The following is a 255,707-nucleotide window of genomic DNA, read 5'->3' on the forward strand; positions in this document are numbered from 1 at the left end:
AAAATAATAGATTGATGAATGAGAAACATGTTGTGATGAAAGAGAATAATGATCTCGCCATTGAAAACAATGTAAGTCTGGTTACTAAACTATTTCATTTAAAATATCCGTACTCTGCTTACTTCTAATATGAACAAATTATTGAAATAACACTTTATTGGAACATAATTAGTAAAAGTGATAACTGTTTACGCGAGGAGATTGAAAAACATGCATAAAATCGGTTATTAGGTTCTTAGTATGGTTTATTTAAATAATGTGTGCATTTTAGATTGAAGCAGAACCTTTCGGCAAACATCACATCATACTATCAATTAACAAACATAGTGTCAAAACATGAGAAATTTTGAACTTTGTTTAAAAAAAGAAATAACTTCAATACATCTAGTAAATAAATGTCACTCTTTTGAACACTTTCTTCTCTAAACAAATCACCCAATAAGGAATTTGACTCTTTTGAACACTTTCTTCTCAAAACAACTATTTAGATTTAAAAAAATATATTCTTGTCGATCGAAGAACGCCGATTCTCAATATATTTATTTAAACAAACAGCTTTTACATAATATACAAGTGAACTGAAGTCAAACCACAGAAGTTTCTTATGCTAAAGTTAATTGGAAATGAAGTTTTAATATCTTAAAATTAATTTTGGGTTATAGGAAGAGGAAGAGGATAGGAGATGCACCCGATACATTCCATACTCACATATTAATAATCAATCGTACGCATTACTTCATATCGATATTTCTTTAGGTTATTACTAAAAATGTCAATGCGGTGAAATTATGTATTGTGCACATACACAAGGAATTCCGGGAATTTTTTCTAATATTTGTTCTACACGGGGGAAAATAAAATAAATCAGATTGTCAGGTTGATCTTGACGGAATATGAAAATTTATTAAATTGGTAAGTTCTGGTGAGTCCTTGTATATATACTTGTAGGCTTCAATTTACGGGCTTTTTCTGGCCATGTTTTGGGCCAGAAACAGAAATTCTAACATAATTGCTTAAAAAAATTTACTGGAATTCCTTAGAATGAAAAAAATTCTCCATACAAAATGCACTAACCACAGGATGTTCAGCGCACGGATGATGTCGCGCACCCTCCCGCTTCTTACCGCTCGGATTGCGATCGTTTTGGCGGGCTAATAAATATTAAAACGTGGAGAATTAATTTAACCATGAAAACAAAGATTAAAAAAAACAACAGTACAGTGGTACCTCGACATACGAGTGCCCCAACATACGAGTTTTTCGAGATACGATTGTGATTTTTTGCTTCGAGTTATGAGCGAAATTGGAGATACGAGTTCGGTTTAGCAGGTCGGCCGGTAGTGCGCGTGCGCGGCCACGCCCACCACGGCCAGTGAATCAGTTAGCAGCGTGCTCCCACACCTATTTTATTTATTTATTTATTGGATGATTTATATAGCGCCGCTTTTGTGAGATATCACCTCAGGGGCTTATATAATATATATAACGGCAGAGAAGAAGATGATGCCTGGCCACAAACCTATGAAGGACAGATTGAGTCTAGCACTGTGCGCCAATGCGAGTGGCGACTGCAAGATCAAGCCTCTGCTCGTATACCATTCGGAAAACCCCAGAGCATTTAAGTCACATAAGATTTTGAAAAAAAAACTGCAAGTTATGTGGAGGTCGAACCCGAAGGCATGGGTCACCAGGAAGTTCTTTGTGGAGTGGGTAAACCTGGTTTTCGGCTCTTCTGTTAAGAAATATCTACAGGAAAAAAACCTACCCGTGCAAGCCCTTCTCATCCTCGACAATGCCCCTGCTCATCCACCAAACCTCGAAGATGACATCCTCGAGGAGTTCAAATTTATAAAGGTTCTCTACCTACCACCCAACACCACTCCTATCCTGCAGCCCATGGATCAGCAGGTGAACACGTAACAAAAATAACTGGGGTGACATTTTGGGGGTTGGAACAGATTAATGGTAGTCTAATTGTTTTGTATGGGGAAATCTGCATAGATATACGAGTAATTCAAGATACGAGCAAGATTGCGGAACGAATTAAACTCGCATGTCGAGGTACCACTGTATTTATATTTGAATCCACATTCAATTCGTTCATAAAATAAATTTAAAAAAATGAACTCAAATTCCCTATTAAAGGTTAATAAGTAAGCGGAGTACGGAAATTTAAGCCTATTTCATTCTGAGTATTTGAACCAACAAGAGTTCAAAGACTTGTCAATTAAGGATTACATAATGCATTCTTTAATCTATTTTGTTATTTTATTTTAAAGAGTTACAGAGAACAGCTGTTGAAATTTAGAAATATGGAACATCTCATCAAACAAAGTTTAACTAGCTCTTTGACAAATATTGTAATTGGATCAGAACATATTCGGAAGACTCTGGAAGTATTCAGTAGCCAAACCACTGGTGAGTACAATGTGAATGTTTCTCTAGGGAGAACACCCACCAATACAATCCATTTAATATGGACATTAAATTAAATAATTTTGTAAAGTAAGTGCCTACCGCTTGTTGTTTTAGAATTGAGAGGAAACTCTTCATCTCCCAAGCGGAGTACAAGCACAGTTGTCACCAATAATGTCAACCACGTGCACCCCATGATAAAGGGTATAACCATAAAAAAACCGGTCATTCGAATATCTCGTGCCATATTTGAACCTGAAGTTATAGGTAAGGTATTCCCCGATGATTTTAATGTTTATTGTTATGGTGTGTCACATCTGCCTGAGATGGACATTACCACATTATCCGAAATGTTAGTCCAAGAAGAAGGAAGCCATCTCATAAATACAAAATCAACCAACGCGATAAACCAACTTCAAAATAATCTTTGTAATATATATTTTTTAATCATTTGGCATTTTGTGCTTCATATCTGATATTTTAGTGAACTGATGTAAGGAGCATTGATTAATAAATGTATTTTTTTAATATTATTATTTTCCAAAGCATCTTCAGTATCTGCCGAAACCAATGGTTCTGCTGAAAATGCAGAAGAAAGTGAAAGTGTTGCTTCCCGAGAAGTTTCAGCGCCGACCCAACAAGTGGAAATGCTAGGTGAGTTTTCTCATAGTGTGAAATCGGCGTGTTATTATATCCATAGATCATTCTCCTAACCTTGTCTTTGAAACTTCTGCTATGAGCAGTCCATATCGACTGCTCGTAGCAGAAGTGTATATATATAGAAGCGTATGAATTTAGAATATCGACTGCTTGATGCAGTTCATGTATTCCTAGCCTTAGATGCGTACATCGGTACCACCAACTCTAAATATTATCTTTGACTCGATAGCCCAGTTGTCTTGAGTGGACGCCCGAATAGCTGAAGGTTTAGAGTTAAAATCTCAGTATTTTTTTTTCTGACATTTGATTTGGTGTTAATTAACCCTGGATCTGTTTATTTATCTACATAAAATATGATTATAAATGATTTTTCCACTGAGATAAATATATACCTGTGTCATCCATTCGTCTACACATAATTCAAATAAATACAGCAGACTAGCTATTCTAGAAAACTTGTTTTAGGCACATATTTAGGAATTTATGTAAATATAACATTATTGTGTTTATTGAAAACCTATTCATCGAAAAAATCGGTGCCTGTCAAGCAAGTAGCTTGTCAGAAGTTGTCAGATCAGCGTATGCAAAAATAATGATTACTAGTGCCAAATATAAAAAAGTCACACAAATCAAATTTAAACCTGGACTCATTTGATTATACACAATTTTATACAAATCCACTTACTGTCATGTCCAACCCGACAAACTGATTTTTTTCATTTGTCCACATGCAGAACTAACTAACCAATTCCTGTTTGTAATTCCGTATATGTGCACAGAATAACACAAAATTTAATAATAACCTTCAGAAATATCCCGAAGAATAGAAAGTATCAAGAGCATCTCCTATCCCCATCCTATCTTCCTCTTATCTTATTGTTAGTTTAATGCAAAATAGAACTCCTATCTCTTACCAACATTAGTATAAGAAACTTTTTTGGCTTAATCCCTTTGTCCTCCTATGTTTATTTATCTTTGTATTAAAAAGCTGTTTGTTTCTTAAAAATAAATAAAGTCGTAAGACAATCAAATCATTTTTTATTTATGTTCATATACCGCATATGAATTTGTCTTAATATTTTTAAGCATAACTTACAAAAAGTGTTTTTTCATAAAATAATTAAATTAGCGCCACCTACAAAAGAGCAATTTATGGAATCATTTTAAGTTTACCTGTTGTTTCAGTATTTAATATTATTATATTTACAAATTCAGATCTTTGTGTATCACTCTGCCGGGTGGACAGTCCCAACAGAAGAGCATTATCGATGACTCCAAAACAGGTGTTCCCATCTGCCCCTATAATTGACGTATTTAACCAACCAGCCACAAGTCCTTTGATGCCACCGACTATCGCAGAGGAACCGGAACAGGAAGGTAAGAGTAATATTAATTTTATGTGCCTATCCAATTTAATCCAATGATTGCATTACCAGTACACGCACACAGACTCATTGATTTTTTAGTTTATAATTTTTTTTCGTTTTTTATTATTTTCTAGCAGGTGTTGAAGATCAAAATGTAAATGAAATGTTTACCGACGGCGATGGGAGTACAGTGAACTTCCTCCCCGAAGGCTGTTTTGAGTACAGATCACGGTTAGCATAATCTTTTTCCCTTTACCTCTTAGCCAGATCTACTCGGCATTTATCTGTCGCATGTGTGATCCATCGGCGGGTATCCCCATATGCGGATGTCGCATATATCATCCATGAAGTTTTACTAAAACGTGTTGCTTGATGGGATAGATTGCATTTAAACGGCCAACGTGAAGAATATAACACTATTTTTTATACCAACTTTATATGTCTCTGAAGAGGTACAAAACAATAAGAGATTAATCATATTATTCATACTTTTAGTCTACGTGTAATTTGTGAAATCAGTAAATACTTGATTGTTTTTTTTTATTTTTTATAGTGAATACCTCACAAGAGTCCCAACTGCTCCCGTCTGGAGCCAGTGAGACTATGGCATCCCCAATTGGGGGATGTTGTGAGGCTGAAGGTAAGTGGGGAAGGGAAAGAGGAAGGTGGGGAAGTACCTGGCTATTCAGATCTAGTCACTAAACACGGCTAAAGCCATTTGGAGCAACGTTTCAATTCTGAATGGTGGTCTTACACCAGGGCGATACTGGTAGTATCTTCCACTCTGGAACGTGCCGCAAATATACTATATATTATTTTAATTAATTAATTGTGAAATAACACAAATCAATCAAATAAAATTTATTTGCGCACGCCGGGTTCGAACCCGCGACCTTCGGAATGGCAGTCCAATGCGTTACCACTGGACTATGCCGGCCGTCAATTGTTCTAACCGTAAAGGCAAAACATTTAAAGAAGACTCATATGAATGTATTTGTGCACGCCGATTGTATCGAAAGTTTAAAAACCCTTATTTGAACTAGTTTGGAATGCCTTCCCACGGTACCCTCTTATTCCGTAAATGCCCAAATATATTGGGTGTTTAATGTTTATCAATTCTGTTGAATATAGACTCGCTATTCAATTCGACAATGTTCTTTGTATGTTTTTTTGTTTCGTGCTTCAGCTTCCTAACAAAAATGAAATTATTATTAAATAAACTTATTTTTTGATCCATTTAGTACATCACTACACAGGCAAGGGTCTCTTTAAAATGATTTGTCACTAATTTTCCCATCTTTGCAGCACTGATTTAAAAAAATTATGGTTTGTATCTTTGGAAGGAATTTATTGTTATAATTTTAACTTTAAGTCGGAAGGTAAAAATCATATATCACCCGAAAGCACCGCCATCTTTTATTAATACAGGCCATGCTGTAGGAAATGAACCGACAGTTAAAAAGACCTGTTTTCGGACTCTTGCACTGGGTTTGTAATAATAGTAGTATAGTTAGTATGTATAGGTTTGAACCAGGGTTTGGTACTAATCTAATAGCTAAACCCAATGCAAAAGTCTGAAAACAAGTCTCTTTAAGTGTCAGTTCATTTTCTATAGCACGGCATGTATTAATAAAGATGGCGGTGCCGAAGGGGCCAATGTATTGTTGTTTAATTAATATCTTAAATTGGTTTATTTTCAGTTTGGAATGTCTCATAGAAGAATCGGAGAACTCAAAAGTAGGTTTATAATATAATGTTATTTGCGGTACTCTCTCAGTAATCCGCCGCTCAATTATCCGACAACTACTATAATCTGCCATTATTTTTACTAATTGTATGTTAAATTTAGTTGTCCGCCGCGTGCATCGACTCGAGTGTCAAGCTTTGTGTTGACGTTATCTTAGTCTTACAAACTTGGTGACTGTACTGCCATCTAGCTTGCTCTCGCTGACCATTTTATTAGTCACCAGGGTTCATTATTGTAGTTTTAGGGCATTTCAGTTAGTCCTTTGTATATTCTGGCAACTGTAGATTGTGTTTCTGTTTGTTTCGTTCTGCCTCGTCTATTGTTTGAATAAATTTACGAAATGGAGTCTTAGCTTAAATATGACACCTTAACTATCAAAATATTAAAATTTTACCAAATATCGACAGCTAAAGATCGATTTTTTATATGATATACCTGTTTTAATTTTTACCATATTTTGTATGTGCGTATACACGTCGCTTTCACTAATTGGAAACTTGTCCAGTTTTTGTGGTGGCGGATTAGTGAGAGAGTACTGAATTATAATTTATAAATCATTTTTATCATACATTACCTATAGCTACTCATAGTTTGTGTTTTTTACTTCAGTTGATTAGTTCACCAAAACCTAACCCATTTGTGGCCTTAAGCAGAACGCTGGAAGACGAAAGTTCTAAAAGGTAAATTTCCATTTTATGTTAATTATTAATTATTCCAATCTAAACCCCCCTGTTTCCCTCCGAAGCTATGTTTTCCCGCCAATAATCCACCTGTCAAAACCCACTCCATTGCTTTTGTTTATGCAATGAATTTTTAGAATGCAATATTCAAATATAGCTTAAAATATTCCTTTGAAGTTCCTTCCCTAATTCCAATACAATATGACTAATAATTAATCGACAATTTTCATTTATTGCTCTTGAAGAGGGCTCATCTAGATTTAATTTCTTTTCTACAGCGAACAAAATAGCCAATCTTCAGCAGTTGACGAAGATCCTATGGAGGGTCCGAGCTGGCGCTATGACAATGTCACCACACGGCGAGACATGTTTGTGGCCACACGCAAGGTTTGTTTATTTTAACTATGCTCACTTGTTTTTTCAATGGTATACCTAAAGGTGGTTAAAATCTCCAGCAATTTAGCTAGTATTTATATTTTTTACACCAAATATAAATACATACTTCAATTTGAACTAGAGATGGGAATGACAGCTATTAATTTAGTGTTTTATTCTATCAAAAGTAGCAGCAAATACCTAATAATATTAATAATAGTCCAACTCTAGTAAAATAGTGGCAATACCAACAACTCTAGCCGCTAGAGGGAGCTAATCTAGCATATTGTCTTTGATATTGCGTTCAATGGCGGCAAATAGAATTTATTTAGTACTTGGTGGTGGTGTTTTGCACTTTCTAATTTTGTATTTTTTGATCAATATTGATAAAAAAAAAAATTCCAAAAAGAAGATTCCGTGGTTTACTTTGCGAAATCGTTTTTCAAGATGCCAAAAAACGTTGACAGGTTACAGTTGGTGAAATGATTTTGTTAAATCCTAGCAAATAAAATGTTCTTAATTATGTAAACTTAGTTTACACCATGAAAGTATAATTATAAAAAAGAAAGGTTAATTCAGCAAAATTGTGTTAGTTTCATTTACCATTCTGTGTTCAAGTTGAAGTTATGAAGCATCTTCAATGTTGATGTACACATTTTTGTATGCATTTTGTGATATCACACAAGACCACTCCTGTCTGTACAGTGTAAAGGAGGGTAGTTATGTCGGAAGTCGGTTGGGCAGCAGTGTGAGTCTTGATTATAAGATGGATGAAAAAAGTAATTTTGTGTGTGTTTTGAATTATCAAATACATATATTGATTTATATGTAATGTTAGATTTTTTTTTATACAATAAAATATGTATAAATCTTTTTGTAAAATTTCTCACAAGTATTGTAATACCTTTCTAAACCATCAAAGACAGATTTAATAGCTGCTTTATTTTTTTTTTCAATTTCTTTGATTTATTAACGTAAAATAAAGAGTATAATTTCAGGTAAAATCCATTCAAATGTATGAAGGAAAACCAAGTGCATAACTCATGCCGCTAGTAGCATGTTGTCATCAGAATGTATGGGATTAATATTTAGGGTGTTTAGAAGCAGTGACAAAAGAAACACGTGAATTTATATAGGAATAAGATACATCGAATGTAGCGTAATTTCTATGCAATTTTATAATATTTATCAGGCCTATCAGGAGAAATTCACGTGTGACAAAGTCATCAAATGGCCATTCAGCACCATTTTGTTTTTTTGACGTTTGAAAGGTTGCCATTAATCGCTGATTCTAGGTGTGTTTCAACTTTCTATCAAATTGTAATAAACTGACAACCTTAACAACGTGATAGTTGTTCTCTTCTGCTGATCACAATTTGTTCAAAAGTTTAAACCGACTCAGAATCGGCATACGGCTGTCAAAAAAACAAAATGGCCCTGATGGTCCCTTTGATGACAATGTTACATTTGAATTTCTGTGGAACAACCCGTCCATAGTATTTTCTCAATAAATTTAAATATCTATTTCATTCCTTATAGAAAAAGAAAACATCGAATAGCAATACATCTAATAATAAAAGTGAAGAATCACAGATGCCAGATTCAACCACAAACAATGCATCTTCCAAAGATGTGCCCCAAGAAGAGACGTCTTTCTTTGATAAAACATACCCAGCTGCTCCTGACTACCAATCTACGCCTATTGGACTTCCACAGAATGTCAACAAGAAGGTGGAAGAAACGCCTGAACATGATGACACTGTAGTTCCTAGTCCTGCCATTGAGTCGTTGGAAGAACCTCAGTAAGTTATTTTATTTTTATCATTGCCCTTTTTGATAGTTGTGAATCCATTTTGCCGAGGTTAATGAGATGTTGTGAACAATGCAGGAAAATCTATATCCATGAAGTTTTACAATTTTTAAAATTGTAAAACTTCATCGAAAATCTATATATCATAATATTGCTATATTTTTCCAGGCCTAAAATGAGAAAGAAACTATTAAACGCCAAAGTCGCACTGGATAAAATGGAAATAGATTCCGCCAAAATGTCTCCCCGCAGAAAACAACCGAAAGCAAAAAAGACAGCAGAAAAAAAATCGAAATCAAGATCTGGGCCCAAAGTGACAACTCCCAAAAAAACCAGCGAACATTCATCACCCAACACCCCCAGCTCCCGGGGTTCGACTCTCTTATTGTAAGCTATGAATTTATAAGTTCTCTTGTAATATTTTCACGGGAAAAATGTGGGATCTTCTTTAATGGATTTCACTGTAGATAGTATACGCAATGAAAAATGTAGTGTAGAAAATGGTTTGAAAGTAGCACAGTATGTCTAGTTCGGGCTGCACTCCCAAGAGTCCCGTTGTGTGTGATGGTAGCCAATCTTTGATAGGAGTGGAACATAATGAATATTAATAACCCTGTAACAGTAATTGCAATCCTCTTAAGCGTTTATAATGACTTCCCCCTTACTGTAATAAAACTCTTAAATTTTACACTTCTGATAAACATCCATTTACCACATAGTGATTTGTTTTTGGGGTATTATGCCGTGTTTCTCCACCTCCTTCTTTAGCCAACGTTTCGGACAGCATTGCAGTGCGTGAGCTGAAATTTTCTAAAAATCCATTGATCACCAGTGGCGGCTCGTGACTTTTGGGTGTACTAGAGTGCTTATATTCCAAAAAATTGCGTTATTGATGTTGTATCCGAAAACGTCTTTCTTTTTTTTTTTTTCGAAAATTCGGTTTTTGTATGAAGATTTTCGGGAAATCCGTGAACCGAGCTGAAATTTTCTAAAAATTATCATACAAATAAATCGAATTTTCGAAAAAAAAAATCTGTTTGGACTAACATCAATAATGTCGATTTTTTCAAACTTAGCACTCAAAAGTCACAAGCCGCCATTGGTGATCCACCTACCCAAGCGTATACTGATTTTGACAAGGGGCACCAAAATTTCACTCACTCCAGGCACCGTTTTGGCTCAGGGCCGGCCTTGAGTGTATACCGCTAGATAGTTTTTATTTTGTCCGCGGTATTATACTTAAACTGACGATAAATGAAAGTCTGTCTATACAAAGAAACTTTATAATATAAAAATTTTTCATTTTTAGGTTATGAAAAATTTAAAAAAAAAATGATTCCTTGTCCCCTTCAACGTCTCAGGTTCAGGTATCAAAAACCATCATTATAAAATGAATACTTTGCTTTTTTCATAAAACCTGTTTTTTTTTAAACGGTGCAAATTTAAAATGATGCAACCACTTTTTATCTTGATTTAAAGGAAGCACTTTTTCCACAGCAGATCATCTGAAGAAAACAGCACTGAACAGCAGGTGATGAGCCGACCGCGGAGAGGGGCGCCCAAGGACTACAAGGAGAGAAACTTACATCAGTGAGTGAATTTGTTTACCTTGTCAACGTCTTCTGCAACTGCAATGTAATTTAAATAATACGTAAACCCTAACACCTAAGTGCTTAGCCATAATTTTATATTACAATAAACTTGAAAAAAGTTATATCTCTTACAGGACAGGTTGTTTCGGAGAATTTGAACAATACTTCAAATTTCAACATTCATTTTCAGGTTCTGTGAAAGTTCTGTTTTTATATCATTGCTTGACAGAACTGAAATAATAACAAAACTTGAAAAAATCTTTCAACGAACTTGAGAATTAACTTTGAAATTAAAAAATCCAAAAGATTTATATCCTGTATCTCGAGAATGAGAATTGGTCATTGCTCCATTGCATCCATCCCATTTGTTTAAAATCCGGGTCCTAGATAGTCCACTCTGCCAGTGCGGCATGGAAAATGAGACTCTTGATCATGTTTTCTTTAATTGTAAAAATCATTCATCTTTCAAAGGCATTTATCGTTTACTTATAAAAATCACCCACCAATCTCCCCTTAGTATTCCTTATTTACTTTCTCTCAACAATTCTCGCATTTTCTCAGTTCTATACAAGTTCATAGACTTGAATGACTTCAATATTTGAGATTTTCTATTCCCGTATAGATTTCCCATAAAATTATAACCATCTCCCTTAACTTTAACGGCACATAGCACTCTCTGTAGGGTGAATTGCCTAATACAAAAAAAAAAAAAAAACTTTGAAATTTGAATAATTGTTCAAATTCTCCGAAACAACCCGTCCTTAGTGTACAATAATTTTTCCTTGAATAAATAAATAAATTAAGTAACATAAAATATATAATACCACGAATTCATAACATTATGAAAGCCAAAAAAACAATTATCGGTGCATATATTTTATTAAAGTGCACAAGGCACATCCCTGATTCTCTAGGAATATATTTGTATTTTTATATCGATATGCAACCCAACTTGTAGTATTAGTCGGCTTGAAAAGTCCCGCAATGGACTGTGCTGCAAACCTTACTTTACCACACTTTATTTTTCTGTGCAAGATACTTCAATGTTCGCTTGCCAGTGGTCAATGTACGAATAATGTCATGTTTTATTCAAGATACGCTGGAACCCCTCCGGGTGCCAAAGTGATTATCACTTGGTTTGCCTTCAGCTCATCGAAATGATGCTTCGATTGATAGTTATGGCGTGTCTACTATTTCTTACATAAAACCTCATGGAAATAATGATAAATTATTCCTATCGACATACAAATTTACCTGTTTTTTGCAACCCTGCCTTCTTTGTAAATGATGTCATACAGGTTATAATTTTCTGCTGTGTGTGACGATTTAACGAATTTTTTGACAAAGATTTTTGGAAACACTACTTATAATATAATATAATCAGAGATGTGCTTTATTTCAAATAAATCCATTTCAAATGGAAATGCAAAATGGGTATTTTCCATTTTGCATTTTAAATGCTTTTCTAAAAACCATTTTGCATTTTAAATGCTTTTTTCAATGCATTTTCCATTTTAAATGCTTTTTTGCAACATTCTTCCTACTATATCCACTCATCTTTTTTTCATAAGCCCCAAATATCAGTCTGTCCTCAACCTTGCTATGAGAGATAATTTACATTTGTCAAGTTGCTCCCTGGTAGGAGCCTTGGCAATTGAGTGATACCATTACAAAAACTACTGATTCAAATAGGTACTGAACATGGGGCCATGACGCTGTAATATTAAATGTTAGATAGCAGTTTCTATGTTTTTACATTGGAAACATTGGTCCCGCGCAATTTTTTTGTGGTTTCATAATCTGTAGTCGTGGTGTTTTTGGATTTACCATCAAGTAATATGTTTGTTCTACATTGATGTCCATTATTAAATGACAAAATTGTTTAAAAATTCTATAATTATTTTAATTGTTTGACCTGAGAAACCATTTTGCATTTTCAATGCATTTTGAAAATAGGTATTTTGCATTTAAAATGCTTTTCAAAAACCCATTTTGCATTTTGCATTTTCAAATGGAAAAGTTTTGACCCATTTCCATTTTGCATTTCAAATGGTTTTGGGTACCCATTTTGCACATCTCTGAATATAATATTAATGTTGTTTTTTTCTTATTGCCTTTGCAGAAAGTTGCGAAACGAAAACCCCAAAAAATAGACTGATCCGTGCTACGCCACTGTTCTGACCACATCCGAGGGATTTTCTGAAGAGTTCCTGGTTGAAATCAATCAATTTTACTAAGAATCAGTGAGATTAGTGTGATGTCATTAATTTATTTATAAAAGCATATAATAATCATCTTATTGTAGTATTTTTTCAATGTTTTAACCTATAATCTAAAATGCCGAATGGTCCGAAAGGCACCGGATAATTAAACTTTCATAATTACTTACTTGTTATTATGAAATTATCTTTTTGTAAATTGTACCTACCGTCTTAACAGATAATGAGTTTATATATTAATAAAAATCGTGTATATCTGTCCTATGTAGTTTCCACAGAATAGCTACTATTCAGTGAGAAGTTTTTTTCTGTCTAAAGTTATAAAAAAATATAATTATAATGAAGAAATATGAAAATATTTTCGAGTTTTATTATATTTCCGCCTATTTCCAAAAAAGCAAAAAATATAATACTTTCCTGTGAATAAATACAGTATGACTTTTGCAAATGAAAATTATTACATTTGACACAGAATTTGCAACGCGCTTATTCACAGATAAAATATATGTATATGTTTGCAAGAAAACGAAAAGCTAAACGACATGCTAGGATTAGTAAGATAGATTATTTCCTTGTCAAGCAAATTAAATTTATTTCTATCTGCGGTGTATTCCTTGGCACACTAGAGGTTAATAATGGTAGTATAATAATAGACTTTTAAGAAGTGATGGATTAAATACGTTTATTTAATGCATTTTTTCTCTGCTGTTTTTTAAAAACTAAACATTATTTTGTATATCATTTTATTTTTAGTGAAATTATGTCACCAAACACAAGAATAGCTGTATATTTATACTACATACCCTGAAATATGTAACAGTTATTTGTAAAAAAAATTATTATTGTCCATTATATTTCTTAAAGATGCTGTCAAAAAGTTTGGGTTTTATTTTCACATCAACCCCACAGGAGGCCTTGAGGACATTGATGTATAATACTAGATTAGCCCTGTCTAGTTAAATTCATTTAAAAAATAACCCCTCGTAGCAGTAATTTCACAATTCAACTCTCCATCGAATTCCGCCGCCTCGCTTAGAAAGCCTAGATAATATAAACACGTGTTCCATACAATATAAAACACAGCACAACGTTATTCCTAAAATCTCATCATGTAGTTTGTTCATTTGTCAGCCAATAGAGACAGCGTACGTCACAAATATGGAGATGAACTTAACAACCCAACTCTGTTTAAACTCCTTGTACAAGCGTTCAAACTCGTAAGCGAAGCCAAGGAACAGCGTTCATTTTGTTACCGAGGTGTTGTTGTAATTTGAATACAAAGTCACCATACTAACATTTTTTTGTTAAACCAGGTCTGAATCAGGTAAAGGACTAATAAATAACACAAAATGATTATTATTTTCAGATTTTATGTTTTGGACTCTGTGCACTACATATTGAACCAAAGCGGGAAACGTACACATATTTACTATTGAGTAGAAGTTTTATGAATTTACAAAATTATTTATATAAAATAGTATATAATTATCAAAGAAAGCTTTTACTTTGTGGCTTGACACTTTAATCAAATGAAAAGTTATTTTGTTTTAACCGCTTTGTTTATAAGACAGCATTATAAAAAACTAGTCTAGGTACAAACATGAATAATTTATAAAATATAATATTAAAATAAAGCGAGAGAAATCATATTAGACGAGGACAGAGCTTCATAGAGGGTGTGGTGGGGTGGGACAAGGGAGGGTGGGGGTTACATGGTAATAATATCAATTTATTTATGCCCATTAAATAAGCTTTTACATTTTTTATACATTGTGTTTATCTCCTTTTTTTAAATATAAGCACAACTTTACATATCTACGGAAAAAAATATGATTGTACCTTCCTTCCCAAGGATTGGAGTGAACTGCGCCAACAACCTTGCCAAATTCATGCCGATCGGACCGACATTTATTTAGTATATTAACTGCTGTAATGTCATACGATTTCAGAGAAATGCCTATTCGGTTTATTTTTGTAGTGCCGTTTTTGTGAAATATATAGATGGTCCTTAATCAAAGCTAGATAATAACAACCAGTAATTAAAATAACCTTTCTCAGATTAAGCAACAAAACCTAATTTGTGGGTATATTACATTCTCTCCTCCACACAGCATGCTCAAAGATTATAAAGGACCTGAAGGAAATTGCAGTCTAAACGTTTGGGATGAAAATGATTTGAGCACACATGGTTTCCTGATGATGGTACGGTCAACGTGTTCCGATATCGTGATAATTAATGTATTCGAAATTTACTAACAATTTAACAGGAAACCTGTTAATTCATTCGTTAAGGGCCTGCAATCCCTTTTTTAAATAAATTAGAAAAACTCTGTTCCGACATCGTGATAATTAATGTATTCGAAATTGACTAAAATTTCAACCAGAAACCTGTTCATTCGTTAGTTAAAGGCCTGCAATCTGCTTTTTTAAATAAATTAGCAAAAACTCTTTTTTCCGTATTTTTAAATATACAATATATATAATAAATATTACCGAGTTATTTTCACAAAATTGAATCCGGATTGCTTATATCCATTTCTCAATTTTTTCTCGGTTTGTGGGGAAACCTAAGCGAAAATTAGACATTTTAAGAATAATTATCGGAATGTATATAGAAAATATTTATTCCTGTACGTAACATTTTAAGCCTACATGAACGTTCCTTTTCATGTAACATATCTTCCACCACCTTCATCACCTCTACAGCAATAGTTATAATAAAAAAAAAATATATATATATATATATAAATACTTTGTAATATAAATTTTTTTAATGAAAAGAAAAATGTAATTAAAATATTTAACACAAAATAAATTACTCAACGACGCGATTTTTTCATATAATTTAACACACACATAATTGTGGACTTAATACAACCCTGAATAGAGACAAGACTAAAAAATAACCCATACTTCTGAAGTTTTTTGCGCGTATCAAGTAAAAACGCTTGATTTCAACCAACACATCAATAATTATCATGTTGCATGCTCGTGTCATGTAGTATTGTTTATATGTATTCGTTAAAAGCGTATAACACACTGCATGACGTCAGGAATGTGACTAGTTTGAAAAATGACGTCAGAAAATTTACTTGTCGTTAGTGAAATTCTATTAATTTCTGATATTTGTTGATGCGCTGCCTTCAATCTATCGGTAAGGTATTTATATTTTTTTGTATTCAGATAGCTGATTACATTTCCTAAAATAAAGTCCGCGATATGTGCAATCTAAAATATTTGGAACTGGGTTATTTTTGTGATTGAAAAAATGAACTTGCCCAGCATAGCTGACAAGCAAAATAGCTTAACTCTAGACCAACAAAAGGTAAAACGCAATGCACAGTTGCAATTTCTCATTGCGACACAATGCGTGCGCCTTTTCATAAATGTGCACGTGAACCAAAACAAAATTGAGTTGGTGTTATTTTTCACTGGTTACACCTAGTCTAGTTGTATTTAGTCTATGCTTGAGGAAAATAATTTACCTCAGGGCCGGCTGGCGCATCCTGAACAGACCTCACTCGATGAACCCGCGCACCCCTGCTAAAACACCAAACGTAGCGAACCACTTGGGGTGACCTATGGCAGAGCTGCTGGTTATCCAATAAATGGTTCCTGATTGGGCGGCGGTACCCGCAAATCTGCCTCCCAAATTGAATTGGGTGTAACAAAATTTCAATCAAAAGAATTAACCACATCCATTAGAAGGATGACAAAAGGTGGTGGCGTCATCATGGATAACCAAACTAAATATGTACATTTCTAGATAAGTATTTACCACGATTGACCTGTGTAAAGAAAAAAAAAATTATCAATTGGTATAATTTTGCACATATTTTAATATTTTTATTTTAAAATATCTTTTTATCAATCAGTTTAATCTTTATTTTTATTTCTAATATGCTTTCCGTAATATGTATTGTTTCACCATAACGTGTCCTTTTCCCTCGTGGTTTATTATTTGTTCTACAAAATATTATTTTGTTATTCTTACATAAATCATGATAATACGGGCATGGTAGTTGAAAAATTGCCAAATTGTAATATTTAAAAAAATAATATAATATATAGAAACGTTATCATTGATAATACTAAATCCATGGGTGGGATAGATCGTGCTGATTAGTTTGCATCATCCTAAGAAAATCGCTGAAATGGTGGCCTAAACTCTTTTTTTGGGGATGGAGATATGTTCCATTAACTCATACTTTCGTTGTAAATTTATTAAAAAATATAACAAAGAAAAACCAGTGAGCCATTTGATATTTTAGTAGATCAATTAGTGTGCGAGTAAAAAAAGCCTCAAAATAGACTTTCTACTTCCACTCCATCAGAGACCAGGCTCAATGGAAACATGCATATTTTGAGAAAAGGTCCCAAGAGGAACTGTTTGGTCTGCTCGAAAAAGGTGGCAGACTGCAACCAGTGAGTACTGTCACACATGTCCTAACAAGCCACGTATACACAAAATGGTGACCGGGTATATAATCAAAGTAGATGATATAAATGACAATTCAACACACCTACAAAAAAGGGTGTAAATAATGTAACAAAAACTAGGTTAAATAGGTTACATGTAACTATGTATTAAACACAGTTTTTGTTTCATCACTTTTAATTACTCTATATTACTTTTTAAAGGTGTGTTGAATTTTCATTTTGATGAAATATCAAGGAACCACATCGTCACCTTAAAGCAATAGTGGGATATCTTCGAAAAATACACTTTTGAGATAAGTATGCAGTTCGATGTAAAATTTTGAGCTCTACATGATGCATTACTGGGATATTTTATAAAAAAAAAATTGCCAGTGTTACAAGTAAAATCTCAGTATTGAAATGTTCGGTCACTCAGAGCAACACTGAGATATTGATGTTGTCCCACTGTTGCTTTCAAAAGGTCGTTTAAAATACTGAAATAAATTTATTGTCTCACTGTAGCTCTATAGTTTTCAACAAGTTGGGTGATCTTGGAAGAGAAAAATAAAGAAACTGAAGGTGAATACTGGTCAGGAGTATGTAGCAAAGTCAGGAAAGATACGCAGAGCAAAACAAATTTAGCCTGTACTGTGTACTAATTGTAAATACAAATGTTCTGAATCTGTTTTGGAAGTTGATCGTTTAAAATATTTTAATATTTATGATTCCATGAATGCTCGCTAATAGTGGTTATTATTTTGAGAGAGATGGACATAACATATGTATGTATATGTAAGATTTTTTTATGGCAACCTTAGATATAAGCAATAATACCATAAGCACTGCAATAAAAAAGAAAACAGACAGCTTCCTGCAAAAGGATGATTTAGTTGATGGTGTTATGAATCACATCAACAGCTTTAGTAGAATGGAATCGCACTATTGTCGTGCAGGATCAGCTCGGATCTCCAAATATCCAAAAGATATACAATTTATACAAATAGAAGTGTGTCTCGGTAGGTAATCTCTATGTTACACACTCTACATACAGGAAAATATTCAATACCAAATTCAATATTTTTTTTTTAAACCAAAAAAGAACCTTTGCGCATTTTGTGTATAATACAACTATAGTACTGCAAATGAGAAATTAGCAAAAATAAAAATATTCTGAACACATTCAGAATGTAAAGCTATCTCGACAAGAAAAAGATAAAAACATTACCAAGACCACTGATGATACTGTAGTTGCCATTTATGACTTTCAAGCTGTTATGCCGTTGCCAAATGGCAATATATCTATTTTTTTATAAAAACAAGTTAAACGTTATAACTTCTGTATTTACAATACCAAACACGACAGGGCCATTGTTACATGCGGCATGAGGGTGTAGCTAAAAGATGCGCAGTTGAAATGTCTACCTGCGTGTACACATTTTTAAAAGACCTTTGCCAAGGGAAACGGGAAGTGATCTTTTATTCTGATAACTGTGTGGCACAGAATAAAAACAATTTTATTTATTTTCTATGTACATGCATGCACTATGAACACTTGATATTCAAATCATCACCCATGTATACCTAATTGTTGGGCACTCAGAGAACGAAGGAGACTCCATTCATTATTGCATCGACAGAGAAAAGGTCAGGGTTTTAAAACAAGGCCTAATATTTATACCAACGGAGTTAGCGATGATCATAAAGTGTTCCAAGAAGAATGAACCTCGTTATAAGTTAACAGAAATGGAAACAACGGACTTCATTGACTGGAAGAAGGTATGTGAGAAGACTGGAAAAAATTTCTCAATAAACATGGACAAAAATAAATGTATTTCGAATAAAGTTAAGATTTTACAGATCACTAAAGACGAACCGTCAGTTATCAAATACAAAAGCACCTACACCGAGGATCCATTTAATCAGAGTATTAATGTGAGAGAGCGACTAAAGAATGTTCGGAATGAGAATAGTATAATTCTAGGACCAGCTTATACAGTTCCACCTACAATTCCACCGAATAAAAATCGTGATTTCTTATTTGTTTGCCAAAGTGGTGTTATACCAAAAAAACCTCATAATTTGTTTTGAATTAATTAATACTGCTAATACAGACTGCGATGTACAAGAAGAAAATAACGATGAAGGTTCATTGTAGGTTTCCAGGGAATCAACACATATTTGTTTTATTTTTTTGTTCTTAAAGTTTTCTGTAAAAAAAATTACATACTTTTTATTCTAAAGGTTTTCTGTTATTTTTGATACATACCTACTTTTTATTCTTGGTTTTATGTTAATTTTGTTACATACTTTTATTCTTAAGGTTTTTCTGTTATTTTTGTTACATACATTATATCACGCTTCTCATAAATAAATTTATAAGCACAGATATATATTTTTTTCATTTTTATTCCACCTTACTATCGTCAATTGTCGTATTGACAAACTATAGGAGTGAGTGGGTGTGTACTGTTGAAAATGTATTTATGATTATAAACATCATGGAAAAACATGCAGAAATAAGAATAATTAATTATTTTAAGCAATTATTAATTATTTTAAGCAATTATTAGCCTGAAACAGTCGTCCACATTGAAAAAATCTCCCGAGGAACAATTCATTTATCCATCTAAACTCGTAATATTATTACTATGCTACACTGAGATAATTTGAGATGATTACCAAACACTCCACGCAACAGTGAGATATTTCCAGATTTACGTATACTTTGTCAAAATTAGTATGAAAAAATTAATTATTTTTCTATTATTACAATTTTGTGTTGATGTTAAATAATTTACCTCTCTTATACCATATCATTAATCTGCAAGATTAGTTAATTTGATACTGCTATAGCTCACGCAAACCTAAAAGTCCTATTATCTCAGAACAGCATTTTTTAAGATATCCCACTATTGCTTTAAGGTGACGACATGTTAAATTATAAAGTTTAGAATATGCAAATTTTTCTTTTATTTAACAATCTTATATGATAGTAAATATATATTTCTTAACATAGCTACCTCTTTTTATTTACTGCCTTACCAAAAAATGTTTTTTTTGGGGATTTGGTAAGGAGACAAATAAAATAGGTTGTGAGGGCCACAGCGTTTATTTGAGTCAGTGCAGTTGTGAGATGATTCCGGACTGAAGCTCATGCAGTGGGTGGATCTAGATCGAAGGTGAATTCCCTGGGCCGAAGATCGACACCGCGTCGGTGGATATTGTCCGCGGCGAATACTCCATGTCGAAGATCACACCAGGTGTAAGTGGCGATGACGGCGGTGGGGTGGTGGAGGTGATAAAGTCGGTGGCTCGACACCGCATTGGTGGAGACCGGAATTATGGATGTGTTCCGCAATGGTGAAGACGTTGAACGTTCCTGTACTTTACTCCCAAATGTCACGAGCCGCCACTGCCCAGGTTGCGTTACAATTTATTTTGTTTAGCACCTTCCAAAGGTACATGTATAGCATGTCTATGACATAAGCGGACTTTTCAGATTTCCAAGGGGTTCCCCTTAGCAGTGAATAAAAGGTGCTTCATAGCTATGCGACCTGAGGTTGGAAGTCAACCAAGAACTCTTCTGTGTTCAAAACATTTTGAAGAATGTTTTGTCAACAGAACATTGAATGTAACTCAATGGATGAAGCATTGCCGACCACATTATATGTTGGAATAATTATGTTTATTAGGTTATGGAGTAAAAAAATAAATAATAATAATACATAACATGAAAAATTACGTATCTACATTTTGAAAATTGATTATTATTACGATTTCCTAGGCTTGCTGGAAAAACTATTATACTTAATACAGTATTGTACAAACAAAAATGCGTTTTATTTAAATGAAATTGATGATAAAAAGTTAGAGATAGTTATTGTTTCCCCCAAATGCCAAGCCTGTTAATAATAACCATGGAAAGGTCTGAAGTTGCCGCCATCTTGGCAGCCATTTTTGTGCTACCATTTGGACAGGGTTTTTATTGGTATGTCCAGTCTCTTTTGGTACATATACATTTACGTCTTTTCCCATATGTTGAGGTTTGGCTCGCGTATGAATACGTAGCATTAGGGTATTTTTTTATTCATTGCGTGTAATACATAATATATATGAAAGTAAAAATATTGAGAGATATTACGTAAGAAAAAGGTTCAAATATATATGTACACAAAATAATAATGATACGGGGAAAAAAGATATTGAAAATAAAGCAATACTTTTGGACATCTAAAAGTTTAACTTTCATCATCACATAATATAAAATAATAGCCAAAATAATGAAAAATATAATAATAGCTCTCTCATTCAAAATTTAGGCGTATTAGATCTGTCAAAGAATTTATACATAAAAATGCAAAAATCAGCCATTTTAAATACATGTAGGATTACGATTTTTTTTTTAAATATTTATATTAAGGGATCAGTAAGATTTATAGGTCCAATTAGAAAGAAGTTCTACCGAGCCGAACCCTCTGATATGAAAATATTTGGAGTCGGTGAATTATTTTCCCATTTGATCTCTGGTGATTTGACGTGTTGTTTTGTATTATTTTGTATTTATTATGTTTGTATAATGCACTTGCGTAATGTGGATTGACTAGATGATCATTTGTGAAAAAGTGTGTGGAAGGGTTTAGTTTTTTCCTGTGGGGAAGATTTATCCCAGACATAAAGTCGTAAATTATAATATATAAAAAATATACTATAATTTCTTATTATATTATAATTTCCGACTTTATGTCCGGGTTAAATCTTCCCCACAGGAAAAACTAAACCCTTCCACACACTTTTCCACAAATGATCATCAAGTCAATCCACACTATGAAAGGAGAATTATTATTGGGAGAATTACTATTTTTTTTTAAAGAAAGATGTACATTCCCGGGTAACTCATAACCTGACAATAATTTAAAAATCTCCTACTACCACCCATAGTAAGCGGAAAATATTGTTAAGTCGCAATGGGGGACTTGAACTCACGACGAGGAGCCAGCAGAGGAATTGAACTCACGATGCCACAATGCGATGCCAACTCAGCCACTGACCGGTCAAATTAGTCATTAAACCAAAGAAGTAATACAAAATTGCAATATTAATTTATTTTATTATATAAATAGCAGTACTTTGTCATACAATACAAATATTACATAATAAAAATAATTTAGTCACTATAAAATATGTAGATTAGGTGAATATTTTAAATTTACAAGTGAAAATTTTATAAATTATATCTAATACTATGCACAAGTATGAATAATATATATTTACACCAGTCATCTAAATAAAATTAAAAATACAACATTCAACAACTTGACACATTTACAAGATGATTTACAAGCACAATGTTTCTTACACCTTCAAAATAGGCACTACGTATTGTGACGGGTGCCAAATTACACATCTTCAGAATGGTTTTCTGGGTTATTGATTGGTTGGGATCATTTTCAGGTTTGAAGAAGTCTTATTCTATTTCAATGGTAAATGACTATAAATTATATACAATATCATCTAGTAGCATGGCTATTCTATTGTAATAAAGAGGAATCGACTCACGAAAATTGATCAATTCCTTTATTTTGTAAGATAAAAAAGCCATTTGATCTCTGTCCAGATTCCCGAGGGTTAGGTGCAATAGGTTACTCGGGGTGACTAACGGATCAAACACCCGTACAAAATACTGGGGCAATAAATCTTCCAGATCTTTGTCCAAGTTATAACTATCGTTCAATTCTGCATTATTTGATTTGTTTGAAAGACAAAAATGAACTTTTTTCCATAGTTGTAACAAGTTGAGAGTAAGGTCTCGTGATTCTTGTAGATTAGCGTCATGAAATATAGGCAAGGAAGATGTAATAGAGTCAATAACATCCACAATGGCTTCATTATTAGTCTGCATGAATTTGATCAAAATAGTATTAACAACCTTTAGAAGATTTGGCAAGTGATCTCGATATACAGATGATTGTCGGTTATCAAAACCAGTTATTACAGCATGCACAGACAGGAATAGAATTTCAACTCTTTCCAAATGCGTGTTTCCAGTTTCATTAAATATTATTGTAATTTCTTCAAGTGCTACTAGAGTTGCCACAATAAAATCCTTATTCAAAAATGTTCGTTTAAAAAGGTTCTTATCTGAGACGTGGGTCTCAGCCAAGCACATACAATTAATGGTTTCAAGAGTCTGGAGAAGTAAATTTTCATTCAGCGAATTAGTAAGAATTTGATTAATTTTATGTGTAAAATCATTATCAATCATAAACTGAAGCCAAGAAGTCATGTAGATGTAATCGCTGTGGATGTTGTTATATATAAATCTCATTACTTGAATAATGACGAGACCATCATCGCAAGATATGTAATTGCAAACGAACTTCCTAATAGGCGGACAACTTATGACCTTTTCAACAGCTTTTTTATGGCAGCACATATTGGCCATGGTGCCTATGAGAGCTTCTGTTAACCTTGCGCTGTAGTTCGCTTTCAAAACATCACAGAATATTTGCATAACATTCTGATTGACCAAAAAATCGGTTACATCTCCTTCAGATGTCATATCCCATAAAAGACATAGTTCTTTATCAACATATTCCACTAAACTGTCCTCGTCGAGATATTCGAGTGTGTTTAGTTTCAATAACATATTTAAAACAAAACTTTCGCTGTACGCCGTATTGCCAATTGCGTCTCCTCTTATGTCTTCCTTTTTAGTTGTAACATTTTCTTCCGGTGGATCTGGGTCAACCATGGTGATCAGTGAAAATAAATAACTTCAATGTAACAAAACTTGAAAATATAATCCTGTTGATGTTGGTTTTCAAATAAAACGTATTTTCCGATTAAAATCTGAACAAACCAAAAACTAATTTCGATTTAGGCGGTGTAACGAGGTTTATTATTTAAAGTAAAGTTTTAGTTTAAAAAATAAGATGATTATGAGTACTGTCAAAATTCAAATTGACACACCAATTGCCAATAATATTCACCAAAGTGACAAAACGAACAGCCTGAAGTTGAGCTTAGTGATGGGCAGGATCGAAACATTTAGAAACTTAAAAAGAATCGAATGATTAATCGATTTAATCGCTCGGAGTTTAGCGGGAGCAGTAGCCGCGGACAGAGTATAATAAACCACTCACTAGATCAATATCTTCAGGCTTTTGTACAAAGTTTTTGAAAAAGTTTGTACACTACTTAACTGACTGACTGTAATTCTGACTGCTATGATATCGATTAATTCTGACCAAGGAAGTGACTGCTTTGAAATCGATGAATTCTAACAGAATCGATTCCTTGTTCAATGACATTTCAAAACGATTGTCTCGGACTTTGGTTTCGAATGGTTTTTGACAGAATTGATTTCTTGTTCGATGACGTTTCAAAACGATTGTTTCGGACTGTGATTTTTGACAGATTCGATTTATCCATAGCAATGAATCGAAATATTTCGATGGTCAATAAGATCGACTAAATCATCGATGATTCATCGATTATGCCCATCGCTAGTTGAGCTAAATGCTTTGGCTCATCATTATATATGGAAAACTTAGTGCTGGATCTCTTCCCTTCTTGCTTCATTTTGTTCGATATCTCGTGAGAGGCAAGTGGGGTGAAGGAGTAATAATGAGTGAAATAATATTAAATATTTAATTTACTATTAAAACAGAATTCCCCAGCAGGTTATGCGGTGTCAAATCAAATACAAAATGTTATTTGCCTTCCCCAGCTCGATAAATCCAGATAAAGCTGCAGAAACTGTGCTAGGAAAGGTTGTACTTGTAATGGACTGAGGCTGCTGGAGGCACTTTGCTTAAGCGATGGGTCTCCGACCTGACTGTGAAACACCAGAAGAAAATTATGATGATAATGGCATGATTGACTATCTTGAAGCTAAAAAATATCACCATATCGATTTTTTGATCCTGAAATTTTTTTTTTACTGTGGATACCGCACAACAGTCCCAACTGCTCCCAACCATCTGGAGCAAGTGAGACTATGGAATCCCCAATTGGGGTATGTCGTGAGTCGTGAGGCTGAAGGTAGTGGGACACTACACTTCGACCACGGAGGCCAAATTTACATTGAATTATTGTAATTTTTTATTAGCTTTAATAATAACTTTGAAATAATATTACCTGCTGGATTCTAACAACTCAAGTGAACAGAACTGTAAGCACGGTGTTCTTTTAAGTAAGGCAAATTAAAGCAGTGAGGAGAAACCTGCCTACAGAAGGCGACTAAATTGCTGGTCAATTATTATGTTGTTTTACGTCAAGATTATTGTAAAGCAATATATGCAAGGCTCCCAGATATTAAATGAACAAATTGCAATCCGTTTCAATGCTGCGGCAAGACTCATCACCGGCGTATCTAAATACTCCCACATTTCAGAGCATCTCAAAAATCTTCACTCGCTCAAATTTACCGAAAGAATCCAGTTTTGCTTGATGGTATTTAAATCACTTAACGGAATGGCTCCGGCTTATTTTTTATTCTTTAATTCTTATTGGAAATGTGTATTCCGGAAAATACCAATTCATGACAGTGGTCCCAATCATCAGCGTCATTAAAAGCTAACGTTAAAAGGTTTAAGAAACCAAAGCGCACATCAGATACTAAGTTTGGTGAGCCTGCTATCGGAGTGTCAGGACCTAAAGCCTGGAATAGATTGCCACGTGATTTAAGAATGATCCCAGTCTCGACAGAATTTAGAACTAAACTTAAATCTCACCTTTTTAGACAGTCATATCCATAAAGTCAGAAACATTTCAATTCACAGTCCGCGACACTGTAAATAACGAAATGCGTAAAAACTAAGGATTCATAAGCTTTTGAAGGTTATTTCAAAAATTCTCCAGTTTTGAATTCTCCAGTCTTTAAAAAAATATCAACTCTCTGCTGCCACTAATCTTCTAAAATGTAATAAAGATAGTAAAGGAAATTAAATGCACAGTGTTTTTACTATAGTGTCCTCTGTGTGCAGTCGTAAACTTTTAATAAAAATGTGATTATTCTAAGTGACCTGCCAGGTAAGTATGGTTTCTATATCTGTTCATAAATAATAAATATGTTTTGATGAATCTGATTGTTAAGTAATAAAATTAAGGAGCCTAGGAACTGGAAATAAGTTTTTCAGCGCCTTTGAGGTGATTGTTAACAAAAAAACGGCGCTAAATATAATATATATTAAATATGGCGCTTTTTATCTCATTGGTTTTTCTGTAACTGGGAATGCTAACAACTTCTTGTAAATAAGTCTCTTATAAATTCGTAAATTCTATGAATCACTTATTTGCTTCATCTGCCTAGTAAGTAAAAAAAAATCTGAAGAGCTTTTATTTTTCTTTAAGATTTTGGTTTTAGAAGGGTATTAGTCTAATTTACGCTAAATTGGATAACAACAGACCCCTAAAGTCTCTCGAGTGGCAAATAAGGTTTTATTTTTTTATTATTTTCTAGCTAAAGTGTGGTCTAGACATGCGCAAGCGCGCTCTTGTGTCAATTTCCAGAAGCAGATCCAGAGAATTATTTTCTTTCGAGCTTTTCGCGAGAGTCGTTTGATGAATCGTGTCGTCGTGCGGTATTATTTCGCGAATATTATGTGTCTAAGTTTATATTATTGTACAATTTTTGCGAGATATGTGTAAACAAAATAATGACATTTCTCATTTGCTGACAATACATGTTGATCAAAGTTTGGCGGTTTTCTGTCGAAGTTGGGTTGTGTTTATTACAAAACACTTATTTATGTCCAGTCAATTTTGACTCTTTGAAGGTAATGACTTTTCTTTAAATCTCAAGTCTAATTACCCAGAATTTTAAATTTGTAGTGAATTATTCTTCAAAGTCAGTGGTACGATTTTTTAAAATTTACTGAATTATATTAATATTTTTATTTTTATGTAATGTCAAACTAATATTCCTCAATATTCTTGACAGGCATGGGTTGGGCATGTGAAACTACAATGCTTTTAAAAGAGTTCTGGGTCAATTTAAAAATCGACTATTTGTTGTTATGTTATTTCTTCTAAATATAGAACAGATCGTAGAGTTGGCATCGCGGCGGCGATCAGCTGAGATTCCCGATAATGACAATTGAAAAATACCGCTCGAATTTTATATCATTGCACAATATTTCTTTAAAAAACGTTGTACAAACTTAAATACGAATATGCCCTATTTCACCTTTTATCACTTGATCTGCATTTTTAAATAGCATCACAGGAATATTAAAATGATTCATAATCTTTACAATTACCTACTTATTTGTAAAGGAAGAGGTGCTAAGAAGCTCATTAAAATGCATATTATATTCTTACTCCTGTATCATATTTGTTTATTGAATGATAGATTTAGAATTTAAATAATATGGTGACATTTAAGTATAATACAATTGTCATGCTACCTGTAAGGATATTATGCATTCTAGAAGCTTCTGTAAACCAAGGCCCATTTTGCTTTGCAATATACAAGTCCTGTCATTTGACAAATCTCTTGAAATACAAAAAGATTTCCCGCTATCACTGTTGTGTTAAGCCAGACCACATTAAAACACAAAATTAGATTTAATTCATAAAGATACCAGAATGTGTAATTAAGATTTACAACCGGCTTGCAATTAACCCAACAGTTATTACTTTAACTATATTACTAAGTCTCTTTATAGCTATGTTGAGCAACTCAATTAGGTACTTATTTGTATGGGGCTCTTTCTGGCATTAGAATTTGAATACCAAATTGTCTCACAAGAATTGTGTAACATAAGCATGAACAAACTAAAATCAAATTTATTTTTTACAAAAAATAATATGCGGGGATGTCTCAAAGATTAGCACAATGGCAGATTGGATATTTAAATATAAAATCATTTCCAAAAATTCAAGTTTTCATCTGACTACGGCAATTCCAAATTTGATTAAGAAAAATGGTCAAATACACAACTCTCGCTAAATTTAATGATTACTTAAATTTAAATAGTTGATTCTTTAGGGAAAAACACTTTTTTTGTATCTAAAGGGGATTTTTTATTTGTATTGCAGGCTAAAAATGGTGCAGCAAGACCAGACTTAGACTAAGATAAATATAAGAGGATGATACCCTTCAGGGAGCCTCTGTGTCCGTAGAGTGGGGCCCTCCCCCATGGCTTGCGGGTGAAGTGCTCTGCTCACTGGTGACAGTAACTGGTTAGTGTCAGAGTGTCAGTGGTGGTGAGTGCTGCGAGTGCCAGTGTCAGTGTCAGATGCCCTCGCACCAGGCGGGCCACAGCATGCTGTCTGCCGTGGTTGAGGAGGAAGCCGACCTGTACGAGGTCTTCCCTCCGCATGTCGACCCCAGCGGGATCACCATCCTCTCGGAGAGCCCCCCAGGTCTGTATCACTCATTCACTTCATCATTCTTAGCAATACATACAATATACTAACTATCTTGCATTATATGTAATGTTTATTTTATTCCCTTTGTCACTTTACAATCTGACAAATTGGTAATTATTTCTTGATTCTCTGATATTATCAAGTTATTTCTTCTACTTTTTTCCTTCACAATATCAACAGTGAAGTTTGTTCCATGGATCCACTACTATTTTTGCATTTGTGTTTCCTAGGATTGGATGCAAATGGTTTAATCATTTTTTTTAGTGTCCAAGGAGATTTATATTTGTGTTGATGGTGAAGATTTCTTTAATATCAGGGCAACTATAATGTCCAGATAAAATTTTGAAAGTATCAATCAAGTCACCCCTTTCTCTTCTTTCTTTTAACGTTGGTAATCTCGGTTCCTTGAGTCTATCTTGTCTTCATGTCCCATGTTAGATCAAGGGAAACTTTGGTAATCTTAGTTCCTTGAGTCTATCTTGTCTTCATGTCCAGTGTTAGATCAAGGGAAACATTGGTAATCTTAGATCCTTGAGTCTATCTTGTCTTCATGTCTGGTTTTAGTTCAAGGGAAACGTTGGTAATCTTAGTTCCTTGAGTCTATCTTGTCTTCATGTCCGGTGTTAGATCAAGGGAAACGTTGGCAATCTTAGTTCCTTGAGTCTATCTTGTCTTCATGTCCGGTGTTAGATCAAGGGAAACGTTGGTAATCTTAGTTCCTTGAGTCTATCTTGTCTTCATGTCCGGTGTTAGATCAAGGGAAACGTTGGTAATCTTAGTTCCTTGAGTCTATCTTGTCTTCATGTCCGGTGTTAGTTCAAGGGAAACGTTGGTAATCTTAGTTCCTTGAGTCTATCTTGTCTTCATGTCTGGTGTTAGTTCAAGGGAAACGTTGGTAATCTTAGTTCCTTGAGTCTATCTTGTCTTCATGTCCGGTGTTAGATCAAGGGAAACGTTGGTAATCTTAGTTCCTTGAGTCTATCTTGTCTTCATGTCCGGTGTTAGTTCAAGGGAAACGTTGGTAATCTTAGTTCCTTGAGTCTATCTTGTCTTCATGTCCGGTGTTAGATCAAGGGAAACGTTGGTAATCTTAGTTCCTTGAGTCCTTCTTGTTTTCAGGTCCAGTGTTAGATCAAGGGAAGCTTTCCCAATTAAGCATGTTATTGAATTTGATTTTCAGCGATATGCGGGTTCCCATTTCAAGTATTTACATAGTTTTCTAGAAAAGATTTTAATATAGGCCTATAAACAAATATTTCATGAATATAAATAATTTAATAATAATTAATATAGATTGATGGGATATCAATTCAATAAAATTGATGTATTATTACTATTATGAGTAATGTTTCGTGGAAATTAAAATTAATATTTTTGTCTGTTGGCTAAACAATCTGATCTAATTTGAATTGTCATATTGTAATACATTGAAATTTCTTATCTATAACATATGCATGGAATCCATTATTACTTGACATTAGATTTATCAAATAAATGTATTGATCCTTTGACTTTGGATAGGCCTCAATCTCTAAGAATGATTCATATTATGTAATAGATCTGCACCATCTGCAGTAGATTTATTTTGTCCTTTATTTTAAATAGTTGTTGTTTCCTGGATTCCTAAATAATATCACAATTTATAAAAAAATTATGAATGTCTGATTCAAATCTATGAGTCAATTTAGTACTCTAATTGGCTCGTCAAATATGCTTCTCAATCTCTCAAGTCCATTGCCTGTGAAAGGAATTAAGAGGTTTATGCAAAAAGTAATGGGATTAACTTTATTGTACTTGAAGTGATTTTTTTAAATCAGGGCTTTGGCTGATATTGGAGCATGAAGCATTGGAGTACATGGTTTTGACTAGGGCGCAGATTTTTTTAATATTGCTACATTATTTGGCACTTATGTTTTCTGAATATTCAAGAATTTTTTAGTTTTGTACATGAGGACATTCATAAAGAACGCCAAACCTATGTTAATGTAATGATCTGAATAAAAAAGGCTGTCTTAGATTGTTTTGACACAAAGAGCAGATACATTGTGAAAAGAATGTTGGAAGGATATAAGACAGCCAAAGGGATGTGTTCAAGAAGTCTGGGATGTCATGGAAGATAGTATATGATCAAGTCAACGAAGTTGGATTGTGCAAAGAGCGGAATAACAGACAAACTACCTTAACCCACCTCACAACGCTAGTTCCCCTGCCTTTACACTGTACAGACGGGGGCGCTCTTGTGAGGTGTCTATAAAAAAAAAAATTGTAAAGCTCCATATTATTTATATAAATTTTTCACCGCCGTTCAGGTCACAAGTTTTGAGATAATATCTAAAAAATATCCTATATCTCATTTGAATGTTTAAAATTTTTTTCCATTATTATTATGCGGGTAGATAAAACTTTGAAATTTCCATTATATATTTTTATGTTTATGCAACATATTTTAGCTTTCAAATTTGCATTATTACAAAATTTGTGTTGACTTTTGCCTGAAATTTAATCTCATGATATTTTGGTATTATTGCCATCAAAGGGCGAAATGGCTGTCACACGTAAAAATATCTAAATTAACAGATCTTAATAATGTAAAAAAATATTATTGTCTTATTAAATTTATTACAAATAATGTAAACTTAGTTTTTCAATTGGACATAAGTAATTAAAAAAAATAGTGCTTTAGAGGTCAGAATGAAGCAAAAAAATGCCTGCTCCATAATATCTCTGATTTTAATCACTCTATAAGCCCGTTTTCAAAGTCATCTCTGCTAAGATACGAAATTCTAAAATTTCTCCTCTTTTTTTCGAAAAGCTTGTTGAGTTTACAAATGAATTTTGGCTGATTCCCAAAATAATTTACCAGTTTTTTGTTTTTTTTTTACAAGTTTGCCTTACCTGTTCACTAGGTACTATGTATTACGATTTAAAAAAATATATAGTTAAAAATAATTTAATCACCTTTTGTAATGCGTTCACAAAAAAGTAGGAACCTACATTAAATATTATCTTGCTCGTATTATCTTTCTGTATTATTGGTAGGCAATTATGTCGAGATAAATATTTTGGTAGAACTGTAAAAACTAGCAAAGATTCAAATTTATTATTCAACAGATGGCGCTGTTACACTCTCGGGAAATTTAGATAAATATTTTATAATTTGTTTGATTTGGGACTTTTATTTTTTTATTTAATAAAATTGTTAGTTTCTTTTGCTCATTATTTTTTTAAAATATCTTTATGAATGTTAAATAGAAAGATGTCTAGATTAAAAAAAATTAACTTAGTTCAGAATCTCGCAAATATCCAGGTGTTTCACAACAAAATTTAATGATAATTTTAGCTCTTACTATAAAAATAAGTACATTACGTTTTATATGACCATAAGAGGAACGGCTGCACGGCTGTATTCCCGTATTCAAACTAAATTTTATTTTGGATTTCAGGCCGAAATAACCGAACTGAATAATTTGTTTTCAATAAAAACATAAAGTAAATATCTAGTACGGATGTGAGATATTTTATTTATTGGTGGTTTAAATTATAAAATATAGAAAGGCCATTAAATAATTCGATTTTTCATGATTTTCGAGGCAACTTTGCTTAGGCAAAGTTATCAAAAATCAAATTCTTTAAAGGTCTTTATTTTTCATTTAAAAGACAAACAAATAAAATAGCTCGCATCCGTACGCTGCTGTATGCTGTACGTTTTTATTAAAAACATATTATTCAGATGGTCTCAAAACTAAAATTAAGTTTTGCATGAAATTAGAATAAACATCGCTCAGCTGGTCTCGTAATAAGAAATAATTTTTGCTCTTATTATAAAAATAACTTAATTTTATTTTTACCGACTTATCACTTCTAGTTAAAAAGGATTTAAAAAAAAACTTGTTTCTTACGAGACGCGTTTTTATAAACAATGGTATAAATAGAGTTTATAGATTTCCATTCTTGCCATTAATAGTATATCCCCGATGACAGATTTTGGCTATTATATTATTATGACGTATTTTAATCATCATATTAATATTGTACATAGTACCTACAAGTATATCGGCAAAAGCAATTCATTTTACGATCATTTAGATTAAAATCTCCACTTTATCACCAAATTCGACTCAAATAAACTGACGCTAGATGACCTAAATTTTTTTTTTGATTTCGTATATCGTCACAGAATCAGCGAGGTGTGTGTTTTATTATTACTTTTTATGTCAATACCGCACGAGAGTCTTATCTGCTCCCGTTGCGGCTGTTCAACACGTCCAACAGATGGCGCTGTTTTTAAAAAAAGCATGTTTTTCCCTGTCACCGGTGACATTTATATAATATAGGTATATAAAATAACACATGCGTATTCGAATGCAATGTTGTTTCAAAGTTTCAAAGCAATCGGTGAAGAACGTTCGTAGATTTAAGATTTTTAACAAACGAACAGTTACATTTTTATTTACATAGATTAATGTTATTTTTTAATGTTTATACCGCACAAGAGTTCCAACTGCTCCCGACTGTCCGGAACCAGTGAGACTATGGCATCCCCAATAATTTGGATATTTTGAGAGTTTGTAGGCAGTGAAAAGGAAAAGGAGATGAAGTAGAGGATGGTTGGTTCAGATTTAGTCACCAAACACAAAATGATTCCGGTCAAGTTATCAGTTCTTAGAATTATATTATGTTAGTATGTAAAATGCAAATGTCTGGATTTAATTTCTAAGCTTTTACTGTATTTGGACAATTGTAATGCGTCTTCGATGTTATTTTTCTCAAAAAGCGAAAATATACAAATTTTCATTTACCTATCAATATTTATTTATATTTTACGCCCATACGGACTTTAACGAACACGTGATAAACGCATTGATATATTTATATTTAGATGAGACATGAAGCGAAAAAATTGGTTCTACTTTTTCCCAATTGACCTCCAACGCTCTAACTAAAACTACCGAATCCGATCTACGCGCGAGGCTTATAGCTCTATGAATATAATAATTTAGTGGAACAGTAATCATGAAGTAAAATTTGTAGAACTCATGCAGAAGAATAGTACTATGCTAACCTTTAATTATTATTATAGCCTTCTTGTAAATTCGACACATTCTATGCCCTTGGAATAAACAAGCCATATATTCGTTTGTCTACCACCACGTATATAGGTAAAAGGCCAAATATCACTTGGCAAATGGAATCTAGAAACGGAAGTTTGGTGATCTGGTGAGGAGGCACGGAATGAAAGATGTTGTGAAGGTCAGAGTGTTTATTTTGTGAGTCAGGGCCGTGATGAGAGTGGGCGTAGGACTGATGTTGTATTCTCCGGATGCTGGCTGTGATGGCAGGTCAAGCGCGGGTCTGTGAGTCGACGCCGGGCGCTGGTGACCGGACTCGTTGTCTGTCAGGCACTGGCGATCTTGGCAATCAGTACTCCAGTGCTGACGAGAATGCCGAAGGTGCGGTGGACCTTGTTAGGCGGTTGAGTGGGAGTTGAGCAGACCAGTGAGGATGCTGCGTGTCCTCGTGGTGGTCATGGTGAGTGGATGAAGCGCTGGTCAGAGACGCTGGAACCAGGGCGCTGTAATCCATGTAGCGTTGGCCAGGAACGGCGATCTGGGCCAAAGCGCTATGATGATGTCCCGATGGAGTCCATGATGAGAGCCGGGAAGAATGTCCTTCGCGCAAGTGAGGTGCGCGGATTATCACTCGTTGAGCACCTTGTTAACTGATGGCAGATTGATGACTGACTGACTGCTTGATATCTAATGGATTTTTTTTTTTTTTTTTCCGAGGTGCAAAGTCTCTTGTTAGGAGCTTTTTTTCTCGTTGTCTGAAGTGCGCAGGTACCTGGAGGGGGGGTTTTGTGCCCTATGTGCGGGCTGCCTTTAGGCGACTGAGTGATGTGAGATTGTTTTTTTTATTTTGGTATGTGTGATTTATTTATTTATTTTTAAAAATATATTGTTTTAAGCCCGCACATTAGGGGGGGAGTAGAATGGAGATGGGGTATGGGTATTTGGAGAGGGTGTCGCTTGGATTGGGTTTACCCAGGCTAGAGATGCTGGGGTTGGGGTTTGATGCTAGGTTGCTGAAGAAAGTTTTGGCCAGATCGACTATGTGTTTCCTAAGTGGGGGGATTTTCGTGCCTGAATTTATTATCGAGTTTCTGACAAACCATGGACTTTTGGTGTATCGTCTGAGCGTTGCATTTTGGAATTGTTCCAGACGTTTGGTGTTCCCCGTGGCCCAGATGGGGGAGGCGTAGGTAATGGTAGGTCTGATTTTAGCGCGGTAGATGGTGAGTTTATTGTAAAGAGAGGTTTTTGAGTTTGCATGAAGGAGGGGGTAGAGGGCACTAGAGGTTTTCCTGGCCTTGTTAAGCGTTTCTGAAATGTGGGCGGTCCAGGAAAGTTTTTTGTCAAGGGTCACTCCAAGATATTTGGCGGTGTTGTGCCATGGTATGACTTCGCCGTGAAGAGTTACAGCCCTCCAAGGGGTGCAACGGTTCTTTCTATGGGAGAAGAAAACCGCTACACTTTTGGAGGGGTTCACATCGATGCGCCACTTGTCATACCAGTCTTGGAGTTTGTTGATGTCTTGTTGGAGTCGGTAAGTTATCATCCTGGGAGAACTGTATTGCGCCAGAAGGGCCGTGTCGTCGGCGTAAATTGCTTTTTTGGAGTGGGGGGTTGAATTTTCTGGAAGGGGAATATCGTGTGTGTAGATATTGAAGAGGGTGGGGGACAGCAGGGATCCTTGGGGGACGCCTGCTGTCATGAAGCGAGTGGTGGAGAGGGCACTGCCGTACTTCACTTGGAAGGTGCGGCGATGTAGGAAAGATTTTAGGGTCCCGAGTAGCTGGGGATCGATCCCTGTGTCGTGGAGTTTGAAAAGTAGGCCGTTGAGCCATACTTTGTCGAAAGCTTTGGCTATGTCCAGGAATATGGTGCCAGTTGACCGCTGGGAGTTGAAGCCGCCGAGAATGAGTTCGGTGACTCTTAGGAGTTGATGAAGGGTAGAATGTTCAGCTCTGAAGCCGTGTTGCTCGTCGGGAAGTGTAGAGACTTCGTGTAAATGCTTGAGGAGCCTGGTGAGGAGGATTTGTTCGAAGATTTTTCCAATGTTGGAGAGGAGGCTGATTGGTCGGTGGTTTTCGCACTGGAGCCGGTCTTTGCCAGGTTTGGCTAAAACGATGACGTGGGCGTGCTTCCAGCTTTTGGGGAAGTGGCGCAGTCGAAGGGCGGTGTTGAAGAGGTTTACTAGGGCCAGAATTGTTTTGCGGGGGAGGGCTTTTAGTGCGAAATTTGTGATGCCGTCGGGACCTGGAGCTTTTTTGTTCTTCCGACTTTTTATAGTTCGGCGAACTTCTGCGGGTGTGGTGAAATGAATGTTGGTGGAGGGGAGGTTGTTGAAGATTGAGTTTACTTTGCGGTTGACGTTAGTAATGTGTATGGGGTCGGCGTGTTTGAGGCTGGGGCTAAATTGTTTTTCTAGGCTGTCTGCGAACGCCTCAGCTTTGTCCGGGTCGTCGAAGACGAGCCCGGATGAGGTTTGGATGGGGTGGTTTGGTGTGGAGGTGGTTTGAAGGGCTTTTGCAAGTTTCCATAAGGAGCCATCTTGTAGGTTGATGCTTTGTAGCTTGTCGTTCCAGGTTGAATTGGAGTGCTCTGTTAGTGCTTTTTTAATTTGGGCTTGAAGGCGGTTGATGACCGTTTTGATTCTGGGGTTTTGATATTTGTGCCATTGGCGACGAAGGGAGTTTTTTGTTTGGATGAGTGATTTTATTGGAGAGGGGAGAGAATCTTGGAGTGGGGGGGGGCTTTTCATGAGGTGAGAAAAGACTGACTGCTTTCTTCACGCTGTCGCTTTTAAAAGGTGAAGAAGCTTCTGGAACAATTTGGTTGCTATGTAGAATTTTCCAAACAAATAAATAAAAGAACATCCAAGAAGCTTGTTTGGAAAAATCGAGACTTCTAGAATTTCGTTCGAATGAAGTAGTTGCGTACCACTACAGAAGAAAAAGAAGTATTTATTTTGTGAATAATTTTATAAGAAAGAAAAAAATATTAAAAACACGTTTTTTTTCTATTATTTAATATGTTATGGACATGAAAAAAAAATCACAGTTTATCTTTAGATGCAACTAAAGTATTTGTCTAGAGGAGAGGTTTTTGCTCTATTTCAAATGAACATTTTCGCTTAATTATTATCGTTTTTTAATATTAGCGCGCTCCCTCTAACATTCGTATTTTCATATCTCCCTTTCAAAGCATATTTGAACGCTTACTGCGGGGCCTTATCAACAGCTAGTCAGTTTACTTATTCGTAACTTGTCGATAATGTCCATGCCAAACGACAAGTTGAAACACTTTTGGGAACATTGCGAGAATATTGCATCACAAAATGATCCAGTGACGAGTGCTCCATACAATATTATTTAGCGTTTTGTTTACTGTATCTATGCACCATCAACATCCACCGCCCGATAAGTAATAGAGATAAGATTACCCTGTGCATTCTGCGATTTTGTCGATATTGCTTTGTAGGCCCGGTATATCAGTCAGTCCGTATCCTCGCTATGTGCGACATTCCTCGCGCAAATTTAAGCTAAATCTCTAGCCTTGGTAAGCCGCAGAATAGTAGCAGTAACAAATGTCAAATATGACGTTTACGTAAGTAATTGCGTACTCCATTCTCACCGTAATATACGTAAATTATATAATTTTATCAGTATGGATTGTTACATTCATCGAGCGATGGGGGATGTTGATGTTATTAATTGATAATCAATCTAAAATAGACAAATAGTCTGGTACGGTATTAAACGAGGAATTTTTCAACGTCAGGACAGTGTTTTCAGCCGTTTGTTTGTCATAATTTCATGAATAGTGCATTGACTACACAAAACAAATAGTATTTAAAATTAGTATCCTGCTGATTGAAGTGGGGAACTTTATCAAAATAATCAAATAGTGAATTAGCCCACCTAAAACATTTGACATTTTGAAAACTCTCATTCTCTTGATGACGTAGGAGCATAGATATACCACTAACGCAGCATAGAAAATCAAGTACTTTCCTGTAATAAAATCATATAAAATACCTGTAATATTGCTAATATCTAGGCTTTCGATCTATATACGGATAGTGTTCCAAACCGCGCTAAGCTCCACATTCCAAACAAGCCGAGCTGAAAATCAACTGATATACCGGACCTTAGCTGACTAGCTTTCGTACCGGCTCCCCGTGTTTTGTTCCCGGTCATATTATCGTGACCCCCCCTCCCGATTTATATGCGTAACGTAGGCCACACATTACGCTATACGCATTATGGTTTGGCCTATTTCAGCATATCGCTCGCCATACATTCCCATTGGTAGCGATGTCACGAGAATATAGCGTGGTCTGTCACAGGTAAAACGCATGTTATAACCGATAACAAAACACGCACACTCCCACTGCGACTCGTTCAATCCGACTGAAGTCTTGACCAGTGATGGTATGGCCAAATTTTTTTATTTCCCTAAATCTAGAGAAATTTCCCTAGACGTCACATCACTGGTGGTCACTGAACCGACTATGAGGAGCGTTTTCACAAGAAAAAGAGAAATTTCTATCCCTAAAGGGTTTTTTTAATATTTTATACTAATAATATTAACTAACAATATTGTAACAAAATTGGTTGAAAATTAACTCTCTTACCCTTAATATAAGAAAAAACTAAATATATAACATTTTCAATGAACTCAAGGAGCGAACCCGTAAAATCACTATAACTAAAATTACACGAATGCCGTGGAAATGTGAATTCAATGTTACTGCACAGTTATAGAAAAATCAAAAAGCATAAAATATCTCGGAGTGGTGAAAAATCTTAGGTGGGACCTACAGATCAAAGGTAGTATGGAAAAAATCACAAGCCCTATACATTTCTTTAAAAATCTAAGCAATGTTGTACATTAAAAGGATATTTAAGAAAGGTTTCTACCCATTATGTCCTTCTCGAATCGAATACTGAATTAAACGATGGAGATCTGCTACATCTAAATACACAACGCACGTCGGCCAGAGGTGGTTTTTCACAAAAACGGCGTTATATAAAATATCCAATTATTTTTATAATCTGAATTCAATTCAAAATGGAATCACAAAGACCATACGAAAAGTACCCATAACAAGGCCTTCGATTGAAATTTGCAATAGTTTTGACGTACCAAATGTACAACAAATAAATGCCGAAAATATACTATTGATACTGTTCAAATATACGGAATCCTTCCCTTGACCGAAAATCCTTCCCACTAGATCGAATCAAAATGACATAAAAAACATTCCAAGTTATAGAACCACATTCTCGGACAAGGAAACTACATTTATTTTGCAACAAAACTACACAACGTTTTTCCCCTAATTATAAAACGAATAGAAAAGTTTAATTAGTACAAATCAAGAATTAAAATCAAGCTGAAAGAGGTCAATGAAAAATACTAAAAAAGACGTAGAAGTTATTTTGAAAATGGTGTTAAAAAATAAAAACATTTGGTCATGGAATGGAACTAACGAATTGTCTACCAGAAATGTAGTTCAAATTTATGTTAAAAAAATAAATACTTAAAAAAATATGCAATCTGTTTAAGATACCACAAAATTAATCTTAAATACCTAAAATTAAATAAGAACTCAGACTTTGTTTAATCGAATGTAGAAAATAGGACATGGTAAAAACACACTTCATTTTTTACCTAAATAATTAATTTAAAAAAATACAGGTTTGATAGATGTATATAACTGACTAAATAAAGTAAATTAATAAATTTTGCATGTTAAAAATAAATAACTCTTCAATTTCTACAATGCGTAACTATGAAAAAATCAATCAAAATCGTGGGACATGACAAAAACGCAACGTACAAACTATGGCGAAAATGCCCAGATTTTTCTCTCTGTGAACACGCTCCTCAATTCCAATTCGGGACTGATTTGGTGGTTTATTTGGTTATTGTTATTTTCTATGGGAATACCGCACAAGAGTCTCAACTGCTCCCAACCGTTTGGAGCTTAGTGAGCCTATGGCATCCATAATTGGGGTGTTTTGTTAAACTAAAGGTAATGGGGAGGGGAAGAGAAAGGTGGGGAAGTAAATGGCTATTCAGATCTGGTCACAGAACATGGCTAATGCCATTTCAAACGTTTCAATATTTGTGGCAGACAAGAATCATGAACGTCCGCCCCCAAGTAAACAAAAAAACTTGTATTTCCTGCAAAAAAGCAACAACAATTAATGTGCGTGACAAAATACAGATTTTTAAAGATTCAATTCTGGTTTAGGCAAATTTATCTTGTAGATATTGACTTGTTTTTCCCGTAGTCTTCATTTAATGCCCTTAGTTATTGGGATATCTTGTTTGAACGAAGAAATTACCAGGGGCGTAGGAGAGATAGAAGATCAACGTCTTAGTAAATATTATTTACACAATTCCTGAAAGATGTTACGTTTTTGATGCATGGTTAAATAGTAAAAAAAAAACAAGTAAAAACTTCCCTGGGACGTGCGGCACGCCGTTAACAGTGAAACTCTACTACTATTCACTAACCCAGAAAACAAATTCTCTATCTTCTCCCACCAGATAATTTGTAAAAATATATTAAAGGTAAACATAACCTACATTATAATCTACGTGCTCGCAGATGGCGTTAATTGAATTATTTTTATTAAGATACACTTTTTTCAAATTATGCTTTAAAATCTTAAATCTCCGAAAGTTCTTCTCCGATCTTATTTTTTTTTAAACAGCGCCATCTTTTGGACGTAAAAGCTACACGCGCTATTGTTTCTCTATCTACACAGACAGACTGAGCGACAACAACGCGTGGCGGGGTACAGCTAGTATAATAGATATAGAATCAGCTGATGCCTATTCTTATTTAGATATTCTTTGATGGTTTATTCAGTCCGATAAACATAATTTGATAATATGGATGGTAAGTAGGTACGGATTAAATTATTATTAAAAAAATCTTTTTTTCTATAATTTGTAGTAGGTAGGTACTTATTGCTTACGACAATTTGAAAATACTGAGAATAGGTCATTTTCTCTTGAATATAATATCAATACAATTTTAATGAGAATTGCAATCCCGTACAGTTTTCAATCCCGCTGGATCCACGCAGGATTTTCCTCCTTCCATCATCTGTCACCGTGTTCCTAGATCCAATTTCCGACACTGCGATAGAGCGTAATATTATTTATATTTAATAAATATCCCAAATCCCGCGGATCCCTCAGTATGATTTGTAGGATCTCTCATTCGCTAAAAGAATGAGTGACACCGCGGGATTGCAGGATCCCCCTTTACGGGATTGCTATCCCTGGCTACTTACTTTAAATTATAGGCTTATCGATATCTTTCATGATCGTTATTAGTATTATTCTGTTCCCGATATCTTTCATGATCGTTCTTACTATTATTCTGTTCCCGATATCTTTCATGATGGTTCTTAGTATTATTCTGTTCCCGATATCTTTCATGATCGTTCTTAGTATTATTCTGTTCCCGATATCTTTCATGATCGTTCTTACTATTATTCTGTTCCCGATATCTTTCATGATGGTTCTTAGTATTATTCTGTTCCCGATATCTTTCATGATCGTTCTTACTATTATTCTGTTCCCGATATCTTTCATGATGGTTCTTAGTATTATTCTGTTCCCGATATCTTTCATGATCGTTCTTACTATTATTCTGTTCCCGATATCTTTCGTGATGGTTCTTAGTATTATTCTGTTCCCGATATCTTTCATGATCGTTCTTACTATTATTCTGTTCCCGATATCTTTCATGATGGTTCTTAGTATTATTCTGTTCCCGATATCTTTCATGATCGTTCTTAGTATTATTCTGTTCCCGATATCTTTCATGATCGTTCTTACTATTATTCTGTTCCCGATATCTTTCATGATGGTTCTTAGTATTATTCTGTTCCCGATATCTTTCATGATCGTTCTTAGTATTATTCTGTTCTCGATATCTTTCATGATCGTTCTTACTATTATTCTGTTCCCGATATCTTTCATGATGGTTCTTAGTATTATTCTGTTCCCGATATCTTTCATGATCGTTCTTACTATTATTCTGTTCCCGATATCTTTCATGATGGTTCTTAGTATTATTCTGTTCCCGATATCTTTCATGATGGTTCTTAGTATTATTCTGTTCCCGATATCTTTCATGATCGTTCTTACTATTATTCTGTTCCCGATATCTTTCATGATGGTTCTTAGTATTATTCTGTTCCCGATATCTTTCATGATGGTTCTTACTATTATTCTGTTCCCGATATCTTTCATGATGGTTCTTAGTATTATTCTGTTCCCGATATCTTTCATGATCGTTCTTACTATTATTCTGTTCCCGATATCTTTCATGATGGTTCTTAGTATTATTCTGTTCCCGATATCTTTCATGATCGTTCTTACTATTATTCTGTTCCCGATATCTTTCATGATGGTTCTTAGTATTATTCTGTTCCCGATATCTTTCATGATCGTTCTTACTATTATTCTGTTCCCGATATCTTTCATGATGGTTCTTAGTATTATTCTGTTCCCGATATCTTTCGTGATCGTTCTTAGTATTATTCTGTTCCCGATATCTTTCATGATCGTTCTTACTATTATTCTGTTCCCGATATCTTTCATGATGGTTCTTAGTATTATTCTGTTCCCGATATCTTTCATGATCGTTCTTACTATTATTCTGTTCCCGATATCTTTCATGATGGTTCTTAGTATTATTCTGTTCCCGATATCTTTCATGATCGTTCTTAGTATTATTCTGTTTCCGATATCTTTCATGATCGTTCTTACTATTATTCTGTTCCCGATATCTTTCATGATAGTTCTTAGTATTATTCTGTTCCCGATAGTATCCTCATTTCCAAAGGGATTACCACCCTTAATTCGATAAGCATTATCGCTGGTAATAGATTTAGTTTAATGAAGTTATCCAATTAAAAGTGCTACGAGACGCCGCTGATGCTTACCAATGTACGCATTAAATTTGGAAATAATCTGGGAAAAACTTCTAGAGATTTCGTAATCTCAGATCTTACTAGATAAAATTTGAAGGTAGATTCTGGATATCATTAGTATTTTTTGGCTAGTGGCTCATTAATTTTCCGAATGAAAAACGTTTTTTTCCCCAAAGTGGGCGTTCATTTCTGAACGTTTTATTTACTCACAGCAATATAGTAAATACGATTTTTTGTCGTTTTTCGAAAATGTGATACGAAAATGGTTCGCAGTGGAAAGAGAAGGAATTGCAATATGATTTGTATATATTTTATTATTCTTGTATTATTTCACACTCTCCTCTTCTATCGGAAATTTTTGCTTGTGTATAGAAAAAAGAACAGTGTAACATCAATTTAGTTTAATTATAATAATATTGTGACAATATTTAAAAATTATGTTATGTTAATGGAAGAATGTTTACGAGAGATGGGAAGGCTGACAGAGATATTGAAAGAAGGGTAAATGCAGGTAATTCCATTAATGGAAGACTGAACGCAATCGGCGCTAACAATTTTTTTTAAAGAAGCGAAGCTAGCCAACCACAATAGAATGCTGGTACTTACCCTGATTTATGGAAGTGAGGCATGGAACTGGCAGAGAAAGGATAAAAGTACACTGAAAGCTGTAGAAATGAGATCCCTGAGGCGTATAACAATAATATTTGGATAATTTGTATAGTGCCGTTTTTGTGCAAAATCACCTCAAGGGCGAGTATGTGTTGTAAAACCATGTATGATGGTGCGGAGATGTGGAGATCCGCAAAGAGTGCAAGGCTGGTTAATGTAAGCGTAATGAGTACGATTCCGAAAGGGACGCATAGATGGTTTGGGCATATAAAGCGAATGAGCGAAGATAGGAGTATAAGGAAAATATATGAATGGTAGCAGAAGTCGGGGACGCCCGAGGAAGACGTGGCACGATCAAGTGAATCAGATACAGAATCAGAGTCGAGCCATGTCAAGAGTCAAAATAATAGAAGAGTATGTATGAATTTGAATGAGGCAAGGAGTGTGTGCCAAGACGTGTTGACAAGTTGTTTGGCGGTCCGTTCTCTCTGCCTACCCCTCCGGAGAAACGGCGTGATGTTTAGATAGTTAAAGACTGCCTCAACACAGGCTAGCCTAGTGAGGCAGGTTTTTTATTTGTCGTAGTTATAGTTGAAAATTTCTTAAATAAAGATACCTAGTTATTTTCTGTTAATTTTTAGTAAATTGAAATAATCCTTAAAATAATCCCTAGAAGTTACGATTCAAAAAAGTAACCGAATAGTAGCGAATAGTAAACACTAATAGAAGTCGGGGACGCCCGAGGAAGACATGGCACGATCAAGTGAATCAGATACTCGAGTCGGGCCATGTCAAAAGTCAGAATAATAGAAGAGTATGTATGAGACGATGTATGCATGTGAGTGAGGCAAGAAGTTTTGTTTGGCGGTCCGTCCTCTCTGGCTACCCCTGCGGGGAAACGGCGTGGTGATTAGTTAGTTAGTAATATCGTTTCATTTGTAGTAAGGTTTTATTTTGGTTTCTATTTTATTTTATGTTGCTGTTACATGTGCTAATAATATTGTTTTTGTATTTAGTTTCAGTTTTATATTACTTTATGCTTTATGAACTTTTTGTATAATTTTCAATATCTCATTTATACGTATATTCTGTTCTTATAATCTACGTAACAAGCCCAACTGGGCGTAAAAACCAATCAGCATATGGCTTTTCGCCTCTTACTCACTGGAACTTACAAGGGAAATCCCCCTCTCTAATCTTTACATGTACAATGAACTAGTAATGCACTTAGCCAAAACTTTTCCCAAAAATAAATAAACTTTGTTTTGAATTTCCACTTCGTCGGGGTGCCCTATTCTTTGAATTATCTTGGCGATCTATCTATATCCTGCCAAACCTCTCAAACCGTTCCGATGGCGAATTGAACAATGTCTTCATTTCACACTTTATTCTTTATGCACTTCTTGAAGTAAATGGCGATCTATCTATCTCCTGCCAAATCTCTCAAAGCGGTCCGCTGACGAATTGAACAATGTCTTTATTTCACACTTTATTCTTTATGCACTTCCTGAAGTAAATAGCGATCTATCTATCTCCTGCCAAATCTCTCAAAGCGGTCAGCTGCCGAATTGAACAATGTCTTTATTTCACACTTTATTCTTTATGCACTTCCTGAAGTAAATAGCGATCTATCTATCTCCTGCCAAACCTCTCAAACCGGTCCGCTGACGAATTGAACAATGTCTTTATTTCACACTTTATTCTTTATGCACTTCCTGAAGTAAATAGCGATCTATCTATCTCCTGCCAAACCTCTCAAACCGGTCCGCTGACGAATTGAACAATGTCTTTATTTCACACTTTATTCTTTATGCACTTCCTGAAGTAAATGAGCTGGATTTAGTCTGCGTACATATTTGTGTATTTATTTGCGCCCAAATTGAGCTTTATACATTTAACATTTTTCTTAGTACATGTATGCAAAATGTAATACAGCAATATAAATTTAAATCATAATAACAAAATATAAACAATATCATAAAATATGTAGTAAAAAATCAGAAGTAATAAAGAACGGTTTAATAGCAATATTTTATTGATAAATTAAATGATCTCCATTATTTAATTAGACTAGTTGTTCTATTTGCCGAAATAAATTTTACAAAGATATAACAATAATATTTGGATGATTTGCATAGCGCTGTTTTTGTGAAAAATCACCTCAAGGACGCTGAACAAATACGTAATATATTTCTACAGTTATGTATCTTATTACTAACCATAGACTAAACAAACTATTTTTTTATGTTATATTTGGTTATATGAATATATTTAGTGAATGATTTGTTAAAAATGTCAACAATAACCTTATAGTTATTACCAAAGAATATGGATCATAGTTCCATGGTTATTACCTGTACACGGCGAACGGGAGTGATTGTGATTCCGTGTTGGAGTTGTCGCAATAATACTTTCGACAATGCTTGAATGTTGGTTTGCAAGGCACATGAATATAATCTGTTTTACTACCTAAAACATTTAATGTATTTATGACTTTACGACTGTAATCATTATTATTTGTAAGTAATCGGGTGACGTCTTTCTATCCATAAGGTATCACACCGTCATAATATTATAGTGTTCTGACAAGTGAATCGACGCGCGACGCCGCGAATCGTCTTTAATGGTACGCGAAAAACTTATAGGGAAACATCGGAAAATAGTTGGTGGAAGCATTGTTCCGTCGCGTGCCGTGTCTGCTGCCATCCCAGCTGCAGCGCTGAGCGCTCCGGTGCGTCTTCCGCCCACGGTGTTTCGTCAGATGTGTGCCGACTCTATTCTTTACTCGAGTGTAATTTATCAGTCCGCATATCTTATCAGGAACAGTGCTGTCACTCATAGACTCGGCAGTGGTGACCGTTGCACAGGTGAGGTGGTCGGTAGTTAGTGATCGGCCGTCGGCCTATTTGCATGTATCGCAGGTGCGCCGCAGCCCGCAGCTCGCTCTATCTCCTCTAGAGGTCAGCCTTCCGCGGCGTCTCAACTAGCCACCGTCCCGTTGGGAAATCTTTACCTGACCCCTTTGACGGATTTATCTCGTTTCTTGAACTCTACGAACTGTCGACATTTAACGTCAGTTGTTTACCCAAATGTCCGTGTTTACACGCGTTATCGCGCGATAATAGCTCGTTGTGTATCTTATTAGACCAGGCGACTCGCCACTCGCCCATCCAGCGCGCAGTGCGAGCCGAGACACCTTCTCGAGTGGTCAGTGATAGTCCGTCAGACAGTCTTCAGAATGTCTGATCTGTTACTTCGAAAGTTGCTAGTATAATTTTCACCGCAAAGTTTGTGAAACCGAGCTTTTTATACAAAATGTAGTTAAGTGCGCGCGGTGTGGTACGCAGTAGAAAGAATAACCTGTGTCGGTTGTGTTGTTTGTTCACGGTTAGCATATCTGTATATTTGGACTTGCAAGATGTATCTGGACTTGCAAGCCCCGCACGTCAGGGCGTTGGACAGTGATGGGATGAGTGTGGATGCGGAGTCGGATACGGAGGAGCTGGACGAGGAACCGAAGCGCATCTCTGCCTCGGTATACCCGAGCTGCGCCGAGTTGTCCCCGCCAGACAAGTGGACTAACTGTATCCCCCTCTCTCCCAAAGGCAAGCGGCCGCCCCTGAAGACGTTCGCAGAGATCCAGACGCTGCTGCAGCAGGGCCGCAAGCGAGACGCCAAGCTGCTCATCCGGGAGAACCACTGGCCCACCAATAGCAGCATACGCGCGCACCTCTGGCCTGCGCTATGTCGCCAACACCAGCACGGCAAGTCCATGCTGGACGGCTTCTACTGGGACATGGTCAACCAGGTCAGTGCATTTTATACTCTTTTTTTTCTTATTTCCACGCATTGTCATAGCATGGTATGACATCCCCATGTTATTATAGTATTAGAAATTCAATAGTCCCCGTGAGTAAGTAAATGCTTTACACATACATAACAGTTTTTCCTGGGCATAAAGATACCGATACAAAACTCTACAATAATGTGCACCTTCCACAGAATTGGCGTATCTACATTTATTTTAATTACAAATAATAATAATTAGAAGATTGGATTACCTTTTCACAAATCCAAGGTTTCCAGAAACAATTAATTTCCCTGTAATACGATCTTGCCTTCCAATGACCAAATCATTCATTCGAATCGTAATGCCCCGCAAAGTGTAAATCACCGACCTGCAACACAAATAATTAAAAATATATTGTAAAGACTTACTGCGTTAACTGCGATCTTCTTCCTGGCCCTTTGTGAGTTTTTGTAACACGGAGTAGCTAACAGCTTTCCTCCATATTCTTTTATTCAAATTCCCACAAACAACCATGTTCTTATTTTTGTACCCACATTCATTTATGCTTACTATATTTTTGTACCCACATTCATTTTATGCTTACTATATTTTTGTACCCACATTCATTTTATGCTTACTATATTTTTGTACCCACATTCATTTTATACTTACTATATTTTTGTGCCCACATTCATTTTATGCTTACTATATTTTTGTACCCACATTCATTTTATACTTACTATATTTTTGTGCCCACATTCATTTTATGCTTACTATATTTTTGTACCCACATTCATTTTATGCTTACTATATTTTTGTACCCACATTCATTTTATGCTTACTATATTTTTCTTCAAGTAAATCTCTTCACCTTAATTCGAAGTTCTTACAATAACTTTATATGTACCGAAATGATATACATTTTTCATGGCCATTAGTATGATTGACCTTTGGGTTTTTGGGCTTTGACTCCACTGCTATTTATTTATTATACGCCCTAGTGGCATTTTCATAATATTTTTACAAATTGTTTGTATCACTGTAAATACTCAAATAAAAAATAATATTTCATTAAATATAAATTAACACAAAATACCTGAAAAATTAAAACAATTTAAGAAAATATAAACATAAATAAAAAGTGTATTCAACAGAAACATAAAATAAATTATCTTGGTAAAAATGTGAACAGAAACTAAGAAACCTAAGAGATCTTGTCACACACTCCTTGCCTCATTCACATTCATACATTCTTAATAACTGATGTTCAATATAACAGAAAAGTCCGAGACTGTTTTAGTTAAAAAGGGTAATAATAATGTCGCAAGATTTATTTGGAACATGGATATTGATTAATTGAAGCAATTAAGGACAGTCAATTTTGTAATCAGACTTTTTTTATGTAATAGTCGAAAACCCATCACCAGGAATGTTTTCATTTATGCTATTCGCTCTTCTGTCAAGCCTTATCTAAAATGGTCCCCCTACATTCAACATCTCATCTCTTCTAAGTATCAATTCGACTCCAATCTTCCATATAATTTTGAAATTATCCAATTTGAACAAAATTATTATATGTATAAATTCACATTCCTTCTCTCCATAATTTGATATGATGTCCTAGAACACCCCTGAAGGGTGAACACCATAAAAACCCTTCCTGGAACCCCGCTTTGAAGGGTATTTCATAGAAATGTCCCCTGTGTCCCACATAGCCCCGCATACCCAATTTCTACCGATTTATAACAAGTTTCTCATTAACTCTTGTTAACGAGTTGTTAAGTTTTAAAAAAAAACATTTGTTATGTCGAAACGTTAATTATATGAAATTCCCTCGATAGAAAAAAATAAGTAGGATCCGATAATTATTTAACGTTTTGTTCAGTTATTTAATATGTTATAGGCATGAAAAAACTAACAGTGTATCTTTAAATGCAACTTAAGTATTTGTCGAGAGATTTTTGCTCTAGTTCGAACAAGTCGTGTTTTATTAACTATTTTCACCATTTTCGCTTAATTATTTTGTGTGTGTGTTTTTTTTTTTAAACTAGCGCGCTCCCTCTAACATTCGTATTTATATATCTCCCTTTCAAACCATCTTTGAAAGGGGGATATGTATGTCTGTCTGCCCGATGATGGAAACTGCAATGCTCTGAAAAACATTAGAAATCAACCAACATATGCAATGTGTTAAAAATCGTTGCTTTTTTAAAATATTTTAGTTCCTTGTTAATTTCTCGTGTACGTGTTACGTGTAAGGGAACACCCGTGTAACCCCTCTCCGCAGTTAGATGCGCGGATGTTGACATTGCTTAAAGCCAATTATGTATAGAGTTTATGATAACAATTACATAGTGATAATTCAAAGTATTACTTGTGTGCTTAGTAAATTAAAGGAAGGATATAACCAAGTCTATTAATAAATTTATTTTCATTATGTCAACAATCATTGTTATTCACGAACCGACTGCAGCAGGAAATCTTTCTTGTATAGTCGTAATGCCTCTAATATAATTATTATCTCCCACCAAAAGTAAGTCCTCTTGGTTTCAACCAGTTTTGATTAAGTACGAAGACGAAACTGAAGATCTGCTAAATAATCATCATAATTGTAAAACAAACATCTCGCTAAATGTAGCTTTGTGGACGTACAGACTGACGCTGTCGAGGTCCGAAAATGGGTGAAAATCATTTGTTTTATGTTGACTTAAATAATTAAAGTCATTTGGCTAAAATTTGTTTCAAATGGGTTTTATGGATTTTTAACTGTAGTATAATGCTTCAAAGAGGGCAAAGGTATACGACATATTTATTTAATCATCTCACGGGTTTTTTTTACCTTCATTTTGAGACACCTCTTAATCAAAGTTTTTTTTTATATGGGGTACCTATTTTTGCTATGTTACTTACTTCCGACGATCCGTTGCTTTTAGCTCCCTGCAATCCTCTCTCAGCCGTTACATTATTTATCTTGCTTCGTTGGCCAAGGCCTGTGTATCTATCTAGCTCGGTCCATCGATAAAAAAAATTATGACACGGTTAAAAATGAGTATTGCTAATTTATTAAGAATATCTCAAATTATTCGTAATCCGGTTAAAACGGGATTGCGGGCCCTTAACGGTTGAATTGATAGGTTTCCTGATAAACTAAATTATCACGATGTCGAAACACGTGTTCATAAAAATCCCAATATTTTCGCATTGCGTCTTTATATATTATCAAGGCAGGTGCATGAATACGTGTTCCTATATTTTAGGAATTTACTAAATTGAAGTTTATCAGGAAATGGCACGCTATCCCGTTTTTAACCGGATAACAAATTTTTTAAGAGATTATTAATAAATTAGCAATACTCGTTTTTCTCCGTGTAATGTCGGTAACTTGTCATCGTTCCTTTTCATCACTGCAGACCAACAATGAATAAACAACAGTTCACAACAACTTGTTCTGCAATCGTGTGCGTGAATGATGACAAGTTATCGACATTATCGATAAATCCTTTATCGATCGACTGTGCTAGATATAGATACCCTGGTACCAGATACATAGCTTGGGTTCATACTTTTACCACTATCACGATTGTCATACAATACAACAATGCTAGTCGCCTGGTTCTTAATAGATACAAAATTTCTCGATTCTTCTTTAATAAATAATTGTTTTAATGTTTTTATTTTGTTTGAAATATTTGATTATGGGTGTACCCTCTATTTGAGTTTATATCACATGACTCAATTCTAAAGAGTGACCCAAATGTATTAATAATTCCATGATAGAAATGAAAACACATTATTTTAGCGGTCGTGTCCAAGCGCTGCTTTGTTCTGATGTTCGAATCAATGACACACTTAATTTGAAACCCCAAAAGAAGAAATACATATTTTATGAAAGCCTTGCTCTGGGGAACTTTTGAAGTTTCTTTGTATAGAGACTGTTTCATCCTGTCAAATATCTCATCTATTTTCGGCGTCGAAGCCTTTTGTTTGCCTGAAGTAACCCAATTATCGTTTCCAGCTGTCGGCTCTGATAAAGCTGGTCTAAAATGTGATCTGCCAGGTGTCCGTTTTATTGGGAAAATTGTGTATTTTCTAACGAAAACACGACAGGCGTGTTACATTTTGTACATCTCATTATTAATTGCAAACGATGTTTAACCTTCCATTTAGTTTAAACGGAAAAACGTGATAGCAAGGAACCGATATTATTAACTTTCATTCGCTTTTAAGTGGTGCCATAAATAATAATTCTTCCCCAGATTTTAGGTTTAATTTTTGTCTTTCCTAGTAATATATTTCTTGTAAAATCATTTCGTTATGAATCTGAGTATAATATATTTTTCCTTAGGGTGTCCGTGGGTAAAGTGCACAAACTTCGGGAGGTGATTCTGCACGATGGTAGAAGTAAAAAATATACATTATTTTTTAGGAATTTCGACTTTTTTTCCATACAAAAATAAATACCTTGTGTGAGGTACAAACTTACCCGATAAATTCACTGTGAGCTTGCCGAGAACGTGCGTGGCAAAGTTAAATATTTGTGATTGGCCCGTATCCACAGAAACCGCGTGTAAACAATAACATAAGACCGAAAGCTTGACGTTTACTATGTGCTACAAAATCGAATATTTTAAACCAAATTCAAAAAGAGAACTGCACTAAAATGATAAACAAGATGAAGGTACACTTTTCATTCCCTGTGCGCGGCGCTTGCAATTCCACCATGTAGCCCACAAACATAATGAATGTATGCCCGTTCGTTCTTCGTGGGTAAAGCCAGGCATTGTCACAGTAATTAAAAACAAAAATACGCACAATTAGGCAAGTCTACAACTAAATAAACACAATGTAAGTCTTCGCAAAAAAAAAACACGCACCGAATAAAGATATTTCGTTAAGTAAGTCTTAAAATATACACACTAGATAAAGACACACTACATTAACAAGTTTTGATCATAACAATCAAGTTTTTAAAGTCAAACACTGTTTAAACCAAGTACATTAAGTTATCAGGTCTGTTTTGCGAATAAAATAGTACTTATTGACACGCACCATGGCAAGTGACGTTGGATTCAAATTCAACACCGACTGACGCGGGACGGGAGATCTGGCAACAAAGTGAAATAATAATGGTGGCCGCACACAGCGGACCAATTTTACAATCCTTGTTAAGCTTTGTTTCTACGTGTAAATGGGTATCATTTATATTGAAAGCCACAATAATATTATATGTTGTGGTTGAGATGAATGTTTAGACGATGCACCACGTCGTGTAACATTTGGAATCGGGCCGCTAACAACAAAACTCCTTTTGTAGACGGCGATAAGGTTTACGTCAGCCGCCGTTGTCGATTTCAGATATTTAAATGTTTTGCGATCATTTTCTAAAGAACATAATTTGCCGTATTATATTTGAAACCATAGCCGAAAAGGGGTTCGTGACTGGGAGATTTTGAACTTTAAAGTAGTTTTATGGGCCTGATACGTTTTTTTTCTGAGCTTATAAAAAACTTATCAAATAAATTCTCGGTTATTTCAAAGGTGTGTTCCACGGTTCCATGATATATCAACACATCAACAATTCAACACATCTTTAAAAAGTGATATAAAGTCATTAGAACCGATGGAAAAAAAATTAAATCTAACCTAACCTACTTAACCCAGTTAATAAAGTTTTTTTTCATTACTTTCCATGATTTTATATAACTTTTTAAAGATGTGATGAATTATCATTTTGATGATTTATCCGGTCACCGTGTTCTACTACTAGCAGTATTTAATTAAAGCATCTAAAAATACCTAGTATAAAATAAAGTCGCTATCCGCGTCTGTCTGTTTGTGCGCTTAGTTCTTCTAAACTACGCAATGGATTTTGATAGGGTTTTCACTATCATTTAGAGAATTTCTTCCGGAAGGTTTACATATATAATACGCATGTGTTAGGTACTGGAGGCCTTTTTAAGATGTACAGTTCCGTATTACATTATTTTGATATATCTCATAAGGTTTAACTAGCATTAGCAATGTAAGCGCCCGAAAACATGTTTTTACGACTTGATTACAAAACATCGACTTTTCACAACTTTTTATAAATATAATATGCATGTATTATAGTATATGTAAACCTTCCGGAAAAAATCTCTAAATGAAAGTGAAAACTCTATCAAAATCCGTTGCGTAGTTTAGAAGAAACATGTATAGTAAAACAATATGAACTTAAACTGGGTCAAAATGAAAAATTTGCTGTTTAATCATTTTTTATACCAATCCAGCGACAAATTCAAGGCGTAAACTGTATCCCGTTCGTGATCGAGTAAGATTCGAGACCGGGGACGATCCCAGATCTTACGCTGATGCTGTGTTGTCACTGTTTAAATGCAGTCATTCAATAACATGATTGTTGGTTGTCTAATTGTCTCACTCAATAACCTGGCGATGAGCAGCGACTCATTGTGAGATGACCTCTGTCACGCACGTGGCCGGTAACGTGTCGGAGTCGCTCACAACCGATTGATAAAATGCCTTAATATTGTTTGTTTTTTCGAATGACACCTTACACCGTATTTCGTTTTAAATTTTTTTTATTTTCTTTACCATTGTCATTTTATTTTAATGTTAAGTCTATTTTTGTACCTACCTTGTGTCACGAAATGCGCACAGTTTGTCGTGTCTGAAAATTCTTTCAGTTAATATATAGTCACCACACAGACATACACACGTTATTTACTAATAAAATATTAGTCATTCGAATATATCAGTAACACGTGTTCAACGCAGGTGACCTTGTCCGAATAAATATAATGGACGAGATGCGAAAATATTGTCATTTTGAAGAACACATGTTCCGACTTCCTCATAACGTATTCGTTCTCTACTGACATATTATACGTTATACGCCTCTAGTCTCGCTTTTAACCGGAAAACGAATAATTTGACCAGATTTTTAATAAATTAACAATATTTCATATCAGTTTTCTCCGTGCCTCCACTGTTATAATTATATATTATAAAATAATATAGGTAGTAAGTATCCCGTGAAAAATCACCAGTTATTCTGAATTCTTACCTTTAGTTTATTTTATTTTAGTTTGTATCTTTAGTTTATTTTATTTTACTACGTACCTTTAGTTTATTTCATTTTAGTACGTATCTTTTGTTTATTTTATTTTACTACGTTCCTTTAGTTTATTTTATTTTACTACGTGCTGTTAGTTTATTTTATTTTACTACCTGCCTTTGTTTATTAAAGAAAAGTCAAGTACTGAAAACATTACTTTTTATATTAAAGATAAAGCTATCAGTTTTATCAGATATTACTTTCTTTAACTACAGAGGTTTTAATGAATCCTATAAAATGGGTCTCTTCAAGACCCGTGTTTACTCCTTCTTCTCAAAAAAAACCTCCACACAGCTCCCTACAGGTGAAATAGGTCCTGAGGGAAGTTATTTTTCTCAGGACCTCCTGCACTATTCTCTTCAAATTATTCGTAATCCTATCGAATCCTTATCGAATGAATTGATAGGTTTCCTAATAAACTGTTAGTAAAATTCTGATGTATTATCACAATGAACACGTGTTGGCCAAGGCCTGATAAAAGTTTTATACTACGCGGAGAAAAATCAGTATTGCTTATTATTACAAATATCTTCAAATTATTCGTAATCCGATTAAAAACGGGATTGCAGGCCCTTAACGGTTGAATTGATAGGTTTCCTGATAAACTAAATTATCACGATGTAGGAACACGTGTTCATAAAAATCATTATATTTCCGCATTTCGTCATTGTATATTATCAAGGCAAATGCATGTGCATGAACACGGGTTCCGATATTTTAAGAATTTACTAAAAGTTTATCAGGAATTGGCCTGAAATCCCGTTTTTAACCGGATTACTAATCAGGAAGAGTTATTTAATAAATTTGCAATACTCATTTTTCTCCGTGTGTCCGGAGTTAATTTATTAAAAATGCTATGTATAGAGTAATGATAATGATAATGACTATTGTGTGTGGGATGTGTTTGTTTAGGTGTTCGGCACCACCGAGCTGCCCGACAAGCCCATCATGCTGCCGCCCTTCGTGGAGTCGACGCACTGCCTGGGCTACCACCTGACGCGCAAGGGGCGCGCGGTGGCGGACCGCGTCGTCTCTGTGGTCGGGTATGCCTGTCCCGACATCACCTACAGCCCCTCGCTCTATCCCATAACGGCCATCCTGCTGCACTTCATGCCTGGTGAGTACAAATACTGACTATGATATTTTATTTATTTTATTTTTATTTTAAATACATAAACGGCTATACTGCCTTTTATAAATAAACATATAATAGAGTACAAAGTAAGAAAAATAATATTATTACATTACAGTAGTTTTAAACTTAAAAATAACATACAATTATTTTGTGTATCACAACCAAAAATAACAAAAAAAAGAACAATGAGAAATATTATCATTTCATTTCAACATGTCCATATTGCGTATATAAAGTTACATTATGGAAAAATAATTTTGGAGTGCATGTTTATATTGCGCTAATTTTAAGAAATAAATGTCGCCGATGTTGGTAAAATGAAAATAAATAAAAATGATAATACTATTATCATTTTTTACTGTCTTCTTTTTTTATAAACAATTATGTACCCTTTTAACATCGTAGTAGCGATTCTCTTCATTCTCCTCACCTAGCTCAAGATTTGTTTTTCGATATTTCTTTTTATAAAGAAAGACACCTTCCCGGTTTACTAATAACCTAACAATACTTGAATAAGTAACTCAAGTTATTTTCTTTATACATTTCTTTTATAGAAGTTCACTTTCTGAAAATGCCAGTATTTTCGTATACGAATGTTGTTTTCATAGAATAATTTTCAAAGCCCGCCAAAACGATCGAAATCTGACGGGGTACGCGTGACGTCATACGCACCTCGGTTTTGTCGGTTATAACAACAGTTATCATGATGGCAAGGTCACACTCACCCGGGTCGGTAAGAAATCAACAAATTCCAATTTAAGTATTTAAGTAGTTTTCTAAAAAAAACATGGATTATTTGAAATAATTTGTATAGCACAGTGGTAACCCGTGTCCGAGTGTACGCAGCGTAACTTAGCACAAATGTCCGCATTCTAATGCACGCGGCTGACTGAGTCTTGAGGTAGCCGTGTAAGTTCTGTCAGTACCCGCCGATCAATCAGAGGACGATATATCATATATGTTCAGAATCAGCGTATTTTAAGCCGTAATATTTTTCACTCACGTCTAAATCTTCAACTGCGTAAAACGTGCTGCTTGTGCAATGATGGAGAACTTAACATTCGGAGGATTGAACTCACGACGTTTTAAACCCCTCGACCGTAAACCTACTTACATTTCTTTTTAAAATCGGATTTTGCGCATACTGCCGAGAGCTCCGTTGTAACTTCTTTTTCTGTTTGTTACTCGTCATTTATGAGAAAGAGTTGGATGTCTATCAACAATATCTGCCCTATGCATTAAAAAGATACTCCCTTCGTACCGTGTTTGCATTTAATTTTTTTGGACCTTCATACGTGAGGTTTTAATTTTGTTTTCAGATCAATTTGATCAAAAATAATTACATTATTGTCATGACTTTGACGCATATTAAAGAAAATAGCTTTAATTCTCATCTCTCATTAATCTTACTTCGAAGATGAGCACTTCGTTTGAATTTCCCGTCTTCTTATCGTTCTTTCCGGCACTTGTCACAACCGTGCCAGTTCCGCTAAATCCACCCCAGTTAATGAAGCACTCAAGTATACTCCCCCATACCACTACCACCCACCGGTGATATTTCCTTATCCAGGGTCACCCCTAATCTGACAACGGCAATAAAATGACAATGTTTAGAATTTTCTGAATTACTACACCGATTATTCAATACAGATGTGAGATGCAAGGTGTTAGATACTGCATAAAGACATGATATATCTTCATTTATATTATAACTAACTGACTATTATATCTAGTATTTTATTTTTGGAATAACTTAGTGATTAAACCCTCAAATTTTAATTTTTAATTATTGAAAACAATATTAGCGATTCCTAAACGAACATTTTAAACAGAAAAATCAGAAATAGATAGGTCACATCAAGGACTTGAAACCAGAACCCTTTACTTGCGGGGCACCGCTTTACCAACTGAGATAATGGCACCCTTTCTCCTACGATCATTTTAAATTGTATCATACTTCGAATAAGAACTACCAACACTGTCATCCTTTTCTCACCGCACATTTTTATTTTTTGTTTCAATTATTTGTTTCAAATTTTCGTTTAGGATTCGCTAATATTGTCTTCAATAATTGGATACAATAAGTAATTTGACCATCTTTTGTGGTGTAATTAATCTTTTATTTTTTGTTGTGCGGAATAACAAAATGCCTCGAAAATATTATAGTAATATTTTCTAGTCAATTCAGTAAGATGTTATTACAATATATTGTTACACACAACAGGCTTTATTTGTCCTATATCTTGCTAATACCCGGAATCTTTAAAGAATATTATTCGATTATTCAAATATATATTGAAACACATACTTAAATTAGAAAGGATATACTTTTATTTATTAATTTCACGAAAACAAAGAAATAATCCTTTGGTTCTTATTAAATCCCATTTATTTCGTAAGTGAACAGTCGGTTAACGAAAGGACAATTAGTATTTATTTGTGATTGAAGCAATTTTCTAAAATCCTTATGTGTTGATTTTCCTTCAGAATATTTAATTACCTGTGATTAATTCAATATTTTCCGTATTTTTAAATTCACTAATATCAATTTTCTCGAAAGGCGTAACGCAATTTGAAAATAATAATTGAAGAAATTAAATTAAATTTAATTCGAATTTGAAGAATAGTACGGATCACCACTTTATCCCCGAGAACGGGGACAAACATTCGTCTAGTATTTCTGCGGCCACCCTGATACGAGAAGTATCTTCCATTTCTGTGGAAATTTCTGTCGATTAGGAACTCGACGATAATATTGATGTACATCAATTGGTGTGTTTATTTATTTGGGCAATCGCGCTAATAACGGGCTTGGCGAATGGGCGATACAGCTTATCGGATTATTTTTTTCGAAGATTGCATTTAGTGCTTGTCAATCGATGTCAAAGATAAATAATGAATGTTTTCGTGACTTGAATCTGACACAGCGAAATCTTAATCACATGTTTATTCATTATGACATTCGCACCTATTGCTTTGTTACGTGCATATGTGTATAGATGTTTCGGAAAAACGGGCTGTTCACTAACGACAGTCACGTGAGTTCACCTCTCGCAGATAGGTAAGACAAAACTCTGAATAATCTCTGTGTGTATTGCTATCTTTTAATATTTAGCAGTGTGTGTTTATCGATGTCTGTCTGATTGGCTAATCAAACAAAGCCAACGTGAGTGTTGCCTTTATGTGTATTGGTGTTAGTTAAGTTGGTATCAAGTACCTACCTAGATAGATACCTAAAAGTCCCATGCGAGTAATACCCGAGGGAAATAATGTGTTAAACTTGTGTGCACGATCTCTTTATTTGTTTTAAACATCCAACTGAATAATGTATTCTAGTTTTCTCCGGCTTCTGGGTTTGCCATTTGATTCCGAGGTAAATAAAAATCACAGATATACTCGTAGTTTTTATCTGTGCAAATTTTTTGCCTAGGCTGTAGTGTAAATGTCACGCGCTAACGAGTGAATATTAAAACCGTATTGCTTAGCACATTTGGAGTAAAAAATGTTATGGGCACTTTGCTGTCCGGTAGCATTTTTTTTTCAATTAAATACCAAAAAAAAAATTAAAATTTCCACACTACATCACTGTCATTGGCATTGCGTTTCGTGTTCAACAGCTGTTATAAGCAAGTATGTCAAAAAGCGTCTTCGCTCTTTCGCACACACTAAATAATAATAGTTAAAAATGAGACGAATGGTGCCGCGCCATTTCGTTGTGATTGTAAAAGTGCGCCAATATAGGCACACACGTGCATTATTCAACGGAATTCGAATAAAATATTTGCCAGATGGGTTTCCAAACTTTGACAAAGGATAAAACAGTGGTGACATGTGGTGAAAATATGAATAGTAATTTTTTTATTAAAAAAAAACGTTACCGGACAGCAAAGTGCACATAAGATTTTTTACTCCAAATATGCTAAGGAATAGCTAGTTAAAGTTTGTCGGGTACGTGCCGATACACCCTGTATAACAATAATTAATAGTGTTGCCTAATTTTCCACCGAAAAACCCTCGCACTCCCATTTTTTTAAAATTTCACATCTATTTGAGTTTTGCTTTTGGTTTCTTGAAAATTAACCAAATTCTCGACATCCGATCGAGCGGAAACTCAGTAGATAGACTCGTTATCGATGACAATGCACTCACGCACACGTACACGTACACTCACGCACACACGCGCGCGCACAATTGGATGACTTTCTGAAGTTGTACAGCATTATATTTACTAAATCAAAATTTACAGCAGTCAATATACGAAATAAATGTCGGTTGTTGGTTCCAGTGAAGAAGATTCAATCCTCAGACAAACCAAAAAGAAACATCTATTAATGAAAATTTTGTATTATAGTACAAAAACTTTTTTTTCTACGGGTTGATTTTAAAAGATATCTCAATTCCGTCAATAAAGTAATGATCAATCCAGTATTGACTGGTCAACTGCCTAATATTAGGTTCCTCCACGTTTTTATGCGACAAGATTAACAACGGTAATTGAGTATGTTAAACCACAAATGAACGGCCGCGGTTTTAATGAAGTTGTTTTCAATGCGTTCTTCTCGCTCGTCTAAATGTAGCGTATGCAAATATTGATATGACATCATGGGTTCATTCTCATTGACTCACGGATTCTCCGCTGGTCATGATATTATTAATGCTTTACGAAATACAAAGTATCACAGAGCTGTAATTACCTACGTTGATTGTTGAAGAAGTTATTATGTATAGTAAAATAGGATGGTGATCTTTGGTTACCGTCTTCAACAAGACGGCTCACAATGCTGACGAATTGTGAGCCGAAACTGGCAGTACATAAGATAGTCTTTCTGCATATCTGTAACCTTTTATTTATCCATTATTATGATTACATCTTATTTAAGGCGATGCACTACGTAGTAATGCAAAATCATGTGTTTTTGGTTTGAAAATTTGGTCGCCTAGAAATGTTTCAGATGCTTTAATAAATACAGCGAGTATAATACATCTTGGCCTATGAAATAATCGAGTATTTTTTACATAAGTCTTTTTATAAGCACAGAAAAAAATAATTTATAAGGCCTATGAAAACTAATTTGAAGTTCAAAATTTCCTACTTACGAACCCATTTTCGATTATAGTTTTATTGTATAATGTGGCAAATTAAGTTATTTATAAAATGATCGGAAAACATTTAAATATTTAGTCCTGAACATCCACAAAATAAAATAAAAGGCACTTTTTGGCCATTTTTTTTTCTTGCATAAATCAAAACAGCTGGATGGTGTTAAGCGGGAATTTAAGCCTTATCGCCATCTACGTAAGGAGTGTTATTGATGGCGGCCCGATTCAAAAAAATTACATGCATACTGCGATGAAACTATTTTTTGTAGTAGAAATACAACTGTTTAAAAAAACTAAAATTAACTTATGAACGTTTCCTCTAATCAAAAAAAAATCCTACGCATCATCTTAGATAATATTATAAAGAATAAATGATGTAAATTTTAACAAAATCCGTAAAGTAGATCTTCGTATGTACAAAAGAAAATAAACATCACGGCGTCAGCCTCTTAAAATCATATTTTTTAATTACTCTCTTCCATTCCTGGACCGTACACGTAATTTTCCATTGTTGTCGCGATGTCCTCAGACTCCTTTTGACCAGCTCTTCATTTTATTTTCCTAGCCTCTTTAGTCTCCTTTTGGCTATAGATGTTATTCGTCCGATCGCTACCTGAGTTTCGGGCCGACTCTGCCGTGATCACTTAAAAGTGTAAACAATTTGTCTATCCAATTTATTTTTAAATCTCAATGTGGTTTAAGGTCCTAAAATTTTGCAATTGACAATTTCAAATAATTGTAATATTTTCACAAATAAAAAATTGTCACAGTTTATGATTTTTTAACTAAAGGAGAAGAAGGGAAGTGACAATAAACTGTATAAAACGTATGTGTAATCAAATAGTTTTTACAGTTTACAAGAAAAAAAGCAATCGGTACATAGACGACAAAATAATCATATAAAAATACTCTACTTTTGAAATCTTAATTTTAATATTTGCCCGTTTGTAATATTAAAATCTGAAAGAATATTTCATCTCTTTTCAAACACAGTATTTCATTTTGGCATGCGTTAAAAGAGCAGTGCATATATATGTATATCAAAATAATCTCAGCCGGAAATATCTGAAAACTCTTTTAAAGTAAGTTGATGACAAAATCTCATAAGCCCTAGGGGTTAAGGGCATTGTTCATGTCCTTATTTTAAATTTATTTATTTGTTAGTTATTAACGCCCTATCAGGCTTATATAGTAAGATAATAAATTAAATTAAAACAACCGTAACTTAAACGTAAAGTCAACAACACCAATTTAAAAAATAACAACAATAGAACATAATTAAACAAATAAAGCATGAAATACAATATACTTAATAATTTATGTGTGATTTAGTGCCAACATTATATTATAAAAAAATATTTATGTAGTTTAATCCAAAAAAATTTTTTTTTTCTTCGTAAATCCGTTTTTTTGTATGAAGAATTTCAGAAAATTTCAGTTTGACCATGCGTTTCTCGGATTTCCTGAAAATCTTTATACGAAAAAGCCGAATTTTTAAAAAAGAAATAATTCGATTTCGGCTATAAAAAAATCAATAATGCCATTTTTTTGTAATATTAGCACTCTAGTACACTAAAAACTCACGAGCCTCCACTGGTCTTTACAATATAATACGCTAACTGAGAACATTTTGAGAATGTTCTAAAATAAATATTGTTAAATGTTTAAAAATGAAGTGAAATTTATTTTTTCAATGGGAAGACCACGTTTTTTGACAGTGACAATGCCTTCGAAATGCGTAACATGTCACGCGGATGCTTACGTCATAGGTATCTATCAGATTCAGATCTTCATATCGTAAGTATTTTATCGTATTATATCTTAATTGTCGTTATTCTGATAAATCGGTTTTGGTAACTAAAAGTGCAACTAATTGTTAATATTAGTAAACAACGATGAACATATTATATTCGAATACATTCTTATAGTATCATTCAGGATTATTTATTACTTTTTTAAAAATCTTGTAGTTCGCTTTAACGTACAAAGTAACAGATTAGCCGATAAGCCCTTTGTGCAGATAGTCTATCAGCATATAAAACATGTGCGGATGGCGGTAGACTTACAACCTTACAGTACAAGAGTGAGTCTTTAACTAGATTTTCTAAGCCCACCCTTGCCTGATTTAATTCCTGCTTGACTTTGTTATAGTCTCTGGGGAAGATTCCGTCTTGAACTACAAGGCTACTGTAGTTGATAAATTGATAAGCGGTATACTTACTTGTGCCTCGGAGGCCCTGAGGAAAACAATTTCGCTCAGGGATGTATGTCATCTTTGGGGGTGCTGTGTGTGGGTCTTTTAAAAAAAAGGAAGTTCTGGGAAGGAAAAATGTATGAGGGGTGGTTAGGAATGGAATCTAGGGATTAATGTGTCCGGGAGTGACGGACGAAGGATCAACTCGGCCCGCTTCGGCGCATGGGTTAAGTGAGACCAGCTGGAGAGGTCTTCTAGGGTCTTCTCAAAGCAGGCTCTGCCGATCCGGCACGTAACGCAGCTGATGGGCAGCCGCATCCCGAACACACCTCACCCGATGAGCCCGGAACTCCTGTTAAATCACATGCTGTAGCGAACCACTTGGGATGACCTGTGGCAGATGTGTTGGTTATCCAATAAATGGTTCCCAGGGCGGTGGTAATTCGTATCTGGATTCAAAGTCATTTATACAGGGTTTTCCAATAAGAGGTGTTATTTTGAATAGCCCGCTATTTCGGTAGATGTTACTTTTGAAGCTGTCATTTTTTGACATTTGACAAGTAGAAACTACGCCATTAATAAAAATGGATCGATACACGCTTCAACAACGCATTGAAATTATTAAAATTCACTTGAGTGAATCAAATACAAATCATCTTGAGTGATGAGGCCCATTTCCACCTCGGTGGCTTCGTCAACAAGCAAAATTATCGCATCTGGGGCTCGGAAAACCCAAGAGTTATTGTTGAAAAGCCTCTCTATCCTCAACGTGTGACTGTTTTGTGCGGTTTATGGTCCGGCGGAGTCATTGGACCTTACTTTTTTTTAAATGAGGCTAGAGCAACAGTTACGGTGAATGGATCGCTATCGAGAGATGATTAATGATTTTTTATGGCCGGAATTGGATGGTATTGATCTGGACAACGTTTACTTTCAACAAGACGGCGCTACGTGCCACACAAGCAACGAAATAACACCTCTTATTGGAAAACCCTGTACTTCTGCGACGCCCAGAATATGATATCTAAGTATTCACAGTTCTGCTGCTGTTCACCCCTTGAAACAAGAAATTTGATGGAATCACAGAAGACGATATAAATGATGCGCGGGCGGCGGTGCCAGACGCGGATGCTCTATATTTAGTATCACACAAGTACATTTTCTGGCTTATTTCTAATTGCGTAACATTGCACTTTAACATTGCGATGGAATTACCGAGGCACACACCTACAAGGTTCTAAAAATACCTTTGATAAGGAACAACAACAGGGCAATAAAACAATAAAGTTATGAATGTTTAATTATACGCCGTTCTCTATCCATCGCTGGCACTGAGTGTGGGCTGAGGGCTTCCACAAGGTTATTGGATAGTTTGTACCCGCTAAAACTTCTAACCACTGAAAGTAATAAACTTGATAAAAGTTTATTATTATTCTAATAGTTACTACCCGACTTCACCTAATTTTCAATACTTTTTTTTCTCATTGAAAAATATAACTTACTCATGAAAATAACTACAACCTTGCTGTTTTGTAGTTACGATTATTTCAATTAATCGAAAACTAGTTGTTGAAGCCATCTGCATACCAACCGTCGTCTTAGGGCACGAGGTACTTGTTAACATTTAGTATAATACGGTGTGGTCTACAATAATATTGCAGACCCACACCGTGGCGATTACAGGGCTCCCTTCTGTATGAATAAATTCAATTATTATAACAAGGACAATGCTCTGATGGAATGAGGTAACATTTGAAATAAGGACTTGTAATTTAATTTGTTAACATTTTTGGGAACTCGTTTTCAGTTAACAATTCGTTTGTCGTTGGGTAAAGATGCATACATGAAGATAATTTGCAGGTAGGATTGTTTTATTTTTTGTTTGAATTTTACTGCTATTTGAGTTCATTACATACTCACTTTTTCTTTTCTTTATACTTATACAAGATGACCCAGCACACCGTCTGGGAAAATGTTTTTAAAACACTAATTAATACCTTGTAAATTTGTCACGTCAAACCGTACAACGATCTTATTTATACGCAGGGTTGTTCGTATAAAAATGATATATTATATCCGGCCTAAAAAGCTTCTTAAATGATGCCTCATTTTCTCTCGCGTGTATCTTTTTTGGAGTTCATTTGAAGGTCGACGTAACTTTAACACAATAACATCTCTTGTTCAAGTTCATACCTTCTCGTATTATTACAATTTATGAAACTTCAGCCTCTTTTCATCCCCTAGAGATGGGGGTGGATTGTGACACCCTTGTTACCTGTAGCATTATGGACCAAAACATATACCTGTCACGTTTGCAAATTGTGGACGAATATAATATTATGTAGGATGAGAAGGATTACCTACGTAATTCTTTTTTACTGACATTTTTTGAGAAAGCTTTCTGTTGATTCCAAAGAAATACTGTCCAAACATTTTCTATCGTTGTGAATTCTTTTATTTAATCATTGAAGACAATATTTACGACTCTCAAATGAAAAAAAAAGTGAAACAGAAAAGGATTTGGTCGCATACGGGTATTGTACCCAGGTGTTCTTCCTTGCCTGGGAAGTGCTCTGACCACTGAGCTAATTCGACCATATCAACTTACGTCGTATTTAACTGTATCATATTTCGACTGAGAGCCACCAACAGTACTTAATTTTTTTGGCTGCTATCTTTATGTATGATTGCAAGATTCTAGATGAATTAAATTTAAAGCTAGATAGTGTCTTTGATAAATATATAATTTTGTTTTTATTCTAATGTGCGTATATTGACTACAATACAAGTATAAGGTGAATATTCAATACTTTATAGTAGATTGACGAGTAAAACCTCAAATTTATTTTGTTACCTGAAATGCATAAAACAATTTTGTATTTTGTAATAATAATATAAATATATATATATATGTGCCCAACACGAATAAAAACTCATCTGTCACTTTGACAGTTCAACGCTAAGCGAAGTTTCATCAATGAAAATCAATCAATAATGAAAAATACTAATTTCGGTTGTATATGCATGAAACGTGAAATATTCCCACGTGAACTTATCCAGGTAAAATGAACTAAAATTTAAGTGTCATTCTCAAAATTGTAACCCAGTGTTAATATAACTCGGACAAACAATAATGTAGGTACCTACTTGGAGTATAATATGTATTTTAACAGAACATTACATTGTGTCTTTTTCAAAGATGGAATTATAATTTCCCGTGATTTTTCACATGTCTGCGGTAGTGTATAATATTTATGCTCAGCCGTGTTGGTGACACCGAGATTATATTGTTCAGACATATCGTTAGTTTATGGTAAAAGGGGCCTTTTTAAAAATTCTTTACTTACTGTTGTACGTAATTTGCCAGGTTTATTTACTAAATTAATTCTCTCAATAACATGACACAGAAAGATTATTAACAGCATCATGTGACTTGGGCTCTACATAAATATGGTGTTTTTTATAAATACCGGTTCACATAATTCTATGATAGCGTTTGCACGTATTGATATGACACAATGTGAGTAAGTACTGATAAGGATAGTATCACGGAAGCGATGCTTTCATAGCCGACGAATGCATACTCAGAAGCAGAGAGCATACTTAGTTGGCGACGCACCACGTCGCTTAACATTTTGAATCTGGCCCCTAACAATAATATGTACTCCTTATGTAAATGGCAATACGGTTTGAATTCCCACTTAAACCACCGCCTACCCAATTTCTATCGATTTATAATAAGTTTTTCGTTAACTCTTTAAGTTTTCAAGTTCCATAAAAAAAATATTTTTGAAAATAATATCTATACATTTGTTAAGCCGAAACGTTGATTATATGAAATTCCCTCGATAGAAAAAAAAGCAAAGTAAGCTCAGAAAATTAATAAAAACACGTGTTTTGTTATTTAATATGCCATAATATTTTCTACCTATTTTGTTAAATAAAATAAAAAAAATAATAATAATAATAATTAAAAAATAAGGATGAAAATGTTATAGTTTTTAACAACCGGGTGTTTTTTACAATATTCAAATTAGTATTTCGCCATTTTTTTTCCGATGATATTGAGGACATTGTAAAGAGGATTCGATCTATTAAAAATGTTAGTTAGCTACTTGTCGCTCTTAACCGACAATATTTTTATTAGTTTAATTTAATACCTGAATACTATTAAAATGGAATTAGGTGCCTCCAGAATAGTGTATTTCAAATGTGGTATATGCATCTTATTTTATTTAAACCTATACTGTTTTAGAAACTATATAAAATGATCTTTCCGGTGTATGTATTTACGCTTGCCACATTTTTACTCTAAACGTAGAAAAAATATCGAGAGAACTCGATATTTTGAAATGCATTAGTATTTTTATGGAATTTGGAAGAAGGTGTATTTTTACATAATACAAAAATTAGTAAGTAATAATTTTTAAAGTTAAACAAAAAATATGAACTATTTACGCAACGGATTTTGATAAAGCTTTCACAATCATTTAGAAAATGTCTTCCGGAAGGTTTATATATATAATACACGCATATTATATTTATATAAAGTAGAGAAAAGTCTCCGAGCAACCCCGGGTACACGTCAGCTAATCCAGTATAAATATTTGAGGCAAACTGGAAAGTCTTATTATTTCAATTTTTAACTTCGAAAAAAATTTCGTATTACCGCATGATACAATTTTTTTTTATTTTTTATATATAATATTGACGCCCGGTCATATATGACCCTAAAACGCTGGAGGGGTTAAATAAAAAAAATATATTTAAAAGCAATAAACAAATGAAGTTATTGTCTTTTATTAAATTTATTTATGTACCTTTATATCTTGTAAGTTGAATTTTAATATCGTGTTTCCACTCGAACTGTGAACCCGTCGGGGGTTATCTATTTATCGGACAATTTCGTAAGATACCCAACACAGTAGGTAAATAAATGTCTACGTAAATATTTACGTTTGAAAATTTATGTCAACATTGTTTGTATTTGTCCTAATAATCTATCAGTTAGATTGTGGATTCAGAGTAATACGGTTAATGTAATTTTTTCTACTTAGGAAGGAAAAAGCTTTGATATGGGACAACTATTTTTTCCTGCAAATATAACATCATAAAAAAATTCAAGGTTATTTTAGCTGTTTTTATTCTTTTGAATCAGATCATTGATGTGGTAGGGAACGGAGGAAGATATGCGGAAAGGGTATTTATTCTTTTGAATCAGATCATTGAGATGGTAGGGGACGCAGGAAGATATGCGGAAATGGTATTTATTCTTTTGAATCAGATCACTGAGGTGGTAGGGAACGGAGGAAGATATGCGGAAAGGGTATTTATTATTTTGAATCAGATCATTGAGATGGTAGGGGACGCAGGAAGATATGCGGAAAGGGTATTTATTCTTTTGAATCAGATCATTGATGTGGTAGGGAACGTAGGAAGATTTGCGGAAAGGGTATTTATTATTTTGAATCAGATCATTGAGATGGTAGGGGACGCAGGAAGATATGCGGAAATGGTATTTATTCTTTTGAATCAGATGTGGTAGGGAACGGAGGAAGATATGCGGAAAGGGTATTTATTCTTTGGAATCAGATCATTTAAATGGTAGGGGACGCAGGAAGATATGCGGAAAGGGTTGAATCAGATCATTAAGGTGGTAGGGAACGGAGGAAGATATGCGGAAAGGGTATTTATTCTTTTGAATCAGATGTGGTAGGGAACGGAGGATGATATGCGGAAAGTATATTTATTCTTTTGATTCAGATCATTGAGGTGGTAGGGGACGGAGCAATCAATGCGGAAAGTGTATTTATTTGACGACTACGTAGTATATAGTCAAAATGCCTTGCCAGGTTTTGGGATGCACTCAAAATTACTAGAACCGTAATAACTATTTGGAGGTATAGAATGTAGTGGGGACACTGGGCGAGCTTACGGAGCATTTGTGGTGGAAGTATAAAGTTTAGTAATCGGTATTGATAACTTTCCAGAGTGGAAGATACTCTCAGTATCGCCCTGATGTAAGACCACCATTCAGAATTGTAACGTTCCTTGAAATGGCTTCGGCCGTGTTTGGTGACCAGATATGAATGGCCAATTACTTACTTATTACTGTTACTTCTCCACCTTCCTCTTCCCTATCTTCTTCGTCGTCAGCCTCACAACATACTCCAATTGGGGATGCCATAGTCTCACTGGCTCCAGACGGTTGGGTGCAGTTGGGACTCTTGTGCGGTTTTACACTAAAATAAAACTCTTAGTGCAATGCGAATCCAAGGTAAGAAAATTTGCGACATTTGTAACTATTCGTTTTTTTTGCATTGGATCTATTTTTAGATGATTAATAATATAATCTCTGGCAGGATGAGTTCGTCAACATCGGACATGTCTGTGTGTCTCAATGTCAAATCAGATATTTGTGCATTACTCGCTATCAACGGGGCCAAGGCCGGATTTAGCTATCGGCTCAGATGCGTTGATATTATTGAGGGGACACTTTATTATATACTATTTAATATGCACGTGTTTTTATTCACATATTTTATTAAAAATATTACGGATCACCATGCGTTATAAATTGTTGAATTGTTTATTACATTTTATTTATTGACTGTGATGATAATATGTCTCTTAAGGCGAAGCACTACATAGTAATACAAAATCACGGTTTTTTGGTTTGAAAATGTGATAGCTCAAAAATATTTTTGATGCTTTAATTAAATACAGCGAGTAGAACACATCTTGGCCTTTAAAATAATCCAGCATTTTTATAAGCCCAAATAAATTATCATGCCTATAAAACTGCTTTAAAATTTAAAATCTTCTATTTACGAAACCATTGTCGGATACGGTTTTATTGTATAGTGTTCAGTTTTACAACTGAACTTCACAAAATAAAATAAAACACTTTTGGTGATGTTTTTTATCTTACGTAAATCAAAACAGGCGGGTTGTATCAAAACCTCATAGAACCCAAGGCCGGGGACACTCATTCAAAGAAGCCTCCTAACTTTTATGGGATTTTACAAAAATTTTCGTATTAATTTTTTTCACTTTATTCATCTTTAAAACAAATTAACTGATTAAACTTATTTAAAACATCTTAAAATGTTTAAGTAAATTTAAAAAAAACAGTTTTTTAGGTTCTCATACTCAAGTTAGGAGGCTGATTTTATCCAGTGTCCCGGCCTTGTGAGCTAGCAGGTTTCGGTTGTATCGCCATCTTAAAGGGAGTGTTATTGTTAGAGGCCTGATTCTAAATGTTACACTACGTAGTGCATCGCCTTAACACCTAACGCTGCTTCAGATTTGACGTCATAACACCCAGCCTATTTTATGCGACATATTTTGTCGATCATACGCCAATCATTCTTATTTATTCCACTATCATTTTTTACATAATTAATTTGTTTGTAAACTGAACGATAATCAATTTATTCGTAGAGAATAAATCAAAAAGGAATTATTGCTTGAATAAAATACTAGTATTTATTGAATTATTTGGCAGTTAAAAATAAGCCGACTTAGCACTGTGGTTCCGTGCACCTGACCGGAAATCAGATGGTGCGGGTTCAATTCCCGTCGGCAGCATTTATTTTTCTCCGAAGATTTTTTCAATTCAAATTTGTGTTTCAGACTATTAATTATTGCTTCTAATAATTTGTTATCCTTTGTGCTTTGCTTAAAAACTTGTCTTGTAGACATGAGTATAACTTCAATAATAATTTATCTTGTTTTCATTATAATAATCCAATGTTAAATCTCTCACGACACCACCCTAAGTTATGTTATAATCTTCATAGTCACAAGCATCTATTAAATGTGTAATGATCGAGGGTATCTGAATATATTTATAATTGAAGTGTTGGCGTGCGTCAAAGAACGTGATATTGTTAGGGCCATTCGACCAATCCAAATTCCCTGCTGATCAGTCATTGATCAGATAATGTATGATGGAAAATTATATCTTATTAGATAAACGTAGAGTCGGGCCAAATTAAATAAATTCAATATTAAACAAACTAAACGGCGAACATTTCCAGAGAAAGTTGAATCTAGTTTCGATACCATAAGATACATTCAGATAAAGGACTTTATGTATGTTTTCCCGCTTCCTAAACTAACAACCGTTCTCGTGGTATTTAAAAACGTGGTATTTCGCCATAGAGTAAATAATATGAACCATCATTTTCTTTACTGTGATTGTTTTTGTACGGTTTGTTTTACAAACACGCCGAGGGGGTTATGTTATTTTATATCACGAGCTGTGTTTTGTATTAAACGCTTTCTTTATACATTGATTTGAAAGTAAATACATAGTTTATTGATACATATTTATGATGTGTGTGAATCAATTATTAATTGATCTGTGACGTGGACATTTTCTTTGTCCAGGCTTCTGCGTTTCAAATCTCCTGATCTGATATAAGTACCTAGGTAAGTAGATTTGATAAATTTGTGACAGTTTTACAACAAAAGATCTCCCTGGGAACCATAACAATGGTATAATAACCAGAGGTTAACGCAAGGTCACCTCGTTGGATAGTTAATAGCAGTAGAGTTCACCCTCTCCCCGGCACACAGTGGGAGAAATACTGATTCTTGGAAATGAAATCAGAATAATAAAATTTTAATTTGATAATTTGTATAGTGCCGTTTTTGTGAAATAATGAATTACATTAGTTCGGTGCTTGGCCACGAAACATCATGCCCGATTCTAACCACTCTTTATTTTGCACTTCAAATTTTATTATACATAATTACGTTTTTTTTGTCATTTGTTTTTGGGGTGTTATGTCGTGTCACATCTGCCCTGATGATGGACACTGTAACGTTGTCCGAAAGGTTGGCTAAAGAAGGAGTTAGCGAAACACGGCATAACACCCCAAATTATTTTGACAGTGAAAATCTTAAATCATATTCATAATTACGTTGTTAATATGTCCACTTTTCACTCGATTACGTTACGATTAACTTTTTTGCTGCTGTTTGTTTCCACTCTTACTTTTTACTACATCAATCTATGAAGACATATTTTCTCGAAACTTCCATGGTTCCTATAAAAAAATACAGAAAAATACATGGGCGGATCGTTTTATAATCGGCTCTAGGCGCGAATATGTAAGTTTTCAAGTCTAATCAAAATAAATAATATGAAAAATCACTAAATCCGATGTATAAAAAATAATTCCGGGCAATTTTAATATTAATACTTACCTACTACTTTGAACTTTATATTCACTCGACGAATTTATTTTTTTAGTTGTGTAGAAATTACGACTGAGAGCGTATTATAAAACTGATAATATCAACTTACTTGTGTTTGACGAGCTCTCAATAATTACCTAGTGCACTAATTGCTTTTCTGCAAATCGAATTATGCTAAGTAGTTATCTAACAAATATAGAAAGTTGGGTTTTCAGAATTTGTAACGTTAAAAAAATGGACTTAAAATTTCTAGAATAATTAGTCATTCTCCCACAGTGCGGCAACGGGCAGACGGTCCTGCAGAGAATGATCTCTAATGGCCCACTTGTGTGTTTGGTCATGATTTCATATCGCATTCTGTACTGCTCTGCCGCGGGATGATTATCGTGTTAAGCTGGCAGGCGAAGGTCGGGATGTTTCAATTGTGGTAAGGCGGGGTGATTTTGCCGCTAGGATAGTTTCACTTTTTTATGCAAATAAATCCTCTTTTTAAAAATATGTTACTCTCATTCTAAATTTCCGATAACTATAGTTATTTAATAGTATTTTATTATTAAATAAATTTAACATTCAAATTATTTAATTACGATTACATAATAGAATAAGTACCTAGTAACTTACTAATTAATACCTGAGAGTGAGAGCCTACATTGCATTAATATTGCAATAAAGTTGTAACAAATGGTACACCACATAACGAGTAACAAATAAAAGCATGCATTTCAAATATATTGTTTTAATTGTACTCTTTTTTAAATTAGTTGTTTGTATTCCGTTGTCGCCGCCACGGCGACATAGGAAAATTCTAACTCCGATGGCGCCGCAGCGGCGACATAAACAACGTGTATACATTTTATTGTTTAAAAAATAAAATAGTCGTTTTACATGTGATTATATAAGATGATTTTATTCAGTTGAATAAAGTACCCACTTACGATAGGTTGTGCTTTTTACTCTGTTTTTCATACATAACAATAACTAAGCATTAATTTTTTTTTTTTTTGCTTTTTTGTTTTTGGGTTGTTATGCCGTGTTGCGCTAACTCCTTCTTTAGCCAACGTTTCGGAGAGCATTGCAGTGTCCATCATCAGGGCAGATGTGTTATTGTGATCAAATAACACATCTGCCCTGATGATGGACACTGCAATGCTGTCCGAAACGTTGGCTAAAGAAGGAGTTAGCGCAACACGGCATAACACCCCAAAACAAATAGCAAAAATACTTTTGGCCGTGAAAATCTTAAATCATATTCATTTTATTTGAATATTTTTTATTGGGCAATAAATATTCTCACTCCATCAGAGACCAGGCTCAATGGAAAACTCCACATTTTAAGAAAAAGTCCCAAGCAGTACTGTGTAGTCTGCTCGAAAAGGGCAGTAAAAGGTGGCAGACGGGAAAACCAGAGAGTACTGTGACACGTATTCTAACATACCACGTATGCATTTGAGCGACTGCTTTCTATAATACCACACGTTAAAAAATTATAAAGATTAGAAAATGCAAATTTTTCTTTTATTGACATTCTTATATGATATTAAATATATATTTATTAACATAGCTATATCATTTTATTTACTGCCTTAACAAAAAACAATTTGCTCAAAATATCGTAATTTCACTCTATGGAGTAGCTGGTATACCACATGAAAAATAATTTGGAGTATGAAGGGTTAAAGAAGTTTAGTTATTCTTACACAACGTGTTTATTTTACAGCACTATTTTAGTGAAATATCACAGTGAGGATGCTTTTCAAGGAATGCTTTTATTCTTACTTGTTACTTCATTTAAATTTGAATAAAATATGCTAATGTTTTGGCTTTATTTTGATTATGGTCCTTTATATTTATCATGAATCCAAAATCCAACCATAGACTCGCAGGCCAGCAAAAGACATTGTTGTCCATGTCCACTAACTATTACGTTTAAACGCTTTACGACGTGGTTGAAAAGACATTTTGTGTACTTCACTTAAATGGCACCATTGGTCAAGTAACCCGGACGTACCCCGATTATCAAATTGGAAGCTGCCCGTTTCCCGCACGCAATGACCACGAATAAAGCAAAGATTCACTTATCTGATTAAATTACGATTTGTCTTGATCCTGCGGTCACGTGGCCTACTTCTCACTGATTTGTTTTGCCGGTGTCTTTTTATTATATGAAAAAATGGGAGTAAATCATAGACATATGAATATTAGTAGACCTGCCCTAAGTGATTAAAAGCGTATTATCCCCACTCCCCATACCGGTTCCATTGGAACCGGCTGTGCTGGCGTATGGCCTCAAGTGAAATTTGAAAACGTGACGTCATCATTCTTGTGCGAACTATGGTCGAGGCATCATCGGTTCATTTTACGAAATAACACGGCAAAATGTTGACTTGTACTATGAAAACTTGTAAAAATAGATGTGAAAAAGAGAATAACCCAATTGTTTCCATATATAAGCATTATTTTACTTTATTTTAAGCATATTCACATCATACAATATGGATCAGTTGTAGAAACATGTCTGGACGCGAAACACAAAGCTGGTTGGTTGCTGGGAAGTAAATTATGAACATTTATAAAAGTGTCTTAACTAAATACTTAAACGAAATATTCGACTCTGAAAATACAACCGAATTTTGTTGCCGAATTTGGTCTTCGCAAATTTGTTCATAACGTGGCGAGTAATTTGCGCTCCCATGTAAAAATATATATTCATTCAAAAGCAGATTTTACTTTTAAGAAGTAAATGGTGATATTATAATGCGAGATGCCTATTTACTGTCAGATTGATTTATTGACGAATCACAGTCAGCCTTACGCCCTTCGTTCTTCAACAGTTGATTTTACCCCTCGCCATTATCTTCTCGTCTATTAATTCCTATGTCTGTGGAGTAAATAGTAAAAACCTGCCCCGAGAATTATTATGTATCAAATTTAAAAATAATTTTGGTTTCATTTTTATCGCCTTGGAGCAGCTTATTGAACTCGCCCATAGTTTGTAAGGCTCGACCCGTTCATTTGATATGAAGGATGGTTAAATAATGTGGCTCAAAAGAATTTTATTTTGTACGATAAAATCAACAGATACATGATAAATGTTTAATCAAATCGTAGTATTATTATTAGTATATAACCCGTCTCTGACGTATAACTTTAAATCTAAAAATGGACATAGAATCAAGGTTTTTCCATCCCCTACTACAGATGCTAACAATGCCAACAAAATTTTAAATTTACCAGTCTTAGCCCACTCCCTCGTTGGTCGGTAAGGAATCAACATAAACCGGGTACACTAACAATGCGTGATACTGAGTAGGTACTTGTTTCTTCTCCGAATTTCTATTTTGTCCAAAAAAGTCCAGACAACTAAATAGCAAACAAAATCCGGACGCCAAAAGTAATTTGAATAACAAAAACAAACATTACATATATATTATATATGTATTATATTTTTTTGTGCAATGCACATGTAAAGTTAATTGTGATATCCTTAGTATTAGTATATGTTATAGATATTTCTCTAAACTCTAACATTGACATTTTTTCGGATTCACTCCCCAAATTCAAACGTGGCATCATGTCAATAATATAAACTATTCAATGCGCACATATATAGACACACATATATTACACACACACCTACGTACTAAACACATCAACTGGTAATTAAGGAATAAACATACCATTACAAGGAAATATATCATAGGTACCCAACATGAAATATCTAATTCCTGTATATTGTTTCAACACTGTCAATCATGTACTGTTTGTTTCTATAATAAAAAATTAACTCACCCATAGATGGCACTAGATTAGTATATGAAGTTAGCCATAGATGGCATTAGAATAATAGGACAATAAGTAAGGTGGCAACCTCAAGGTCGAGATCCAGATTATTCCAACCGCCTTCTAGTTAAGATATCGGAGCCCATTGTCAATCTATCACAATAAAGTCCAAAGTGTTTTGTTGACCAAGAGAATTTGTCAGAAAACTCCGGGTAAAGAAAATGGGGACACGGTTAATACGCACTTTTAATAGAATCACTTCTGTGTGTCAGTTAGATAACAATGAGAAGTAAGCATTTCAGTTTCCAGAAGTGGAGATTAATGCATTTTAGTAGATTTCCTACAAAACTCATAATTTGATATCTTATCTCTATTTATTAATAAATAAATTATGCAAAAACTTGGTATATTTTTCAAATGCAATATTTTTCATTTCCGGAAACTGAAATAATTTTTAATTGTTTTTAGGCTACTTTTTAATGTTTTAATTAAACCCAAAATAATAACCTATGAACCTATTTTAGGGTCATAGGTTCATTTTTTGGTTCAAATAAGAGAAACAAAAACTAACCTTACATTTTTGACATCGGTAAAAATGGCCGCCAAGTAAAAATCGGTTTTAATTTTGATGCATTATTTTCCATTTCCGGAAACTGAATTACTTCTCATCATTGTCTAACTACTTACTACAAATTATTTTAAAAATAAAATGTGTTTAATTATCGTATCTTTGTTTTCTGTGTATTTACCAAACCCCGGAGATCAACAGTTGTTCTGATAAAACGTTGCAAAAATATCTCCCCTTGAATTGAGTGAAAATAATATTTTGTTTTTGCCGCGTTGTCAGTTACCTCGTGTACGTACACACCTCGCCTGTCTCGTGAGAGATGCCTGTTTAAAAATAGAAGATTTTAGTTTGTAAATATTTGAAGATTATTCGCCCGTCAAATTTTGACTGCTTTAGTCATGTGACTGACAAACAGTAGCTAGCGAAAAGTGAATAATATTTTTATTTGCTTATCTCGCAGGAAAACGTCCAAAGGTTGATTTAATAATGTTCATTCAAATTCTGCTACATACTAGTAGCTATAAAGTTTTGAAAATAGCTTTCCGATTGTTTTTTCTTGTTAACTTTATTTACCACTTTATACGAAACTAAAAAACACATATAGTTTGACAGAGGTATTATAAAGGTTATTTAAAAAAAATTACACATTCACTGGCAAACCTTGACTTGAACTGTTGAGAAATTAATGAAATTTATAACAAATTGAAAGCTTGGTTTTCTCTCTTTCTAAATCTCCTTATGTTACATGTCTGAACATAATAGAAAAAGAGATAGAACTAGTTTTATGATGACGTTCCATTTGGTGGCAGATACCTATAGCACTACATGACCCGTGTGGTTTTTTACACTTTTAAACAAATATCTATTTGAATTTCACTTTTGTTTTCAATAATTAATTAATGCAAATCTTGGAAGCGAAATTAACCGACTTCCCGGTATCCGATCGAGTTGAAACTCGGCAGATACATAGACTCGTTGTCGATGACTATGCATTCTATCAACTTTTGGTGGTAATCACACATACGCGGGCATATACGCTTTTCTTTGAAATCCGAAATTTCATTACAGCAATTCATACATGAAATAAATGTTGATTCTACCCGATCGGCATTTGGCGAGGTTGTTCGACTCCAGTTCCTGGGCAGGAATGTTCAATACTCAGTTTAATCAATCTTTGGTTTATGTCGATTGCTTACAGACTCGTGGAACGACGGGCTAAGGATGGTATTCCCAGAGAATACCTAGATTACGGCTACCTACTTTGTATATTAAAATTATTGGATAGAAGAATTATTTACGATTTAATGTGTTCGTTTAAAATTATGAATTATATATTTAATACCCCTAAATTGCTATATTTAATTTCGTATCATTTTCCTGGCAGGACGAGGGCAAGACAGTACCTAACCATGTAACAATTCTTCTCCGACGTCGCAATATTATACGCCTACGAGACGAATTCAAAATTTGAGAAACACATACTGCAGATTAAATAGATTAAATTCATTAATATTGCAATACAATCTGGCTTTAGTACGGTTTATTTTATGTAGTAGGTTATTTCGTGAAAGAAACTGTTTAAAAATGGATGTGCAAAAGGGCGTTGGTTCTTATATCTGATACTTATTACTTCCTACTACGTGCCTATAAAATGTTATTTTTTTCTTTCTTGTACAGTATTTTATATGTTTATATCAGGCGTACATCTATGGCGTATAAACTATGCAAACGTACTAAACGTATATGTAAAAGCCCTATTAACGGACGTAAGTAAAAATATGTATGTAAATAATACTTAAATTATGTAGGTATAATTACTTGACTCAGCAAATTGCTGCAATTCTTGTGCTGCTTTATGTATACTTAGTTATTATTTTTATTTGTAGATGTTACATTTAAATCTGATGTTTTTTTGTTGTTGTTGTTACCAATGATACGTTTCACTAGAAACCTGCCCTAAGGCGAGCAATAGTACATTGGTAACATTATTTAATATCCTTTGTGCCTAATGAAGAACAATTATGAACAAAAGAATATAACATCGCACAAAACAGAAACGCAAAAAAACGGGATGAAAGATTTAGATTATTTATTATGTCATCAGATATTTTATTATTATATTTTTACATTAACGCCACAAAGGACCCTCTGAGGAATTTTTTTCCCTCATGGCCCATTTCCCTCAACGTTGGGGATGATTTGTGGTAGGTATGAGGGATGGGTGGGAATCTGGGGGGTTGTTGTGTCCAGGAGTGATGGACGTATAAATCCATCCCTCCCACTGCGGTTCAAGCAATGGGTCGAAAGAGTCCGGCTAGTGAGTTCAAAGGCTCTTCCTCAATCGTCCTGCACCATGCAGCTGGTGGGCAACACCTGGAAAAACCACTTTGGGTGACCTATAGCATAGGTTTTAGTTATCCAATCAATGGTTCTTGGGGCTGCGTTACTCCCTTATTGAAGGAAGTCTGGTGTAATTAATACTTTATTAATAATAAAAATTAAATATTTATTCAAAATTTTGAATTAAAAAAAAACCGTGCTATATTAATTTGTCAATTTAATTTACTTAATTTCGTCAATTTGTTTCATGTTTCAATTCCCTCGATTGATATTTTTAGTGTGGATATTAGAAGAAAGAACTCTGTGAGGCGCCACCTAAATAGATTATCATTAATGCACCCTGGAGTCTTCTAGCCAATATCTACCCCTAAAAAGTGTCGTCACTGGCTGTTGCCATGCCAACAATGCCAACGATTAACCGGGAGCTTTATTACTCCCAACGAGCATGGCTTTGCTGGTTACATCGCAATATTACTTTTTAATTAAATTTTAACAACTTTTTGATTGCTTTTTGTGTCCTGCGTAGAATAATTTTTGAGCGCTTTGTATTTATTTTTAAAAGTAACATCAAATCGTTTATTTTATATTTTAATTGTAACATTTGTGACCTTTTCTGAGGGCGGAATGGTTTGTCTAAAGTTGATTCCACCGCCCACGCTTCCTTATAAAGTTTAATTGATTCTTGTTATGAAATGATTCCATCCACGGGGTACGTTTCCCTTGTTTTTATTTTTAGATTAGCTCCTTTGGGGATTATGTTAAGGAAAGAAAGGATATAAGGACGGACGTTTGAATTCATCCCTCCCACTACGGTGCACGGCGATGGCGAGAGGTAAAAACCAGTCCAAATCCATCATGGGCAGATGCATCCGCCGCTAAGACACCCCATAAACCCGGTTACCTCTTCTCAGTTACAAATCGCAGCGAACCACTTGGGGTGCTATATGGCACAGTTGTTGGCTATCCAATGAATGATTCCCATACCCGCCTGCAAAATTGAATTCCTTCCATTTACCGTTTAACTGTTGTCATTTCTCAGACTCTGCGATGTTGAACGATCTTGCCGCAGGGTTTCTTAGGGTATGTATATATTTGCGAACCGTAACGCGAGCCATACCACGAATTACGGGAAAGGAACTAATCAATTGCAAGCGGCGTTTCGCGTCATTTGCAGTTGCTTCGTTTCTTTCCCATTAGTTGAGGCAGTTCGGCTCGCGGATGTATACGTAGCATTATATTGAATGCCATTGAATATAAACAGATACAGAAATGTTATTTGCGTCTCTGTGTGCCCGAAGTAAGCTCATTTTTTTCATTACTTCTGTTGAAATTGATCAAACACTTCTAAGTACTTCATTTCTTTCTTTAACCCCTCAGATTAATTTGTTCGCTTTTGGGAGTTGGCTGTTGGGAGAAATTGCGGTCGGAACCTTTGAATTCATAAAAGTGTACATTTTAATTTTTCTGCGGTTAACTTCCAGATTTGAATGTAAAACGTGAGGTTTTCTCCTTCTAACACCGTATAGATCATATTTCTCACCATGACAGTATAAGAGATTCAAAGATTTTTATGAGACCATACGAGCTGTTCCCAAAAGCGAACAAATTAACCCGAGGGGTTAATTATCCTCCGTCTGTGTAGAGTTGCATTTAATAATAATCGACGGATATTGATTTTACTAATTCAGTTCATTACCATGAGATGAAAAATTAAAAATCGAAACGGTAAAACATAATTTCTTCATTATGGCAATTCAGTAATATCTGTGACTTTTGTTAATAATCGTGTTGGTAATCAAACAGATTATCATACAGATAATCGGCAATGACGGTAACCATAACGATTATTATAATGTGCGGTTACGATACTTCGCAATCACAATCGTTGCATCACTGGTTTTAGTGTTAAAATTTTATTATTGTTTTATTTCTTATCTTTATCCAATATTCGTTATATTAGTTATTCAATGAAATAATGAATCATAGATTAATCTATTTATATAAAGAAATATGTCTGTGGTAGGCTCACGGAGAAAAAATAGTATTTTGCTAATTTATTAAGAATCTCTTCAAATTATTGGTAATCCTGTTAACAAGGCATTGCAGGCCTCTAACGAATGAATTTATAGGTGTCCTGATAAACTTTTAGTAAAATACGAATATATTAAATATCGAGATGTCGGAACACGTGTTCATAAAAATCCTATCAAATAAATAAATTCTTTATTCCAGGATGTGGGGAGGTGAGTGCAATCCCACACATCCCATATAGGGTATAAGTACAGATAATATTTACATAATAGGAAAATAAATAAAATAGATTAAAAATAAAAATTAAATAAAATGAGATTAAAGCAGAGAGAGCACGGGAATCCATGTATATGCTGGCTGTTTTTATACATGCACATCTGGAAGAGAGTTATAGAGTGTGTAGGCAATATAGTTAAGAGATTTTATTCCATATATTATAGTAACTATAACATAGCGCCGTTTTCGTGAAAAATCGCCTCAAGGGTGCTGGTCAAATATGTATACACATTGCACAATATATTTAACTGGCTTACAACTAAAATTCATAATAACTTACATGTAAGACTTTTATCTACTGACCTAAAACTATTGACTAACGTCTAAGACTTATATCTAGTGACTTACAACTACAAAGATTCGTGAACTTGTTCTAAATTCTAAAAATCCTAAACCATAAAAATAGGTAATATTCTTTGATCCTGAAATCTATTCGCCTCGTGCTTTCAATTCAGTTTGAATCACTTTTGTCTGGTATTTTTTATTGTAGTTCGTATTGTTACTGAAGTAATAACAGTTTTAATGTTCTGTGGGGCATATTTCGTCCAATTAGATTTTGACATTTTTATGTAATTACTGTTGTCACGTGTCACGTCCAACGAGCATATTTACGATGTAAAAACTTGACTAACGATATTCAGTTTGACAGAATAAACCATAATCTCTCTTATTTTAATATTTAATTAAAGCTATTATAAATCCACCCAAGCGGGCGGTTTTTTATATTTCATTGTAATTTATAAACACATAGCTTTAAAATTTTTTGTTAGTTAAGGTTTTCTAGGATACGATGACCTCCGTGGTAAAGCGGTAAGATCCAATTCAGCGCCTAGTCGTGTGTTCCTCTCGTTTATGAGAAAGAATTAGAGGGAGACATAATGACATTACAATACAAATAGACACGTTATTGTCTCACAGAATCAACCCAAAATGTGGCAAAAACAACACTCATTTCCAGTAAATTCTTAATTAAAACGACGGCCACGTTTGACAAAGATAGACATTCAAATAATATGTGTAAATGAACGAAAAAGATATAAAAATGGGCAGCGCATACGTACTTAAAAGTTGCGACGAATACTACATTCTATATCACTGGTGTGACTGAGATGACAAGATACGCTTATTCGATTACACCAAGCGTATATACACGGTGTCCGGAAACTCGTAGTACAAGCGGGAAACTGGAAAATCTACACCACATGGGGAACCCAAATAAACATAAAGTTTTTTGATTTGAGCATTTTCACAAAAAAAAAAACCAAAAAAAAATATTTTTCGGCTATTTTAGAGTTAAAGTTTTTTCTGGTGTTTAGGGTTGAACAACAGATGTTTTAAAAATAATCATAAAATATTTCTGCAGAGCAGAAATATTTTATGATTACACCGGATTAAATGAAGGGTGATTTCAAAATAATGCTTCAAATCCAAGTTTCTTCATTTGTTTTACTTTCAAATAGTTTTAATTAGTTGGGTACTTTGATCTTCAGTAATAATTTATAAGAATTTGATTAAAAAAAAAAAAATCAACTTCTAACTCGATTTACTCGATAACGAAAGCTCAAATCAAAAACAAATATACTACAAAATCGACTCCAAATGTGATGTAGATTCACCAGTTTCCCGCTTGTACTACGAGTTTCCGGACACCCTGTATATATGTTGTCCTGCTTACACTGATGTGTTGCTACATTCGCTATCTCACTTTATTTTATTTCGACGTTAACGTTTTCAGGTAGGTAAAATCCTTGAGAATAATTGTATTTTTTTAATAATTAGTGATTTGTGTGCGTTTGCGCGAATGGAAATAAACTCCACGAGATCTGTCTTTTGCTTGCGAATGGTTTGTGCACCTCTCAAAAGCACAAGATGGAATGTTTTCATTAAAAAGGAGCCCAGAGAGACGAATTGTGGCTGCTGGTGACAGCTTGTCTGACCAACGAACTTATATGCGATTTTTAACGCAGTAAATCTCAAGTATATCCACTGGACCTAGTTTAGTCAAACACGAGTTTTTTCTCAGTACCTTATCATTTTAATTCATCTAAGGGGAGATGTTACATCAGAGCTATCAGCGGTATGCCTATAACATCTATCTTTAAGCCTTGTATTGTCTGGCTATGGACTCAATTATAAACACTTACCTAATCCAATGGATGTTTGATTAGGCTTTTATGGACCAAGTGAAGCACAGGCAAGCCTTTTCCAACGAAGCAGACACAATGAATACATCATTTTTATGGCTTGATAACATGTATTACCTTGAACGCAAACTCCGGCATTTCTTTATGTAATTTAGAATTTGATGTTAAATAATAACCACTTTATAATGTTCAACCCAATCTGTAGGAGGGGTATTGAAATTCTTGCCAAATTTACATCAGTACTGAAATTATATCGAATATAAATTTAATAGTCTTAACAAAACATTGCACAGCCGAAATGGGACACGAGATTGGATAGATGGTTGTGGTTCAGTGGTTCCAAAGATACCGTCAAATCACTTATTTTCTACGTGAGTGTCTACACCCTACACTGACTCCAGAATTTGTAAAGTTTATTTTATGATATCTCATCTCTTCGGGGCCTAGTATTGTTACCTTAAGGTGAAAGACAAATTATCCCCCGGCTGGTACTTCTTACAGACTGGTCTTTTATGAATGTTAAAAACTTCTGGGCAAATAAATTTAACAGTCCGTGGTCGAGGGGTAATGCTCCCTCAACTAGCAAGCTGCAGGTTGCGGGTTCAAATTCCGGCACGCGCAAGTAAATTTTATTAATTTGTGTTATTTCACAACTTACTCGTTTAAAATAATATATAGTATATTTGCGGCACGTTACAGAGTGGAGGATACTCTCAGTATCGCCCTGATGTAAGACCACCATTTAGAATTGAAACGTAGCCTGAAATGGCTTTTGCTGTGTTTGGTGTCCAAATCTGAATAGCCAGGTACATTCCCACCTTTGTTCCCCATCTCCTTCCCCTTCCCACTACCTTCAGCCTCACAACATATCACAATTGGGGATGCCATAGTCTCACTGGCTCCAGACGGTTGGGAGTTGTTGGAACTCTTCTGCTGTTTCACATTTAAACAAATAACTTAAATTATAGAACACCGAAAAGTACATCTATTTATAAATTACTACAATGTAATAAACATCACGAAAACGCCCTTAAGGTGGTTTTATTACTAACCGGCAATCTATAAAATTGTCTATGGTAGATAAAATGACGGGTAGGCGAAAAAAGAAAAATAATTTGAAGAATATTCAGCGAGATTTGAATGAAATTAAGGACGGGTTGTTTCGGAGAATTTGAACAATTCATCAAATTTCAACGTTCATTTTCGGGTTCTGTGAAAGACTTATTCAAGTTCTGTTATTATATCATTGTAGGCTAGTTGCTTGACAAAACTGAAATAAAAACACAACTTGAAAAAATCTTTCACAGAACTTGAAAATGAACGTTGAAATTTGATGAATTGTTCAAATTCTCCGAAACAACCCGTCCTTAACCTTTTTTGTTTTTGAAAACGTAAACCCGTTCTAGGTCGTGAACCTTTAGCAAACCACCGATTTTCTGATCGAGTTCAAATTGAAATGGATTGAAATCGGCAGATTGACTTGAAGTGTTCTATCCCCAGCTTGACATATCCTTAAGTGACCCTTTGCTCTGCGGCAAATGGAAGCCCCAAAGGGCCAATGGCGGCCGGGCCAAGGCAGGTCGTGTTATGCCCTTATGGATATAGAAAGATTTAAGTATTATTCTCCAGCCTAACAGGATTTGACTGAGTGGGATCGAATCCGTCACTATTACGGCCTCCCATGGCAAATCTCTTAATCCCACCCGCTTTGTACCTAATTGAATAATTAGTATTTTAATTAAATGTTCACGTCGTTTACTGGGTGTCGGCTCTATGGTTTTGGCATAGCGGCCGATACCAGTAGTAAATCACGTGTGATCAAAGGTTCTAATTAGAATCATGTCAGTGCAGGTTTTTGTAGCAAGTACCTACTGGTTTATATTATAACATCATTATTATATGTAGGCTAAGTGCATGTAGGTTTAAGCAATTTATAAATAAGTGCGCGATAATTTCTTGGAATAGTCAGAATGGAATTATATCAATAAATGGTTCTAATGAGATGTACAAACTTACTTAAAGGTTTTTTATGATTCATCACGTATTTACAGTACACACGTAATACACTTAATTCAAATGGGATTATCACAAAAAATTATAAACTTATTATTAGAAAACAATATTAGCGATTCCTAAACAAAAATTTGAAACAGAAAATCAGAAAAAGTCAGGTCACATCTAGGACTCGAACCCACGACCCTTGCCTTGCCGGGGGTTGAATCTTGCAATCATACATAAAATATTGCTGCCAATAAAAATGCGCGGTGAGAAAAATGAAGATTGAATGTTGGTAATTCTTATTCAAAGTATGATACAGTTAAATATGACCGAAGGAGATAGGTCCCCATTAGCTCATTTGGTAGAGCCATTCCCCGGCAAGGCAAGGGTCCTGTGTTCCGAGTCCTAGATGTTACCGTGTCTTTTTCTGATTTTTCTGTTTCAAATTTTCGTTTAGGAATCGCTGATATTGTCTTCAATAATTACATCTATTTGTGTTGCAATATACATACGTACACACGTGTATGGTTGCCTAACTTTGCTAGGTGTTCGTCTATAGTTTAAAGCCTCTAATTAATACACGTTGGGCCAACGTTGGCGACCTACGCATGCATCGGCCAATATACATCAGGCGGTCATGTACACGCACACGTTGGGCCAGCGCATTGGCCCAATGCGTTGCCCCAAGGTGTACTGGCAGCATTACATATTAATTTGCTTCTGAGAATGTTTCTTTTCTCGGTGAACAGAGTATAGAAACATTAATTTCATCACCAGCTTTTATGTGATTGACACACTGCATAATTGATATTATTTTTTTCAAGATACTGTAGCAAATATTTTACTGTGTATAACGGTGGTAAAAATCGGCCAATAAATCAAGGCGTTAAAAAGTGTTAGATACGTTAGTGCCTTTGTAACTGATGCAGGGCTCATTGAAAGTGCATTTTTCGTCTTCAAAAGACATATAATCTTTATCAATACAACGCGTAAAAGATTCATTGCTACCAACCTCATTGTATTTTTTTCCTAGAAATTGAATACAAAACACAACAGGTGACAGGTTGGTAAAGAATAAACAATAAACATATTTATTCAAATCTGATACCTCTCGGCACAACATTGCACTTAATGTTGTGTCGGTACATATTGTATGTCACGGTGTTCTCGGTTAGGTTACTCCAGTTATATCCTGCTAATTTTATACCTCTTATTCCAAGTTACGCCTGCTGCGGCGCCACCTCGTCTAGGTTCAAGCCTATGGGCAGACCACGCTATAAGCACGATATATTTTTGTGTCTTGGCCTATTTCAGCGTATCGCTCGCCATACATTCCCATGATGCGTATACCGTAATGTATCGCCTACCTTATACCGGGATTTGCATCACGGAGACAGACCACTGCGCCGCACCAGGTGATATTATTATTATTATTTTTTTTTATATTTTCCGACTTTATGTCCGGGTTAAATCTTCCCCACAGGAAAAACTAAACCCTTTCACACACTTTTCCACAAATGATCATTTCGTCAATCCACATTATGCAAGTGCATTATATAAGCATAATAAATACAAAAGAATACAAGAACAACACGTCAACTCACTAGAGATCAAATGGGAAAATAATTCACCGACTCCATATATATTTATATATTTTTTTTTACTAATTTCCGACTTTGTGTCCGGGTTATATCTTCCCTTCAGGAAAAACTAAACCCTTCCGCACACTTTTCCACAAATGATCATGTAGTCAATCCACATTATGCAAGTGCATTATATAGGCATAATAGATACAAAAACAACACGTCAAATCACCAGAGATCAAATGGGAAAATAATTCACCGACTCCAGGTATTTTCATATCAGAGGGTTCGGCTCGGTAGAACTTCTAATTGGACATATAAATCCTACTGATCCCTCAATATAAATATTTTAAAAATCTTTCGTAATGTATTACATGTATTTAAAATGACTGATTTTTATATTTTGATATCTACTTTATTATTTAATTTATTTTTTTCATGATCTTTCGGATATTTATGATTTTGAACAAAGAACATTTACATTTATACAGATTATTTAATATAATTGCTTCTATAACGATTAAATAATAGTGTCGTTGTGGGTAAAAAAATCGATAATGATTTGTTTGTCCTTCATAGATATTTAAATTCGTTTTCTACGCAGTAAGTTATTAGTATCTCTGTTTTGATAACCTCAAGTGTCCCATTAAATTAAATCACTATTAAAGTGGCCTTTGTTCTTAAATTTTGGAACTTTAGTTAAATAATCTTTGTATTTAAATAATTAATAAATAAAATGTTTTCTTGATTATTGTTGGGAGGAAGGGCCGATAATTAATATATTTTGCAACCCATCACCTCTTTTATATACCCTTATATTGTAGCTACATACATACCCTATATGGTAATATCTAAAATTAAAACCTTTCCAAATTGTTAACGTTATTTATCACTTAAGTTTCTTTGATTAACGACTTTTATTTATCAACTATCCCGCAGCCTGGTGCGGGTGTAGGTAGTACCCAAAATTACTATCCTCCTTATATTAGCTTGAATACTTGAATTATTTTAGTATTTTTACGTATTCCTGCGCAAATACATAAGTTACCACTAATAATTGACTGAATAATTGGAATTTCTAAAGTTTAAAAGCCCATAAGACAGAAAAATCCATGGGGTCATTGAAGACCCACTTGGTTACAGACATTTTGTTTGGCATCTATCAATATTTAAAGAAAGATTATGTTTGCCAAACAATGTACATGTTTATATGTTTATAAAACTATTAGCACACACGAAGATGTGAGCTAACTTAAGATTAATAAATAAAATAAATCTTGGCCTGTCAAGAGTTGATGTGTATGTTAATACTTTTAAAACCAATTATATAAATATAGCATTAATTGACACTTGACAAACATATTTAAAAAAATGTGGCAGACATATTTTCTTATTTTAAACTAGCTGACGTGTACCCGGCGTAGCTGGGGGTTATCTTTTTTATTATTTTATTTATTTATTCTTTAATATATTTGTTAAACAATGGTATAGTATATTGTCCTCCACGCTAGGAGTTCACCTGTGTTGTGGAGGACTTTTTCAATTGTAAAGTTATATAATTCTAAAACAATACAGTGGAGTTGGTTACACAGAGAAACATTAAAAATTAAAATATAAAATCGATTTTTCCATAGTTATAACAGTAGTTTTTCCATAGTTATACCAAAAAAGTGAAATATAAAAAATTAAATATTAACAGGATTGTAGCCAGTTCCATATGTGTTTTTTGTATTCTGTAAGATTAGATGTTTTATATTGTGTTGGAAGTGAATTTAATAGTTTTATAGCCTGGAATCTGTAGTGTTTTTGTCCAAAGGATGTGTTGGTTTTTGGTATTAGTAGTATTAGTAGTTTCTGGTATTGCGAGAAGTTTGTGAAGTTTTAAATGTGTTTAGGTTCTTGTAAAGGAAAGTAAGTATTTGTTTTGAATATAGTTTTTGAATCTTCAACACTGGGAATTTTTTAAATATGGTTGAAGTGGGTGTTAGTATTGGTACTTTAAGTATTACTTTTATTAAGGTTTTCTGAGCTTTATATAGTGTGTCTATGTATTTTTTACTGGCATAGGCCTAGGCAATAATGCCGTATTCCATTATAGATTGTGCTATTGCGAGGTATATATTCTTAGTATCAAATATGTTTAGTATATTTCTCACGTTTTTGAAAAAGTAAATCAACTTGTTTATCTTTCCTTTAACCGATTCAATATGTCTGTCCCATTTTAAATAACGGTCGAAGTATATACCAAGATATTTGATATTTTCGGTTTATGTTTCGGTTTCGGTTCTTTAGGATATAGACATGCATAATCAGACTTTTCTATAGGCCTTTTTAAGATATACAATTCCTTAGTAGATACATTATTTTGATGCATATCATGAGGTTTAGCCAGCGTTGGCAATGCAGTGCCCGAAAAAATATTTTTACCACTTGATTAAAAAACATCGACTCTTTCTCTACTTTCTATAAATATAATATGCATGTATTATATATGTAAACCTTCCGGAAGAAAATATCTAGATGATAGTGAAAACCCTATCAAAATCCGTTGCGTAGTTTAGAAGAACTAAGTGCACAGACAGAAGCGGTTAGCGACTTTATTTTATACTATTTAGAGAAAATACATCAAAAATATATCGGTACATAAGATATTTCTGGGTGCTTGATTTATCCTTGTTGGCAATCTGAGTTCTCGTATCGTGTCCGTTGTGATATCATCCCATTTGATTACTTATTATTTATTTAATATTTACAATTTAGAATTTTGGTATATATTTTAGCCCACGGGTACTGACTGGACCCTTAGTTTTTTTTGTTATAATTTGATGATAATTTCATTAAATTTTATTTGTATTGTTTATAAGTGTATTATTTATCGATGTAAAAAAAATCTGTTGGTTTTCCTAAATAAGTAAATAAAATCCCTATGTTAATTTGATGTATATATACTTTGATTCCATGATAACTCAACTCAGTGACTATTCAACACACCTTTAAAAAGTGACATAAAGTCATAAAAACGATGAAAAAAAAATTAAACCTAACCTAATCTAACCTACTTAACCCAGTTAATAAAGTTTTTGTTTCATCACTTTCCATGACTTTATATAAATTTTTAAAGATGTGATGAATTATCATTTTGATGATCCGGCCACCATATCCTTTATCTAACCCGAGTGTATATAAGTTGCGCTCGAGTATTTTTCGCTTCGCTATATTTGCCAATATTTGCATTTTTTCATTTTCATGGCAAAGAAAAAGAATTTTCTAATATCGTAATATTATGAAAGTGTGGTAATATAAATGAATTGCATATTTTCTGACATTTTTAGTTGTTTGCATTGTTTCTGACTGCGAGAAAATATTTTTTTGCAATTTATTTAATTGTTTAATCAGCATTTCTTGAAAATTCAACTATATGCCTGAATAACATCAGCTTTACTTGATTACTTATAAAACTCAACTTATTTTTTATAGCTTACTATTTCTTATAGTTATTAGTTATTATTACTTGTTATTGCTTACATATATGTACCATAGAGGCCAGTACAAGGTTACGTAATACTATGTTCGATATTCTGTAATTATTTCTAATACGAATACCTTCGTGGTATGTAACTGCATCGGCCAATCTTTGCAGTATTGAGTGCATAGCACGAACGCATTGGTTTTATTCATAGTTAACGCCTATTAACGTTATAATATATCAGGTAAGATAGTAAAATACCCCTATGAAATGATATTAAATTTACTTACTGGAATTTCGTCTAAAATATGTTTTCGGACTGTTATTTTATAATATTAAATAAATCCCTTTAAAAGGAAGCGAATAGGAACTTCAATGAAAATTATTTTGTCAAAAATATATTCATATAGATCAGTGTTTCTCAAAAAACGCTGGTAAGTAGTATTCAACTTAGAAGGTGAATTTTCATAATTAAAAAAAACTCTCTGGAGTTTCTTATTTTCCGAGGAATCTCCTTAACCTCCAGTGAAAAAAAATGGTTCCTCAAAGGAAATTTTAGCCGCCCCAATAGGTACTTAATTTTTTTTTTAATCTGAAAAATATTGATTTTTCGTCTTTAATTATCCATAAATATAGGGAATTTTCTCAAGACATTATATTTGTTTAATCCACTGAATGAGAAAAATTATTCATTATTGCCAGTTTTTGTTGAACTTACAAAATATCTTTTCGTTGATAATTTTTTTTTTTTGATTACAAAAAAAGAAGATTACATTTTCATTTTTTTCAGTAGAATTACCTAAATAAATACAAATTTTAGAGTACCTAGTGACTTCATCTTCAATGACTAAAATTTATTTAACAAATTAAAAAATATATGGATTTGCGTATTCTAATGTACAAACATATTAGAGGTACCTACACAGATATTCACAAACACATTTTTTGTTTCAGTACCGAATTGCTTTTTTGTGACAACATTTCAATTGTACTTTTATTTTGTTTCAGGTAAGTTTCCCGTTACATTATTCTACCATTTACTATCGATAACCAATGGGGTGAGTAACGATTTTTTATCAACTAGTAATCGATCTACCAAACTCCCAGGTGGGTGGGCATACATTGGGAGGGCTAATATTGAAATATAATATATTTTTTTAATTTGATGTAGCCCAGAGGTTCCCAAAGTGGTCTATATGGACCCCCAGGGGTCGACATCGGCTTGCTGGGGTCTATGTCAGCGAGAAAACAATTTGGGTGTCCACGAGATTCAAATGGGGGTACATACGAGCGGATCCCCATTTACCTCAAGTCAACATTTAGGAGTTCCGTAAATGACACAATAGACCTAACACAAATATAATAGACTGAGAAATTACTTATTTGATATTTGTATGTTTATATATCGTAAAGTTGTTTATTGAGGTATATAAATAGAGTCTACGTTCCTTTTCTCGTCAGAATTAATATATTGAACCAAAAAATTGCACATTGGAAGCCGCGAATTTTCCTAGTTCCTCAACTTGTTTTTTAAAAACGTCCAGGGTAATAATGACGTTCAACATTTAAATGTACTACAGACAGACTTGAAAACTAAGTTTGATGACATTTTGACTGTGGAAATGGAATGTTTAACAATTGGATAACATATGACAAGCATAACTGATCGGAATAAGCGCTAATAAAGAACTTAAGGGGCAGTTCTGTTGGGCCAGCTACAGAAAGAAATTCCCGTTGCTTATCCTGCTCCATTTTCATTTATTGTAATACCTCACGGGCGCCCCTAAATTCAATATTCGGCAGGCAGGGGGTCGACGGAAAAAAATATTTGGCAAGAGGTCCACGGGAAAAAACAGTTTGGGAACCTCTGATGTAGCCAAACACTTTTTAGAAAATTCAATTTTTAGGAATCAAAGACAGCCCTCCCTGAATTAAATAAAAAAACTTTCCGCTACAATATTTTCGATATTTTTAAACAGTCACGACCCATCACTGATTGCAACTGTTTTTGCAAGCCAATAACAAAATAACATATGAGGCCGTATTCAGAGAATCATACTTTATCTGTCATTATTGAAACTATTGTAGTACTTAGTACCTACGCGGCTCGCTCTACTGCAACTGGGTCAATCGCTCGCCTATGACCGGTGCAGAGTTGCAGTGGTGCAGTCTCGCACACGTAGGCCGATATCTCACTGCACCGCCATCTGCTAATTTAACGCCGCATATAGATACATAATAAAATAGCTTCGATGTGGTCCGAGCTCGTCCATTGATTTGGACGGTCGCCAGTCAGCTGCTCTGCCAAAGGGACAAGTAGAAAAATAACTATCTCTTATCAAAACCGTATACGCGTGAAATTTGAAGTGTTACTCTTACCTACAGGAAAATCATCTTAAAGCGAACTTATTATTTGCGCACACCAATATTATCGACAGTTCAAAAAGGTTTTTCGAACTTGTTTTGAACTAGTTAGTCCCCTATATCCCCGCAAATGCCCAAAGTTTTTGGTGCGTAGCGACGTTTATCAAGTTCCGTTTAAATATTTTGTTCCATTCTTCTTATTAGATTAAATTCTCTTCTTTATCCTCACAAGCAAGGGTTTCTTTATCAAGAGATTTATACAAGTCAAAAATTTGTATATTCTTAGCCCAAGTGGTTACGCAGAATTTCACGTGTAACAAAGTCATCAAATTGCCATTCAGTGCCATTTTATTTTTTGACGTTTGAAAGGTTCCCGTTAACCGATGATTCTCAACCCGTTTCAGCTTTTCACGAATTGTCATCAGCAGAAGAGGACATTTATCATGTTGTTAAGCTTATCAGCTTATTATTGTTTGATAGAAAGCTAAAACGAACCTAGAATCGGTGTTTAACGGGGACCTTTCAAATGTGAAATAAAATCTTTTTTTTTATTTTTTTTTTATGTGACACCTCACAAGAGTGTCCCTGCCTGTGCAGTGCACAGACAGGGGAACTATGTCACCACCCGGTTGGGCGGCGTTGTGAGGCGGAGTAAGGTAGGGGCTGTTGGAAGGGATTTGTTAATGCGGGCCTTGAAGAGGCTAGGATTATAGGAGGGAGGAAAAACAGATGCCGGTAGCTCGTTCCACATACGAGCCGACTTACACAAAAACGAGTCGTAAAAACGGCCCGTTCTCATGAAGCCAACGTCAACCGTGAACGGGTGTTCAGTTCGTGTCCGTAGAGTTTCGCGCACGTGCACCGGTGCATCAGGAATCAATGCTGCTAGCTCCTTGGAGCAGGCTCCATTGAAATACCTGTAGAACAGACACAGCATGCCTACATTGCGTCTATGCATCAGAGAAGGCAATCGGTCTGTTAACAACGGATTGTCAATCAGACGGATCGCTCTCCTTTGCACAGACTCAAGCAGGTTTATCAAGTATTTTGGGGCACCAGCCCAAAGGTGGCTCCCAAATTCAATAGTTGGGCGGACTTGAGACTTGTACAGGGTCAGCAGCTGGTCACTGTTGAAGAATCTCCTAGCCCTGTACAAGACGCCCAACTTTTTGGAGGCCTGATTTACTCGGGCTTCTATGGATCCCCGATACTTGAGCTGGTCTGATATAGTAAAGTATTTGACGAGAATGTTAGATTTGAATTTCGGCGAAATGACTGGGCCTTAGTGTGTCTTATAATATCACTAAGAATATAGGTAATAGGCATAAAAAGGAGCTTGGCAAGCCGAGTCTAGAAGTAGTCGATTTAAATAAAAGTAAAACAAATAAAAACAATTATAAAAAAGAAAAAACGATATTCAACGTATACTGTCACAAATAATCCATAAAGTATTATTTTTTAAAGCTGTATTTTATAAGTATGTGTCCATAATTTAGTAGTTTTCTCTTACGGTATTTATTGTACATCAATCACTCTTATACAGGGTTTCCGCTGGTAAAGTGACCTAACTTCGGGAGGCGATTTTTGATGATAAAAAAGATAAATAACGTTTTCAATGTTAATTTTCTCATACAAAAATATTTTTCCATAGAAGAATATTTGTTTTCCGATACAAACGATTAACTATTTTTTACCTAAAAATTACCTTAAAACATTGGAATTTCGAAAAAGTTGTTTAATTTTTTTAACTGCTAAAATCATGTTGAATCACCCCCCGAAGTTATCGCAATTTACTCTCGCACACAACATTTATTGTTTATAACATAATTAACATTTTTTCTTTAATTCCACCAAAGCGAAACTTCAGGAAAAGTGCTTTAATTTATCCAAATCATATTTTTGGTATTAATAATCGTAATCCTAATTTAAAATTGTACCTATGAACTCCCGCCTATGTGTTGTAAGTTCCTCCCGTCCCAAAATGAGTTTTGTAACTTATCCGGATTTTTGTAGCAAGAAATAAAAAAATGTTAACTGATTCATATTAAATATTAATCGAAAATAGTGATATCACTGAAAGCTTCGCCTTAAAATGATTTACCTGTACCTTGGTGTTGGTATGTCTTGCTTGCAAAACACTTGTTTACGTTGGGACAGCGTTAGCTCGTGTGCAGTTTTTGATTCCAACTTTGCGAACCTTGGTTTGATTTGACGGCCGTCGCGTAATGTCCTACGCGTTTGACTTCAACACGAAATGTAACGTACAAAATGTAAAATTACTCCTGGAAAGAAAGTATACAGCTTATGAACCTCTGTTTCTGTAAATTATTATCTATAACCTAAATTCATTAAAATTAGTCAAATATATACCTACATGTTATTTTTTCTTTAAGAGGAAGCTACAAGCCAAAAATGTGTATATTCTTGGCATACCTTATATTCTAGGCATTAAAATCGCTCGACAAACGGAGTCAAGAAACGTTCGATTTCAAGCAAAAAACTGGTTTTATTTATTTTGTAAATAATTTAGTAAGAAAGCAAAAAAGTTAATCAGGTGAAACTGTCACAGGTAATCTAAGCTATAATACTGTATTTTTAAAAAGCTGTGTCCTTTACGCATTATATTTCTATTGAAAAAATGTTTTTTTTTTGTAGTTTACATTTATATTTTTTATTGATTAATTTATATTTTTATTTATATTTTACTCAAGCGAAACGATAGGAAAACCTTCTAAAGCATATTTTTTGGTATTCATCATGTACACCAATTCGTTATAAAGATTAATCAAAATAGTCGTTTAGCACTAAGCTTCGCCAAAATTCCTGGGTTAGAATAACCTGACAGTATTTTTAAATCTCCTACTACCACCACAGTAAACGGAAATTGTTGTTTGTAATGGAGGACTTAGCCAGTCGAAGAATTAAATACCCCACGCCTGGGACCTAAACGCGATGCCAACTCGGCCAAATATAATTTTACTTGTTTTGAAGTAAAATGATGACACCTGTTAAGTGCTCTGGTAGCGGTCAATGTCAATTGTCAACGCCCTGATGATACTTGAGTCTAAATGAAACCTGATCGAAATAATAAATAGTTACCATTCAAAAAATGAGCTCGCGACATTGTAAATTTACGTAAAATTTCCGTGTTTTAAATTGAATGTTCAACTCCAAAAAATATAAAACTCTTTTTATCGCGGGGTATTTACACGTTACCTTTATTTCCTCGCCCATGTATGCCACTAACACAAAATATCGGTTATGTCATGTCTTTTTATCATTATCTTTGGGGATGCTGTGTGGAGGATTTTTTCGGGAAAGGAATTAGAGGAAGATCTGGGAAAGAAAAACATACGAAGGATGGGTAGAAATCTGGGGTTCAGTATGTCCAGGAGTGACAGACTCATCCCTCCCGCTGTAGTGCAAGGCGATGTGTCGAGAGAGTCCTGCTGATCTCCCCCTGCCAGTCTCTCCAAATCCGGCCCGCCATACAGTAGGTGGGAAGACGCTTACGGCACCAAAACCTAGATAATCCTCATCCCATGTACCCGGGAACCCCTGCTAAGTTACCAAACGTAGCGAACCACTTGGGATGACTTATGTCAGAGGTGTTGGTTGTAATAATGATTGGATTATTTGTACAGCGCCGTTTTCGTGAGAAAATCACCTCAAGGGCAACCCCAATGAATGGTTCCCGGGCGGCGCTACCCATGCCATGCCCGCCACCCAAATTGATAAATTATTGAGGTTTATAATTAAAAAAAAAAAACAAATGTAAAAAATTATAGTGGTATTATATATAGGTATTATATCATATCATAACACAGGGATTTTGCTTTCTATGAAAATGTAGATTAAAAAATCTAAGACAAAAGTGTTATATCAGTTAAACCATTTTACCTACGTGACCTTACTGACGTTTCTAAATTTAATAGATGCTATCTACGTGACATTTGTATAAAATAACCCCTCGTAGCAGTCGTAGCCGGTGCTTGTTCCTGATTAGCGCCGTGCCCGCGCCGTTAGGCTTACCCGACTCTTGATAACATTTTATTCGTGAGCGGAATTTTTCCTCGCACTTTTACGAGGCTTGCGATGACTCTGCGTATCACCATATTAGCACGTAATGAACTGAATTATCCCATGTTCGTTAAAAACGTTTATTTATTTGTTTGCATCTTAACGCCCATGGGACTTTCCCATAATAATAGGTACATTAAATATAACTACCAGTGTAAACATAAGTAAAAAAGAGAGATAATTGTTAAATAGTAGGGAAAGAAATTAAAATTACCATGAAAAATGAGGAAAAATGCTGAAAAGATTTTATTTTTATTTTACCTACATACAAATAATATAGGATATGTTTTTTATTTACTGTAGAAAGCAGTAGCTTTATGGTTTGTCATATTGATGAAAATAAAATCGATTAAACTGTTTAATTTTTTTTTTCCTAGGAAGCCATTACTTTGTGATTAGACATTCTATATTTAATCTACCGGTTTCGCTTCAGTCAAGCTTCATCAGAATGTTAATTAAAAACTAATACAGAGATCGGGCTTATATATAGGAGGACAGAGGGAGACAGAATATAATATAAAAAGTAAGAGTATATAATAGACAGAGACAAAATACATGAAAGGTAGATGTGAAAATTAATAAAAAATTAAGTGCTTATTAAACAAAGGATTTTATTTAAATATAAACTGTTTAATTTTATACCCTGCTAATGCTTATGCTAAGCGAAACCGGTTGGTCATAGAAAATTAAATTTCATGTTTATAAACAAAGTAATTGGAACATACCGGTCGGTGGCCGAGTTGACATCGCGCTTGGGTCCCACTCAGACGTAGTGTGTTCAATTCCTCGGCTGGCTAAGTCCTCCATCACAACACAAGCAACATTTTCAGCTTACTGTGGTGGTAGTAGGAGATTTTAAAATATTGTCAGGTTATTCGTAACCCGGGAATATTTGTCTTTCTTTAAAAAAAAAAGAAAAAAAAATGTACATAAATATAATATTTGTAGAAAATAATGACAGCAAGACGTTGTAAGTTTAATAAATTTACTTTGTGGGTTGCCTTACAATAAATAGTATGACAATTCATATTCTCCTGTTGAAGGAAGGGCTCTCCGAATCCGGTAATTGTGTTATAAACAATAATAATATGCATGTATTATATATAAACCTTTCGAAAGAAATGCTCTAAATAATAGAGAAAACCCCATCAATATCCGTTGCGTGGTTTAGAAGAACTAAGCGCACAAAGCGACAGACGCGTATAGCAACGATATTTTATACTATTTAGAGGTATATTTATATTTTAACGCCGTTTTTGGGCCTTTTTTAGATTGGAAGATTTTATAAAATTTTAAACAATTATTTTACTTGTATACCGTTTTTATTTATAATTTTTTTTACATAACTGAATGCCCCAGGAACGTTTCGCATTTTTCAAATGATAAATTTAAGATGTCCACTGAGGAATCCTCACTATTCTTTTCCATTAGTATTCTGGGCAATGAGGAGTAAACATTGGTAGTTAGTCCCAGAATTTCTGCACTGTAAAAATCCTTACTTCAATGAAATAAAACAAAATAAAAATGATAAAAAGTGTACAAACTTTGGCGAAAAAGCTCAAATAAAATAATAAATAAAAATAAAATATTTATTACGTTCATGCATGACGGATGACGCTAAAATGACAGTCCAAACTTACTTTCCAAACTACTTTCAAGTCTATAATGGATGTTTTCTTATGGAAGTTAATATTATATTTCATTTGCTGGGTTCGCCAAACGTTTTCATTAAAGGATATAGTTATATAATAACCCAACCTAACATATTTTTGGGTAATAAAAAATCTTATTCATTATGACCACAAAAGTTTTGTCCGAAATAGAAAAATTACCACCCGCTTCACTGAATTCTTAAATATTATATAATCTGTTTATAAAACAACTTGTCTTTAATACATTTTGGAGGTTATACCCATCAATGAAATATATCATTGAGAAAGAAGATAATACTAATAGATCTAAACTAAATGTCAAACAGAACAAGACATATTGTTGTTAATTTTGAATTTGAAATGTGAGATCGACAAAAATTAAGTACAATAATTAGGACCCAATGGTCGAGTGGTTAAAGACGTGGTCCCGGTAAGACAGAGATCCTGGATTCCCAGTTGAAACCGTTATCTTTTTATTTTTATGTATCTTGTTCTGTTTCATGTTTCGTTTAGATTTATTAGTATTATCTTCTTCTTCAATGACATGTATTTGAATTTGGATTTCGTTTTCGTGAATGAATTTATGCAAATATTGGAAGTGGAAATTAATCCACTTCCCGACATCCGATCGAGCTGAAAGTTTGCAGATATACTCGTTGTCGATAACAATGTATTATATCTTTTGGGAGCAATCACGCATACTCAAGCGAACTCATAAGCATTTCACTGAAATTCGATGACATAAATATCGGTCCTACCCAATCGGGATTTGGGTCAGTTAACGCGATTGCCTCCCTGGAAAGGAAGGTTAAATCCTCAATCAAACCAAACAAAAAGGTTATATATTTTTTTGAAATTGGTTACTAGCCGGCCCAAGAGATTGATTGAGAATATGATTGTATAAAAAAAAATTACCGGTTGATTTTTCTAATCTTAAATTTTCGTATAAATACTATGTAGGTATATCAAACAATGTATTTATCCATTGACAATTTTTACCAACCGGACGTAAATTGTTTTCCCTTAGTTGAGTACTTTACTACTTTTATTTGAACTCCTTATAATCTTGATCAATCTTCATAGTTACCTCTACTTCAACGTAGCAAATACCCTTCAATGTAGCTGATTCTGCTCTCATCTGCTCTTAAAGTGACCTACATCTGTAGCATCCACAAAGGTACGTGAATTTTCTGCGCTCCCATCCACAAGGCTTTCTGATGGCAAATTATAATTACTACTTTTATAAAGCTCTTAACAGGGTTACCATATGCAAGGTTAAACCAGGAATACCGAAAGTGGATCCCTTATTCAGAAGTTCTAACAATTTAACAACAATCTAACAATTTTTTTTAATCTCATTTTACTCATAGTTGCTTCTAAAATCATGAAAACTCGAACTTTTAATGGCCTATAATTTATAATTTAAAATACAAATAAATAAAATAACTCACATCCATATTAGATATATCTTATTAAAAATAAATTATTCAGTTTGGTTGTATCTTTGCCTCAAATCCAGAACTATGTTTTTTATGGAAAAGACCGGGCAGCCGTTCCTTTTAAGGAATACAATTACTTATTTTAAAAAAAAAATATTTATAATAAATTTTATGTAAATCAAATTTAATAATGATATTATTAAGTTCTGCAAGTATTTTAGTTTTTATTATTGTGACAGATGTTTCGACGTTCAAGGCCATTTTCAGACAGTTTGAAAATGGCTGCAAGTATTTGCAGAAGTTAACTATAAGATTATTAAATTTGATTTCTATACATTTTTTATATAAATTAAATAGTTTTCTCCGAATTGAACAAAAAAACAATAATTTATTTTACTAATCCTGCCTAGTCGCAGATAAAAGTATTTAAAAATAGTAAATTAAGTGACTAATTGAACTGGGTCATGAACAATGCCATTATTAGGGATTTTTAAATATCTTTTCTCTGGCAACCTTTTTAACATAGTATAAAAACGGAATGTGTAATTTATTATGGTTATCTATTCCTGAACTTAGAGTCATTATTTTATTGGCATTCGTTTATGATAATTTTTCATCACTTCGCACTTATACATAGATGTTTATTTATTTATATTTTTGGAATAATGCGCAAATCTTCAAAATGTAATATTTAGTCATTGAATATGCGACTCCCAAACGAAAATTTGTAACAGATTTTTTTTTCAAAAGATTCGGTCACATCTACATAATATGTAGGAATTAAACCCAGGACCTCAGCCTTGTCGGGGCTTTGCTCTACCACTGAGCTAATTCGATCCTACTCCCTTCGGTCATATTTAACTGTATCATACTTCGACTCATCATCTTAATTTTCTTGACACATATTTTTATTGACAGCCACCTTTATGTATGATTACAAGATTCTTCCCAAACTAAATGCTGTCTAGATAGTGTCTTGGATAAATATCCATTTTAATTTGAATGTGCGACATCTATTGACTTTTCTACAAATCTAAGATGATTTTCTTTTTTTAATAATATAATGAGTAAAACCACAAAATGTAATTTTTAAACATTGAAGAAATTATTAGCGAATCCTTTTTTTTTCAAATTTATGTTTGAAAGCTGTTTATTTGTTTCTGAAAATTACAATTAAACAAATCATTGACAGTGCGTGTAAAAACGCGTCATCCTTTTAATTCCAATGTCTGTGTATGTAAAATCTTCTGATAAGTTCTTCATTTGACGGTACGAATACGAAAATGTAAGGAGGAATTATTTGTTTCAATATATATCTACGCATTTGATTTGTTCTCCGCTACAGGTGAATTATATTATAATATGTTGACTATGTGGGTTGGTGTTCTATACACTGTGGGCAAAGCGCATTTTAATCATAGTGTTTATACGGAAGCCGATGTGATTTACATCACGTAGTGTTTGTTTGTCGTTCTTAGCTAATTTGCTGCCGTTGGACGTTTTGTACTTTTAACTGTTGATATCCTGTAATATATTGGCTTGTTTCATATTGTGCAATCGGCAAGGAAATTAATGTTCTTGTGCACAGTTGACTCGCACAAAGTCAATTGCGAAAGTCATGTTATTAATTAAAAAAATATATTGCATTCATGCGTGTACCGCATATTTTCATGTTGAATGTTCATTTTTAAATTTCAGCACATAATAAAAGTTATAATAAATTAATGGCTCAACTATGATGAAACCTGGAACATTACCCACTACTCCGAGCTTCTTCACGTAACATAGCAAGGACAGGATAACCATCCTGTCCTTGCTATGTTACCAACAAGTTGATGTATTCTTTAAAAACGGAGGATTCCGAGTTTTGTGGTCATCTTTAACTCTTGGATGATTAATTGAATTGAAGGCAGCTTCATCGTTGCTAAAAATGTCGATATCCGATTAGATTCTGTTCAACAGCAAGATTGCTCTCCCCACCGGCATGACCATTAGGAGGTTAGTCTGCAGGCTGGAAGATAGAACAGTCTATGTTGTTGGTGACGGAGGTGACCACCGGTAAATAGAATTGAATGCTGTCCAAGATAAGTGAGTTTTCGAACCATCCATGAATCAGTCTGAAGAAATATGCAGATGGTTCATTTCGAGCATACTCAAAAGAAAGTCGGTAGTTCAGATCAACGGATAGTAGCCATACACATGCATGCATAGAAATCTTAGGAAATTCTTCTGAACTCTCCCCAACATGAGAGAATACTTAACCTGGTGTGGACTCTAATTTACCGACCCACTTTCAAGTCTACTTACTAAGGAATTGATTAAACTATGAGAACTCGGCTGATCGTTATGCTGGGATTCACCGTCAACAACACATTTCAAATGCATGGAATCTTTTCCTATCTCTGGATGGCAAATAAAAAAATCATCTGATAGTATTAAAACCCTAATGACTGTACACTTTAGGATTGTTGCAAACGAAAGTGGCGCCCTCTGTTATTTAAAAAAAATAACCGTTGATGTTTTCAAACAGTTTTACCTGCTAGTAGTATAAATATTATAATCCGCAATGAAAGTCACCTTCCGATCAAAACGAAACAAAATTTGAAAGCCTGGGTCCTCCGGTCAAATGGACCACCAATCTGTGCCATTGCTGAAATGGCATTGTGGTTAGTTGTTAGTTGTACCCTCGGTCTTGTCTGGCAAGCGATGAGGTATGAGAGTGAATGATCAGCGATTGCCTTAACTGGAGTCTCGTTTAATTGGGAAATCCGGTTTTATTGCCAATTTGGCTGAGGCAGGCGAGATTTGTCCGGCTACTCGCTTATTCTGTCCAGATTCAAAACGTATATAACGACTCATGTCCGAACTCCGAACACACTTGTTTATTATATTATTCGCATTAGTCAATGTTGGCACGCATAATATTCTTTGCATTTTTTAGCTGATATCTTTCTGATACGTATCCCATCAACAATTTTGAAGAAAGGCCAAAGAATGACTGGAATTCAACCGAATATGAGTCAGATGTGTATCATTTCATTACGAATTATTGTTACGTTTTGTCTTTGCATTAATTGCATAAAATTGCAATGTAAAAATATATGTTTTTAAAATGTGTATTTACATCTATTTGAATTTCACTTTTTTGTTTTCATCCGATCCAGCTGAAACTCGCTGATAGACTTGTTGTTGATGACAATGTATTCTATCAACTTTTGGTGGCAATCACATATAATCACGCAAACATTTGCGCATTTCTCGAAATTGAATAAATGTCGGTCCTAGTCGATCGGCATTTGGCGAGGTTGGTATAGTTCCACTCCAGTTCCTGTGTAGGAATCAATCCTCAACCAAACCATTTTTTTTCGTTTTATTAGACATTTAAAAATAGATGTATTATAGTTAGGGTTGGCATCCGTCCGGGTTTCCCCGGATTTGTCCTAGTTTAGAAGGCGTCCGGGGAGCGTCCGGGCGGGGTTTCATTTGTAGTCCGGCTTTAAAAATTGTCTTGGGCCGCCCGCCACACACGGACTGTGCCTGCACGCCACGACGAACCGACTCGTTAAATTCACAAAATTAGAGAAAAGTGATAATTCAGTCCTTGAAACCAGAAGCATACATGCATCCATAACAAAAAGCTTAAATGACCGAATTAAGGAAAGTTTCGTGCCGTTGAATGTTCAGAGTATTATAAATAAAGATGAAAACACGAAACAAGAGTTTATAAAATGCTCGCATGACTTCTACAAGGAAATCAAAACGTACATTGAAGAATGGATGCAACCGTTAAAACAATTTGAGAAATTTGACTGGATGTTTTCGCCAAAAATTAATAACAATACAGAATGGACTCTTATTGAAGACACTGTTCTTTATTTAAAAGACAAAAACACAGATATTGACGACGCAAAATTATTTGATGAGTGGGTGAATTTAATGGCTTTTAGTCAAAACCTCACTGAACAAGATAAGCTTTTAAATTCAAATCAACTTTGGGTACAATTTTTTAAAACACCAAATGCGAATTTATATTCGGAATTGCTGAAAATTGCACAGTATTTTTTTTGCATTCCGGCTCATAATGCCAACGTGGAGAGAATATTCTCATTAATTTCACAACAATGGACAAAAGAAAGAAATTTACTAAACGTAGAAACAATCTCGTCAGTAATTAAAATTAAATTCAATTTCCAAGAATACAGCTGCATTGATTTTTACAAATTCCTTTTAAAAAGGGAAGATATTCTAAAAGCTATCGGAAAGAGTGATAAATACAAAAAAAAATGAAAAGTAAAAAGACAAGAGGCTGAGGAAAAATCTTTAATAGCTAGATAATCAAATAATGTACTTACAAGTGCTATAATTTCTATTCATTTTTGTAGTTAAAGTTATGATTGTTTTTAGTACGTAAAAGAAACGTAGAATTTTTATTTTTATTATTTCACAGATTTCTTGAAATAACAATTGTTATGTTTTTTTTACAACCATACAAGGCCAATGCCCGTGTTAAGGTAATATGGCTGTTGATTAAAATTTAAGGTGATATAAATGAGAATAGTTTTGGATATTTAATGTTTTAAAAAATTAATAATGTAACTTACATTTCAGTTAGTCTAAACCTTAAAAAGGGTCAGTTTTGTTGCTTAAGATTTAAGATGGCTGCTGACACAAATTTAAAGAAGAAAATTATTATTCAGTTAAAAGAGTTACCTCAAAAATTGTAAGACTGAATACTAAAATGGTCTCAGTATTTTTAAGATTTTTGTTTAAAAATTTAATTGAATTTTGTTAAGTTTAATATTTTAATAAGGTTTAGTTTTCATAACAGAGTATATTAATAATTTTTGTTTTATTTTAAGAATGAAAAAATTCTGACTGATTATGAAAACAATGTGTAACAAACTGTAATAAGATTCTGTTTTGTTAGGTACATTTAAAATGATGATAAAAGATGACAAAATTCAATTTTAAAGTCTGAAAATAAATAAAAAGGTGATTTATGACATTTTAAACTGTTTTTATTACACTGACTGTGTTTAAAAAAACCTGTTGACATGTCCGGGTTATGGGCTCTGAAATCCGGGGGTTTCACGCCTCTTGTCCTGGTTGCCAAATTTTAGAGATGGCAACCCTAATTATAGTATATATTTTTACAGGTTGATTTTTTATGTTTGTTTTATTTACTTTTAATGTCCAACTTCTTAGAAATAATTAATGAAATAGCGATGTGAATACTGTTTTCTTACATTTTTTTAATTAGTGTTGTAGTAGTGGATAACATTTTATGATACTATTTATACCGAATACTTGTTGTACGGGACCAAGTTAGTGAAGCCCGCACAAATACTGCAAATTCAATAGGGCACCGGCACACATTGACACCTTGATCTGAGAGTTTTTGCAGGGGCAGTAGGAAAACATTAAATCAAACAAGTATTACTTTCCCGAGAACTCTCGGATGAGAAGTGACTGTTTGTACCAGTTACTTCTCTATTTATTGGACAAAATTATACATTAAATTTCACACATGTTCAATGAGAGTAATTAGCGATCACCCTTATCTCTTCACTGTGTTGAACAAAACAAAAACATTAGTTTTTAAATGTATGGTGGCGCCGAAAATCCATTAATATTAACTATAGCAGTCGCACATTAAGGATGTGGAATAATATTATAGTATCATATTTATTTTGACGCAGATATCTAAATGGTTTTATCAAAAATATTAAGGACATCGTAAAAACTTGAGATCTTGTTATCTCATAATGACTTTGGCTCTGCACGTCCGATATACTCCCCACGGTGCAGTCTCTGCTGCGCCCAGCTACTCCGTCGGGCGTGTTCTGTTTCATCCCAGCGTCTCGTGTTTGCAGTTGATGTCATTGCAAGGGGTTTCGGCTAGGCAGGTGTTGTCGTGCTGGTGATTGGATCGGCTGGTGTTGTTGAAGCAGGTAGTATGACGGCGATTTTAATGGCCGGTCTAACATATATTCCGGAACTTGTCTGGATACGGGCTGTCCTGACTTGTCCGTCGGCGGCGGGCACGGCCTCAAGGACGCGGCCACGTGGCCAGCTGTTCCGTGGCAGCGTGGAGTCCATAATGACCACCAGGTCATCCTTCTTAATGGGTGTGACCGGGTTGTGCCATTTTTGCCGAGCTGCCATGGTGGGAAGGTATTCTAGAAGCCACCGCCTCCAGAATATGTCTGCAAGTTGCTGGCCGATACGCCACTGGCGGCGAAGGCATATTTCCTCTTCCTTTTTGCCAAACATGGACAAGAGGGGACGCTTTCCAGCCGACCCTAGAAGAAAGTGGTTGGGGGTCAAAGGCTCTTCGTCGCGTGGGTCAACTGATATGTGAGTGAGTGGTCTGTTGTTCACTGTGAATTCAGCCTCTGCCAGGGCCGTGAGTAAGGTTTCTTCTCTAGGTGCCCGTTCCTTAAGTGTGGTGCTCAGGGCTCTTTTTACTGACCGTACAAGCCTCTCCCAAGCTCCCCCCATGTGGGGCGTCATTGGAGGTATGAAATGCCACTCAATGCCCTGGGTGGCTATGGCATCAAGCATTCTGGCATCGTGGCTCAATGATACCAGAGCGTCTCTCATCTCTGCATCGGCTCCATGAAAATTTGTTCCGTTGTCGGAGTACATGGCTGCGGGTTGTCCCCTTCGCGCAGTCATCCGCTGTATGGCCATGATGGCTGAGTCTGCGGTCAGTGAGGCGGCCAGTTCTAAGTGAATGGCGCGGGTCGAGAGACAAGTGAAGATGGCTCCATATCGTTTTTCCCGATGTCTGCCAACCGTGATCTCCATAGGCCCGAAGTAGTCGAGTCCGCAATGTGTAAATGGGCGGATGTGATGCATCAGTCGAGGTGGTGGTAGCGCCCCCATTAGTGGTGGAGAGGGTTTGCTTCTCCTTATGTGGCAGGTGGGGCAGGCGTGTGCTATCTTCCTGCTTGTAGTGCGCAGACGCAGTACAAAGAAATCGCCCCGCACCTCTGCGACCGTCTTCTCCGTGCTGGGATGGTCCGCCTTCTGGTGGTAGTGGCGAATCAGGAGCTGAGTGTACGGGTGGTCTCCATCCAGGATGACGGGAGTCCGTGCTACACACTTCGTTTTCGCTAGAGCTCGCAGCCGGGTACCCATCCGCAGGGCGCCGTCTTGTCCGAAGAAGGGGTTTAATGGGTTCAGACGACTACCAGTCGGCAGCATTTGGCCTTGCTTGAGGGTGGTCATGTCAGTATTGAAGGCGTCCTCCTGAGACCTTTTTATCCATCTGTCTTCCGCCTCCTTGATCTCCTCCGCTCGCAGTGGGCCCCCTACAGATTTGTTAACTTTCATCCGACATTGTTTCACAAAGCGGAGAACCCATGCTGTTGCACGAATCAGCCGTTGCCATGAGGAGAATCTCTCGATGGATGGTAAGGCTTCCCTTGCAGTTGATAGAAGGCCGACGTAGTGAGGCTTAACCTCTAGTGTCTGGTCGTCGGGCCTTTTGACAGGTGCACGCTCTTTTGGCCACGCACTCTCAGGTAAAATGATAAAGGTCGGGCCGGTAAACCACCTTCCTTTGGGTGATAGGTCGGGCACATCTGAGTCCCTTGTACCGATGTCAGCGGGATTGAGCTTGGTTGGCACCCATCTCCAGTCGAGTATGTTGGTTAACTCATCTATTTCGCCCAGTCTGTTTGCCACGAAGGCAGAGTACGTACGTGGGTCAGTTCGTAACCAGCACAATACGGTTGCAGAGTCTGTCCAGAAGTACGTTTGGGATATACGGGCCTGGCTTTCCTTGTGGATGGTCTGGGCTAGTCTTGCCGCGATGAGTCCGGCTTGTAACTCAAGGCGGGGAATGGAGAGGGGCTTCAGTGGCGCCACTTTGCATTTACTGGCCAGAAATGTCGCCTGTAGGGATCCATTTACTTCTTCGGTGTAATAGGCGACAGCGCAGCAGGCTTGTTCTGACGCATCGCAGAAGAGATGTAGGGTCACGCTGTTCTGCTTGAGATGGAGGCAGCGTCTCGGAACTGAAATGCTGTGTGTATTCAACAGGCTCAGCCATTCGGTCCACCTCTGTGTATGTTCAGGGGTAATGGGGTTGTCCCAGCCTATACTCGAGCGCCACACGGCCTGCAGCAGTATCTTCGACCGGATTGTAAGGCAGGAAATGAAGCCTACTGGGTCGAAGATTTTCATTACTATTGAGAGCAGCTGCCTTTTCGTGGGTCGCGTGGCCACTTCTGGGGTGATCGCCTCTTGGAATGAGTACAGGAAGTTATCAGTGGATGGGTCCCAAACTAGTCCGAGCACTCGTTCCGTCTCCGTACCTCCACCGCTGATCCGCACTGTGGAACTGGCCCGGTCTTCTGTGGGAACACCGGCTATGGCAGCTGGACTGTTAGATGCCCAGCTAGTTAGGTGGAATCCTCCTTTCGCGAGGAGGGTGCTCACACCGTGGACGAGTGAGGCAGCCTCCTGACAACTGTCTACCGCATCTAGGTAGTCATCCATGTAGAATTTAGAACGAATGGCTGCTGCGGCAATCGGGTTTTCATGTTCGTATTCCCCGGCTACCTTGTTCCGGACGAACTGGGCGCTGCTCGGTGAACAAGTGGCTCCGAACATCATAGATGACATCTGGTAAGTATCAGGTTCGTGTTGGTTCGGTAATCTCCAGAGGTAGAGTTGGGACAGCTGATCCTCCCGCCTTATCTTGATCTGCAGAAACATTTCCTTGATATCTGCGGCAATGGCGATGTTTCCCTCTCGAAAGCGCAGAATATTCCCTAAGAGGGAAGACAGCAGGTCAGGGCCGGTAAGCAGCTGGTCATTAAGGGAGGTCCCTCGGCATCGACTGGCGGCGTCAAACACTATCCTGATCTTCCCTGGCTTATTGGGGTTTGTCACCGCAAAGTGCGGCAGGTACCATTTTCTGGGTGCGGTTGTTGACGCTTCCAGTTTAGACAGCTTCCTGGCGTATCCTTTGTTGACCAGCTGGCTCATCTTGTCGCTGTAGGCTGCTGCCAGATTCTGATCTGCTGCCAGCTTCTTCTCAAGGGAATGAAGTCGTTTCAGCGCGCACTGCCGGTTGTCAGGCAATGTGGCTTCCGGATTACGCCACAGGAGGCCAGTTTCCCACCTCCCAGTGCGAAGAGGCCGGGTAGTCGTGTTCATTAGTGCGATGGCCCTTTGTTCGCTTGCCTGGGTTCTCACCGCGGCAGTTACGCCAAGAGAGTCGACGGCAAAGTTGCATTTTACCAATTCTCTTAGGCGGATATCTGCGGCTGATTCAATTTGTAGTGCCAGCGTCGTGGATTTATTGTCACTGCCAGTCCCGACACCCCCATGGGCGATCCACCCCAGTGCGGTTCGTGACACTATTCGCGTAGTGTCATGGTCTTCGCGCACTTCCCGTGAAACGATCAGATGAGCATTGTCTTGCCCTATCAAAAGTTTTGGGGTGACAAGGTTTCCCTGGGCCTGTTGTTCTGGCAGGTTGAGGTCGGAGATCGTGTTGGCGATGATGTGGTAGGTGTCACTGCTATCACATCCTCTTATGGTCAGCTTCACTCGGCGGGAGAGTGTGTCAGAGGTGCACATCCCTTTGGCGCCATGGATCCGTATGCCGCGGACTGGGCCGCTCACCCCGATCCGTGTCGCGATGTCAGCGTCGACAAGTGTCACAGTTGAGCCTTCGTCGAGGAGCGCGAACACCAAAACTTTGCTTCCTTGGGGGACGCCCAACATAACCTGCACAATTTTTAACAGCACGCTCCGGTCCGTCGTCTGGCGTCACAAGTTAACCTCACCGACAGCACCTTCCGGTACGAACTGTGGGTCATGAAGCAAACGGTGATGTGGTGATCTGCACCCTCCTATGCCGCACCATGCCTTGGTTTTACAGTCCCGTGAGTGGTGTCGATCCAGACACTTACGACACAGGTTCTTCTGTCGCACCATTGTCCACCGGAGGGCGAGACTTTTCTCCGCGAACTCGGCGCACTCGCGAGTTTTGTGGTTGCCACCGCACTGGCCGCAACTTTCACTAGACAGTTTGCGTTTACGCGTATTGTTCATTTTATTTTCGCAAGGCTCACTCCTCTTACGCGATGTAACAAATTCAGCGGGTCTAGAGTCTGGTTTAACTTCTTCACCGTTTACTACATGCACCTGCTCGGTCCGTCGCGGTCGAGGTCGCACTGGGTCGATCATCCCGCTGTTGGGTATAGCGTTAGCCATACTTTTCAGAAATGCTGCCAGCTGAGTTATTGTAGCTAGACTCGTAAGACCACGTGTCTCATACAGCCAGGTCATCCGTAGCGTAATCGGCATCTTTGTTGTGATGTCATTCAGTAGGGTGGGGTTGGTCAGGTATCCGTCAGTCCTAAGGATCCTAAGTGATGTCACCAAGTTCTGGACGGTTCCGGAGAAGTCTGCCAGGTCCTCAAGGGTTGCGTCTATTGTGAGATACGGCAGCTTTTTCACCTTTTCCAACATCAGCGTGGCTATTGCGCTGGCGCCACCGTATCGCTGCTCGAGGACAGAGAGGATCTCTGGAACTTGAGCGGGATCCATGAGGAGAGGGCCGACTGCATCCCGAGCCTTCCCTTTTAGTGCACGCTGCAGCCGGATGAGGTTTTCAGATGAAGTCATTCTGCAAGTGGTTGTGGATTGGGTGTACTGGGCTTTCCATGTGGGCCACTCGAGCGGGTCACCCAGGAAGAGGGGAAGATCCTTGGCCGTGGTCTGCCTTGCGATTAAGGCGGCCATCCGTGTATCGTCCTCTATCGTGCGAGGGCTTTCTTGGGCACGGGACGTGCGAAAACCCTCTGCTGTTGCTGAGGTGATCTGGGACAGCTGATCAGCGCCTTTTTGCACCCACTCGTGAGTGTGCTGTGCTGTCTCATCGGCCGTAGGCAGTGGCGGAAACAGTGGTGAAAAATCCTGACTCGTAGGGAATTGCTGCGATCTGTTATGCGTAAATTCCACTTCTCCAGGTACTGCTGCTTGGGGCTGTCGCTCGGGGTACTGTGGTAGAGTATAATCGGCTATGGGAATGCTTGCCACGGGTGCCGTGTGTCCCGTAGTTTCCGACAGTATGTGCACTGAGCGTGCATTCGAGGCGGGTCCGGGTTTTATGATAGCGTGGCCAGCATTTGAGGCGGGCCGTGTTCCCGGCAGTGTACGCACCGGGCATGCATTCAAGGCTTGCCCGGGTGCTGTGATAGTGTAACCGGCTTTCGAGGCGGGCCACACTCCAGGCGCTGTTTGCACCGGGCATGCATTCGAGGCTTGCCCGGGTGCTGTGATAGCGTAGCCGGCATTCGAGGCAGGCCACGCTCCAGGCGCTGTTTGCACCGGGCATGCATTCGAGGCTTGCCCGGGTGCTGTGATAGCGTAGCCGGCATTCGAGGCGGGCCACGCTCCAGGCGCTGTTTGCACCGGGCATGCATTCGAGGCTTGCCCGGGTGCTGTGATAGCGTAGCCGGCATTCGAGGCGGGCCACGCTCCAGGCGCTGTTTGCACCGGGCATGCATTCGAGGCTTGCCCCGGTGCTGTGATAGCGTAGCCGGCATTCGAGGCGGGCCACGCTCCAGGCGCTGTTTGCACCGGGCATGCATTCGAGGCTTGCCCGGGTGCTGTGATAGCGTAGCCGGCATTCGAGGCGGGCCACGCTCCAGGCGCTGTTTGCACCGGGCATGCATTCGAGGCTTGCCCGGGTGCTGTGATAGCGTAGCCGGCATTCGAGGCGGGCCACGCTCCAGGCGCTGTTTGCACCGGGCATGCATTCGAGGCTTGCCCGGGTGCTGTGATAGCGTAGCCGGCATTCGAGGCGGGCCACGCTCCAGGCGCCACGGGGGCTTGGGTAGTTGTGAACCTGGAATCGGCAGGTTGGTGGCCTGCTTGCAGTGCGGCGGATGTCTTTGTTGCTGCTGCCAGGGCTGCAAGTAGGTTGGCGGTGTGCTTAACGTGCTGCTTCTCTCGAGTGCGCAACTCACGGCGCAACATTTGTATTGCATCCTCAGTTGACTCTGACCGTTGGTCATCATCCTCTCCGTCGGACTCCTGGGGGGCCGGGGAACTGTGGGTCAGGATGGGACCCCAAGCTGTGGTTGATTGTTCAATGGAGTCCGAGGCAAGCATAGCTTGATCAGCTTGCTGGGGTGCATCTTGGCTAATGGGAACATCAGTCGGAGAGTTGGAAGTAGGGTCCGGGGCTCGGCGAGACATACGTTTGTCTCGGTCTGCGGGAACGCTGGTTGCTGATCGCGACGCCCCGGATGACGTAGAGATTTTATGGCCACTGCGAAGCGAAGGCATCTTTACTGAAGCACGATTAAAGGCGTAATGCGTAGAACCGGCACGAAGGACCAATTTGTACGGGACCAAGTTAGTGAAGCCCGCACAAATACTGCAAATTCAATAGGGCACCGGCACACATTGACACCTTGATCTGAGAGTTTTTGCAGGGGCAGTAGGAAAACATTAAATCAAACAAGTATTACTTTCCCGAGAACTCTCGGATGAGAAGTGACTGTTTGTACCAGTTACTTCTCTATTTATTGGACAAAATTATACATTAAATTTCACACATGTTCAATGAGAGTAATTAGCGATCACCCTTATCTCTTCACTGTGTTGAACAAAACAAAAACATTAGTTTTTAAATGTATGGTGGCGCCGAAAATCCATTAATATTAACTATAGCAGTCGCACATTAAGGATGTGGAATAATATTATAGTATCATATTTATTTTGACGCAGATATCTAAATGGTTTTATCAAAAATATTAAGGACATCGTAAAAACTTGAGATCTTGTTATCTCATAATGACTTTGGCTCTGCACGTCCGATATACTTGTAACGGTAAATATAATACGCCAGGGATTGTTTATGCAATGGTAAATTCTCGAGTGTCACGTCGCGGAAAAACGTTTATGCAATGGTAAATTCTCGAGTGTCACGTCGCGGAAACAACGTTTATGCAATGGTAAATTCTCGAGTGTCACGTCGTGGAAAAACTTTTATGCAATGGTAAATTCTCGAGTGTCACGTCGCGGAAAAACGTTTATGCAATGATTGATAATTGCAGGAATTCCACAAAAAAATGGTGAACAACTGGAGGAAATTATAAAAAAAGTCGCATCTGCAGCTGGAGTTCAAATCAAACACCCTGATATAAACAATGTGACCAGAACTACAGACCGAAGACTTAATGCTCCGCCAAAAATCCTAGTAAAATTTACAGAAATTAAACTAAAAGAAATCCTTCTATCTAAAAAAAGAGAAATGGACCTTAATTTACTAAAGGATTTGACAAACGAAAAAGTGTACATAGGTGAAGTAATAAGTCCCTACAAAAAAGAGTTGCTTTGGAAAGCAAAGCAACTAGCCAAAGAAAAAAATTATGAATTTGTTTGGATCAAAAATGGGAAAATAATGGTTCGTAAAGGTCATGATCAAAAAATTTTGTACTTAAATCATCTGGACGACCTCGATAAATTAATATAACAAATCACTTACTTGAACACACCAAACTGAAATACCTACTGAGAACATGGATAAGGAAACAATAACTACAAACAAACCAGATGAACTGCTAACTCTTAAAAACAATTTTAATATATTAAATAAAAATATACGAAGTATCAACAAAAACTTCGATGAACTTCAAATACTAATTAAGAATCTAAAAATTAATCTTGATATAATTATCCTCACTGAGTGCTGGATAAAGGATAAATATTCACCCTTACATATTAATAATTACACCTCATATGCAACCAATTTGAATTACACAAAAAATGATGGTGTGATAGTGTACATTAAAGATGACACTAAAACTGAAGTCAATGAAATAAAATTCCCAAATGCAAACTGTTTGAAAATCAAAGTGGGTGATGAAACCACTATATTAGCTCTGTATCGATCACCAGCTACAACTAATATTAATCAGTTTCTTGAAACGCTTTCTAATGAACTCAATCTTCTAAAAAACAAAAAAAATGTCTTCCTCATCGGAGATATAAATATTGACATACTAGAAAACGGTCATCCAAATAGAACTGATTATCTGCAAACACTGGCCGCCCACGGACTTGAAAGTTTGATAAATAAACCTACGCGTGTTACAAATGACAGCAAATCTTGCATCGACCACATATTCAGTAAGACTGTTAAACCAACCAACTCTATCATATTCACCTCTACTATAACCGACCACTATACAACAATTTTATCTATTACAAAAAAGAAAATACAAAGATCGCAGCCCTACCCAATTATCGTGCAGAAGACAGAAACCATATGGAATGAAGTAAAACAACAATTACTAAATACAAACTGGATAAACCTACTGGAGAACCTTGATACAAATAGTGCCTGGAGTAAATTCATTGAATATATAACTCATACCATCATGTCAAATACCAAATCAATAGAAAAAAGATTTCACATAAAAATCAACATCTTAAACCATGGATAACCCAAAGCGTTATAAATTGCATTAGAAAAAGAGATGAACTACACAGGAAAGTTAGTTTAAATCCTTGTGATATTTTTATACAACGATATTATAAAAGATACAGAAATATTTGCAAAAATGTTGTACGCAATGTCAAAGAAAATTATTATAAGAAAAAAATAGACGAATGTAACAATGACCCACGCAAATTATGGAAGATCATTAATGAAATTACAAGTGCAAAATCATCCCATAACAAAAGCATAGATGAACTAACAATTGAAAATACCCAAATCTCGTTCGAAAAGCATCCGGACAAAATTCTCGAATACGTAAACGATTTTTTTACAAATATAGGGTCAAAATTGGCAAAGCAAATCAGACATCCAAAAACTAGCATTTTACCAGAAGAAAAGGAAAGTATGAACCAGATAGATAAATTAAAGTTAACTAATGTAACCAATACTGAAATCAGAAACGCAATTGTATCCCTCAATGTTAATAAATCATCGGGAAATGATATAATCTCAAATAAAACAATAAAACAACTCCAAAATGAACTGACCTTCCCTTTGACATACTTGGTCAATCTGTCTATATCTACAAATGTATTCCCCTCATGCCTTAAAAAAGCAACAGTTATACCTATACATAAAAGTGGTAACAAAAAGGATATATATAACTACCGACCCATAAGTCTCTTAAGCTCCTTTTCAAAAATCTTGGAAACTGTAATGAAGAAGCAAATTGTTCATTTTCTTGAACAAAACAAATTATTATCACTATCCCAATATGGCTTTAGGGAAAATCTAAGCACCAATGATGCCATAGAAAATCTAACAAGCATAGCCATAAAAAACATAGATGAAGGGAAAAAGTGTTTGGCTTTATTCATAGATCTTCAAAAAGCTTTTGACACAATAGACCATAAAATATTACTAACTAAGCTAAAAAAAATAGGAATGGCCGAAACCACAATGAACTTATTAGAGTCATATATAACAGGGCGAGAACAACAAGTACAAATTGGCAAACAAAAGAGCAAACTACTATCTTTAAACTATGGCGTCCCTCAAGGAAGTGTACTGGGACCGATCCTATTCATTATCTATATCAACGATTTAACTAACCTTACCATTAAAGGAAACATAATCAGTTTTGCTGATGATACTGTTTTATTATTTCAAGAAGAAAATTGGACGGATACATTTAATGAGGCTGAAAAGGGGCTTAGTGCACTTCAAAATTGGCTTAAAATCAACTCGCTTACCCTTAATATAAGCAAAACAAAATATATAACATTTTCAATAAACGCAAGGAGCCAACCAATAAAATCACTAGAACTAAAACTACACGAATGCCATGGAAATAATATACAATGTTACTGCCCCGTCATCGAAAAAACACAAAACATAAAATATCTCGGAGTAATAATCGACGAAAATCTTAGATGGGACCTACACATCAAAGGTATTACGGAAAAACTCACAAGCCTTATATATTTCTTTAAAAATCTAAGAAACGTATTAAATAAAAAGGATATGAAAAAGGTCTACTACGCATTATGTCATTCTCGAATTGAATATGGAATCATAGGATGGGGATCTGCTACACATACGTACCTACACAACTGAATACGATTCAAAAAGGAATCATAAAGACCATATTGAAAGTACCAATTAGAACGCCTTCAATTAAAATATTCAATTCCTTTGACGTACCAAATGTACAGCAAATATATGCCAAAAATATATTATTGAAGCTCTTCAAAAATAACAAATCCTCTACTAGACTGTGTATGCATAACACTAGATCGAACAAAAATGATATAAAAAATATTCCAAGTTATAAAACCACATTCGGACAAAGAAACTATACATACTTTGCAACAAAACTCCATAACATCCTTCCCCAAGACATAAAACTAATAAAAAATCCTAATGAATACAAATCATTAATGAAAATATGGCTGAAAGAGGTCAATGAAAAAACCCAAATGAAAACACTAAAAACGATATAGAAGACACTAAAAACGACATAGAAGACACTAAAAACGACATAGAAGACAAATAAACCATATTTAAATAACTTTAGTCCGCCTCGGCACAGGACCCCCTAGTGAGGAGGACTAAGAAATACAATATTTTATACTTAATTTCACCATTATATTTTGTATGTAACAATTATTTTATATAGTCGCTAAAATAAAAAAATAAAAAAATAAAAAATGGTAAATTCTCGAGTGTCACGTCGCGGAAAAACGTTTATGCAATGGTGAATTCTCGAGTGTCACGTCGCGGAAAAACGTTTATACAGTGGTAAATTCTCGAGTGTCACGTCGCGGAAAAACGTTTAAGCAGTGGTAAATTCTCGAGTGTCATATTACACGTCCGAACGGTCCGAAGAACAATGTCGGATATGCAAATTTGTTGTTTTGCAGTAGAGCTGTTTAATGTTTCGTTTCCGCATTTTGACTGTTTTTGAGATGAAGAAATGAGTGTTATTTGATATCTTGCATTAACCCCTATTTATTGAATTGTAGAAATGTATTGTCAATACATGTATATACGACTTCGGGACCGTTGATAAGAAACAGTTGTTTCTGATAAACTTCAGTTTATTTTACTTAATGATCTCACCTGTTTGTGATGACTTATTTCCTCGCGTGGCGTGCTATTAATGTAACCCAACCTAAATAAATACTGTGCTCCTTTTTTGTAATAACATAATCATTCCGAGTTCATTAACTGACAGAGAAACATCTGGTAGCATTTACTAATTCCAATACAGTATTGGCAGCATGATCTTTTCCGTGTCAATTCTCATTAGTCTCTTTACTTACTTTTTCTATTTCTTCTGTTTTCAAGCTATGTACAGTCAATGCTTTTATGTTTAACAAATGCAAAGACCGGCTGGTGGCTGAGTTGACATCGCGTTTGGGTCCCACCCAGTCCTCTATCACAACAATATCAACATTTTCCGCTTACTGTAGTGGTAGTAGAAGATTTTCAAATATTGTCATTTTATTCGTAAACCGGGAATGTTTGTCTTTCTTTTTGAATTAAAAGAAGAAAAAAAGATGGAAGGTGTGAAAAAATATTTAAAATTGTTTTCTAAATCGACCAGTTAACGGAATAATACACAATATTTAATCATTAAAGTCATTATTAGCGAGTCTCAAACTAAAATTTTAAAGATAAATATCAGAAAAAGATTAGGTGCTCTACCACTGAACTAATTCGTCCCTATACCCCTCGACCATGTTTAACTGTATCATACTTCGATTACGAACTACCAAAATATTTTATACATCTCGTACCAGTCCCCCTGTATAGTGTAATAAAGCTATTGGGATTACGTGGGTCATATCTCCACACGTATCTAATTGAATTTCGTTATTATGTGTTTATTTCTCGGGTTCATTGCCGGTTCAGATCGGGTCGACCGAATTTAGCAGAAATAAATTATACGTTCAACGTTATTAGAAGTTGCTACGCGGGGCTAATTGTTATTTGAATGAATATTGTTTTGGCATTAATTTTGGAAGATATACGGTGTCCGGAAACTCGTAGTACAAGCGGGAAACTGGAGAATCTACACCACATGGGAAACCCAAAAAAACATAAAGTTTTTTGATTTGAGCATTTTCAAAAAAAAAAAAAAACCAAAAAAAAATATTTTTCGGCTATTTTAGGGTTCAAGTTTTTTCTGGTGTTTAGGGTTGAATAACAGATGTTTTAACCCTGCAGAGCAGAAATATTTTATGATTACACCGGGTTAAATGAAGGGTGATTTCAAAATAATGCTTCAAATCCGAGTTTCTTCATTTGTTTTACTTTCAAATAGTTTTAATTAGTTGGGTACTTTGATCTTCAGTAATAATTTATAAGAATTTGATTAAAAAAAAAAAAAAAAAAAAATCAACTTCAAACTCGATTTACTCGATAACGAAAGCTCAAATAAAAAAAAATATATTCTACAAAATCGACTCCAAATGTGATGTAGATTCACCAGTTTCCCGCTTGTACTACGAGTTTCCGGACACCCTGTATAATACTGACAGTGGTTTTCCCTGAAACGTTCCAACGATTCTGAAACGTTCCAAGCAATCAAAACAGAGGAATGTCTTGTCGTCAAAGTTGTCGATTCACATTGCGGCGATTTCAGTGTTTCGAGGAATAATAATCAACAACCGATATAGACTACCTCCGTTGTTTTTCTTCTTGGAAAATAATGTCTCTAAAATATTAAATAGATACTTTTTTTTTGATATTCTTTATGAACGAAGAGCTAATATTTCTAAGAATTTCTTAAATCCCACCATTAATTATTTTGTTTTTTATGTTCAGACTTTGTGCTAAGAATTTACGAGAATTACGTGTAATTTATTTTCGCATCGAACATAATTTTCACAATCATTACGTTACAGGTTACGCGTTATTAATAAATTCATAGCAATCCATTAGGAAAGCAACTCGTAAAAAACGAAGTTTTTTTTTTACTATAATACATCAATTTTTAATTTTCGGCTTGCTTGCGCCAGGACGGCTAGAGAATACATATTTTTTTTGGTTTGACTGAGGATTGACTGGAGTCAACCACGCTAACAACTGCGCTAAATCCCGATTGGGTATGACCGACATTCATTTGGTATATTAACTACTGTAATGTCATCAACAACGAGTCTATCTGCTGGGTTTCAGCTCGATCGGATGTCGGGAAGTGGGTTATTTTCCGCTTCCAAGATTTGCATTGATTCATTCACGAAAATAAAATCATAAATCAAATGGACGTATTTAAAAATACATATACACAAATAATACTCTCAGTACGAAATGATTAATATTTTTATCTTATTATAAATGGTGATTAAATAACAATACTAAAGACCTTTGACACACTTGTCATATTATGTCTTATTCTGATTTTTTCACTTTAAATCGAAATAAACTTGCAATGTACATCTATAAATGTTCCTGCTCAATACGGCGGTAAAATGGACTTTAATATTTTATTAACATTGCACTATTTTTATTTTTTCTTCCTCTGTGAATTTTTGTTCCAAACGGGGACGTATTAGGACCGTTGTTTTTTAATTCATTCATCAATTTTCATCGTGCTTTTTCCAGCTCTGTAAAGGTTATATTCAAGTTTTGTTATTATATCATTATTGCAAAGTTGTTTCACATAACTGTAATGAAAACAGAACTTGAATAGAACCTTCACAGAACTTGAATTTTAGCTTTGAAATTTGTTGAATTGTTCAAATTCTGTGAAATATTAGTGTTTTCCGCGAGCTTCTGCTGTCATCGTGCGGACGTGTGGACGTGCGGACTCGCGCTGGTGGCTGGTGGCAGCGACAGCGGTCACGCGGCGTTCTTGACCGCCGCGCCCGTTCGACGCTGGAGGCCGCTATCCCTAGTATAGTACCTACCCATCTAACACAACGTCGTTCCCGCCTCAGCAGTTTCCCAACTGAAGTACACTTAAACCGTACTCACTTTCGTGAAGCATTTGCCGCCGCACGAAAGTTTTTTTGTGGGTTTCCACTTCAATTATGATAATTTATTAAATTTCTTATTGACGGGATTTTATCCAGTAGGTTAACTACGAAGTAAACATTGGAAGTCATTTTTTTTTACATTAGCTCCACACAGAGACCTTGGGGAAAATAATTTACCTCGGGTCATCTTCGGGATGCTGTTCGGGAGGTCTTTTTAGGAAAAGAAAAGAGAGGAAGTTCTGGGAAGGAGAAGAGTATGAAGAGCGAGTAGGAATTTGGGGGTCAGTGTGTCCAGGAGTGACCGTTGTATGAACCCATTCCTCAAACGTACTTTTAAGGAAGAAAAAAATAGTAGTTAGGAACCTATTCTGATGATCATTTTATGCACTCTGAATTCTTATTATTTATATTTATCCTATACTTCTATCAACTATACGGATAATAAAAAAGAAACAGTTAAATATCATTATGTAACGATAATGGTAATGCAGCGATTGGATGATACCCATGATTATAAAAAATGACATAAGTTTTATTTGTCATAGGTATAATAATAATCGTTTTTTTTTAATATTTAACATGTCGTTATTTTTTTATCGTATATTTGTTGACATTGTCTGCATTTTATGTTATGTTTTTGTCTCATTGTATTTTTGACACATTGTTTACATTATCTGCATTTTATTTCATATTTTACAAATTATTATTGTCTCGTTGTATTTTTGACACAATGCTTACTTTTCTGTGCTTTATTTTATATTTTACAAATTATTATTGTCTCGTTGCATTTTTTACATATTGCTTACTTTTCTGTGCTTTTTTATATTTTACAAATTATTATTGTCTCGTTGTATTTTTGACACATTGCTTACTCTTCTGTGCTTTACTTTATATTTTTACTAATTATTATTGTCTCGTTGTATTTTTGACATATTGCTTACTTTTCTGTGTTTTATTTTATATTTTTACTAATTATTATTGTCTCGTTGTATTTTTGACACATTGCTTACTTTTCTGTGCTTTATTTTATATTTTACAAAATATTATTGTCTCGTTGTATTTTTGACACATTGCTTACTTTTCTGTGCTTTATTTTATATTTTTACTAATTATTATTGTCTCGTTGTATTTTTGACAGATTGCTTACTTTTCTGTGCTTTATTTTATATTTTACAAATTATTATTGTCTCGTTGTATTTTTGACACATTGCTTACTTTTCTGTGCTTTATTTTATATTTTTACTAATTATTATTGTCTCGTTGTATTTTTGACAGATTGCTTACTTTTCTGTGCTTTATTTTATATTTTACTAATTATTATTGTCACGTTGTATTTTTGACACATTGCTTACTTTTCTGTGCTTTATTTTATATTTTACAAATTATTATTGTCTCGTTGTATTTTTGACACATTGCTTACTTTTCTGTGCTTTATTTTATATTTTTACTAATTATTATTGTCTCGTTGTATTTTTGACAGATTGCTTACTTTTTTGTGCTTTATTTTATATTTTACAAATTATTATTGTCTCTTTGTATTTTTGACACATTGCTTACTTTTCTGTGCTTTATTTTATATTTTTACTAATTATTATTGTCTCGTTGTATTTTTGACAGATTGCTTACTTTTCTGTGCTTTATTTTATATTTTACTAATTATTATTGTCACGTTGTATTTTTGACACATTGCTTACTTTTCTGTGCTTTATTTTATATTTTTACTAATTATTATTATCTCGTTGTATTTTTGACCGATTGCTTACTTTTCTGTGCTTTATTTTATATTTTACTAATTATTATTGTCACGTTGTATTTTTGACATATTGCTTAAATTTTCACCCTTCTTTATTTGCATGATATCTGAGGATGAATGTTGGAAGTGCATATTTGTCGAACTCGCTAATTTGGATTATGTATCAGAAAATACTTTTAAAAATGACATTTATTTTAGTGCTCTAAATGCTTATTTCAGTCTCACAAGATTCATGAAATTGTAACCTGTGAAATGTGAAAAGTAAAAATAATGCTACGCCATTTTGCGACAGTAAGTCGACTAATAATCATTCCCCTTTCCTATACATTGTACAATAGCGTATGTCGCTCTCCATAGAGAGAAAAAAAATTGCCTTATTTTTAAACGCCTGGGGTCTCAAAAGTTGCGTATGATCTGTAGCTATTCGAAAACGTAAATGAAATTGGTGTTCACTATTAGCTCGCTAAAATGGCCGGAAGTTTAGAAAAAAAAATTATTTCGTGATTTGGGAAAAAAATTAAACAATGGGTCCATATTTTATATTTTGTAGCACACTCAATTTTATTTCCATAACAGCAGTACAAAGAACGAAAAATAAATATTTTTTATACATATGTGATGTATTTGTTAAAAATATAAAAGGGGAAAATAACACTTTTTATGGTTAAATTCAAGATACTAAACAATAACGTACAACAACATTTTTGACCAAAATACAACGAATAAAAAATAATGGATGCTCAAAATTGAATGATAACATATTGTTAAAACAGTAATTACTTAAAATCTTGCTTAGAATTAAAATTTGGCATTATGTTTCTTGAATGTTGCTTGGCGTAAATATAACCTTATCTAGCATTGTAACCAGCAACAGTAGAAGACGCCTCTGTGGTCAACTTCACACACCTTTCCACTGATTGTGTGTGGAAAGGAAATTTAGGATAATCGAACCTTTTTACATTTCCTTCATCACACAATTTAAATAATTCGTCCGTTTTTACGTTGCTCAGGAGTGGAGGTTCTGTCAGAATTAAATCTGTGGCCTGCCAGTCAATTAATTCTATGTAGCTATTGCAGTTGAAATTAATTTTTGGAATTATGAACTCTCTCACTCCTGAAGTTTGAAGGGCCCTATATTTAATGATCCATCTACATCTTAGCTCCCTTATACATTTATTGTCATCGGTTAACATTGATAGAATAATGTTTTCCGGGTGTGCAAAATATGCGTTCTTCTGAATCACGGGGTCGACAATAGCTTTCAATTCTGCTGAAAGATATCTGTAAATGCTAACTTTTTTCAGAGATTACGGGCTCCATCTATACAAGAACTATTGCACTTTATGGTAAACCATGTTGGAGCATATTTTCTCATAATAAAGGTGGCCAATATCTGCAAATTTTCTGTTGGGTTTTCCGTTGCAACATATAGCCGTAATATTCTGTTTGCAGTTGTTAGCCACCTGGCATGAGACATTTTCCCTGGTTGTTTCCTTGCCAAATCTACAGTTATCATACCTTTTGACACAGCCAGACACATATTATGATATTATATAAATAATTTTGGTCCGTGCTTAATTTTTCTGTTATATTTTCCGGTATGGATGATTGAATGGGAACAAACCGAATAATTTTAACGTTCTCACATTTTTTTTAGTTTCTTCCGATTGGTCCCGAGAAAGCTACAGGTCCGCTAGTCGGTCCATCTAATGAAGACAGCAGATGTCGCAATGGTAGTTCATTGGCGTGCAGCTGGCAGATAAGCCATTGCAATGGCTTTCCCAGTCTCTGTTCCATTCTTGAAATGATTCCATTTTTCCGGCCAGTGTTTGTATTTGTTCCGTCACAACGAACTGCAACAATTTTCTCCATTTGACGATTTTCCTCTTCCAAAAGAGAACATATGGCATTTTCGCTGTCTTTAGCAGTACCAGATGATGGCGGAGCGTGTCCGAGATACACTGATCCTGGCTCCTGCACAAGCGTTATGTGTTCTACAACTTTTATTCGTCGATAAAATTTTCTTCCTTTCTTGATAATAAACATTGTTTTGTCCTTGCGCCCATAGAAAAATAAACCTTCGATATTTGTCAATTTACGGCTATTTAATAACATATCTCTAGTTTGCTTTCTACTTCTTCGTAATCTACTATGATCTATAAAGAAAGATGGACCAGCTTCATTTACATCTTTTAAAACCGCAGAAGCAATGGCAGCTGCTGCTCTGCATGATACGCCGTATCGATCACAAATTTGAGATAACTTCGTCAAGGGATTCTTCATCTTCGAATATTGTATATTTCGAGGAGATAATGTATCATGAGCCACTGCAGATTGATGATCATCACTTAGCGCTGGTTCCTCATCAGAATCTGAAAAACTGTTGGAAAGAAGCGGAAGAAGAGTAGATGGTTTTTCTAAAGGTCCTTGCATATTTTTTACGAAGTTTTTGCGTAGTGTTGAAATCGATATTCCCCATAATCAATCATCTTTGACTAAGTTGATAATAAGTCCAATAATTGAAAATTAAAGCAAACTAAATGGCAATGGAACACGTTTTAGTGGATTTTTATAATTTTTTTGTTAATTTCGGTATTCTTGTAGATTTACTTGCATTAATAAAATTGATTTTTTTATTTAATTTTTGTCAACTATACGCAGTTTCTAATCACAAACAAACGTAAAAAGGTTAAATTATTGTGAAGAAAATATTAAATACCATTATTTAAAAATACATGTTTTAGGTTTTTTTTCTGTTTTTCAATGCATTTTAGCGAGCTAATAACCATTTTTTTTTAAATAATTTTAAATGTAGTTCTCATTTTCTTTGTAAGACGCAACTTTTGAGACATCAGGCGTTTCTGAATTCAAAAGTTGAAATAATTGACACACCCTATTGTACAATGCATATATTTGGCATAGGAACTTCGATATCTCTAAATAGTATAAAATAAAGTCGCTATCCGCATCTGTCTTCTTGTGCGCTTATTTCTTCTAAACTACGGTACGGATTTTGATAGGGTTTTTTTTCGGAAGGCTTACATATATAATTCATGCAAATTATATTTATAGAAATTAGAGAAACGTCGATGTTTTATAATGAAGTTGTGAAAATATATTTTCGGGCACTACATTGTTAACGCTGGCTAAACCGTATGTGAGATACATTATAATAATGTTCTACGAAATTGCATATCTTAAAAAGGCCTACGGAAAAGTCTACGATGGTGTATGTCTATCTCCTAAGGAAAACCCCCAACTACGCCGGGTACACGTCAGCTAGTTTATCATATTTAAAGAAGAGTGTCTGCTCGAAGAAAAATAGTATCGCTAATTTACTAAGAATTTCTTAAAATTATTGGTAATCCGGTTAAAAACGGGATTGGAGGCCTTTCACGAAATAACTAACAGGTTTCCTGATAAACTTTTAGTACATACAGAATACATCAACCAATATATTCGAAATGTACTAAAAGGTTATAAGGAAACCTGTTATTCATTCGTTGAAGGCCTGCAATCCCGCTTTTAATCGGATTATCAATAATTTACTTTCTGATGTTATTGTATATGATCTATCGTTTGTGTTATATTTATACCGTTGATATTCAATAAACAAATTAGCAATATTCATTTTTCTCCGTGTGGGGATTTGTTTTTTATACAAACTTATTTTATACCGAGATTGATAAGAATTTGCACATTTTACTTTCAAAACGAGAATGGAAAAACCATCACATTCCCTTTTCTCACCTCTTAAAGAAAAAATGTTGATGAAATTTTCCACACTGAATGTTGATAGAAAATCCTGTCTGAGTGGCCAACGCCTATAACTTCTGCTAGTAAGAAATATATTAAATCTATGCATACATTATATATTATTTTTTGACATAATTGTTTTTTTAATTATATTATTTATCATACTCCGTTATAGTACCTATTTCGACATACATACATACATTAACCGAGTACTAAATATTGTATGTATTTACCAAGAGGTCTAATGAATTTTGTCTTACTTATCTGTTGTTTGTTGTTATTTGTGTTTGTTGACTAAACAATCCTAACTGAATTATTATTTGATATCTTTACAAGGAAGTTCTTGATAGGTGACACACAGTGGCACCATGCAGAGGCAAACACAGAGAAAAATGAATATTGTCGATTTATTACAATTCTGTTGAAAACTGGATTGTAGGCAGTTTCCTAATAAACTTTTAGTATTCATAATATATCGGCACACGTGTTGTTTATGCGCCTACGTTTTTCCTGGTAATGTGCAACGACGAAACGCAAAAATATTAGAATTTTCCATGTGTTCCGACATCGCGATAAAATATTAGTGTTTTTCTCAAAGTTTATTAGGAAACCATTCATTAAATCATCCGTTAAAGGCGAATATGCCTGCTTTCCCGTTTTTCACTGGATTACGAATAATTTGAAGAGATTCTTAATAAATTTGCAATATTTAATGTCAGTAAGTTTTCTCTGTACAGGCACCACCACACAGTGGACGCCACCTCGCGTGACAGTCCCTTGTTAATTTCATTATTTAAATCGATATGTCGACGTTACGTCTGTTTCTTTCTTCTTTTATGCCTGCCTCCCACTATATTAATGCCACGACCGAGGGTGAAACTGTTGCATACTTTTTAATATTATTTCCTATGTCGATGATTATTATGATGATTACGTAATTTATTATTCGAGTCTCATTGTTTTGATGACACATTACCTAGGTACCAACGAATTTTTTAAAATAAAATAATCATCGTCATCGTGACAAAAAAGCTGATTCATACCTATTTATGTAGTCCAAGGTACCAATCAATATCTGCTTAACGCTACATATTTTACAAAAACAACTTTATCTGTTTACATAGTATTTATTATTCATGTTCTGTAGAAAGTGCGTAACATTTTTATTAAAAAATATTTAGTTTGCAAAAAAGCAACCTACTTAGATGGTGCACCGTGTATTATATTTTTAAGGCAATACAGCGAATCCTTTAATTATGAATCAACGCTGAAAATGTTTTATTAATTATTAAAACAATGTTCATAATATTCTAACAAAATGAAATAAGAGAAGGGAAAATATATTGTCATTTGTAAACTCTAGGTGTAGTCTTTGAATCCAAGCTGTAGATAAACTATTAGGATTTGACATTTATTTATTTATTTTTTCCTTCCGCTGCTCATCTCACTAAGGAATTCCTGTGTCGAGATGAGCAGCTTTATAATTATATTCAATCAAATAAGTAGATCACATAGCACATACACACATGGATCACATCAAATATGTGGCTCCTAAGGTGATTCATGAGAGAAGCCACGACATGGGCAATCCAAAATCACCACTTTCAGCCAGTATTAAATGAAATCTTGCAAACAGTTTACCAAACCCGAAGTCGTGGCATGTTCAACTGCATTATCATAAGGTCCAAAAACTTTATTAATTAATCTAAAACTAAAGTACGCTTCTGCTGCGTGGGCCCCCACACCAGAAAAATAGGAATATTGGAACAAATGGGTAAAAAAAAATCAAGTTCAAAAAAATTCAAGTAATAATAATAATATTTTGATGATTTGTAAAGCGCCGTTTTTGTGCAAAATCACCTCAGGAGCGCTGCAAAAATATATAATACAGGGTTTTCCAATAAGAGATGAATAGCCCGCTATTTCGGTAGATGTTACTTTTGAAGCTGTCATTTTTTGACATTTGACAAGTAGAAACTACGCCATTGATAAAAATGGAACGATACACGCTTCAACAACGCATTGAAATTATTAAAATTCACTTGAGTGAATCAAATGCAAATCATCTTGAGTGATGAGGTCCATTTCCACCTCGGTGGCTTCGTCAACAAGCAAAATTGTCGCATCTGGGGCTCGGAAAACCCAAGAGTTATTGTTGAAAAGCCTCTATATCCTCGAAGTGTGACTGTTTGGTGCGGTTTATGGTCCGGCGGAGTCATTGGACCTTAATTTTTCGAAAATGAGGTTGGAGCTACAGTTACGGTGAATGGATTGAGCTATCGAGAGATGATTAATGATTTTTTATGTCCGGAATTGGATGGTATTGATCTGGACAACGTTTACTTTCAACAAGACGGCGCTACGTGCCACACAAGCAACGAAACCATTGATCTTTTACGATTGAATATCAAAATAACACCTCTTATTGGAAAACCCTGTACATTTCTACAATTGTACATGTGTTTTTATTATTATTTATTTATATTTTTTATAGGCAGATAATATATAATACCATACTTACCTGATAGGTCACTTAAGATTAACTCTGTTTTTTTGTTTATTAGAGAAATTTAGATACGGTTCGCACGTACAGGATATAATTGGACTTTCCGGTATTTATTTTAATAATATGTTTTTATGTTCTTTAGTGAATGTGTTTAGGAAAGGAAAAGCAAATTTTATGCTGGACGGGTACTACAGTACAAGGTTTTGCTCAGAATTCAGCTTCATAAACGTGATTCGTCCCTCGGTGTAAGACAGATAATATACTCGTAAATCCTAAAATAATTGTGCATAATTTGGTAGACAGTCCACACCTTGTTGGTAACAACTTGGCATTTGATCTGCTATGCATACATTGCATATCACATGGCAGAACATATGTATCAGCCCAGCATGACACGGGTATAGGACTGCTAAATAACATGCCTCTTGATATATCTTCACATAAACCAAGAAGGTTTCAAGGGACGCAAACGATGTCTCTCAATTCAGGTCATACCTTTTATGTACATGGTAGTCTTAAGGCGATGCATCACGTCGTGCAACATTTGGAATCTGACCGCTAACGATAACACTCCTTATGTAGATGGCGATAAGCTTTAAATTCCCATTTAACCCCAGCCGCCTTTTTTATTTATGCAAGAAAAAAACATCGCCAAAAAGTGTGCTTTATTTTATTTAGTTCAGGCGCAAGTATTTAAAAACAACTTGATTTTCCGCTTTATACAGTAAAACCATAACCTACCATAATACGGACATGTGTCTAGTGTGGTAGTCAAAAAGCATGTAAAAACTGTGTACAAATATATTTTACGAATAAAGGATGAAAAAATAAATAACCAAAAATGGGTTCGTAAATAGGAATTTTGAACTTTAAAGAAGTTTTTATAGGCCTGATATTTTATTTTTTGTTTTACTACGTAGTGATTTGCCTTAAGAACTTACAACACTAATGTTGAATTTTATTGTATTTTTGTTACTTTTTATGTGTATAGTAGACGTGTATAGTAGACGCAGTCTGCTATACACTTTACACAACAAAAAATGTACAGCAAAGAAAATAGATTAGGTTGCAACCATGACGAACTGGAATCCCTTTCTCTCCGGAAGGAACTAATATACTACAAAATTTTGCAACAGATCTAACTTTCATCTTGTTGAATAAACATTAACTCCTTCATTAAAGCACTTTTTTCCCATTTCGTTCGTACCCGTGAGTTTTCTGCCAAATTATACGAATAATAAAACCTTCTTCGCCTTATGTGCTCCTGGCAAACAAAGGAACACTTCACCCTGAAAAGATCGCATTCCGACCAAACAAAGGGACGATAGTTTCCCTCCATAAGCGCTTTTATTGCTGTAAACATTTGTATCACGTTACCTGCTGATAGGACCACTATTAATTCAATTTATCGCGCGGATGAAACAATGTTAATGTTTCGTTCAATTAAAACGTAAACGTTCACTATAGCACGCCAAATTAATATTATAGTTTCTTTTCTAACTTTATAAGCATTGTATTATTTTCATAATAACATAAATAAACATTATATTGATTATATATAGCTTAGATACTCTCAGTATCGCCCTGGTAAAAGACTATTTTAAAGATATTATTTGATTAATTTGTGTTACTTCACGATTTATTAATTTAAAATTATGTATAGTAAATTTTTTTGGAAAAACTTTTGAAGGTTATATCATTAATTTAATACATCATTAAAAATTTTTTTAGTCGTTTGGTGACCAGATTTGAATAACCAGGTACTTACCAACCTGCCCAATTATTTTCAGTATAACAAAATACCACAATTGGGGATGCTATAGTCTTGCTGGTTATTCTCTTGAGCGGTATTTCACAAAAAATCAGAGCTTCGAAAATCAAAAATCATCAGCTTTGGCTCTGACCTATTTATTACTTCATTCATTGTCCTTCACCTACCTCAGTTACTTCCGTCTTACAGCATTTGCAGTCGAGAAAATCTATCCAACTGACTTCGAGAAGTCGAACTCTAGTGCGTATTTTATATACCATGCTATTATATTATTACAAAAATAGGTAGGTATGTTATCTTTTTCCCACTTTACAATTGTTTCTTCAAGTTCCTTATCGAGTAATAACAATAACTTAAAACTTCTTTCCACTTATTATAGCCGTCTTTAGACTGAAGTTCTTAAACTAAAATCGGTAACGGTAAAATTTTTGAAATTAATTTGCACCACGTTACAGAGTGGAATATACTCTTAGTATCGCCCTGGTGTAAGACCACCAGATCTTTCCTTTCTCTTCCCCATCGCCTTCCCTCCCGAATACCTTCAGTCTTACAACAAATCCAGAAGTGGAAGCCATAGTCTCATTAGCTCTCACGGTGGGGAGAGTTATTCACATAAGAAAATTGCGAAATAACCTCAAGGACGTACATCACAGTTCTACATTCTTCTTATCTATTTTTAGCATTTTTTATAACAACTATCGAGTAAACGAAACCGATAACAGAGCTCGTCATATCAACACATTGCGAAAACTCTACCCGATTACCTTCAATAATAATTACGCGATTCCTAAAAATAATTTTCTTTATTAATAAATTATAAATTATTATGAATACCCTCAGTGCCATCTAGCGGTGGAAATTGGAAGCAGCCGTCGGTCGCAGCCTCGCACTGGAGAATGTTGTTTTGTACGGAGTGAGTCGGTAGCCTTATCGCTTGGGCTATGCCAGGCTATGCCATGTGCTCGCCTGGTATCCGATAAGGCCTGCGAGCCTCGCGCCTGATAGAGAGGATATTATCATTCCTATTACCGGTAATTCGATAACTCACCCGAAGGAAAACAAAGCGAATACACATCCCCGCGATTGTATGCGCTCCTGATAAATTTTAATGCCCGTTATTTCAAGTTAATTTGTTATTTGTATCAGCCATGAAAAATTGTTAATTTCACTAGCGCAGACATGTGAGAAATCAGGGGATATTGTAATTAAGTATATGATTGATAATCGCATATTTGAAAGATCCATAAAAATGTACATTCGAAATCTGGTAAAAATATCAGATTATATGTGGTTAGTACGTTATCGCATTATTACTACAATCAGTTCCAATTTTGAAAATGACGCATTCAAAATTAAAGGTAGATATGCAACCGAAATTGGTATTTTGATGAATATCGGGAGGATTAAAATTAATAAGGAATTAAATTTATATTTCCGGCAAATTACTCGTGATTTACCTCACGTACAAATTAGTTAACGGTAATACCATTATATAACTACGTAAGTAATTAATCATTAGAATTATATGAGCCTTCGATAAGAATGAAGTACATCAAGCCAGGCTCTGATTTGACATGTTATTGTTGTTTTAAAATCATTATTTGTTAAATCTTTTAAACTTATAAGTCACATCGCTTTTCCGAGTTATTTGTTAATATTTTCGGAATTAGCAACCCAAATTATCTTTAGGTACCCATGAAACATTTTTGCTGATTAAATAATTGTTTTGCAATGTATCATTAAAAATCTGATAAAAATTATCATTAGCGGGAAATAAGTAGGTGCTGAAGAAAAAAAATTCTCTAGTGTATATATATGTTTTTTGAAAGTCGTATAGGTTTTATGCAGAAGTGCTGAATTTAAAAAAAACATGTTCTTACGTTAATTTTGGTAAAAATACCTTTTTTTTTTATTTTTTTTTTATTGTTTAACTTATAACATTGTTACATTGTACATAAAATAAGTTAAAAATAAGTAATAGTGTAAAACATATGTTGTTGAATTTCTACTCCAATGAAGAGTGCTAGCTCTTGAGCTTGGCGTAGGAGTTATTTGACAATTATTTCATGTTTATATCAGTAATTAACATTATTACAGTACAATAAATATAAACTTAAAAGAGGATTGTGACGTTAATTTTGGTTGAAACATGAATTGAAGTTATAACATTTGATAGGTGATATTAATTTTTTTTAAAGATAAATTTGACCTTCTTTTTGAATAAAATAAAATCTGGTATTTTTTTCACTTCTTCGGGAAGACTATTAAAATATATTATGCCTTTGTAAATGTAGTTATTGTGCATTTGTTGTGTTGAAAATAGAGGAATTTGGATGTTAAAATTATGCCTTAAGGATGAGTTAAATTTAAGTTTTTTTACTACAGTTTCTTTATATATTTGTAATATTGCATCTTTTTTATAGAGGTCTTCAATTTTTGGTACTTCGAAAATTTTGAACAATGATGCTGAAGAGAAAGTTGTTTTTTTTTTCAAAATTACTTTGATAATTAGTTTTTGTACCACTTTAACAGAGTTTAAAAATTTTTCATATGCACCTCCCCACCCAATGATTCCATACTGAAGTAATGATTGGACTAGTGCGTAATAGACTTTTTTCAGGTTGTTTATCTTGAGAACATTTCTTAATCTAATGAATATATAGATACATTTTCTAATGCGTTTAACAAGTTCACATATGTGTCTGTTCCATTTCATATGTTGGTCTACAATTACACCGAGGTATTTTATTTCAGTTGTTTGGTTTAGTATGGTACATGATTCATTACAAACATCTTTGTTACATTTTTTGTTGTGTATTATTATATGAATGTTGGGGTTGGTTTTGAATTTATTTATTGTGAATGGTATATAAACTGTTTTTTTTGCGTTAATTGTAAGTAGATTTGTATCGAACCAGTTTTTTAGGATTTGGATGTCATTATTTGCATTTTCATTTACAATTTTCCAGTCATTACCCTTAATTATGATAATTGTATCATCTGCGTAAGATATAACTGTTCCACTGAGGTTTTGTTTGAAAATATCGTTTACGTACATGATAAAAAGTAAAGGACCCAAAACAGTACCTTGTGGTATCCCAAAATCACTTGTGAGTGGTAGACTAGATGCGTGATTAATTTTTACAACTTGTGTTCTTTGGTGAAGATAACTTTTTAGCCAACTTAATGCTGTGTCATTAAAACCTACGATCTTTAATTTTTGTATTAGTTTGACATGAGATATGCTGTCGAAGGCTTTTTGGAGATCAACAAAAATACCAACACATTTTAATGATTTGTCTAAAGCGTCTTGTATGGTACTAGATAATTTAGCAATGGCGTCTTTTGTGCTTTTGTTTTCCATGAATCCAAACTGATTTTCGTGAATTATATTATTAATCTTTATGAACTGAGTTATTCTTTTTTTGGCAATTTTTTCAAATATTTTTGTAATGTTTGATAGTAAAGAAATAGGGCGGTAATTGGCTGGTTCTTCCGGATTGCCGGTTTTAAATATTGGTATAATTACAGATTGTTTGTACATGGATGGAAAAACTCCGCTTTGAAAACTTGTATTGATTATATGAGTTAATGGTTTTGATACTTGTGATTTTATACATTTCAGTGTTTGTATTGTGACCCCATCAAAACCAGGGGCAGAACCTCCTTTCATACCTGTAATAATTTGTTCAATTTCTTCTGGTGTTGTTGGTTGAAATAATTCAAATTTATGCTCATTATTTACTGTAGTATTTGGGTCATTTGGGGTAAGGCCTTGTTGGATTTTTTTAGCGAGGTTTTTTCCTACATTAGCAAAAAAATTGTTAAATACATTTGCGGCTTCTAGAGGTTTATCTTTACAGCAGATTTTTGAATCATTATGATTTACATTGTTGATTGTTTTATTTTTTAAATGTTTTTTATCGACAATTTCATTTATGATGGACCAAATCCTTTTACTGTCATTTCCAGATAATTCAAGTTTTTGTTTGTAGTAGTCATCCTTTGTGTTTTTTATTAGATATGTAAGTTTTTTTTTATAAGCTTTGAAATGTTTTTGTAATGTTATATTTTCCGGTTGTTTTGTATATTGTTTGTAGAGTGTTTCTTTGTGTCTAATTGAGATGATTAATCCGTGAGTTATCCATGGTTTGATTGGCTTTAGTTTTGAAGATGTTTTGTTAGATTTAATATTTCTACAAGCATTTATGTGAAAACTCAGTTTTTTATCAAATATTTTGCAGCATTCTTCTACATCGTTACATTGATATATTTCTTGCCATTCTTTTTCGTTACTTAATATTTTAGTGAGAGAATTTATATTAATACTATAGTTGTATTTATCAGTATTATTAACGGCCGTTGTGGTTGGTAATGAGAGGTTTTGATGTTTGTAGTCATATTTAAATATACATGCAAAATGATCCGTTACAGATGTTTTAATTACCGCAGATGATATATTTTGTATATCTTTGGTGTTTGTGAATATGTGATCGATACAAGATGGTCGTTGTCCGATAATGTTTCTGGTGTATGAATTTATACATGAAATGTAATTTAATTCTGCTAACATATTTAAATAGTTATCTTTATCGTTAGAGGAGTAGTCATTAGCGATATTTAAGTTAATATCTCCGATGAGTATTGTTTTTTTGTTTCTATGATGTTGTAATATTTTTTTTAATTCTTCTATGTATGTGGTTATAGCAGAAGAGTGTGTCCGATAAATAGCAATGATATTAAATGAATAATTCATAAAATTTATCTCCAAGTTTAATAAATTGACATTATTCACCATTATTTCATTTACACTTGTGACAGCGTAAATATTTGATACAAATATGGCGACGCCGCTATTTCTGTTAATTTTATATTTTGTTGCATAGTACGAGTAACCCGGTATATTATAATTAATTTCACTCGATGAATGCGTTTCTGATAGTATTATACAGTCAAGTCTATTTAATTGTTTAATAGTTATTAGAAATTCTTCGAAATTTTTTTCCAAAGATCTAACGTTCATGTGTATTATTATTAGGCTGGCTGTAGGTTTTATATCTATAAAATCGTTTGTATTATTTACCGTGTCAAAAATCCTTTCGTCTATTTTATATGAATTATCTATTGCGTTTATTATAAAGTCGTTCATTTTGAGGTAGTAATAAAATTAACCTGAAACCTAAATTTTGATCGATAAACTTAAAATACATACGATAAAAAAAAATACGAAAAGCACAAGCAACTTGTATTGTACAATAATTGACGATTGAATTATAAAGTCACCCAAAGTGATGAATGTCAAAGTAAGTTACTGTACAGGGCACGCCGATACTTCAAGCCCTGTATTCCCAATTTCTACCGATTTATAACAAGTTTCTCTGTAAGTTTTTAAGTTCCAAAAAATAAAGATATTTTTGAAAATGATATCCATACATTTTTGTGCCTAAAAGTTCATTATATGAAATTCTATGGACAGAAAAAAACGCAAAGTAAGCTCCGAAAATTATAAAAAAAACTTTTGGTTCTATTTTTTAATATGGGCATAATATTCGTATTTACCGACCCTTTCAAACCATATTTGAACGCTTACTACGGGGCCTTAATTGTACACAATTGCTGACCTGTACAAAATGCAAATGCGCCCCACTGCTGAATTTGGCAGCCACGTCTGGTCTGAAACCTTAAAAATGCCTAAAAACCCTACGCAGAAATGGGCGGCACGTTTAATAGATTCCCCTATCTTGATAAACGGATTGCAATCTTTAGAGCACAGGTTTCAGGTAAGTACGCTGTCCTTGTTTTACCCGTATTACAATAGAAGATGCTCAGAGGAACTAGAGTCATTGATCCCTTCGGCACCGGTGCAAAGTCAAGAAACACGCCAAACGCGCGTCCAACATATGTACACGGTTGACCTTAGTCACATGAGAACGGGTCGTTTTTACGACTCGTTCTCGAGTTCAACAGTTCGACGTGGAACGATTCCGGCCTCTGTGTTTCCTACCTCTTACATTTTGGTTCTCTTCAAGACCATGTACACTCCTTCCTCTCCTCAAAAAGACCGCTCCACACAACACCCCCAAAGATGACATAAATACTCCTGTGTGGAGTTAATGTAAAAAAAGTTAGGTAAGTCTTGTAACACCCTACATAACTTATAACTCTTAATAATTTTCTTAGAGTGCTAAATAATTAATTCTGCTTATCGTTGTTCTATAAAAACCTGAAAATTTTGGAAATTAAATTATATTTTGTGTAACTCATGTCTTTAACTTTTTAAAATTATTTTAATTACGGTTACAATAATAAATTACTTTTTTGTGCTGAATACAAAAAAAAAAATACCTATTTTCCATTTCGCTCAACCTTACCCAAAACAATAAAGAAAACGTGCATGTGTACGTATTAGCGATGAGTCAAGTCAATGAGTATACTGTTTTTACCATTATTTGGACATTGAAATACCAACAAAAATCATGACTAATAACTTGTGCCAAATAATTTCTCCTTACTTGATGTTAATTGTAGTGTTTTTTTGCTGATTTGTTTGTTTGATGTGCATGTATATGAAAAAGTAGAACAGCAATTTGTCAGTAGTTTATTATTATACTAAACTAGCTGAGTTCGGAATTGCTCGGGGTTGTGAATGATTTGAATTAAAATTTTGATGTTGTCAATTCTAGGATGAACATTGACTTTTCTCTATTTTCTATATATATAAACCTTACGGAAGAAATTCTCTAAAGTTTTTTAGAAGAACTAAGTGCAACAACAGACAGACGCGGTCAAGTCGTAACAAATATATTTTCGGACGCGGACATTGTTAACGCTGGCTAAACCTTATGAGATACATCATAATAATGTACTATGGAATTGTATATCTTAAAAAGGCTTCAATACCTCGATATTTTACCTCAAACTATTTATAAGTCCCCAAGCAACGCCGGGTACACGTCAGCTAGTATATACATATATATTAAATAAAGCAGGAAATATAATATATTTGGTAAGTTACTAATACCGTTACTGAAGAACGCTTGAAATAAAAAAATAAAAAAAATATATCATGAATTTTTAAGCATTATGCATAGATTTATGATACGTCGTTATTGAAATTTACCAAAAAGTGATGAATTAACTTGGTTCTAAATGTTTCAAAATATGAAACGAAAATATCAGAGATATTCATTAATTTATTGCCATGTCCGTGAATCCTTTCTATGACAGAATTCAACAAAAAAAATTGTGGTCGAATGTTCCGAATAACCGACGAACGTGTCTCAAGCACGAACTTTCTTGTATAACCCCGTAGCGATGGGGATGATCAGTAACTTGTCCATTTATAACCGCGTAGCGATGGGGGTGAACAGCAACTTGTCCATTTATAACCGCGTAGCGATGGGGATGATCAGTAACTTGTCCATTTATAACCGCGTAGCGATGGGGATGATCAGTAACTTGTCCATTTATAACCGCGTAGCGATGGGGATGATCAGTAACTTGTCCATTTATAACCGCGTAGCGATGGGGATGATCAGTAACTTGTCCATTTATAACCGCGTAGCGATGGGGATGATCAGTAACTTGTCCATTTATAACCGCGTAGCGATGGGGATGATCAGTAACTTGTCCATTTATAACCGCGTAGCGATGGGGATGATCAGTAACTTGTCCATTTATAACCGCGTAGCGATGGGGATGATCAGTAACTTGTCCATTTATAACCGCGTAGCGATGGGGATGATCAGTAACTTGTCCATTTATAACCGCGTAGCGATGGGGGTGAACAGCAACTTGTCCATTTATAACCGCGTAGCGATGGGGATGATCAGTAACTTGTCCATTTATAACCGCGCAGCGATGGGGGTGATCAGCAACTTGTCCATTTATAACCGCGTAGCGATGGGGATGATCATTTTGGAGGAGGCCCACCACTTCCCCGCCCTGTTTTAGGTACTGATGGTACCCCTTCAGAGCTCTCGCAAGGACGCTAATTTTTTAAAAAACGAATCTACATTTAAAATTTCAAAACAAGACCTCCAAAATGTCCATGCATACGATGTTATTCGCAGTATGCAAGTGCTGTGTTTTAGTAATTTTAGTAAGTTCTATTCTACTTGGTTAATATAATAAAAACACATTTACAAAATGTCAACAATAGGTAGAGAAGAATTAAAATAATACACAGCCACCTACAAAGAGAACAAAAAAGAAAAATGGTAAAGTATGCGCCTCTTTCTGTGGTGAAGGGGGTGTCGATGCCCACTAACAGGCAGACCTAGGGAGAGAAAGCTGGGCGTTGGATTGGCTTCACGAGAATCAGGTTCCGCGCCCCTAAGCCAGGAAACCGGTTGTGCCTCGACGAGAAGTGTGAGTTGGGGTTGGGAATATCCCGAAGACCATGAGGAGAAAGCGTCGGAATACCTGGAGGCAGGGCGGAAGGTCGCCAATCCACGTTCGGCCCATCCTCAGTCCAGTTCCTGACCTCAGGGGAGGCGCTGCGAGCAGACGATGACCCAGATCCCTCATCGTGATTTGATCTTGAAGTTTGATATGCACGGACGAGGTCTTCTGTCACCCCAGAGTTGGGGTACGCCGGACTGACACAAGAAAAATATAAGTTCAGTGCTACTACCAGCAAGCAGGTCACTCTATAGTAGAAAAGAAAGAACAAGATACAAAGCAGTGTATAAAAATAAAAGAAAATCTTAAAAAAATTATAAGCAGAATCAGTCTGTTACAAAATATCCAAAATAACCTGCAATAAGAGATAGAAAGTAAACATTAGATGCAAATAATAAACATTAGTATAATCAGGAACAGAAAATTTGTAGAATGCTAATATACAGTAAATAAACAGAAAGAAAAAGAAAAAAAAAACAGTTATATATATGTACATGAAAACAATTGTCTCGTAGTCCATTGTGTCCAGGAGCAACACCTGGCGTTAAAGCTATCGATTTTAGTCTAGTACTCGACTCTAAGATCAGACCATCTCTCAACCCAGATCTTTGTATACTTCCTCAGACACTCGAAATTCACTTTGTTCGAGACGAGATCGGAGTTCCAAACCGGTCTCGTTGTTACTTCCAAACCGGCCAATAATTCATCTCTTGCATCCATCATAATCTCACAGTGCCACAAAATGTGCTCAGCGGTTTGATCAGAACTACCACACGCGCAGTTTGGATGTGGGGACAGGGAGAGTCTATGTAGTCTCCCCCTGAACTCACCATGTCCTGACAAAATTTGCGTCATGTGATGATCCAATTTAATGTGGGCTCCTTCCATTCTGATTTTAACTGATGGGAAGAAGGAGAAAGTCCATCTTCCCATATTCGACCTATCCCAGCGAGATTGCCACTCGTTGAGTGACAAATCACTCATTTGTCTAAGAGTCCCGACACCGCCTGGCGTAAGAGTTACGCCGAGATGGGTAGCGGGGAGTCCCCTGGTCAACTTTTTCTTCGTTAAAACCTCCCTAATTTCTAGATCGATTGGCAAAATACCGGCCAACACGGGCAAAGCGTCTGAAGCAACGGTTCTATAAGCACCGGAGAGCGCCAGCAAGGGGGTTCGCTGACCCCTCTTGAGAGCCGAGAGTATAAGCGAATTCCCCAAACGGTGCTCCCACACAGAGGCAGCATACGAGACTTGCGCCACGTATGTACCCCTATAAAGTAGTCGCAGCGCTGGGGATCGCAACCCCCACTCAGCTGTAGAGATTCTTCTCAGTTGATCAGTAACTTGTCCATTTATAACCGCGTAGCTATGGGGATGATCAGTAACTTGTCCATTTATAACCGCGTAGCGATGGGGCTGATCAGCCACTCAACAACCGAAATAAGTTTACATTAACGTTAACAAAAAAACGAATAATTATAAGATTTAAAAAAATTAATTCAATTTGCTATGTATGAAATTTGTTTACTTAATACCTTCACTTATTCCCCTTTGCCTAATCAGTAGTTATGCGAAAATTTTAAATGCTTTATGGTGCTACGAAGTTAATCGTTCTGATGCGATAAGGCAAATATGTTTTTATCGACATATTTTTGTTTTATCTTATTTATGCTCAGTTAGAAACGATTTATTTGCTCCACAGAGGAGGACTTGGAAGAAATTGTTCCCCTCAGAGTCTCTGTCATCTTTCAGGATGATTTGTAGAGGGTCTCATCGAGGAATAGATGCACGGATCAAAATGAGTATTGCTAGTTTATTAAGAATCTCCTCAAGTTATTGGTAATCCAGTTAAAACCGGGATTGCAGGCCGAGTCCTGATAAACTTTTTGTGAATGTTTATATCGGAGAACGTGTGTATGCACCTGCGTTTGCCTTGATAATATATAATGACAAAATGCGAACCGGATAGCGAATAGTTTCTTAATAAATTAGCAATACTCTTTTTTCTCCGAATCGTCCAAGCAAACGCATCCTAATCGTTCAAGCAAACGCTTCCTAATCGTTCAAGCAAACGCATCCTAGTCGTTCAAGCAAACGCATCCTAATCGTCCAAGCAAACGCATCGTAATCGTACAAGCAAACGCATCATAATCGTTCAAGCAAACGCATCCTAATCGTTGAAGCAAACACAATAACGCTTCTAACATATACACGGTGTCCGGAAACTCGCACTACGAGTGGCAATTAATGAATTTACCTTAATGAAAACCTAAAAAAATAACTTTGACTCGACCTGAGCATTCCTACTCTTTTTTTACATAGATTTTAAAATGTTGTTTTCGGCAACTAAAGGTTAAAGAACGACGCATTTTAAAAGACATTAAATACCGTATATTACATAATCTCCTAGCGACAGTTTTTTAACTTGTCATAAAAAACTTCGTAGTCGATTTACTCGAAAACAATAATCATTATCGACTCCAAATGTAATGTAGATTCACCAGTTTCCAGCTTTTACCTACTACAAATTTCCGCATCCTGAATACCTACAACATACCTTTGCCATTGTTTTGAAATAAAGTTTTGATTATCGTTATTAAATCAGTCTCGATTATGACCATCGTTATCGCGTTTTATATTCATACTATGTAGTTATTAAACTACTATCGCTCCCTAGTTTTCTTCCGCACATAGAGAATTATTGTTGTGTGTTATGGGCTTTTCCGCTTCGCCATCGTATCTATTGATTCGGAAAACGTTGCTTAAATTATACCCTTTGAGTTTTGCCTTTCTGACTATCCCCCGTGAGTAATGCGATGGCGTGATGCTCGTCATTTTAAAATATGCAATCGCCAGTTTACATAATAATAGGATTGGCAGACGTCTGGCGTCTCTAGACGGGTATCTACCGGAAGAGTCACCACGTAGGCAGGGGCTACTATCTACCTACTTAGTCGCGTATTCAAATACCTCCTGAGTTTGATAACTACCTTTGACGCCGAATTGCGTGACCACACTTCGAAATATTATAATTAACTAGCTGAAGTCCCCTGCGTTTTTAGAAAACAGATTAATTAATTAATTACTGTTCAAGTATTCATTTTCTCTACAACGAAGAAAAATGAAAAGAATTCAAATACTGCAAAACAAAGGAATGCGAATAATACTCAAGCGCGACATATACACACCGATAAAAGACATGTTAAATGAGCTAAATTTTATGACAGTAAAACAAACTATACATTTTAATGTACTTATTTTTAATCATAAAATTAAAATAGGCATGATGTCTAAGGAACTGAATAGAATAATAAATTACAACCACGAGATATACGGACACGGGACGAGAAATGCAAGGAAAATCAGATTGCCAGCAAGAAAAAAATCAAGCACCCAGAAATCTCTCATGTACCTGGCCGTCCAACTGTATAACAAAATCCCTTCCGTAGATTGAGGAGATGGTTAAGTTTAAAGAGGAATTGAGAAAACATATTTTCCTCAAATATTGTTTTTTTAGTGTCATATAATACGTACTTTCATTTAAATATTTAAAGATCCATTGTTTGCCAAGTATTGTGGCATTCATGGGCGAGGAAACAATGTTATGGTTTTGCGTGAACGCTGATTCGGAGTTACCTCGTTGTAGTAAGTACCCCTCGATGCTCTGTAGCTTCTTTTGATTAAAAATTTCCTTTAACCTATAAAACACCGTCCGTGCACCAGTGACAAAAATTTTATCCCGCCGAAAAACCGATCGTGCACTGGTGACATTAAAATTTCACCCTTACTGAATTTTTTTGAGATGCGAATTAAACCTGTATGCCATGAGAAAGTGCATAAAAAATATATCAGAATCGCTTGCGCTTGAAACACTTTAGAGTTCATTTTTGATTTCACTCATCTGGTCCCTCGGAAAGGGTCCTGTGTTACAGAGTGTACTGGACACCTACGCCAGTGACATTGACTGTAAATGCCGGATTCCTCTGGGGGTACCCTGGGTAAGGATTTGAAAAGAATCACAACTTGCGAATGTCGTCGGACAACTGACTGGTTGAGCCAGTTGTTGGCGTATTTATTGGGTTAGAATTCAACAATTTCTACACGTGTTAATGTGGAGTAATTATTCTTAAATCTAAACATATACTGAGGTCCCACGGTTTGTCGTGCGAGTAATTCATCCTTGAACTGGCGATATGACACGTGTGCGGTGGTTAAAATTCTTATCATCGTACGAGACAAGCCTCAAAGGAGTCGGCATCGTAAAATGTGTGACATCAGACAAATATTCATTTTCTTGATTGTATAATTATTAGGTACATCCATCTGCTGTCCGGTACACAGAGGTTAAACGTTTTTGGAAGTGTATACGTACATTGTTATGCTAATAATGTTTCACAGAACCTGAAAAATGATTCACCAAGTTTTAAAGTTAATAATTAAGTTCTGTGTAAATTCTTCTCACGTGACTAGAACTTGAGTATTAACTTTGAAATTTTAGGAATAATTATTTTTTTGTGAAACCAATGGCGCAAAGTACATAATAATACTTATATTAATCTATTATTTTTAAGCAATAATTATTAGCCTTGAACACTTACATAAATTGTACAAATCTTCCCAGAAAAAATACATGCCGCCGACCGGAATTGAACTCGCAGCCTTGTTTTTGCCGGTCAGGTGCTCTTCCAATTGCGCTACATCGGCTTATTCAAAACCCGCCAAATTATTCAATATGTATGTGCTATGGGTACATAACCTTGTCTCTTAAACATTAGTTTATAATAAAAAATAACACTTATAATAATATAATTTATGTTATTACAGTCTTCGTTTCAATTGTTTCCCTCTTTATCGTCATATTTGTTGTAATTTACGATTTTTCAATAGTTTTCTCGAAATTGATATATTTAATACACCGTGGACAATACAATGTTCCTTAAAACTAGTATATCGCAAAATAACCTTGGATTTGTTGGCAATTCTAGCCGTCTCCCTGACCCCTGCAGTTTGTTCCGCTTAGATTGATTGCAACTTTCGATACATTGTATACGGTATAATTTTCCTCATCGCCAATGAATTGTGACATGAAACATGACCTACGTCCTGTGGGCTGTGCTAGCAACCTCTGCACTCGCGCTGCTTTCTATCGATCGCATCCCCTACCCGCCCGGCTAGCCTACTTCTGGCGTCGCTTGCACCCCTTGCACCCCTTGCGCCCCTGGCATTCCTGGCATTCCTGGCTTTCCAGCCCGATTTTACACCCGGGAGGGCGTGCTTGGAACAAAGCCTGGCTTAACTAGGATGCAAAAATTTACTTCCCGGAAACCCCTTGTTGATACTGTAGCTTTACCGAAGATTTGTTCTTTCTCTATGAAGATTAATTACTACTCAACAACACACTTAACATAGGCTTTGTCATTCAAGTGATAAACTAAACATAATGGTTTTCAATGGAATTGTATTCGAACACGTGTTCCAACATTATCGAACATATATTCGAAACTTACTAAAACTTTATCAGGAAACCTGTTAATTCATTCGTTAAAGGCCTTTAATCCCGTTTATAACCTGATTACCAATAATTTGAATATATTTTTAATAAATTAGCAATACTCATTTTTTCTCCGTGCAATGCAACAAATGCAAACAAAGACGCCAAATACTTTCGTTTTTTATAGTTTGAATTTGCGAATAAATTGCCGAAATGTATTCTTGATTTTGATTTTAAACGGTAATATTAGGGTGCGTGTAAACACGCGAGCCGAACTGTCGAGCTGACCACGACTTATGGGAGAGGAACGAAGCAATCGTTAGCGGCCTTTCGTTGCTTTCCCTATTTCGTGGCTCGGCTCGCACGTTTTTTCCCGTGTCTGTAGACGCATCATAAAACTACGCAAGAACTTGACAGAAACTTATTTATTGGAAGAGAAGCCAGTTATGGGTGTGATTTTTATAGTGTGTATATATGTGTTTCATTCGGTCTAAACAAGTTTTTAGAATCTCATGAAACTTGAAACCACTCGTATAATAATATATATGTCTTTACGTGGTTATGTGTTATGCCATCCCTCGTTTGTTGGGCTTTACCACGTGACGCCGATTTCCCATGATAATTAATTCATGAAATTTACGGTGATTGAACTTTCGATCGTTTGGAGCTGCCTTTCAGGTTTCAGGCGCTTGTCGCTTTCATCCCCGCGGAATTAATTTGGGTAGCAACGATATTCCAAAACATGTCCGGAATATTATATTGTCTGTATTATTGTAATCCTAACTAGGTATTTAATCCCGTTTGCTGAGCACGATAAACTAGATTTATAGATGGCATCATAAAGACGTGAAATCATTTATTTTTGATACGTTACTTCCCAACTGCGTCCAGATTCAGTTTAATCTGATTCTTTAAAAAATATCTCATTATTTACAAAAGTTGTATTTTTACAGTTAAGTTAATTTTTCGAAGTAGTATAACTCATTATAGTTATGATGTTGCGATTTAAAAACAGTTGCTTTGGCCTAAATATTTCAATCAGAAACATGTGTACAATATTCACGGCTAGACACACAAGCTTCCTTTTCATCAACTGGAAAAGTTTTCCATTTCTGCCTCCAGTTCAAGATAATTATATTTTAATGAATTAATGATAGTGTGTATTTTTATTTATTTATTGTGAAAAACAGTGAATGCAATTATTAAATTTAACAAAAATTACAATTAATAACATACATGTGAGTACTTTAATTAATTACATCAGTTGAGACGCAGCCTTGTGTTAAAAAATATTCAATAAAAATAAATCACTTATTTTGTGTAAAACCACGAGTTTTAAATTAATATATTTACCGAACGGTTTCGTTTTGCTCAATCATCACCAGCGTACAAAAGAGTACTAAGAAATACGTAGTGTGCGCTTATATATATATACATAAAGAGGGAGACAACGAGATAAACATGTAACAAAAAATACAGAGGCAATAGAATACATTTACATTAGTACAAAAGAATGGGAGAAACCGATAATCAATTATGTATACTAATGGGTTATAGTTATAGTAAAATATTGAAAGCGACAAAGCATCCACTGACTCGGTGATTAGGAGAACTGGGAAGTTTATTGGAGACAGACCTAATATTGGGCTACTAGGTACATCTAGTGACAGTTACGTCTAGTTGACAAACCACAAAGTGATTGCTTTCTGCAATAATATAAACAAATATTATAATACAAGTCACTGAAGATGAACTGAAAAATGTCTACCTCGGAGAAAAGGTTGTGGGTTTAGTAATTCTCCTCAAAGGCACGATTATTGGTAAGTTGGTCTCAGCTAGGGAACGCAATCCCGGTATACCGGGATCCCGAAATACCGAGATCCCGCAGACATTTTGCGGGACTAATCTCGGTCGAAAATTTTGCGGGATCCCGCTGGACTGGCGGGATTACAGAGAAGCGCAGCTTCTTCGAGGAAACAGATTTCAGAGCGGCGAACTAACTTGACAGCGGTTTTATTATACTTACATGATCCATATAAGTACGAAGAAGACAGAAGTCAATTTATTAATGTTGATGACACATTTAGTCTACCTTCAAAAAGTGTAATACGCAAGGCAATCAAAACTATAGTCGGAAGGCTAGAGTACACGGACACGGGTAACAACGCAGTAGCCACTGCTCCTGCTGACACTGATGATCCTTACAATGACGATGACGACACTTCTCTCGCTAATCTGGAGACAAACGCAGCAGCAGCAGCAGCACCAATGTCACTTCAAGACGAACTCGAACTTACTTTGATTAGTATGAAGAGTTCGAGATCAACAGCCCATCAACAACCTAGATCTGGCAATATGAGCAACCTTGAGGTTTTGATAAAGAAGGAAATGAACCTTCAATTCACTTACAATGCGCTAATGACTATTGTGCCAACCAGCGTGGAAGCTGAACGAGCTTTTTCAGCCGCTGGCTACCTTGTGTCCAATATCAGAAGCCGTTTATCAGATGACACAATTAATACTTTAACTTTTTTACGAAGCTATTTCCAAAATAATGTTTAATTAAACTTATGATGCTCATTGTACAAGAATATTGTTTATCGTGTGAACGTTATTATGTAAATTTAAGTTTCAGTTTCAGTGCCGGCAATCTGGGCGTTTATTTTATTTTCATTTGTGAACATTGATTTCTTTTACCCACCTCACTAGACAAAGTCTGTTCCGAGGCGGGTATGTTATGTAAATTTATGTCTTATCTTATTCTTTGCCAATTTATGACTTAAACTTTACCTATGTCTAACTAAAGGTATACCTATTAATAAATCATTTAAAATGTCCCAAATAACTTGTTTTATTATAGGTATAATTTTAAAACTCTAAAAACAAGGTTGGTAGATCGAGGTATTAGGTATTTATTATACGATTGATTAGATATCTATGTCCACTCTGCTGGATCCCGCAAATACCTGGATCCAGCGGGACTAAGATTGTTCAGTCCCGCAAATATCTGGATTGACATTTTCTTGCGGGATTGCATTCCCTAGTCTCAGCCTTTTGGAATAGAGCTCATACACTAACATATCGCATAAACTTTTTTTGCACCTTTTCCATAAAATGTTGCTCACCAATTAAACAGTGGCGGCTCGTGACTTTTGTCAGTTTGACTAACCGACATTATTGGTGCTGTATCCGAAAATGATTTTTATTTTTTTTGAAAATTCGGATTTTATATTAAGATTTTCAGAATATCCGTGCGTCGCACGGTCAAACTGAGATTTCCTGAAAATCTTCATACAAAAAACCGAATTTTCAAAAAATAAAATCCTTCTTGGATACAACATAATTTTTTGTAATATTAGCACTCTAGTACACCCAAAAGTCACGAGCCGCCACTGCAAATAACTGAATTTAATATTCTTGGAACCCTTCAAAACATAATATTATAATATAACATGCTTTCAACATGTCTATTGTGAATATACATAAAGTAGATAGGTGTAGGTGCTTTCTTGTAAGATTTTCCTTTCTATGCGTATATTTTCTGTTTTTTTATAGTGTAGACAACAAAGACCATAGTTTCTTTGTACAGGTGGGTTATTGAAGGGAAACGTTTAGGGAACAAAGGGATTATATAAAAGGTGTTGAATTGGTTAGAGGTTATAGTACCGCTAATGACTTAGTGTAATTTGAGTTTTCTAAATTGGCGAAGAAGAGAATTCCAGGAATCATTTAGGTTTATCAAAAGTACCGCACACAGTACGAAATACAACCATCTTATCTAACTACGAAAGCATTGATTGTCTGCGATTTTAGTTTTATATTTCTTAATTAAATTGATAAGAAAATTCTCGACATTCTATTTGTATGATTATAAGGAATATCACCATTAGTTTTGTCTGTTTACTTATCCATATCATCTTAAAGTGGTGCCGGCCTTACGCTTGTCCTTTCATTGATTGTTTTCATATAATATTGGTTTAATCGTCTAGATTAGATTGTGGATAGTTTCGTTATCTTGAATAAGTTTTTTATGTCTACTAGTGAACCCCGCAATGCTTCACTAATGTATTTCTTGGGCGTCTCCGATTTCTTTCACCATTCACTACTGTATATCACAATGTTACTGAAACCTATATTCAATTCCACTCCGTATCTCATTCCGGTGCAGATATATTGCGTTAAGTATTCGTCTGGCGTCCCCGACTTCTACTATCTTTCAAACCACTCTCTAAACATTCCTGGCACTAATAAGAACAAACTTTTATACTGTCAACGATATCGGTGAACTACTTTTCGAGTTCGGGCACAAACATACGCGGGCTGAATTTGTATATATTAAGATGTCTTAAAGTGCGTGAAAGTGAAACAACATACATAGATCTGTTATGTACTTGATTTTCGAGAGGTGGTCTAAATGTTGCGCCTGATCGTCCGCAATCTTAATAACACGGGTAAGTTCGAATCTTTCTGACGACAACTTAATAACACGGGTAATTTCGAATCTTTCTGACGACAACTTAATAACACGGGTAAGTTTGAATCTTTCTGACGACAACTTAATAACACGGGTAATTTCGAATCTTTCTGACGATTACTTAATAACACGGGTATGTTTGAATCTTTCTGACGACAACTTAAGAGGGTAGCAGAGATAACGATTTTGTCGAAATTTACTAAAATAGTTAAAAAATTGGTCAACTGTGTCGCCCTCGTCGTATTTTGTAGACAATTCCGCCAGAACGTTACTGAACAAGTGGTTTGATGCTAATATCCGGGCATAAACACCCGAGGTCTCCCGATCGACAACAACGAACATTCCCGATGACATATTACAAATAGCGTGTTTTATCTTTGCCGTTTATGTGGTAGCTGGCTTTCAATTTTTCCCTACAATGTGGGAATTTTCCCTTGAGATTCCCTAATGTGTTGATAAACATTATATGAACGGCTTTTTAAAAACTGGCGGATATCCACGATTAAAATAATTTGATTTTATAAGTAACCTATGAGCTTTTTACTGGGTTTAACCACTACTATTTATGCTAATTTTAGTTTCAAAATACATAAATGTCAAAAGAGATCTCAAAGTTTTATGTAAATTTGCATCTTCTCCATATGAAATAATTATTAGAGAGGTATTGATTTAATTAACATGTAAACTAAAATTCCCTATAATATTGTAAGAATTTAGGAAAAAAAAAATTTTCCCCAAATATTGGAAATATTTCAATTCAATGAGCACACTCCCTAACGGCCGGCTCTTCCGACTTGCGACTGATGAGGGCTGTCACAACATTGAAATATAAAACACCGTTGAGAATACTTTTATTTATTTAAAAGTTTATGTTTTTACAGTGAGTAGGCTGTCACAACATTGAAATATAAAACACAGTTGAGAATACATTTATTTAATTAAAAGTTTTGGTTTTGACAGTGAGTAGGCATATAAAAAACAGTTTTTATAATTTTTTTTATGCTTCCGATTTTGTTGTCCGGGTTAAATCTTCCCCGTAATCTTCCCCCCCGCCCTTGAGGTGTTTTTGCACAAAAACGGCGCTATACAAGTCATCAAAGTATTATTATTATTATTTATTATAGGAAAAACTAAACCCTTCCACTCACTTTTCCACAAATGATCAGCTAGTCAATCAACACTATGCAAGTGCATTATATAAGTAAAATAAATACAAAACAATACAAGAACAACAACACGTCAACTCACCAGAGATCAAATGGGAAAAAAAAATCACCGACTCCAGATATTTTCATATCAGAGGGTTCGGCTCGGTAAAACTTCTAACAGGGCCTATAAATCCTACTGATCCCTCAACATAAATATTTAAAAAATCTTTCGTTATCCTACATGTATTCAAAATGACCGACTTTTGCATCTTTATATATAAATTTTTTGATAGATCTAATACGCCTAAATTTTCAATGAGAGAGCTAGGTATGATGCCAGTAGCCGAAATAACGAATGGTAATATTTTTATAGTCTGAGAATGCCAAATTCTTTTATTTCGTTTCCTAAATCTGTGTATTTTTTCATTAACACATTTTTGAATGTTACAGGAATTTGGAATAGCGACATCAATGATATAAGTTATTTTTATAATATTGTCATGTAAAACTATACCGGGTCTATTATGACTAATCGTTCGGTCTGTTAGTATAGTTTTATCATAATATATTTTATAAAATTCAATAATATTTTATTATTATTGTTATGCATTTTTATTAATATTATTATTGTTTTTTGTATTTCTTTGGCATTCACTATGTAACAATTTCTAGACATTTTTTGTAATAGCTAGTTAATGACACGGACGTGTCGAAACCGGTCGCTAATTTAATAAAATTTATACGTAACAAATGTACATTGTTAATAATAAAACTCGTTAAAAACAAAAAATGACTAAGTTTCCTATGAAATATTGATATTTTCATATAAACACTAATGATTCCACTTTTACGTTAAAACTTTTTAGGCTTATAAATAAATACACATTTAAGATTCTTCCAAAATTTGGTATGGTAACAATCATTTTAAAAATATACTAGAATAATGTCTTTCCCTTCTTGGAATAAGTGGATATTGATATTTTTATTGTAAGTAAGGTTCTCGATTTCGATTGCAGAGGTTGCGGGTTCAAATCCCGGCATGTGCGAATAATTTTTTTTTTGGGAAATCAAATAATTGAGGTCAGGTTTGTGTTGTTTGCTTTATCTGGTGTTTCTGATGTGGGAAAATTAATTTAAGGGATATTTACAGATTGGAATATTCCAAATAATAGAACTTTTGTGCGATTTTTTTTTGCCTAGATCGTGATAGTGAAAAAGTTTGGCAGTAAAATGATTTACGAATTTTTTACAATATTTATGTATTTTTATATATGTATTTTTATAACGTCCCGATAAACCATTTTTTGGCAGATTGACTAACAGGTTCAAACAGTTATATATAATCTTTTACAAAAAAAAATATATATATACATATATTATATAATATAATTATATTTTATTTTCATTTGTTCAATTCACGAAGAACTATAATAGCCAAATTAAATAATCAAATTATTATTATAATTAAAAATATTTGCACAGCCCTAACACTAGTCACATGAAATACGATACGTCTGGTCGTCTATACTGATGGAAGCAATTATAATACTGCTGTCTCGTTCGTACATATCCACAGCGGGCGCAAGCAAATGAGATGAGTTGACAATAATTAAGACCTGCTACATATTTTTCAGCTGGAAGGTAATATATAACAAGGTACAATCATCTCAACAACGTTCGCCTCAACGCTATTCAAATTCTTGTTCACCTTTGACACGCTCCCTTCAAATTACATGAACAAAGTCTACGTTTTGATTTTATGTCTACAATATATACGTATATCGAAAATTAACCATTACCCTTACGTTTTTTAACACTACTTTACAGAAGAGAGCGTCGCGAACGACCGCTTGTGGCGAACGATCTTCGCGTTATGATTGAATATGTAAAATGCAATCATTTATATGTGTTTAGAGTTTAAATGGAAATAGAATATCACCAATTAAATCTTTAAATTAATTTAATTTATTTATCAATTAAGATAGTATAAATACTGTTTAATTATACGGTTTTTTTTTTTTCAAATTGCTGTTTTTTAATACATAAAATTGACTTCAAAGTAAGTGTATTTACATAGTTTTTCAAAATAATATCACACAGTTACTTAGCTATTATATAAAAATATAGAAAGTGGGTCCTATAGGTTGAGATATGTTCTATTAAAAAATATTTTTTATATATTTTTGTCATGTTGTATGTAGTAGCAAATGAAAGTAATCTTGAGGTCGATTGGCGATTTATTGAAAACTACTATATTATAAACAGCTGTAAAGTAAGAAAAATATTTTTTTAGATTATTTATTTTTAACAGGTTGTATATAACATACATGTATCTAAAAAACATATACGATAAATATTTTTTTGAATATGCTGTTACGGACACAAGTGACTTCGAAAATACGAAAAAAACCGCAAAAATAGAAAAAGCCCTCTTGGACTGTTAATAACACGGGTAAGTTCGAATCTTTCTGACGTCAACTTAATAACACGGGTAAGTTCGAATCTTTCTGACGACAACTTAATAACACGGGTAAGTTCGAATCTTTCTGACGACAACTTAATAACACCGGTAAGTTCGAATCTTTCTGACGACAACTACTGAAAACTATTATCAAAATTTATCTCTTCGATGTTAATTATAATAAAAATATATCCCAATCTGTCAACGTTCAATATCTTCATTTTAGTTTACCAATTTATCGAAACAATTTTTTTTTTAAACTGCTCACTATGTACAGTTGGTATATTCACATGTTCCGTCAATCTTTACAATGGGTATCAAAAACCCAGACCCGGTGGCGCCAATATATTTGTTGAAAAATTCTCGTAAACACATCTTTGCGTAGGTACTGAACTTTGAACGCTTTGTTTCATTGTTTCGTTTCGTAGAATTTAGAAGAACATGTAATTGCTTTTGAGAAAATAAATCTAAAATCGTTAAAAAACGGATAAACTCGATACGTGCCTCCTTATCAAGATAGTGTCGGTGGGTGACGGGTTTTATATGAGCAGAGCTTCTTAGTGAAGGTTTTTGTTTGTTTGCTTAACAAAAACTCGACCAGATACTAAAAGTTCATCAGATACTAAAACTACAAAAATGACAGATATAATTATAACTACAAAAACTATACCAGATACTAAAACTACAAAAATACACCAGATATTAAAAATACAAAAAATACACCAGATGCTAAAACTACGAAAACTAGAACAGATACTATTACAACTGCGAAAATTAGACCAGATGCTAAAACTACAAAAAACGACAGATATTATTGTAACTATAATAACTAGACCAGATAGTAAAACTGCAAAAACTACCTTAAGTACTAAAACCACACAAATTACGTCAGATGCTAAAACTAGAACAGATACTATTATAACTATGAAAACTGGTCCAGATACTAAAAATACAAAACCACACCAGATGCTAAAACTACAAAACTACACCAGATGCTAAAACAACAAAAACTACACCAGAATTAAAACTACAAAAACTATAACAAATGTTTGAATAAAGGGTAAACCTTACTTTTTAGAAAAAAATAACAAGATAAAGTAAAACTTCTCTTCGGAGTGCCGGTGTTAATTGAGTTGTCACTTCACGTCTTCGTCGAAGAAGTTCAATAACGTCCTATTTATAAAGTGAACGTATCCGAGGGCGGATTTATTTCCCCCGGGAAATCATATTGCGGGTCGACTTCTTAAGAGGGTAGCAGAGATAACGATTTTGTCGAAATTTACTAAAATAGTTAAAAAATTGGTCAACTGTGTCGCCCTCATCGTATTTTGTAGACAATTCCGCCAAAACGTTACTGAACAAGTGGTTTGTTTATACTATCCGGGCATAAACACCCGAGGTCTCCCGATCGACAACAACGAACATTCCCGATGACAAATTCAAAATAGCGTGTTTTATCTTAGCCGTTTATGTGGTAGCTGGCTTTCAATTTTTCCCTACAATGTGGGAATTTTCCCTTGAGATTCCCTAATGTGTTGATAAACATTATATGAACGGCTTTTTAAAAACTGGCGGATATCTACGATTAAAATAATTTGATTTTATAAGTAAACTATGAGCTTTTTACTGAGTTTAACCACTACTATTTATGCTTATTTTAGTTTCAAAATACATAAATGTCGAAAGAGATCTCCAAGTTTTATGTAAATCTGCATCTTCTCCATATGATATAATTATTAGAGAGGTATCGATTTAATTAACATGTAAACTAAAATTCCCTATAAAATTGTAAGAATTTAGGAAAAAATATTTTTTCCCCAAATATTGGATATATTTCAATTCGATGAAAACACTCACCAACGGCCGGCTCTCTTGTGACCGAGTAATAAGCTTACGACTGCTGCTATGGTTGTTAGGGCTGTCACAACATTGAAATATAAAACACCGTTGAGAATACATTTATTTAATTAAAAGTTTAGGTTTTTACAGTGAGTAGGCTGTCACAACATTGAAATATAAAACACAGTTGAGAATACATTTATTTAATTAAAAGTTTAGGTTTTTACAGTGAGTAGGCTGTCACAACATTGAAATATAAAACACAGTTGAGAATACATTTATTTAATTAAAAGTTTTGGTTTTAACAGTGAGTAGGCATATAAAAACAGTGTTGTTTGCTTTATCTGGTGTTTCTGATGTGGGAAAATTAATTTAAAGGATATGTATATGATATTGGAATATTCCAAATAATAGAACTTTTGTGCTATTCTTTTTTTGCCTAGATCGTAATAGTGAAAAAGTTTGGCGGTAAAATGATTTACGATTTTTTTACAATATTTATATATGTATTTTTATAACGTCCCGATAAACCAATTTTTGGCAGATTGACTAACGGGTATTTTAAAAAAAAAATCTGATATTAATATTCCATATATTGTACTACATAAATATATAAAATAAAACATAAAAACAACAATAAAACATTGCATAAAGTAGTATTTCAGAACTTAAACCAATAAAAACAATTTCTTTCAGCTAGCATGTCTCCAACAATTATGTTGATTCCGTTTATAATTTCAGTAGCTAAAATATTTAAAGAACTAGAAATCTTGTAATTGAATGTTCTTTATTCACATTTATGTGTATGCTGAATTGCTAAGGTACAAGTGATTTGAGCTCTTTCGTTTATTGAATTAATTCGTGTTATTTCACAAATAGATACACGCATTTTTCATATGAACATAAAACTCAGTTCAGTAGTATATTTACCGTACTTTCCACAGTGAAATGTACTTTCCACAAAAAAAAACGATCCTTAAAATGGCTTTAGCCGTGTTTGATGAACTGATGTAAATAGCTAAGTAATTCCCCACTTTACTCAATAAAATAATACCATACGATACGATGCATGAATGTAAGTGAAGCTCTCAAGATATGAAATAAATGGTGTACAGTTATTGTAGGGTTTTCCAATTTCAATAGAAACAACAGTTTTTTTCATAAGGAACATAATACAACATAATTTAAAGAATGTATCAATATAAAAAATATGTGCATGGCGGGCAATTGGAATATAATGTATTTGTTTTGCGCAATGTTACAAAATGGTACATAGTTCAGGTAAAAGACACGAGTAAAAGACATTTATATCTAAGCACAATGAAAATAATTTCAATAAAACGCAAGTTAAGGTTGTAGCAAGCATAAGGAAAATAAAATCAGATAGCCAATAACCTCACAGACGCGATGTTCTTACGTTTTTTTTATGGCTTGCTCTATGTAAGGAGGATTTCTAATATCCATGCCTCTTTCGTATCTCGGGTCAATGATTTCTGGCAAGTAACAATCAAAGTAGAAATTTTGAAGGCGTTTTAACATTGAAAAGTGAAAGAAAGAGTCATCTCTTCTTATGGTTTCAACCTTTAATGGAATGTTATTCGAGGTCCATACACCAAATATACATATATCGGACTTGGTGATGTGGAGTTGTCCTTGAATTTGGAAATACCAATCATGTTTTTGGTTTACTTTAACTTCACCGTCTTTGTCAATATGCCAAAACTTAATTTTTTTTCTTTAATTGCTGCTAACGGCTCCATACCTCGAGCGCTAAAACAGCATTTAATCTCGACTATAAAATTATCTCCTTTACTATCGGGAGTGGCACCTAGGAAAGGATGACATTCATCTAAAAACAAACCGCATTTAGTAAATGTCAAACCTAATTGAATGGAAAGCTGCATTAAGGCCTGGGCCTCGTTGTCATTACCAAAACGCACTGATGGCACCCCTAGCGGACTTTGGTACATTATACTTTTAACTAACGGTCCACAGCTGATGTTTAATCGTCTTTTACAAATTTTCCCGAACCAAGATGCTGTTAGCCGCTTTCTCCGGAGTTCCATCCATTCTCCTGACTTTGATTGCAAAACGGTTTCATTTTCAATACGCGAACGATCGGCGTCTGAGAGATTCAGAGACTCTAAAAATATTTTTTTGGATTCCGTGAAAAGCTCGTCATCCATATCGGGTGAGTTTAAATGTTGACCATAATCGCTATCTGCGATAATATGGTTAAACCCGGAAGAAAGTTTTTTTTTTGGGGATTTTTTTTTCCTTGCAATATGTGCACGCTTCGCTTCCATTCTTTTTGACCACGTACCTGGGCTGTTTCCAAAAACCTCTTTATGCACGGAATAATGAATTCTCCTGGAATTAAACGACACCACTGCTGCGGCACATCGACTCTGGTACGAATTTCGGGACGTATAATTTATTCGCTTACCTCCAGTCATTTTGGCAATTATTTGGTTAAATCTTTCAACCACGTTGCTGTCAACATCACAAATCAAACTTCGAGAATGTGATGCTAGAGTGTTTACATGCAGCATTATTTTATCAAACATCTTGCATTTCTCTAATACGGGTGTCCAATTGGGTTCACCGTTTTCAGCACGTTTGCAAAAATATCCGCCTAAGTGGTAGGATTTGTGATCTCCAAACACATGCCGGGGTCCATTTAATATGTCAGAATTTAATTTGAAAATTTTGTCAGCCATTGTTCCAATTTCTCCTTTCCTATGCGAGATGGCACATCGCACAGCAGTGCGAAGCCGCAAAATTCTGGCTGACAAAATTTTTCGTGAAGCTAGAGGATAAAATGTTTCTGTTGTAATCTTACGTAATTTATTACAGAAGTTTCTTAAAAGATGGTTGCGGCATTCAATTTTTTCCACTGTAAGGTTTTTATAAGGCCTTGATTTTAAAATTTTTTTGTACGTGCTGGAATCTCCATCGGCGATGAGTTTGGAGTATATAATGCCGTGTGTGCTCATAGAAGACATGAAACCTTCTACCAAAATGTCTGACTCCATGCTTGTAGAGCTGCCGGTGTGGTTTTTGAAACACGTGTGTTCTTTGGCAGCTTCGCCTTTATTTTCAGCCCTGGTACATATTACGCAAAACTTATTTTTTACTTTGGAAAAAATGACTTGACCAAATTTTTGGCCAACGATTGCCGCAGCCCCAGAAAGGGCAGAGTAGTTAGTTCCATACGATCTTTTGGACCAACATCCATCCGCAACAACCGTTATCAACGGAGTACCACTCGAATCTACACTTCCTATTTCTCTCGCATATTCTGCCTCTCTCTGTGCTGCTTCTCTCATTTTTATGATAGCTGTGGATTCATACCACGAAGAAACTTTATTTTGAATTTTACAAAATGTTGTTCCAGTCATGGACGGAATTTCCATGGTTTCAGCAAGTTGCTGCAGGTTCGCGAAACCTATCCCAACGGTTACAGCTCCAGACACAGCAGCATGGTTTACATCTAGAGGTATGTTTTTCTCATACGATGAAATATTCATTTTGAGGTGGCACATATTACATTGGAAAAAAAAAGTTGATTGGAATCCTTTTCTATTTTCCTTATACATATAAATATTGGACAGAGTACATCCTAAAAGTGGGCAATGATTTTTAATTTTCTGGAATTCCGCAAACATGTATTGGAAATCGACAATCCTCCTTCCATCAATGGCAAATGGTTTTTCTGGTGGCTCCATTGCAGGAATGTCGTGATCTGCACTATCCATGAGCTGATACTAAATTAGATTGAAAATATAAAGTAGTTAGTAATTATATATAAATTTATAATTCATAATGCGTGCTAAGAAAAAAAAGCTTCATCGTATCTCTTACTTCACCATTGCCGGATTCCATTGATTGTGCGGCTGTAGTAGATTCGTGAATGTCATCCACACTTTGTTCCTAAAAAAAACAATCTTATGTGAACAACTTATACATTCAATTATATAAAAAAAACCCATATAATCACTAGTTGATGTTGCTTACCGCTAAAACAGATATACCAGCCGCAGCCGTGGCAACTATATTCGTGGTTAGTTCAGTACTGAAACTTTCAAAGTTGTTATGCACCAAAACCTCCATTTCCAGAGTTCTCAGAAAAATTGGTCTGTACAAAAAACAGTCAAATTTAAACTAAGAATATATATACAGTGTATTAACAGACATAACCAACAAGACAATTACTGAGATTATTTGGAGTGAAAAATTTTGATGTCACTTTGGATCGGTGACATTTTTTTTTCAATGAAAACACATGTTACCACTGGTTACAAACTGATGCAAGTGGTACGCACTATAAACTAAATAGACTAAGCGCATACCACGTGATGCATACGGTTGAAACTGGTGGCGTCAAGTTGAAGAATTTTGTTTTTTATTTGAAAACATGTCAGCGGGTAGCAAAATGAAAACTACATTTTTAACGTAAAATAATCTCAAGAATTTCTGGGTAAAGTCTTATAGTCCAGTCAGTGGGGGATAAAAAAGGGCTCCACCTTGCAAAAGGTTAGGTAGTAGCGATTTTCACATATGTTGTTAAGAGACCTTGGGAGGGTCGAGCTCGACCCGCCATCTTGGATTGAAGGTGCCAAAATTTGGTTTTTTCAAAATAATTATGAAGTGGTTGATTTTACAACCAAATTGTTGAACGCAAACTTAAAGACAACTAAATTACCTACATTTTTTAAAATAAAGTTTTTTTTTGTAAGTCTAATAGGTAACGAGTTACAGCGGTTGAAAAAAGAAAATTTTGACAAAAAATTGTAAAACTCCAGTTTTCTTGATAAATTTTGTACGAACATATTACACAATATCATTTTAACGTATTTCTGCGTTACAATATACTTATATAGCATCATCCGTGTGCTCGATGACGTTGATTTGTTATAGTGGGATCCTAGTCTACAGCTGACTTGGCAACACTGATTGAGTCCTGGTTACAGGACGTTGCCTGGATGCTCATGTCTGCAGATGTTCTTTTCGATGAAACAATGCCAGTTCAAGTTTCACAAGAACGATTTTTAGCCAATGAAAATAACAAAGTCCGTCTGATTTCGATGCTTACAAAGCAATTTATACAGGATGATTTTACAGTTAAGCAGGCTGAAGAAGATGCTGATGAGTTGATTGTCAATACTGCGATTTCCTTGTATTCATCATATGACGCTGTTTTCATTATTGGTGAAGACGTTGATCTCTTAGTTCTGCTGACAGCATTAGCACCACCCAAAAGTTGTATATATCTTCGCAAACCCGGGAGAGGCAAAACTTTTGAAAGACTGTATTCCGCGAATAGTGTGAAATACAAAGAGGCGGCTGAGAATATTCTGTTTCTTCATGCTTTTAGCGGCTGCGATACAACATCGTCCTTCTTCAACCAAGGAAAAACAAAATTTTGTTAGATTAAATTAGACTTACAAAAAAAAACTTTCTACAAAAAATGTAGGTAATTTAGTTGTCTTTAAGTTTGCCTTGAACAATTTGGTTGTAAAAACGACCACTTCACAATTATTTTGAAAAAAACAAATTTTGGCACCTTCAATCCAAGATGGCGGGTCGAGCTCGACCCTCCCAAGGTCGAAAACTTTTTTTTTTCTTTAGAGTCCCAATCTTAACAACATATATCAAAATCGCAACTACCTAACCTTTGCAAGGTAAAACTCCCCACTGACTGGACTATTAGGTCTTGATATGGTATTTATTAATAACAGTAGTCTTAATATATTTAAGTTATAAAGATATTAAAAAAATCATACTTTTTCTTCTTTCTGTTGAGCTGACGGAAAGTTTTGGAATGCCATTTGTTTCCCATATTTATACACTGAAAAAAAATTAATAAGCTAATTTTCATTTCTTCAAAAATGGCAAATTCTAAATAAAATTAACAAATATATTCAAAGAATAACTAGGGTTAGATATAATTTAACAATATTTTTCACCTCTAATTAATTTTTCAAGAAAACTTAATTTAACTAAGCAAATCATAAATAATAATAATGGTTATAGACAAAAAATTATTGTCAACACTTAAAACAGTCATATATTTACCTGTTACAAAAAAAAAATATATATACATATATTATATTATATAATTATATTATATTTTCATTTGTTCAATTCACGAAGAACTATAATAGCCAAATTAAATAATCAAATTATTATTATAATTAAAAATCTATTTGCACAGCCCTATAACAGGAGTCACATGAAATACGATACGTCTGTTCGTCTATCCTGCTGGAAGCAATTATAATACTGCTGTCTCGTTCGTACATATCCACAGCGGGCGCTGGCAAATGAGATGATTTACAATAATTAAGACCTGCTACATATTGTTTAGCTGGATGGTAATATATGAGAAAGTACAATCATCTCAACAACGTTTGCCTCCGCGCGATTCACATCCTTGTTCACCTTTGACTCGCTCCCTTCAAATTACATGAACAAATTCTACGTTTTGATTTTATGTCTACAATATGTACGTATATCGAAAATAAACTAATACACTTACGTTTTTTAATACTACTTCACAGAAAACAGCGTCGCGAGACAACCTCTTGTGGCGAACGATATTCGCGTTATGATTGAATATGTAAAATGCCAACATTTATATGTGTTTGGGTTTAAATGAATATAGAATATTACCAATTCTATCTTTAAATTAATTTTATTTATTTATCAATTAAGATAGTATAAATACTGTTTAATTATACAGTATTTTTTTTTTGTTCAAATTGCTGTTTTTTAATACATAAAATTGACTTCAAAGTAAGTTGATTTACATAGTTTTTCCAAATAATATCACACAGTTATTTAGCTATTATACAAAAATATAAAAATTGGGTCCTATAGGTTGAGATATGTTCTATTACAAAATATTTTTTATATATTTTTGTCATGTTGTATGTAGTAGCAGATGAAAGTAATGTTGAGGTCGATTGGCGATTTATTGAAAACTACTATTTTATAAACAGCTGTAAAGTAAGAAAAATATTTTTTTAGATCATTTATTTTTAACAGGTTGTATAAAACATACATGTATCTAAAAAACATACACAATAAATATTTTTTTGAATATGCTGTTACGGACACAAGTGACTTCGAAAATACGAAAAAAACCGCAAAAATAGAAAAAGCCCTCTTGGACTGTTAAACCCCGGCGATAAATGTATCATACTAATATTACGTCGCTGCTTTGACGCGTAATGCACTAGACTAGATGAAACCACAACTTTGAAGCGATCCAATGAAGTTGATCCCCGTGATATACAAGTTTGAACCAATCTATTTAGGTTGATCTTAGTGACGTATACATAATATAACTTCGAAACAATATTGTGTATAGTGATTTATAACTTCTAAGCCATCTAATGAAATTGATCCCAGTGATATTTAATTTAATTTTTTTTCATTAACTCCACACAATTTTCAGAAGGCCCTAAGGGAAATGAATTTCCTCATGGCCTGTGTCATCTTTAGGCATGATGTGAGAAGGGTTTTTTTAAGGAAAATAAGGAGTGAACCTGTTGTAAGAGGGAGGAAACACAGAGGCCGGCAAATTATTCCACATCCGAGCTGTTGAATACAATAACGTGTCATAGAAACCCTTCTTATGTGTCAGATGTCAATCGTGTAAAAGTGTTGGTAGTATTGATAGTTTGGCGTAATATCTTCTTCTTTCGTATACTGTTTAAGTCATGCACTTCAACCTGTGTTTCATTTCTAAATGGTTGTCTTTCATCATGGCGATACTGAAAATATCTTTCCTAGAAGTAAGTGAAGTCAATTTATCATTTGAAATTTTTTTAAATATACTGGTGCGATATTATTCAGTAATTTTTAGCTCATTGACCAATCTCGTCCATTGTAAATACATTGATGCATCTCTGGCGTTCGGGTATTCCGTCAAGATCCTGTTTCTCTGCTATTTATAGATGCTTTAATCGTGTGATAACGTCTGAATGCGGGGTAGCGTTTGATGAGCAAGGCAAAGCTTCTACGGGGATTATATTTGTTCCAGTTAACGGTATCATTTCAGTAGATCGGATATAAATTCCGAGCATCATTGAATTAATTGCAAGACTGGAGACGTTATCGTGTGGAATAGAGTGGAATCTACGGTTATTATGCCTATAATATTCTTCGGCCGTAGCGCAATGATCTACGCTTTACATATCTATATCTACGTATTTGATTTGCCAGGGTTGACGTTTTTGATTTCTGCACGACACAAATATACTGTTTTCATTTTATGTCGATGCCTTTAAGTGCAAGTTTGCATGTTTATTACGGATTTTTAATCCTTCAGGCCTCTGGCATATTGACCGTTGTATTTCCGCTTCTCAATAAAATACAAATAAATGGGAAATTTATGAACGTGTCCGATAACTAAAAAGCTGTTTTTGAAAGGTGATGGAATACGCCTTAATTTTTTACTATAATTTTTTTTTTTAAATCAATGTAAAAACTTTAAAAATGGCCCACCTTACGGTTTTACGTCTAAACACCTAATTAAAATTACTAATAAAAAAAACACATATTTTATTAGATAAATTTCTCATAATTATTACTACAACTACCTCATTTTTTGTCGCTTCATTTAAAAATAATTAAGAAAATTTTCACAAAGTTTCATAAATTTTTCTCAAATTGCGGTTGGGGGACCTTTGGTGTACATTTGAACTATTCTATGATTAACTCCTATATTTGAATATAAAGCTTGATGTTTCCCCTTTTTAACACCGTTAAGTTTATATTTCTACTAATGACGGTAAGGGACACAATAATTTCTATGAGACCTTAAGAGCTGTTCCGAAAAGCGAACCAATTGACTCTACAGGTAAGAGAGCTGTTTATTACCAAAACCGAACAAATTAGCCTGAGGAATTAAGCTATGTTCAACGATCGTATCTGTTTAATTTTTTTAACTTTTCGTTTCTCTGCACAGTTCCTTTAACCTCACAGCATTCACAAACTGGGGATGCCATAATTCCACTAGCTTTAAGCTTCTGTGTATCGAATCCACCCGCCTGCCACAGACACTCTTCTTTAAGTAAAAAAAATGGATAATAGATATTTTATTATCAACTTCATTTTGAAAAGATTTTACGTTGTGGCTCGATATTTAAGTACGTTGTCATAGCTCTTAATAATGGGTACTTTTATTTAATTTTAGGTGAACTCCCCGGCGTTGCCCGGGTTTTACACAGAGCGTTTTGAAATCAGATGTAGACACCAATTTTCCTCATATTTTGAACTTCAAGTGGGCAAAATTTCATCAAGAAGTTTCAAAATTCTGCTTTAAATGGTGGGGAAGTAAAAGGGAGGGAATAAAACTGTACATTTGTATAAAAATCAAATCAACTCCGCTCACTCGCCACAGACACTCCTTATATAAATAAATAGACAGATAGCTTCGTAGCTCGACGGTCGTTGTTTACTTCAGAGTACCTTTAATTAAAACGGATGAATTATTCATAACTTGAATAATATTATTCAATACTTATTTGCCTATGAGTTGCGTTCGTTGATAATAATTCACCTCATGCCTAAATCATTTTATGAATGTATTTCAGCTGCCAATAAACTGTATTCTCGAATAATGTTATGAAGAAAGCATCACTTCTAAGAAGTTACACGTATTTTTCATGATATTCGACGGTTTCAATGGCGTTAGATGATTTGCATTTAGCCTGTAAACTCATAGGTAACATGGATATAATACAAATTCTCTTATTTTCCACATTCGATACTCGAGAATCGATTTTTATTTCACTTTTCCAATTCAATACCCCAGAGGCTCCCAAAATTTTTTGCCCCGTAAACCACTTGCTTTTTTTATGTAGATCTCCTGCCTGCCGAATATTGAATTTTCCTAAAACTATTAACGTCCCATGTGATAATAATTTATATTTTTCGTAAAAAGATTCCCTTCCCTTGCCTGCCCAACAACCGGGTAGCGGTATAGTTGCTCTGTCTTTACATTGTGCAGACAGGGGCACCCTTGTGAGGTTACACCAAATGAAAATGAAGCAGGATAAGCAACAGGAATTTATTTTTGTAGCTAGCCCTACAGAGGGTCGTTGTCAGTGCTTGTTCTGGTCAGTTCTTCTTGTCACGTGATATCCGATTCTTCAACGTTACATTTCCATAATAAAAATGTCCTCAAACTTAGTTTTGAAGTCTGTGTGAAGTGTATTTAAATGTTGAACGTCATTATTACCCTGGACGTTTTTCAAAAACAAGTTGGGGAACTCGGAAAATTCGCGGCTTCCAATGTCCAATGTTTTGCTTGAATATATTAATTCTGACGAGAAAAGGAAAGTAGACTCTATTTATATACCTCAATAAACAACTTTACGAAATATAAAAATACAAATAAGTTATTTCTCGGTCTATTATATTTGTGTTAGGTCTATTGTGTCATTTACGGAACTCCTAAATGTTGACTTGAGGTAAATGGGGTCCGCTCGTATTTACCCCCATTTGAATCTCGTGGACCCCCAAATATTTTTCTCGCTGACATAAACCCCCGGCAAGCCGATATCGACCCCTTGGGGTCCATATAGACCACTTTGGGAACCTCTGGTTTAGACACACGAAGAAAAATTAATAATTTTGAATATTTCTAATCTATTAGAAATCTCTTCATATTATTCCTAATCCGGCTATAAACAGGATTGAAGTCCCTTAACGAATACATTTTTCATAAGTTTCCTAATAAACTTTTAATAAAATACGAATGTATTATGACGATTTCGGAACACGTATTCATAAAAATCCTAATTTCTGCATTTTTTCATTGTGTAGTATCTAGGCAAATGCAGGTGCATCAACACGTGTCCCGATATATTACGAATTTACTAAAAGTTTATCAGTAAACAGCCTGCAATCCCGTTTTTAACCGGATTACTGATAATTTGAAGATATTTTTAATAAATTAGCAATAGTCGTTTTTTGACAAAAGTGACAAAAGAAGTCTTTCAGGAAGGGTGAAATACTCACACTAGTAAAAAAATTAAACGACAACCTTTTATTAAGAATGTTATACATTTCGAAATGATTTGAAAATGTGTTCTACTACTCTTAGAAAATGCATTATCTTCTCCTTGTAAAAGCGAGGTTCAATGGTATAATTTTTAAATGTTTAGCTCTCCGTTGCAGATGTAGTTAGTACTATTGTATGAAGAATGCTACAAAGGCTCATTTATGGAATATGTTTTCTTTTTTACTGTTGCTTCGCTTTTTAATCCTTAATTGAAGTAATGTTTAAATTTTGAATCTTTGGTAAAACCGTTTAAAATGTTAACGTAGGTTGATATTATTTTTACAGTGGAATAACTTAACGAGTCAGATCTCAAATCGTAATTTTTAACACTTGAAGACAGGACTTCTAGGTGCGACGTATCTTTTTTGTGTTTTCTGTTTCACATCTATCGTTTGAGTGTCATTAAGGCGAAGCTTAATGCTAAATCACTATTTTGATTAATCTTTATAACGAATTGGTGTACATTATGAATACCAAAAAATATGCTTCAGATTCAAATTGAAGGTTTTCCTACCGTTTCGCTTGAGTAGAATACAAATAAAAAAAATACACAATTAAAAATATAAATATAACTAATAATTTTTTTTTCAATAGAAATGTATGAAAGTATATAGGAAACAACTTAAAAAAATACAGTATTATAGCTAAGATTATCTGTAACAGTTCACTTGATTAACTTTTTTGCTTTCTTATACAATTATTTACAAAATAATTAAAAACAAGTTTTGTACTTGAAATCAAACGTTTCTACTAGACTCCGTTTGTCAAGCGATTGTAATGCCTATTACCTACAAAATAAGGTATACCAAGAATATACACATTTTTGGCTTGTAGCTTCCTCTTTATTGTCTTCAATTATTGATATTGTCTTCGATTATTGATATTGTTTTGCTGAAGACTCTGCCATGTTTTTCAGTATCCTGAAATTTATCAATATGTTTTGAGTATTTCACTAAAACGTTTCAGTATTTGGCAGTATCCGTCTTGCCCTTGCGTGATTATTTACGCGCTCTATAAATAAATGAAATGCTCCAAGTAATGGCCGGAATGTTGAGTAGGTTCTCGCATTTAAATTTATACGAGTATCACTTCATAAATGATCATGTTAAGAAAGTGATGGCATTTCATTTTCCTGATAAAATATTCAGAATAAATCAAGAACACGTGTTATTTTCCTAATTCATATCATGACGGAATGCGACAATATCTGTATATCAATATTTGTATGAACATGTGTTCCGCCGTCCTCGTAAAAATTTCTCTTTAGGAATTCTGTCAATTCATTCGTTAAAGGCTTGCAGTCCCTTTTTTAACAGGAAAATTAATAATTTGACCAGGTTTTTAATATTTTTGTTATTTGTTTTTGGGGTATTATGCCGTGTTGCGCTAACTCCTTCTTTAGCCAACGTTTCGGACAGCATTGCAGTGTCCATCATCAGGGCAGATGTGTTATTTATCAAATGTTATTTATCAATATCAAATAACACATCTGCCCTGATGATGGACACTGCAATGCTGTCCGAAACGTTGGCTAAAGAAGGAGTTAGCGCAACACGGCATAATACCCCAAAAACAAATAACAAAAATACTTTTGGCCGTGAAAATCTTAAATCAGGTTTTTAATAAATTAACAGTATTTTATATCAGTAAGTTTTCTCCGTGTATCTGTGTAATTCCATTTGGATGAGCGTGGAGAAAATAAATGAACATAACAAAAATACTAAAATAATTACACAAGAAATATCTCCTAATTAAAAAAAAAAAAAAACAGTCTTTCCCAAATGACTAACATATACAAGACTTTTGGCATCAAGCAACTCTTTTTCAAATAGCTGTGACAACTTGTTGAATATAAATGATACGTTCTGTTGAATGGTTCGTTGGTCGTGTTCTTTCAAATATGTACACGTTGAGAAAAATACATTTAAGGTCGGGAACTTTGGCAAACTGAAAATAAAAACACAATTAACATAATTGGGGTCGCCATTATAATACCCGCGAACCGGGCGTATAGAGTTGCGCAACAAAGGAAATAACCTAGTGCGATCTTTATTGTAAATAATACGATTAGGTACTATTAGCGCCCTTGAGAGTCTAATTAAATTACTTAATGGCTGTATATAAAATATGTAAATCAATAACTGCTTATGTAGATTTCTGTCAATCGTACCTACGTAAAATATGTATTGCTATTGGCTATTTTCAAGTTATTTTATTTTTATATAAACTTGGAAAGTTTACCATTGTATTTGTCGTATATTGTTATACTCTCATATTATAAGAGAAATTAGGTTTGTCGTGTATGAAGAATCTTCTTACATAGTTATAATTTTGTTTCCAAATTATATTAGATTAGTATTTTAATTTGGAAAGCGGGTTTGGGTACCGTTGCCCCGGGAACCATTTATTTGATATCCAACACGTCTGTCATAGGTCACCCCAAGTGGTTTGCTACGTTTGGTGATTTAGCAGGGCTGCTCGCGTTCATCGGAGGTGTGTTCAGGAGGTGCCTGCCCACCATCTGCGTGGCGTGCCAGATCGGGAGAGGCTGGTTTGGCGAAACCCTTTGACCTCTCCAACTGATCTCTCGACCCATCGCATTCACCGCAGGGGGTGGGATATATTTATACAACACTCCTGGATACACTGATCCCTAGATTCTTACCCACCCTTTATACCTTTTTACTTTCCAGAACTTCCTCTCCTTAAAAAGACGTTCCACGCAGCATACCCAAAGATTTTTGGGGGAAATGTAAAAAAAATATGTATAAATGTACCTACCTATACATATTCCCGTCTTGTCTAGTGTAATATTTACTTAGTATCTACACTGCTGTAGATATTAAATATCTCATTGTTTTTAGTAAATTTAACATTACTGGTTATTCTCTAGCTCCGTCAAGAGTCCTTGAAGAGATTAAAAAAAAACCGCCTTAATTATTTGTCAAGTTGTTGCATTAGGTACATTTAATTTTGGTGCTTAAATAAAATGATTTTAATATTATTATTATTTTTTTTAAAATAAAGAAACGTATCACTGCTGTGACCATAGTAAGCGAAAAAAGTTGATTGTGCGATGATGGAGGACTTATCTAACAGAAAATAAAACCCGCGACGCCCAAGCTTTAAACCGCTCGAACAACTAGCCGATTTATATTATCATGTCAAAGCGATGTATACAGTGTCCGGAACCAGCGGTACAAGCGGAAAAATGGTTAATCTACATCGCATGTTAGGTTCACCAAAAATAAAACATAACTAAAGGATTAATTTTTTTTGGAGTTCGGATCTTCGCCTCTTTTTTAAACACAGTAAACAGCTAATAGTAACCTCATGGCGACCGATTTTGAACAAATTTGACCTAAAAAATCCCAATTTCGAACACAATTCGTGCTCGAAATCTCGATATCGAAAAGATAAATCAATAAAAGTTGAACCAAAAAATGGACTCCAAATATGATGTGAAATCGATTTTTGCCCTCACGATAAATTAACAAGCCTTGTTAATAAAATATTTTATCGATTTGCCTCGATAATAATATCACAAAGAATTTTCGTCGTAATTCAAAAGTATTTGGATTTTCAGGAACACGTGTTCCGACATCATGATTCGTAATTTACTAAAAGTTCAGGAATCCTTTTAATTAATTGGTAAATCATGCAATCCCGTTTTAACTGGAATTACCAATAATTTGAAGAGATTCTTAATTCATTAATAACTAATACTCTTTAACAAAACTACTCTGTCCAATGGAATTATAATCAAACCTGACAGGACACTACAACAAAGAAATCACTTAACTGACCTCTGGAAGGAATTAGAAGAGAGGAAAGAAAAGGGCGAAGTCGACTTACGAATCAAACATTTCAACGGAATTCCCAAAATCATCAAAACCCAAGCAAAAAACTAAAAAACAAACAGAACAGATTTTCTAGACTTACAGGATATTATCAAAATGTACGGGGAATGCGTACAAAATTGCACCAACTTAAAACTAACTCCCCAATCTTCTCACACGATATTCTGTTTTTAACTGAAACATGGTTAAATGCTGATATCAGCTCGTCAGAATTGGGCCTACATCAATATACCACATATCGTTCTGATCGAAATTCTATTACGAGCAAAAAGTCTAACGGAGGAGGTGTGATGCTGTGCGTATCCAAGAATATATCATCTACTAAATTACCGGTAAAACACAAAAGTGTTGAACAAATTTTTGTATTGCTCAATATACCTAATGGAAAAATTATTATTGGCTGTGTCTATATCCCACCTGCATCGGATTTGCAAACGTATAAAAATCACAATGAGGACATAGAAGTATTCAAATTCAAATATCCTAAAGCAAAATTCATTATTGCTGGTGATTATAACCTTCCTAACTGGACCAGCCAAGATGACAACGGACCTGCTACAAACCAAGCCGATTTACAGTGTGCTAAATGTAGTGAAATTCGTGATATGTCTTTATTTTTGGGACTAACTCAATCAAACAAGATTTTCAACTTTAACAATCGAATGTTGGATTTAGTGTTTTCAAGTGATTCGAAAATAGTGGTTGAGCTATCCGACGAATTATTATTACCATTAGATCAACACCACCCACCGTTGGACATTATCATAACAAATAGGCCTTTAACATCTTCAAAAAAAACAAGTGTCCCATCGTATAACTTTTCCAAAGCTGAATACCATCATATTACGGAGTACCTTGCCCAAACAGATTGGTCCTTTTTAGATGAGGAAAATAATATAAATGATCAATTAGAATACTTTTACTCGATTTTAAATACCTCTATAGAACAATTTGTTCCCAAGGTTAGCTTTACATCATCTAATTATCCGAAATGGTTTACAAGGGAACTAACTAATTTAATTAATAAAAAAAAATGTATCCACAGAAAATATAAACATACCAGAAATTCTAACGATTATATAGCATTTACTAAACTACGAAAACAATGTAAAGAATTATCAATAAAGTGCTATAGTGACTATGTTAACGTAATTGAAAATGAGGTACATCATCACAATGTGAAAAAATTCTGGAATTTTACTAAATCTCAACGAAAAGACAACTGTGGATATCCTAATAGCATGTTCTTTAAAGAAAAATGTGCCGACAGTATTGAGGGTATAGTTAATCTTTTTGCTGACTCATTTAAAAGTGTCTACGACAAAGATATTCCCATCAAAGCAGTCTCCAGTACGTCAGTGGAAGAGTCATTAAACCTAAGTCAATGTTTCATAAAATTAGATTCCATAGAAAGAAGCATAAAAGCACTAGATAGTAATAAATCTGCTGGACCGGATGGTATTCCTCCCATATTTTTAATAACTTGCATTGATAGTTTGATATATCCCTTACATAAACTTTTTAACAAATCCTTAGCGTCTGGCTGTTTTCCGGCTCTGTGGAAAAAGAGTTATTTAACGCCCATTCATAAAAAAGGCGATAAAAGCGATATATCTAACTACAGACCTATTTGTATTATGTCTGCTTTACCCAAACTTTTCGAGTCATTAGTATTAGATACCATTGTAAAACCTATCAACAATATTATTGTTCCTAACCAACATGGCTTTATCAGAGGTCGATCTACCTTAAGTAATTTAACTATCTACAATAATTACATATCTGAATCGCTCAGTCTGAAACAACAAGTGGATTCTATATACACCGATTTCAGTAAAGCATTTGATAAGGTTCGACATCATATTCTTATATCCAAACTCCGACTGTTAGGCATCAAAGGTAGTTTATTGACATGGATTATTAGTTACCTCAGTAATAGAGTTCTTTGTGTCAGGATTAATTTTATAGAATCCTATGTATTCGAGGCCACAAGTGGTGTCCCGCAAGGGTCCCACCTTGGCCCAATATTATTCTTAATATTCATTAATGACATTGTAAACATATTTAAAGATGTACAAGTCCTACTTTTTGCAGATGATCTAAAATTGTTTAAAAGAATACGAAATATATATGATTGCCTAATTTTACAAGCTAATTTAGATAAATTTTTTAAATGGTGCGAACAAAATATGTTATTTTTGAACATTGAGAAATGTCAAGTAATACGATTTTCCAGAACTCATTCTCATATCTTACATGAATATAATTTAAATAATGTTAAATTAACACCAGTATCACAAATTCGTGACTTGGGAGTTATATTCGAATCAAACTTAACATTCACAGCGCATATAGATGATATAACTAATAAGGCTTTAAAGATTCTTGGCTTCCTTTGTAGAACCCTAACTGATTTTAAGTCATTGGATTGCATGAAAACACTCTACATTTCACTAGTTAGAAGCCAAGTGGAATATAATTCACCTATTTGGTCTCCTTTCTATAAAGTACACTCTAACAAATTAGAACGGGTTCAACACAAATTTCTTAGGTACTTAAATTTCAAGCTTAAAATTCCAATAGAAAACATTAATTATGTAAATTTGATGAATGGACTTAATTTAATTACGCTGTCTGACAGAAGAACCATTTCAGACCTAATTTTATTATACAGAGTCATGAACAACCTTATTGACAGCCCTGCCATCGTTGCTGCTATTAAACTCTATGTACCGACAAGAAATACTAGACAAAATACAACATTCTTTTGCGACACATATAAAACCAACTATCAGTCAAACTCACTTACCAATAGGATGCATGATTTGGGCAACAAGTTTGGTGGTATTATAGATATATTCCATGATTCCCTTTATAATCTTAAATTCAAATTAAACCAACACTTTGTGGAATCATACAAATTATTGTAATAGATTTAACGATTAGATATGTTATTGTAATGTTTTATATTATATTTTGTTCTTTGTTATTGTTAAATATTATGTTGTTTAAAATGTTTCTTTACGCCATATTCTTCAAAAACTACTTGTATATTTTTTTAAAATTCTTCACTTTTATAACTCTTAGTATAAATTCTAACTCGATAACTTATGTAAAACTTATTTATAATCTATGTAAAAGCCCCTATGGGCGTATAACAACAACAACAATTATAAATAGTTTGTTTTTCTCCTTATAGATTTCACCAGTTTTTCCGCATGTACTACTAGTTTCCAGACACCTCGTATATATATATATATATATAAATATATATGTAGGCCCAATCCCATTAGTTAGCTAGCGGACATCTTACATGGTAGCCAGTCGCGAGGAAAACATTTACAAGTGTTCCTACAAAATTGGCCGCTCTTATAGCGTTTTTATGATTTAATAGCAGAAACTCGTATTTTCCTAGTTTCGCCTGGAGACCATTACGTAACGCTAATTTACGGTTCGAACTGGATACCATCTTCATACGAACAGTCTCCACTTCCTTCGCAGCATAAAAAATATCATAAACAAGCTTTCAGTCTGGAAAAGGTACACAATTTTGCAGATTTTATTTATTATCACCAAACCAAAAAACGTAACACCGTCTCCATTATATTAAATTGAATAGGTACACATTTTCGAACCTAAACACAAGTCAAACACGCCAACACCTCAGCGCAGGAAGGTTCACCTAGTGAGGCGTCACGAAACATTATAACATATAATCCATTTACAGTAGGTAGATTCTTATCATTCCTACCTTACACTCCACAAAATATAGAAATTCAGCCTGCTTATGTGTAACGTGTTCTATTACACGTAAATGAACTGTAAATCAAATCCACATTAAAACGACAAAGTAAAGAGCTCATTCAATTGGTTTTGAATAAATCACGGGAAAAAGTGGAATGAAGGAACAACCTACCTTGAATTCCCCAGAATCCCGACAATAGGGCTGTCGACGAAATTGCACTGTCCACGGGGTGAAATTTCCTCCGAAACGAGATAATCTTTAATTATTGATATTTGCAAACCGAGCACAAAGCATGTGAATAATACAACGAGAACACTACGATTGCACCTTCTTGCTACACGACACGAATTCGAATGTTGTACTTGCGACAATTTACAATGCAACAAATCATCTTCTTCTTTTCAAGTGTGGGTAAGGCTGTTTTTTAGGAAGGAAATGGATAGTACGTATGATCGAAAAGTAGTCGACCGATATCGCTGAAAATTTCAAGTTCTTATTAGAGCAAGGAGTGCTTAGCGTAGAAGTTTTGAATGGTAGAAGTTGGGGACGCCCGAAGAATACTGAACGCAATATCTCTGCACCGGAATGAGACACGGAGTCGATGTATTATGGTTTTTTTTAAAGGAACATTGTGGTAGATAGTAGCGAATGGTGGAATAAGTCGGAGACCCCCGAGAAAGAAGTGCAAAACTTCAAAACTGCACTGTTTTTTTTGCTGTACCTTGTATTAAGTATAGTCAGGTACTTTATTATTATCTGATTTCTTGACACAATCAGTTCAAATTTTGAAAAAAAAATGAAAACGCATCCTTGTTCATTGAATCTGAGTTACAATCACTCACAGACAGACCCACAACCGAAATTAGTGCGTTTAACTATTGCTTAATTCAGTAAACTGAATGTAAAAAATAAAATAATAAATCTCGCTTGTTACACCGAGCAGAGTTCAGTTGTTCAACAGAATGATCGTTGAGTGCCGTACCAAAATAGTTTTACGAGGTTCATTATGAATTACCATATCTATCAAGCGTAACTAGCCAACTGCTCGGGATCTGTCTGTTGTTCAAAGTGTTGTGTGTATATTGGAGCAAATGAACCACCGTCAGACCGAGTTTTCGACTCTCAAGGGGTTCCAGATCACCCGCGGAACTTCTTGCTCCTTTTTGCTTCTTTGCTACTGATTGTCTGCTTTATAGTTTAAATATGATAATGTTGTATCGTATCTTTACAAAAGCTGCCATATTTATCCGTCCCTGGTTTAAAAAACATGTATATTATGTTTTCATATATTGGTAAAATGTATGGCAGTTTGTTCGAAAATGTGAGAAGCGATAAAAACCGATAAAAACCGATAAAACCAACCATCAAAATTTGAATTTTTGTTAATTTCTTCAAATCTGAAAGAATGAAACATTACGTGAAAGAATGAAACGTATTGCACTGGGAGACGATATACCCAATTAGAGACATTGAAACGTTACGCGAAAGAATGAAACGTGTTGCACTGGGAGACGATATATCCAATTAGAGACATTGAAACGTTACGCGAAAGAATGAAACGTGTTGCACTGGGAGACGATATATCCATTTAGAGACATTGAAACGTTACGTGAAAGAATGAAACGTGTTGCACTGGGAGACGATATATCCATTTAGAGACATTGAAACGTTACGTGAAAGAATGAAACGTGTTGCACTGGGAGACGATATACCAATTAGAGACTTTGAATTCCGTAGTAATGACCGTGAATATCCGAGAACTTAATTATTGCACCGTCTTAATTTTAGTTTGGCGTGTCGATGACAATCAATTCGATCTAAATCAAAACTGCGCGACAGACGTATGCCATTTGCTCATTAATGGCCGCAATCCGCCATCGTATGAGAGGGTGGGAGCTATTATAATAAGCGTTACTAAGTTCCGACGCCGGTGCCCAGGGGTCTGCAGTGAGGGTTGGGCGGGGATTATATCTCGCTGCACCACCGTACAAAGAGTCACAAAGGTTTTGGCTAAAGCTAACGAATTATTGTGACAAAATTATTAAGATTTTTAATAATTTTTAATTGATCCGTCTGCTTGGCCGCATTTAACAAAATCAGGCCCGCCCGAAATTGTATTCACAGACGGAAAAATGTGAATTGTTTATTCAATTTCGGGAAATCGACAGTTTACATTTTATTAGTTTGTACCTGTGCTGTAGACTGTAGAGTATATGGCTAAAATATAACCAGCTATTTCGTTATTGTGACTTTACTTCTAATAAGACAACAAATTAACAATAAATTTATATTATTTGAAAAGAAGATAATACTAACAAATCTAAACGAAACATGAAACAGAACAAGACACAGAAAATAAAAGATTTAAATATTTTCCCAGTTGAGACCTTTACCTTTTTATTTCCTTTGTCATATTCTGTTGCATATTCTGTTAAGATTTGTTAATATTATCTCCTTCTTCAATGATATATTACATTGATGGGTATTACCATCAAAAGTTAAAGAAAAGTTGTTGCAATAAAAATTAATAAATTTATAATCATCTTCTTTATTTTTGAGTACAAACCGCCCATTATGAGTAATAATTTACAAACTCTAATCGTAATCGAACCTTTTGTAGGTGCTTATATCCTTAAAAATACGTTCGCAATAATTATAAATTGACATTTACCGCTAGGCGGTGTTACGCAAAATTATCAATTTTTCTGTCAGTTATGATTAAACACGGAGAAAAATGAGTCTTGCTAATTTATTAAGAATCTCTTCAAATTATTAGTAATCCGATTAAAAACGGGATTTCAGGCCTTCAACGAATGAATGAACAGGTTTCGATAAACTTTTTATAAATTTCGAATATGTTACGATATCGTAACACGCGTCGGAAATACACGTGTCCGTGTGTTCAGGAAACCTGTTAATTCATTCTTTAAAGGCCTTAAATCACGTTTTTAAGCGGATTACCACTAATTTGAAGAGATTCTTAGTAAATTAGCAATACCCACTCATTTTCCGTGAATACGTAAAGAGTTTAACAATTATTTAAATAACCATTAATTCGCCCTTGGGAGAGATATGACATCTGCCAGTTTACTTGAATGTAATTGTATATTCTGTTATTGCTCGAGATTCTCTGAAATTTTCCTTCTTAAAATCAAATTAAAAATAAAATCGCTTTGCTGGGTAAGTGATGATATTGATTGATTGACGTAAAGTGCACATCGGGAACATACACATTCCTCGATAGGCAATAGGTACTTCTTTTTACTCGTAATGCGACGTTGTTAAAATCATCTGGCATTAGCGGTGAGATTTATTGAAAAGAAATCGGGAAAATCGTCCCTTTCTTGAAATACAGCCATTTTTTTCACAAATTGACGTTACGAGGTTAATTATTTTTACTAGCCTGGTGCCAGTGCTGATATTGATTTAAATGAAATTCATAGAAAGAAACGCATACATTCCTAAAGTTTTTCTGTTGACGTAATGTTACAAAGTCGATTAAATCGCTATTCTGACAAAGCTGGTGAGATTATTTGATTGAAGTGAAATATGTACATATCGGGATCTGACACACCGCCGAGATTCTAGTTTTATTTCTCTCGTAACGTTGTCACGAAGCGAGTAAAGTAAGCACAATTGGTGTAATTGAAGTATATAAATAGTCGAGGTTTATATCGAGAGACTAACGTTAAGCGCCCCAGAGACGATTAATATCAATAAAATTGTCAATAGTTACGTCAATTTACGTAATTTTGGTGATGGTGGAATGATGTATTTTATGTTCATTTCGCTGTGCGATTGACAATTTTTCATTTAAATGCTCTTTCCATCGAGTCTTTTAGAATTTAGTTTCAATGTGGATCGAGATTTGTTTTACTTAAAATTGCATTATATCGTAATTGTCCAGGTTATGGAAAGTAAAATAAAACGATTATCACTATTAGGTCAACAAATCAACTGGGCGAAAATATTGGCGGGGCGGTTGTAGTTCCGTCTATTGCACTTTAATGCGCATTGTCAATGACGTTAGCACATTGACAATAATTGACATTGATCGTTTCCGGACCCTTTTAGATACTCATATCATTAACAATAAGTAACACTTTCCCGCAACATAACGTAATTACAAAATCGCCACCCTGGCATAAGTGGCAAGATTGATTGATTGATTGGAGCGAAGTGCACGTCTGTGAATGCGCACTGCGCACCGTCTGAGGTGAGGGCTGAGTCCGGCAGCCGAGGATGAGTGAGCAACTAGCATGTTAGCAGGAGTCAGTTATCAGAAGTAGAAGGCGCGGGAAGAAGAAGTCCGTGGGATAAGAACAATCACCAGCTCCGCTCATTGAATGATCCTCGGCCACTTCCGTCACATCATCACCTACACATGCCACATACCCGAGCTGCTTAGATGAGATAATTCACTGTAAAAGAGCACAACTCGTCTTGTGTTATTGTTGTAATAGATGGACGCCCATGCGTATGACTTCATTATTTACATCAACTTATTTAAGAATTGCAATCATTACTTCCAAGTACCTTGAAGCTTCATCCATTTGCTGACTTCTAATCGCTAGTATGTATTATAATTCTTGCAATACTCCTTAGCCGTTGAATGCAAAAGGGGGCAGTAAAGAAGTGCTTATAATTATTCAATTATTGTTCTTGCCAAAATAATTCTATTTATCTTCAAATGTAATTTTTCCTAATTTTATATTCAACATATTTTCTATCCCGTCCTAGGACTGACATAAATTACTTAAATTAGAACAATGTAACATCTACGTATGTGTTTGTGATAATTAAATATCAATTAATGAAGATAAAACACTTTGCACCACTTTTTAAGCAAAATAATCGCCATGTTTTAAAACTAATGGTTTCTTCGTCAGGATAAACATATATTATCCTTTTTATTTTATTTTATATTATTTAAAATGACACCAATTTTGCAGCATTAGCGCAGCTACAATGACACGTGTTCTGATATATTCTGGATGTACTAATATGTTATTAGGAAATGGCACGTCATTACCTTTTTAACAGGATTTTAATAAATCAGCAAAACTCATTTTTCTCCGTGTTATGAGTATATTGTATAAACTACGTAAATGTAAATATAAAAATAATAAGCTCTTTTAACGGGCTTAAACAAATATCTCTGAAATGATTTCCTTTCATCTAATTCGTATTTCTAAGGAAATTGACACGCCACTCCGATTCGTTGTTGATTTTCCTTTCGAATTTGCCTACAAAGAAAAAGTGCCAGAAATAACGGTATGGATTTTAAATAATAATATTCCTTTCAGGGGTGCTTTGCTCACTTCTTATGTACGCATAATTTAAGGTTGAACGTTACCAACGCAAAGAATAACCTCAATATGGAATTACAGCGTTTGAAATCCTTTTTTATGTTTTAACGGAATCGAAGTAGACATTTTCTTGTAAGATTTTCTTTCACGTTTAAATGCGTTCCATTCAAAAGAAAAGAGCTGATCTTGACAGGTATGGTATTGAATGGAAAACACGGCATTGAGGGGTAAATAAGTAGAAAAACTTGGGTAGGGTTTGAGATTGGTTTGATGTTACAGTAATGTTTTGTGAAAATACTTTAGCGAGAGTAATACTTATTTGAGGAGGAGATCTGACGGCCTCCGTGGTTGAGTGGTTACGATCCTTGGCCACGAATACGGAGGTTGCGGGTTTTAATCCCAGTGTGCGCAAGTTAATTTTATTTGTTTAATTTTTTATCACATTATATTAATTTAAATTAAAATACTGTACATTTGCGGCACGTTCCAGAGTGGTAGATATTTTCAGTATTTTCAGTGAAAGATCATGTATTCAAAATTGGAACGTAGTTTTAACCCCTCCAGCGTTTTAGGGTCATATATGACCGGGCATCCAATTTTTTATAAAAGTCTTATTTATTTTTTCTATCATTCGAAAATACGTAGTTTTTTTGACGTTGAAAGAAAAATAATAATTCTTTCCAGTTTGCCTCAAATATTTATACTAGAATCCACTAATAAAATCATATTAATACATTTATATTTCGCACCTCTATCGTTTAATTAACAATCGTTTAATATTAAAAAATATTTTTTTATTACATGAACAACTTAAAAGTGAAGGTACATTTTTTTTACAAATTCCCCTAACGAAAATAACGTGTTTTCAAAATATCAACTTCTCTCAATTTTTCTATGATTGGAGTAACAAATTAACTAAAAATATGGTTGGCGTTTGATATTAAAATTTTATTATTTAGGAATAGTTATGTTGAGAGATAATTTTATCTAGTTTTTAAAATAAAGTTTGTTTTAAAAACTAGACTAAAAACTGTCTTGAAATACACAGAAAACATCGCAAACCCGTATCAGCCAGGAATGAATAGCCAGGTACTTCCCCACCTCATCTACCCCATCTGATTCCCTTTCCTCCACCTTTAACCTTACAACATACCCCAATTGGGGAAGCTACAGTCTCACTAGCTCCACACGGTTGGGAGCAGTTGGGATTCTTGTGTGGTTTTCACGTGGTACTATAAAATACAATGTTATACCTGTTATAAAAGAATACAGTCATTATTATAAAAGATATATACCTACTAAATATAAATTATTTTTTGGACAGAGCTTTTATAAATACCATTTAATTGAGGCATTTAGATCTACGAGAGCCTGAATTTAAATGGTCATTTTTTGTATATAATGGTAATACATTGTTGAATCCATCGTCATATTGTATTTCAAATTACTTTTCGTTCTCAATTAAAATCATTTGAATGGCGCTCTGAAGCAGAAAGTCGCTTTTCACATTAATGGCCAAAGGCTTTTAGGGGCGAGTGACAGGAAGTGAGATGATATCTGGGGAAAATTCATTAGCGTGGAAATCAATTCGTGCAAATTAAAAATATTACATTTCTATTATCATTATCCCATATACTGGGTAATGGTCTTCACTTTTTTATTTTAGTAATAAGAAAATGGGTTGTAATCCAGTTGCAGCGCAATTACAATTTTTTGTTATCACATTTTAATTTCAAATGTCGTTTCCAGTCTGGGCGTTTTGATATACATATCGATAATTAAATTCGCCTAAATACTCGTACATACTGCGATTCTACTGCTTTTGAGCAGACGTTATGTAATTTGTCAGGAGAGCGATAATTTTAATGTCGTAATTTATTTTTGGGTTAGTTACTATGCCATGTTGTGCTTCTTCCTTCTTTGGCCAACGTTTTGGACTGCGTTAATGTGTCCATGATCAAGGCAGATGTGTATATATTGTGATGAAGTGTGTGTTTATGCATGAATACGTGATACAGTGCTACGCGCGTCAATACTCTTATGGTCGGTATTTCAGTATAATAATTAGTTCAAATAATGTGGTTTTTGGAGTTTAGTTTTGTAATTTTACTGATTAAAATATTTTTTTCATTGAAAAGTGCTTATTTAAAAAAAATTGACATGACTTGTATATATTCTTTTAAATGCATTTTCTAACTGCTTTAGTATTTTGCTCAAATAATTTATGACTCCTAGAATGGAAGTAGGTCTAAAAATTGCTAAAAAGGCAAGGGTCCTAGGTTCAAGTCCTAGATGCGACTGTATATTTTACTGTTTCAAATTTTCATTTAAGCATCGCTAATATTATCTAAAACTTCTGTTTAGGAGTAACTGCATTAATAATGTGCTTTACGTGGTCATACAAGACGGATGTATTTATGATAATTTTAATTACAAAATTAAAGCTACGTCTCTTAAGCACGTGACGACTTGTAAGAACCCAGGAAGTGTGTAAGATGCTCGCTTAACATTTTATGCTCACATTGAGAAGATCTATAAAGATGTTGGGTTTTGTCGTGCACAATTCAAAGGAGTTGACAAACCTTGAAGTTATAAGGCTGCTTTACTTTAGTTTAGTGCGTAGCATTCTCGAGGGTGGATCTCAGTTATGGGGGGCAGAGTCTATGTACTAATGGTCGAGAAAATAAAAATAATTTTTAATACCTCTACATGAGTTAGTTCGGTTTTACGCATGGCTGTTTCCAACAGCATTTATCTCGGGAATGCTGGGTATCTGCAGTTGGTATCTGGGTATCTGCAGTTGGTATCTGGGTATCTGCAGTTGGTATCTGGGTATCTGCAGTTGGTATCTGGGTATCTGCAGTTGGTATCTGGGTATCTGCAGTTGGTATCTGGGCATCTGCAGTTGGTATCTGGGTATCTGCAGTTGGTATCTGGGTATCTGCAGTTGGTATCTGGGTATCTGCAGTTGGTATCTGGGTATCTGCAGTTGGTATCTGGGTATCTGCAGTTGGTATCTGGGTATCTGCAGTTGGTATCTGGGTATCTGCAGTTGGTATCTGGGTATCTGCAGTTGGTATCTGGGTATCTGCAGTTGGTATCTGGGTATCTGCAGTTGGTATCTGGGTATCTGCAGTTGGTATCTGGGTATCTGCAGTTGGTATCTGGGTATCTGCCTTAGTTCTAGGAGGGATGTCGCATTACTGCTGATGGCTAATAAGCTTCTTCTAACGGTTTATTATCAATAGCAGACATTTTGGCCAACACAGGATTATATGTACCCGATAATTTAACGCGAGGCCGCCAACACAGGCTTCTGATACTTCGCAGGTGCAGGACTAACTTACCCCCGAGAAAACTTACGAGGTTAATTAACTGCCTCGCAGGAGAAATTTGAACGTTTTCGGCGTGTCCTTCAACAACTTTACGCGCGGAGTATCCTTTAACTTTTATTTGTGTGTACTTATGCATAACCCCTTTTTCCTACACTATCTATGATAACTATATTTTTTGTAGTTTTTTAATCGCTTTTGCAATACATTGGTTTTTGTACTGTGTTTGCAAATAAATAAAAGCTTCCTTGGAGCAGTCGAATTATGACGAATCGAAAAGAATACGATTGGTTGTTTTTCTTACCATTGTGATGAAAAATTGGTTGAAATATTTTTTTGCATAATACGTATTCATAACGTCAAACATCCAGTTCCTAACGAGTTGTTCTCTAGTTGGTCTCGTCTACAGCGTTTCATACAAAGGCGACAATTGTGTTTGATATCATTAATGAACTTTGAATAGGTGTCAGTAGTTGGCTGAACGCTGGAGGCGTCTTATGATGCCACTTGGTTGCCTTTGCGCTTCTCATCTCACTTGTTCCGAATACACAATAATATGCAAACGTTTCCTATTATGTAACAACTCTGCCCATTGACTTGTGTGTTACTCGACACTGGAGAATACAATTCAGAAGTTAGCTTAATTCGTTCGTAGGTAAAGAAAATTCGTCTGGTAAAGAAAAAATGAGGGAAAAACTCATAGAAATAAGTTAAGTTTTTAGATTCTCACGGCCAAAAGCATTTTTGTTGTTTGTTTTTGGGGTGTTATGCCGTGTTGCGCTAACTCCTTCTTTAGCCGACGTTTCGGACAGCGTTGCAGTGTCCATCATCAGGGCAGATCCGGTAGATCCGAAGATAATAAGATAATATGTCTACTGGTATAACCAGAATAAAGGTAAGGTTCTGATAATAAGTTCCAAGCAATTCCTTATGGGCGTTTAGCACGATGTTATTTTTCATTACGCTTCCCATATGGAAACTGTATCGAAACCCGTATGAAAAATCAGATAAATTGCCATGAGAGTTAGAGAAATAAATATTATTTTGGGACCTTAGCTAGGTACTTACTAAATCGTAAAAAGTGGCAATACCTTGAACATGACCGCAGATTACACCTCTGTGCATGAAAGCATCTGGCGTTTGCCTTTGCCGTCAACCAATCATCAAACATGCACGTGGAATTCACAATACCGAAAAGTAATACACGTTCACAATCATTAATAAGCACCTGTTATAGTCTTTTTTTAATGAATATTTAAATATAAAACCAAATACACATACACAATATAATGACAATAATTTCCGTCATCATGCACGAAAATCGGCACCAAAATAAAGCACGTCCTTTTTTCATCTGGAAAAACTGGTCGAAAAAAGATCGTGTAGAACGTCCATTAGCTATGGCCCTACAAAGATCTCTAGTTGAAATATTTGCATGCACAAATAAATTACCATACCAGGCTCATGCCCGTATTATGGTAGTCGTACATGCTGTCAGAACCATAGCATAATATTACGTAAAACAAATAATAAAACACAAGGGAAAATGACATTTTATCATATAAAACAAAAATTAAAAAAAAAAACACATTATTATAGAAATCATATTGGAAATAAAAATTAAACTGCTTGATAAAAAGATATTGGCAAATAAAAATAAAAATATTAAAAGTAACATTAAAATACATATTATGCCAAATTATTTTACATCATTATCTTTGTGTTTTTAACACAGGTTAATCGTGGTACGTACTTATCTAGAAATATACCTATTTATGGTCACATTGTCACATTTGAATTGAGCAATATAAAAAAAGATAAAGCAACTTATTTCTAACAAATTGTATCTAGCAACCTGTCGAATCAAAAATATTAATATATTACCTACTCAACACTGGGAATCCTATTGATGCAGACACTGCAAGAAAATCTTATCTAATCATTGTAGAGTATATAAACGAAAATTGTGAAACAGAAAAGACAGAAAAAAGATTCAATTGCATCTAGGAATTGAACCCAGGACTTCTTCCTTGCCAGGGAAGTGCTCTAACCACTGATTTAATTCGTCCATGAAATGAAGACAATATTTCAGTTGAAGTATGATAGAGTAAAACACGACGAAAGTTGATATGGTCGAGTTAGTTCGGTGGTCAGAGTACTTCCCCGGCAAGGAAGAGGTCCTGTGTTCAATTCATAGTTTCGACTGAATTTTTTCTGTTACACATTCTTCAATGATGAATTATTGCAATATGTGCTTTTATTCATTAAGTGTTCATTATAAAAAAAACTTTTCTTATGTATAAAGGATAGTTACGGTTTTATTATTCATTCTTTTACATTCATTGTTTAAAAATCTATGTACCTATGAAGTATGTAAAAAAAAACAATGTTTTTGTTTGACTTGTGTGCGTTCATTCTTTGATTAATCGCTCACATAATAGGCGTTCAGAGTGGCAATGAACCCTACGAATTTTCATAAACTCAATATATTAAATCGGTTTTATTAGAATGGACTACTATAAATCATTCATTTTCCACAATGTTTTTTTTGTAATGCAGGCAGACCGCTGTACGATTGGCGAGGTGCCAGTTATTGTTAGTTCTAGGGAGCATGATTACATATGGCTAATGAAAGAATTGACTAAGTTTTTCTCTTTAGTACACATAACGATATGGAGTGATTAATATTTGAATATAATAATAATGTAAGCAACCTACGTACCTATCCATGTATGCAAGCGCTCTTGATGTGTTATTTCACAAGAATATTGCCACATTAAATATATTAAAAAAAAATTGTACGAGGGATAGGCATTCCAAGGGATTTTTATTCACGTTTTTTCGAAAAACCTAAATATAATTCTATTCAATATTACTCTTGTGTAATCAATATATGAAACTGCTTCCAACCGCCTGGAGCCAGTGAGACTATGGCATCCCCGATTTGGGTATGTTGTGAGGCTGAAGGTAGTGGGGAGGGAAGGAGATCGGGTAGAGGAGGTGGGGAAGTGCCTGGAATTTCAGATCTGGTCACCAAACACGGTTAAAACTATTTCAAGCTGTTTCAATTCTGAATCGTGGTCTTACACTAGGGCGATACTTAGATCTCGCAACAGCGTCACCTATCGGGTCTAAAACTATCGTATATTTTAAGCTGGAACCAACCATATACATTCACAAAATTTCATTAAAATCGTTTGGGCATTTTCAGGAGATTAGCGCGTACGAACACAATGATACATGATTTTTATACATTAACTAGCTGACGAGTACCCGGCGTCGCTATGGGTTATCCTAAGGAGATAGACGTATACAGTCCCAGATTTTTCTGTAGTCTTTTTTAAGATATACAATTCTCTAGTATGTATATTATTTATGTATGTATCTCACACGGTTTAGCCAGCGTTAGCAATGTAAGCGCCCGAAAATATTTTTTACGACTTGATTGCAAAACATCGACTTTTCTCTACTTCATATAAGTATAATATGTATACAAATATATATAAACCTTCAGGAAGAAATTCTCTAAATGATAGTGGAAACCCTATCAAAAACCGTTGCTTAGTTTAGGAGAACTAAGCGCAAAAACAGACAGACGCGGAAAGCTACTTTGTTTTATACTAGGTATTTAGAGATAAGATAATCTAAATACTGAACTATGGATTCATAGTTGTGGGTTATATGTTATATTTTCACTTTATATTTGTTTTTTTTTTCATTACCTGCGAGAGTGTCCCTTTTTATAGAGTGAAGCGGAGCAAAAGGGATTTTAATGTCGCAGTGGAACTATAAAAAAATGCCAGATCTGGATAGGAAATAATACTAATAATAAATGTTTTATTATCTTCCTTTTTTGTTACAAGTGGAGATAAGGATATCCATCACATGTGCGCATTAAAATTTTAATATTTGAAGTTACTGAAAGAATTTTATTATAAATATAAATGGCGGGACAAAAGTAATGTAATAATGCGAATGTGCCATAATTTTTGCAAATGGCGTCAACTGTCATTGTGCTTTGACATTTATGCTCTAGACAGATAGAGAATTAGTTGACTACAAGCAACTGCGCGATACACACCTGAAGAACGCGGCATTATTGTTAATGCTTATTTGACAAATTTCCGGTCTCTTGTTTTAAGGTAAATGGGGCATAAATTTGTGTTTTTTTAGTGCAGTTATGTGGCTTCTGCTTCTGTCTGTGTTAGGTGTAAATACATCTTTCTATTTCCCATCTCCCTATGTTTTGCATCCAGCTTTTTGTTTGTTTTAAATGTTATACTTTTGTTGTGGTTTTAGAATGAGAGTGGGATTTTATTAAATAGTTGTATAATATTGTTTTGAATAGTATTATATCGTATAATAATAATGGGATAATTTCTTAAGCACAATTTTCTGTTAAAAAATATAAAATTATATATAGGGCGCTGTTATACAAAGGAATGAATTATGACTTTATTGAGGCGTATGCAAATTTCAAATCCTTTGACGCTTTGTCGTGACCCATATACCGAATGATTCCTTACAAAGTCGTCTCTGATCTTGACATCTCATTACGCGAAAGCATTTTTAGGTCAAGTTTTAAAAGTACGCGTTTCCTCCTCAGTTTTGAAAACAAAGACTGAAAAGTTGACTACTCATTTGTCGTTTTGCTAAATGACTGAAAGCAATTAGTTTAAACATACTATTTGTATGTCTGTTGTGTGGCTTGGGAAGCTTCCGCACATTTTATTATATTTCCATAATACATGTAATGTTAGCCATTTCTGTTGATTCACCCGTACATTTGAGAGGATTTTAATTTTAATGACTGGGAGTTTAATACTGAATAGCATAATCCCTGTTTACTTAATCAAAACATTTACAAACTGTTTTCTGAAAGTTTTGTTATAAGCTCTTCTCTAATGGCAAACAATAAATAACAGCTAAGTTATTATGTTGAAAACATTATCTAAAGCCCGTAAAATAACATAAAAGTTTTATTTTAATGAAAATTTGGGAGGCGGGTATAGGTACCGCCACCCGAGAACTATTTTTTGGATAGCCAATACCTCTGCCACGCGGAGAAAACTTGCTGATTTGAAATATTGTTAATTTTCGTTTGTGTTTGTAAATTCTATAACATTTTTATATAAAATCACAGCAGTCGAAGTGCATATTTAATCTCATTGAACAATGAATCTCATCCGTAAACAAACAAAAAAAGATTTTTCCACAAATGCAGTTTTATTTAGTTTTTTGAAAATATTATTATTTTTTGAAGGATGGAAAAAAAAACTTCGTAAACTTGAGCTCACAAGGCCGCAAATATCTTTGGTGTACGGTATATAAATTTATTTTAAAAAAACGGCTTTTGAATAAAATAGGTTTAATAACAGTTTATGCGTTTTTTTATATTAAAAATGTTGGATCGGGGCCCCAAATTTAAGAACAATTTGTAATATTTATTGTCAAAAACTTATTAAAAATCTGGTCAAATTATTCGTTTTCCTGTTAAAATGGGACTGGAGGCCTACAATGAATGATTTGACAAATTTCATAACAAACTATCAGCAAAGCGCGAATATGTTGAGAGGAAGTTGAAACACGTGTTCTTCAAAATAATAATAGTTTCTCATCTTTATTTATTCGGACAAGGGCATTTGCGTGAACACGTGTTCAGTTATATTCTGAATGATTAATATTTTATTGAGAAATGATCATGAAGTCATCAACAGTATCTTGATAAAAAAGCCATACTCATTTTTCTCCGTGCATATGGTTCCCTACGTTCTAAGTGTTCGCTACGTTTGGTGACTTAGCAGGGGTTCTGCCTGGGCTCATGGGGTGAGGTTTTTATAGGTCTTGGCGGATGCGTCTTCCCGCCTACTGCGTGGCAGGCCGGATCGGGAGACACTGTATGAGGGAGACCCTTTGACCTCTCCGACAGGACTGTTGACAGTGTCGACCCATCGCCCTCCAAAGACCTTCCAAACAGCGTCCCAAAAGATGACAGGCCATGTTAAAATTATTTTCCTTATGGCCTCCTGTGTGGAGCTAATGTAAAAAAAACTTTCTTTCTTTTTTAAATTCTTGAAAGTTTATCCCATAAAGCCTCGTCACGTTCACATCGCCTGTAGGTTAATAATTTTTCATTTATTTCCTAAAGCCTACTTGTATTCTTTTGGCACTTTAACTGTAGTTGTGATATATTTTCTAGCTTCGCAAAGAGAGGTGACACTTCACAAATATGACCATGTAAAAAAATAGACAAGTATTTTTATTATAAATGTCGCGAAGCTATTAGCATACTCTGTGTACCTCTGGGCGTTGTTTTGAATTTAAAAATAAACGTAAACATGTCCACTCAATAGCTTTATTTATTTATCATTCATTCACCGCCAAGTCTTTTTAATCCAGCAGCGGACTATTTCTGTACGCGAGCAAGCCGCACCGGTTCAATGCGAGGAAAGTCGAAACGCGCCCGCTGAACAAATCGCAAAAAATCAGCGAGAGAAGAAGTGTGAAGTTTGATAATAATTGGTGTTGCAATGTAAGCTGGTGGAGATGGCTGGTTGGTTGGTGGTCGGTGGTGCCAGGTGGCCGCTCGCCAGGAGTGTATATCACCCGCCTGCACATTGCACCGCCAGCTATGCCAACAGTAAGGCCCCGCGCTCACGAGGAAACCGAAACTAAACTGAAACTGGTTGGCAACTACATGCCGGTTGCAAACTGGTTGGTTACTAAGCTTCTCTCACGGCACAACTCAAGTTTATGATTTCACTAATTATCTCTGCTTTTTGAACCATAGAATGAATAAAAAACACCTCAGTTGTCATCTGATACTGTGACAGATTCTGGTGATGATGAAGACGCCATTCTTTATTATTATCAAGGAAGGCGGAATCGTCTACAAATAAAATCTTGGGTTATCCGGTACAATCCATGAAAATTTCAATACGATACAAATTGTATTCCAGACCTAGATACAATACCACCTTCAAAAGATCTTCAAATAACTATGCAATCTTTAGATATTAACTAATAACTAGACATCGGATTATATGCATTTGCATATTTGCATATGCAAATGCATATAACTCTCTAATTACGACGTTAATGCATATTTCAGCCTTTTTTCCCAAATCGTGCATATTTCGTTTAATAGCGGGAGGTATCATCTGATGAAAAAATCTGCATGTTTGTTTCTGATGCTGCGCCATACATGGTAAAAGCTGGCCAAGCCTTTTTATCCAAATTTACTACACATTACCTGCTTAGCTCACGGGTTTCATCGCCTTGCAGAAGAGATACGGCAAGAGTATGGGAATGTTAATAAATTGATTTCCTCTCCGTCGCGTGTGCAGTCTTATAAAGAGCAATTGCCAAATCTAGCATTGCCGCCAGAACCCATAATTACTCGATGGGGTACTTGGCTAAAGGCAGTATTATTCTATGCTGAAAATGTTGAGGTTGTAAAACAAGTAGTTTGGCAATTTGACAGTTCTGAGGCCATTGCAATTCATTCAAGCAAGCTAGCATTTGAAGACGCATCCATTAAACAGAATATCGCCCTCATCTCAACACATTTCCACAAGTTACCAGATACCATAAAAAAATTGGTAACAAAAAACCTTCCTCTAAGCTCTTCGCTCCAAGCTTTTCATGTTATTTGTTTGTTTTTAAGCTTAAAATACATGGTTTTCCAATAAGAGGTGTTATTTTGAATAGCCCGCTATTTCGGTAGATGTTACTTTTGTAGCTGTCATTTTTTGACATTTGACAAGTAGAAACTACGTCATTAATACAAATGGAACGATACACGCTTCAACAACGCATTGAAATTATTAAAAATCACTTGAGTGAATCAAATGCAAATCATCTTGAGTGATGAGGCCCATTTCCACCTCGGTGGCTTCGTCAACAAGCAAAATTGTCGCATCTGGGGCTCGGAAAACCCAAGAGTTATTGTTGAAAAGACTCTCTATCCTCAACGTGTGACTGTTTGGTGCGGTTTATGGTCCAGCGGAGTCATTGGACCTTACTTTTTTCGAAAATGAGGCTGGAGCAACAGTTACGGTGAATGGATTGCACTATCGAGAGATGGTTAATGATTTTTTATGGCCGGAATTGGATGGTATTGATCTGAAACGCGCCGGCGACCAACACGGCAAGTTGCGGGAGACGGATTGCTTCGCCGTTGAAAACTGTTCTTTGGGAAATTGCGTAGTGCGCGGACCGCCATTGAAACACAGGACAGCGACTTGAGTTGCCAACTGTTTTTTTTTCAGTTGCCCCGTAAGGGGATGGCCTTAGCCTACTGCTAACTATTCTCCGCTCACTCCATCTGTGATACCCCCTTCTTCGACTTGGAAACTTCCATCTCAATTATGCTGAGAGAGTTATGCCTATCCGAGGAGAGTGAGTAACGCAACCAGCCTCCGCCAAAATGTCGAGATTGCTGCTGATTTATCAGTTCGGATTACGACTAATTACGTGAGAATGCCAGAAAATATTTGAACATAATCTAGATTTATTTGTATCGGGGATAAATTCGCACTTTAGAGTGGATATGGCACGCCCTTAGTAATTATCGACAGATTTTACAATAAATTACTTATAGGTCAGATACAATTAATTACTTATATATCAGAAATATCACACAGACAGATAAAACCTTAAAAAACACAGTGATAAGACGATTTTAGATTTAAGATGCTTTTGTATTTTTTATATTACCCCCGTATTATTATTTCGGAAAAATTCAGAAATAATTTTTACGATTTATTACTTTTAAGTTAAATATCCCCCTCCAACAAATTAACTTCACTTTTCTTTATTAAATACTGTAAAAATACACACACTTAAGAATCGGCGAAGGATATATTCGATGTAAGAGATATATTCTGGGTCTAGTCAATTTAAGAGTACCTACTAGCTCCACTATCTACTAGTGGCGGCTCATGACTTTAGAGTGTGATAGAATGCTAAGTTTGAAAAATCCGACATTATTGATGTACTAGTATGTACTTTAGTCCAAAACGATTTTTTATTTTTTTCGAAAATCCGATTTTTTAGTGAAGATTTTCAGGAAATTTAAGTTTGGCCTTGAAATATAGATTTTTTGAAAAAATTGGTGTTTTCGGCTACAACAACATCAATAATTCCATTTTTGTAATACATATTAGCACTCTGGTACACCTAAAAGTCACGATCCGCCACTAGACACACTAGGCATAAGGACCTATTTCAATGTCACCATTCATTCGTCTAGCTAATGATAATATATACACATTTTTAGTGTAACAAATTCGATAACATACTAACAATTTTTTTATGTCAAGATATTATTAGTTCTGATAATTTCAGTTTATTATTTGAATTATATTTTTTTGTTTTATCCATTTGTAAACTTCTGTATTATATGAAATTATAATTTGCAACCGTTGTTTATAACCTATATGTAAAAAAATTGTAAACATTTCAATATGCATAAACAATATAAATGAAATATTACTTAATTTTTTTTTATTGTTCTTTATTCAGTAAAGTTTATACATTACAGTAAACGGGTAAATTTTTGGCCACCACACTAGGCACATGCCCGTGTTGTAGTGGTCAATTTTATGTTAAGTATAATAATACAAATTAAAAATAAGTTGAATGAAAACAAAGTAATATAAAAATAAAATAAAATAATTTATACATCTAAAACAAGTATGAAGTATAAATGAATTAAAAATAATGCAAAATATCTACATAAGTTTAAGATATATGAATATAAAAAATAGGTGTGGAAAACAGAAAAATTTAAAATAATATAAAAAGTATATCAAAGAAAATACGTATTATTGAATTAAAAATAATACAAGGAGCATGTATCAAAAATAAGAAAAAATACAAGTACATTTGTGTAATTAAAATAGAATTTAAAGTGTAGTAAAAATACAAGTACATTAAGTACAAGTGTATTTCTAAAAAAAGAATACAAATACAATATAAAATCAAAGAAAGTACTATTTGGTAAGAAAGTAGGGATAAGTTATATCTTGATGAGCGATTTGCATGTGCGTGTTATGGTAACATAGGTGTATAGATATATATCGGCAATTTTTGTGTAAATCCACGTTTGAGCTACGGCTAAGGATATGTACACAAATGTGGAATTATTGTCACAATATTTTTCGTAATAAATACTAGAGTATAAGAAACATATCAGTGGTGGTAAATATATTTTTTTTAATGATGAATATGAAAAAGAAATATATTGTTTAGTAATATACAAGTTATTTAAATTATTTACTGGTGATATAGGTTCATATGTTCCTTAAAGAAATTTCGCCCCTTTTCAAATATCCATTTATGCACACCGGTTGCAAAGTGAGTAAGTGTTTTTGATGTTTTGATGTCGTTTTTTAACGTGTTGAATATTTTAGGTGCGATGTATGAGTATTGCCTTTGTGAAAAAGTGGTTTTTGTTACAGGAATTTTTTATAAATTTTCATTGCTTTGAAAATCTCAGTTTTATAAACATCAAAGTTTATTTGAAATATGTAAGATTCGTGAAAATATTTTTAAAGGATTTCCTTTGTAATTAATCTATTTTCGTAATAGCGCCACTCATTCCAAAAAGTCTTCTTTATTTATTTTATTTGGTTCTCCCTAGTAAATCCCCTGAACATGTTTAAAATCCACAAAGCGCGCACATTCAACAAAAACCTTTACTCCTGAATACACAGCTTTATTTCGGGGTAAATTCGTTTCCTTCGAAATGCTTTATATCCCTTCAAACAGAATTGTAGCTCTGAAATATGAATTGCGATGTTTTTCATGAATTTACCTTATAATATTTATATTTACCTCTTAACTCGTATATTTCTCCTCATAAAAGTCTTATTTTCATTGGTATATTTTCACTCGGTGGTCGTAAAATGTATTTTTTTACTGCTAAACCCACGAGTGACCTATTATTTAATTATGGAATTTTAGTATTTAAACGCGCAGAAATACAAACTAACTAACTAGCAGGGGTAGGCAAAGAGGATGGACCGCCAAATAACTCGGGTCTTGGTACACATTCACATTCATACGTAGTCTCACACATACTGTTGTGTTATTCTGACTCTTGATCGTGGCAAGTCTTCCTCGGGCGTCCCCGACTTCTTATACCATTCACATTCGTGTCATACATTTTCATTTCTTTGTTCATTCTCTCTACATACCCAAACTATCTAAGCGCCCCTTTATTAATCTTACTAATTACGCTTACATCAATCAGCCTTGCATTTTTTGCGAATCTCCACATTTCTCACACGATCATATATGGTTTCACCACGCCTACACGCAGGGATCTCATTTGTTCAGCATTCAGTTTGCTTTCGTCCTTCCTTTGCCAGTTCCATGCCTCACTGCTATACATCAGGGCAGGTATCAGCACTCCATTGTGGACTGCTAGCTTCGCTTCTTTGGATATTTTTTTGTTAGCGCTAACCGCGTTCAGTCCTCCATTAATCATTTAGCAATAGCAACACCACTCTCATTATTTTTTAGCCAGCTTAGAAAAACGAAGTGCTAAATAACTCGTTGAAACATTTTGGTTTGTTAAACGTAAACTCTAAAATTACTAATGATAATTTATAACCTATTGTTACGGCAGGTATTTTCGCTAATAAAGCAATATCCGTGAAACAGCATTTAAATCATATTATTATTAATCTGTCTTGTACCAAGAAGAGAATATGGTAATGACATAAAACGATAGGATGTTAGTACCGCTTCGTATTCGATACCAATCTCTGCCTGTCACAGCTTTCCTGTTACAATTTCCTTCGTTTCCGCTCCCTAACTTTTGAAACCCATACTGTCTTATAATTTATGTATATTACATTATTTATTTAAATTATTATAGTCTTATAATAAATGTATGTGGTCGTATATCACATTATTTACTGAATCATTTCAGTAAATGTCACTTGGGTAACAAACAATCGATAAATCCATCCAACAAACTCGAATTTGCAATGTATAATTTAAATACCTAAAATTAATTGAATAGGATAGACGATATTTTCTTGTAGATTGTGATTAAGGTGTTATTCTGCAGTGTAGAGCCCTGCAATTCGGCTGTTACTGCGATAATGATGAATTATTTGTGTCAACGATGACAATCGACAATTAATGATCTTATCATCATAGCTTTTCACCCATAAATGCATGAATTGAAGGAATTTATCATAACTGACGCTATAAGCTATTATCAAACTGCGTTAGATTATGAAAAAAATATTTATATTCAGCTTGTTGCATTATTGTAATGATTCAATTATTTGATTAGTTGACAAAGCGATTTAAATTGTAAAAATAATGATGGATTCACTTAATCGTTTTTTTTTGTGTCTTGTAATAATTTATTGCTTACATAAATAATTGGCGTGTTAATTATTTTATTACATGAAATTTATCTAAATGAGTAAATACTACCACAATAAATTATGGCACTTATAATAAAATTGTTAGACTATTAATTTTAAGTATTACAATTAGGGAAGCGGGTTCGGGTACCGCCGCCTCGGGAACCATTTATTGGATAACCAACACATTATCCATAGGCCACCCGAAGTGGTTCGCTACGTTTGGTGATTTAGCAGGGGTTCCCGGGTTTAACGGGTGAAGTGTGTTCAGGATGCGCCTGTCCACTAGCTGCGTGGTGTGCCAGATCGAGGGAGGCTAGTTTGGCGAGACCCTTTGACCTATCCAACTGGTCTCTCGACCTATCGCCTTGCGACGCAGTGGGAGAGATATATTCATATGTCTGTCACTCCTGGACTCACTGATACCTAGATTCCTACCCAACCCTCATAACTTTTAACTTCTTATTGGTTATTTTTCATGTCTCTCCGTCATTTATTGGCATTACGGTTTTTCATGTCAACCTGGTCAACCATGGTAATTTATGTCAGCATTACGTCTATTTAATACCCTTTTTGAAAAGGGTCATATATTTTTTTTCAAAATTTCTAGCCTAGTGATTATTTATTGTAAGATACAAACAGCTATTGTAATTATAAAATTACATACCTACGTGGGAAGTTAAACTAGGTTAAGCCAAAAAAGTTTCTTATGCTGATGTTGGTTAGCCATTTTTTTAGGCCTGATGCTTAATTTTTTCCAAACTTATAAAAAGACTTGCCAATAAAACTGACCGATTATACTTACGGCCAAAATGTGTGCTACTCGCAGTGTTTAAATAAAGCATCCATAACATTCAAGGCGATTAAAGTTAATGGCCTTAGGGCCTTACCAATAAACGTGTTTTAAATTTGACACATTTGACACGGAGAAAACTTACTAGAATTGATAGGTTTCCTAGTGAACTTTCAGTAAAACACGAATGTGTTATCGCGATGTAATATTTTAGCATTTCATCATTGTGGATTATCAGGACAAATGCCGGTGCATGAACAAGTGTCCCGATATATTAGAAATATACTAAAAGGTCTGCATTCCCGTTTTTAACCGGATTTTAATAAATCAGAAATACTCATTTTTCTCCGTGCATTAATGTAGGGTAAATGGCTTCTGTGGTAATGTAACAATCGTTGTGATGTAAACAGAGCGTGTTGTTTACACATCAACGCCAAAGTGAGATTATTCAACTGTTCTCGTTCCTTCAGTCAGAGGCCATCGCTGCTGCTTCGAAGCTTCTGACTTGTTGCTTGTCCCAATAATTCCATGATTACTTCACCTTCTTGTTGGGGAAGGGAAGTGACGAATGGCAATGCATTTCCTCAGAACCTCTATAGGATGTTCCCTGATAACGATCGGTAGTCAGTCATACTTGTTATAATATTATTCCTCTTGGCTGGATATCAAAATGTACTCGTGGTCAGCACGCGGGCGATGTTAAATATTTATTTACAGCAGCTCTCGAGTATTTCTTATGCGGTGAAGGTTGACTTTGACCGCTTTAACACACATTTCATGCATCTAAGTTATTATTTCCAATAGGAATAGTTACATTTGATCTGCTAAAATAAACACACTGAACCGTATCAATCCTAATAATTCCAAACGTTTTGATCTTGTTTGACGAATAATGTCTACAGTTCGTTTCTATTTTATTATTCAGATGCTGGCAATTGCTGGTAAGACTGTTTATATTCAGCAACTGCAGACTTGTGGTGAAGATTTATCATACTGAACTTTTATTTCAGCGTCATTAAATTTTTGAAAGTCGTTAACCTAATTTTACAGTGTTTAAAAAACCAATGTAGGGTGTTGCCAGAATTAATATGTAACATTTCGTTTATAGAATAAAAAAAATAATTTCAATTCAATGTAACCTGAAATATTACTTGAAGTTAATTTACATTATTTTTTTGTAAATTCTATAATATTTAATATTTTTTATTTCATATCACAAAGATAATTGACGTTTCTCCACAATATGATGCATAAAATTCTTTTGTTAAAGTTACCTGCAAATAAAGCACCATTAAGACTTGAAAATTTTCTTGGGGGGAGTAGTAGAAGTTGAAGGCTACAAAGAATCTGGTTGTTCAGATCTTGGCATCGAACATAGCTGAAGCCATTTAAAGCAGTCTTTCTACGACATTATGTCTTTTTTGAGGAATGTTTTGAGGTTGAAGTATTTGGAGAAGGGATGCAGAATATTGGGATTAGAAGGAATCATGCATAATTCGTGGCTCGGCTCGCGGTAAATTTCTCCTGTTTATATGCAGCCTAACATCCCCATTTTAGACCTTCACATCATAGCTAGCTAAAGGCAGCCTTTCTATTTTTATTTTATTTTATTTGGTTTTAGGTCCAAATGGGAACAGAATTCTACCTAGTGAGCTATCGAAAATTATACACTAAGTTTTTAAAGCATAAAATAACCTTAAACTGATCAGCCAAATATGAAAAAAATATTAGTAAAACATGTAACAGTAACATAAAATAAAATAGAAACTAAAACAATACTACATACTCGTATGTATAAGACACATCACTAAATCTATATTACCACTAAGACAATCACGACAGCTATAATTTGTAGGATTCAAGGAAGTGCTGGTATCGATTAAGCTTAATTCTATAAATGGAATCAGTACATATATCAATAGTACCCCTAAACTTGTTGCCCAGATCAAGCATCCTATTAGTTAGTGTGTGACTGATAGTTGTTTGTAAATGTATTGTAGAAGAATGTTACATTTTGTCTTGTGTTCCTAGTCGGTATGAGGTGAAACATAAAAGTGGTGATTTTACTGCATGTTATCATCTCTGGTACAGTCGGCCGGCGGTACGCCCCGTAGGGTTTGTGACGTACGCGCATTGCGAAATGCTTCTCCTCGCACACTAGCGATTAGCGACTGGCCGGTCAGCCTAGCAGCTACAGCTAACAGCAGGCATCACGTACGAGATCGATTCGCGAAAACAAATACCGGGCCAATGCTACACTTCTCCCAGTTTGAAATTGAAAGAATCGTGGTTGGGCCGCGGCCAAATCTCTGCGAATAAATCTGTTAACGAGCTTTCATTGAAAGCTCGCACCGCCGGTTGGACACTAATGGCAGATTCATCTAGTTGCGTAATGTCGGGAGTACAGGCTACAGGTTGGCTGTACATTGTCTGGAGTATCGATCAAAGATTGCCCGCTGTATTCATTCCCCGGCGGGATTGATGAAATCTACAGGGAGACTAGACTGGCTCACTGACCTAGATGTTCCCCTCTGATCCCCCCACCATAAGGAATAAGAAGTGTCGATTCACTGGACTCTCCCTGACAACTCCAGACATCCTGTCAATTTTCTACCCTTGTTGCACAACTAGCAATTTTATTATATTACCTACGAGATTATCAATTTTTTCCATTGTCTTAACGGGTTTTTAATGTTTTCTGGAAATCCTTGTTCACAACTTAAAATATGGAAAAATCTGTTTTATTGTAATTGATTGCATATTTGTTCATGCGATGAGAAAAATGACTATTGCTATTTTGTTAATAATCTCTTCCAAATTATTAAAAATGGGATTACAGACCTTGCGAATGAATTAACAGGTTTCTTGATAAACTTTTAGTAAATTGCGAATATATTATCACGACATTGGAACACTTGTTCGTGAAAATCCGAATATTTTTGCATTACTACGAAAATTCTTTGTATCGTCATGATATTATTATCAAGGCAAAGTGATAAAACATTCTCAAATTGATGTTTTATTAATAAGGCCTGCTAATTTTACGCGAGAACAAAAATCGATTACTTTCCGTGTGGATGTATAATATTGCATTAACAAAATGATTTTCAGAACTGTAATATACGATTAGTTAATTCAATAATATAGTAATTATTAAAAATTATTAGTTCTTTCGTTTCCTTTATTCGAGCGATTATAGGACTACTTATACAATCTTATTTACTTACTGCGCATGCACTTATTTACTTCTAAAATAACTTTTGGTTATTTATTATTATGTTACTTATTATTATTATTATCTACTTAATTATCGTATTAATATTTACTTTAATTATTGTCTAGCTAAAATATTTACTTACTTACTTTTTATTATAATATTATCTACTTACCTATCGGTTATTATTTACCTTTTTTTATTTAGTTATTTTTTATTTTTTCTTATAATCTATTATTCATACTATCCATGTTGTAATTGTCAGTATGGTTTCCCTATGCCTGTGTCTGATAAGCCAGCACAGGTACCTTGTACTTTAGTTAACAGAAGAATATTATTGTTGCCAACTTACTTAATAATGCGTCTTTTCTTTTCTTTTATTTTGTTGACTTTTTGTTTTTTATTTTGTTTTTTGTTTTTATTTTTTTCATACATTTGTTACTAAAGTTTTGTTTATTTTTGTCTACCGGTCTCGAAACGTCCGTGTCATAAACTTTTCTTTTTTTGTTTAAATTTAATTTAATGTTGTTATTATTTTAAATTTACATATATGTATTTTTTTAAATGATATTATTGTAAAGCTGCACATCTTGATACAGGAATGCCCTAGTGAGATGTGCAGAGTATGCTTTTTATGTAAAAACTGTTTTTTGAATTAAATAAATAAATAAACTTAAAAACCTATCACAAGTGAACTTGATCTTCAATATCCCGTCGCGTATACGCCTGTCACCCTTCCCCCTTTCACACATCACATTAACTACAGTATGCCAATGTATTACAAGATTTTTAGTTGGAAACCCGTCCCGGAAATCACCGTCACGAAAATTGGATTAAATCACCAGCCATTCATAATAATATCGAGCTAAATGTCATGTGTACTATATACACTGGCTTAGGTACACTGAAATCATCCAAAAACTCTCTGAAAAACTGAACAATGTTTTCTGAATCATTTCTCTACCTGAATATTTTTATTGGTCTACGTATCTTCTAATTACAACATTAAAGAAGTACTTATCTAATTCATTACAAATATATCGTTGTTACAGTGAATATGCAGTGCTGAAAACTTTGCAAACTCATTGTAGGTTTCTAAGAATATGTCAATTTTATGTCCACTGTTTTCGCTCTTCCCACGGGCGAATTCGGGTATGAACTTGTGCCACTACCTAGACAATATGGTATGTTGTGGCGACGTCCCCGAGTGTGAGATTCTTTTTTTTTAAATTTATTTATTTATTGTAAGAAACAAACAGCAATTTTATACAGGATTAGTTATACAAGAGGTTACATATGAGGTAAGCCAAAATAGTTTCTTATGCTAATGTTGGTTAATGTGATATAATACAAGATTGTAATTGGTTATAACCATTAACTGAAAATGAAATTAACAAAAAAAATAAAAATCATATAAATATATTAGAAGGAAGAAGGAATAGGAAAGGGCAAGAGGCAGAGAAAGATGGGATGGGGACAGGAGACGCTCATGTTGTACCTTTTCTATAACTGTGCATTAATTTAATTAATATTTGTGGTCGTGCGCTTGACTTCGTTTCGGTATTTCACAAGAGTATTATTAAGAATATCGATATTGTTAAATTGCGTGTTATATTGCGCGCATATACGGGGGATTGGAGAATTTTTTCTAAGGTTGGTTCTGCACGCGGGCAAATGAAAAAAATGGTTTTGTCTGGTTGGCCTTGTAGGTATGTGAATTCTTAAATAATTTAAGAGTTCAGGAGAGTCCAGGCCGTTATTCAGAATTTTGTATAAAAATATTTGACAAGTAGATTGATTTGTGCCAGAATTTCACAAGTATATACGTGACCGTTGATTAGTTTGAAAATATATAAAAATGATCAACGCAAAACATCTACGAGTAAACATCTAGTGAGTGATATTTTGTCACGCCGAGAATGAATTGATATGGACGAAACTGTGAAAAACGTGTAATATGGTACAATATTTTATCGTCCATAAAAAATAATTTAACCGAAATTTTGAAATATGAACGAATCAAAAAGCAAATTAACTCCCCTAAATTGGATAATTATATATTGTATTCTTAATGTACATTAACTTAATCTATATTATCTAGGATTAAAAAAAACTTTGGCAACATTGTTATTAAACTAATTCTCTAAAATTGTGTATATTGAATTACGTTTGGAGTTAATTCGAATATTGAATTATATTAATTTGAATGTTGAATTGTGTTAATTTGTATGTTGAATTGTGTTAATTTGTATGTTGAATTGTGTTAATTTGTATGTTGAATTTTGTTAATTTGTATGTTGAATTGTGTCAATTTGTATGTTGAATTGTGTTAATTTGTATGTTGAATTGTGTTAATTTTTTTATTTTGAATTATGTACGTTTGTAGTTATGTAATGAGTATTTGAATATTAACTGAATATCGTATTTTAAGCATTATTTTCTTTTGTATGTAAATACTCATCCCATAAACATGAACTACCGTAGTTAACCTTATGGAGTCGAGAATAATTAAGAAAAAATATTATATCATTTTGCATACTGTTATAATTTGAATTGTTTTATAATTTTGTAATAAAAAAAATATATATACATAAATAAGGGTACATTCCACGGAATTAATCTCTAATTTTCTACCTAATCAGTTTTACGTTCTTCCTTCTCAAGTGTTAATTTATATTCATTAGTATTAGCGTTATCTAAGTCCGCCCACACTACATCGCCCGCCCACCGAAAAATCTCGAGTATTTATTATAAAATTTATTTTATTTTTTCGGACGCTTTGTTTACCCACAAATCAAACACATTCCTAGGAATCCTAGGTGAAGGTCTTTCAATAAAATAAATTCGCATTTTTTAAATATTAATCTATCTCGATAACGCTGAAAACACATTACAAGCATTATTAAATTTGATGAAAGATTGCTTTTGTAGGAGCACAATACATTTTGTCTTCTTACCGTCTGCCTGGCTGTTTACGTTCCCGTCGCAATTTCGGGGCGTTTACGACCAAAGCGTTCAGAAACTGTTTGCCTATTTGAATTTTAAAGAGGTAATTAACGAATTATGTCTGCCTTTAATTTGTGTAGGCTTTTAACTAGAGAGACATTACGTTTTAAATAAATATTGCTACACCGTCAATCCAGATGCATATTAAAATTATTTTACTGTTGGAATTTAATAATGACTCTCTGCAACTAATGTTTACTTGTTACTACCCGGCATTGTCTTTTTTTGACACTTCCGTATAAATATTTTTTATTATTGTACAATTGGTAAATGTTTTTTTTTTATTTTTTTTATAGTGAATACCTCACAAGAGTCCCAACTGCTCCCGTCTGGAGCCAGTGAGACTATGGCATCCCCAATTGAGGGATGTTGTGAGGCTGAAGGTAAGTGGGGAAGGGAAAGAGGAAGGTGGGGAAGTACCTGGCTATTCAGATCTAGTCACTAAACACGGCTAAAGCCATTTGGAGCAACGTTTCAATTCTGAATGGTGGTCTTACACCAGGGCGATACTGGTAGTATCTTCCACTCTGGAACGTGCCGCAAATATACTATATATTATTTTAATTAATTAATTGTGAAATAACACAAATTAATCAAATAAAATTTATTTGCGCACGCCGGGTTCGAACCCGCGACCTTCGGAATGGCAGTCCAATGCGTTACCACTGGACTATGCCGGCCGTCTAAAGTATTATTATGTATTTATATTATAAAACAAACGATGTGGTGTATTTTATTTATCGCTTAGCTAATGATGGAAATTGCTAGCTGAAAATAGTTCTGTTGACATGAAAAAGCTGTACAATTTTGACGGCTGGTTTACCGCCGAATCCATTTCAAGCAAACAGATTTTCTGATTTATAAGGTCTAGTTGAAGGTAATAAATAAATTCTTACGGCCCCGTAGTAAACGTTCAAAGATGGTTATGGTTTGAAAGGGAGATGTGTAAATACGAATGTTGGAGAGAGCGCGCTAATATTAAAAAAAAACGATAATAAATTAAGCGAAAATGTTGAAAATATTAAATAAAAAAAGACTCGTTTGAAGTAGAGCGAAAATCTCTCGACAAATTCTTTAGTTGCATTTAAAGAAACTGTGAATTTTTTCATACCTATAACATATTAAATAACAGAACAACACATGTTTTTAACAATTTTCAGAGCTTTTTTGCGATTTTTTCTGTCGAGGGAATTTCATATAATTACCGTTTCGGCATAACAAATGTACAGATATTATCTTAAAAAATAACATTTATTTTGGGATTTAAAAACTTAAAAGAGTTAAAGAGAAACGTGTATTATTATTATTACTATCGGTAGAAATTGGGAGACTTTTCTCCAGTCGGCTTCCACCGTTGATATTAGGCCATCTTATTGGAATTTGTGAGGATATAAATAATATTTAGTTTTACCCTGTTTTAAGCACCGTTACGTGATTTTGCGCTAGGGTAGTTCTCTACTAACTGGAATATTCAATCTAATGACTTTATTCATCGTATAAATTGTATTATTTGTATTCTAATGTCAATAGTAAGCGATATTTTATTCATAAAGGGTAGATGTAAATGAATACCAGACCTAACGATGAATCAAGTCAATTTAGGGACAAACAAAGGAAATTGGAGGTGGCATTATTAATTATAATATCACCCAATTAATTTAAGCCATTTTAAAATGGAACCTGCCTTGGTCCCTTTGTGTTGTACTTAACGTTGTTTACATTTTCATTTTGTGTACGTATAAGTACTTTTAAAAGCTTTGTCCACTTTCCTTTGTGACTTAATTGCGTAGAATTTTTTACGAACAATGTGGTTTTGAAATTGTAAGCTTTCGCCTCGTGCTAACTGCTGTAAGCTGTGCTAAATGTAATGTACCGATGTATTTTATATTTTAATTATACAAAGAATATTTGTGTATACCACAATTTAATTTTATAACAATACATCGACCACGCCTTCCGCCAGGGCAGATATTATAACAACGCATCGACCACGCCTTCTGTCAGGGCAGATATTATAATAACGTATCGACCAAGCCTTCCGCCAGGGCAGATATTATATGTAACAACGCATGGACCACGCCTTCCTTCAGGGCAGATATTATAATAACGTATCGACCACGCCTTCCGCCAGGGCAGATATTATATGTAACAACGCATCGACCACGCCTTCCGCCAGGGCAGATATTATAATAACGTATCGACCACGCCTTCCGCCAGGGCAGATATTATATGTAACAACACATCGACCACGCCTTCCGCCAGGGCAGATATTATAATAACGTATCGACCACGCCTTCCGCCAGGGCAGATATTATATGTAACAACGCATCGACCACGCCTTCCGCCAGGGCAGATATTATAATAACGTATCGACCACGCCTTCCGCCAGGGCAGATATTATATGTAACAACACATCGACCACGCCTTCCGCCAGGGCAGATATTATAATAACGTATCGACCACGCCTTCCGCCAGGGCAGATATTATATGTAACAACGCATCGACCACGCCTTCTGTCAGGGCAGATATTATAATAACGTATCGACCACGCCTTCCGCCAGGGCAGATATTATATGTAACAACGCATCGACCACGCCTTCCGCCAGGGCAGATATTAATGTAACAACGCATCGACCATGCCTTCCGCCAGGGCAGATATTATATGTAACAACGTATCGACCACGCCTTCCGTCAGGGCAGATATATTTTTACAAACTTGTTTTCCTAGCTTTGATAAGGAACTTAGCCCCAGTGTAGATTTCGGTATTGATGAATAGGTATTAATTTTGCCAATATAAATTAGATATCGATAGAACCAAAGTAGGTATTTATATTATTTATTGTTTTTTTTAGCAAGTTAAAGGAAGAACTCAACCCCTTTGTCTTGCAAACTGTAGCAATGTCACGTGATGGATTTTTTTTAATCCGATGCACGGACTGCCTTGGTCAAGATGAAGAGCGTTAATAGTATGGTTTTTTATACCCCTATGTGGTAAACACAGTATATACACACAAACAGACACATTCACACATATCTATGCAGATAAAATAAATACCATAATATATTACATAATGTATGCATTTTTAATCATCATGTAGGTAACAAAAGATTTTTTTTAGTTGATTATCTGAGATAGTTTTATTATCTTAATGACGTACAGTTTAGGATTGTTGTAAACGTAAGTGGTGCCCTCTGTTTAAAAAAAAGAACCGTTTAAATTTTCAAACCGCGGCAGGGTTTTTATTTATTTGCTAAATACACTAGCAATTAGGGCAGCAGAATCACATTGTTTTTCAATTTACGACTTATATTTCGTAAGGTGTACTTTTATTAGATATTAAATGGAAATAAAATTTGTAATACACCACGTAAATGTCACACCCCCGAGTTTTGCTCCCTTCGAAAAAAACTTTTATCAGAATTTGTTCGCTAGTGCAGGGGTCTCCAAACTTTTCAGCCGGAGGGCCACATTGACTACTCCAGTGAGTTCAGAGGGCCAAAACCGTTTTAATTTCTAGACACCCATATTTTCTGTCCTAGGGTGGGGGGGGGGTAGACAATAGAATTTTCAGGGATGAAAATATAGCTTTAGATAACGTAGCTTTGAAGATAATTTTTGATACTCGTTTCTCAGACCTTGATATCATTGCGAATCAAATAAAGATTTTTCAAAAAAATCCTCTCGATATATTCGCGCGATACTTGTGGACGCAATGTATTGGTGCCAAGTACCTCGCCAACGAGCATATTTATTTATTCGCACGAAAAAAATCGCGGAGTTTTCGCCCCTTCTGAGCAAGGTCTTAGCCATTAGCTGTCGCGGGTCCTTGATTACACTGGTCATAAGATGTCGCGGGCCGGATGGAAGACACTGGCGGGCCGGATACGGCCCGCGGGCCGTAGTTTGGAGACCCCTGCGCTAGTGTGTAACAAAAAACACATCTAAAATGGCGTCTTGTTCTATGTTTGGACCTAATGGAAATATGTGTTGACGTATTATAAAAGACGGAGGCAAAAATCTGTGCTAATTTCACGATGCCGGAGCTCTCCGTTTGAGGATATTTTGCAGAGACAAACAAAGAGACTCTGTTTTATACACATAGCTATAATTTTCTATCATAACTCTTGGATTTATTCTCAGAATCGCTAAAGACTTTAATAACATAAAAACTATAAAATTACTATACACATCTCTGGTTAGAAGTCAGATTGAATACAATGCAACCATTTGGTGTCCTCATTTCAACTCTCATTGTTTACAAATTGAAAAAATTCAAAATAAATTTTTACGTTTTATTAATTTCAAAATTGGTATTCCTATTATTGAAATCAATTATGTCAATTTACGCAGTAAACTTAACTTATCGAAATTATCTGAAAGGCGAAAAATATTTGATCTCCTTTTATTATATAAAATTGTTCATTCAAGGTTAGACTGCCCTGACACTATAAACTTGCTATCTTTACATATACCTCAAAAATATACTAGACGGAATATTTTATTCTACAACAATAACTTCGCTACGAATTCTGTGTTAGAAAGAATACATAGGTTGGGCAATGAACTAAGTGATGTCGCTGACATATTTAATTTAAACTTCAAAACATTTAAAGCCAAATTAGTCCACCACTTTTTAAATGTAAATAATGTATGAGAAATCATTATATTTTATTTCGATTTTTTATTGTTTGTTTTATACTGTTGTTAAAAATGAAATTTGTAATTTTTATGTACTTAAAAGCCCAATAGGGCGTCAATAAATAAATAAATAACTCACTTGTGTCTTTACATTCCCTAAATAATTATAATTTAAAGTATTTATTCCTGTGTGTGGGGAAGCAAGTGCAGTCTTTCGCATTCCTTATATATTACGCATACATTACATTATAAAATAAGTAGGGGATGAGAGATGTAGACATTTATGAAAATAAAGCCATATGGGATTTATTGCATTTTGATGTGACGGGACACTATCCTCCTCTATTATTCGTCGTTTCTGGAGGCGAGCTTATATGATCAGGTTATTCCCGGATTATCGTTTCCCTAATTTCTGCCACCCTGGATCTCACGAGGGCTGCGAAACCGGGAACTCGCACCTCCGTGAACATACTGGAAGCGTTGCAGTGTCGGGGGAGGCGAAACATTACGCGGGAGGCGTTATTATATTGTCTTTCTGTACTGCTCTTTTCGTAGTTTGCCAAAAGTTCTCACGTATACATCGTTGTGCAGAAGGCAAGGAAAAACGAAAATTTTCACTGCAAAGGCGAAATCTTCTGCTGAACATGTTCACTTTTACGCTGATAGCTCTTCTTTGCCTACCGATGTAGTTATCATCCATAAAAAGTAGTCCATACTAATCGACCTGTTTGTTGTTTGTTCCAGAGGAGGAATGTTACCACTGCATGGCCAGCCTGTGCGCCGCGAAAGAGAAGATGTTCGTGACGCAGACCAAGCTGCTGTACGAGGTCACCTGGAAGACAGTCATGCAGATCGCCAAGAAGCATGCGGTGAGCGTGAGCAACCATTCATCATGTATTAACTCCCAACCCCCTCTGTTTGCCTTATAAAACTGATTGATTAAATTTACTTCAAATTTATGGTTCCATGATAACTCAACACAGTGACAATTCAACACACCTTTAAAAAGTGATATAAAGTCATTAGAAACGATGAAAAAAAATCTAACCTAACCTAACCTACTTAACTCAGTTAATAATGTTTTTGTTTCATCACTTTCCATGACTTTATATAACTTTTTAAAGATGTGATGAATTATCATTTTGATGATTTATCCGGTCACCCAAATTTATACCTACGATTAATTTATCCAGTATTAACCACTAATCTTACCTTACTTTCTGTAACTTTCTATTTCATACTTTCATTGAAAATTATTCATGATACAAGTATTATTTTCAATCTATCTGTTTGTACGAAGGAGAGTGTCTGTGGCGGACAGGCGGCGTGAATTTTATACAAATCTACAGTTTTATTCCGAGATTGATGGAATTTTGCACACTTGACCTTCAAAACAATAGGGAGGGCACTTTCCACATCTGATTCGAAAAACACCGTGTAAAGCTCGGGCAACGCCGGGGACTTGTAATTATTGTTACGCTGAAGCTTTTCAATAAGTACTTAAGGCGATGCACTACGTAGTGTAATATTTTAAATTAAGCCGCTATCAATAACAACTCTTACGTAGATGGCGATAAGGTTTAAATTCCCGCTTAACACCATCCGCCTGTTTTGATTTATGCAAGAAAAAAACATGGCCAAAAAGTGCCTTTTACTTTATTTTGTGGTTGTTCAGGCATAAATATTTATTTATTTTTCCATCATTTTATAAATAACTTAATTTGCCACATTATACAATAAAATTATAACTGAAAATGGGTTCGTAAGTAGGAGATTTTGAACTTTAAAGCAGTTTTCATAGGCCTTTACATTATTTTTTTTCTGGGCTTGTAAAAAGACTTATCTAAAAAATACTCGATTATTTCAAAGGCCAAGATGTGTTCTACTCGCAGTATTTAATTAAAGCATCTGAAACATTTCTAGGCGATCAAATTTTCAAACCAAAAACCCATGATTTTGCATTACTACGTATGGCATCGCCTTAATCCTAATTTTCTAATCCGCTGAACATTATAAATTCGGTTAATAAGCATTCTTTTGCTGATCACAATTTGTTCAAAAGCTGAAACGGACTTAGAATCGGGATTTAATGGGAACCCTTTAATTGTCATAAAAAGCGCTGAATGGCTATTTGGTGACTTCGTCAAACGTGAATTTCTATTATTTTAATGATAAACTAATGTTATAAGACAAGGTTTTTTACTATCGTGTTGTTAAGCTTGTCAGCTAATTACAATTTGATATAAAACAGAAACGAACCTAGAATCGACGTTTGACGGGGACCTTTCAACTGCCAAAAAAACAAAATGGTACTGATCGCAGATATGTGACGATACATATAAAGTATCAAATGGTACGATCGGTCAAACAACTGACCCTCAGATAAGATAGAAATTCATAATAACTCCCTAACCTGTATTTCTGTTTGCCTGGTACAAAATTGGAACAAATTTCATTCGTCCAAAGCAAATTTTTGATGAATGGGAATTTACGCCTGTAATTTCAAAAAAATAAGGTTATGTAATGAGTTATTTGAAAAAATAATATAAAAAACAAGAAAAAAATCTCTCCAGCGGGGAATCGAACCCCGGTCTCCCGCGTGACAGGCGGGGATACTTACCACTATACTACTGAAGATACTAACTAAGACGCCAATATTCGTATCTCAGTCTACCTCTGACTTAACAAAATCGTATTCGTTGGCGATAAGAAGGCGATAGGCATAATCTCTATTATAAATTTCGAAGTAAAATTAGTAATTATTTTTTTCAAATTAATTATTAAATTTTTTTTCTCAACTTTTTTGTTTTTATAATTTTACATTAGCGACGTTGTCCGGGCTTTACGCAAAGTTTTTCGAAATCTGATGTAGACAGTGACCTTTTTTTTACTATTTTCAGGTCAAGTATGCGAAAATTCATCAATCTCCGATTGTTAAAAATCAAATCCACAGTGCCCGGCCGCCTGCCCGCCTGCCAGCCACAGATACTATTGCATTTATATAGATTATTAAAATTATCTAATATTGAGTTCCGTTAGTTTTTAGTTTATTTTTATTTCGAAATCGAAAGCAATACAATTGTCTTGCTTTTGGCTTGCCACTTTCAGATTTCTACAGCGCGTCTATATATATATTGTAACGTCATTGCTTGCCACAATGTTTTTAGACAGCTTCAAGCTAAGAAGGACGCAAGATAACATGTTTATTTATTAATAAATTACTTTCGACAGATTGGTTTTCAATTACATTAATCATTCTTGAATGAAGCAAAGTTTTCGATATTTTCCAGTCATTTATTACAAAATTCCTAACATAATTTGGTTTGATGCTAATAATAATTAATTATTATTTTATAACCATCCTGTTCTGGTGGCTGAATATTAGTGTTTTTACTTAGTCATGATGTATTGCCAAGCCAGTAAATAATTACATCAGCAAAACCATAAACTTGTTGACTTATCTCCAAATTTTCCTAAATGTCCGAGGGAAACATAAGTATTACCGAGATTAATGGTAACACAAAGCTGAAATAATTATTATGGAGTCAACTTGAGATAATTTACTGTGTTTACTACCCACATACACAAATACCACAATTTATTATTGAATTGTGAAAATTCCGTTAATTTTCTATTATTACAATTACTGCTTTTTCCCTATTTAGCGATGTCTGTCTCTATGTGCTACAAGTAACATTTCAAAAATAAACATGCCAAAAAATTCTGTTTTTTTCAACAAAAAAAATATTACCATCTTGGATATTCTGAATTATTATATCCGAAATTATTGAAGCTTATTAAAATTGCTTTTTCAGGAACTTTATCTTATTGAAGAATTATTAATACTTGGAGTAGGTGGATGAGTTTGTGTATTTGGGAAGTATGTTTACGAGAGATGGGAAGGCTGATAGAGATTTTGAAAGAAGGGTAAATGCAGGTACTTCCATTAATGGAGGACTGAACGCAGTTTGCGCTAACAAAAAACTACCCAAAGAAGTGAAGCTATCAGTCCACAATGGAGTGCTTGTACCTACACTGATGTATGACAGTAAAGGATGGAACTGGCAGAGGAAGAATGAAAGTAGACTGAATGCTGTGGATATGATATCCTTGAGGTGTATGTGTGCTAAAACCCATGTGTGCGATTGTGTGAGAAGTGCGGAGATTTGCAAAGAATGCAAGGCTGATGTAAGCCTAATAAGTAAGATTAAGAAAAGGATGCTTAGATGGTTTGAGTATGTAGAGCGAATGAACGAAGAAAGGAGTGTTAGTAGAATAAATGATTAGTTATGTTTAATTTTTCTCTGTGTGAATGCATGGCTTATGAAATCCTAAATATGTATGGTTTTACTTGTGTCTTATTGAATTTGTAGGAGTGGTCTATGTAATGATATTTTAATATTTTCAGAAAACAGCATGGGCGCACCTTTCGCGCTCTATGGGACCACGCCACGAGCGCGTGTACGCCGACTGGGAGTGGTGGATCCTTTCCGGGCTTCCCTTCCCCCACCTCGTCAGGGTCATGGACTGCTTCTTCCATGAGGGGATCAAGGTAACAAGCACGTGGCTAGCTTGATTCCCGTTCCAAGCTTAATCTGACCTACATGGGTGTATATGTGATCCATCGCCCTTGAGGTGATTTCGCGCTATATAAATTAGCCAAATATTAAATATTATCGGCCGCTATACTTGTACGCGGATGTCGCATAATAATATAGACGGCCGGCATAGTCCAGTGGTAACGCATTGGACTGCCATTCCGAAGGTCGCGGGTTCGAACCCGGCGTGCGCAAATAAATTTTATTTGATTAATTTGTGTTATTTCACAATTAATTAATTAAAATAATATATAGTATATTTGCGGCACGTTCCAGAGTGGAAGATACTACCAGTATCGCCCTGGTGTAAGACCACCATTCAGAATTGAAACGTTGCTCCAAATGTCTTTAGCCGTGTTTAGTGACTAGATCTGAATAGCCAGGTACTTCCCCACCTTCCTCTTTCCCTTCCCCACTTACCTTCAGCCTCACAACATCCCCCAATTGCGGATGCCATAGTCTCACTGGCTCCAGACGGGAGCAGTTGGGACTCTTGTGAGGTATTCACTATAAAAAAAAAATATATATATATTATGTGATCTATGAAGTTTCACTAAAACACACAGTTAAAATGTGTTATGTGGTAGGATAAATTGTGTTGAAAAATGTTGAAATTTACAAAATAATACTACAAGTCTTGATAAACTAGTTTTTAGTAGTTAGACTAATGGATATTTTTTTTTCAAAGTTTTAATATAAATAACATTAAATCTTTACAACATAAATGTCTAAATAGTATAAAACAAAATCCCTATCCGCATCTGTCTGTTTGTGCGCTTAGTTCTTTCACTATCATTTAGAGAATTTCTTCCGGAATGTTTGCATATATAAATACATGCATATTATGTTTACAGAAAGTAGAGAAAAGTCTCCGATCAACATGTCAGCTATTTCTGCTTACATATAATATTCTAATACAAACTGAATACAAATTTTAATTTTAGCAGGTAACATATTTAAACAACTAGTAATCTTAAGATTCTTTGCCCGTATATATATATATATTTGTTTGGGTACAATAATAAGTTGTTCATTAAAATTGAAACAAATGCTCTTGCTCTAGCCTATTTAGAAATACGGGGTTATTACATGAATCATAATTTTTACCACATAATTGCTTTTACTGAAAGAAATTTGAAGTGATAAAATTATGGAAAATCACAGACATAGGAATTAATAGACGAGAAGATAATGGCGAGGGGTAAAATCAACTGTTGAAGAACGAAGGGGGTTAAGCTGACTGTGATTCGTCAATAAATCAATCTGACAGTAAATAGGCATCTCGCATTATAATATCACCATTTAGTTCTTAAAAGTAAAATCTGCTTTTGAATGAATAGACATTTATACATGGGAGCGCAAATTACTCGCCACGTTATGAACTAATTTGCGAAGTCCAAATTCGGCAAAGTAAATTTCTTCTGTTTGCAGAGTCGTAGTTAGTTTCAGAGTATTTAGTTAAGACACTTTTACAAATGTTTCATAATTTACTTACCTTCGCACAAGAATGATGACGTCACGTTTTCAAATTTCACTTGAGGCCATACGCGAGCCCAGCCGGCTCCAATGGAACCGGTATGGGGAGTGGGGATAATACGCTTTTAATCACTTAGGGCAGGTCTACAATATTCATATGTCTATGTGGAAAATTGTTAAGGATTCTAGAGAGATTTTTTTCTATGGCATTTAGTGTGAATTACATAATACTCCCTTACTATAAAAATTGTCACAAATACATAAGCGTGGGTGCAGCTATATGAAGCACTCTCGTTAGCTGCTGGGGTTACACGTGAGATATGAATGTATCATTAATAAAATTTGAACAGAGCCACATTTTTTAATAGTTTTATTAATCAAATGGGTAGGTTGTTATGACGAGTTTAGTGAATTTTTCTTTAAACTATGCTGTTTGAATATTGAATAACATCTACAAGTATTCTCCTATTCATATGAAATGATCTATCCGAGTGCTATTTATCCATGCCACAATGGCATGATGCTTATTTGACATTTAAAAGCACATGACTTTTAGTTTAATTTAATAAATAGCACATGATACTCTGTGATATTTTTCAACAGCAACCTAACACACTACTTTCATTGTATTATTCTAGCTGACGATTTAATTCTATAAATGTGAAGAATGATTACTGTTTTTCAGGTCCTGTACAGGGTGGCATTGGCAATCGTCATACTGTTCTACAAGTATACAACCAACACAAGCTCAGAGTGGAGTGGTGAAGTGACTAAGAATGGTGTGGAGAATACTTTGAATAAGTTTTGCAGAAACATGCCCGTTACTCCCTCTAAACTACTGAGAACTGCATTCAGCATCAGAGCACTGAGGTAATTGCGTTTAAAATTAACACTTTTGCAGTTTTGGCAAAGCCTCATCCACAAAATATAGTTATTAAATATTTGCCATTTAAATATTTGGCATTTAAATATTGAGTAAGCAAGGAAAAACATCTAAATCATTTGGACATCATAATATTAGAATATCAAGCTCAATATGTGGTTCGATTATGTTATGTTATTTTAGGTTAGGTTAGCGTTGCAATTATTTGCTGATCAATGTTGTTATACTCGCTGACCACAAGTGGCTGCTAAAACTGACTATATTTGTCAGCAGTAAACATTTTAGAGCTGAACAATACCTCAATATTATGCTGACCATTTAAATTATTTTTTTTACATGGCCACTTTAACGAGGGAGATTTCCGGGTGTTCGGTTTTCGATTCGACCATTCAATATAATTAATATCATACCTCCAAATATTAATACAAAATTTAAAGCCAATCCATCCACCTAGATTTCACAGTTAGAAAAATTATAATTGATTTTGATTCATAAAAATCACCTACTCAAATTTGGGTAGCCATCGCTCGAGTGATAAGACAATTTTCGCTATTCAGAGTTTGTAATAAATCTGACAAGATTGTGCTCACTAGATAATTTTGCCAAATGTCATTACCACTCAAGTGATCGCGTCAATAACCGAAATGTGTCCAGCGCTCGGCAATTCTAAGCATTTGTTTTGGAAATTTCCCAGCCTCATAAAAAAAAATCATGCCTCTAAATTTTAATATGAAGACATATAAACGATTGTAGTGCTATATAGCCAATGAATTCACCTATATTTTGCCGTTTTTTTTCCATATTTAAGTATTTATAAAAAAATCATAAACTTTATAAAACGCAAATTCTGCGTGTTAGTTCTTTTAAAATTGCCATACTTAACATTTATTTGGGTCAACATTGAATATTTTATATTTCTGTATATTGTTTATGGCCTACTTGATAATCCAGATCCAAATATATATAACAAGACTTAATTTTTAATCGTAAACAGCTATTCTAAAAGTTTTGTATGAAAAAATATTTTATAGTCATCTTGGGTTCGCTAACTGTCAAAATTGAATTCACTAAATTAGGATATTAGATACTTTCACCACAAAAAAACTGGTATTGCTTTAGAAACATGTGTTCACTGTAAACAATTTTCAGTAAGAATAGCCTCGATTTTTGCTTTATTTGATTCGATAAAATGTTTTATAAGACAGCGATTTACATGACATTTGACAATGTAAAAGACATGTGACAGAGAAATCACACTTTGATTATATAAATATTGAATAAAAACCACTTCACACGAGTCAAAAACGCGTTAGATAGATGGAACTGTCAAAATTGAATTCACTAAATTAGGATATTAGATACTTTCACCACAAAATAACTGGTATTGCTTTAGAAACATGTGTTCACTGTAAACAATTTTCAGTAAGAATAGCCTCGATTTTTGCTTTATTTGATTCGATAAAATGTTTTATAAGACAGCGATTTACATGACATTTGACAATGCAAAAGACACGTGACAGAGAAATCACACTTTGATTATATAAATATTGAATAAAAACCACTTCACACGAGTCAAAAACGCGTTAGATAGATGGGTAATTCAATTACAAATGCACTGGTGTGTAAATATGTGATAAAAATTGAATAAAACAAACATTTACATCATAGCCGCGTTCAAAAAAAAAACTTCAGTTCAGAAAGAAATAAAACTCTGAGAATTGTAGAACAGTCCAGTTCAGGCTTTAAACGGCGGAATTTAGACATCTATTGATAAAATAGGAAAGCACTATATCAGTTTTCTACCAATGATAACTGTTATACGCAGGAATGTTTCAAAAAATTTAAATAAATGTTTTACAAAAGGTAAAGAAAAATGGCATATTATGACGTGCGATCACCCAAGACTTTGTAAAACTTTGTAAAATCACTCGAGTGGTCATGCCGATATTTTAAGTTCATTTACATTTGAAAGGAAAACAATTTGTAATTTAATCATCTCTGCGCTAAAGTCTTTTTCTCCTCAAACATTCATGAAAAAAAATCTTAAAAATTGTGTAGGTATATTCCAAGTATCGATGAAATCAACAACAACAAAAATATTGTGTAAATGACAAATTGATAGAAGAATCGCTAGCACTTGTGTGAATGTCAAAGCAACATCTTTCGCCAAGTCGGTGAAGAACAATTTCTTCTACGTGCACACAGTTTAATCGCCTGTATGACTAACTTTATGTTATGTTGTATGTACCTAGGTAATGTAAAAATATTTTGCAGCTGCATTTGTTGCTGGGAGCATGTGATTCATTTTCGCACTTCGCAACAAAATGACATGTATATTGTCTACTTGGCACATTGTCAAAAAATATTGAATAAAATAGATGTAATAATATAGTCAGTTTTGTATTCATTTTCCATTCATTCCTTGTTTTCCTTATCAGTTGGAAGATGCACCAAACTTTGTGGCCATCACCCGTACACTGTTCAAATATGCTGCCAACAATACCATTATTTACACAGAGTGTCCGGAAACTAGTGGTATTAGAGGGAACTGGTGAATCTACATCACATTTATAATCGATTTGATTATTTTTGTTATTTGTTTTTGGGGTGTTATGCCGTGTTGCGCTAACTCCTTCTTTAGCCAACGTTTCGGACAGCATTGCAGTGTCCATCATCAGGGCAGATGTGTTATTTTTGAATAACAAAAATACTAACAAAAATAAATAACAAAAATACTTTTGGCCGTGAAAATCTTAAATCAGATTTGATTATTTATTTTTTTATTTCATTGCCGTCAGCCCAGGTGTACATATATTATATATATAGGTACAAATGCAAAACTTCCCAAACACGTCATCGATGCTACAAATATAAATCAATTTAAATAATAATAATAATAATAATAAAAGTTTATTCCAGAATGAGTGCAATCCCACACATTCCATAAAATATAACTACAATGTTATATACAGAGATTTAAGTAAGTACAAATAAAATAAAATGTAAGTTTGATAACGCAAATAAAACATAAGAAAAATTAAAGGAAATATATAGAAAATATATAGAATGGAGAGTGATATCATAAAATATTTACATTTCTTGTAAGCTTATTGGTATATCGGAGCGATAATCATGGGCCAATATTTTTCTCCAATGGTTTTCGATGCTCGATCCTGAGACCTGGCGGGATTCGATGATGAGGACGTTTCTAGAGTTGTTGATCCTTCGCCTCGTTCCTGCTACCCTGGTTCTTATTAGGGCTGCAAAGCCGGGAACTCTCCCCTCCATGAACATCGAGGAGGCACTGCAGTACCTTGGAAGTCCGAACATTATGCGATTAGCATTATCATATTGAATCCGAAGCCTTTCCATGGTTCATTTATTAAAATTGGCCCACAGCTCGCAAGTATACAAGGTAGTGCAGAAAGCTGAGAATAGCGTCCTTTTCACCTGCGGGCTGCAGGGTCGAAATCTTCTACTAAGCATGTTGCTTTTTATGCTCAGTGCTCGCCTCTGCCTGTCGATGTCGTCGTCATCCGTTAAGTTAAAGCTCGATTGAGAGAAGAAAGGATTTTCTTATTTATCAGCAGAACGCTGCCTGCTCATTAAATAATAAGCACCTTTTTACAACCCCCTGATCGTTCTCCAAGTGATGTAGATTTATCTGTTTCCCCACTTTTACCACTAGTTTTCCGACACCGTGTATATGTAAAATGAAGATTAAATGATTTCCAATCTGTAAACATTTCAGTTCCCAGTACATATCCCGGGTATTCATTAAGACGGAGATGGTGCTCAAGTCCCGCTCGGTCCTCAGCGGATCCCGGCAGCTGGTCCGATCCCGATCAACCGACAATCTGCCCACGAGCCAATCGCAGGTCAACATACAGATGATGTCCCACACGCTCACCATCCGAGAGGTATAACAAACGCTCACATTACTGCCATATGCCCTGCCCTTATTTGTACCATTCAAAATCATATTTTATGATGGTTTTCAATATTACATATATTATTATTAAATTGAATACTATTTGTATTATGTACCCTCCCAATTACAATTAATTATTATATTGGTGTTTGGTTTGGGAATGATACGGGTTTGATTTTGATTTGAAGTATTTATTACATAGAAAATATTTTATGTATCTATTCCTAACTTGTATCAGGTTAGATCTTTTCAGATTCAGTAACGTTTGTTACAATTGATTTAAATTTATTGTCTTGTTTCCACTCATGATAACTTTAAAGCTAGATTTAATATAATTTTGATGTTAAATTTCATCTAAGATTGCGTGATTTAAAATAAGATTTTTTTCTTGAATCTCATCCAAGATTGCCTGATTTTTATGCCAAAGGAAAATTATCAAAATGTTTTAAAGTTTTCATGTATGGATCATTTAAATCTTGTTACACATAAATTCGGTATGTGGTTTTTATATCACTGGGGGTTGTTTTTTTAATTATTGCAAAAATAATAGGTGTTGGCTATAATATTACGTACTGTCATCATAACAAGTCTGTTAGTTTAATAATAATGGTAAATGATGAACGTAATTTTTCTATTGATTAATCTCTCTTTCATCGAGGGCTTAAAGTCAAACAATATTATCTACAAAAAACATACAAATAACTCTAGGCCTTAAAGTTAAATAAAGTAATCTATGAAAAAACATACCAACAGTTCGAGGTCTTAAAGTCAAACAACGTTATCTACAAAAAACATACCAACAATTCGAGGGCTTGTCAAACAACATTATCTACGAAAAGACATACCAATAATTAGTATTGGCATGTTTTTTTTGTAGATAGTGTTGTTTGACTTAAACCCTTTGAGAGACATCACTAGCTACAAACATCGCATTTATTAGAGCCTTCTAAGGACGGGTTGTTTCGGAGAATCTGAACAATTCATCAAATTTCAACGTTCATTTTCAAGATCTGTGAGAGATTTTTCAAGTTCTGTTTTTATTTCAGTTTTGTCAAGCAACTAGCCTACAATGATATAAAAACAGAACTTGAATAAATCTTTCACAGAACCCGAAAATGAATGTTGAAATTTGATGAATTGTTCAGATTCTCCGAAACAACCCGTCCTAAGTACAGATATAAAAGTATTTTTTTATCCATTTAAAATCAATCTATTTGAATTTCGATTGTGCTTTCGTGAATGAGTGAATGCAAATATAAGAAATGGATGTTAACCCACTTCCTGACATAAACTCGGTAGATAGACTCGATGACAATGCATTCAATCAACTTTTGGTGGCAATCACGTATTCACAACGTGGACATACATGCATTCATCTGAAATTTATAAAATGTTTGGGTAAGTATTTTTGTTAACATTTTCATGTGTGATATTAAAAATTTTACTAAGAAATATAAATGTTTATTTCAAATACAAACATCTGAAAGATAATTTTATCTAGTTTCTTGAATAATATTTGTTTTTACGACAATTTCAAATATAAGATATATATAGCTTATTTTAAATACATCGAAAGTATTCTGAAATTCCATAAAAAATTTCACTGTCATTGGGACTTACTTGCTTGTAGGTAAAAATGTTAAAAAGCCTGAAGGGTTTAGCCACAGACATGAATATATAGACTAGAAATTAAAGGTGAGGGGTAAAATCAACTGTTGAAGAACGAAGGGGGTAAAGCTGACTGTGATTCGTCAATAAATCAATCTGACAGTATATAGGCATCTCGCATTATAATATCACCATTTAGTTCTTAAAAGTAAAATCTGCTTTTGAATGAATAGACATTTTTACATGGGAGCGCAAATTACTCGCCACGTTATGAACAAATTTGCGAAGTCCAAATTCGGCAAAAAAAAATTTCTTCTATTTTCAGAGTCGAATATTTTGTTTAAGTATTTAGTTAAGACACTTTTATAAGTGTTCATAATTTACTTCCCAGTAACAACGATACGCACACTTGAGAATCGCTACATTCGACCAATGTTGGCTCGATGTGATAGTATATGTTTCTACAACTGATTCATATTATACGACGTGAATAAGCTTAAAATGATGTTTACATATGGAATGTAATACGACAATTGGGTTTATTCTCTTTTTCACATCTATTTTTACAAGTTTTCATATCACAAGCCACTATTTTGCCGTGTTATTTCATAAAATGCCTCGACCATAGCTCGACGCTAGTTCGAACAAGAATGATGACGTCACATTCTCAAGATTCACGGGAAGCCATACGCGAGCCCAGCCGGCTCCAATGGAACCGGTATGGGGAGTGGGGAATAATACGCTTTTAATCACTTAGGGCAGGTCTACTAATATTCATATGTCTATGGGTTTAGCCTTCGAATTATTGGTATGTTTTTTTATAGATATATATTGACTTTACTGTTTAGAATAATAAATATTTATATGTTTTTTGTAGATAACATTGTTTGACTTTAAGCCCCCTTTTATGGTGATTGCGTAATTGTGTAAAGAATCAGGAAGTGAGAAGTGAGTGATGGTGTTTGCTTGGTTTTCCAGAGGTTGTCTGAGGATACGTGTAAACAAATGGTATTGGTATATTATAATTATCTTATTGCCTGGGTTGTATTTGTTGTATTTAATTAAAACAACTAATTGATACTTCCTATCGTTCATTCAGTGTTTTTTCATGGATTCACCATTCTAATCAATCATTAAGCTTACAACAAATCTCCGTCAATCTTGTTCACACAAGTTAGGTTAAGTGATGTTTTATGGTCTACCGAGGAAGAAACCACAAACGGAAATTTGCAACAAGGCGTAACTACATAGATTTGCTGTTTTATTCTTACATAGCTGTTTGTATACCAATATTGAAACCTAACCAGCTTTATTCCTATTCCCTGAAAATAAAACTAGTATGTACACATGTTGCCCACATTATGGATTCTTACAAATGGGGTATACATTACTTCCTTATAAACGCGGTGTAAATATTACTTGGCACATAAAGTCAGAACAGTGAAAAACTTGACTTATTACCATGGCGTTTGTTTGTTTAAAACGGTCTTAAACCAGGCTCAAGGCCGACTTCGTACAAATGTTAAACGGGCGAGTAAGAATCTAATTTAGTAAGACGATGCATAATATGTAAGTGATTTGAAAGTCAAGACATATGTGTGTGATCGATCAGCACAGATCGCAGAATGTAAAGGTCAGTAATTCTTCATCCATGAATTTGAAAAAGACATTATCAACATAATGATAAATTATATATGTCAAAATCAAGCCACGCAGTGTACCTATTTCTAACGTGATGGTTGGCGGTGCTTGGGTTAAAATTAAAAATACATAAAAAGAAAGAATTTGACACAGTGATGGGTTTATTCGGAAAGAATGTATATACCTACATAATTTGAATTAATTATTTCAGTTCAGAACAAAAAGGTTACATAATTATAATAAGAACGATCTTTATTCCATAATGTAATATTGATAACAATATACATATATATTATCAATTTAACCTGATCCGCGCAACTGTTTCATGATGGGATAGAGCGGTTTATCATTTTATCAGAAATTGGCACTTTCCAATATAATGTAACAGTTTCCATTTTTTTAATTTCCGATAAAAAAGCTTTATAAATAAAGGTAGGCTTTTATAATAGACTAAAACGTGGTATTGAAAATTTAAATAAAAAATGTGTTTTTAAAAGTAAAGTAATAGTGGCTAAAATATAAGCTAAAGATGGTAAGTTAAAAACAATGATTTGGTGTTGTTGAGCGTGTGATAATATGGTGTGCGTGTCTGTTGCCATGCTGCCCTCCAGGGCGCTCACTCGCCGGGCCCTCGCTCGCTGGCGGTCGGCGTGTTCCCCATTCACACCATTAACTCCCAGGTGGTCGACCAGGGGGAAGTAAGTCTGTCTTGCTGTAGCCCCCCACCCCATTCCCCCCACTCGCACTGCCACTCTAGGACAAGCGGCAACAACTATTATACTGTAAACTATAGTTGATAAGATGTCATAATATGTAGCTGTACACATTTTATCCACAATCATTTTTAGTTTTTAATATTTAGGTTTTTTTTTTAAATACTTTGTAAAACTGATTGGTCTTCTGTGATTTTTTCCAGAAAAAAAATGTTATGCATTAATTTTTCACACTCTACTTGTTATTATTTTAGATTTTCACGGCCAAAAATATTATCGGGATTCAGTTTTGGGTTATTATGAAGGCTGAAAACCACATAGCTTTAACTATTTACGGTATCGAAAGATGCCCGGAGAGGATTAACGCGTGTAACACGGCATAATTTCTACATGAACTTTACTACAATCTACACATCTGCCCCAATACCTACATCATTTATGTACAAACTTTGCAATGGCAACTAATATAAAAAAATGATGAAAACTGTAATGCTGTCTGAAACGTTGACTAAAGAAGGAAGAATTGTTACACGGTATAATACCCCAAAAATGAATCACGAATCAAATTCGAAAAGTCACAGCATGTCACTGGTTTTTAAATGTATTTTTTAGTATTTTTTTTTTCTTCAAATTTGTTTAGATTCATATCTAAAGCATTCAAAATTGTCACAAGTTGTCACACAAAAAATTGTTAAATTTGTCGATCTCCATTCTTTGCACTGCCCATTTCGTATTGACTTTAGATATGATTCTGCCTGGTAGCGTAAAGCTAAGTACCCACGCTTGTTCATGCTGATGGTTTTCATTCAAACATGTCTCAATGTGTGTTCCGTTTATGCTTTTTTGTTCGATGCGAAAATGATTCAATTCTTGCGCTCCATGTTCGACAGCAATTTACATTTTTGTAGAAAGTTTTGGTGGTATTTCTATGGCGTCTTGTGTCGAGCTGCTCAAAAATAGTTCCAATTCAACATGTGTCAATCGATTTAAACTGTCGAGCATGAATATTCGTGTGTACAATAGCTTAAGCTTAAAATTATTCACAGAATAAGATTCAGTACAAACCTATGCTTATGAAAGTCACAAATTTAAAAATATATATATGAATTATTTTATCCGTGATTTGAAAATGTATTTATTACGCCACCAGCAAATGTGTAATTCAAGAAGTTCTTCAGAAAATCTCACTGATACACAGTTAGTTCTTTGGCTTTATTTTTAGATTTAAAGATAATGGAGTGATAAAAACACTACAAACGGTAAACAACTAGTTCACATGTTGTTCAAATCTTAAATAATAGCTTAGCTTCTATCTATGTGTATACTCTCCTTAAGGACAACATAAACTTATCTTGCTTAGCCGTCTTCGATTTGTACTGAGTCTAGATCAATATTGACTTTGCATGTAATCTCTATGTTATCACACTACAGTAGTCATTTGTAGGTAGACTTCTCATGTTTTGCTGCAAGTTTTTCAATAATCGTTTTTATAACAATTTTGAAATATAATATAAGACGCATTTGTGTGTACCCGAGCAAGGAAATTTTAATTTTTATAATTCATTACATTGTTCTGTTGGTTGAATTTTGGGGTATTGGGCAATGCTCAAATGCTTTGCTTTCTCCCGCTACATGAACATTACATCGATGTCAGCTACCTAAAAAAATATGCACTTTGTAAATTTGTAATATAAGCAATTCTATACAAATAGTTAGGAAAATGTCAACAATTTACAGCAATCATTTTTTTTTAAATTTAAACTTTAAATTTTTTTGTTAAATTCATAGATACTGGAATTTTAGATAAAATGTAATTTTAATTCATAGTTATTGATTTTAAAAACCTTTTTAAACTGTACATTCCTAATCGGTTCAAATAGGCTAGAGTGTCATTATAATGTAGAAAACGCTACTGGCTGATAAGACATTACTGTAATTGGATGAATAAGCTGTCATACAATAATAAAAAACAATTTTTCTATTAAAAAGACGGCTGTCACCGACATTGGCCAGCGTGACGTCAACAACGCCGTGTTCGCAAACAAAAACAAACAAAACAAAAATTTTGGCGGCATATCAAAAATGGCACATTTTAAATTGTTTTTTTAAAAAACAAAAATTTAATTTTTTTGACAAATAAAATACAGAAAAAATACCTTTATTTTTTTATTTACTGGAAACCTTAAACATTTCCCTAACTACATAAATCATTGTAGTTTATCTTGCTCGCAGTACAAATTTAGAAAGCAGCATTTAGCGCCATTTTGAGTGCTGACCCCTAAACAAAACTGTTGACGGAAACTGCTAGGCTGTCCGAAGGCCCAACACCCCAAACATCAATCATCAGAATAGCCATGAAAATTTGAAATCATTTAATTTTTGTTATTATTTATGAAGAGCGCATTATTTAGCATGATGTCATTGCATGATACTGTCCACAGACATCCCACAATTTATATCTCGCTTGTTGGTTCCCATTCACGAGGCAAGTGTTAGCTGGTGACGGTCTCCATTTCATAGACCTCCATGCCCAGGTTGGCCACAACACCTTTTACCCACATTTTATTCTTCCACACCATCAACACTACAATACCACAGCACCACTAATCTGCTCCTCTTCAACAGAGAACTAATAACCAAACTATTCTATCAAATCCAACACTAAATTATCACATCATCATCTACACATGTTATGTAATTTATATTATCAAATTATATCCATTAGAAAAACACGAGAAAGTGCCCTGTTGAGAGTTTTCATCCCAGCCGTGGCAATAAACCTTTTTCTTGTGTGTTTTTGTAGTGCATATACTTTGATTTTATTTGCTAAATTTACCTACTCTATAAATTATGTATCTTATCCAATTCATAATTATTTATACATATCTAATAACAATTTCTTATACACGGTGTCCGGAAAATTGTAGTAATAGTGGGAAACTCGTAATACTACATCATATAGAAAACTTTTTTTTCTTTCGATCTGAAAAGATACTAAGCAGATATTAACTCTTCAGCGACTGATTTTTTTCAAATTTGACCTATAAAATTCCAACTTTGGACATTTTGGAGACGAAAGCTCAAATCATAAAAAGTTATGTGATGTAGATTCACCATTTTTCCGCTTGTACAGTATTATATATATCTACGATATTCTGTTTACCGTGTATATTTACTAATTTATCAATGTTAATTTCTCCAGCCTTTTGCACTTTTTTGTATTACATACTTTAATTGATTCATACTTCAAATCCCTCTTTTATCAATATATTTTTTGATAATATTTGCTCTTTATGAACATTACAAGTCATATAACAGTATTAAAACTACCTTCCTTCAAAAATTGGGCGATGAAAACAATGCAGGTCACTCTCAAATTGTTTTTTCACAAAGTGGAAGTGGTAAATTATATTCCTTCATAAAATAAAACATCATTGTCATCTATAGTATCATTTTCCCCTGTTGGACCCTGCATATAATTGCATTATGTACGTTCCTACAAACATTAGACTTTCTCCAATTCCGTAAGCCGTGTCTGCTGCGACACTGTTTGCAAAAACATTGAACAAAATGTTTGCACCAAACTGTACTGTGTACTGCTACTACACCCCCATTTTCCATGTTCGCACAAACATTTGGTTCAATGTTTGTGCAAACAGTGTCGCAGGAGACACACGGCTTTATAGTACAATGTTTTTTCTTCATTAATTAATGTTTCCCTTGTATGCTTTGCTGTTTTGTGCTGCATTTGTAATAATCAATAATTATTAATATTAATACCTCCAACCAATGATAATAATATATTTTAATATTAATATTATGTACATATTTTATCTACCTTAGTTTATGATTTTTTGTAGTGTTTTAATATATTTTTTGTGTATTTAAAAAAAATATTTTAGCAATACGTAGATGTCACCTATATTGTTCATATGTGCACCCTTTACACAATGTTTCTTCTCAATTCTATTAAATTTATGTACCTTCTTTAACTCCATGTTTGTTCAAATAATATTCCAAAATACTGTCTTCAAACACGAGTTTAATATTCCACTAATAATGAGATTATTTTCATTGAATGACAACATAGAAGCATGATCATTGTTTGAAAATAACTATTCTACATACATTTTCTATTAATTATTGTCATATATGTCGACTCTTTAATGTAATGTGTATTACTTTCGAAATTTTAATTCTTTTAAATTTATGCAAATTGGGACAATTTTGTTTGAATAATCATAAGTCCAACATGTGAAGTAATTTTGTTATTAAATTAATATCAAAGAATATTTTTGATTGACCTATTTTAATATTTATTTTCATTGCAACTTTCGGAGTAAAAACCGAGGGTAAAAAAATATAGTGGTTCAAATCCTTCACTAGAAAATGATTTTTTTTCAGCTAGTGATTGTCTAGAAGACAAATCAAATAAAAATCTGTAGTAAAATTTTGTTTACATGATTCTGAGCAATTCTACTTTCCACTAAATTTACCGCGATTGTTTCCAATCTTTCCTTTAGAGACAGATAAGTTAAAAAACAATATTTTAACATATGCATGACATTCGGCTTTACTCAACATTTTTTCGCTACAGATTGACTTGGTGAAATACTTCCATGATCGTAGACAGCAAAATGGCATTAAATCAAAACTTTTAATAAAAAAATAAAAATTATCGCTAAGTTGGGATGGAAACAATTGCTTTGGAATTTAGTTGAAAGTTTGTATTGAATTTTAAAAAAAAGAATGTTTGTTTTTAATATTGTCTAATGGTAATATGATGATTTCATTAGCTGTTCACGTTGTGGTCGTGGCTGCCAGTGCGCATTACCATGTACCAGCCGGTGTTGCTGTACACCACTGAGGAGCACGGCTGCTCACTGACCACCTTCTATGTGCGTGTGGAGCAACATGAGCCCACGCTGCTCATGATCAAGACCTGCAATAATGAGGTTAGTATACACCACTGACTCAATTCATTACTAAATAAAGACACTCTGTTTTTATTCTACAAATGTTTCAATGGAGGTAGGTGCTCTAAAGAACTGGCATCATTATTGATACAGGTATACTGCGATACCTTATCTCTATCATACTGCAAGTATCCAATACTCTTGTTGTGTACTGACATTGCAAACAACTTATGCAGTCCATGTCACTACTGAAATCACGAGACCCGCATCACCGAGACCACCAATCATTGTAGAATTCTCAAAATGTCAAAAAAGTCAAAACTAAAATGCTTCAATAAACCTCTAAATCCGAATAGTTGATGTAGCTGTAGCACATTTTTATACCCTAACGTCTTCGTTGATTATTTTGTTCCTAGCGTTGATCTAAAGCACACACATTGTTACAGAATGTCTGACGCAAGTGTAATATGTTTACAATCTTTGATGAAGGGAGTAGGGACGACTTTACCCAGTTGGTCGGGGGAGAATGGCGTCGCCGATGAGTTTACAAAATGTCGACAATGTGTGCCTGTGCATGAACCTCCGCGCAGATGTACGGCGGTAGTCGCTAAAGATACTTGAATTGTTGAGTATCGGATACTATCAAAAGCGTATCGCTGTGGAAGAAGGGGCTTACAGAGAATGTGACTTCATTCATCCTATCAGGCTGTCCTTTACTTAACCTCTTGTTCAACAGCGTATCCTTAACCCCTAGTTGCTGAAGTCCTGCGTGTGCTGCATATCGTGCCCGATACAAAGCACTGCAATTTCAGGGTTGTCCTTATACTTTCATTTTGCCTTCGGATACTACCTCTACTGGGTCAGTTAAAGACAAAAATAAAAATGTCACTTTATCAATTTTTTTTTTTTAATTAGTGTAGTTTCTTATCGGCCCCTACGGGTTAAGGATACTATCAAAAAATCATTTCTCTGAATACAACTAGTTATTCTGAAGAAACTGCTTATGGTAGATTATATACTTTTTTTTATTAAATATGTGAACACATTATCTGGCAATACAGTATCTGTAATTTGGCAATCTGGCAATTGGCAATTAACGTTATTTTTATCAAGAAGTTAAGCCATACTTATTTTCCAATCCCGTTCGACATACATATTTCTTCCGTTAGGGCGTATAATCTCGGATCCTACTTTGGGACAAAATAAATCTATATTTCCAATGTGAAAGATATTCTCAGTTTGCCATAGTCCTACTGATTCTGGGCATTTGGAAGCAGTTGGGATTAAATTTTTGTTGATTTTATGTGGAAATGCTGATTATAAAAATTTGGCAGGTGTTTGGGGCATACTGCTCGTCGCGATGGTACGAGCGCAACATGCGAGACGAGCGCGGCAACCGTCAGGCGTACTTTGGCACCGGCGAGACTTTCCTGTTCTCGCTGTACCCCGAGCGGGCCAAGTACCCGTGGGTGGGTTGCGCCGAGGGACAGGATCGGGTGGGTCACGGGGCCGAGCTATTCATGGCCGCCGACTCCAAAATGATCACCATCGGAGGAGGGTGAGTCACCACATATACACACACTCACACAAAACTCTTATTCGTCACATCCCTGGCACTTCGTGCAGTAGCATGCACAGAGTTCTTAGAGAAAAATAGCTAATTAATTTATATTAAAAAAGCTTACAACATACCTTGTAAGTTTTCGCTTAGAGTGGCAAGGTTGCTGGCTTTACCCGATGATGGTTGGGTTTTCCTGCCACATCGAATTTCTAAATAGTATAAAACAAAGACGCTGTCCGCGTCTGTCTGTTTGTGAGCTTAGTTTTTCTAAACTACGCAACGGATTTTGATAGGGTTTTTGATAGGGGTTAGGGGAGAATTTCTTCTGGAAGGTTAAGATATATAACACATACAAATTATTTTAATAGAAACTAGAGAAAATTCGATGTTTTGTAATCAAGTAGTAAAAAAAGTATTTTTCGGGCTCTTACATTGCTGATGCTGGCTAAACCTTATGAGGAATTATATATCTTAAAAGGACCCGCAGAAAAGTCTCGGATGGTATATGTGGAGCTCTTAAGGGTAACCCCCAGCAACGCCGAGTACAGTTCAGCAAGTGTCCAAATAACCGCATCATTTATACATTTAAACAAATTATTTACTTCAATACTTTATTTTTAATCCTCAAAATAATTAATGGCCGTACATCAATTGATTTTCAAAGAAAATTTGAAAACTTACAGAACAAACGCACACATAAGACGAGGAAAATAAATGAAATAAGAATCTCCTTCAGAAAAAAAAACCCATAGTCAAAAGTCTTTGATGTATGGAGCAGGATATTGCACAAAAACATTATGTAGTATTAAATAAAATTAGAAGAAAATATAAACAAATTTAAACAATTACGAAAACATAAATGTAGAATGCGTAACTACCATTATTTCTCAAATTTTACAGGGGCCACAAAAACCTTTTAGTGAAAAAAATGAAAGACAGGTTATTATTTATGTTCAGAACATTACCATATTTTTCTGTATTTATTTTCAATCATTAAACATTTGTAATTTAAGGCTTCGTATTTTAAAACGGAGTTAGGAAGTTTACTTAATTCAGAAAAATGGCACTATGAACATAACATGTGTTCAAAAACAAAGTGGATTTTTTAAAATTATTTTTGAGTTTTACTGTTCGAAGCTGGACTTATTTGAAAATGAGATTTTAACACCAAATGGCACTAAAAACTTATTAAAGAATTACACAGTCTACGAATTAAGCCAACGGTATGTATAAAGATTGTATTAAAACATGGAAAACTATGTATCTATTTTTAAAAAACATAAATAAACTAAATAAATACTACAAGCTCTTACTTGATATATAAAAATTATTTTTTTTTCCACTGCACAATTGTATGAAAGAAAGCCAACATAATTAGATTTTTAATTCATTACTTAAGTTGTACTAATTAAAAGAGGTACCAACAGATATCACTAGTTGTTACATTTGTGATTTGTACCAAAAGACACTGCCTTTTTTGACAATGACACATATATGTACTTTTTTGTGTAGAATACAGCCAACATTTGAATATGACATGTGCGTCATTATGCATAGTTAGTTCCTACTTTTGTGTAGAATACAGCCAACATTTGAATATGACATGTGCGTCATTATGCATAGTTAGTTCCTACTTTTGTGTAGAATACAGCCAACATTTGAATATGACATGTGCGTCATTATGCATAGTTAGTTCCTACTTTTGACCCGTAGGGGTTTTAATTTGAGGCATATTTTTTAAAGTAAAGTAATAATTTTAATATTATTTATATTTTTACGTGTGTACGGTTAGGTAGGCAGTGTTTATGTGCTTATATAGAGTGTATGCCTCCTGACTTTCTGTGCTCCTAATAGATTCAAATAAACTATGCCAATTTGTTTCATAATTTGTTACTGCTAATGCTTGTTCACATCTTGGTGACTTTGTGCTCCTGGGATTAAATCCAGTAATAAATGTACACACTTTCTAGGGAGATTGCATTACTGGGGTATTATAACAGTTCAAATTTATCATTGATCGCTTGAAGTGCAAGTTTGCTCACTCCACCTTTGGAGGTCATACATTTGACCGGTCAGTGGCTGAGTTGGCATTGCGTTTGGGTCCCACCCAGGCGTAGTGTGTTTAATTCCTCGACTGGCTAAGTCCTCCATCACAACACGAGCAACATTTTCAGCTTACTGTGGTGGTAGTAGGAGATTTTCAAATATTGCCAGGTTATTCGTAACCCGGGAATGTTTGGCTTTCTTTATAATTATTTAAACTTATGTGAAAGGTTCAATGCCGCAAAAACTAAAAATATGTCTAGTTATTGACATTTTTTAAACAGATATTTACGTAAATATCAAGAGTAAGTTGGTTGTCTAAAGATAATTTATTGCTATTAAAACCAAATTTTCAAAATAAATATTTTTCTTTCCTCTTTCTGCATTGTGCTCAAGAGTGAAATAATTTAATCATGTCCTTAACCATTGATAATTTTCGTTCATTTGATATTGTCCAATATTCTATCCTAGTATACTTATTACAGTATGAAGCATTTTCAAGACACAATTCAAAGTCATTGATTTCAGTAAAACCTTCAATCAATAAATCAATGTTGAATTCCTTGAACCATCCATTTTTTGACCATGATTTTGTTTATTTCCAGAGGGGGACAAGCGATATGGATGGACGAAAACATTCGATTTGGCAAAACAGATATGTGCCAGACCTTCAACAATCCTCCACTCTGTCCTAGCGGTGACTTTGAGATCCGGGTGCTGGAGGTGTACGGGTTCGCCGGGGCCTAACGTGTTCACAGACAGACATGTTCTCTTTCTCTCCCCTGCGTATTATCGAGGAATCAAATAAAGTATTATCATTTATCTATAATTAATTGTGATTTCTACAAGTGTAGTGCTAATCGGTGTGTATATAGTTGGCAGTGTAATAGTTGGACGACCTTGTGTGATTCATGAAGGTAAAATGCCATATCTACCGTTTCGGTAGCAATCATCAACAATGAAAAGCTCAAAAATTGAATACTAAATAGTAAGGAAGTTTAATTCATATATTATCTTTACGGCATTGAACAAATTAGGTTATGTTTAATTTCATCTCCTAAGTTGAATGGACCTTGTTTAGTTGTTTAGGATTCTATTGGAATGCTGTTCCAATCTTTATATTCAGCATTAATGTTATAATTTAGTTAAGTGGTTACTTCAAATATTATTATCGCATAGAATGTAATTTATGTTTGCGCCAGCAATATATTTCATTTTTATTTAATTTTATGAAAGTTTAAATGAGTTATTTGACAATATTGTTGTTCAATGTTATATAATATATATATTTATGTAGAATATTTAAATTGACAATGTCAAAGATACAAATCTAAGATGCAACATTGGCCTACCCGTGTAGCCAAATGAAAATATCCATATACGAGGTATGGTATATTGAATGGGCTATTTTACAACATTACTATGGAACACAATTATTATTCTATGTTATCGTTTTAAAAATACAAATGTCACAAGTGTTGGAAATGTTGCATTAACAAAGTGAACATATCTTATTGTATGTATTTATTTTTTCAAGTTTATTAAATTCCTTGTAGCTTGTACCTGTCAAAAATCACAAGAAAACTTTAATTGCGCAGTAAGTAAGTTGTTTTTAATTATTATTTGAAACTGAGAAGTGATTGCTTTCTAAGAAAATATTAAACTTTTATTCACTGAAAGTTAAGATTTAAAAATGCACTTCGCTAATTTTACAAAACAAATATTATTAGAATATTGGCATGCAACCAACCCACCTTTTTCATTACGTTACGATTGCCTAGCTAGATTTTGTGCGATATTTTGAATGAACAGTTTGATTAAGAAATGATACATTACTGACTCACACCCTCGTACATTTATTGATATGATGATAATCCTTTTATAGTATTATCATTGCTTTGCGGATGATTGTTAGTATTTTGTGTTCACATGCAAACAACAATAACAATGATCTCATGAACACTAGTTAAAGAAATCAACTCGTCACCGATGTTGGCAGTGAACCAAATAAGTTGTTTGATAACAACATCAACTTTATAGCTACTTTTATAGCATGATATTTTACCTATCATCTTTTTACACAAATAATTATTATTTACTGTATTGTATTAAAGATTTTTGTTTACATCGCCTTTTTTGTATGGAAATGTATGTTTTGTTAAAGATGTCTTTAATAATATTTATTTATTTTTAGTTCAAAAATAACATTCATTTTATACTTTGTTACATTTTTTGCTATTAATTTATACAACTTATAATGTTGCAGATTAAATACCCAGTCATCTAAAAGTATTTTCAGAGTGCCAAACTCGTGTCAGCACACTATAAAAACATCCTAGATAATTATTTGTTGTGAGAGCAATAATGTTTTGTAACCATGTGAAAATGAATATGTAATATAATAATAGTTACATAGGTATCGGGAAACTTGCAATTTCTTTCATATTATTTTGTTACTTTCATTTTATCGAATGCATATTTTATTATACATAAGAGTCTGTCGGATAATAAACATTATAAATGTGACAACTTGCAACAAAAGAGTATTATGTATTCGTATTCATAATCTGAGAACTTGTACTATTTTGTAAATAAAATAGTGCTAGAGTTATGTGCCTTTCAACCATTGGCAGCGGCATCTGCAGCCAGTGCTCTCGTAGTGCCGGAGAGCCGTGGTTGAAAAATGCGTAATTTGTTTTTATTAAGTATGCTGACTTAAACATTTTTTTATAAATATAATAATATATAATATGTATTTGGATAAATGCAGAAATATTTTTTATGTATTTTTGTTAATTTGTGGTGAAATTTGTAATGTTATATACTATGATTGAAAGCACTAACAACTTTTCTGCTGGTTAAGCTAAACCATATTTTAAGCTTGATAACACCTTAAACAATTATTTGAAAATCTTGAGGGGTTATTTTTTATTAGTAAGGAAAAACAACATATCGCACAAACAATTCTTTAATTTAAAAATATATTAATTTTTAGTGTAAAATGGATAAATGTAAAGATAACATAGAAAATAATAATGGCTCAGTCCAAGCAAAACAGCCAAAACAGGATCTGTCATTTTATTTTACAGTATTTGTTGCTGGAACAAAGGTTGCAACCTAGCATAAAAAATAGACGCCCTTGAGGAATATCCTTCACAAGCGATACGCAAAATACGGAGCAATTTGTTTGACAAAATCCAGAGATTTTAATGTTTTTGTTAATGTTCCTCAGGAGGAACTCTGATATTGAAAGGGTTAAAAGTAGTGTTTTTAATCATAGTGTAAAAAAATAGTTTCATGACATGTTATGTTGGATTGGAGACGGGATGAATCGGAATTGAACTGGCAAGTTTCTATTGTCATAATTATATTAATAGATTTGCGGTGCGAATGCTGGATTACATTACACTTGCCCATTATTGCGTACACCTGATATGTGACCATGTGATAGTGTTAGTATGGAGAGTGAGACGACGCATTCATCAAAGGATTAGTGTGTGCTAGTTGTTAGTTCCAGTTCATTTGAAGAGGTCGACTGGAGTGGTATTACTTTGCATCTTCTATTTAATATTGGGTCAAAGATGCAAAGTTTGGATTTGGCTGTATAACTTGTGTTAGATGTAGCATGTGGTAGTTACAAGTCCTAAGTGTTGGTAAGTTTAATGTGAATTTGACTATATTAATAATAAAATAGATTTTCATTCCTGTAACTGTTGTTTATAAGTGGTGAAGATTCATTTGCTCCTGTGCAGTGTATTAATTATTATGCTTACGATATTCTCAGTATCTTGTAATCTAAATGTTTCTAGTATTTGTAAGGAAACCCTAATTGATTGCCACCTGTCCAGGTCCAGGTCTAGGTCCGAGACAGGTGCCTAGTGTCGAGTGTCTAGTGTCTAGTGTCTAGTGTCTAGGTCTAGTGTGAATATTGTATGCTCCTTCCTAAGCAACAGCAGTTTATCACCGGTGTACTAAAGTTATATATTATGTCTGATGTAAATATTATATATTTATGCGCTATCCCGTGTTGAAGAGTATAGTATATTGTAAAGGACTGTGTTAAGCCATTTCCTTTGTCTCCCGAGGACTGTAGCTTATTAAGTTACCTTAGTTAAGTGGATGCTATTATTTACTCTTAAATTACAGTGTACAGTCTAGTCTCTATTTGTGAAATGTTACATTTTCTGTATAATCAAGGAATTTTATTGAATTGCACTCTCCGAGTCTACACTGAGCCTTGATAGGGGCCAGGGGGAATTACGCCTTATTTATTCGCTGCAAGCAAATCCTACGATTCCATACAAATAAAATCACAATTTTCAGATACAGCGATAATAGTGTCTCCAATGTTTGAAATCACTTGTTCTTTCCTTCTTGCAAAACTGGTCACAAATAACTCACGTGCAGAAGCATTCATGTTGCCAATTTTATTTATTTTAATTTTGCTATAGCGAAAAATAAGTGTCTAGCTCAGTGAGGTGTTTTTATCGTCCCAGCTGATCAAAACATCAGTTTTAGTTTCCATCACGAAAATTAAATAAATAATTGAATGATGTAAAAATGTATGAAATGTCACCTTTTGACTATTCTTTACCCATTTTATGCTATTTCCACATAAATCATTGTAAATTAATAACTGTTTGATTCGAACTTCGAATAATAGTATTATTTATATTACATATATATTTGTGTAATTCCCCACTGAATCTACCAGCTTTTTAGGGCGATGAACCTTTCCTTTCCGTTATGGAACTCTGCGAGTGTTTAGTTAACATGTTAAGTATAAACTGAAACATAAGTGTTGTGTCATTTAAATGTTATAAAATATGGATGCAAGGTTTACAAATGAATAATTTCCTTATTCTTGATGAAGCTTTGCATGTCATTGTCTCATTGTCTCATTAGCTGGGACACTAAGTTCCCGGAGAGTAATTATTTATTAATAAATGTTTTGACATTGTTTCTAATACGATATTATATTTATCTTTCTTCTGTGTTGTTATATAAACTGTTACATTCGAGTAGCGTTATTGTTTGTGTTGCGTAGATCAGGCAACAGTCAAATAATGCCTTGGGCTAATAAACATTTATAAGTTTTAATGTGAATGTTCAAATGTTGCTTTATATTGTGTAGAAAATATATAACTGCCTTATTAAAACATGTGTTTCATTTGCACCCTCGAATCTTGCATTACATAGATATTATAATAAGTTGAGAGATGGTAAAGTGGTTTATCTGTTACTATATATACATTTTCATGTCTGTGATTGTTTAATTGGTATTTTAAATGCATTACTAATTTTACCAAAAACAGCACAAATTAACTCTCACTTGAAGTGTTTGCAGAAAGACTACATCTCTACGTAGGACCTACTATTATAGTTATGTCAGGCGTCAGATTTAGTTTCGTATTGTGGCAGGATGGGGGGAGAGGGCTATCGACTCGTCACAAAGCAAAAGGGTACTTGTGAGAAAAATTACTTTTCTGTTTGCATTGTGAAAAAATCATGATAGGTTGGTTTTCATTATTTTGAAATGAAGTTTAGAAAAACAACATATTTTTTAAAGATAGATGCTCAGTTTTCATATAAATTATTAACAAATGATGCAGCAAACTGCATTCATAACTCCAAACCGTAAGCTTTTAAGGCAACAAACTAATCCAGTTAATTTTAGGGGTGCCTATAAAAATATAGTACTTACTTAAATTTTTATTTTATTTTAAATCCACCATTAGGTTACCTTCCTATTGGAATTCTTATTTTTTAAATACACTATAATTTTGTTTCAATTCAAATGTGAAGCAATTTTTGCTTTGAGAAGTGTTGTTTATGTTACTTTTGTCCACACTTTGGTTTGGAATAAAATAATAATAATTGTCTTTGTGAACATTATGTGGTAAAATTTCGATCGCGCTGGCCTCGCTTATTATGAATATTTTTTAGATAAAACCTTTAGATTCACCTTAATTACTGTACGACACAACTTTTAACCTTCGGGGAGGTGGAAAATATTGCAATAAAAATTTCAATTACGTAAAACTAAAATTAGCTTTCGTTTTGTGAAACGAGACCGTCCATTTTCAAACTTTTATTTGTTTATTGTCAAATGTCATTTTGTTTTGTTGGTATTTCTGTTACTATAGGACAAAACGAACGGCTAGAAGTAGCTAGAGACAATCGCGCGGGCGTTTTTTTAATGTTAAAAAATTCCGTCAAATTAGTATTTACCTAATATGCATGCATTATGTGCGTTGTGATTGAAATTTATTAGCTGGATTTTATTTTTTTACTTTCAAATTTTATTTAAGTAAACTATATCTGCGATGTTGAGCGGCTACGCTAAGTTTGTAATACAAAAGAAAGTGCCCCTTTTATAGCGCCTGCTCGCGTCAAGGCAAGAAAAACATCCCAGTTTTCAAGTAGTTTAGCGGCTACGCTAGGTTTGTGTAACATGGTTTGTGATTCAAAAGAAAGTGTCCCCTTAATACCGCCTGCTCGCGTCAGGGCAAGAAAAACATCCCAGTTTTCAATTAGTTTAGCGGCTACGCTAGGTTTGTGTAACATGGTTTGTGATTCAAAAGAAAGTGTCCCCTTTATACCGCCTGCTCGCGTCAGGGCAAGAAAAACATCCCAGTTTTCAAATAGTTTAGCGGCTACGCTAGGTTTGTTGTAGTTTTATATATATATAGATATATATTTTATATAGATATATATATCTCAAAAACCATGTTACACAAACCTAGCGTAGTCGCTAAACTAATTGAAAACTGGGATGTTTTTCTTGCCTTGACGCGAGCAGGCGGTATAAAAGGGACACTTTCTTTTGAATTACAAACCATGTTACACAAACCTAGCGTAGCCGCTAAACTAATTGAAAACTGGGATGTTTTTCTTGCCTTGACGCGAGCAGGCGGTTTAAAGGGGGCATTTTCTTTTTCATCATAAACCATGTTACAAAAACTTAGCGTAGCCGCTCAACATCGCAGAAATAGTTTACTTAAATAAAATTTGAACGTAAAAAAATAAAATCCAGCTAATAAAATTCAATCACAACGCACACAATGCATGCATATTAGGTAAATACTAATTTGACGGAATTTTTTAACATTAAAAAAAACGCCCGCGCGATTATGTTTCTAGCCACTTCTAGCCGTTCGTTTCGTCCTATAGTAACAGAAATACCAACAAAACAAAATGACATTTGACAGGTTTGACAGTAAAGTTTGAAAATGGACGGTCTCGTTTCACAAAACGAAAGCTAATTTTAATTTTACGTAATTGAAATTTTTATTGCAATATTTTCCACCTCCCCGAAGGTTAAAAGCTGTGTCGTACAGTAATTAAGGTGAATCTAAAGGTTTTATCTAAAAAATATTCATAATAAGCGAGGCCAGCGCGATCGAAATTTTACCCATTATGTATGTATAATACTGACTATTGACTGTAGGAGTTACATTTAAATCCTCTTGCAATGGAAAGAAAGTCAATCACTTCATTGGATAATTCAGAAAACGAAGATGATGTCACGTGCCTTCAAAGATGTTCTAATTTTTGCTATAATCCGGTTACAAAGAAGATTTGTGGTCGAACTTGCACAAGTTGGAGTAAGTAAAGAAGTTCAAATTAATTAATGAAATATTACAAATACAGTTCATTCCGCTTAATTGGTACGCCGGTTTATTGGGACAGCTGGTTATTTGGACCAAAACACAAGGGACAGTAATGTAAATATAGAGCTACAATTAAAGGAGCTACTGCGTGCTAATATCTCGTCAAAACTTATTCCACTATTAGAACGCGATAAGCGGTGCGCGTATACTGGATTCGGTAGTTTTAGTTAGAGCGTTGGTAGAGTTGGAGGTAAAGAAATGGAACCGATTTATTCGCTTCATGTCTCATCTAAACATTACGCTTCAATGAATGTAAACAAATTTTATTTAAGAAGGGCGGGTATGCGGCATGGGCAGTTCTAGTTCAAGATTTTCGTGAGCTGGAGTTGTAAGGTTGAAAAATACGACATAATTGATTTTTATGTGAAACATTATGATTTAAGTACAATGAGAAGCTATAAATAAATTGGGTAAAGTTGTTGAATTCTGGTTCAAGCAAAAGCTCTTGAAAAAAAACCACTTGATTTCAACTTGAATATATCTAATGGAGACAACTATTTAAGTGGGGGTTTATGTAAACTTATAAACAAATATAGCAAATGACAGAATATAAGTATACAGAAGATTATACAACATAAACATAACATAACGTAACATAAATAAAGCTAAAATAAACATAACGGTAACAGTAGGTAATTACAAAATTATAAAAATGGGTTTCTAGGGTGTTGTTGGTTTTATTTCAATAATACATACATGCGTATTTCCTAACCTTCAAACTTAACTTTGATTGAAAAAAAATTGGAACTTTAATCTATCTTTTACCATCTACCCTGAAATAAATAGTTGTTTCTTGCAGTAATTATGTTGAAACCAAGTGTTATTTTTTTGCGTATTAAGCCTGAAGCGGAATTTGTCAAGTTTACCATACATTTATGTTTTGTGGCTAAAAACTTTTTTTTTCAGAATTTAAATTTCTTAAACTTTCTCAAACTGAAAAAAAAAATGATAAAAGGGGATGCGCTGCGCTACGGCAATAATTTTGTAGACTTCGTGGTAGGTTCGTCATTCACCAACATTCGTCAAAATAAAGTTGTTCTGTTAGTAGTAATATTTGTTAGTAGTAATATTTGCAATTTGGTAGGCGGGAATGGGTACCGCCGCCCTGGGAACCATTTATTGGATGACCAACACCTCTGCCACAGGTCACCCCAAGTGGTTCGCTACGTTTGGTGACTTAGCAGGGGTGCCCGGGTTCATGGGTTAAGGTTTGCCCAGGTCTTGGTGGCGGGTGCGTCGGCCCACCTTCTGCGTGGCGGGCCGGTTGGGAGATGCTGGTTGAGGGAGACCCTTTACAACCGGTTACCGCTGTCCGGGCCGCTCGATAGTACAGGGGCCCGACCCTCAGGCTCACGACTAAGAGTGGGCTGCCCCATCAGCGAGTGAAAAAACCCCGCCACTGCTGTTGTGCCGGTTCGTGACCGGAGGGGACCCAGCAGCAGCGTTTGGGGCGCATTGGATGCCCTCTCCAGCCGGACTCTCCCAGCCTATCGCCTAGCACCGCAGTGGGTGGGCTGGAACCAAACGCTCATCACTCCTGGACAGCCTGAACCCCAGATTCCTACCCACCCCTCATACCTTTCCTTTCCAGACCTTTCCTTTCACCTCCTACCCTTACAAAAAAAAAAAAAATTAAATTCAAATGAACATACAACACAACAATTTTAACATCATTACAGCGGCGAGTAGCAGGCGTCCCCGGTGCGGGCCAAAACTGTTGGTAAATTTTGCCAACATTCGCGGCCTGCACACAAATTTAAATTCCGTCCATCACCATCTTTTGTCCCAACGTCCCAACCTTCTTTTCCTATCCGAAACTCAGATAGCCGAGCCGCCAGACTCCTCCTATCTGGACTGCCCGGGCTTTACCCTCGCAAGCAAATTCCGACTGAAAGGAGGAGTCTGCCTCTATAGTCGAGCTGACGTCAACTGTGTGCGACTATTGAGTCTGGAAAACTCCAGAGTCGACGTAATGTGGGTGCGCGTCAATCTTGCCAGTACGGCAAGATTCTACGCATGTCTATACCGCTCACCGAACCATAGCGAATCAGACACTTCCGAGCTCTTCAAACATTTGAGCGATACTATTGATGATCTCTTGCCCCGCTACCCTTCGGCCGAGTTTGTTGTTCTGGGGGACTTCAACGTTCATAACGAACCATGGTTGAAGTTCTCAGGCCCAACGGACTCGGCTGGCCGACAGGCGGAATCCTTTGCCATTTGCTACGGAATAGAGCAATTGGTTCAGGAGCCTACAAGGGTTCCTGATGTCCAGACTCACCGCTCCAATCTGTTAGACCTATTCTTAACTACTGTGCCACACGGTTATAAGATTGACGTCACAGCGCCTCTGGGATCATCTGACCACTGCCTAGTGACGACATCAATCCCCGTTAGCCTCAGACCAACCAATGAGAGGCTGAGGAGAAAAGTGTGGCACTATAGGTCAGCAGATTGGTTCGGTATGCGGGCCCATTTCAACGCTTTTCCGTGGTCAGCTGTTTGTTTTCGGACTTCGGACCCTTCAAGATGTGCCCAGGAGATTGGTGAAGTCATCAAATCGGCGATGGATGGCTTCATACAATCGACTACTAAAGAAACTGGTGTGGGCTCAAAGCCGTGGTTCAGTCGACAATGCTCCGAAGCAGTTCGACGAAAAAACGCGGCTTACCGAGCCTACAACACATCTCGGACGCCCGAAAGCAGATCAGCATACAACAAATCGGCAAAGGAATGCAAGAGAATCATCAATAGGTCAAAATTCGAACACGACCTGCAGATCAGCAAAAAGCTGGCTGCCTGCCCGCATGGCAGCAGAGCATTCTGGTCGCTTGCGGGCTCAATAGGTCGAAATTTTTGCAAACCCAGTTTGCCACCTCTTACCAGACCTGACGGCTCACTAGCAAACACCGCCACCGAAAAGGCAAACCTATTAGGGAAAATGTTTGCGGAAAACTCGACCCTCGACGACGGGGGTGCTGTTCCGCCGTCGGTTCCTCACTGCGGCTTCTATATGAAAAAGCTGAGGATCCGGCATCGGGATGTACTCCACGTCATACGGGGGCTCGATGTTAACAAAGCTAGTGGACCTGATGGAATACCTGCCCTGGTATTGCAGAGGTGTGCTGCGGAAATAGTTCCAGTTTTGACAAAGCTCTTCAAAATGTCCCTGAAGTGTGGCACTGTGCCCTCTGGTTGGAAAAAAGCGGTCATTCACCCTATTCCCAAGAAAGGTGACCGCTCCAACCCGGCCAACTACCGCCCCATAGCGATCACATCAGTTCTGTCCAAAGTGATGGAACGTGTGATCAACGACAAACTGCTCACATACCTCGAGAAGAACAAAATTATAAACGACCGTCAATACGGATTCCGGCGGAACCGCTCGTGCGGTGATCTTCTCGCGTATGTGACGCATGTTTGGGGGCGGTGCCTGGAACGTCACGGTGAGACCCAAACGGTCGCACTAGACATATCCAAGGCCTTTGACCGGGTCTGGCACCGAGGACTTGTCAACAAATTGCATTCTTACGGACTTCCCGCATCCCTGTGTACGTGGATTGCTGACTTTTTAAGGGATAGGTCGATTCAGGCGGTTGCTGACGGTTTCACCTCTTCCTCGCACTCCATAAATGCTGGCGTCCCACAGGGATCGGTTCTGTCTCCGACTTTGTTTTTGTTGCACATCAATGACCTTTTGACATGTGCACCGATTCATTGTTACGCGGATGACAGTACAGTTCATGATAGCTTTTTGTTTGACAAGCCCCCAAAGGGCACACAAACTCCAACGGCTCGGAGGGCTTTGAAGCAGAGAATGGACGGTTATCTCGAGAGTATTTCCTCCTGGGGTAAAAATAATCTCGTCGAATTTAATGTTTCAAAGACCCAATCCTGTCTGATTACGTCTAAAAGGGATCCAAATGATAATCTAGTCTCCTTCAACGGAAGCAATCTTCCGAACAGGCCTTCCATTGATATGCTTGGTGTAACTATAAGTGACCAGCTCAGGTACGGGGGCTCCATCGAAGCCAGAGTAAAGTTGGCCTCTCAGAAGCTGGGCGTACTGTACAGGGCCCGCAGATACTTTAATAGTACACAACTGCTCACCCTGTACAAATCGCAAGTGCGCCCTACTGTCGAATTTGGCAGCCATCTCTGGTCTGGAGCCCCAAAATACCTGAAAAAAACCCTTGACTCTGTGCAGAAACGGGCGGTCCGTTTGATAGATTCCCCAATCTTAACAAACGGACTGCAATCTTTAGAGCACAGGCGTCAGGTAGGTATGCTGTCCTTGTTCTATCGGTATTACAATGGAAGATGCTCTGAGGAACTAGCGTCATTGATCCCTTCGGCACCGGTGCGTAGTCGGGATACACGCCAAACGTGCGCCCAACATTTGTACACAGTTGACACTTGTCACATGAGAACGGGTCGCTTCTACGATTCGTTCTTAAGTTCAACAGCTCGGCTGTGGAACGAACTGCCGGCCTCTGTGTTTCCTCCCTCCTACAACATGGGACTCTTCAAGACCCATGTTCACTCCTTCCTCTCCACAAAAAGACCCTCCACACAGCATCCCCAAAGATGACATAGGCCCTGAGGGAAATTATTTTCTTCAGGGCCTCCTGTGTGGAGTAAATATAAAAAAAATAACATGTAATTGTTTATTCATATTTTTTTTTTATTTGTGACTATCCTTACCCATAGTTAGTCAATCATTATTTTTCTGCAATTAAATATTTTTTTCAAAATTTAATAATTAAGTTTAAAAACACATTCGAGAGAATAACATGTAACATGTGTAGTATAAAATATAAATAGATTGATAAATAATCATTTATTTTGGGACAAAACGATTTTTTGGCTTGATGTGTCCCAATTAAGCGAAATCGGCTGTATATGTTTTCAGGGCCACATGGAGGGGGACAACTGCCACAGGTCTCACTTTTAGGGGGCCTCAATTTGAAAAATTCACATATTACTGCATAAATTATAGAATAATTCAAAATGTAGGGTGGGGGACATACAAATAATTTACAAATAACCACTTTTTATGCACATTTAAACCCAATTACCGGACATCCTAAGTAAACAGAACAATATAATATTACGAACAAAAAGCCAAGATAATATTATCATAACTTCATTGGTTATATGTACTAATTAATAAAGGCGCCAACATACAGCTCTTATTGCTACATTTTACAGCGGCTGTATATTTGTACCCAAAGGCACTGCATTTTTCGGCACTAACACAAATGAATCATCCCTTGAATGTGCATGCACACACCTGTACATTTATGTGTAAAATACTTGAACACAACAAGTACGTCATTTTGCAAACTTAGTTTCTGCCTTTGAGACCTTATAGTAGTGCGATCGGAGCAGCGCATGCGGTGTTTGTGTCGGTACCTACTTTGCGCATATTTTTAAAGTTTAGATTGATTTCTTGCAATATTTTTATAAATTTTAATAATACATATTCATATTTTAATGTGAGTATGGTAGGGTAGAATGCACACCTTTGGTGGGTAATGGGCTTTCTTTTCTCTGAGGCCCCGTGTGGTTCTATCTAATATGGGTTTGTTGTATTGTGTTACATAACACATTATAGATGTCGAGAGTCTCCAGCTAGAAGTGCCCAGAAACACAGGTTCAATTTCTCTCAAATAAATTAATCTTTATATCTTTTTGCTACTTATTTGAGGAATAGGAGACAGTACATATGCATCCACAGATATGGGTCTAGGGAATTCTCTGCATTCTCTGGAGTACCACAGGGGTCAAGCCTAGGGCCACTTCTATTTTTATAATTTTAATTGATGATATTCAAGAATGCATCAAATATGCCCCACTTGCCTGCTTTTTGCAGATGATCTCAAATTACTTATGAAGATTTGTGATGGGCAAGATTGCATCATATTACAAATCGATTTGGATTCAATTTCATCATGGGCTGGTGAAAATAAATTATTTTTGAAAACAAAGAAATGTGTCACTAAGTCATATACACGTTCGAGAAACCCCATCAAGTTTGATTATTGTATAAAAAAGATATATTTTCACCTGTAAAATCCATCAAGGACCTAGAGGTAGTCTTTGATCCCAAACTTATGTTTTCAGACCATATATTGCAGTTGACATCATCTTCATCAAGCTTCTAGGGTTTGTAATAAGATGTTGCAAACAGTTTTCTAATCCCGGAGCAATGATGGCTATGTATAATTGCATTATAAGGTCTAAAATTGAATACGCCTCAACTGTATGGGCCCCATACCAGCAAAAATACATTGAGAAATTAGAACAGATTAAAAAAAAGTTCCTTAGACACCTGCATATGAGAATGCATGGAGAATACCAGCGATTCATGCATCATGAAGATTTGCTCGATAAAATGCGCTACCAAAGTGTCCAGTCGAGGATGAGTGGGACGGCGATAAAATTATGAATAATTTAATAGATAACCTATACCTCCTGGAATGCTATAAGTTATTTGTGTCAAACAACTACAGCCGGTGACGGCACCATGATCTGCTATGTATCCCACATAACAGAATGGTATACTATACTTGTGCTTTGTTGTATTTTGGAAAATATGTGTTTATATATATTTTTTAATGTTTATTTTTCAAGTTCGAATAGTGGTTTACTACGCACTATTTTGTTCAATTTTATTTGCACTCTTCTTGGCAATGGTAAACTCCATAATAGGCTTAATGGAACTACAAGGAAAACCTATTTATGAAATTAACAAATCGACTGGGGGAGCAGAAGGAGGTGAGTTCAGTTAATCCAGTAAGAATATTATTTGTAATAAGATTTTTGTGTGAAAGCATTCACTGCAAGATGGGAATTTCTTTTTCTAGATTTATCTGTTTTCCCAATGCTTTACTTGAAGGCTCCCATAATATGGTATTTCAAATCTAATGTTGATCAACATCAAAAGTATTCAAATGAAATCCGGAAAAGACTCAAAGGTTTGTAATTTTAATTAATATACTAATATTCACGGTGTCCGGAAACTCGTAGTACAAGCGGGAAACTGGAGAATCTACACCACATGGAGAACCCAAATGAACAATAAGTATTTGATTGGAGCATTTTCACAAAAAAAAAACGAAAAACAAATATTTTTGGGCTATTTGTGGGTTATTTTTTTTTCGATATTTCGATGGTACTCGCGACGGATAGGAATTATTATTAGCATAGGTAGGTACTTTAACTCACAATATCTAGCAATGTTCCAATTTCCAATTAAAAAACATAAACACGTCACAAAAATTGTTCAAAATGTTCACCGATGGTTCACAATTGGGTCCGCCTGATTGATTATGTAGAAATCTCTCCATATATTCGATTGCTCCCCTGGTAGAATTGCCGTTGGCGTGTCCAAGACACATTAACATATCGTTGTATTCTGCATTAGTATATTCGATTGCTCCCCTGGTAGAATTGCCGTTGGCGTGTCCAAGACACATTAACATATCGTTGTATTCTGCATTAGTATATTCGATTGCTCCCCTGGTAGAATTGCCGTTGGCGTGTCCAAGACACATTAACATATCGTTGTATTCTGCATTAGTATATTCCATTGTAATTCAAAAATCACGCACTGTTTAAATTTAAATTTCACTAATTATTCACAATTCACCAAAAACGCACTATTATTTTAAAACACACAAGTTTGTTATAAATAAATCGTTAATAAACGTCTAAATTTCGCTAATAATTCACAATTTACCAAAAACACACTACGCTTCTAAGTTTAAATTAACGCGAAGAGTTCTTAAGGCAATGCACTACGTAATGAAAAATCATGTGTTTTTGGTTTGAAAATTTGGTCGCCTAGAAATATTTCAGATGCTTTAATTAAATACTGCGAGTAGAATACATCTTGGCCGAAATTTCAAAAAATAATCGAGTATTTTTTATATGAGCCTTTTTAAAAGCCCAGAAAAAATAATGTATAAGGTCCATGAAAACTGCTCAAAATCTCCTACTTATGAACCCATTTTGGGTTATGATTTTATTAATTAAGTTATTTATAAAATGATCGAAAAAATTAAATATTTATGACTGAACATCCACAAAATAAAATAAAAGGCACTTTTTGGCCATGTTTTTTTCTTGCATAAATCAAAACAGGCGGATGGTGTTAAGCGGGAATTTAAACCTTATCGCCACCTACGTATGGGCTGTTATTGATAACGGCTCGATTTAAAATATTACACGACGTAGTGCATCGCCAGCAAACTGCCAATGTAAACATTGTAAACTGACCCACTGTGCTGTAAAACGCAACTCACCCAATTCCCCAGAACTGGGACATTCGCTTTTGATTACAGTAGTGTTCAATTTATGCCGAACGCTAGGAGTGTTATTTTTTAATTTATTTTAACGTTCCAAATTTGCAGTCGCACCGTTTTGAACTAACTTACAACAAGGTTGCTAAAGTTTTTTTTAATTCACTTCTCTTGTCCATTCATCCGTTTTTACATTTTTAATCGAAACAATAACTCAAGACAATACAATAAGTAACCAACTTTCTAGTTCAAATACAGTACAACTGAATTTTGTCCTATAACCTATCATTTACACTTAGGCGGCCTTTACACTCCGAAGTTAAATGTACGGCTTATGTAAGTTTTTGATAACTCATGAGTGCATTTAAATACGAGTGCAACTTATGTAAATTAATAGTTCAACTTATGGAAGCTGTAGTGTACGGACTTGTCGTGCCTTTATTGTGGCGTGTCGGGTAGCAACTCAGTAAAGAATATACGTAATCAAGTACTGGTAATTTATTAGGGAGCTGTTTGTAACAAAAGAGGGACTCTACTAGCATGCATCGCCTTTTATAGAATCTCGCAAGCATACTATCTCGCTTTCACTTATACACCTTAACACAACCACCACAGAAGCGCTCACTGAGACCTAAGGCTAGCTTTAGACTTGTAAATTTACGAAAAAACTTACGAGTCTAAAGCTAGCCTTATACATATGAAATTTTACTCTCTCCAAGATAGCTTCGTGTCAAAGTGTTGCCGTTAACTTTGACAGACTATCTGTCAGATCGTAAAAAAAGTCGACCAACTAGATTCATACAAGATGGCTAATACCAAAATTTCGTTTTAATTAAAAACGCGAAAAAATATTTATGTTTCGAAAATAGGGCATTTATATGTTTTCTTTGCGTTTCAAGGCATTTGAAAGTGTTTCCAGTGATTTCTATTTCGCGAATTAACGCGAAAAACGTGATTTTGGCCGTATTTCAGCTAAATTATTCTATTTAGCGAAATAGGCGCGAATTTCCCGAAAATACCGGGTATTAAAATAATATGTGAGAATTTCAAAAAATCGATATTTACATTACGATTTTTTATAATTTTGTTACTATTTTATGTGTAAATATTTAATATTTTTGTACTGTAGGCTAAAATTGCTTTTTGACATTACACAAATTGTGCGAAATAAATGACGCCTATTGATGTTAATCGCAATCTGCATTTGTTGTGTTTGTGTTCGACCCGTACTTAGAGTTTCCTTCCTTATTAATTTAATATTAAAATTAATTATTTACAATCTTTCATATGGAAATACTTGCAAATAAAGGTAAACATATATTTTACCAAAAATACTTAAAATGTGCGCTAAAAACATTCAGGAAATACATTTTTTCTATTTTGCTACAAAACGCTAAATCATGCCTCAAAATGCTATAAAACGCTAAATTTCCAATTTTTAATGCTAAAAAATCTGAAAATTAATGCTAAATTTTGCCATCTCTACTAATACCCCATTCACACAGGGCAATTTTAGTTGATCAAGTCTGTATTGAATGACACTTGAAAGCTAATCGAGAAGTGTGAACAGCCTTTCAACAGAGTTGATCAAGTTTTTAGTTGAGTGACGAAAGTTGAAAGCCCGACTACTTTTGTTGTTCAAGTATGAGTCATCGTTCGATTTTCCCGCCGAATCGAAACTTGTGAACGTATGTTTCAAGTCGCTTGTGATTTTTAGTTCCCTGCGGTCGAAAGTAGACGTTAGACGTTCCTAGAGATTGGTTTATTTATGCGTACATAGTATTCCATCATGTCATCTACTTCAATGAAAGAATGTATTAAGTGGTCGGATGATATGATGTTCAGATTTATGAATCTATACCAAAGCCATCCTTGTCTTTGGGATCAGAAGCAAGAAGTTTACAAAAATAAGAATGCCCGTGACACTGCAATTAATAGTATTATTTTTTAAATGTTACAGTACCTTGGTAGTTATTATTATTAAATAACACGTCACTGAATGTTAAAAAAAATAATTATTTTTTTACCTTCATAAGTATTGCAAAAAACACTTCTTTTATAAACAATGATATCGTATTTTTTGGAACTCTTTGCAAATAAGCCAGACATGAAAAAGAATCCCCGTTGCCAGGTATCTTAGCGTAATTTGTAAATTAGTTTTTGCCGGGACAGCCGCGCGCATAACTGTGTCCTGTTTTTGGATATTTCTTGAATCTTAGACAACGGTACATCAAATCGTTCTTCCGAAATTCGCAAATGATTCTTCTAACGCCATCCGTCTCAATATAGTGTTAGAAGCACCCAATTCGTTTCTCCTTATAATCCATTTTCTAGCCTACATACGAAGTTTGTTGCGCTTTGTATTATATTCTAAAGTTCGTTCCGTAAAAGGTCCGAAATCATAGGAACGCACGCAGCGATAACTTCACTTGATGCCATCTTGATTAATAATATCGGTTAGAGTTAAATTGAACCGTATGAACGATATCTTGTTCAATTTTTGTCGTTCAATAAAAGTCGTTCAACTAAAATTGCTCTGTCTGAACGGGGTATACCGCTAACAACGTGAATTCGTTACTATATATTAGCCTCCTGCAAACGTTTTGTCACAAAACAACAAGATTTACACAAAAAAACGAAATTTTGTTGCATAAACATACTAATTTGTTCTGCGGAAGTTGTAAAACATTTGTCGTGTGTTTTTGTGTAGGTATGATTGTTGCAGAGTTAATAGATTGTTGCATAAGTTAGTTATTGCGGACACCAATCAAAATGAGGGATATCTACCAATTTTCGGAAAGCTATTTCACCACTTCGTGACGCCGATATTGGTCGGGTATTTTGAGAGCTGATGAGTAAGTGACTGGAATTATTTTAATTAAATAAATTGATGTAATTTTAAATTCTCAGGTCCAAACGTTTTTTGGGGCAGTATGCTGTGTTGCGCTTTCTCTTTCTTTAGCCAACGTTTCGGACAGCATTGTGGTGTTCATCATCAGGGCAGATATGTAGATTGTGGTGACACGTGTCATGATATAAAAATATTTTGGAAAATAGATTAGCTGTTGAACTTATGAAGTAGTCGTAGTAGGTTACGAAGTAGTCGTAAGAAGTAGGTTGGCAGTTTTCCAACAAGGTAATGTATTTTATCACAAATCAAAGAAGGATTTTTATTTTTTCAATTATAGCAATATCACCTACTTGGATTGCAATTTTTGTCCTTGAAATTCCTGAAATTGTCTGGGCAATTTGTAAGGCAACAATTGAAAAAACTCGTTGATTTCATTTCCAAATTTATTAGATTATTTAAAAAAATAATAATAACATTGTTTACGTTGGTTCGAGTACTACTGTATCGTTGTTATGTTCGTTGACAAGCCGCAAAAGTCGTATTTTTGCAAACTATCGTTCGTCTCTCTTTCATATGTTAATATAACCCAACAATAGAGAAAACTATATTTTGCGAGTATGTCAGAGATACGCAACAATATTAGAAGAACAGCTGTTTTTACCCCTGCAGAAAAGAAATATTTTATAATTGCAACCGAATTAAATGAAGGGTGATTTCAAAATAATGCTTCAAATCCGGGTTTCTTTATTTGTTTTACTTTTAAATAGTTAGGTACTTTGATCTTCAGTAATAATTTAAAAGAATTTGATAAAAAAAAACAACTTTTGAATCGATTTACTCGAAAACGAAAGCTCAAATAATAAAAAAATCCTACAAAATCGACTCCAAATGTGATGTAGATTCTCCAGTTTATCGCTTGTACTACGAGTTTTTGGACACCGTGTATTTATTTGCATTTTTACATAATTTGAAAACTATTCATTAATCGGATAATGTGTATATGCTGAACTACGCACTAATCAAGTATCAGCAAACTGTCACTATATGAGGTGGTGGAAGATTGAGTAATCTCTCAGCTGCGGTGTAATTTTATAATTTGTAATCAGCTTTGCTACAAACTGCAGCTATTTTCTTATTGCTACAGCGTACACGGATAACGGTGTTCAGGAATGCTCGGAAACAATGCCAGCAAAAACGACAGCAAAAAGTGGATTTTCCATAGTAAGAAATACAAAAAAAACAACAACAGATCCGGTAGTAAAAGTTACATGGGAATATACAGAAGAAAAAAATACAGTAGCACCTGAAATGACTACAAAAGCGACTACAAAATCTAAACCAAAAGCGACTACAAAATCTACAACAAAAGCGATAACAATAGAAGCGTTAACAAAATCAACAATAGAAGCGACAACAATAGAAGCGACAACAATAGAAGCGACAACAGAAGCCGGAACTACAGGTTTTGTTTTTTATTTTTAAATTTTACTCCTACAGTTTACTTGCAAACAAAAAGATTATAAATATCCTTTGATGACAACTATGCAGTATTTTCCCCGAAATATATAATACCCACATAACTGATACGTTGGCAATCGTAAGTCAATAAGTTATTGTTATTATCATTATTAACTAATGATAATAAACAAAAAGCGACAGGGATAAATTGAGATGTTTCTTGTCTGATATGCTTTTTCCACTATACACACTAGAAATAATGTCTTCCATGTAGATTTGAATGGAAACCAATGTCGCAACTTACTTAATAGTACCTTTTGGTTCTAGCCCATTTAGCATGCACTTTTTTCCCTCGTACACTAAACTTTTCTGACATGGTAATGAAAATTAAAATTAAAAGAAACACAGTTCTGATTTTGAAACAATAAATAACGGCCAAACTTTAGGATTACAGAACACGCCCACATTGGAACTCTTGTGTACTTCTCATTCTAGAATATCGTCACATGTAAAGGAAAAACAATACCTGTGAAAATTATTCTTATTGTACTTATTATACTCCTTATTCCGTAGGATTGTTCTACTTTTATATTTATTGGTCGCGTGATTCTTAAGAACAAAAAACTTAAGTTTCTACTTTTACCTCTACTGTTCCCGAAGTCCTGGGAAGGCCCACGGAGACAATTGAAATCCACTAAAACTCCATTAATATTAATAGGGGGCTGTTAATGGGGCTAAGCTTAAAAGTTCCAAACTAATTATTCTGAAATTCCACCCCTTAGAGCACGGTGGGGAAATTGCAACCCACAAGGCAATTTGGTGTATTTTTAATAAGTATTTTTGGTTCGGCCTGCTGAAGCACTACAAAAAAAGAAAATTACATTTAGATTTTTTTTTAAAAGTGATGCGAATACTGCACAAGAGTCCCAACGGCTTCTAACCATCTGGAGCCAGTGAGACTATGGCATCCCCAATAATTGGGGTATGTTGTGAGCCTGAAGGTAATGGGGGGGGGAGAAGTGGAGGAGGACGGTGGGGGAGTACTTGGCTATTCAGATCTGGTCACCAAACCTGGCTAAAGCCATTTAAAGCAACATTTCAATTCGAATGGTAGTCTTACAGGGGAATAATGAGAGTATCTTCCACTTTGAAACGTGCCACAAGTATACTATATATTATTTTAAATGAATACATTATGAATAACATAAATTCAATAAATAAAATTTATTTGCGCACCCCTGTATTTGAACCTGAGACCTTCGGATTGTTTTCCCTTGAACACGGAGGTCTTTGACTCCATGGTCATGGTGTTAAATAAAAACATTTTCAAAGTATCATATTATGTTTATAAAATTATCATTAGGAAATGCATAAGTGTTAAAAATCATAAATAAAAGTTTTTTTGCAAATTTAACTTTTTATAAATTATACCGTCTTACCAAATTTAGACCAGTTTAAATATTTATTAGAATAGTATATATTTACTAAAATAGTATATTTATTAGAATAGTAGGTATATCATCTATAATAAGTAATTTCCCCGGAATAGCTAGTTACTAGTATATTCAGAGAATTTATTTTTTAATAGTATTCTTTAGGATAAGCTGGCGAAAAAGAGGTTAACAGTACTTAACGTAGAAGTACAATTATAGTACTTTCTTCATCATATTATGTAGATTGTGTAGTGTAAAGTAAGAATGATGTTTACTTTAAATGATTTACATGTTATAGTTCTTTGTGAACAACTCATTACGAGAACCTGCGCTGAGGTGTTGTTTGCTTGAATATAAAGAATTTGTAATATTATGAACATGCTTTAACTTAACCTTTGTATTGAACAGTAAGTTCAAGTGCAAGACGTATAGTGATGAAAGAGAGACGATATCCACGAGTATTTAGAAACAATACAAAGCCTTGCAAGTTTGACATCAGCCTCTTGGAATCCTGCGCCACATATCCTTATGGCTATCCCGAGGGTGAGCCTTGTATCTATCTTAAGATAAATAAAAGGCTGGGCTGGGTGCCACATCCCTATTCCAAATCCATGAAAATTAAAGAAAATGTTCCCAAAGAAGTTAAAGAATTAATTAAGTCCGAGGATACTCCGGTAAGTTGCAAAAGAATTGATTTTTTTTGTATTAAAATGGTTTGAATTGCTGTTATATTTTTTTGTTATTTGAAATTGCTTCTGCATAATATTATTATTTTAAAGTCTGTACTGACTTCCACTGTGCGTGTTGAATTTATTTACCCTTGAAAAATGTCATCCATAGCGGCGAAATTCTTGCTGGAGGACAATTAATATACGTAACATTACAATGAAATACATATTTAAGAATGTAAATTTTAATTTCGCAATACATGTCTACCCCACGAGAAACTGTCAAGATTTTAGACTTGTTGATTTTAGACAAATTTGCCTGGAACCCAAAATAATCTTTATTCTAAATGATTTAAGATTTTTAATGAATTTTTTTTTTTTATTTTTTTATTTATTTATTATTGAACATTATAAATGATAACAATATGCAGACTTATAAATAATTTGTTCATTATTATTCTATTTCTCCATAAGTTGAGCTCCAGGAGCTCGTGTTTATGGGAGGAGTCTTTACATTTAGTTCTAATGATTTTTTAAACAATAATCAAAAACTTTTGAAATAAATACAAACATAATATTAACATAGGTACACAAATTAGAAAATTGTTTTTTTAAAGATAATTAAAATAATTCATCTTTTTACAGATTAAGTAAGCGTGAGGAAATTAAGGGTACAATATATCAAGAAAAATTTAGAAAAGTAGTTTTTTTTTAAAGACAATCAAATTAATATATATTTTTTACAGATTGAGTAAGTGTAAGAAAATTAGGGGTACAATATATCATTATCCAATTTTAGGGACTTAATTAACTTTTTGAATTGTTCATAATTCACAGTTTCGGTTACACTAATTTTATTTTTGGACAATAATATATTGTACCATCTCACACCTAAATACGAATAGTGGTGCTGAGCCGTGGTCGTTCTAAGCATAGGAATGGCTATTAAGCCATTTGTTTTGAATCTATTGCTTATGCTATCTGAGGGGTGAATTTTATAAATAAAATATTCTTTATAAATTTGATATAAGGCGATTCTCTTATACAATTCTGTTATAGATGGTACATTAAATTCCTGAAATATCTCTAAAGTAGGGGAGTCATATGGTTTTCTAAGGATGATTTTTATAATTATTCTTTGAATTGTAATTATGGGCTGTAAAGAAGCCTTAAAAGCCCCTCCCCACCCAATAATCCCGTACTGCAATAAGGACTGAATTAATGCATAATAGACAATTTTGATAGTTTTCTTATTTAAAATATTTCGTATATTATAGAAAATATAGATAAGTTTTCTTATTCTTTCAACAGTGAGATTAATATGGTCTTTCCATTTGACATTTTTATCTATTAAGATACCAAGATATTTTATATTGGATTTATGATTTAGTTTCGCGCAGTCCGTATTACATGTACCGTCATTTACACAGTTTTTAGAATGAATTGTTATGTTAATTAGGTTATTTGGCACATCTTCTTGTAGAGTGAAAGGAATACAATATGTTTTTTCTGTGTTAAGTGATAATAAATTGCCATCGAACCAATTTTTTATAACCTTCATATCCTGATTCGCTGCATTGGTAATTTCGTTCCATGTCTTTTTTTCGATAATTATTGCAGTGTCGTCAGCAAAGGATATAAGTTTACCATTAAGTGATAATTTAAACATATGGTTAACGTAAATTATAAATAAAATTGGTCCAATAACAGTCCCTTGGGGAATTCCAAATTCTAAAGTTTCATCTACGCTAAGTGAGTTATTAAGTTTTACTTTTTGGTTTCTTTGAGTTAGATAGCTTTGCAGCCAATACCTTACCTTACCAATAATACCGATATCATTTAATTTATTAATTAGTTTTGTATGGGAGATACTATCAAAAGCCTTACGTAAATCAATGAAAATGCCAAGGCATTTATTTTTTTTATCTAATGCACGGTATATAGTTGAAGTTAGTTCTGCAATTACCGACATATGTTAAAGAAACTAAAAGCCTCGCTGCTTTTCGTATTATAAAGTATCCTTAATTTCATTGAAATAAGTTGCTGAAAGGTTTATACTAGATTTGACAATATTTTTTTATAAATAAAAAAATAACCGTGTAACAAACAAATATGTCTAGTAAATAAATAAAAAAAATATTTTTTTTTAGTTTTGTACTTATGTGGAATGTTACAAATAAAAAAAACTTTACCTTCGTTTTGGGTAAGACCTCGCCATTTTTTCTGCTTTCGCCTGGTTCCAGTGATGCTTCTCTCTGTCTCTTGCACCTTACGTATTTACTGAATATGCATTTATAATCATTTCCTATCATTTCGTCATTCGGCAATTAATGCTATTCCATTTGAAATAATTTTCTCTGAGTATATTCATCCAAAGGATGCCGAATATTTGCTCAAAAGTTTGTTAAATGTTTTTTGGCAAATATGTGACAATATACCGCGTTTAATGTGACAATATACCGCGTTCAATGTTAAAATATACCGCATTCATATCCGTCGTGAAGTTATATTTGTTATTGTTTCCTTAATGTTTTTTCATTTGACTTGCAGAAATTATGGATAATGTGCGAAGGACTTAATCCATGGGATAAAGATAATTTGGAAAACATTATGTATTTTCCCAGTCAGGTAGGTAAAAGAATATGTGTAAGATCTTATGGTAAATATTTACTAAAATAAAAGATATAAATTTGTTTTAGACCACTTTAATTTTAATTGTACTCTACCGGTTTCGGAAGCACTCTTCCTTCGTCAGGAGAATATTAAACAGTTTTAATATATTCTCCTGACGAAGGAAGGGTGCTTCCAAAACCGGTAGAGTACAATTAAAATTAAAGTGGTCTAAAACAAATTTATATCTTTTATTGTAAATTATGACGAGCCACAAAGTAAATGCTTATTACAAATATGAAATATTTACTATTTAGACACACTCTTAGGACGGGTTGTTTCGGAGTATTTGAACAATTCATCAAATTTAAACGTTCATTTCTGGGATCTGTGAAAGTCCAATTCAAGTTCTGTTATTATATCATTATAGGCTAGTTGCTTGACAGAACTGAAATAAAAACAGAACTTGAAAAAATCTTTCACAGAACTTGAAAATGAACGTTGAAATTTGATGAATTGTTCAAATACTCCGAAACAACCCGTCCTTAATACGCATAGTTACCAAAAATAATACTTTGTTTCAATTTAATTGCTGTAAGAAAAAATATTTTAATTTTCGAAAATGGAAAGTAATGCATTTAAATAGCAAACTATCCGTTTTCATGAATTATTTAGTGCTTTTAATTCCAATTTCGTTAAGGTATTTGACAGTAAGTACCTACTAACTGTCAAATGTAACATTGCTATTGCGTAGGTAATAGTTCACAATATTCAAGATGGCCGCAAACTAGTTATCCGTAAAAATTTGAACTAAATTTCCTTAATAAATGCATTATTATCCATTTCCTGTATTTTTTCTTACGGTAATTTATTTGAAACGAAGTATTGTTTTTGTATCAACTTCTTGATGGCCGACGCTTAATTTTCGCCGCGCGCCAGCTGATTCTATTTTAGAAATAACTTATTTGTTTTTAATGTCTTACCAAATAATGTGTTATATAATCTGCCATGTGTAGTTTCCGAAGAATAGTTAGTTACATTCAGAGAAACGATTTATTAAGCATTCGAAAGGTTAAGAGTATGTCTAAATAGTAAATATTTACCAATCCTACAAGGGAATGATACTAACTTATTTTTATAAGCATGTCATACTTTCGCATCTTCAGATAAGTTCATTTATATTTCAGGGCATTGATACCTTCTTTTACCCCTTTGTTAAAGATGAGAACTATCAAACGCCATTGGTTGCCATCAAAATATCACCTCTCAAATGTAAGATATATTTACATAGACAAATATAACCCATGAACTATGTACTATTAAATTGTTACTTACTGAACCTATATTTTCAGACAATGGAATGGTTTTGACGATTGCCTGCAACTTGTGGATGCACGCAGATTACCCAATTCAAACGATTTTTCAACTTTATATTAGAACCGATTGATCAATACATAATCATTATTTTTTATAAGAAAGGTACTCGAAATAATATGTTACTTTTTTCCCATTAGCTTATTTCGACCACCGCCCACTTCGAGATTAAAATAAAATCTAGTGCCCCCATATTTTTTAACTTAACTTTTTACATTACCATTTGTTGCGTATCTTAAAAACAGTTATTGCAAATATATTTTTTAAACATGCATTATTATATGGATAGGAATGATAGGGCACAACCATATCCCTTTTCTGAGATCAAAGAATGTTACAATGAGAGGAAGTAAAACTCACAATTAATTATATTTAGATGTATTTTTATTAACATTAAAAAGGCTTTGAATTTAAAACTTATCTAATATGAACAATGAATCTGATGCATTTCGATGAGTTTGTAAATATCAGGCTCAAATTCACTTAAAAACAGCCGTAAATCACCGCATTCAGTAACTTATTCCCATGTTTTGTTATAAGGAAGTTAAATAAACTATTATTATTTAATTCAGCTAGATTCCGTCGAATTTTTACAGCTGACAAACACTGCTCTATAGCTATCATTAAAATATATAAATATAATTAAAATATACGTCCATGTCGTAAGTTATGCATTTTAATTACTAAAAAATTTCATTTCGGTTGTGTACCTGTAAGTAACACTTAATTTCAATACATACCTAAATATAATGAATTTATGCTGCCATTCTTAAAATAGTTAGCATTGTAATGGTTAGCGTACATGCCTTTCAAGCAATTGACCGGGGTTCGAATGTCGGCAGTGGCAATTTTAATTTAATTATTTTTTTTTTTCAAATTTTTACTTTTATTTTAAAATATGTGATTTTGACAGATATCCGCTTGTAGTACACAAAAAGATTAAATTAAATAATTAATTTTGTATATGGAAAAGTATTTTATTTAAAATTTTCTTATATCTACATATTTACACATTTTGATTTATAATAAAATGATTTTTTAGTAATAAAATAAGAAGTTAAGAGACAAGCTGACAAAAAAGCAAATAATGATAATTCCTTGACTAAAACATAGTTTTCGTCCGACTTCAAAAATATTATATTAAATTGATTTTTAAAACCATTCGGTATAAACTATAATATGATTTGTGTATTTCGGATAATGTGTACACAGTTAATCTGAAATCAATAAAGCCTTAAATAATAAAATAAATCACAAATAATTAAGTCACAAACAATAATACAATGCAGGTATAGTATAAATATGCATTTCTTTAAATGAAAGTTTATCAAAATATAATTATAATTATTTTGAAATACAGAAAAATGATGTGGGTTGTTGGAATCATAATATACAATTTAATATTTACACCATTTAGTTCAAGATTAATGAACCAAACTATTTAGTTTACATAAAACACAATTTACAAGATTCCCG

The 255,707-nt window shown here is 34.6% G+C and overlaps 3 protein-coding genes and 1 non-coding gene across 16 annotated transcripts in view; 2 read left to right on the forward strand and 2 right to left on the reverse strand.

Annotated features, from left to right (window-relative positions):
- Positions 1-12,979, forward strand: part of LOC149424703 (uncharacterized) — a 14,728-nt gene extending 1,749 nt beyond the window's left edge. The window contains exons 2-14 of one of the 3 annotated variants that reach the window (XM_089631472.1): positions 1-71; positions 2,280-2,418; positions 2,533-2,682; positions 2,962-3,069; positions 4,291-4,452; positions 4,577-4,673; positions 6,143-6,179; positions 6,799-6,869; positions 7,148-7,256; positions 8,784-9,046; positions 9,223-9,441; positions 10,552-10,644; positions 12,769-12,979. The exon at positions 1-71 is cut by the window's left edge and continues 95 nt beyond it. In XM_089631472.1, coding sequence (XP_089487598.1) covers positions 1-71; positions 2,280-2,418; positions 2,533-2,682; positions 2,962-3,069; positions 4,291-4,452; positions 4,577-4,673; positions 6,143-6,179; positions 6,799-6,869; positions 7,148-7,256; positions 8,784-9,046; positions 9,223-9,441; positions 10,552-10,644; positions 12,769-12,799 — 1,550 coding nt within the window. In that variant the 3' untranslated portion in view covers positions 12,800-12,979. The remainder of the gene's footprint in view (positions 72-2,279; positions 2,419-2,532; positions 2,683-2,961; positions 3,070-4,290; positions 4,453-4,576; positions 4,674-6,142; positions 6,180-6,798; positions 6,870-7,147; positions 7,257-8,783; positions 9,047-9,222; positions 9,442-10,551; positions 10,645-12,768) is intronic. The other 2 variants (XM_089631474.1, XM_089631473.1) reach the window with 2 other exon arrangements.
- Positions 12,980-22,454: 9,475 nt separating this feature from the next.
- LOC149424704 (uncharacterized) lies at positions 22,455-24,259 on the reverse strand. The gene has a single exon (XM_089631475.1). It carries the CDS (start codon positions 24,033-24,035, stop codon positions 22,773-22,775), a length of 1,263 nt encoding a protein of 420 aa, XP_089487601.1. The 5' UTR covers positions 24,036-24,259; the 3' UTR covers positions 22,455-22,772.
- Positions 24,260-26,837: 2,578 nt separating this feature from the next.
- Positions 26,838-233,002, forward strand: sky (GTPase-activating protein skywalker). Of its 11 annotated transcripts, XM_089630956.1 has the most exons (13): positions 26,838-27,141; positions 28,328-28,654; positions 46,901-47,103; positions 55,112-55,316; positions 205,233-205,357; positions 208,897-209,040; positions 211,248-211,432; positions 215,197-215,365; positions 217,963-217,992; positions 219,237-219,323; positions 224,135-224,293; positions 225,589-225,812; positions 228,464-233,002. In XM_089630956.1, the coding sequence occupies exons 2-13, from the start codon at positions 28,528-28,530 to the stop codon at positions 228,603-228,605; spliced, it is 1,800 nt and encodes a 599-aa protein (XP_089487082.1). In that variant the 5' UTR covers positions 26,838-27,141; positions 28,328-28,527; the 3' UTR covers positions 228,606-233,002. The 11 variants fall into 11 exon arrangements, with proteins under 11 accessions (XP_089487082.1, XP_089487074.1, XP_089487080.1 ...); XM_089630948.1 differs by lacking the exon at positions 217,963-217,992 and having other exon boundaries at positions 205,233-205,363; XM_089630954.1 differs by lacking the exon at positions 219,237-219,323.
- Positions 207,054-207,125, reverse strand: TRNAD-GUC (transfer RNA aspartic acid (anticodon GUC)). The gene has a single exon. It is a non-coding gene; the product is annotated as a tRNA-Asp (tRNA).
- Positions 233,003-255,707: the final 22,705 nt, after the last annotated feature.

This window comes from Hesperophylax consimilis, chromosome 4 (genome assembly GCF_061612785.1).
Source record: "Hesperophylax consimilis isolate HC1 chromosome 4, BYU_Hcon_1.0, whole genome shotgun sequence".
Lineage (NCBI taxonomy): Eukaryota > Metazoa > Arthropoda > Insecta > Trichoptera > Limnephilidae > Hesperophylax > Hesperophylax consimilis.

Excerpts from the sequence above, each read along its gene's own strand:
- LOC149424704 (XM_089631475.1), bottom strand. The coding sequence starts at position 24,035 with ATGGTTGACCCAGATCCACCGGAAGAAAATGTTACAACTAAAAAGGAA.
- sky (XM_089630945.1), top strand. The coding sequence starts at position 46,714 with ATGTATCTGGACTTGCAAGCCCCGCACGTCAGGGCGTTGGACAGTGAT. Across the intron at positions 205,364-208,896 it reads CCAAGAAGCATGCGGTGAGC|AAAACAGCATGGGCGCACCT; the intron begins GTGAGCAACCAT and ends TAATATTTTCAG. Across the intron at positions 209,041-211,247 it reads TCTTCCATGAGGGGATCAAG|GTCCTGTACAGGGTGGCATT; the intron begins GTAACAAGCACG and ends ACTGTTTTTCAG.